The 226,553-nt window shown below is 38.7% G+C and overlaps 9 protein-coding genes across 20 annotated transcripts; 4 read left to right on the forward strand and 5 right to left on the reverse strand.

Moving 5' to 3' along the window:
- Positions 1–1,844: 1,844 nt before the first annotated feature.
- Positions 1,845–25,747, reverse strand: LOC127454436 (DNA repair and recombination protein RAD54B-like). Of its 3 annotated transcripts, none has more exons than XM_051721629.1 (15): positions 25,664–25,747; positions 24,988–25,168; positions 23,596–23,809; positions 10,436–10,567; positions 9,969–10,247; positions 9,722–9,884; positions 9,362–9,587; positions 9,078–9,285; positions 8,828–8,967; positions 7,257–7,559; positions 6,982–7,130; positions 4,756–5,017; positions 4,294–4,360; positions 3,752–3,952; positions 1,845–2,463 (listed from the first exon to the last, which is right to left on the reverse strand). In XM_051721629.1, exons 2-15 carry the CDS (start codon positions 25,147–25,149, stop codon positions 2,237–2,239), a joined length of 2,733 nt encoding a protein of 910 aa, XP_051577589.1. In that variant the 5' UTR covers positions 25,150–25,168; positions 25,664–25,747; the 3' UTR covers positions 1,845–2,236. The 3 variants fall into 3 exon arrangements, with proteins under 3 accessions (XP_051577589.1, XP_051577588.1, XP_051577590.1); XM_051721628.1 differs by having other exon boundaries at positions 24,988–25,173; XM_051721630.1 differs by having other exon boundaries at positions 24,988–25,212; positions 25,664–25,722.
- On the reverse strand, positions 10,487–17,627 carry LOC127454437 (fibrinogen silencer-binding protein-like). Its single transcript, XM_051721631.1, has 2 exons — positions 16,281–17,627; positions 10,487–12,612 (listed from the first exon to the last, which is right to left on the reverse strand). Exons 1-2 carry the CDS (start codon positions 16,676–16,678, stop codon positions 12,027–12,029), a joined length of 984 nt encoding a protein of 327 aa, XP_051577591.1. The 5' UTR covers positions 16,679–17,627; the 3' UTR covers positions 10,487–12,026.
- Positions 25,748–25,877: 130 nt separating the features above from the next.
- rnf41l (ring finger protein 41, like) lies at positions 25,878–34,015 on the forward strand. Of its 2 annotated transcripts, XM_051721091.1 has the most exons (8): positions 25,878–25,932; positions 28,535–28,627; positions 29,087–29,293; positions 29,788–29,927; positions 30,561–30,587; positions 30,765–30,927; positions 33,528–33,648; positions 33,740–34,015. In XM_051721091.1, exons 3-8 carry the CDS (start codon positions 29,088–29,090, stop codon positions 33,986–33,988), a joined length of 906 nt encoding a protein of 301 aa, XP_051577051.1. In that variant the 5' UTR covers positions 25,878–25,932; positions 28,535–28,627; position 29,087; the 3' UTR covers positions 33,989–34,015. The 2 variants fall into 2 exon arrangements, with proteins under 2 accessions (XP_051577051.1, XP_051577052.1); XM_051721092.1 differs by lacking the exon at positions 30,561–30,587.
- Positions 34,016–34,167: 152 nt separating this feature from the next.
- LOC127454117 (protein virilizer homolog) lies at positions 34,168–61,350 on the reverse strand. Of its 2 annotated transcripts, XM_051721089.1 has the most exons (23): positions 61,267–61,350; positions 59,196–59,308; positions 58,428–58,514; positions 58,206–58,254; positions 56,031–56,193; positions 55,814–55,933; positions 52,234–52,464; positions 50,473–51,676; positions 49,350–49,874; positions 48,895–49,049; positions 48,697–48,779; positions 48,289–48,382; positions 46,753–47,297; positions 46,291–46,526; positions 41,779–42,258; positions 40,502–40,634; positions 40,306–40,422; positions 40,025–40,185; positions 39,783–39,879; positions 38,918–39,084; positions 38,449–38,795; positions 38,210–38,353; positions 34,168–35,152 (listed from the first exon to the last, which is right to left on the reverse strand). In XM_051721089.1, the coding sequence occupies exons 1-23, from the start codon at positions 61,327–61,329 to the stop codon at positions 34,965–34,967; spliced, it is 5,502 nt and encodes a 1,833-aa protein (XP_051577049.1). In that variant the 5' UTR covers positions 61,330–61,350; the 3' UTR covers positions 34,168–34,964. The 2 variants fall into 2 exon arrangements, with proteins under 2 accessions (XP_051577049.1, XP_051577050.1); XM_051721090.1 differs by lacking the exons at positions 34,168–35,152; positions 38,210–38,353; positions 38,449–38,795; ... (4 more) ...; positions 40,502–40,634; positions 41,779–42,258 and adding an exon at positions 44,120–45,297.
- A 3,019-nt stretch (positions 61,351–64,369) lies between these two features.
- On the forward strand, positions 64,370–88,281 carry LOC127453718 (epithelial splicing regulatory protein 1-like). 2 transcript variants are annotated; one of them, XM_051720340.1, is made up of 15 exons: positions 64,370–64,747; positions 65,195–65,323; positions 65,749–65,862; positions 65,959–66,073; positions 67,445–67,543; positions 67,640–67,694; positions 68,102–68,212; positions 68,329–68,461; positions 69,140–69,182; positions 69,774–70,075; positions 73,193–73,426; positions 74,907–75,105; positions 78,741–78,948; positions 81,518–81,689; positions 86,643–88,281. In XM_051720340.1, the coding sequence occupies exons 1-15, from the start codon at positions 64,616–64,618 to the stop codon at positions 86,751–86,753; spliced, it is 2,157 nt and encodes a 718-aa protein (XP_051576300.1). In that variant the 5' UTR covers positions 64,370–64,615; the 3' UTR covers positions 86,754–88,281. The 2 variants fall into 2 exon arrangements, with proteins under 2 accessions (XP_051576300.1, XP_051576301.1); XM_051720341.1 differs by having other exon boundaries at positions 74,907–75,093.
- LOC127453717 (band 4.1-like protein 4B) lies at positions 88,207–132,315 on the reverse strand. 4 transcript variants are annotated; one of them, XM_051720336.1, is made up of 24 exons: positions 131,482–132,314; positions 123,306–123,410; positions 122,966–123,008; positions 121,467–121,545; positions 119,460–119,504; positions 118,941–118,993; positions 118,685–118,805; positions 116,421–116,508; positions 115,753–115,841; positions 115,571–115,640; positions 114,330–114,499; positions 109,262–109,371; positions 109,035–109,065; positions 108,897–108,930; positions 108,508–108,623; positions 103,555–103,694; positions 102,521–102,621; positions 102,328–102,411; positions 101,678–101,742; positions 101,458–101,553; positions 100,810–100,860; positions 98,838–98,961; positions 90,768–90,865; positions 88,207–90,478 (listed from the first exon to the last, which is right to left on the reverse strand). In XM_051720336.1, the coding sequence occupies exons 1-24, from the start codon at positions 131,728–131,730 to the stop codon at positions 90,415–90,417; spliced, it is 2,226 nt and encodes a 741-aa protein (XP_051576296.1). In that variant the 5' UTR covers positions 131,731–132,314; the 3' UTR covers positions 88,207–90,414. The 4 variants fall into 4 exon arrangements, 3 of the variants coding, with proteins under 3 accessions (XP_051576296.1, XP_051576298.1, XP_051576299.1); XM_051720338.1 differs by lacking the exon at positions 100,810–100,860 and having other exon boundaries at positions 131,482–132,313; XR_007899449.1 differs by lacking the exons at positions 88,207–90,478; positions 90,768–90,865 and having other exon boundaries at positions 98,843–98,961; positions 99,834–100,860; positions 131,482–132,315.
- Positions 132,316–132,503: 188 nt separating this feature from the next.
- LOC127453720 (tyrosine-protein phosphatase non-receptor type 3-like) lies at positions 132,504–166,182 on the reverse strand. The gene is made up of 26 exons (XM_051720344.1): positions 166,058–166,182; positions 162,592–162,763; positions 161,302–161,409; positions 161,121–161,163; positions 160,069–160,147; positions 159,926–159,970; positions 159,787–159,839; positions 156,100–156,217; positions 155,938–156,025; positions 155,698–155,786; positions 155,292–155,355; positions 154,943–155,073; positions 154,686–154,811; positions 154,421–154,534; positions 148,103–148,193; positions 145,476–145,553; positions 145,301–145,357; positions 145,063–145,219; positions 142,736–142,899; positions 142,529–142,619; positions 141,720–141,784; positions 140,951–141,091; positions 138,457–138,585; positions 134,023–134,168; positions 133,813–133,948; positions 132,504–132,944 (listed from the first exon to the last, which is right to left on the reverse strand). Exons 2-26 carry the CDS (start codon positions 162,733–162,735, stop codon positions 132,864–132,866), a joined length of 2,538 nt encoding a protein of 845 aa, XP_051576304.1. The 5' UTR covers positions 162,736–162,763; positions 166,058–166,182; the 3' UTR covers positions 132,504–132,863.
- Positions 166,183–184,033: 17,851 nt separating this feature from the next.
- LOC127453719 (serine/threonine-protein kinase Sgk1-like) lies at positions 184,034–195,027 on the forward strand. Of its 2 annotated transcripts, none has more exons than XM_051720343.1 (12): positions 184,034–184,052; positions 191,059–191,107; positions 191,488–191,542; positions 191,804–191,841; positions 192,599–192,656; positions 192,756–192,839; positions 192,942–193,073; positions 193,371–193,483; positions 193,577–193,796; positions 193,912–194,067; positions 194,172–194,261; positions 194,356–195,027. In XM_051720343.1, the coding sequence occupies exons 3-12, from the start codon at positions 191,489–191,491 to the stop codon at positions 194,512–194,514; spliced, it is 1,104 nt and encodes a 367-aa protein (XP_051576303.1). In that variant the 5' UTR covers positions 184,034–184,052; positions 191,059–191,107; position 191,488; the 3' UTR covers positions 194,515–195,027. The 2 variants fall into 2 exon arrangements, with proteins under 2 accessions (XP_051576303.1, XP_051576302.1); XM_051720342.1 differs by lacking the exon at positions 184,034–184,052 and adding an exon at positions 190,527–190,697.
- A 2,944-nt stretch (positions 195,028–197,971) lies between these two features.
- On the forward strand, positions 197,972–216,674 carry LOC127453716 (lethal(3)malignant brain tumor-like protein 4). Of its 3 annotated transcripts, XM_051720333.1 has the most exons (22): positions 197,989–198,060; positions 200,731–200,769; positions 200,888–200,998; positions 201,148–201,337; positions 201,426–201,636; positions 201,730–201,844; positions 201,976–202,027; positions 207,917–208,011; positions 208,319–208,423; positions 208,512–208,647; positions 208,878–208,969; positions 209,078–209,229; positions 209,950–210,026; positions 210,216–210,301; positions 210,645–210,755; positions 210,880–210,994; positions 211,381–211,480; positions 211,559–211,762; positions 211,884–211,945; positions 214,128–214,273; positions 214,414–214,476; positions 214,618–216,674. In XM_051720333.1, exons 3-22 carry the CDS (start codon positions 200,888–200,890, stop codon positions 214,744–214,746), a joined length of 2,352 nt encoding a protein of 783 aa, XP_051576293.1. In that variant the 5' UTR covers positions 197,989–198,060; positions 200,731–200,769; the 3' UTR covers positions 214,747–216,674. The 3 variants fall into 3 exon arrangements, with proteins under 3 accessions (XP_051576294.1, XP_051576293.1, XP_051576295.1); XM_051720334.1 differs by lacking the exon at positions 200,731–200,769 and having other exon boundaries at positions 197,972–198,060; XM_051720335.1 differs by lacking the exon at positions 197,989–198,060 and having other exon boundaries at positions 199,640–200,769.
- The last annotated feature ends 9,879 nt before the right edge of the window (positions 216,675–226,553 follow it).

Consider the following 226,553-nt stretch of genomic DNA (forward strand, 5'->3'; position numbering starts at 1 on the left):
GAGTTACTTTGGTCTTGTAGAGCAAACACCACAAAGAGACAGATTAGACAAAGAGAGAATGACTTAATCATGAACTTAAAACTTCTATCTACACTGTCAAGATTTAAAGGGATAGTTCACCCACAAATCAAAATTGCTTTTTTTTTTTTTTACTCACCCTCAAGTAATTTCAAACCTATAGGACTTTCATTCTGTTAGGCTGACATTCTGTCTAACATCTCCTTTTGTGTTACACGGCACATAGAAAGTCACACGGGTGTGGAATAACGTGAAGGTCAGTAAATTATGACAGAATAGTCATTTTTGAGTGAACTAACCCTTTTTACTATCATCAATGCATGTGCATTATTGTATTAGCATGACTTTATCAATTAAATGTATTTGACCTAGCTTAAAGAAATAGTCCACCCAAAAATAAAAATTCTCTAATTTACTCACCCCTCATGCCATCCTAGATGTGTATAACTTTCTTTCTACTGCAGAACACAAACAAAGATTTGTAGATTTGTAGGTCCACACAATGCAAGTGAATGGTGACCAAAATTTAAAGCTCCAAAAATCACATAATGGCTGCATAATTTTCTTCAAAAGATCTTTGTTTGTGTTCTGCAGGAGAGAAAAGTCATACACATCTAGGATGGCATGAGGGTGAATAAATGATGAGAGAATTTTCATTTTTGGGTGAACTATTCCTTTAAAAATATCACTTATGCAGTGCAAATTCTACTATTATGTCCTTACCAACCTAACTGACCAGCAATTTCTGAGCACATCAGTTATTTGTACACTACAATGATTTGTGTCTTACATTCTTCTACAGTTGGAATAGGCTGCAGTGACAACCAGTACAACTGACGATACTTACAGTAAGGTGTTGGCAGTCTTAGCTGAAGAACATAACATCTCTACAAACTGCATAAACATTGTATTTAGTTGCTGTGGTAACAGTTGGTGGGATGTCATTATCAATGCCTGGACAGTGTTAGTCTCCGGAGGCTGCTCATACACACAAGTGTCTTACTAACACACTGTCTCTAACACTCAAACTATCTACCAGAGATACAGACGCACACGGAAAGACAGCATCTCTGACTCTATCGTTATACCAAAGCAGTATGATTTATTATATCTCCAGTTAAACCCACAGTCAATAAACAACAATGGCAACAAACATGCACCCAGGTTTGTTGGGTTAATGAGTCACAAAGCTGACAAGTTAATTTCCTGCTGATGATTGTTGTGCCTCACTGCTTTCGTCATTTCAGATTCCTAGTCAGTGTTTCTGTGTTACTAATAGTGACAGTGGTTAGATTTGGCAGGTAACTGATTTAAATGAACCGTCTGTGCAACCAACATAATTCTCTCAACATCATGCTCATTGATTGGACTATGGAGATGGAATAATCAAGGTCTGTGGATACATTTAAATGAATAGTTCACCCCCAAAAATTAAAATCTGTCATTATTTACTCACCCACATGTCATTCAAAACCTATATGGCTTTCTCTGTTCCATGGAACACAAAAGTAAAAAAAAAAATAATAATAATAATCTTTACATGCCTTTTTGCCATTTAATGAAAATGAAGTGACTTTGGGCTGTTAAGCGGCATAAGGTACAAAAGCACCATTTAAAACAATGAGTCAACAAGACTCGTACTATTTTCCAAGATTTCTGAAGACACACACTTTGCGTGATGAACAGTTCGAAATTCAAGTCTATACAAGCTCAAATCAAAGATTAAATCCTATACCCTAACCAAAGAGGTTTGATGTTACTGACGACCAACAACCCCAGAGAATAAATCAAACAATTCAGTAAAAACTAACACATAAAACATTTTATTTCAGATAAATGAAATAGAGTGAATTGGAATAACGTTCATGCAGGATTATACAAGATCCAGGATTTAAATATCTTAAAAAAAAAAAAAAAAAGCCTAATGTGACAATGCATTGCCTATCAGACACCCTTTTTTTGTTTTCTATTCTGTTGATGTTTCTGATTACGTTATGAATCTATTTCTGTGAACTGCTCTGCTCTTCTACCAGATGGAGCAGATTTCCAAATATATGGGTTCCATAAATGGACAAAACACACTGCACTCAATGCACTCAACAATTATACATGAAAACTGTAAATAGATACAAAGAAATTTTTATTGACGGAACACATTTCACATGTTCAAACATACAATAGATATTTACACCAAGTGTGGTGGCAATAGGTTTGTACTTTAGATTGTGCTTTGGGATTGCAAAGTGGTGCTCTGAAAGGCATATGTGATGTGGTTATGGGCATGATCTAAGTAAATATCATTATATGATTGAATGGCTCCAGAAAAATGCCTCCAGTGCATGAGCTCAGACATGCTGACACGTTGCGGCAATGATGCTGCGCTGTCGGCATGGCGACCCAGCTGACATGCTCTTCCAGTCTCCTCGCTTACCTCCTTCACGACACCTGGTGCAAATACACACAAATGAATTAACAACAAATTAAAAGAACAAACAAATAAAACAAATATAAACAGTGGCCCAAGAAGTATTTGGACAATTAAGACATATACAAATGTATTAATTTCATTGGATTAGATAGCAAAACATCAAACCAAGTGGCATCTGCAAACAAATGATTGACCTTTTCTCAGAACTAACTTCACTTTTCATTTCTGCAATTACTTTTAACTAACTGGCCTAGAAAGTTCACACCGGTGGCCGAGCTGAGTAACCACAGGTGTAGTTTACCCAAAAATGAAAATTCTCTCATCATTTCCTCATGTCAGCCAAGTTTGTGTATGACTTTCTTTCTTCTGCAGAACACAAATTAAGATTTTTAGAAGAATATCTCGGCTCTGTAGGTCCATACAATGCAAGTGAATCTGTATCAAAATGTACAAGCTCCAGAAGCACATAAAGGCAGCATAAAAGTATTCCATAAGACTCCAGTGTCTAATTCCATGTCTTTAGAAACCATATGATAGGTGCGGGTATGACTTGTTTTCTTCTTCTTTTGTTTTTGGCAATTCGCATCTTTGTGCATATCGCCACCTACTGGGCAGGAAGGAGAATGTAAAGTAAAAATGGACTTAAATATTGATCTGTTTCTCACCCACACCTATCATATCACTTCTAAAGACATGGATTTAACCACTGGAGTCTTATGGATTAATTTTATGTTGCCTTTATATGCTTTTTGGAGCTTATTTATTTTTATTTATTTATTAACTTGCAACACCAGGTGTGGTAGTCTGCGTCTATACTTGCTGAGCTACCCAGGCCCCCATCCTGTTTTTTGGAGCTTAACAATTTTGGTACCCATTCACTTGCACTGCTTGGACCTACAGAGCTGAGATATTCTTCTAAAAATCTTTGTTTGTGTTCTTCAGAAGAAAGAAAGTCATTCACATGTGGGATAGCATGAGGGTGAGTAAGTGATGAGATCATTTTCATTTTTGGGTGAACTATCCTTCTAATGAGATGGACTACACCTGTGGGTGAGAATTTAAATTTTTGGGTGAACTATTCTTATATCTATGGACATATTCCTCCATATTCCAGAAATGTTTGCTTGAAAACTTGAGATCTTTGGTTTGATATTTTGTTATGTAATGCAATGACATTCATACATTTTAAGTGTGGCTTTAGTGTCCAAACCCTTTTTGTGGTCACTGTTAATATGCATAAGGAAGGGGAATCATCCAGTTCCTCAAAAGTGTCTCCAACACTATGTATGTTATGCATTTATTTACCTGGGGTGTCTCCATCTCCGGCACACTGGCAGCCTAGAAGGTTATGAGTGAGGCAGGTGGTATTAGGATCAAAACTGAAAAGGTCCCGTAGCTCCTCAGCAGAAAAGCTAATATGCTCTTTCTTCTTGGTCAGGTCCACCACTGTGCCAGAAAGCCCCTGTTTACTCACCTGCCTCTGATAAATCTTCTCTTCTATGGAGCCTACAAGAGAAACGTGCACACTTCTGGCACTCACGCTGATTTGCAAACTCTGTAAACAAATGCTTTTTTTCCATCCATGAATCATCAAACTGAAAGCCTTCCAAAATAAAAGAGTGTGTCTCATCATGTGCATGTGTCATAACACAGTTCAGTGGTAGAAAATAAAGAGAAACAGTTTGGGTGGGTTATGATTTATGAACGGCATTGAGACATTAGTTTTAGTTCAAGTACTGCTTGATATTGCACAGTCATAACATGCAGATAAATTTTGGTATTGGCAAAGGGGAAATTAGAGTGATTACACACTTTTTCTGTTTACATTTGCCAAAGATCCTGATTACCTGTTAGAAGAAATCTGTAGATGTGAACTGTTTTCTTTTGTCCATCTCGCCACACACGTGCCATGGCCTGACGGATGAATATTAATAATTACTAGACAGTCAGAAAACATTCATCATGGCAGTAAAACAAATGTGATCATAACATATGCATATGAATGATGAAGAGCATTGCAGAAATAAATACAACTTGAGCAACACTTACTGTCACAGCAAAATAAGCTTTTTTTTTGTATTCACTGCCATCTAGTGGTAAACATTAAAGGTGGTACATGGAAAAGCACACGGAAAGAAAACAATGGGGCTGTCTTAACACAATGTGTGATATCTGATCTCACAATCTTGAGTTTTATTTAGCATTATGTAGTGCTGTCTGGTGCTATGTTCTTGTGTACTTCGTGTAATAATGCATTGTTGCTTTGCAGTGTTGCATGGCTAATTGTTATGATGTGGAAGTCCACTGACCTGTATGTCATTGGCTGGATTCCAGTCTATATCATATAAAACAAGATGGGAGGCACCAATGAGGTTAAGCCCCACCCCTCCAGCCTTTGAGCTAAGTAGCAATAGGAAGTAGGAGGAGTCAGTGCTGTTGAAAGAGTCAACGATGCGTTGTCGCTGCGCAATAGGTGTCTGTCCATCAAGCCGACACCATTTATAGCCTATGTGATCACAGACATCCTGCAGTAAGTCAAGTGTTTGAGTGTAGTTGGACACCAAAACAACCCTAGAGAGACAGAGAGACCATAAATACACTGAAAACAAATCATATTATTGAGTGTATTTTTTCTTGTTTTCCAATTAAATCTTCGAAAAATCCTTAAAACAAGACCCGTTCCATGTACACTACCAGTCAAAATTTTGAAACACTTGACCGAAATGTTTCTCATGATCTTAAAAATCTTTTGATCTGAAGGCGTATGCTTAAATGTTTGAAATTAGTTTTGTAGACAAAAATATAATTGTGCCACCTTATTAATTTATTTCATTATAAAACTAAAATGTAATTAAAAAAGAAAAAAGTTTTTGAAATTGATGACTTGGACCAAATAATAAAGAAAAGCAGCCAATAAGTGCCCAACACAGATGGGAACTCCTTCAATGCTGTTTAAAAAGCATCCCAGGGTGATACCTCAAGAAGTTGGTTGAGAAAATGTCAAGAGTACATGTCTGCAAATTCTAGGCAAAGGGTGACTACTTTGAAGATGCTAAAACATAACACAGTTTTAATTTATTTTAGATTTTGTTTAGTCACAACATAATTCCTATAGTTCCATTTATGTTATTCCATAGTTTTAATGACTTTACTATTATTCTAAAATGTGAAAAAAAAAAAAAATGAATATGTATATATATATATATATATATATATATATATATATAAAAATAAAGAATGAGTGTGTTTCACAACCTTTGACCGGTAGTGTAGAATAAACTGCTTTTCTAGGCCTCTGATATGACTGCAGTCTTCATCTCATTTAAGTGTACATCATTTATTAATTTGTCAAAAGAACTATTAATTCATTTAGGTATAAACCTTTCTAATGTAGAAAAAATATTGGACCTTTAAAATTACATTTAAAATGAGATTCTGTAATCAGTTTAAAGCGTGTAATGTTTTCAATGTTAAAATATTTGCATAGACAACTATAAGAAAGCAATTTGGAGGTTGAATTACCCAAAAAGTGCAAAATCTGTAGCTGTGTGGCACTAACAAAACACTGCTCTATTTGTTTAAGCATCCCGACCCGCCCGACATAGCAACATTGACTCAACCAATGGCATGAGTTTGGGATGGGGATATCTGTTTGACAAACAGGGGAAGTATTCGGGAAAACTGGTTTAAAACAATCATTATTTTTGCAATTTCATTTTGACGCTAATAGTGTATTATGTCTATGGAAAAAATTACTAGGCATGTGATGATGTTCGGCAATACGGTACATCACAGGAATTAACATGCCTGATACTGTTATCATGACCACTTCAAAATACCGTAAATAATTCTAGATCACCTTTTAGCCAAATTGTTTAGTTTTTCAGATTGAACAGTCGTTTTCTTTTCCCATCAACAAATCAAGATTCACAACACTGTGTATGCGGTATAAATGTCACATGCGCACGCTGATGTAAACAAAACCAATGTGGACGAGAAGCATTTGCACTTTAATCTGTACTAAAAAGACTATGCCAGATTTATTTATTTTTTTAATTTTCAAATAATTAAACAGTGTTATTGTTCAAAAGGGACTTTAAATGTTTGCAGCTTTGCACTTTATGATGGTGACTGACTATTTGACTTACTATTTATTTTCAAATATTTGTTTACTTTGTACATTTGTACATTTTATTATTGAATATTATTTTTTTTTTTTTTGTGTAATCATTTAAATGTTCTATTAGTTTTTTTCAATGTTCAGGGTTCCTTTCAAAGTTCTTTGTTACCTCTTAATTTAAAAGGCCAGTTTGGTATTGAAAGAAGTAATTAAACTTATTAAGAGAACAACAATAAAGTTTTTTTTACCTTTAAGTTTTGTTTTTGTAATGTAATTCAATACCGTTATAATACCATATGCCGTGATAAAAGCTTCAGCAATTATCTTGATGTGAAATTTTGATAATGTCACATGCCTAGAAATTACACCCTTCACCTTTAGGTGTAAGTTTGACAGCAGTTGTGTATGTGTGTACCTGTCTGTGCGATTAACTTGTTGTATTGCTGAGAGCAGGTCTGTTAGAACTACAAGTTTCCCAGAGTCTGCGGTGCTAAAGGCTCCTGTAGAGTAACCCTCAGGAAAGAGTTCCATAATTCCATTCTCATACATCTCATCCTTCTTTTCCTGAAGCAAATACCACAAATAATCAAAAAGCAGCATTAATCAGATAAAGAACATGAAAGAGCAAGATAACAGCATCTATTTCAAACATCCACCCCAGGCATAATACATTTCAGTAGAGGTGTGTACCTGTAGAGTGTTATAGAGCAGACCGGGATGGTTGCAGAGCTTCTTGAGAGCATTGATGCATGCCAGGTGTGGGCTGTGTGTGTAAGTGTGTGTGCTGGTGCCAGAGAGGCAGGCTCTGATGGGTCGTGTGGCCAGCAGGACACCGTACAGACGTAGCTGCAGCTCAGTGGGTTTGCAGAATACAGTCCACTCTATCCGCTCTGATAAATACTGATTAATGATCTCCTGAGTACGCCGTAATGTAAACACACCTGTTAGACGAAAGAGCTCAGCGGCACGCTCCTCTCCGATACATCTTTCTTCCTGAAACACACAGGTACCGTCAATGCACAACACTTTGCATTTTGGACACACACATAGACACTCAGTGGTAAATTTTCTAAATACATCAGCTCAAGAACGTCGCTGATAAATTGTATACTGCAAGTCATATTCATTTTACTAAACCATGCAGACTTTTATTTCAAAATCAGATCTGCTTGAGCATGTTTCAGTGTGAATTTAACACAACCTCCCCTAAGCCTAACCTAAAAAACAGATTGCACAAACACGTTTTCAAGCAAAACATTTCACACACACACACAAAATGTTTGTTAGGTTTCAAATGATAAAACAACTAATAAACTGTTCAAAATTAAGACTGAAGTATATAGTACTTTTTGGTTGTCGAATGTTAATGGAACATGTCTATAGGTAATGTGATAAACTACACCTTTGGTTACTCTGCTAGAACACATTAACTTAAATGGGGAACCAACTTTATACATCCACAAAAAATTACCTTGGCACCTGTTCATTAAAAGTCATTGCAAAAAGGACTTTCATTTACTGATTTTGATTTGATAGAAACTAATTCACTGATATTCAGAAATTTTAAGCATGACTTAAAGGGAAAGTTCACCCAAAAATGATCCACCCCAGATGTGTATGATTTTCTTTCTTCTGCTGACCATAAACAAAGATTTTTAGAAGAATATCTCAGCTCTGTTGGTCCTTACAATGCAGCTAAATGGTAACCAGACCTTTAAAGCTCCAAAAATCACATAAAGGCCACATAAAAGTATTCCATAGGACTCCAGTGGTTAAATTCATATCTTCAGAAGTGATATAATAGGTGTGGATGAGAAACAGATCAATATTTAGGTCCTTTTTTAACTATAAATCTTCACTTTCACATTCTTTCACATTTTGAAAGCGAAAGTTGAGATTGATAGTAAAAAAGGTCCTAAATATTGATCTGTTTCTCACCCAGACCTATTATATCACTTCTGAAGATATGGAAAACACTGGATTCGTATGGAATACTTTTATGTGGCCTTTATGTGATTTTTGGAGCTTGAAAGGACTGGTCACCATTCACTTGCATTGTAAGGACCAACAGAGCTGAGATATTCTTTTAAAAAACATTGTTTGTGTTCTGCAGAAGAAAGAAAGTCATACACATCTGGGTTGCCATGTGGTCGAGTAAATAATGAGAGAATTTTTATTTTTGGGTGAACTATCACTTTAAGTGTCCAAATACTTTTTGGGCCACTGTAGGTGTACGCCGGTATGGAGTTTGTGCCCTGTACCTCAGTGCAAGTTGGCTGGCGAGATCTGAGGATGGGCTCTTCATAAACCTTCCTGTATGCTGCAGATGTTCCCAGAATTCCTGGATTTACAAACTCAATGATAGAATAAAACTCCTGCAGGTCATTCTGCACTGGAGTACCTGGCAAAATAATAATTACACAATTTAATAAAAATGGCATATATTATAATACTATGCTCATTTATAAAAGGTGTGTTCATGTATCTGTAACAGGAAAATGCAGAACAAACCTGTTAATATAAGACGCCGTTGACACGAGAGGCCAGTGAGTGCATTGGCTGTTTTGATGTTGCTGTTTTTGAGGCGATGACCCTCATCACAGATGAGCAAACCGAAGTCCAGGTCTTTCAATTTGTCCACGGAGCGCAGCAACATCTCGTAACTAATGACCATCACGGAACAAAAAAGAGAGGACACAAAATCCTCCACACGGTGATCCTACAGAGGCAACGCATACTTTTAATTCAGTCCTCAGTCTATTTTTGATTATTCAAAAACAGCCACACATACACACCTGGTCCACAGTGTACACACTGATCCTCTCTCTGCCCAGCCACTTGTTAAACTCAGCAGCCCAGTTCTTCACCAAACTACCTGGACACACTACAAGTGCCCTCTTCAGTATAGGCCGTCCACCGTAGGGGCCCTGTCTCAGTAGTGTCCATAGCACACAGACACACTGGAGGGTCTTCCCTAGTCCCATTTCATCTGCCAAAATAGCTCCACAGCGGCCATCCAGCCTGCAACACATGCATAGACATAAATATGAATGAACAAAGAAATGCACATGGTGAACTAACAGTACATCTAACTGAATAAATAGCTTTCTGAAAATGAATGGACACTATTGCAACATAATATTACAGATATTCACCTCATCCCCATTAAGCACTCATAAAGGAAGACCACGCCCTCTCTCTGATGTGGCCGAAGATGATTGGTCAAGTGAGGGTCGACAACCACATCCACCAGTGGAGAACCGAGTTTATTATACAGCCACTGGTGATCAGTAGTTGGTCGTGGCATCACCAGGGCTCCTTAGGACAAATACATAATAAGCAGTATTGAGGTTGTATGAAAGTACTGTATGTCTGCTATATTAGGTTACGCATGTGCTATACCTGGTGCATTCGGGTCATGTCTGGGTTTACAGACCGGTCCTTCAGGTTCAGAATCTCTAAGATCTCCTCCTTTGAGTGCTGGTCTGGTAAAGGATTTGGCCACTGGTCGATATACAGGAGCTTTTAAGACAGGAGTCTCAACAGCAGCGTCTTGGAAACATCGGCCCTTGGCATAGTCCTCATTGGATATGACCCCCATTACCTCGATTTGCTTCCCTCCCACCATAAGAGTTTGACCCTCACACAAGCTCTCCAGCTCAGATACCTTATAACCTGATCCTAACAGACAAACACAATTCAAACACACATTCGATAAAGGTTTCAAAACAATTTCAAGAGTGAGATAAAACCATAATAGTGCATTTAAATATAAACTATGAATTCAAATATAAAACTTCATTTCTGAACAATACTATACTTCACAACAGTAGCTATTTTATTTTAAGCATGTGTTGGCACAGGCTTACCTCGTCCAATGTCCCGCCCCTCCATGTCTTTAAGGACAACGTTTCGCCCCCTGGCCACCAGCACAGCGTCGCCTTCCCAGCGCTTATGCTTCCTTGATGATGCCTTGCACCATATTACACTATAGTAGCATGCTTGAAAGTAAATAAATATATGAATGAACAGAGATAGCACAACATAACAATAGCCCATACTGAATAATAAAGATGGCTGTACAAATGAAATCATTTAGTTTAAAAATACATATGTATATAAATGTCTTTGTATTTCAAATGTCTAGCACCAAAAACATTTACGGTGTAAGATGAACTACACAATTACTGGCCAGGTGTCAAACCGTGGCATGAAAATCCTCATTCATTTGCAAGAATTTCACATTAGCTTAAGTAAACACATTACACCTTACAAACACATAAATGAAGTCTCTTCAAACACAGCTAGAGTGAGAAGATTCTCATTTTATGCTCCTGACAAGAAATAATACAAAGATATGCTTAAGACACTGATGTTAAAGCAACTACAATTTTATTAGTGACTACTTACCAAAAAAAAAAAAAAAAAAAAAAAATAAATTAATAATAATAATAATATCTTTCTTGTCCAATCAGGCATTCACACATAAAAACTTTCATTCCTGATACAGATATGAAAAACTATCTAGTAATACTTTTAGGTTGTATTTGTTAACATCCGTAAATGCATTAAGTGTAATAAACTGATAATGAACAATATTTTTTCAAAGCATTTATCTTGGTTGATGATAATTAATACATTTACAATTGTTCATTGTTCATGTTAGTTCATATTGCATTAACTAATGCAAACATATACAACTTTTAATGTTAAAAATGTATATGTTGAATTTTACATTAACCAAGATCAGTGTAGGGTAACTCAAAATAAGTAATCCACTAAAAATTACTTCTCTAAAAATATAATAAATTACTTTACTGATTACTTCATCTAAAAAGTAATCACATTACTAATTGTTTTACTTTTAAGTTACTTTCTAAATCACCTCTCCGAGAAGTTTGGGGTTTTTCCAAGTTCAAAAATGTCTATATTTCCTCATTCATTGTCGCGCACCCTTCAGCTGTTACAGAAAAGCTAATAGAAGTACATATTAATTCATATTTTAAATGTATTATACAGTACATATTACTTTTACACAAGTAATGTACATAAAGTAATTTAATTGATAGTCAGTAACTGTAATCGGATTACAAGAATTTAAAATGTAATGCATTACACTACTTTTATCTAACTAAAAAGTCAATAGATTACAGTAACTAATTACTTTGTAAATGGATACACCCAACACTAACAAAGATTTATAAGTGCTAAAAAGTATTTAGTTCATGTTTACTAATGTAGTTAACTAATGTTAACAAATACAACCTTACTGTAAAGTGTAATCAACAGTCCTTGAACAAATATCAACTGAATAAAAGCTGTACAAACAAAAAAGAACCGTACAAACATTTCAACAACTTCAAACTGTACAAACAAACAATTTCATTGCAGTTGGATATTGCCAGTCACAAAACTGTGCCGAAGTTCCCTTTATGCTACATTTTACACACATTGTATGTGTCACATCAATGGCAACCCGTGGCGGAGTCTGGCCGCCCTTAGTTTCTCCACTTTGACCTTTGACCTGAGTAGCTCCTCCTCCAACTGTTGCTTTCTTTTAAGCCCCTCCCTCTTCTCCTCCAGATACAACCCAAGTTTTCTGTGATTGGCCAAAAGCAGCTCATGTTCCTCACGCATCATCTGCAATGTTTCTGCCTCAAAAATTGGATTTTTAAAAGCGGCGTTGCCCCTCTGATACAGACTCCTCCTTGGGGCTGGTGCTGATGGCGAGGGTGGGAGGTGTATGGAGGAGGGACATGGAGAGAGGGAGGCCGCGTACACGTGGGAGACTAATTCCTCTTCCTCATCGTCTTCCTCCTCTTCCACTACCTCATTGTCCCTGTCATTCTGTCCGTGGTGGGCTTGACTGCTTGGGGTGGTGATAGTAACAGGTGAACCATGTGATGTAATCAGGTGAATATCAGGTGGTGGTTTCACATCCTCTGATTCCACCCTCACAGCCGTGACAGGTGGATAGTCCGACATCATAGGAAGTGACAGACTGCTGCCAGGCTGCTCTACTGGAGAGTTCCTCTTGAACTGAAGCCTAGCACAGACACATATGAAGTCAACTTTTAAACAGTTCATAATAAAAAATGTTAGCAAAATGAACATACAATGGGAAATCTCAAGAGTATCAAAGCCCTTTAAGGCAAGACAGGGGACTAGGCAGCCATGTTCTTAAAGGAATAGTTCACCCAAAAATGAAAATTTGCTGATAATTTACTCACCCTCAGGCCATCCAAGATGTATCTGGGTTTCTTTCTTCATCAAAACAGAATTTAAAATTTTTAGGGTTTCATTTCAGGCCTCCTCCTCTAAACAATGAAAGTGAATTGCTTTGGACTGTTTTGGTTTGTGAACGGCACTTGGTCTGTGGTCTGTGCCAGTTTCTCTTGTAAACAATGAAGCGCTTCCTGCCTCCTCTTCCACGTGACGCGTGACCTTACCAACGAGCTTACGTCGTCCCTCTCATGAGCGCGCGTCACAGATGTACAGAAGCGAACATATGTAGTTAAAAAGTATATAAGTATTGTTTTGTTTCTAAAAATAATCAATCATTTGGGTTCAGAAGAAATTTATTTGTCAACTGGAGTCGTGTGGATTATTTTGATGCACCCTAAATATGCATTTTGGACAGTCAAAAAAATGGAGTACATTCACTTGCATTGTTTAAAGGAGGAGGCCTGAAATGAAATCCTAAAAATCTTAAATTCTGTTTTGATGAAGAAAGAAACTCAGATGCATCTTGGATGGCCTGAGGGTGAGTAAATTATCACCCTTTTGGGTGAACTATTCCTTTAATGCCTCCAGGCAACCTGCAGGACTCCTATCTACTTGAATGGAAAAAGGCTGAAATCTCCAAAAAAGTTGGTCAATAATCTTGAAATATATAAAATAACTGCAATAAAAACTGACCACAATGGTATCATTAACTGTGCTTCTTTAGCTCAGATCACGCTAAAAAACCTGCTATTTTTCAGCCTGGTACAGATAATATGCATGCACTTTCTCGATAATAACTGACAAGCAATGTCCCTATCAAAAAGGTGATAGATTCTTTTAACTAAGGTGGGACTTCCATTCCTAGAGCATTAATCAGCATTACAATTTCTCTCAGTCATAAGTATACCAGTGACCTGTCGTATTCTATACAGTCATGGTTGCATGTCTCTTTACGCCCTACAAATCCAAAATGCAGAAATTATGCCAACACTAAAATGGAGAAAAATGGCTTTAAAGGAATATTCTGGGTTCAATACAAGTTGAGGTCAATCGACAGTATTTGTGGCATAATATTGATTACCACAATAAATGACTTTGATTCACCCCTCCTTTTCTTAAAAAAAGAAAGATAAAAAGCTAAAATCGAAGTTACAGTGAGGCATTTACAATGTAAGTTAATGGAGCCAATTTTTTGAGGGTTTAAAAAGGCTTATAATTTTATTAAAGCACTTACATTAATTCTTCTGTTAAAACTTGTGTATTTTTTGAGCTGTAAAGTTGTTTAAATCACCATTTTTGCAGTAATTTTAGTGTTTGTTGACATTACATTGTCATGGCAATGAAGTTGTAAAATTGGATATAATGTTACACAGAAATTGTAAGCGATTTTATCACACTAAAATTGTGATAACATGCATATTATGTCTTGTGGCTATTATTTTAAAACAGTGAGTATTTTAACGTTTACAAATTGGCACCATTTACTTCTATTGTAAGTGTCTCACTGTAACCCAGATTTTATTCCTTTTTTAAAGAAAATGAGGAATAAGTCGAAAATAATTTTTGTGGTAATCAACATTATGCCACAAATGCTGTTGATTGAGCTTAACCTGTATTGACCCGGAATATTCCTTTAAATATTTTCGATTGTCAAGCCAAATATGGATTATAAAATAGTCTCACACTGAATCTGAGTGTAGTTGAGCTAAACTCATCTGTCACTGGATAGATCATAGTCTAATATGGCTTTTCCACAGCACGGTACAGCTCGACTCGACTCGACTCTGCTCACTTTTTGGGGGTTTTCCACTGTGGATATTACCTGGTACATTTTTTAGTACCACCTCGGTCAAGGTTCCAAGCAAGCCGAGCTGATACTAAATGAGACATCAAAACCCTGTAGATCACTGATTGGTCAGAGAGAATCGTCACTACCAGCGTCACTGGATTTGCAACATGGGACATCAACCCACTAGTTTTAAAGTTCGCAACAGCGATAGCAGTATCATTTGTTCACGCGACTTTCTAACACGAATTGTAAAAAGAAAAGAAAACCACGGCATGGTCAATAAACAAGGTGCAGACGTTCCTCTCTTTAGCGACGAACGAAACGAAGCAAAACGTAAAAGTCTTTCAGGAAGTTGGCTGCAGTGTAGGGAATAGTTAAAAAAAAAAACTTAAAGTGACTACAGAACCATCAAGGACCTCAACAGCCGGAGTGGTTCAAACAGAAGAAAGTGAAAGTGGTTCAACCAAATGGACGCTATCTATGGCAATAGACCAGCGAGCAATGGGAGGGAGAGTTCCCTGGACTCTGCCACGGCGTTGTTGGAGTCCACGATGGAGGATGGTATGTTTTGTTACATTAACTGTATATTCTGCTTGAAAGCTTCACTTTATTTATTTGACCAGCTACTGGAAAGCTTGCTTCTAAAACAACCAGGCCAATTTAACTGTTACACTTGTGTAAAATCACCATGCAACAACTGCTTAATGCAGCACAATGAGCTAGTAGCTAACAGCTAGCGGTCGTGTTATTGTTTATTGTCAGCAATGTTTGTGTCGCGTTTAAGATGATGGCAGTAGAGGCGGCGCATCTATGACGATCAGCCTATAATCCCACCCATGTTGAGGCGGCACTAAACTGCAGTGGAAAAGCAAGCTCAGAAAAGTAAAGCAAGCAGAGTCGAGTCGAGTCGAACCGTAACGTGCAGTGGAAAAGTGCCACAAGAGACCCAATTTAACTCAATAACTTAATTTTGAGTTACTGCGTTTTGCCTTTGCAGTGCATTCACTCATCTGACTCATTATTATATGATCTTCAGGTGCAACATCATCCAATCCCACAGCTCAGCTGCACTGAACTTGACATAAGTGACAAATAGTAAGACCAAGAACCAAGATTTTTGTCAACACTACAGAAAGGCCTAAGACTGGTCAGATATGGAGATGACACTGGAAAGTAACTACTCTGGCACTCGTTGGCAAAACTGGCTTTAGTACAGTGTTGGAAATACGGTTAATGACATCCAAATCTCCTCAGTGCTGCAGCTTACCTCTGGCACAGGACATAGAGTGAAAGGACTGAGTGTGTGCCTGCAATGAGTGTTTTGACCACAAATTGTAGAAACAGGGCAAATTAAAACTGGCAGTGGTCATGTTTATACGTCTGTCTAACAAATTGGCTAATGGTAACAATTAAAACTACAGTCACTTAAAGATCTCTGAACATTTCTGTGACGATATTAGCAGAAGCTGCTATTAATGATTAATGACCAATACCTTCTTCTAAGTGATGCCAATGAGTATCTGGAAAAGGCCTGCTGAGAGTAAGTTTACTTGGTTTGAATTTTCCATTGTTTGATATTTATGTTTTTGAGTTGTGGATACACTGCTGAAGACTCAGTTTTGTTTATGCGTGCCTGTGTCTGCATGTGCGTGCATGTGTGCCTGCATGTGGCATGTGAGAATCTGTATGCTCAATCTCACCTGTGGAGTGCACTCTGCTCTTTGTCTCCCACATGAAACAGTTGTGGAATCATTTCCATGATGCGTTTGGTTGGCTCTGATATGCTGCCCCTGTACTCTGGCTGGGCGTGGCTTCGCTGAAGAACTTCCTGTTTGGCACTTTCTTTAAGTCGTTTATAGAGGGTCCGAAGGCCCTGAGCCGTTCTGGGGGGCCTCTCACCTCCTAAACTATTATAGCGCTCGGCTATGCTGTCCCAGCACCGGTTCTTATCCACAATCACTGCATGCTTGTTGGTGTGCTCCTCCAAAATTCGTATGTGGGGCTGCACAAGCCGCAAAAGATCCAGTTTCTCGGACAGGGTGAAGTTTGAGGAGCGGGCCTTGCCAACCATGCTGTTTGTCATGAATAAGGAAGACATCTTGGTTTTAAGCTGGTCTCAATGCTCTCTAGACCCTCTCTTCTTCTCTCCTCCTTTCCCCTGTGCTGTGTGTCTGTCTTTCTCTGGAAGACACTCACTTGTGTGAGCAAGCTGCTGTACTGCTTACCTCAGTTAAACAACACACACATGCACAAACTGGCTCTCAAGCACACAGACGTAAGAAAAAGAATCAGGCTTAACTAGGCCAGCCTCGATTAGGCCCACGCCTACCCGGGGAGGGCTTTGCTGGAATTCCTTTTAGCTTAAGCTGACGCAGGTTCAGTAAAGCTGCTTAAGCCTGGCCTGACCTACATAACAAACCCGACTACATTAGACTGGAAACACAGCGGAGCTCTCTTATGCCGCTGATAACAGCGATATGTATTTCTTTTTTTAGCGGGTCAGACAATGTGCTTTTGAACATCTATTAAACAGGAAGCGTCAACTCCGTGTTTAGATAGTAAAGCGCGAGTCTGTGCAGACTTGCAAGATTTTAACAAAGGAAAACACTGATTTGGGGAGAAATGTGCAAGAGCCAGAACAGCGCTCGTGCTACTTGCATACAGAGAGCGAAAGAGAGAGGGTAGAGTTTAGAAAAAAAGACACCAGTTGCTGTAAAGCTGTTCCTAGCCTGACAAATGCAGCACAGCACACTTGCACGCTGGAGAGTTTGCCTCGAATCTGTTTGTGTGCGGCTCGGTTACTCATTTGCAACTAGGCACACAACGCCTGTCAATCAAGCGAACCTTGTGCATGGATTGGTTAGTTTCACTTAAAGCCGAAGTTAAAGGAGGGGAATAAAGTTCCAGTTTTTTTTTTTTTTTTAACCCGGCGTCTCGATAAACTTGTGCTGCTTTTCACCACTCTACTAGTTTTGCTTTAACGTTTAAAAATGGGACCATTTAAAATTAATTTCCTCTTTCAAAATAGCAAAGAGCATCCGACCAATTCGTACACGTTTTGCTACATTATATAAATGTGATTGGAATGCTTGCAACACTATAAGAAACTGTACCGTGTTACTTAAAATATAGAAATAAATAAAATACATTTATTTAAAAAAAGGTTTTAGCTATTTAGTATAGCCATACCCAATGGACTTAAAGGAATGGTTCACCCAAAAATGAAAATTCTCTCATCATTTACTCATGCCATCCCAGATGTGTATTACTTTCTTTCTTCTGCTTAACACAAATGAAGATTTTTAGAAGAATATCTCCGCTCTGCAGGTCCATAAAATGCAAGTGAATGTTGACCAAAATTTTGTAGCTAAAAAAAATAAAAAAGCACATAAAAGCAGCATAAAAGTAATCCATTAGACTCCAGTGGTTTAATCCATGTATTCAGAAGCGTGGGTGAGAAACAGATCAATATTTTAATCCTTTTTTACTATCAATCTTCACTTTCACATTCCTCTTCCTTAGTTTTTGATTATTCACATTTTTGTGCATATCGCCACCTGGGCAGGGAGGATATTAAATATCGATCTGTTTCTCACCCACACCTATCATATCACTTCTGAAGACATGGTTTTAACCACTGCAGTCTTATGGATTACTTTTATGCTGCCTTTATGTGCTTTTGGAGCTTGAAAGTTCTGGTCACCATTCATTTTCATTGTATGGACCTAGCTGAGATATTCTTCTAAAATTCTCAGTTTGTGTTCAGCAGAAGAAAGAGAGTCATACACATCTGGGATGGCATGAGGGTGAGTAAATTATTTTTTAGTGAACTATCCCTTTAAAGGTAATGCATTACAAGGTCTATTCTAAATATGTTACCATGTTGCAAAAGATACTCCTTTTGAACACAATACAAGATTTCAGCTGTTTAAATCTTCTCATTATATATTGGTCATGTTTTTCTTTCTTTTTTTAAAAACTGCAAGATCTGTATGTTTAATATTAATGGAACAAATTATAGTTTTGTGTTTTTAGTCTAGCATGTAAAATTATAATATACTCTGTAATCACTGATCAAAATTCTTTAGAATAATATACATTATTTGAAGCTATATATAGCCAATATAATAATAAACATTTTATTATATTGTATCAAGGTTTCTGCAGGTTTTATGAAGCTAAATTTACTTTTTAAGACCAAATAAAGAACATTTAAGGAATAAATTTAAGGGAACATAATGTCATTGCATTGCTCTCTAAATGTAAATGCCAAGAACAGTCATATATACTGTGTCATATATTATACATATATACTGTAACACTTTTTTAATTAATTTTACAAAAAGTAACATGATAAGGCTCGAATACCTCTGGTCCTAACTACTAGAATGTGGAAATAACTTTTACCTTTGGATCAGACCCATTGTATCAGCTGTATACTTCTACTACACTGCTGTTTCACAACACCCAAAAATATACTTCAAAGTTCTGGAATAATATATAAATTATCACCAGCAAACATGTAAAAACATTTGAATAAAAGATTTTATTCAAATCTTCTTCTTCTTTTTTTTTTTTTTTTTTAAGAATATATAATTCTGCATTATAAACCCCTTGTCCTAGATTAGCCAATAATATATACATTTACAGCAATTTACACATTGTGCCACTCAGCTGATATGATTCACGAACAGCAAAAAGATATGCCAAGGTTGGAGTCAGCACACAAGTGTGGATTATCTTTTTAACTATAGGTGGCGCTGTCTCCAAACTGCTCAGGTACAATCAGGACATGGTCAATGATGCATACCAAATTTCTTTTAAATCTGACAATGCATTCAAAAGATATTTAACTTATAAAAATCAATGTGCCAGACAGGTATGGCCAGTGTTGGGCAAGCTACTCAAAAAAATGTAGCAAGCTAAGCTACTAACTACTAAAAAAAAAAAAAAGCTACTAAGCTAAAAGCTACACTTAAGAGAAAGTAGCAAGTTGCACTATAAGCTACATGCCAAAAGTAGCTTGCTACATTTAAGCTACTTTTTTCAACCAGACGCACAGAGCATACTGTCACAGACAAAGCATCTAAAAAACTTCACATGATGCTCATCTAAGCCATGGTACAGTATAGCGCAATGCAGTATACATGTATACAGTATTGTGCAATGTGAAATGTATGTGCATGTAAAAAAAAAAAAAAAATTAAAATTCATATTTATACATGCTACCTATACAAATTCATGTGTTCAGAATTAAAAATCATGATTTTTATATTTTATTTTTCATATTTATACTACTACCACTACAAACCCATACCCATTTGAACAATTACCTTTCCTTTTTTCCTGTATAAAAACTCATACACAAACTATTCATCTTATCCTGTAATTCTGTATCTAACTATTGTATTTCTGTACTAGAAGCTTCTGATCAGAGGCCAAATTTCTTGTGTGTGACAGCACATCTGGGTAATAACAATGTGACATCTGATGGTATCAGATGTTAATACCATGGTACTTTGAGATATAATTACCATATTTATGTACCATAATGTATTTACATGGTGCTTCAATGTACTTCAAAGAATACCATGGTAATACCATTGTAATTTGATATAAGATTACCATATTCATATACAATTGAATTTACATGGTGCTTCAAGGTAATGCTACATGTCCAAAAAACATGGAAAATGCCATGGTACTTTTTTTTGTGTAGGCTGCTGAATGTTTTGATACACTTTTGGTGGTAAAATGTCTTTACCTGCAGTAGTCGCTAACAAGCTGCACACGTGTTGAACTTAATAAAGACCTTCTTCATCACTGGCAAAACGACAGGCTGCATTTGCAGGTTTTGTATCCTTTTATTGTAGATCCACTGCAACCAGCATGATCTTTATTTTCCGCATTTTAAAATATTCTGTGAGCATGTTGCCAAGTGAGAGCATGCACCAAATGATTCAGCAGCGCGTGCATGAGCTTTCTGAGTCATTCAGATTGAATCGTGAACCAATTCAGACTGCTTTGCTATCACGTTTGACCAATTAATTGTAAAGAACCGACTCAGATGAGCGATTCATTTGAGTCTTACATCTTTAGTTCTGATTCAAAATTTGTGTTAGTAAACACCAGGTGTACGCATGATATAGCGGTGTAGCTTTTGCCAAAGCTACGCCACTACCTAATCAAAAATGTAACTTTTCAGTAGCGAAGCTATTTGATTTAAAAACTAGCGAAGCTACTACCTTGCTACTCAGAAATGTAGTTAAGCTAATCGCTTCGCTATTTGTAGCTAAGCTACTCCCCATCACTGGGTATGGCTGATATGGGAAAAATTATATATGGCTGATATGGGTATCCTTGAAATCCCCATGACCCAAGGAATCCATAGACACCAAACTCATGATTTTAGGACATACGGTCAAAAGTTACAGGCAAAAATAGCAATTTTTCACATATCTTGACCCATAAGTGGCGCTGTCACCAAACTTTGTATGTACCCTCAGATCATGGTTCTGATGAAGCATACCAAGTTTCGTTTCAATATGACAAACCATTGGCAAGATATAGCCTCACTTTCTGTTTTATGTCGACTTCGTAAAATTGTTAACGTAACTTCAAAATCAAAATTTGGTATGATTCATTCTGTGCAGATCAGTGTGGAGATTATTTTGAGCTGCTGTTTAGGCAAATTGGTCAAAGTTTGCAGGAACAGAAGTGAATAAACTATAAACGTCATAATCCAAGATGGCAGCCACTGTAATGGGCGGAGCTTTAATTTAAGCGGTCCATTTGTATCATACAGAGGAGCATAATTACATGCAAACAGAATTACTAGGACAAATGGTTCAAAAGATATGTGCAAAAGAAAAGTGAATTTTTTAACTGGTGGTGGCACTATAGAGTTTGTCCTAGAGATCGCAAATTTGTTATGGGGCTATTTGTGCTCAGAAATTACTCTTCACTTAAACGCAAGGATCAGACCAATCCCTCATGCAACATTTAATACCAAGTCCTTATGAATTTAAGACTTGTTGCTCCGATTTAAGACCTTTTTAAGGCGTTAATTTGCGAAAGAGCAACTTAAGACTTTTTAAGACTTTTTTCAGACCTGCAGAAACCCTGTGTATATAGCTTTCTTATTTTGTATGTACAGTGTATCCGGAAAGTATTCACAGCGCTTCACTTTTTCCACATTTTGTTATGTTACAGCCTTATTCCAAAATGGATTAAATTCATTATTTTCCTCAAAATTCTACAAACAATACCCCATAATGGCAACGTGAAAGAAGTTTGTTTGAAATCTTTGCAAATGTATTAAAAATAAAAAAATCACATGTACATAAGTATTCACAGCCTTTGCTCAATACTTTGTTTGAAGCACCTTTGGCACCAATTACAGCCTCAAGTCTTTTTGAGTATGATGCTACAAGCTTGGCACACCAATTTTTGGGCAGTTTCTCTCATTCTTCTTTGCAGGACCTCTCAAGCTCCATCAGGTTGGATGGGGAGCATCGGTGCACAGCCATTTTCAGATCTCTCCAGAGATGTTCAATCGGGTTCAAGTCTGGGCTCTGGCTGGGCCACTCAAGGACATTCACAGAGTTGTCCCGGAGCCACTCCTTTGTTATCTTGGCTGTGTGCTTAGGTTCATCTGTCCAGCTGGACAGATGAACCTTCGCCCCAGTCTGAGGTCCAGAGCACTCTGGAGCAGGTTTTCATCAAGGATGTCTCTGTACATTGCTGCATTCATCTTTCCCTCGATCCTGACTAGTCTCCCAGTTCCTGCCGCTGAAAAACATCCCCACAGCATGATGCTGCCACCATCATGCTTCACTGTAGGGATGGTATTGGCCAGGTGATGAGCGGTGCCTGGTTTCCTCCAGACATGACGCTTGCCATTCAGGCCAAAGAGTTCAATCTTTGTTTCTCATGGTCTGAGAGTCCTTCAGGTGCCTTTTGGCGAACTCCAGGCGGGCCGTCATGTGCCTTTTACTGAGGAGTGGCTTCCGTCTGGCCACTCTACCATACAGGCCTGATTGGTGGAGTGCTGCAGAGATGGTTGTTCTTCTGGAAGGTTCTCCTCTCTCCACAGAGAAATGCTGGAGCTCTGTCAGAGTGACCATCGGGTTCTTGGTCACCTCCCTGACTAAGGCCCTTCTCCCCTGATCGCTCAGTTTGGCTAGGCGGCCAGCTCTAGGAAGAGTCCTGGTGGTTCCAAACTTCTTCCATTTATGGATGATGGAGGCCACTGTGCTCACTGGGACCTTCAATGCTGCAGACATTTTTCTGTACCCTTCCCCAGATCTGTGCCTCAATACAATCCTGTCTCGGAGGTCTACAGACAATTCCTTGGACTTCATGGCTTGGTTTGTGCTCTGATATGCACTGTTAACTGTGGGACCTTATATAGACAGGTGTGTGCCTTTCCAAATCATGACCAATCAACTGAATTTACCAAGTTGTAGAAACATCTCAAGGATGATCGGTGGAAACAGGATGCACCTGAGCTCAATTTTGAGTGTCATGGCAAAGGCTGTGAATACTTATGTACATGTAATTTTTTTCGTTTTTTATTTTTAATACATTTGCAAAGATTTCAAACAAACTTCTTTCACATTGTCATTATGGGGTATTGTTTGTAGAATTTTGAGGAAAATAATGATTTTAATCAATTTTGGAATAAGGCTGTAACATAAAATGTGGAAAAAGTGAAGCGCTGTGAATACTTTCTGGATGCATTGTATATGTCCCAGAAATTATATTTTTAATTAAATGTTAAGTTTTCTTTACAAAAAATAGCTTCGCAGGACAACAATGGCATACAATCTACATGAATGCAACACTTAATGTAGCACTGGCCTGATAGGGCAAGTGACAACTCTATACTGTCAACTGGCCAGAATCTCTCTCTCACTTGCCATCCTTATAGTTGAGCTATTATTTTAAATGGTTATTGCTACCATTTTAGTTACCATGAATGATGATATTATTTCTGTCACCGCTGTATCTTACCTGTTGATGAGGAGTTGGCTTGCGTATTTGGCTGTCTTGGGCAACTGTCTTTGTCTGTCAATTGCTCTGCTTCAGGACAGTCAGATGATGAGCTGAAGCTGTTTTCCTTACATTCTCCTTGAGGAACAGCACTCAAGACCCTGGCTAAAGCTTTACTGCCTACTGAAGCTTTAGAAAAAGCTGGACCGTCTCCACTAGTCAAACACCTCTGGACCTGCAGAGAGAAATAACTGTTAAACATGCTAGCAGTGGAAAATGAAGACTCATAATACTAAAGATGAAGGGCCATTGCCTAATGACTGTTTTATGGATCTTATACATGTCTCACAAATGCAGCCTCTCTGTCTCTATTCCTATACTTCTCTGTTCAATAAAATCTTGCTTACAGCTGCATTATTCTGAACACACTACTTGAATAACATACACATAGAAGCTTAATACACTATATGCATAGCAGCACTTTTAAATAAATCACATATAATTAACTACATAATCTCAAACATTGCATAAACAATTAACTAGGGATACACTAATATTACAATTTTTGGTCGATACCAACACCAATTAAAAAAATTAAAAAATAATGATACCGATATATTGCAACTTACCTTAATTTGTCATCAGTTTTACTTAGGAATGTTTAAAACATTTACAAAGAGTTACAAAAGCCTGTTTTTACTGTTCTAACAAAAAATTATTTCCATTGAACATGGCTTGAATCTGTTGAACACATGACACAATGAAAGATACATACAAGATAAAAAGACAAAAAAGATACTAAAAATGACTAAATATGAAAACATGTCGATTGGTATGAAAAAAAGATTTTTGCATTTGTTTTTGCTCTTTAAAATGCAGCCTCTTAAGGTTTAGTAATCGCATAAAGTCATATTGCAATTTCAATCTTAATTCAATCAGTCAATTAATGGATATCATACTGATATCTCAGAAGTCAAAGTCTGCTGGTTTCAAACCGTTTTGGATGGTTTCCCTTATCATGTAGCCTATAGGTAAGTGTCGGCATCATAACTATCACGTCCGTTTATTGCATTTTTTACGCATTAATGTGAGAATGAGAGAATACAAATTTCATTCAATTAAATATAAATAAAAATTTAAGTTCTTAGGAGTGCCAACCCTTCTACATATTATTATAATAATTATTATTTCCGGATTGTGAGTTTTTACAAAATGTCTTACCAATTAATTTTTAAATAAACCATCAGTTTTTCATATCAGCGCTTTCATGCTTATAATTAATATGCCGATAGTTTTAAATTGGTCAGTAATTGGCCGATTAATATCGGCAGCCAATACATCTGTGCATCCCTACAGTTAACATAGTCACCATTTTTATTTGTTCACGTGTTTTGGCTTATTCATCACGTTTACCTTGTTGAGCACATTCCCTAGTGTTAGTGTGGACGGTGGGGATGGTCCTGGTTGGGGGTTTGACACGGTAGGAACATCAATCTGCGCCGGTGCCGGAGGCATAAAGCGGGGTTTCTTTGCAGCATTGACGCTGAGCTGACTCGGAGCTCCAGACCTGCGCATTCTGCCAGTGAGGATGCCACTTAACTGAATAGAAACATGAAGGATCAAACTCAGACATAATGTCTGTGTCATTAACTTGTATCAGCATAAGAATAAAATACATGTTACATGAAATAAACGTGGCTTTTAAGGGATAGTTCAAGCAAAAATTAAAGTTAATTTACTCACCCCAAACATGTATAACCTACTTTCCTCAGTGGAACACAATAGTGACTGACAGGCTCAGTCACCATTGACTTTCATTGTCTCTTTTTTCCATACAATGAAAGTGAATAGTGACTGAAGCTGTCATTTTCCCTAAAATCCCCCGGACAAAGGAGTCATACGAGTTTGGAACAACATGAGAGTGAGTAAATGATGACAGAATTTTCATTTTAGCTGAACGGAACTTTTATGTAAGCAGAGTACGTCGAGTTCCTAAAGTAAAACTCTTTTATTTCTCCAAACAATTATGTTAAATGTACATATGTTTACTTTGTACTACTAGTAGACAGAAAGCACGTTAATCGCTCACCCTTTATCGTGATTCCTTCTCGTTTGTCAATGACTGTTTTTTAAAAATCCCTCGAAAATCACAAAGCTCAAAATACGCGCAAATGTAACGCGGAAGTGACGTATCTTCGTCGTGATTGGTCCAATCATAGTGTCGCATGAAGTGGGTGGAGTGGAGAAGCTTAAGAAGAGCAAAAATCAACACTGACAGAAGTCACTGTCAGGAATGTTGTCAACAAGAAAGCAGAGGTAGACGTTTCAAAGTTTTCATCCCTGTCAAGCTTCAAACAGGCAAGTACTTAGTGCAACACTTTCTGTAGCTACCCTTGCTTGTTGTATTTAATTCATGTACAACAAACATGAACATATGACTTTTGTAAACAATTATGGCTTTGACATTAAACTATTTACTGCTAAGAATGTCTTTTTATGAAGTTGACACAATCATAATGATCTTTTCAGTTTATTAATTTCTTTATATCTATGCCTTTGATTAATATAATAGTAGAGATTGATAAAATGTTAATAAACTCAAATATTCTACTAGAAAATAGTTCATTCAGATTTGTGTAATTTTTAATTCTAGTACTTCAGGATTGAAGTAATTTGTTGTATATGGATATTTCTCTATGGTATCAGAAGCTATTAACTCTTGCATGTGCACAGACACATGTTTGGATGTGTTGTGTCAATGTTTTATGTGGCTGCATTTCTGAAAGTGAATCTGCAATGTTGCGATGTAGAAAATAATCCAATCAGAGTGTGGGAAACTGTAATCCTGTCTAATCCCACCACATCCATGAAGAACAGAGCTCATTTAGACAGTGAGAGTGTCCAGACAGGGACACAAATGTCCTCTCCTCTAAAAAACTCAGACTTTTAAATATTTCTCCCGACTGTAAATATGTAATGAATGAGAATGCGGATGTACAGCAAAGCAATAACCTTGTGTTACATACTTAAGACACATGCTGACCCCCTAATGAGATGATCAGTTGCCCCTCACATTGCCAGGCAGGTGTTTAAAAACTCATACAGGCCACCTGTTACTTATAAGGGAAAGTTGTTGAGGAAACTCTCACAAGATGTATGTGGGGAAAAATGCTTGACCCTGCCATCCTTCACAAATATGCACTTTTTTTTTTTTTTTGGATCAGTTTTGTATGTTTGAACTGCCCATATTCAAGTTTTTTAGTCCACTGAAACTACCATCAGAAGACTCAACTGTTTAAATATATTTTTTAAAAATTTTTTGTCCACTGGGCCTTGTACCTCTGTTTTAAAGAAATAGTTCACTCCAAAAAGAAAATGCTCTCATCATTTACTCACTTTCATGCTATCCCAGACATGTATTGCTTTCTTATTTCTGCAGAACAGAAACGAAGATTTCTAGAAGAATATCTTAGCTCTGTAGGCCCTCACAATGCAAGTAAATGATGACCAAAACTTCAACTCTGAAAAAGCACATAAAGGCAGCATAAAAGTAATCCATACGACTCCAGTGGCTTAATCCATGCCTTTTGAAGAACATTGAATCGGTTTTGGGTGAGAACAGACCAACATATAACTACTTTTTCACTATAAATCTTGACATCAGCAGTCTCCTTGGCGATCATGATTTCAAGCTTGATTACATTTCCTAATGCCATCTAGTGCTCTGCACATGCATCAGGCACTAGGAAGCTTGAAATCATGATCGTGCCTAGAGACTGTAATGGCAAGATGTACAGTGAAAAAGGAGTTACATTTTGGTCTGTTATAACCAAAATTGATTAAATCGCTTCAAAAGACATTGATTAAACCACTGAAGCCTTATGGATTACTTTAATGCTGCCTTTATGTGCTATTTGGAGCTTTGAAGTTTTGGTCACCATTCACATGCATTGTGTGGATCTACAGAGACTTCTTCTAAAAATCTTAGTTTGTGTTCTGCAGAAGAAAGTCATAAACATCTAGGATGGCATGAGGGTGAGTAAATGATTAAAGAATTTACATTTTTGGGTGAACTATTCCTTTAAAGGAATATTCCAGGTTCAAAACAAGTTAAGCTCAATCGACAGCATTTGTGGCATAATGCTGATTACCACAAAAAAATAATTACAACTCGTCCCTCCTTTTCTTAAAGAAAAAAAGAAAAAAAAAGAAAAAAAATGAGCTTACAGTGAGACACTTACAATGGAAGTGAATGGGGCCAATTTTTGGAGGGTTTAAAGTAAAAAATTTGAATGTATAATTTTATGAAAGCACTTTCATTCTTCTGTTAAAACGCATGTATTATTTGAGCTGTAAATTTGTTTAAATCATATTTACAGTCATTTTAGGGTTTGTTGACATTACATTGTCATGGCAATGAAGTTGTGAAATTGGCTATAACTTTACTCAGAAAAGGTTAGTAAGTGATTTTATCGCACTAAAATCATGTTTACATGCATATTGTTTATGTCTTGTGGCTATACTTTTGAAAGAGTGAACATTAAAAAATTGGCCCCCATTCACTGTCACTTCAATTTTTGCATTTTTAAAGGAAAGGAGGGATGAGTCAAAATTAATGTTTGTGGTAATCAATATTATTGAACCCGGAATATTCCTTTAATGGTCTGTTTGTGTGCATTAGTGTGCAGAGTTGCCAGGCACTGCAGCTACTATTTATTCGATCACAGCAATGAAAACGTGTTTCCTAAAGGGTCTCGCTAAGGGGTTTCAGAAGGTGTGTGCTGTGTTCTTGCAAATTTGTTAGACATTACATTGTCTCTGGTATAGGTAAGTGTTGCACTTCACACAATGTCTTTTCTGAGCATAAATAAAGATGCCAAACTCACCTCAGCTCCCAGAACCCCCTCCCTAGTGAATTTCAACCCTCTTAACCCCACCCACTCATGTTTCTGTCCAACAGCTGCCATCTGGCTGTCTCTACGGCAACTGACTAGACCACCTTAAACACCTGCACCTGAGGGAAAGAGAGAAAGAAGACATCACTGACTCTCAGGTAAAGTATGTTAACTTAGTATATTATTGTTTTTTTTTATCATAATAAATGATGCTGTAAAGCTTATATTAGTAGTGTAAATTAATTCATATTTAATTTGAAAACAAATATGAATTAGTATAGTATTAGTTTCTATTTATATTCATGTATTTGATTCTTTATATTAACATACTGTATTCAAAATCATGCACATTATTTTTTATAATGTAAAATATAACTTAAAATTGTATTGTTAAAATTCTGCATTCAGAAGGATAACAAAAAATCTAGTAATGTGCGTAATGGGTTAATCTTTGTGTGTTAATTATTTTTTCCTAAGAAACTAGGTTGAGATGATTTTATGTCTATAACGTTAATGTGACATGTTATAACCACGTAATAACTATTTAGTTATTATTATTTCGCTACTTTGCATCAGTTTATTCAGTGTGGTTTCCTGCATGCGTGTGTTTCCTCTAGAATGGGCTATGATCTGGAACGCTTTGTGGGTTATGTGAATGAGGGTCTGCTGTGCTGTGTTTGTCGGGATGTGTTGGAGGATCCTTTGCAGGCTCCATGTGAACATGCCTTTTGCAGCTCCTGCATTCATGGATGGCTCATCCACCATAACAGTTGTCCAGAAGACCGCTTACCTTTAGACATCACACATCTACGCCCATTATTCAGGTAGCAAACATCATGCACCTGTAACTCTTATACCGTTAATATTGTAAACAGAATTACATGTAAGTAATGAGGTAACTGAACTTATGTCTTTGTGTAAGTGCAATCCTTTTCATGACTATTCATTTAATTACTTTTCATTATACCAACTGTACCTGTCAACTGTTGTTAAAGGGACAGTTCACACAAAAAAGTCATTTCTGTCATTATTTACTCACACTCATGTTGTTACAAACCTGAATGACTTCATTTTTTTCCATGGAACACAAAATGTGATGTTAGGTAGAAAGTCTCAGTCACCATTCACTTTCACTGCATCTTTTTTCCCTACAAGAACAGTGAATGGTGGCTGAGGCTGACATTCAACCTAAGTTTGTGTTACACAGAAGAAACGAGTTTGGAACAACATAAGGATGAGTAAATGATGACTGACTTTTCATTTTTGAGTGAACTATCACTTTAGTAATCTAATATGAAAATTTTAATGTGTGTTACAGATACATGAGGAATGATTTAGCAAGGCTGCAGGTGAGGTGCTTGTTTCGGCCACAAGGTTGTGAGGTCATATGTGCTCTGGAGTCTATTCATAGGCATGAGCAACAGTGCGACTATGCTCTACTGAATTGCAGTAATGCAGGTACTCACATACTTTACAAACATGCACGCACACTTACATTCACAGTATTAAAGCGTATAGTTATGTCTTAGTACCTGCACTTTTATGGCAGGGAACAGGTGGCATGTACACTGCATCCACAGCCTCATTCATATACACATACAATGTATTATGCAATTGTAACAGCAGATGAATGGGCGTTGTGTGACCACAAGGTAGAATGTCTCTAACTGAGTAATCACATCTTTAATTATTAATGAGGGACCCCCTCAGGCATCCAATGAGGAGGTAAAACAATTGAGCCTTTCAGTTCATGAGCTAACTCTATCTGAGAAATTTCTGGGATATTGCAACCAAAAATGAAAATTCTATCATTGTTTATTCACCCTCATGTTTTTCTAAACCTTGGAACACAAAATGAGATGTCAGTCTGAATGTTAGCCTCACTCCCCTTATTCACTTTCATTGTACAAACAAAAGAGCAAGCAATCATACAGGATTGGAACAACATGAGGTTGAGTAAATGATGACAGAATTGTACTTGTTGGCCTTTAACCCTTTAACTACACACATATACATTAAAAAGTATCAGTAAACTAAATGTAGATTTCCCTAACCCTGGAAATGTATGTATGTGTGTATGTAAATATGCAGGTGGCGAATACTTATGCTACCGCTGTGGTAGGTGCATTGTGTGTTTGTGTGCGTTGTGCAAACTCTGTGTGCCTTGCTAGATCTTTTAGTAAGAATTTCTCAGTATTGTTCTGCATGAACTTTTGCTATGTGCCAGTGTGTCATCTTGTTTTGTTGTCTATGATTATCTTCCATCATTTCTTTTCTGTTGGTGGCAACATTCAGGCTGCCCTGTTCAGGTGTCACTACGCTCTCTGGAAGCTCACCTGTGTGTCTGTGAGTACAGCAGTAGAGTTTGTGCAAGTGGCTGCGGATACACAATCCTAAACACAGAGGAAGCCCAACACAACTGTGTATCTGAGCTTCGAGCCGAGTTGGACATGCTCAGGTAGAAAAACACTTTACTGAAGTGATGAGGACTGTGGCCAATTTGTTGATGTTATGTTGGACTACAGAATGTAAAAAGTAGAGATGCACCAATATGAAACTTTTTGCCTGATACCGATTTAAATATATATATATATATATATATATATATTTATATATATATTGCCTGATACCTTATTTTGTCATCAGATTACTTTTTTGCTCAGAAATTATGTTTTAAATATGTACAAAGAAGTACAAAAGCTTTTGTTCTAACAATAAATAATTTCCATTGAACATGGATTGGATAAGTTGAACATATGACAGGCCGAAATTTTAAAGAGAGCCACAATAAAAATAAATAGAAGATAAAAAGATTAAAAAAAAAAAAAAAAATGATGTGAAAAACATTATTTTGTACTTCTAAAGCATTTTTGCAGTTTAAAACAATATAACTCACATTTTACGTTTGTACAGTACATATTAAGCATATGTCGGCAATTCCACGGAAATGTCAACCACATAATGGAAAAAGAAAAAGTTACATTTGTTTAAGTTCTATTGCGGTATATTGGATAATGAAAAATGAAATCCACACCGCCAGAGGGCGCTACTTGCTTACACAATGCTGACTGAATCGCAGAATCCAGTCGATTTTTTTAGCTTTCAAGGTTTAGTAATCGTACAACAACTAAAACGGAAAACTTTTATGTGTTTTGTCTGTTCGTTTACACGACAACGGCGTTTTGGGGCCTGAAAAAGCAAACTTTTGAAAACGGGTTTCAAAGCGCAAGTTTTTGAAAACGATGCCGTTATCGTCTCGTGTGAACATACAAAAACGCGAATTTGTGAAAACTATGACGTCATGCGCACGCGTATGGCGTGTTCATTCAATAGACATTCGCTTATATCGGTGGATCAGTTATTTAATTTAAATGGTTATCTTTTCACTTACAATGAGTTTTTGGCACAGTATAAAATTCCTGTAACACCAGGGGACTATGCAAAAGTTTTTGGTGCAATATCTCCTGAAATCTGTATGCTGTTTAGACATCAGAAAAGAAGTAACATTCAACAATGTTCCCCACGTACTATAGTAAGTTCTTATGTAGGAAATCTTTGTTTTTCCCCTTAACTCACAAAACAGATCCATAAGAGCGTTATTTCAAAGAAACAATGTGTCTCTGCCTTATATTTACTCATATTTGAATCGTTTGACAGATTATATTGTGTGGAAAAAGGTTTGGCTTATACCTAATCAATATTGAATTACAAAGTTAAGGAGGTATCATTCAAAATTATACATAGAATTTACCCAGTGAAACATCACTTTGTAAAATTTAAAGGTGATATTGATTTTAATTGCACTTTTTGTGACAGTTGCCCTGAAACTGTGGTTCATTTATTTTGTAAGACCGTTTTGGCTAAATCTTTGTGATTTTTATTTTTATTTTATTTATTTTTTTATCACAAAAAACATTGATGGCCAATTTGTGCTGTTTTAGAAACATTTATTATTTGGTCTTCTGGAGAAGTGTAGAGACAAGCACAGTCAGATTTATATAATACATTTTATTCTTTTAATGGCAAAATTCCATGTTCACAAATGTAAGTTTTCCTATAAAAAAAAAAAACCCTGTTTTACATCATTCAAGAAAGAAATGGAACTTTATATTGACCGATTTTCTATTAAGCAAAAAGCAGTTAAAACTTTGAAAGTTTGTAAATGTTTGAATATTTTATGTAAATCTATATTAAGCCCCCCTAGTGTGCATCTATTTGTTACATTTATATTGTATTTTATTGTATACTCTAATAATTGTAACATACTCTTTTTTTTTTTTCTTAATAAAAAATAAAAAAAAGTCTATAGACATGCGCGCGAGTACTTCAAAACAACGCGCAAGACATTCAAAACTACAATGGCGGACTACAGGACTGTGTTTGTGCTGCTCAAGATTTTGAGTTTATTGACGCTTCTTCAGCAAAGTAATTGTAGTAATAAAGCAACCTCATCGTCCGTCCAGACAAAATTGCTCGATGCTTTCGCCATCTTCATTGTTTGTATTCACCGCTCTGTGGAAGAATGCTCATGTGCGCAGGCGCGTAGTGTTTCTTTACAAAGTGACATCGCCAACTACTGGCCTGTCATGCATAATACAACGCTTTTAGTCCTTTTCGCGGATCCGTGTGAACGGGGATCGTTTAACTTTTCAAAAACGTAAACAAAAAACTTTTCCGTTTTTAGTACATAGTTGTTGTGCAAACGTACCTCTAATGAATACCATACATATACCTATTGATGTATAGGTAAGTGCAGCTTTCACAACTGTCACTTCTGTAATGAAGGGTTTTCCTCATTAATGTGAGAACAAAAATTATTAAAAATTAAATAGGACATGTTCTTAGGAGTGTCAACCCTTCTACATTCTGTGGCGATCATTAATTCTGGTTCATGCATTTGAATTCACAGAGTTTTTACACAGTGTGACGATAATTAATGAAATAAACCATCGCTTTTTCATATAAGCTGATGGTTTAAATTTGGTTAATAATTGGCCGTAAATATCAGCGATCGGTGCATCCCTAGTAAAAAGTGGGGGAAATGTGTGTTTGCAATAGGGCAGAGTTAGACTGCAAGGTTGAAGAGGTGAGGCATGAAATGGAATCTCGCTTGGATTCCCAAAGACGACACATGGTGCAGAAGGAGAGTTTGCTGAGGAGTGAGGTGGATGAACTTAAGGTAGAATATGCAGAATAAATAATAAAACATCCAAATGTTTTCTGATAAATGAGGGAGACCGGGTAACTGATAGTTGTGTGTTTGCGCTAAGGGCCAGCTCTCCCGTGTGATGTCAGATGTCCGTGTTCTACTGGGTGCAGAGAGAGGACGCAGACACGAGTTGGAGAGGGTGGAGCTTGAGAAAGCAGAGCTTCTTGGACTGTTAAAGAAGGAGGGGCTTAGACCAGCCACTCCCACTGCACCAGCAACACCACCTGCTGAGGGGCCAAAAAAGTCGAGCCCCCGCAGCCTGGCTTTGGATTGCATCAAGAGGAAGAATAGAGAGTTGACCGTTATTTGAGGACACTGCTTTTCTTGAGACTCGGGGAGAACAATAAGGAAGAATGAACATGATGTCAGATGATGCTAATAAACAACACTACCCTTAATATTCACATCTCGTCACTATTAAAGGTGCAAACAGAATTTTTTCCTCATTGAAAAAAGATTTACCCCTAAAGAAATGAAGGGTACTTTTACTTTTGACAAAAATATGTTTAATAATGTTAAGTTGACATGAGATGAGGACTCCAGTCATTGCAGTAGGCTTGTAAAAGCGGTTTTATTTTATGTGGGCTGTCCAGTTGAGAGACCGTTTTGAGCTGAATACTGCTCACTTGATCTCACTTTTTATACCCCTGATATTGGACAGTTTTGCTCATGGAATAAATTAATCATGGCTAACTGAGGATATTGCGTTTCTGCAATGGCATTGGTAACTCTTGCTTGATGCTGCATCCATGCTGCTAGGTGTCTGTCATATCAGCCAGCACAACATGAGCAAAAAATAGCTGAGAGCACCTTTAAAAAACCCTATTATTGTAGCTTCTCTGCGCGAAGTCCAATGAGGAGGGCTAGGTGCATTATGGATGAACCAAATTGTGTAGGAAAAGAGTTTGACGTATGTTACATTTGAACAATCCAAAGTGAGTATATTAATTGAATTTTGTTTTAGAGTTTGAGACATGTCAACATTTGCAAGAACAAAACAGAGGCATTTTGCAGTGTCCATTCTCTATTATGTTGATATTAAAATTGTTTTCTCAAAACACAAGTTACACTGTGGCTTTTTATATAAAAAATACACTCAAACATAAACTCAAGTATTTAATCATATTTTAAGTAAAAAATAAAAATAAAAAAAAATGAGAGAAAAACACAAAACTTGACAATGACATACACAATGTCAGCCAATGGTTGCAACAGATCAAGCAAATCCACATCCTGATTGGTCCTTTAGAGCCTAATGGCTGAGTTTGTTTTGCTCATAACAGCATCTAGCGAGTGAATGAGCGGACATGTCGGCCCCGCCCACCTCCACTCCCTCCACTGCTGAACTTCCCTTGACCACGTCCACCGCCACCAACTCCACCTCCTCCCACATTAACTCCACCACCACTCAGCCAGGACAGACCAGTACCTCTACCTCTGGTGGCTCTGTCTCGAGGAGCCAATCGGTATGCACCTAAAGAGTTAGGAGAGAGTGGTCAGTAATTAAACAGAGCTGCAGCTAAATAATTATTTGAAACATTTCACTAAATACAGAGGCCTTCTTTCCAAGGTCATGGAAAACCTGGAAATGTTATTTTAAAAATTCAGTTTTCTGGGCCTGAAAAAGTTTTGAAAATGTATAAAATCTTAAACTCTTGGAAAAGTCATGGAAATTTCTTAAGTCAATTCAGATTTTTGTAGTTATGCTGAGCTCTAAAATATTTCATCAGCTAGTTATTGTGTAGAGTAAAAGCTGCTCACAATTGTAAGCTATAGTGATGTAAGATCTGTAAGCGAATCATTCTCCTGAGTTAGGAGAACTAGTTTCTTTCATTGAAATGGTAAAACGGTTCACAGATACAAAACAATAGGTATAAATGTATTATTTACAGCATTTATTAATGTTTTTTAATGTTAGTAAAAATTATAATTCAGAGTCTGGGGGACGGAGCTTCAGCTTCTCTGAAGAGATTATGGGAGAAAGATTTAAACTTAGTATTTGAGGAGGGAGTGTGGGCTAGGATTCTAAAAAATGTCAAGTCTGTATCTAGAGATGCAAGGGTTCGCTTTATTCAGTTCAAGATTTTACATAGATTCTATTGGACCCCCTCTAGATTGTATAGGCTTGGTCTTAAAGACACACCTACCTGCTGGCGATGCCAATCGGAGGATGGAGATATAACCCATGTTTTTTGGGAGTGCGTTAAGATCCAAGGGTTTTGATTACGAATTCAGAATTTTGTATGTGATGTCTTGGGCACTCAGGTTTAGTTTTGCCCCAGACTCTGTATTTTGGGAGATGGGGCAGAAATCAATGTGGAGAATAAACATATAGAGGATTGGGTCCTAACCTGTGTTATGGTCGCCAGGCAGGTGATTTTGAGGGGTTGGAAGTTGGTTGGAGCACCCCTGTTTCAGGAGTGGTGCTCGGAGATGGGGAGAGTGGCAGCCTTAGAAGAGGGGTCTTATAGAAGACTAGGGAATCCGGATTTGTTTGTAAGAAAATGGGGTGGATATTTAGCATTCTTGGAGGGTTCTCGGGTGGAATAGTGGAGAGAGAGGGGTAATTGTCAGTGTGTGTGATTTTTATATTTGTATATATATATATATGTATTTTTTTAATTATTATTATTATTATTCTCTTTTTTCCTCTTTTAGTTGTTTGGTTTTGTTTTTGTATTCTTTTATATGTGTACATCTAAGACCACAGGGATGTTTGTTGAGGTTTGGGGTGGGGTTGGGGAGGAGGAGGGGTGGTAGTGGGTGTTAAAAATTGATTTTGTGTATTTATAATTATGTTTTGTTTTTCTGTGTTTTAATAAATACAAATGTTAATCATAAAAAAAATGTTAGTAAAAATTAAACTGTTCATTGTTAGTTCATAGTGCATTAACTAAGGCTAACAAACACAACTTTTGATTTTAAATATGTATTAGTACATGTTGAAATGAACATTAACAAAGATTAATAAATGTTGTAAAAGTATTGTTCATTGCTAGTTCATGTTAACAAATGGAACCGTACTGTAAAGTGTTACCGATTAATTAGCAAATCTGATCCAAATCAAATATATATATAATTTTTTTAATATATATTATCCAGGATGTATCATGGAAATTCAGTGAGCAAAAGACAGGCAAAACCATGAATTCAGATTTTTATTTAAAAACATGACTTCATCTAATTCTGACAAGTCAGTAGACTGCATTTTCTGACTGGTTCTAGGAAGAGACCTAGAGACCCAGAGAAGATACAGTAGAAGACAAAAGGAAGCAGGACAAGATGTAGAGAGCACTAAGAAAGAAGCAAAATACTAAGCGTGAGTCTCAGTCAGCTCCCTAGTTCAGTGGTATGGGCACTGACCAGGGAGTCAGCCATTTCTAGGACTGTCCCATTTGCAAAATCGTTCCAATGCACTAAAATGTTCACTACCTAAAAATTCCTATAATCACAATGCACCGTAAAAAAAGGGAGCATCATTGCTCACTATATTTACTTATGGAAATGTTGTCAGGTTTCTGAAGTCTCTCAAGTCATTAGAAGACAAGCGCAAGTGTAAAATAATAAAGTCAAAGCTATATTTTCTCTATAAAAGAGATTTTGTTTGTAATTATCTTTGCTCCATAATGTGCATAAAAGGGAATCAAACTTTAAAATTTTAGAGTTGTTAGCTAAAGATAAAAAATACACTCCATTGTATTGTGGTTAAAACCCAGTTGCGTTTAAAGGAATATTCTGGGTTCAATACAAGTTAAGCTCAATCGACAGCATGTGTGGCATAATGTTGATTACCACAAAAATAATTTTGACCTGTCCATCCATTTCTTTAAAAAAAAAAAAAAAAAAAAATCAAGGTTACAGTGAGACACTTACAATGGAAGTGAATGGAGCCATTTTTTGGAGGGTTTAAAGGCAGAAGTGTGAAGCTTATTATTTTATAAAAGCACTTGCATTAATTCCTCTGTTAAAACTTCTGCATTATTTGAGCTGTAAAGTTGTTTAAATCATCAATTTAACAGTCGTTTTAAGATTTGTTGACATTACATCATCTTAGCAGCGTAGTTGTAAAATTGGCTAAACTTTACACAGAAAAGGTTAGTAAGTGATTTTATCACACTAAAATCATGTTAACACTCATATTGTTTATGTCCTATTGAAATTGTGAGTATTTTAACAAATTGGCCCCATTTACTTCCATTGTAAGTGTCTAACTGTAACACATATTTATTATTTTTGTGGTAATCAATATTATGCCACAAATGTTGTCGACTGAGCTTAACTTGTATTGAACCCGGAATATTCCTTTAAATGTGCAACCTCGTAATCATGTTGCAGGTAACTGAGTCACAAGTGTCCCAATGTTCAGTGGCTGAACACCCTTGCCAGTGCCCAAATTCGTATTCACAATAATGATTCACAACACATGGAGCGAGATGAGACGCACCCTGAGAATACATTGGTGTATAAAGTATTTATCGGTTTATGCAGTTATTGTCTAGAATTTAATTTTAACAAGTGTGTGTGGACTTACCTGCGGGTGGTTGTCTGGAGGGTAACGGGCGTGCGAAGTTGCTTTGTCCTCCGCGAGGTTCACTGTAAGTCCCTCTGTGAGTGACGGCTGTTACTGGAGTGCTCCAGGCGGAGCCACGGCCACCCTCACGGCGAGGATAGTTACCTTAAACATGAATCATTTTTAATTACGTCACTGCTTTCATCAGCCATGTATAAAAGGAATAATATGTGCATGTCACAACAAATATGTGCCTGTACCAGCAAGGAGAACATTTTTGGGAGCTGGTGGCGTAAAGAAGCGGGTGTGGCTTTGGAAGCCCCTCCCTCTGGTTCCTCCAGTGAATAAGCCTCTAGTTGGTGGCTTGGCTCCTCCTCCTTTCGGTAGGCGTTTGGCCAGGGCCAGACCAGTGGGCGGACCCACGTCCGTAAACTCTGCAGCAAGAAAATCGTCCACATGCATGGAAGGAGGACGACTGGTGTTCTGCTTGCGCTGTCGGAAAATGTCATGTGGCCGACAGAGCTGGCCAAACCCACCACGACCCCGACCTCGAGGGGCTGCCATGATATGAGCTCGTTTTGCAGGCTCCACATAATCTGACTTCCCACTGCAAACAAAGACACTTGATTTGTAGCTATAAAGACAATTTATACAAGTCAAGATTGATGTGTCAGAGTAAAACTGCAGTGGATCAGTAGTTCCACATAGACAATACATATGCTTGTGTACCTGGATGTGATGAAGGTCTCATGTTTGTGCTTGCCCAATCTGAAGCCTTTGGTTGGTTTGCTGTGCCCTGGGGAATCAGGTTCACTGAGGAACGATCGTTCTAACTCTGCCTTCAGGTCCAAGTCTGGACAACACTGCTGGGCCAGTGCAACTAGGTCTACTTTCACCTGCAACACATAAGTTTGCAACGTTCACACATCAACCATTAAAAACGAACAGTGGCCTGGGTAGCTCAGTGAGTAAAGACGCTGACTACCATCCCTGGAGTTCACGAGTTCGAATCCCAGGGCGTGCTGAGTGACTCCAGCCAGGTTTCCTAAGCATCCAAATTGGCTCGGTTGCTAGGGATGGTAGTGTCACATGGGGTAACCTCCTCGTGGTTGCTATAATGTGGTTCGCTCTCGGTGGGGTGCGTGGTGAGTTGTGCGTGGATGCCGCGGTGGATGGCGTGAAGCCTCCACATGCGCTATGTCTCCGCGTTAACGCGCTCGACAAGCCACGTGATAAGATGTGCGGATTGACAGTCTCAGACACGGAGGCAACTGAGATTCGTTCTCTGCCACCCAGATTGAGGCGAGTCACTACACCACCACGAGGATTTAGAGTGCATTGGGAATTGGGCATTCCAAATTGGGGAGATTTTTTTTTCACAAAAAAAAAAAACAAAAAAAAACAGTAATCTATGAAATGTTTGAGTGTACAAATAAAAAAAATCAACTATAAAAATCTTGATTCTAAAATGTACAAAAAATGTTAACCTTAAAATCTTCCACAGGCCAGCAGCTGTGTTTAGCTTTTCAAATTTGTTCACAGATACAAATAGATAAATATATTGTTATTCCTGCAAACACATCAAGTAACTCACCATGTCTACTTCTGTCTCCAACTCCTCTGACTGAAATGGAGAAAACCACAGAGCCTTCAACTGCTCGTCCAAGACATCAGAGAGAACATAAACCGTTCTGAAGACAGAACCAGAAAGAGACATTATTCAAAATTTTTAATGCCAAGGACCCCTTTGTAAAATATAAAAGCAGCTATACATTTTCATGTACATGACCTCTAGTTCACTAAATGTAACACACAGTTACTCTCCTCCTGTGTTACCTGTGGTTGAACTGTGTCTGGAGTGGCTCTGGTGGAGGCAGAGTGGGCTCAGTTTCAGGCTCTGCATTAGTGGGTGCATCTCCAGAACTTTCTATAATCTGTCGCAGTCCAGCCACATTCTCGAGCAGAGTCTCCAAAGACTCGTCCTCTTTACAGAGCTCCTATACACATAGGACAACAATACATCATGAGAAAAGGTTAATATGAGTGTCTCCTTTCATGTAGCCAACAGGTCAGAGCTCAGTTGTGATATACAACTCAAGTATCTCTGCCATTTATACCATTATATGTTTCTCCAAATCAGGTAATGGATGTTCCCCTGATTCCTCCTTCCACTGCAGCAGCTGTTTCATGTCACTCACACTAAGAAACAATGAGCGACTGTCTATGTCTTCATCCTGTTATGGCATAAATAATATAAATAAGCACATACATACAAGCACAAATAAATGTAAACACATTCCTTTGTAGGCCTACCATAGTTTCAGTGTTAAGGATCTGTCTCAAAAAGTCAAACAGGGCTGAAAGAAGCTCTGCTGATTCTTTGTTAAAGGATGTGGTTTCCCTGTGGATCAGAGAGGAAATGGACGAGCTGTGTTTGTTCAGAGAGCTGCAACACAAATACAAAAACACTACACGTTAACGATCCCATGAAATGAAAACTGGAGTTTTGAGGCTTTTAGTTCTTGTCTATTAGCTTTGAAGCCTACTATATCCTAGTGTACACCTAAAAGTTGACGAGACTAACTTTTTGCAAATATACATATTTAAAATTTAGTCTTTCACAAAAAATATTGATGACTCATGCTGCACTCCACAGATTTTGCCCAGAATGAGAATGTCCCTCCCCCTGCAACCTTACATTAGCAAGTAGCAAATTATGTTGTTTTTTTTTGTTTTTTTTTAAAGGGACAAGCCCTTTGATATGCCCTGCCCAAACTTCTTGTCTGGAAAGTACATCAACACATGATATAAAACTATGCTCATCAAGCCATTTCATGTATACCACATATAAAACACATTTTCAAATTACTCAAAACATTGACCACACTTACATGCACAAAGCGGTTTATTCCAGAGTTTTTGCATTAAGCGGCGTTCTGAAACATCATGTAAACAAGAACATGGATTTCCTTATGCCGTTTAAGGGATTAAGGTTTCCTAAAGAGAATGCAGCTTAATGTGGCCATGTAAACACACAAGCGGCATTCTAAAAGGTTTTGGAGGAGTGTGCATGTGCGTGAACAAACGTCATAGGATGGAGTCCAAAAACAGAAAGAATTTAGCATTTCTGGGAGAAAAGTAGGAAAAGCACATCCACTATAATCTATGCCCATTTATATACACACCAATGTAAAATATTGACTTTCGTACGCATATATGCTCTGGTACATTGGGAGTTTTACGTAAGAGGCAAACCCCACTATTGCAGCGTAATTTCACTATAGGTCGTGATAGAATGTTAAGGAAACAAACACAGCAACAACTCTGGAATATCTGGAAATAAACTGAAGCACTGGGGAAAAAATAGCAAAGTCTTCTTAGGATACCATGCTTGTTATTTACACAAGCGTCATGGGAAAATAACATTCCTGTGGAGAAAGCTGCTAACTGACCGATCCGCATGTATACGGGAGTAAAGAATATGCTGCTTATACAGTGCATGTAAACAGGAACGCTGCTTTCTCGCAATACGCCACTTTCTCACAATAAGCCGCTTTCTGGTGTCCATGTAAACATAGTTATTGTCATACCTTTTCAGGTGATAGAGCCCATAGTTGTGCTCTGTGAGGAACATCATGGTTCGAAGACATGACAGCTGGAGTGTGTAGGTACTGTGTGTATTTCCCAACACTTCCAACATTCCATCACATATACACGTCAGCATGTCTCTGGTCGGCAATGCATTGGCCAGCTGCTCTAACTCAGATACAGACGCCTCTCCTGAGCCGCTCACGACCAGCGACACATCCTGATCACATAGTGACTGAATAATGGAAGCTGTCAATTCAGCATTCTGCTGTGCTGATAGGCCGGCATTTGCTGGTAGGACAATCATGGCCAACAGCAAAGGAAGAAGGTCTGAAAGTTTTTCCTCCACTTTCCCATCACTACGCACTTCACTGCGTGTCAATCCGCCCAACAGAGCCAGCATGGCCGTCTTGCAAGCGCGTTGAGATGCCAGCAGGTCAAGAAGGGCTAGTAGCCTTATCAAGCGTGAGCCAGCTGCCTCTCTAAACACACAAAACACAGTCTGTAATTTAAACTGTTTGATATATATATATATATATACACACACACATACACACATTTTTACTGTATTACAATTCCTAAATTTGTAAAATTACTTATTTTTGTGATCATTTCCATTTCTAAGAACTGAAACTCAATTATTTTGTGACATCAATTCATGTTTAAAAATATTCTTAAAAGAAAAAAATTTAATTGTGGCAGGAGCAGGGATTCATTTTAAAAAGAGGGAAGAATGAAAGGTGCAAACAAAAGGGAACCTGTTGCACTCCATTAAACAATTAAGGGTTAGGAGTAAGTTCATCTTTCAACTGGACAATGAACCACAAAAAAAGACCAAATCAAGATCAGAGCTCCTCAATAAAATAAAACAAAGACAAAGTGAATGTCCAACAATGGCCCATTATCAATCCAATTAAGAACTAGAGGTCGACCGATAGCGGATTTTTGCAATACCAATATTTAAGGTGGTGGAAAAGACTGATAAACGCTTAATCTGCCGATAGTTTTTAAAATCGATTTATTGAATTTTAAAATTGTTTTTGTCTTCCCTTAATTTGATTGGAACAGACATTGATGCTGCAGAAGTCCAAAATCAGTAAACTCCGAGATGCATGTTTATCTATCGTGCAACCAAAATGAAAAAATTAAAATTAAAAATAAGATTTGGTGCATAATGCGGGACGTTTTATTATAAACAAGCCTGAAATACACCTGGAACTCTGTGCTTCCAACTCACACAAACACACAAGGGAAACAAAACATGCACTCTTACAATCATCTACAATGTATTACAATAGAAAAACTATAAAGTGAACATTGTCATATGGGCTAATAAATACTGTATGAGCAGTAATTTATATACAGTACATTGTAGGTCAGCAATGTTTTTGACATGGAGTGTCATTTAAAAAATGTCTTGTTAATGGCTGTGCTGACACAATCTGGTACACATTCTAATATTTTCTTAATGTTTCAAGTTATAGAAGTGTAGGTTTTTACTGAGGTGAAGTTACCATAAATTTGCTTATTTGCATATGAAAAAATTTACAGGTAACTAAGATCTTAATAGCATAGAATCTTAAAAGAAGTTCATTTAATTGTTATTACTTCAGGGAAGAAGAAATTGTAACATTTCTTAATAAAAAAAAAAAGTTACACTTGTACTGTTTGCAGTCAAAAATGGCCACAAACAGCCATGGTGTCGAGAGGGTCCTCGCTGCAGACTGCAGCGCAATGACATAGTGGATCTAATCATCTGTGTAGTGGATTTTGGTGACGTAGTGGATGTTGTGGTTTTATGTGAGTAAAACTGAGTAGTATTACTTAGTATTTAAGGATTACACTGAGACATTTGTTCAGTACAGCTTAGCTTTTGAAATGGTCATAACCATGGATTTCGTAAGTTACTTACCTACAGTTTTTCCTTTTCACCCACTTAAAAAAAACTATATAAATTAAGCAATATGATACAACTTAATATGACATTACTCATATATATAAAATATATACTGCAAGGTTGCCGACCCCAGCAGTACCTCACCATTCATCAAATCATCAGCGATCTCGTCAATTGTCTTGTGTCTTTTTTAATAACATTTTGCATAAATAATCGTGAATTAGTACATAAACAGTGATGGTGACAGTCTTGGCACCGTTACAATGCACTATATTTAAATATTCACCAAATTAAGCTTTTTGTAGCCTATATATTCACCAGATGAAGGGTTTTGGTCACAGAGGAATACAGAGGAATACATACATATATATATACATATATATATATATACATATATATATATATATATATATATATATATATATATATATATACATACACACACACACACACACACACACACATACTGATCAGCCATAACATTAAAACCACTGACAGATTTATTATCTGGTTACAATGGCACCTGTCAAGGGGTGGGATATATTAGGCAGCCATGAACTGTCAGTTCTTGAATTTCATGTGTTGAAAGCAGGAACAATGGACAAGCGTAAGGATCTGAGCGACTTTGACAAGGGCCAAATTGTGATGGTTAGACGAGTCAGAGCATCTCCAAAATGGCAGGTCTTGTGGGGTGTTCCCGGTATGCAGTGGTTAGTACCTACCAAAAGTGGTCCAAGGAAGGACAACAGGTGAACCGGCGAAAGGGTCATGGGCGCCCAAGGCTCAATGATGCGCGTGGGGAGCGAAGGCTAGCTGTCTGGTCCGATCCCACAGAAGAACTACTGTAGCAAAAATTGCTGAAAAACTTAATGCTGGCCATGATAGAAAGGTGTCAGAACACAGAAAGCATTGTAGCTTGTTGCGTATTGGGCTGCGTAGCCGCAGACCGGTCAGAGTGCCCATGCTGACCCCTGTCCACCGCCGAAAGTGCCTACAATGGGCACGTGAGTGTCAGAACTGGACCATGGAGCAATGGAAGAAGGTGGCCTGGTCTGATGAATCATGTTTTCTTTTAGATCAAGTGGACGGCTGGGTGCGTTTGTGTCGTTTACCTGAGGAAGAGATGGCAGGCCAGAGATGGCAGGCCAGAGATGGCAGGCTGGCGGAGGCAGTGCGATGATCTGGGCAATGTTCTGCTGGGAAACCTTGAGTCCTGGCATTCACGTGGATGTTACTTTCACACGTACCACCTACCTAAAGATTGTTGCAGACCACTTACACCCCTTCATGGCAATGGTATTCCCCGATGGCAGTGGCCTCTTTCAGCAGGACAATGCACCCTGCCACACTGCAAAAATTGTTCAGGAATGGTTTAAGGAACATGACAAATAGTTCAAGGTGTTGACTTGGCCTCCAAATTCCAATTCCAATCTCAATCCGATTGAGCATCTATGGGATGTGCTGGACCAACAAGTTCAATCCATGGATGCCCCGCCTCGAAACTTACAGGACTTAAAGGATCTGCTGCTAACAAGTTGGTGCCAGATACCACAGGACACCTTCAGAGGTCTTGTTGAGTCCATGCCTCGACAGGTCAGAGCTGTTTTGGCAGCACGAGGGGGACCTACACAATATTAGGTAGGTGGTTTTAATGTTGTGGCTGATCTGTGTATATATATATATATATATACCAGTGGCATTATTTTAATAACAGTGCACAAGCATCATTTGGAGAACCTGTACATCCTGGAGCAAATCTGCATAGAAAATGGGCTAAAAATCAAACCTGAATAGTTTAGCTTGTACATGCTTACCCACAGTAGCAGTAAAAGGTGACAAAATATTACAATTTGTTTATACAAAATTTGTTAAAGATCTTTACTAACATTTAAATAATGTCATATTTATAATACAACACATTATTTATATACAATTCTAAATTTGAGGTTTATTACTGGGAACACAATTTCAAAGAAGATTTTTTAAATTCTCTAAAATGATAGAATTGGAAAAGGATCTTAACAATTACAAGCACAGTATATTTTTAACCCAGGTATGGCCAATACCCAGTTCTATATGGATTCAAAACACTCGTTGGGCACATTTACTACAAAATAAGGTCTAAATAAAATAAGTACATTCAAGGTTCTCACCCTTTTTGACCAATAAAAATTCCATGATTTTTTCAGTAGTTTGTGATTTCTGGCAGTTTGTGATTTCTGGCAACCGATTTTGAAAAATCATTCAGATTGCTTCGCTAATAAATAATTCAGACTTTTTGTGAACCAATTTGACAAATTAACTGAAAAGAACCTACTCAAAATAAGGATTTGCTCACAAATCAAAAATCACTATGGCTTGCAAGCAAGTTCTACTCTACATAAGCTCTAAACAAGAGTTATATTTAGGTGATGAAATATTTTAGAGCACAGGGTAACTAGAAAAATGTATATTCACAATAGAAATTTCCATGATTTATTCATGAGTTAATTTTACATTAAAATTGAATGAAAGCAATTCAATTAGATAACTGAAGATAACTTATTCATGCTAAATTATCTGTAATGTAGGAGCTTTGTACTCCGATTGTAATTGCGCGTGTGAGTGTGTATCTTACTGTTGCATCTCCTCCTGCAGCTGCTCCAGCAGTGTTCTCATCACCAGGGTTGCAGTGGGTGCAGCGAGATCACAGAGCTGCACACACACCCGGCGGAGCATGGACAGGAGCGGTGGACAGCTGCTCACACACGCACACCTCAGCACTTCCTGTAACACTCGGGCCTGAGCGTGTAAGTGCACGCTCCACAACTTTCTTGTGTTCATTGCAACCCCAATGTCTTGCACAGAAAGTGCCTGTGAGAGAGAGGGAGAGAATGAGAGATGTAGAGAGAAGATTGCACTACTTTATGGCTTTATAATTTAGGGGTTCAAGTATATTTAAGCAATAGTACAAGATGTCACAGAAAAGTATCAGATTCAAGGGTCAGATCATACTCTTAACAATAGGTTTTGTTGTGCACAATAAAGATCAGTGGGTGGAATCATTTGTTGCTTATGCATGTTTATGTGGGTTCAGTACCTGTGTGGTCTGCATGGGCAGAGGTAGAGGCAGCAGTTCAGAGAGCAGACTGAGGCTGCTGTAGATGTTCTCTGGAGCAGCCAGTATGGAGTTCAGCACTTCCTTCAGCATCAGAGACCAGCTGTTTCCTGCCACGGTCTCCTCTGAACCAGTCTCTTGCTTGCTAACCGCATGTGTCAATGTTAACAAAATCTCTGTCACGTCTCCCTGGATACGTAGCTCCTCCGCATCCAAGCGCCCGGTTGAAGGGGTGGAGCAGAGAATCTTGTGAAGGGTGACACAGACGGAGGGCACACGCACGTCACGGAACTCGCAGGTTCCCCCGCACAGCAGCTCTGTTAACATGGCTCGAATGAGTCTCAGTGAGCAGGAGGCCACTGACAGCATCATGAGTCGCTGTGCCGTGGGGCCCATCGGCCCATGTAGTCGCCATGGCAGCAGCAGCAGTGATGTAAGCTTCTGGAGGACTTTAATAAAAGTGTCCATTCCTTCAGCACTAAAGAGGGCAATTATTGCCTGGTTCCACTTCAAGTCTTTCTGCTGACCTGCACACACAATGAGTCGTGTCAGGACCCAAGGTAATATTTTTATTCTAGGATTTGCATGACTACTCATTTTAAATAATCAACTAGATGTTCAGAAAAGTTGTCAACTAGTCAGTGGGTCATGTAAATAACTCACCATATGCTGTGTGGCTTTAGTGGTCTCTGCTGTTTACAACACTGCATTGACAATTTCATGCTGTTTGCATTGTTGTGAACAGTGCTTATAGTTTCTGTCTGCCTCTGGGCAACACTTGATTAGTTTCTGATTGGTTCACAAGAATTTTGGCTTGTATTTGAACACTCCAAATTAGTCAGACTTAGTTTATTTGATCTAATATATCTTAGATATCGGAATCGATATTTAAATTGCTTTGGGTTCACTTTATTTATTTTATTTTTTACTTTTGCATAATTAAATATACTTGGCAATTACAGATTATTTTACAAAGTTATACAAATGTTAAATTAAATGTTATACAACAATTGAATCTGATTGGCGATCTAGGAGTGCTAATAAAGGATCAGCACTGGGATGCTTTACTGTTTGTATCACCCCGCTTGTGTTTTTGGCTTGTCCATGATTGCTCATATTACTGCTACACTAGAGCTGAGAAATAGAGTTAAACTAACAACTTCTGCATTACTGCCGATCACAGCTAAGAGTCGCTGATATACGGTGATGACTGCACTCTTGCTCATGTGATATTTCATTATTAATGACACACAGTTACACTGGGACAGTTTTCAGACAGGAATTTTCCTTCTGATGTCACTGTGTATAGAACAAGCCCAAATGAAGTAATATGATCCACGACATGCCCAGTGCGTCAACTAGTGGCAGAACTTACCTACTAGTCTTGCGACCCCTATTGTATTCTTTCATAAGGACCATTTGTTTTTTATAAAAAAAAAAAAAAAAAAAAAAAAAAAGAAAAAGTCACATTGTCTTTGGTGAGAAAGTTACAGGGCCACAGTGTGTTCGTGCATGTACCTGGCACAGTAGGTGGAGGACAGGCAATGTGGCACAACACTCTGAGAGAAGATACAAGACCCACCCCATCAGCTGTCATCAAGTTCTCCAGATTCTGATGGAAGAAACAACAAAAGTTAGACATTCTATACCATATATGACACACATAAGGGTTTTTGTCCTGGTATGACATAATCTTCTGAAAATCTTGTGTTTGTTTTTTCTAGATAACTGCAAGCGAGCATCAGGCTGAGGTCTTATGATGAAATCTGGAAAGACAATCAGTATTTCAATGTCTTGGTCAATGTCTAACATTCAGGGTTCACAAAGCAATACTCTACATACTGTAATACATACTACAATAACTCATTCCCCTCCCATTAACTGAAGAAAAGTGCTCTGGAGGTTCTGGGGTGGAGTTAAACTCACCTGTTTAATGTAGTCAATAAGTGTAGGGATGCCACTGATATCAAAATTAAATTTTTCAAGAGGCTCCAACCACTTAGACAGCTCTGAAATACATTTTTTGAAGATGTGATTGTGAACACAGTTACGTTTATAAATATGATAGAATGTTTTTTATGGTTTGCTAAGTAACAAATCACAGACTTTGAGAAGCAGACTCACCCTGAAGCTTAGCATTGTTTTCATCAGCATTGCAAATACTTAGAAGTGGAGTGGTATAATGCTCCATCATCCGCAGATCACCTGATGTTTGAACCACGAGCAGTATAAGCATGCAGGCATAGTTATATGTTACAGACTTCCTTGCTTTGCCCTCCCTTATAGTAAAAGAGGGAGGAATAATCAGAAAACAAGATATGTAAGAACAATAACACTTTAATAATAGTCTTTAATAAGCACTGTCTATGAAGTGCCTCAGAGCTTTGTATTTGGCCCCTTTATGTTTAAGAACAACATTACAATATGGTGTCAATTTTCATTTAGTGCAAATTTAAAACAACATACTTCCTTTTTATTTTTTGTAATTTTCTACATTTTATGTGTAATTAGAATGGCCAGTCTGTGCTCTGGTACATCTTGATGTTATATGTATGACAGGTGTATTGGTATGTTCTTACTCTTGGCCCTCTTTGGCGTGGAACTCCAGCAGGTTGACCAAACAGCTGAGGTTATTACCCAAGCTAAATGCATGTGTTACAGCATTTCGGCCTGTGCTGCTAAAGCTAATAACATATAGGCCATGAAGTGTTGCCAAAACATCTGGATTATCACCATCTTCAAGCTCTGCCCCATTGAGCTCAGCTACACCCTGTAGTGCATGTAAAGTTTGCATAAGCCACACCCAAAAGCCATCCTCCATCGACCCCTCTCCACCTGTCGGAGCATCTTCACCCTCGCCCTCTAAAAGGGGTGTGAGTGGAACCAGGTGAGAGGGCGGGGACAGGTGAGTTAAGGGAGTGAGAAGACGAAGCAGCAGGTTGGTAGGTTCATGCTTGCTGAGGAGGAAGAGGAGACCCTGCTGGGACTGTGACAAGAAGCACATCAGTTCTCTGACAGACTGCAGGACTCCAATATGGGCACATGTAGCCGGATACGACAGAACAACTGCCAAGGATTCCAGAAAGTGACATGCATGCATGTATCTGTAAAAAATAAATTAATAATCAACTGCAAATATTGTCCCAGATCCTATGTTTAGGGGAGCCCACAAGATGTGTCTTTTTCACTGCTGATTGTATGGGGACTGAGCCCCATGAATTCAAGTTATGTCCCCGCCCCTAAGTATAAATAGCTGCGTTTCCACTATCGGGCCAAATGAGGGCGTGCTAAAGCATGCCAGGGCCTGGCTCGCACTGGCCCGATTCTGTAAACGTGGCTAATGATATTCTGGTCCCTACATATGGCTCGGGTCCCTCCTTCAATGTTTAGAAAGATACAGATATTTTAACTAACACTGACTATGGAGTGCCTCAGAGCTCTATATTTGGCCCTTTTGCGTTCACTAAAAACATTAAGATATGATTTTCCTATGTATTTCTCTGGTCCCTACTTCAGTGTAATGGAATTTACCCTTTTGAGTCTGACTGCCTTAGAAATGATACCTCTAGAGTTAGGAGTTTAGAACAAAGTATGAGTATGCAAAGTAGTCCACAGCAAGCACCACTAATATTTGTCAAAAGAGCTTTTATGATAATCAAAGATAAACAAGATATATCAGTTTTACAGCCATGTGGTGCTGACCTGTACAGTGTTGGGTAGGGATCATCTCGTTCTGGAGGCCCTGTGATGCGTGCACTGGTGGGAAATGCTTTCCCCGGTGGCTGTACCATACAGTGAGGTGCTGTCTCCAGCAGATGGAGCAGTTCCTCTAAAAGACCCTGCAGTCTCTCCATGTCACCCTCTGACAAAGAGGCCGATTCCAACAGAGTATCGATGTCCATTGGGCTTTCCCGCTCTGCCTCCTGGGTTTCCCGCTCTCTCTCATCTCCTTCCCTCTCTGTGATTTTTCTGTCTCTCTCTCCCCCTTCTCTCTCGCTCTCACATCCTTCTCTTTCACCCACCTCTCCTACTGCAGGATGCAGTTCAGCCCAAACGCTTGCTGTCCTCTGCAGGTCAGTCAAAACCTCATAAAAATGTCCCTTTTGTAAAATGGCTGCGCCTGCCGTAGCAACACGTACGGTTTGGTCCAACAGAAACAGATCCAGCAGACGCTGGTATCCACTCGTTTCTTCATTGTCATGGTGACAGTCTCTAAGCAGGGTCTCGATGCCCTGAGGCTCACTGATGATGCTGTCAAGGGAACGCAGCACATTGAGTTTCAGAGTGGATGAAATGTGTTCTGCAAACAGCAAGCCCATCAGACTTGCAACAATCCCTTTCTCTAGCAGATCCTGCACAGGCTGGGCACCACAGTCGGCCAGGGCAGAGGCCAGTTTGCATCCTGCTTTGAGCTGGCGAAGGTTCAGAGCTATGGGCTGTGCCAGAGCAGAGTCTAAACTAAGTGCTTCACAACTCCACTCGACTAACCGTTTTAACTTTTCTCTCTGCCCATCAGGGTCTTTAATAGACATAAAGCTCATCCCTTTAACAAGCAAGGCAGGAATTTCCTCTAATGCCGTTATCCAACCTGCCCCTCGCTCCGCCCCCTGCCCCTCCTCCCAGGCCTCTAACAGTTCTGATAGTTTTGATGCAGACTCCGCCCATGGAGAGGTAGAGTCCTGGATGTCTACCGTTTTGAGGCGTTTTAGTTCTGCCTCATAGCGTGTGATGTGTGGCGGGGTGAAGTGCTGGAGGGGTCGGAGTTCACGTTCATATGGATCATACTGAACTGTTGGTAATGAGGCAAGGTCCTCAGCTGTGTAGTCCAGGTCAAAGGCAGGCAGCTTGAAAGCCCCACTTTCCAAATCCTCTTCATCACTGGAGATCTGCTCATAGCCATCATCACCTATAGACAGTAACAAGATCACACTAATTGCAGTTCCAGAGCACAAACAGAAAACAGAACATCTGTTACACTTTGTTTCCACTGAGTCACCAAACCTAGGAAGTTCAATCTTTATCTCAATAAAACTTTGTTGAAATTTTTCTCATTGAGCTAGACATCACAGTAAACCTGAGTATGAGCTGACTGTTTTGGTCTTTGTGAACGACACAGAAGTCTACAGAGACAGACACAATCCACACTTACAACTAATGAAAACTAATTTATCTGCTTGGCCCATTAACAGAAGCATTAACTCTCCCTTGTGTCAGTTACAAATTCTACCAACAGCCTGGTCAATGCATAGTACACAATTTCTCTTTTCAAATATTTTCAAGTAAATATTGTTTAAAAATAAAATACTTTCAGCATTTAAGTGTACATCTCAATTTCTATTATAAATTACATATTAGCATTATATTGGCAAATCAATACTTACAACAGGGTTAATATGATAGCAGCTTAAGACACACAAAACACACACCCATCGGATGATCCCCCCATGCATTCTGATACTTTACCTTCTCCATCTTCATCCTCCATCTCATCAGCCTCTTCTTCTTCCTCATCATCTTCCTCCCCCTGACTTCCCACTGACGGTGCATCGTCATCGTCTTCATCACCAGCAGGGCCCTCATCCTCCTCCTGCTCTGCGTCGGAGTAGGTCTCTTCAGCAGGAAGGGATACTCGCTCAGGTGAGACGGGCTCCAGGTAATCACAACGCTGTTCTGTGTGCTCCTCCTTTACTGGACCTACACCACAAAGAACACAGAGGTTAAGTGGTCACCAGTGCTTTTTACCAGTAAAAAGACCAGGGGCCTTAGAATAAATTATAAGATGTTTGTAAGAATGTTCCAAGTCCAATTCTTGAAAAATTCTTAAGAAGTTCTCAAACAATGTCTTAAGAATGTCTTTTTTTTTTTTTCTCTCTTAAGAACAAAATTACAGGCTTTGACACTGTCTGATTATACTAACCTGCTCATGAGGTTGCCTGTCTATCAACCAAGCACCTCAGGGGGCCTGGGTAGCTCAGCGAGTACCGACACTGACTACCACCCCTGGAGTCGCAAGTTCGAATCCAGGGCGTGCTGAGTGACACCAGCCAGGTCTCCTAAGCAACCAAATTGGACCGGTTGCTAGGGAGGGCAGAGTCACATGGGGTAACCTCCTCGTGGTTGCGATAAGTGGTCGTCGCTCTCAATGGGGCGCGTGGTAAGTTGTGCACAGATCGCGGAAAGCAGCATGAGCCTCCACATGCTGTGAGTCTCTGCGGTGTCATGCACAAAGAGCCACGTGATAAGATGTGTGGATTGACTGTCTCAGAAGCGGAGGCAACTGAGACTTGTCCTCCACCACCCGGATTGAGGTGAGTAACCGCGCCACCACAAGGACCTATTAAGTAGTGAGAATTGGGCATGCCAAATTGGGGAGAAAAAAAAAAGTAGCAAGCACCTCGGGATCATTTTATTTATTTATTTTTTTTAAATAAGGTGCCTGAGATGTGTTTAGTTTAACAACATTAACCATCATAGGAGAATTTTCTTGCTGGTAACCATTTTACAACTTTTAATTTTACATGCAGGAAAAGAAAAGAAACAAAAACTGTAGTAGACAAGAGCTGGAGGTTCTCATTGAGGAAATTACTACAAGGAAAAAAGTTCTCCTTGGGAAGTTTGATAATTATATGTCGGAAAGTAAGAGGCGGGCATGGGAAAGGGTGGCAGAGGACAGTCTCAGCTTTCTAATGATATAATTATTAAGTTTATTTGGACTCTAAAGATCACGGAGAGAGAGCACTATACAGCAAATCCATTTGAATTGGCTAGCATGATTGGTCACCACATTAAGAAGCTTCAAAACAACATTTATTGTTTGAATTTCGAGATAACATTTACATGGTTTGAAAGCTAAAAAAAAGTTTTGGTCTAAAATCACATTTCCAAATTAACAGCCCATTGCAACTTCCGACACTTTCATCATGATAGATGGCATCAAATTTGAAACAGCCCAGTTAAATTTATTAAACATCTTACCTTTTGGGATTTAAAGGAGACCTATTATTGCCCTTTTTACAAGATGTAATATAAGTCTCAGGTGTCCCCAGAAAGTTTCAGCTCAAAATACCCCACGGATCATTTATTATACCATGTTGTAAATGCCTCTTTTTGGGTGGAATCAAAACACGCTGTTTTCGTGTGTGTCTCTTTAAATGCAAATGAGCTGCTGCTCCCCGCCCCCTATTATTATACAGACAGTAAGCATAAAAATAACGACATAGCTCTGTTCTCCGTGAATACAATCAGAGACAATGGCAACTTTAGCTGCAATAGCCGTGGAATCAGCTAACAAGCACATTCGGAAAGGCGATTTGCAAACATTCACAAAATATAAAGTGCGATACTAAAGCTGGAACACGAACAGTTGGTACTGATCCATGCTTGAGAATAAATTTTTTGGAAAATCCTGCTTTATATTTGTGGCAGCGGGGGCGTAGTCGAGTGCCCGTCTGGAGAGAGAGAAAGCTGTAAGGGCGCTTACACCTGAGCTAAATTATGTCTAACACCTGTCTCTAATTCCAGTGAGCTGGGGAGAGCGGCATATAAACAGCCACGCCACCGTCAGAAGGAGAGAGAGAACGACACATCAGTCCAGTGTTGGCGTGTGTCCTGAATGTCAAAAAGCTGCATGTCTTTCAAGAAGTTTATGTTTATGGAGAGTTTTTGTTATTGGTGAAGCTATCTGAGTGAACCCAGGAAAACACTAGAGAGAGTGTACAGGCTGTGCAGAGGGCAGAAAATAAAAGCCTTACTTTGACGGTGTCTGAGCTTCCCGACTCGTCCTTTCCCGTGCAACCTTCACAATATTGATCCTCATTCACAAAGCAGTCCGGTGTAAAATGACTTAAACAAAGAAACGAATTTTGGTATGTTTTGGGGCACATTTTCTTCAAAAACAAAACTTGTCCACTGCGTCTTCAGTGGCTCTGATGCCGGGAGTACATAAAGACTCTTATGTTCACTTATACAGCCAACAACGGAACACTTATGACACTTACGGAGTTGAGACATTATTCTTCTCACTGTAGCTGCTCCAGCGTGGAAAAAAATGGCGGACTGTGTGTAGATCACTCAGGGGAGGATCTATGTTAATAGGGTGGAGTCCGTCACAAGTCGTGGGCGAGGCCTGCTCTAAAGTGACGTCACTTCAGAGCAGAAACAAAAACCGATCATTTTGGAGACACTGTTTTTGATTAATAGAAATATAAGAAAGAGGAGTGGATGGACTTTTAACATTGTACGGTGGTTGTGTACACACACTGCCGACTCACATTTATGTTCAAACACCATGTAAAAGTGAATTTTGCATAATAGGTCCCCTTTAAGAAAACCGTTATTTTTATCTTAACTTTAAAATGTTATTTACGACAATTTTTAAGAAAAACATTTTCAAGTTTAAAAAAAAAATAAAATTCAGGAATTGAAATTGTTACTTTTTTCTAAAGTTAGTAATTAAAAAGAAAATGCAAGTTAAACAAAATTATTCTTAAGAACATTTCGTGAATCTGGCCCTAGAATATTGTTACAAGATGCAAATTAATATACAGTGAGTTATAAAAGTCCACTTGTGAAAATACTTCTACTTAGCATTTTTTTAAATCTAGCTTTTTAAATTACAAATGATATTATCAGCAATCAGAGTGAAAAGTTGAATAAAAAAAATTACATGAATTTCTTAGTATTTAATATGCCCAACATTTGCTTTAATGACAGCATGTACTTGAGCTGGCATGGATGGCACACGTTTGTGCAGATCCTAATGATCCATATTATCCATGCTTGTGTGCTTCAATGGATGCCAAAAAATCAGACCTTTTGTCCAAAGGAGTGGAAAATGCCTACTGATTAGTGACCTAGAAATAATGCAGAATCTTAAATATTTTTTATTGATTTTACAACATATGATTTCTTTATTTTAAGTTTTTCAAAATCCTATAACTTTATGTTTAATTTCAATTTTAAATTTAATATTTTCAACATTGACTCTCTTAAACACTACTGTATATGTACATTAACTTTCTTGGCCACACAAACACACACTGACCAGGTGCAGGAAGAGCTTCCTCATCATCGTCGTCTGGAGGTGGAGGTCCTGGTGGTGTCCGTGGCCCTCTGGGCTGCGGTCTGGGTGGGCTGCCGTTGTATTGCTCTTCATTGTCCCACTCTAAGAATAAATTTACACACACTCACGTTTCATTTTACACATCATGAAGAATGGCAGAGAACAGTAAGTTTACTGTTTGTAAAATGTTTGTGCTGACCATGCTTGATGATCCTCTTGGACCCCGGCTGCTGCTGTTGGGGAGGAGGTGGAGGAGGGGGCGGAGAATCCAGCTCATGGCTGTGGGGACGATCAGCTGTGCCGTACACTGCCAATGTCAGGCATGTGTACCATCCACGAAGAACTAAACCATCTGTGTTTACCTTCAACAATAAACAGACTAAATTGACCCAAGTGTTGTTTTATAAAATACACAGCTTATTATATAATATAATAATAAACTATAATGAAAAGTATATATAATAAAATTAATCTAAAAATCAAAAGCTATTAGAAGAGTAACAAATGGGAAGTTGACATTACATTATGCAATGACAGCAATGTGACATGCTATACTTTATGCAAAACCATTTTAAATCTTGTCTATTTACTATACATGCAGTTTTTATGAACTAATATTAACCCTTTAAGCTCTGAGGGTGTTTTTAAAGATTTCCTGTTTCAGTGGCATACCCAAAATTAAAGGGTTATAACCTAACAAAAAACAAAACAAAAAAACAAGGAGGGTCAAGTGTTTGGTATCATTTTAAAGAAAAACTTTCAAATTTTTTTAATGAAACTTGAGCCAAAAATTAATCTTCTTTCTTATCTTTCTGATTTGACATAATATATCTCAGGGTGTAAATAAGGTAGCTCCGACAACCTTTTGTTTTGTTCCAAATCATGTCACCTGTAACTGAGAAACATTTTGTGTTGATAAGACAAAGCAATCTAAATTTATAGAATGACAAAAAATAATGTATCCTATCATCCAAAAACATCTCCAAGTGTCCAAAACCTCTTCAAACAAATAAAACATAATCATTTTACATAAAGAACTAATTACACATGCAAATACAACAATGACTAAAGGTATGCTCTCTCTCCAAACCATGAAGGCATGAGTAACCAGATCTTGTTCAGTTAAATTCTGTGTCATTTGAGGCATCATTGAGTATGTGTCATGTACTTGGCCCCTTTCCTGGTGGCCATATATAATTAGAGTGAACGATTCTCTCTGCCAGTATTTGGAAGACTTCCACCTCTGGTTGCAGAAATCATAATCATAATTGGTTTAGCATTGCATAATGCTGGACAACATACTGCATCATTTCCAATGAAGACATCTGATCCAGGAAAGCTGTGTGCACACTGTGCTTAGTGTGGATTATCTAATGATCTATGCATCTGTTTACGTTGTGCGTGGGCTCGTTTAGTAAGTAATGGTATGTGATATTTTATGTTTCCGCTTATTTTTTGTAAAGTTGCGGCATATAAGCAAGTTATTTCTCGCTATATTTTTGTCTGTGAGTAAAACAAGGCTGGTTGTATTCTACGCTTTGAGAGCTTTCCAACTACATATGACACATGGCTATTGATCAGTTTGATGTTTTTCCGATTACAATAAAATGTGCAGTGCAAAATTATTAATAAATTATCAAAACGGAACCCTTCTGATTCGTCTTCAAATTTCAAAGCACTTGTTCAGTTTTGGTCATAATGCCTACATGCATTGTAAAGTACAGCTTCTAAGCTTTAAAACAATACCTATTTTGTATTGGTCAAGACTGTAGTTATCATTATTTTGATCACTATTGTTTGGTGGCCCATCCAAGCTTCAAGGGTTAATTAAGAGGCTACATTACATATTTGTACTTTTCAAAATGCATTTGTCACACCACAGGACTATCAAAGTGAACTGCAAAAAAAGCTAAAAGTTGATTAAAAATGGAAATGAAATAGTGACCAGTTACAGCACCTAAAATATACACTTTCCCTCATACATTAATATAAATTCTAACCTAAAAGCTCGATGTTGAATAATTAAAAGACAAGTTTGTGTCAACTACCCAATTACTTGATCCAAGTAGCTCAGAGCCCTTCTGAAAATCTAGAGGGGAGGAGCAAGACGACTCGCTCAGTTTAAAATACAAATGAAGGCTAATTTGCCTACAAACCACATGGGGACAGGAACTGACAGATTTAGTCATTAGAGAGGCATGTAAAAATATATTGTGGATTAGTAAAAATGCTTCAAGTATGCACATAGCAGATAAAGCTGCTGTCAGCAGATTTTTGAGAAACCAAGATGATATACGTATGAGTGAGATTAATTTCTAACACGTTATATAACATGTGAATATGATGCTGGGCTGTAATGAAGTGAGTCTCTTACCTTCCCATTGGGTCTGAAGATGATTGATTTGTTCTCATCATACTCGAGGCTAGTGCGAAATTAACATGGACATCAGTGATTTCAACAATCAGAGTACAAGAATTTATCCAACTTATCAAGTATGCAATTACCAAAAAAGTGCACTGTATTTCTTGTAGAGTTTGCCAAACATAGGTGTGTGTATATAATGTGTGTGTATGTATATATAAGTATATGTAGTACCTGCCCAGCCTGTCAAACACTGGGGCGTTGGGTTTGGAGACATTATTGAAGAACAGGTCCAACTGGAATGCGTGAGGTGCCGTCTCCCTGCAGATATACAGGAAGGGGCATTGTAACTGTCAAACCCAAACCAGAAACCCCCATTTACCATCAACATCTCACATATCAGTGACATTATTTAACAAATCCCTCAATTTCAGCACTTTTCCCTTGATTTATTCTCACTTAAATCACATGCAACGTGATCATTTAAAAGAGATAATAAGCTCTAATAATCTAGGCTATAAAAACAAACATTTCCTTTTCTCTCATTGTTCTTTTAACAGGTCTGGAGACAACACAGATGAAGGATGAGATCATGGGAAAAGCTAAGAGTGGTCAGAGAATAGGGGGTGTGGTAGGTCTGTTTTTAAGAAAGAACAATAGGGGCCACAGAAACCTTTTCCAAATTCCTCAATGTCCTCCAGCCATTTCATCTCTGGATGCAACAGTATTACTCATGTACTTGCATCCTATTGTGTACTATAGAACCGCTAGGGCACGTTGCACACACTTTAAAACTGTAAACATGGTAGAAGCACTGTTATTTGTCACAATATGTCTAGTTAAAATACCTTTGTACACTTTTATGCAGAGTGGATGGCAAAGACAAACAGCCTAACTAGCACATATGTAGAGGATTATATCTCAACTGGATGATTTTTAAATCTCAACTGACTGCTTGGTGTACCTTAAGATAAGATGCTGTGTGTATGTGTGTGTTCTCACCCAAACGCTCTGCTGTCGGGAAGGTTGCTGTGTGCTTTGATGCCAGGGGGAATGACCCGCACTTCTGTGATCAAGACACCATATGGAAACCGCACAACATCCACATTGGTCAACTTGTAAGAGGACAGACCCAGAAGAATTTTAAGAGGCTTATTAAGATGAGGATAAATATTATCAAGTATAGACTGATGAACAGGACAGAAAACTCACACACACACACACACACACACACACCCTTAAGTAGCCTACCAGAAAAACACTCAGGCTTATTCAACCGTTAAAGGTCTTGGAATTAAGATTCCAAAGGTTCAAGGAATTCGGGAAAACAAAAGCATTCTCTGAACTTGTGTATCGAATCTAAAATTGGCAGTACAGTGAATGCAGGACACTCTTTCCCTAACAAACTGTGATAGGAGAACAGGCTTGTCTAACCTGTTCCTACAGAGCTGTTGGAATACACCTGTGTGGCGGCAAATGAGTGCAACAATACAAAGCACTAACCTACCACGTACACACACCCAACCAAAACAAGAGATCTTTTTCCAGTCTTTCTAAACAGGATACTGTGTAGAACACTGGAGTGAGAAGAGGTTGCATTTGTAGAGGTTCCCACATTCAGGTTTATGTTTATAAAAAAAAAAACACATGACCAAAATTTCACCTCAACCTAAGACCTTTAATACAACACAACAATGAATTTAAGACTTATATCTGTTAGGGTACTCTGTTCTAGTTTAAATAATTATCGGTTAATAATCTGACATTACAATTTAAAACAGAAGATGCAATATTCCTGATGTTTGATTTTTAATGTTAATTTGTTTTGTGTATGTGAGATTCAAAGTGTGTTTATATAAATTATAAACAGGTCAACAATGTTTTTACTCTGTGGTCATACTCTTTGGATCTGTAAAGATGCTAAAATTGTGGAGGGAGTATACTGTAACTGTAAGAATATTTGTATCCATGCCAAGTAATGAATTAGGAAATTAAAGCTAGCTTTATACAGTAACCCCATGAAACTGAGCTAAAAGCATATGAGGCTGTTATCTCATTAGTTGGGGTATGCAGAATTATACCAGTAAATGTAATGCATTTAGGTATAATGCACAACATTAAGTTATAATTAGAGGGTTTTCACTATTTGGACGATATGATGACAAATGATCGGTCAGGCTCAAAACAAATAAATCACAGGCGAGTGATCAGGAACAGCACAACATCAAACATCCAAATTGAGAAAGGAGATTTGTTGTAGTACATGATATAATCATATAATCTTAAATCTGCCTTCCATATTCTCAACAGTGCAACATTGTACTGGCAAACAATCATACGATACAGAAAACAATCGAAACATTCCCTGAATCAACCACAGTCCAAAAACAGGAAGAAAAAAAAGAAGAAGAAAAAAGCACCTGGTCAACAAAGAGATGGCACTAAATTTCAGCTAAACTATACAAACAAAACTAAAATATGAATGCCCAAACTTTAACCCCCGGCTATCATTGTAAACCCCTAAGGACTCTGTGTTTACATGCACATGCTTGTTTACATGACAGCCAGCTGCTTTCAGTCAGGATAAACATGCACATGAACTCATCTGAGCACTTGAAGTGTTCCAAAGTCTACTGATCAAGCACCAATATATGTGCATATTATTGTTTTCAAAACATATGCTCCAAAAGTCAAATCATTAGCATATAACGGTACATACTGCCTATTGATAACAGCTACACATATGCAGCTAAACCAATATAATCATGAGCTTTCTTTCTTACGTACATTTTGTATAATAATGTTAAACTTGCTCTGCCATAAACTATAGCCGGATCTATACCGGGATGCTGTAGTTATGATAAATGGAGAGTCTGAGGTATAAATATATGAAAACTACGATGAATGTGTATGAAATCATGATTAATTAGCAAGCTGTTTACTTCGCTCAGTGCGGTACAAAAGAATCTTTACGAACCGCGCGAAAACAGTTTTAAAATATGTCGGACATTATAGTTGCTGCAACGTGCAGTAATAATACATGAAAGAAGAATGGAAAACTCTGCAAGTTTACCTCTGCACTTTGATGCTTGAACGTATCTAAAAAAAGGAGCTCCATTGCTGTTTCCCCCGCCATCTTTCTTGATCACATAAGGTCTTCCGGTACATGAAATACTTCCGGAGATGAAGTGTGTCGATGTCAGTGATGTTGTAGTTATCACTAGATTTTAGTAAATACTAGACTGTAGTATTTATTAATTACTAGACTTCGATACTTTGTTTGTATATCAAACATACACGAGGTGCCCCATCTATAATATAGATTTAAATCGGCCATTTATTAGTCTCTGACTTTATGCAAGTTTAATTGTAGGCCTAAATAGACAAATTAATAGCTACATTTCAGAGTTAATATTTGGTCGCTAAACTAAAGCAAACTGTGGGACAATTGTTGCATTTCTGACATAACCTACCAATTTTATTCCATTAGTAATTATGTAAGAAATGTGTCATTACTCAAAGAACATTCTGTTCTACTCTACTTCTAACAAAGTTATAGAAGTCATGTGTTCTTATCACTTTTACAATCCATAAACTGTAATCACATTCCATACTTTTTCTTTTTCTCATTCATTTTTTCCTGGACTAATAGCTGATATTAAATCATTACAATAGAACAAGGGTTTTAAAAAATAATTCCTTGATTCATGTAGCAGAGATGACACAACATTCAGTGGCGCATACAGGGTTGGGAGGGTTACTTTTGAAATGTATTTTCACTACAGATTACAGATCGCATGCTGTAAAATGTAATTTGTAACATATTCCGTTAGATTACTCAAGGTCAGTAACGTATTCTAAATACTTTGGATTACTTCTTCAGCACTGGTAGATTTTTTTTCACTTGTTTTGACTATAAAAACTCTGCCAGCACAGTAAGACAAAATACACATGTTAAAAATACATTCTCTGATAAACCTAAATATCTTATACAGTGTTGTTTCTAAAACAAGATAAATCAAACTGATCTTGTTTTAAGGATTTTTAGATATTTTTACATGAAAACAATACAAAAATATGATTTTTGCCCTAATATCAAAGGTCTTACTAGACAAAAAAGAAATTATGATCCAATGTAAATTTTCTTGATAAAAAAAATTATCGTGCCTGGTAACATGCATGTAAAATGGCTAGAAATAGCATTTTAGCTTAGCATAAAGCTGACAATTTACACAAGGTTTATTTCTATTTCTTGTGCACCAAACTTACTTCAGACTTACCTCTCTGTCTGCTCGAAGAATGTAACACATCATAAGAAAGTGTTTCACCGCTGTTCAAATGCACTTTGGATCGCATCATTTATATGTATAAATGTTTTCCATCTGAAAGGACTAAATATAAAATGAAACAAATGACAATAAAATGCAAAGTAATCTCTTCAGTAATCAAAATACTTTTTGAATGTAACTGTATTCTAATTACCAATGATTTAAATTGTAACTGTAGTGGAATACAGTTACTTATATTTGTATTTTAAATAAGTAATCCCGTTACATGTATTCCGTTACTCCCCAACCCTGGGTGCATAATACCTATAACAGACACAGGTCTCACCAGTTCCAGTATTGGTGGAACCACCCTTTTGTGGGTATCAAGAAACTATAATCTGCTTACTTTTGAACTGCAAAAGATGTTTCAAGTACTAAAGAGGTGGTGTTGCAACAAGCATTGGGAACTGTTTTTAGCCTCTAAGAGAGAAGCTTGTTTTATTTATCTGTCCAATCAGGTGAGCAAATACATGGTTATCTCAAGGAAGTTTATAATTATGAGTAGAGATGCTGGCACACTGCTAAACGTTCCAGTTTATTGACAACATTTCAACCCAAATAGGGTCTTCGTCAGGTCAAAAGGAGGGAAAAGATGACTAGGGTGTTTGACCTGATGAAGAGAAGACCCAATTTGGGTTGACAATTGTTGTCAATAAACTGGAAGGTTTAGCAGTGTGCCAGCGTCTCTACTCTTTCTTATGAACTTTAACCATAGCTGTGCACCTGCATCCTTCTAGATGTGCATATACTACCTCTAAACTATCTCAAGGAAGTGGCATAACCAATACAGCTTTGTCACTTTTGCTTTCAATAACTTCTGAGCAGAAAATTATATATTGCCTAAACAGGCTATTTAATAGACTTAAAGCTGCTACAGATTCACTTTTAAACAAAGTCGTCTCCATTTCTTCTTGTATTTATCTCAATAAAGTTGGCAAAATAAAAGTGTTGATAAAGTTTACCCAACAGAGACTATGGAGAGGTCAATAAGGATCATGCCATCCCAGATGTGTATGACTTTCTTCAGCAGAACACAAACAAAGATTTTTAGAAGAGTATCTTAGCTCTGTAGATCCACACAATGCAAGTGAATGGTGACCAAAACTTTGAATCTCCAAAAAACAAATAAAGGCAGCATGAAAATAATCCATAAGACTCCAGAGGTTTAATCCATGTTTTTTGTAGTGATCTAATCAATTTTGGGTCAGAACAGACCAAAATGTAACTTCTTTTTCACTGTAAATCTTGCCATTACGGTATCTAGGCGCGATCATGATTTTAAGCTCGATTACACTTCCTAGTGCTTGACACATGAGCGCTAGATGGCTCTAGGAAGTGTAATCGAGCTTGAAATTATGAGTCTACCTAGAGACTGCAATGGAAAGATATACAGTGAAAAAGAAGTTACATTTTGATCTGATCTCTTCCAAAACCAGTTGGATTGCTTTAGAAGACATGGATTAAACCATTGGAGTATTATCGATTACTTTTATGCTGCTTCAAAGTTTTGGTCAGCATTCACTTGCATTGTGTGGACCTACAGAGCTGAGATATTCTTCAAAAAATCTTCTTTATATAGGCTAATTGTTTAGTTAGGCTACATGGTAGTAATAGCTACAATATTAAAATAATATAATTCTTGCATTTGAAGGCAGATGAGCAGGTGTGTTATTTTATTAGTTTGGCTGTCTACTGTCATTGTGTAATAAACTTATCCTGAATTCCCTCACATAATGTTGGATGATCTCTTTTTGGCATGCCATGCCACGTCCTTGTTTCTCAGGAGTAGGAGGAGGGCTTTCGCTTGGACAGGTATCTATTACCTGTATCACGTGGGTGTTGGCCAGGTAGGTCGCACACAAAACCAGCGCGATCTGAGCAGCCATTGCGGAGCAGAGACAGGCGTTCCGGACTGGATTGCATTGACACGCACGCGATTAAAAGGCCACGGAACACGTAAAGGAGAGTCCGAACCCGGCACTGATCTGTCCGTAGGTGTGGGGTCACTGGGGTCTCAGCTTCTCTATCACCTGGAGTTGAGCTGTAGGTTTTCTTTTGGCATCGGGGTGGTGACAATAGTTTTTCCTTCCTAACATGACGGTTAATCCCGATTATCTGCTGCTTTTATTCACCACCACATCTGGCGCAAGTGGGGACCAATTAGGATCAGATGAAAAGGAAATTGTACAGTTGGTTTGGCAAGTTGTGGATTTAGCGACTAAACAGGTATTTTCATATTTCGTCCTGATGGTGTGTTTTCGTGTTTGTGTGTATGTGTGGTGGGGGTGAGAGAGTGAGTTAGAAATAATCATTTACAGCAGTGTGCATCTTAAATTGATATAGGCCTGTAAGTCTTTTTTAAACAAATTATGACAGAATCTTAGGCCAAGTGTTTGTTTGTTTGTTTATTTATTTATTCATTTATTTTTGCATTTATTTATGCATTTGTCTACGTTGAAAAAAATGTTAATCTTAAAATGTGCTTCATGTGGTAACATCTAACTGGTTTGAAATAAGTCAAAAATATTATTTAACATGTCTGAATCAACCTGAATACATAAATTTACACAGACCAAAACTAATTTTAAGCGTTAGATCAGGTACAAATAGCTCCTTGAGCTAACAATTGCATGTCACCATTTTTACTGATCATTCCTGTCTTCCTACACTTAGGCTGGTCGAGTGAACATACTGCTTGTCAAACCGGAGCACATTGAGCTCTCTGAGGAGTGTCAGGAGGTGACTGGACTCACCGAGGAGGCCTTGACCACTGCTGCTCCACTTGAGGAAGCCATTGACCAGGTGATTATTCTCATATTTATCTGTCGAGAAAAAATAGGACTGCGTATATAACAAAACAGAATCAACAACAATCAAATACAGTAATGTGGAATGTTTTTTTTTTTTTCAGTTGTGTCAGTTCTGTTTAGAAGTCCTATTTCTTAGTTAATTAGCTGGTTCTGAATACATAATGATGTTTATATTTGTGAGTTCCTAGTTCATACTCAAGACATTCCTTAAACTAATGGATTTAATTGATCCTTTCAATGAACTCAGAGAATAATTGTTGCATATCTTTGCAACAACTTATTAAAAACACATTATTAGACAGCTTAGACAGCATTTAATGCTTGTGCGAGCAGTAATTTGTGGGTGTAGATTAAACACTGCCACATGAAAGTGGGTGACTTGACTTCATTTACTTAATAGTTTCTACATGTGTGCAGTTGAATCAGCAGTTTTGTGCGGAGGTGGACACAGATGCAGGGAACACCTTCTGCCTCTGTATGGATGGACAGCTGCACATGCGTCAAGTCCTGCATCCTGAGGCCTCCAGCAAGGTATGAAACTGTAAACACTGCAGCTGAGTGGGTGATATTTGTAGTATCAAGTGATTTGCAAGCTTGGTTAATAACCTTCTTTGTTTTGCTTTACAGAATATTTTTTTGCCTGAGTGTTTTTTCTCATTTTTTGATCTGCGGAAAGAGTTTAAGAAAATAATCTCATCAGAAGGGGAATTGAAAGACTTGAATCTTCAGGTCATGGCTGACTGTATCCTTAAAAACATGTCAAATATTCATTGCTGCCTTTCTCGAAAGCACATATTAGTTCTTAATTCTCTTTGCAGCTGACAGCCAGTGTAGAGTTGAGTTTGAGTGTGTGTGTGTGTGTGTGTGTGTGTGTGTGTCTGTGTGTGTGCAGAGAGAGAGAGAGAGAGAGAGAGAGAGAGAGAGGCAACAGGGTGTTGGCTGCAGGATCCCAAGGTTTTGAAATGCAAATAGACTCACAATAGTGTGGGCTCATTGAGGCAGCAAGAGAAAGACAAGAGTGTTTAGCCAACAAGCTTAACATGCCACACCTACGCTGTAACGTCTTAATGTCTACACACACACACACACACACACACACAGTCAAACACATAATGCAATAGCACAGCCCTGTCTGCACTCAAAGAAATAGCTCTTTGGCTGAACTTGATTCAGTCGTGGACAGTGGTTCTACGTGTTTAAAATGAGTTTTCTTAACTTAAAATTACTATGCAATCTCGACACATACACTTTTTGTAGAAAAACCTGTTTGAATTTGGTAAACCTAACAAAATTAGACGTGTCAGTGTAAATTAAATAAATGTCTTTTATTTCTTTATGTACTAACTAGTGAAAATGAATGTTAGCATGCTAAATAAATGCTGGTTGGTAGCACTACAGAGTATAGTTTAGTAACTATTCTATGGTTAGCAGCACAGCATTTGCTCAACGAAGCGAACAGTGTGTGACATCTACTTGTCCTCATCGTTGGCTCAAGCTCCACTCTTCACCATAACGATAACCCCCAAAACTCCAAAATAACAGACACTCTTCTAAATCTCTAGAAGAACACTAACAAGTATCCCTCTATATGGTCATCTTGCACAAAACCACATCAAATTACACTTAATTTTAACATTTACTCTCCCTATCGAGTCCCATGCAAAAGCATGCTGGGAAATGGAAATCGCCTGCCCAGTTTCATCAATGCTACATTAAAATCACAAGAAGGATTCATGTAGTCCCAGCTCAAATCGATTAAGTAAACTTCCATTTTTCAAATATAAATGGATAGAATACAGTGAAATCAAGTTGTGACATAATGTTCTAGAATTGTGTTACTTTAGTTTATTTTAATTAAGTAAATTGAACAAGCAGCAGAAATCCTTTTTCTTTTTTTTTTTTTGAGTGTACACAGTAAGAAAGGTTAATCCAAAGTCATACTGGTCCTTCATGTTTGCATTGTGCTTTCATTGAAGATTATTGTGTATCTCTTTTACATTTGTAAACCATACCTTTGATGTTCCTTGTGTCTTAACTGTGTTATTAACTAGTAATTAAGGTGTAGGTTGTAACACTAAACACAGACACTGTATTCCTTGACTGTTGTGGTCAGATCTGAATGTTGTTGTAGATTCATCTCTTCATGCTTTCACTGCTTACAAGGTTGAGCAGATGTCAAATATTGTTTTAGCACTCCTCTCTGAGCCTGTTTGTAAGTTCTTTAAACTTCTATATATTGCCATCTACATATATGAATTCAATATCCTCAAGTGTTTTTGGTATGAACCTGCTTTATTCTCTGTCATAGGCCATACATTTTCTTGTCCTGAAAAAGTGAATGACAAGTTTGAGACTGGCACCTGGTAAGAGCTAACAAACATTTGTCTGCAAATGTGTTTCATTGATTTGAGAAACAGTTTTACAGTGCTGCTTGTTTAAGTTACACAAAAGATAAAGGCAAAGTTCATCCAAAATGAAACTGTCATAATGTACTCTACCTCATGTTGTTCCAAACCCATTTTACTTTCTTCTGTGGAACACAAAAGAAGATGTTTGGCAGTATGTTTGTCTCAGTCACCATTCAGTTTAATTGCATCTTTTTTCATACAATGAAAGTGAATGGTGACTGACATCACACTTTGTGTTCCATGGAAGAAAGAAAGTCATATGGGTTTGGAACAGCGTGAGGGTGAAAAATGGACCGAATTTTCATTTTTGGGTGAACTGTTCCTTTAATCAACTTTTTCCTGTGTGTGCTCGGTGTGCGTAGCAGTAAAATGGAGAGGGTAGACGATAACACGGTGATAAGAGCTCGAGGTCTTCCTTGGCAGTCCTCAGACCAGGACATCGCTCGTTTCTTCAGGGGTCTCAACATCGCCAAGTATGCACGCAAAACCTACAAACAACCCACAGCCAACATTAATTATCATGCAAACTGTGTACAGTGGCAATCAAACGTTGACTACCTGTCTGATGAATGACTCTTTGTGTGTGTAGAGGAGGTGCTGCGTTGTGTCTGAACGCTCAGGGCAGGAGAAATGGAGAAGCACTGGTGCGATTTGAGAGTGAAGAGCACAGGGATCTGGCCCTGCAGAGACACAAGCATCACATGGGCACCAGATACATTGAGGTACACCAACATTTAAAAAGCTAGTAAAAAGATGAATTTGTCTCCAATATAAAGTTCCCAAACTTTTTGCTGTTATCCCAAAATATATGTTGTTATTTTTCTAATTGATGTTACATTTAAATTAACTATTTTTTAAAAAAATTTTTTTTACTTCATTTCTTTTAATTATTAAAATGTTTTATTTAATTTAATTCAGCATTGTCATTTTTATCACAATCTCATGAACCACATTTTCTAGTGAACACCTGTTTGGGAAACCCTGTGTTTACAATAACTCTGTTTCTGCAAAAAAAAAAAAGGAAAAAAAAATCCTCGATAGAGGGGTTCCCAAACTTCCTTTGCAGCTAAGCCCCTATGACCTAAATTGTTTTTATTGTTCTGTGCATGTTTATTCATGAAGTTTATCATTGAAGATAACGTTTTTTTTTTTTTTTTACTTTTTTTTTTTTTTCATTATTACACATTTTTTATTTAATTAAATTCAGCATTGCTATTTTTATCACAATCTCATGAACCGCTTTTTCTTGTTTGGGAAACCCTGTGCTAAGTTACATTTAGCATTCTGATGAACTGATGTCTAGTTAAATGCACCTTTTGAGATTTTTTCTTTTTTAATTGTAGTAATACTAATTTTAAAGCTTGTCACAGGTAATACAATAACACTATTTTGCATTGCAGGTTTACAAGGCAACAGGTGAAGACTTTCTAAAGATAGCAGGAGGTAAAAATAACACATTTTTGTCCCTGAATTTGTGTGTGTGTGATACGTGGATGCATAATTCAGCACCTTTAAAGGAGTTGTACTAGTTTGTGAATGAATGTTGCATAATTTGCAGTATGGTTAGTGCCATGAAAATCTTTAGCAAAATTAACATGTCCTCCATTGTGACATGCTATACTCCTGAAACTATTGTAAACAGAATTTTTATAATTATCTAATAATTATTATTCATGAAGCTTTCATGACCTTAATTGAGATATTACATTGAGTATTTGTACTTTGGTCACATCACAGGGCCTTTTAAAATGAACTAGTGAAGGCAAGAAGTTGTATTTTGGTATGATACGATATATGCTTTCCCTAATGCATTCATATAAATTTTAACCTCAACTCTTGATGTTGATTTTGTTGAATATTTCTATATCTTTGAATATGGCTAAATTAAATTGAATACATTAGGTTACAACAGCAAAACTAATTATAAGGGTTAAATCAGGTAAAAATAGCTATTTAAGGTAACAGTTGCAGGTTACAACCCTTTTCAGTGTGTGTTGAGTGGCTTATTCATATATGTGAATCTTTGACTGACAGGTACCTCTAATGAAGTAGCCAATTTTCTCTCGAGGGAGAATCAGGTTATTGTACGCATGCGTGGACTTCCGTTCACTGCCACTGCGGAGCAGGTGCTGCAGTTCTTCTCCCCGGCGTGCCCCGTGACTGATGGCAGCGAAGGCATTCTGTTTGTACGCTTTCCCGATGGCAGGCCCACTGGGGACGCTTTCGTCCTGTTTTCCTGCGAGGAGCATGCTCAGAACGCGCTGAAGAAACACAAGGACATCCTGGGCAAGAGATACATAGAGCTCTTCAAGAGCACTGCAGCTGAGGTGCAACAGGTGAGACCAGGATGTCACATTTGTTTTGATGCTCTGTAAAAAAATGTCTTTGTGTGGTACCCTAAAAATGTGCTTTATGTGGTATCATCTAAATTAACTTGTTTCATTCAAGACAGAAATATTATTTTATATGGCTAAATTACCTAATACATTAGGTTACACCAATGAAAGTCATTTTAAGGGTGAGATCAAGTAAAAATAGTACCTTAAAGGGATAGTCCACCCAAAAATTTAAATGCTGTTATCATTTACTCACCCTGGGCCCTATATTAAGAGTGCTAGGACTGGGGGCCTGGGTAGCTCAGTGGTAAAATACGCTGGCTACCACCCATGGAGTTCGCTAGTTCGAATCCCAGGGTGTGCTGAGTGACTCCAGCCAGGTCTCCTAAGCAACCAAATTGGCCCGGTTGCTAGGGAGGGTAGAGTCACATGGGGTAACCTCCTCGTGGTCGCTATAATGTGGTTTGTTCTCGGTGGGGCGCATGGTGAATTGAGCGTGGTTGCCGCGGTGGATGGCGTGAAGCCTCCACACGCGCTATGTCTCCGTGGCAACGCGCTCAACAAGCCATGTGATAAGATGCGCGGGTTGACTGTCTCAGACGCGGAGGCAACTGGGATTCGTCCTTTGGGAGAAAAAGGGGAAAAATCCCCCCCCCAAAAAAAAAAAACAGTGCTAGGACTAGGACTAAGCACAATGCCATTGGTCATAAGCACAAAGTCAGTGGGCATGGCCATGAAGTTTTGGTATTTTTGTGCAAACATGCGCTAAGTCTAGGCACAAGTGGATTTGGCAAAATTGTGCGTGCAAGGCGCTAATAGGCCTGATCAAGTGCAATGCAATTCGGAGGTTCTTCCCCGGTTATTGCAACGTCTGTGTCCTATTTTATAGTCCATTCACTCAAGCACCAGTGATATAAACAAAGACAGCACTTTCATAAGAAGTTGGTAGTGTAAATGGACTGTATGCAATGAATTATAAGAATAGAAATATGGACTTCCATTATTTTGTGCATTAACTGCATCTTTGTTAAATGTGACATGCTCCTTTTTATGCATGGAAAATGGATATGGATTTTGGCTGCATTAAATTGTAGAGAATGTAAGTATTATTAATCATTTTCATCTACTGACACACAAATCATGGCTAGTATTATTAGTGATTGTATTGAAACGCATTTCACTTTTACCGGTCGATTTTGAAAAATTAAATTAATTTATTGAAGCATGAAAAAATGTAACCAAAAATATTTCTATATTCAAATTACACTTCAAACAAAATGTAAATATAATCAAAATAACAAAGTGGTAAAAAAAATCATTCCAAATCCAAACATTTTACCCTCTCCAACTACTTCCACCGGCTGCTTTTGCAGTGACTTAAAAATCACTCTGAGAAAACAGGTGGAAAAAGACCAATACAAATTAGATCATAAGTGCAATTGTAAATATAAACATAATAAGAGTAATAATTGAAATATAACCATGACCTATAGATAGTTTAACACAAATCTCTTTTTGTTTCATAAAACGGCTAAAACACTGACTGTCAGGGACATTATATTTTCAGAGTTTGGACATGGACTTTATTACCACCTGCTGATGGAATCTCCAAACTGCAAATGCAGGAACTGAGTTTAGACTTTGCGCTGGAAACAGATGTGCTTTTGAAACGTCATAGCGCAATGATCTATTTCTCAGGAAAATTACGCTTGGCACCGCTTCATTACCATACAATACACCATACAAAACTCCCACTTGTGCTTTGCGCTGGCACGAAAATCGCGCTTAGAATTAGCGCTCTTTCTTTCTTCTGTGAACACAAAAGGAGATGTTAGGCAGAAAGTTAGCCTCAGTCACCATTCATTTTCATTGTATGGAATAAAGATGCAATGAAAGTTATTGGTGACTGAGGGCAACATTCTATCAGTCTAACACTTCCTTTTGCTCCACGGAGGAAAGAAAGTCATACGAGTTTGGAACAACATGACGGTGAGTAAATGATGATAGAATTGTCATTTTTTTTAACTATCCCTTTTAGGTAACAAGTGCATGTAAGCACTTTTAATGATCTGTCGTTTGGATTGTATTTGAGTTTGTTTGGATTGTTAGACAGACAGAGTTAAACGTGAGATCTTTGAGTGTGTGAGTCAGTGTGTGTATAAATTTCTACTATAGCTGAATGTCCGGCTCACTGAACAAACACTCAATTCGGCGACCTGTAAAAGATTAGCTTTTCAGTGCTGTCATAAAAATTATTCTCCCAAACCAGATTCTCTTAATCCTCCCATTCTTCAAATATAAAAACCTTAAAATTTCACTGTGTCAGTGAATTTGTAGAATTACTTGGAATTCCTTCATGTTAATATTTATTAAATCTTTAAATAAATTTAAAGTCTACTCAACCATAGAAGATGGTTGAGCTCACCTTAACTTGTCTTTGAGCAGAGCTCATGTGTATTTGACTGGGAAGGGCGCTGTCTCAGAACCCTAAAGTGACAGTGAGGACTCTTTGGCTTACTCTAATAGAAAGTGGAAGGTTAGACAGGCCTGATCTGGTAAAGTTCCAACAAATATAAAACCTGAACCTCCACATAAAACCTAGTAAGTGTGTTGTCTTCATATATTAGGGCATGTTTGAGGACACAGGCTAGAAAAAGACTGATTATGGGTTTGACCGACATTTTTTTAACCGGTATTCATGCTTTTCTACTTTCAGTTCCTTAATATTTGCTGTGCAGATAAATGGCAAAATCTTTTTACAAATTTCTGTTTGGAAACGTTCGACTTTGTCGTACAATTGACTGTTGGTAACAATATTATTGTTATTATTATAATAATAATAATTGCTATTATTAAAATATTAATAATGCACATCTTATTTTTTTGTTGTGATTATACATTTTTCTAATTATAATCAGGCTGGGAATTGCTCTTTGTGAGTTGAATCTCTTTAAAATTAAAATCATTATTCAGTAATTACGAGTGATCAAACTGTGTGGCAACCTTAATATTGGTGATTGGACACTTAAACATTACAATGATCTGCATTGGTCATAAAAAAAAAAAAAAATTCATTATCAGCCATTTAAGTCCAGCATGTGTGTTTGTATGTGTCAGGTACTGAACAGATACTCATCTACCCCATTAATACCTGTGGCCCCCTCCCCCATCTTATCTGTGGTACCACCGCCCACATTCCTGCCCCCAACGGCCACCATGACAGGTGTCCGGGACTGTGTGAGACTGAGGGGTCTGCCTTACGATGCCACCATCCAGGACATATTGGTTTTCCTGGGAGAATACACAGCTGACATAAAACCACATGGAGTGCACATGGTGCTTAACCAGCAGGTAACGCTCTCAGATCCACTTACATTCTTATGAACTGTTGTATACACAGAAATCAGAAGGTAGAGACTGACTTTGAATTCATATAGAGTTTAACTGAATAACACACCTATATACTTAAAGGGATAGTTCCCCCAAAAATGAAAATTCTCTCATCATTTACTCACCCTCATGCCATCACAGAAGTGTATGATTTTATTTCTTTTGCTGAATACAAAAAAAGATTTTTAGAAGAATATTTCAGCTCTGTAGGTCCTCACAATGCAAGCGAATGGTAACCAAAACTTTGAAGCTCCAAAAAACACATAAAGGTGGCATAAAAGCTACCCATAAGACTCCAGTAGTTAAATCCATGTCTTCAGAAGCTATATGATTGGTCTGGGTGAGAAATAGATCTATATTTAAGTCCTTTTTACAATAAATTCTCCTCCCTGCCCAGTAGGTGGCGATATGCATGAAGAACATTTCCTAAAAATGAAAGAAGAACTCTCAGGAGAGAAGAGTGCTTGGGAAAGTGAATGTGTAGATTTATAGTACAAATGGACATAAATATCTGTTTCTCACCCACACCTATCATATCTTTCTAAAGACATTGATTATACCACTGGAGTCATATGGATTACTTTTTTACTGTCTTACATGATTTTGAAGTTCTGGCCACCATTCACTTGCATTTTATGGACCTACAGAACATAGGTAATATTCTCAAATTCTTAATTTGTGTTCAGCAGAAGAAAAAAAGTCATACACATCTGGGATGGTATGAGAGTAAGTAAATGATGAGAGAATTTTCATTTTTGGGAGAACGATCCCTTTAAGAATGTGTTCTGTCAAGGCATTTTCTGCCTTTGGCACTGCCAGAACAACCATTCCATAAAAAGGATGATGAATCACTCAGTGCAGCAGCTTCTGTCAGGACTTGTGTTTCTTCATTCCTTTACAATGTGTTTCTGAATTGACAGTCATGCCTCAGTCCATGCAATATCTAAAGCAGTGGTTCTCCATTGGTGGGATGCGTCCCAAAATTAATAAATTACAATTTAATAATATTATGAATTTAATGATTTAGCTTTTAAGGACAGTTTTGTTTAATAAACCTTTGATCAATAAACAATTTTGGTTCTGTGTTGGGTCACCATTTGTTGTCTAATGTAAAATCTGGGTCCTGAAGCAAAACCAGTTGAGAACGACTGTCTAAAAACATGTTGAAGAAATCTAAACTTGAGCACAAGCTGTAAAGCCATTCAAATATTTCCACACAAACCCACAGAAACATAAAAAATAGACTTGCATATCTGCAGTCAAACACAAAGAAAACCTGCATGTTTTTTTATTAAACATCAAGGTCCAAGTTGATGACTTAGTTCTCTCGTTCTTGCCTTTTTTTATAACTATTTAACCCACTTTGCATTTATTTACAGGGTTTCATCCTTTTTAAAACCGTGTTTATTAATTCAACATTTGTGAATGTGTGTTTGGTCAGGGTCGTCCGTCGGGTGATGCTTTTATCCAGATGCGTTCGGCCGATCGGGCGTTCCTGGCAGCCCAGCGTTGCCACAAGCGCTGCATGAAGGAGCGTTATGTGGAGGTGTTTGCATGTTCTGCTCAGGAGATGAACATCGTGCTGATGGGGGGAACGCTCAACAGGAGCGGCCTCTCGCCGCCACCATGTAAGTTACGACGTAAGTGCCGCTGGGCTCTGGGGCTGCTTCTCTCAGCTGTGTGTGCGGGTAGGTGGCGCTTCACGCCTTCCGGTTTTTTCCCCTTCTTCTCACTCATTCATTCACTTATTCATTCATTCATTTGGTGGGTGTCCTGTCCAAATTTTTCCAGAAATGGGCAGGAATAGGCATCAGGAGCTGTAGGAATCTCATTTGGTCAGTTCAGATCTGATGACTGCAGTGAAATATGGCCAAGTTACTTTTCCACAGCAGGGGAACTGAGGGCTTTGATTGGGGGTGATTCTGAATCTTTCTAATTTTGCACAAGATTTCAATCCACATCATAGTATCATGTGATCAGTTGCACTGTGTGGTAAGGCACATGTGGAGTAACTTTCTTTTTGGTGTAGTAGATTTCTCTCTTCTTCAGTTCTAGTCCTGGATAGATTGTCAGGTCAGTAACTTTCCTACCATAATAACTAGTGCTGGATTATTTAAAAATATTGATTATTCACATATTTGCAATGATTTTGCTTGCAACATAAAATTAAGCAACACTGATAATATTGCTAAGATTTGAATGCACTTTTTTAAATGTCATAAAACTCGTTATTTGACTACTTTCACAATAACTAGGGCTGGGCAATGTATTGAATATTCATAATATATTTGCAATGATTTTGTGTCCGATATAAAATCAAGCAACTTCGATAATATCAGTTTTAATGCGCTTTTTTAAGTTTCCTAAAGACTCATTATTTAGAATACTTTTAAGTATAAGAGTAAGTTTGATTCATTTGTGTGAATCCGTTCAAAATAACTTTTTTCAGGTACTCGATCCATAACTCTTATTCAACAAATCTTAATTCAAAAATGTTCATGGCAGTGTTTGCATGGGATTTTTGATGTAGAAAATGATATAGTAAATATAATGTATACAGTATGTACATAAATATTGCTGTTTTTATATTATATTATTCTATTGGTTTATTGGTGCATAATGTATAAGTGAAAATTATTAAATCTAATTTAGTTCTTACATTAAACATTTCGATAGCAATGGCTGTTTGGTTGAAATGATAGTTCCTCAGGGGGCCTGGGTAGCTCAGCGAGTAAAGACGCTGACTACCACCCCTGGAGTCGCGAGTTCGAATCCAGGGCGTGCTGAGTGACTCCAGCCTGGTCTCCTAAGCACCTGGTTGCTAGGGAGGGTAGAGTCACATGGGGTAACCTCCTCGTGGTCTCTATAATGTGTGGTTCTCACTCTCGGTGGGGCATGTGGTGAGTTGTGCGTGGATGCTGCGGAGAACAGCGTAAAGCCTCCACACGCGCTATGTCTCCGCGGTAACGCGCATAACAAGCCACATGATTAGATAGATGTGTGGATTGACAGTCTCAGACGTGGAGGTGAGTCACTATGCCACCACGCGGACTTAGAATGCATTGGGAATTGGGCATTCCAAATTGGGGAGAAAAAAGAAAGAAAAAAAGAAATGATAGTTCCTCTGACTGAACAAATAAATCTTTAAAGCCATTTAAGTAAAAATACATAAAAATTCAGATATACTGAATATTATCAAAAGGCTGAAAAATATCTAGATTTTTTTGCTATATTGCCCAACTCTACATGAAAAAGCCCCAGCACTCCACTGACTAAGTTTGGTTAAAGGAGTCCGAACACTAGCTGTTTGTGCAGCCACAGCCTGTGCTTGTGCTGCTGAAGGGTGAAGGGAACATACCTGACTTGTAGCTGAATTATAGTGGCAGATATTGATGTTTTTGGGTTAAGGTCTGCTGCATGCTTTGTGTGTCACTATGACAAAAATAATGTGTGTGTGATGTAAAGATTGGGATCGAAATTTTAATATAAACTTGTTGGACAGAGGAATTTCTTTATTGAAGTTAACTGGTATTTTGCCAGCTCGGAGAGCAAAATATTTTGGGATATTTAAAGTGATGAGACACAAAACACATTATAGATGAGATTTGTAATCGTACCTGGAGTGCTAAGGGATAATTCACCCAAAATGAAAATTCTGTCATAGTTTACTCACCCTCATGTTGTTCAAAACATATGTGACTTTCTTTCCTCAGAGGAACACAAAAGAAAATGGTAGGCAGTAGGGGTGGGAAATTTTTTTTAATTTTCCAATGCATCGCAGTCTTCATTTGAATGATCTCGATATCGAACCTTAAATCCTAAGATCGATCTTTTACTCTATGCGCAACGCTCTACTACAATGAGTGGAAATCACTTGCATTTACAAATAAATTTGGCGCTATGTGACTAAAATGTATATATCTGGCAACTTTCTGGTAAATGTTTACATTTCAATCACCAGTAATTGTGTAGTATAGGGGTGGAGTATTTAGCAGTGTGATCCTTTTACTACGTTTTGAGGGTAAAAGTTGTTCTGCGTGTCCAAAGATGAGATCCACGTGACCAATTTGTCATTGAATAATGCCTCATTTAATACCCTTTCTGTTCTTTACAGACAGTTGTTGATCAAAAACAACAACAAATAAACATTTAATTATAATCATGCATGGCACAGATGAGATAAAGCCATTCAAGTCCTCTCTAGTTAATGTGCGCTCATTTACAGATGCTCTTTTAGAACGTGTTCAACAAATCAATGTAAATAGCTGTAAATAGTACAAATTATGCAATTAAACAATAAACATGTAACAACAAATTATATACAGTACTATGCAATATGTTTATTGTTTGAATACATAGATTTGTTCATTTTTAAAAAGCCAAAATGTGACAAAATTATGATGAAAATCGAATAAAACATAATTAGTAACATTTATATTTCCGTAATGTACCTTGTTAGAGGGTCTCCTTTATAATTAACAGCATTAGCTGGGAGAGAATTTCTTTCATATGTTACCAAACGGGACATTATAAGTGAAATATACTGATATGACTCGAGATCAAATCGAATCGAGAGGTTGTGAATCGGAATCGAATCGAATTGGGAAATCTGTATCAATACCCAACCCAAATAGGCAGAATGTAAGAGACTGACAGCCTCAGTCATCATTTATTTTCATACAATGAAAGTAAATGGTGACTGTGTAAATGATGACAAAATTTTAATTTTTGGGTGAACTAACCCTTTAACTATGTGGCATGCAAGACAATTGACTGCAAGACAACTCATTTAGACACAGAGAAACACTGCTCTAGAACGGCAGTTCATTTTATTGGCAGGTTCACAATGTGACAGGTGTTTGAGGTGGGCTTTTGAGGTGGCTACTGCTGGTGTTTTGGTTTTCCCATGCTCCAGCTTGTTGACAGAGTTGATTTGCCCTGCATTGTTCATTGTTTGTTTGATGGGATGACTGCATGAGCCTCTGATGACAAACAATGACCAGGACATGTAAACGGGCTGTGAATGTAGTTTAAGAAAACAGTTAAATGCATAAAGCCCTCATTGTAACTTGCTTAGGTTCATTCAGGACCACACCCACAATTGATTGGTGAAAATAACTTGACTAATCACAAGTCTTATGATTGAAAGAGTTTTTATACATGAAAGCTCTACGAGCATGATTTAATTCAGAATCAAATCTGGTTCAGAGTCAAGCAGGGTTTTTTTTTCACTCAGTAATTTTGTTATGTCCCACCTGCCCCTCCCCCGTTTCAGGTTTATCACCTCCATCGTATTCATTTCCTCACGGGACGGCTGTCCTTCCTGCTGGAGCTGTCCTTCCAGCAGGGGCGGTACTACCTGTGGAGCCAGCAGCTATCTACCCCTCCCAGTTCCTGCTGAGTCCCCGGGCCCTGGCCCCAACCACTGCGTTCTATCCTGGCAATAACCCACTGTACATGAACTACACCACCTATTATCCCAGGTGAGGGTTATCACATACCTATTGTTGTTTTCCATAGTCAGTTCAGAAAGTAATGCACAAATGTTAATTCCTGGGTAAGAAATATTGGAAGCTGCAATTTCATTTACCAAAGATGATTACATACCACTTATCCCTGTTTAAAGCTGAAGTGTGTAATTTCACTACATGGAATTGCAAAAATAATATATGTTTTCAAACAGGTTTCCCCATCTGCTATTGACAGTGTTGGGTAGATTACTTCTGAAGTGTAATCTGGTACTGAATACAAATTACACAACTAAAATTATAATCAGTATTGTAATATTTTAAATTAAACTTTCTAATCTGATTACATTCTGATTATTGTTGGATTACTTATTGCTTGTTTTGATGAAAATCGATTTTTTATTAGTCAAAACTGATATATAATGCAATCTGTATCATATAATCCATAAAGTAGGTGTAAAAAAGTAACTGTAATATGATTACACACTGTTAACATTTTAATATAATCGAATTACTTGTAATACAGATTACATTTTGTCCATTACTATCCAAAACTGGCTATTGATCTGACAAACAAATAGTCAAGCCCCATATTCATACCATTAGTTGAGCCAGTGTTTCTGTGTTGGGCTGGTCAGGATGCTCAAACAAACTGAGCAATGTTTTGATAGCATCACAGAGCAACTCTGCCCTAAAAAGCCTAAATGCAGTAACTATGCCAACACTGAAAATGGTTTCAAATTTTTTTGATTGTCCAGCCAAATTTGAATTATTACATTTTTCGATCTGAGCATTGTTGAGCCAAACCTGCCTGTCACAGGACAGAACCAAGCCCAAGAGACCCGATTTTGGTCATTACTCAATATTGACAAAATGTAAAATCCTGCATATTTCACAACAAAAATGTGTCTGCATATTAAGATTACATAGGAGAAAGTACTTCATCATTGAAAAAAATTACACACTTCAGTTACTTTTAAGTTAGACATCAAATACTCTAGTCAGTAAGTAAAAGTGCACAAGTCAAATTATGTCACCGTTATGTGACCTCAGGAAACTTGCCAGTAAGTATGTTATGTTTTGACAAATAAGAGAAGCATAGACAGAGAGGTTTTGTTAAGTGTGAATATTGAAATACATTGTGTAAGCGTGTAATGTGTGTGTTTGAGGGTAATGTGTTTTGTGTTTAAAGGTTGTCTTTGTGATAGTTGCCTGTGTATTTTATGTTAGTGTAAATGAGCTTTTGCCTCAGGCATTTTTGATGAGCTGCTTAAATAAAGCTCAGAACATAATGACTTTGTCTCTAAGAAGGGCTTGCACAACAAGGACTGGGTGTGTTTAAAAGCGTAACAGATTGCACAGGTCCTTTAAAGGAGCTATAATGCCTATTTTAGCACACTCCATAGTGGAAGAACTGGTTCACGTACTGAGTGTGCATACCTGTGTATGTGAGATATAAGGACAGAAAAATAAGCTTTAAATTATTTTAACTTTAAGAAGGCCACAGAAAAGTAAAGACAAGCCCCATAAATCAAACTATCACTGAGCGGTATCTACTGTAGGGGAAATCTTGGAAAGCCTTTATAGTGGTAATATGTGGTAATTACTATAATATTATTATTTTAATTTGCATGTCAGTACCATGAAAAACAGTCATTATGCTATACAACTTAAAGGTGATGTGTGGGGGGCCTGGGTAGCTCAATGAGTATTGACGCTGACTACCACCCCTGGAGTCGCGAGTTCGAATCCAGGGTGTGCTGAGTGATTACAGCCAGATCTCCTAAGCAACCAAATTGGCTCGGTTGCTAGGGAGGGTAGAGTCACATGGGGTAACCTCCTTGTGGTCGCGATTAAGTGGTTTTCGCTCTCAATGGGGCACGTGGTAAGTTGTTCGTGGATCGCGGAGAGTAGCAAGAGCCTCCACATGCTGTGAGTCTCCGCGGTGTCATGCACAGCAAGCCACGTGATAAGATGTGCGGATTGACGGTCTCAGAAGCTGAGGCAACTGAGACTCGTCCTCCGCCATCCGGATTGAGGTGAGTAACCGCACCACCACGAGGACCTAGTAAGTAGTGGGAATTGGGCATTCTAAAAATTGGGGAGAAAAGGGGAGAAAAATAAATAAATACAAAAAAAAGGTGATGTGTGTATATTTTTGTAAAATGTTTAAAGACTGTCTTACACCAGTTTCCTGTCCCAGTGTGCAGAGACTATGTTGCTATCTATAAGCAAGCTATTCCTGGTTGATTCCCCCTAAAAGTGTAAAGACTGTGGTGCTTTTAAAACATTGCTCTGTTTATTTGAACATCCAAACCAGCCAGTAAGATTAGCATTGGCTCAATCAATAGCTTGAGGAGTTTGAGGCAGAACTATTTGTATTTCGACCAATGGCAGATGGTAGTAACCTGTTTGAAAATTATTCCATAGGTTTGCAATTCCGTTTGGTGATGCTAATGGCACAGAAATTACACACTTTACCTTTAATGCTGTTACACCAAATTATAATTTCTGTTGTTAATGTTTTGACATTTTCACCTTTTTTCTAAATTTCATATACAGTATATCTTTTGTCTAACCACAGCCCACCTGGCTCCCCCCCTAACATCAGCTACTTCTCTGCTGGCCACACACCTTCAGTTGGCTCAGTCCTTTCAGCCCCACCCACAGCACTGATACGAATGCAAGGTCACGCCCCTTCCCATGCTTACAACAGTGGGGTTAAAGAGATCCTCAGCATTGTACATGGATATCAGGTGAGTTTAAAATACACATCCACCCACTAATGACTCTAATCCATAATAACAATGTGAATTCAGAAAAGGGATAGGAATTTGTGCCTGTAGGATCTAATTAATTATTTAAAAAAAAACAGTTAAAATGCCTTCCGAATATCAGGTAACTAAATATTATAAAATTCACTGGAGAACTTTACGGAATTTAAACAGTACTGACAGGCAGCTACTAATGGTCTTTCTCGGGGGCCTGGGTAGCTCAGTTGTAAAAGACGCTGGCTACCACCCCTGAAGTTCGCTAGTTCGAATCCCAGGGCGTGCTGAGTGACTCCAGCCAGGTCTCCTAAGCAACCAAATTGGCCTGGTTGCTAGGGAGGGTAGAGTCACATGGGGTAACCTCCTCGTGGTCGCTATAATGTGGTTCGTTCTCGGTGGGGCGCGTGGTGAGTTGAGCGTGGATGCCATGGTGGATGGCGTGAAGCCTCCACACGTGCTATGTCTCTGTGACAACGCGCTCAACAAGCCACGTGATAAGATGCATGGGTTGATGGTCTCAGATGCAGAGGCAACTGGGATTTATGCTTCGCCACCCAGATTGAGGCGAATCACTATGCAACCACGAGGACTTAAAAGCGCACTGGGAATTGGGCATTCCAAATTGGGTGAAAAAGGGAAAACAAAACGAATGGTTTTTCTCAATGTTAATGAGCACCACTGATCCAAATACAAGTCCTAGTTTGTTCCACACCATTAAGTGTGTTTGTTTGTGTGTGTGTGTGTTTTTTTTTTATAGGCAGGGCAGGGCTGGATTGTAGAGAACATTTAAGGTGTGTCCTGTACCCTGCGGAGTTCAGAATTGAAGATTTAGATGCTTTAGTGGGTTTGAGTAACAGGGCCATATAGTTGCATTGTCACATTCCCTCTGTGTGCAGAACAGGTTCTTCTGGTCTGAATTCCCTCACAGAAACACACAGACATTGAGTTAAGGTGCGGTGCATTGGCCTGCTCTAACTTGATTACTGTTTCTTATATGTTCCGTTGCTATGGGAGACAACTGTTAGGATTCTGCCGGTGTAGACCAAAATAAGGAAAAAAACTCATGATACATAAGCAGTCATACAAATGACTCATTTTCATATTATTTGAGTTCATTTTGGAGCCATGAAAATGTATTTGAGTTTAGTTTCAGTTTTTCCAATTATGTTAGTTTTCATTTTTATTTATTTAATGAAAACATTTTCATTCAGTTTTCAGTTTAGTTTTTGTGAATTATAACACTGCTCATACATTCATAGATTTCTTTTTGCACAAACCTATAACAGTCTTCCAGTAACTACAAATATACTGAATATATACACAGTACTGTGCAAATGGCCATTGTAAAACATGTTGTGTAGTGATGATGTTTTCAAAAAGAATGGCATGAATAATTTTCATTTATCAATTAACTTAATACAAAGTGGACTAAATCAATATTTGGTGTGACCACCCTACGCCTTTAAAGGAAAATTCTGGGTTAAATACAAGTTAACCTCAATCAACAGCATCTGTGGCATAATGTTAATTACCACAACAATTATTTTCGACTCATCCCTCCTTTTCTTTAAAAGAAGCAAAAATCAAGGTCAATGAAAGTGAATGGGGCCAATTTTTGTGGTAATCAATATTATGCTACAAAAGCTGTCAATTGAGGTTAACTTGTATTGAACCCAGAATATTCCTATAAAACTGCACAAGTTCTCCTAGGTACACTTGTGCACAGTATTTTCAAGGTTGTTGGCAGATAGGTTGTTCCAAGCATCTTGGATAACTTGCCACAGTTCTATGTCTCAATTGCTTGTGTCTCATTATGTAATCCCAGACTGGCTCAATGATGTTGAGATCCGGGCTCTGTGGGGGCCATACCATCTGTTGCAGGATTTTTGTTGTACTTGTATTCGATTCTGTTTGCCAAAGGAATTGTAACAAGGTTATAATGGGAAAGGAGGAGGCGGGAACCGGCTGAAAAGTCAAAGTAATATTTTAATAAGAACTTAAAAAGACACCAACACAAATACACACACGGTAGCTGCGTGTGGCTCTCTCTCTTTCGAACTGCTGCATCCGGTTCGGCCTTATACCTCTCCTCGGCTGATTAGCCCGAATGGGGGCCGGCCTTGCGGACTCGCGGCGTGGCCCCGCCCTCCTCCTTGTCACAGGAATGTTTGGAAATCTAAAATTGATATTTCCTATTGACACTAAAGATGAAGATATAAAATAATCTTAAGACAAATGTTTTTGTGTAATGTGCCTAAGACTTTTGCACAGTACAGTAGATATAATATACTATTTGAACAAGAGGAGGGGGGTCCCTCAGAGTGAAATGAGGCGCCAGTCTCATCTTAACATTTTGGATCAGGTTTAAGGGTGTGAAGAATTTCACAATGTGTAGTCTGAAATAGTAACATTTATGTTTGTTGCACGTTTGTTCGCTAAAGTCGCTTGGTGTGTTCTGGGTTCAATACAAGTTAAGCTCAATCGACAGCTTTTGTGGCATAATGTTGATTACCACAAAAAATAATTTCGATTTCTCCCTCCTTTTCTTAAAAAAAAAAGCAAAAATCGAGGTTAGAAAGAATATTGCTTTTATGATTTACTGTGAAGAGCATATATGTGTTTCAGAACGTGTTGATGACTCCAGTATCATACACAAGTATTTAGCAATAATATGTAATGGTTTTTATCATGCATTATTCAGAATATTACTCTATTTAAGGTGCTTTCAGTAAATGTTATTTTATATTACACTGGCCGATATGGCAGTCATCTTGAACTTACAGGTGCATCTCAATAAATTAGAATGTCGTGGAAAAGTTAATTTATTTCAGTAATTCAACTCAAATTGTGAAACTCGTGTATTAAATAAATTCAATGCACACAGACTGAAGTAGTTTAAGTCTTTGGTTCTTTTAATTGTGATGATTTTGGCTCACATTTAACAAAAACCCACCAATTCACTATCTCAAAAAATTAGAATACATCATAAGACCAATAAAAAAAACATTTTTAGTGAATTGCTGGCCTTCTGGAAAGTATGTTCATTTACTCTATATGTACTCAATACTTGGTAGGGGCTCCTTTTGCTTTATTACTGCCTCAATTCGGCGTGGCATGGAGGTGATCAGTTTGTGGCACTGCTGAGGTGGTATGGAAGCCCAGGTTTCTTTGTCAGTGGCCTTCAGCTCATCTGCATTTTTTGGTCTCTTGTTTCTCATTTTCCTCTTGACAATACCCCATAGATTCTCTATGGGGTTCAGGTCTGGTGAGTTTGCTGGCCAGTCAAGCACACCAACATCATGGTCATTTAACCAACTTTTGGTGCTTTTGGCAGTGTGGGCAGGTGCCAAATCCTGCTGGAAAATGAAATCAGCATCTTTAAAAAGCTGGTCAGCAGAAGGAAGCATGAAGTGCTCTAAAATTTCTTGGTAAACGGGTGCAGTGACTTCGGTTTTCAAAAAACACAATGGACCAACACCAGCAGATGACATTGCACCCCAAATCATCACAGACTGTGGAAACTTAACACTGGACTTCAAGCAACTTGGGCTATGAGCTTCTCCACCCTTCCTCCAGACTCTAGGACCTTGGTTTCCAAATGAAATACAAAACTTGCTCTCATCTGAAAAGAGGACTTTGGACCACTGGGCAACAGTCCAGTTCTTCTTCTCCTTAGCCCAGGTAAGACGCCTCTGACGTTGTCTGTGGTTCAGGAGTGGCTTAACAAGAGGAATACGACAACTGTAGCCAAATTCCTTGACACGTCTGTGTGTGGTGGCTCTTGATGCCTTGACCCCAGCCTCAGTCCATTCCTTGTGAAGTTCACCCAAATTCTTGAATCGATTCATAAGGCTGCGGTTCTCTCGGTTGGTTGTGCATCTTTTTCTTCCACACTTTTTCCTTCCACTCAACTTTCTGTTAACATGCTTGGATACAGCACTCTGTGAACAGCCAGCTTCTTTGGCAATGAATGTTTGTGGCTTACCCTCCTTGTGAAGGGTGTCAATGATTGTCTTCTGGACAACTGTCAGATCAGCAGTCTTCCCCATGATTGTGTAGCCTAGTGAACCAAACTGAGAGACCATTTTGAAGGCTCAGGAAACCTTTGCAGGTGTTTTGAGTTGATTAACTGATTGGCATGTCACCATATTCTAATTTTTTGAGATAGTGAATTGGTGGGTTTTTGTTAAATGTGAGCCAAAATCATCACAATTAAAAGAACCAAAGACTTAAACTACTTCAGTCTGTGTGCACTGAATTTATTTAATACACGAGTTTCACAATTTGAGTTGAATTACTGAAATAAATGAACTTTTCCACGACATTCTAATTTATTGAGATGCACCTGTATACTGACACCTAGCAGCGGAGATGCAGCATTACGCAAAAACAATAGTTTTGGTTACCAATGCCATTGCCATTGTGCTATTGGCAGTTAGCCACCATTAATTCATTCTTTGAGCGGAAATGTCGGATAATAAGGAAGTTATTGAGATAAAGAGAGTAGTAATCTGCTGAATCATGTGAGGGGCCTCTCTCAATATACTGTAGAATAAAACATCTTATATTTAAGCTATTGATTTTCATTTCATGCGAATGTACATGTTTTTAAACATTTTAAAAGTGCTATTCTTTGTGTAAATTTTTTTAATAAGGAAAAAATTACTGAGTGCACCTTTAAGAACTGGCCTTTAAATATTTGACACCACATGGGTTCTATGAAGTTATGGGCTAATGAACACATTATAAAAATAACTGCGGCTCCTGCCATGCACAGCCACATTGTGTTCCTCCCATGCAGGCTGTCCATTTGCCACAGGCAGTTCACTACTTAGTCAGTAGGAGTGTTATTACTCATTTTAGGTGGGACTTATTACCAATAATGAGGCATAAGCATGTATCCCTTGATTAAACCGAATTTCTTTCTTTCTTCTTTAGCCCGGCAACAGTGATGCCTTGGTAACTCTCCCCTCTGTGCTGTCGGCCAAGCAGCCTATTGGAGACCATACACTAGGAGGCGGGGCCTATCTTGACTTGCAGTTGCTTTAAGCCAATCCATTCACAAAGCCACACCCCTCTGGTGGAGCATGGATTCAACGAACCCCCTCAAAACAAAGCAGTTTATGCCATTCCTTAGATTAGCTATTTATATGAGAATTAAAATATATATATATATATATATATATATATGTATTTTGACATTAATGTATATTGCACATTGTTTTTTATGCATTAGAGCTAATATTCTTCTCATACGGTCTCGTTGCTGAAGTCAGATATGTGTTTGTGAGAGTTTGTATGTTTGTGTACATACATGCACATGCAGTGATGTTCACTCAGGAAATAGCTGCTCGACCCAGGGTCTAAAAGATTCTACCTGCTGAATCCAGATAGACTTTCACTGATACCATAAATTTAAGCCAAAGGACCAGAAAAAACGTTTGTGTGTTAGTGTGTATTTCCCTGTTGATGTGACTCTACTATGAGTATGTGTAAATATGTGGAGGCCTTTAATCTGAAGGTTTTAAATTGCATGATGAAGTTCAAAGAGCTAGCTGTTTTAACATGTTTACAAGGTTCGCCAAATCCGTACACTACACGTTCATATCTAATTGGCAGGTGATTCTCACAAAACCTGTCAAGAATATGGCCTGGTCCTATTTTAGTCTGAAATAAAAACAAGAAATTACATTTAGCATTTAGAAAATAAAGCCTATTTTAAGACCAATAAGACATTATTTTCATGACAGTTATGCACATTTTACCCCCAATTACCGCAATGTGTGTGTGTGTCTGTATATATATATATATATACTTTTTTTTTTTTTTTGACCAGGACATTTTCTTAACAGGTTTTGAAAGACTTACCCTTTCACCAACATTGCTCAGAAGCAAAATCAGGAACAATTCATTACTTTTGTGCTTTATAACTGTGTCATGAATCATAAATATGCATTGTCCTTACCCAATGTACAAAATCCTATAGATAAATGTACTAGTTGTATGTGTAGCAGATGAAACTCGATGGATGTATGACGTGTGTGTGCTTTCACATGCACACCATAACCAAAAGTCAATGCATGTGTGTTTATTCACTGCACTCAGAGAGTGTTTCGGGCATGCTGTAATGCACACAGGTGTATTTTCACCCATTGTCTGTGTGTTAAGGAGTGTTTGTGTGGAATGTGAACAGGTTTATTTGTTACCTGCAGCTGTATCCCATCTGTACCCTCCTATTTGTTTATGCCAATGTTTCTAGTTTATTTTACCATGTTTTTTTTTTCTCAATACTAGTGAGTAATTTGCATGCTTAGGTTGTTATGAGCTGTAGGTGTAAAGCGAATGACAGCAAAATAGTCAGTGTGATTTATTTGTATGTAGTACCCACACATGCCTACAGGCAGTAGCAAAAGGAAAAGCATTACTCGTTCATGTTACCGATCTGTTTCCATCCTATCTCTAGTTTATAAACATAAGTAGAGAAAGAAATCATGAATTTGGCTGTTTGGAGAAAGTATTATTTTATTTTGATATTTTATAATAACTTAAAATAAAGCAAATTTAAGAACTTTTCTGAGAGATTGAGTGACTTAATCACTGACTACTGTACATATGTACATTTTCACCTAAAAAAGTGAGAAGTGACTGAGCTACGTGGAATACATTTTTATTTAAATCAGTGTGATTATATCAAAATATTACCATTGGAGTTGCTCTCCTTTATGATAATCAAGTTGTATACAAGAAAATAAAAAAAGCTCAAATTTCACTTTGTTGCGCCTCCTAACTCGCTTCTCAAAGGCAAATCTAAAATGAATATTTAAAGTAATAGTTCACCCAAAAATGAAAATTTACTGATAATTTACTCACCCTCAGACCATCCAAGATGTATATGACCTTCTTTCTTCATCAGAACAGGATTTAAGATTTTTAGAAAAGTATCCCAGGCTTTTAGCCTCATCCAATGCAAGTGAATGGACACCAATTTCTGATGGTCCAAAAAGCACACTTAGTCAGCATCAAAGTAATGTGAAAAAGTCGTGTGGATTACTTTGATGCTGACTAAGTGTGCTTTTTGGACCATCAGAAATTGGTGTTAATTTTAATTTTTGGGTGAACTATTACTTTAATGCCCTCTATTGCGCAATGTGAGCTTCAAAACTGGATGTCTCTTCAACTTACTGAAAAGTTTTCCTCTACTGTATATTACAGATAAAGTAGGTTGTTTTATAAAACTGTAGTTTCATATGAAAATTTATATTAGAGATAGCAGTAAAATATTTAACAAAATATATATTAGGAACCTTGCATGACATGTGAGCACGGTCGGCATGTTCAGAATGGAATACTAGCATACTACTTACTACATACTGTGTAGGATACACTATGCGTCTACTGTTTTTCTAAAAATAGTTTGTGTAGTACACAATATGTAATGACAAATGTTTCAGACAATAGTATGCTAAAACATTATTACATTTGCAAGTTCAACGAATTGTATTATTTTAATATTGTTATTTCAAAAATGATTGGTTTGTAATTTTTAATCCAGTTTTGTGAAAAACTCTTGGCAGTTAGATCAAATAATGGGTCAAAAAGGAAATGTAAAATGCAGTTGATACTTCCATTTCATTTTCAGAAAATCTGAAAAAGGACGGTCAAGTCAAGCTAGAGTCGCCAAATTTTCAAGTAGGTATAGCTGCAACCTCCAAATAGGGGCGGCATCTCCAAAAGAGGGCGAGGTAAATCCAGAAGGGGGTGTGGTTACCCCAGAAGCGGGGTTGCGTCACTTCCACTCACGGTTAAGGTTAGGGAAACGGTTAAGGTAAGGGGCTCCCAATATCTTTAATGGTGGTTTGGAGCACCCACCCCTTTTGGGAGCAATACCTGCATCAACATCCTTCTCCAAATTTTCGCCACGTGAATCTTGGACGCTTGAGCATTTTGGACATTATAACTAAAATAAACCTGAAATTTATATCGGGATAGTGCAAATGAAGATTGCAATTAATTGGAAAATCAGTATTTTTACCCATCGCTAATTTTATCATTTTTATTTTCAGTCACACATGTGATTTTGTGAGGTTCAACATAGCAAAATCCAATTCTTTTCGCATACTCCCTAGAACCTGCTTACGTACCCCTGGTTGGGAATCACTGCTCTACTGTATACTGCATATTTTCGCAAATGTAGTAGGTCACCCGTGTATTCCATGCGTGCACAAAATGTGCATACTGCACACAATATATACATACTACTCTCTGCAGAAATAGTGGGAGCAGTACGATAGTATGCTATTCCGAACATAGCCAAATATACAGTAGGCCAATACACTGACAGCTTAATGCCAAACATGACCCATTTCAACAAACTCTGGCCTCTCAACCCCAACCCCAAGGACACAGATTATAAAACACTGAGATCAATAAGTATAAAGAATTATTAAAAATTAGCCACTCATTATGTCAGTTTGTACAGTTTACAGGGCGATACTGATGCCATGCTATTAACAGAATAAGCAAACAAGCAAATGCTTCTGGAAACCATGTTCTGTGACCGCTTTAAACATGCTAAAATAGCTCTTATGTGATGGAGGTTTGTTTCAGGTCCGTATACAGTGTAACAGTGAAAATAGTGCATTGAATTAACGGCTCTGTTGTCCAAGTAGGGTTTGTTGTCTGTAAGCAGTTGTGTTATGTGTATGTTGTCTCAGAGTTCTGTCATTAAAAGAGCCCTCAGCAGTTTTTCTCTATCCATCCTCAGGTCTTCAGAGCTGCACAAACACACATTAGCAAACACACATAAGCACAGATGGATGAAGAGAAATGCAAGGATGGGAACCATCAGAGAGAGAGAAAAAAAACACATCAAGACCCACGTCAACAGATGGAAAGAAAAATGGGCAAACATGCATACAGAGAGAAAAATATGAATAATTGGAGACAAAAAGGCAGATAGACAGAGTTAGTGGAGAAAACAAATAGTAAAAATAAAAAAAAGACTAAAAAAATAGAATCATACAGCATTTTGAAAATAACCTGATTGTTGTGAATATGTATTACCTTTCTGTGTGTGTAGAATAGGGTAGCAGGTGAGGTACTGGACTTGGATAGAAGTGTGGGGAGTTGTCACATCGCTCCAACCGTGGAGCATCCTTCTGCTATGGAGAGAAAGCAAAGGTCTATGTATTTCGCTACAGTCAAGCTACTCTTTTAGAAAAGTAGTTAGCTACACTACAAGCTACTAACAAAAAGTAACCAACTACATTAAAGTTATTTAAAAGAAGAAAATTATTTTATATAATAATCAGATGATATATATATTTCAGTTTAATTAGGGTGGTGTTCCCTTACACAAAATAACCATGGTTTTACTAAAGTAATAGTTTATGGTATTTGTATTAAAACCATAGTAACCACAATATTAACCATTGTTACTTATACACACATACATATATACATATATATATATATATATATATAGCTCTGGAAAAAATTAAGAGACCACTGCAAAATTATCTGTTTCTCTGGATTTACTATTTATAGGTATGTGTCTGAGTAAAATGAAAATGTATGTTTTATTCTATAAAGTACTGACAACATTTCTCCTGCCGCTTAAGGGGGGTGTAAACCACTCCCAAAAACAGTACAAAGCAGCTGCCGCAACTGTAAATACTTCTAGAACTGAGATCTGGGAATCCCAAAAAGTTTAACAAATTTTGAAAGGATCTCACAGAGTGTAGTAACCCCCCTCCCAATCCATTCTGACCAGCAAAAAGGGGACTTGTTGATGCATAATTTGGGGTTCAGCCATATGCTCAAGGCAACATTTAAATAAATGTCTGAATTAACACTCTGGACACTTTTGTCCATACCGAGTTCAAATGCGAGATAACGGGGTATAACTTAACTTCGATTAATTTGATAGAGCGACTCTGCAATGGTGAAATAGGGGCGAGAACTTCCTGTTCAAAACAAAACCAGGGAGGGGCTCTCTCAAGTGGAAGCGACCAATGAGCCAAATGTCTATGAGACTGAAAGCATAATAATAAAATAAAATCTTGGGTAGGCCTAGCCCACCTTTGTCAATCGGCCTATGTAACTTATTGAAATGTAATTTGGGACGCTTACCTTTCCAAATGAAGAACTTTGCTATGCTATCAAATTGCTTGAAATAGAGAGGATACATCTAGGGAGAGACTGCAGCAAGTAACTGAATTTTGGAATACAATTTATTTTAATAACATTAACTTTCCCGATCATATATAAATGCAATGAAGCCCACCTGTCCACATCGCTCGAAAACCATTTTATTAAGGGGTCAAAATTAACTAACCAAATCACACAATTTTGCTGGGAATAAAATGCCCAAATACTTAATGCCCTGCTTGGGCCACTGGAAAGTGCCTGGCTGGAAAGCCGTTACTGGGCAGTATGCTGTCAGCGCCAAAGCTTCGGATTTAGACCAACTGACTTTGTATCCTGAAAACTTAGAAAAGGAATTAATAATTCTGTGGAGGCAAGGCATAGATCTAGTAGTGTCAGTGACGAATAATAAAATGTCATCTGCGTAATGCACAAGCTAATGCGCCACACCTCCCGCTACCACCCCTGGAAAATCCTCCTCCTTTCTTATCGCAGCTGCTAATGGTTCCAGGGCAAGACAGAACAATAATGGGGAAAGAGGGCAACCCTGCTGAGTGCCCCTATTCAGAGTAAAATAATCTGAAATTAATCCATTTGATTGTACCGCTGCTACAGGGTGTCTATAAAGTAACTTAATCCAACCAATAAATGTACTCTTGAACCCATATATTTCCAAAATCTTAAAAAAATAATCCCATTCTACCATATCAAATGCCTTTTCGGCATCAAGTGAGATGGCAGCGACCGGAGTCTGATCATTCACCACTGACCACATAATATTGATGAAACGCCTAATGTTGTCAGAACAGCTGCGGCCCCTAATAAACCCCACCTGATCTATATGTATAAGAGATGTCATAACTTTACTTAATCGATTAGCCGATCAGGGAAATTGGACGGTAACTCTTACACTCGCTTGGATCTTTGTCCTTTTTAAGACTGATCCGGGCTTGTGTCATGGTTGGTGGAAGCTTTCCATTCTTTAATGATTCCATATAAACTTCTAACAAAAGTGGGGCGAGTTCTGCAGCAAAAGATCAGCGGCAAAACCATCTGGCCCCGGAGCTTTGCCTGAAGGCAAGGCCTTAATAACCTCATCAAGCTCCTTCAAGGTTATTTCAGAATCAAGATAATTTTTTTGCTCAGTTGTCAGTTTAGGTTGTTCTAATGGTTCCACAAATTTTCTAATATCTTCATCAGCAGACGAAGATGTGGAACTATAGTAATCAAGATAGAACTCTTTAAAAGCATTATTAATATCAATGGCTGAGGTAAAAAAATTTCATCACCAGAAGATTTCACTGAGGGAATGGTAGAAAAAAAACCCTCTCTGTTTTTTTATATCTTGCCAGAAGCTTCCCTGCTTTGTCCCCCGACTCAAAGTATGACTGTCTTGCCCTGAACAACCAAAATTCCACTTTCCACGACAAAATAGTATTATATCTGTATTTAAATCGGGTCAGTTCTCTGAGGCCATCAGACGACATTCAGCGCTTCAGCTCTGCCTCGGCACTTTTAATATTCTCTTCCAACTCCACGAGTTCTCGTGCCTTTGGATTTTTTGGTGAATGAGGCATTCTGTATGATCCGACCCCTAAGAACTGCCTTAAGTGCTTCCCAAGCCACGGCCACAGAGGATACTGAGGACCAGTTGGTCTCCATGTAAACATTGATTTCAGTCTTTAATATTTGTTGGAAAAGGGATACATTAAAGCGCCAACTATATGATTTCTTTTTCTCTGTATGTGGCAACATCTCTAAACTCAGCAGGGCGTGATCTGAGACTAATATGTTTCCAACTGAGCAGTCAACAACAGATGAAATGAGAGATTTAGAGATATTATATATATAAAATCTATTCTAGAATAAATCTTAAAAATGTATAGTCCCTACCAGATGGGTTCAAAAGTCTCCAAATATCTGCAAGACCAAGATTTTTACACATCCTGTGAAGTGTCACTGTTACTCTTGGGGGCTTACACACTTTTGCTTCACTATGGTTTTGAGGATTGAGTCCATCAATAAATTAAAGTCTCCTCCCAATATTATATCATGAGGGGTGACAGTGGTTTGCAACATCCCTTCAAGATCTACAAAAAAGCCCTGATCATCAGCGTTAGGTGCGTAAATATTAGCCAAAAATCAACCTTTGCCCCTGAATGTCTGCTAGAACAACAATGACTCTTCCTATTTTATCTTTAATCTGTTTGAGAAATTTGAATTGTAGATGTTTACTCCCCTACTCTTACTTGAGCCAGCACTAAAGAAAACATGCCCACCCCATATCTTCCCAAATTTTTCAGCTTCCTGTGGGGAAAGATGCGTTTCTTGAAGAAACACAATATCATATTTCTTACGCTTAAGAAAATAAATAACCTTCCTTCTTTTTATGGGGTGCCCCAACCCATTGACATTCCATGTGGAGAGAGATAATCCACTCATATTAACAATCAACATATTGATATAATAAAAAAAAAAATTGTGTGTCAAAAGCAAGATTATACAGACCACATTCCCCATTAATGCAACAATCAAACCCCAAAATTCCCCCTGAACAAAACAAACAGAAAAAGAAAAACGTGCGCATTAACCCCGCGCACGACAGCGCCAACCGGCGTCAATCCCTCTAAACACAAAGAGTCCATAAATGCATGCGAGAACCCCTGCGACAACTTTGCCATCGGATTGCTCAAAATACAAATTTTGTGAGGCAAAATTACATAACAGAAAATACTTTGTAAAACAGACCACAGCCAACTGGCAGAATAAACACAAAGAACACATAGATTCATTCACAGAACTGTCTTGAAGGTGTGTTCCTCCACAAAACAAATTCCAGCTGATATAAAGCCATTCAGTTTCCTCGGACAGACAGACAATTGTTCAGCGAGCAGGCTGTTTTGAGTGCAGCAGATTAAAATTACTCCACAAAACAAACTCCAGCCAACAGGAGGCATAAGCACAAAGAACCATCAGATTCATCCACAGCTGACCCAAAGGAGTGTCATTCCACAAAACAAACTCCAGCCACTAGGCGGAGCCAGCACATAAAGAAACAAAACGGGCATCCCGGTTCCTCGGAAGGTCCAGAGTCAAATTCACTCGGAGGCCGCATAAAAAAAAAAAAACATCATGACTTACTCAGTCCGTCAACTTTATAAAAGACGTCCTATATGGGAGCATGTAGATATTTTGCAGTCATCCATAGTGTCTATTCTCAATCTGGCTGGGAACTTCAGTGTAAAAGTGATCTTCCGTCAATGCAAAAGTTTCTTGGAGTGTCAAACTCCAGCAGCTAGGCAGAGCCAACGCAGAAAGAAACAAAAAAATGGCGCCCAGCTTCCTTAGACAGTCGAGATACTGAACAGGGAGTCAGTCCATTCACATAAGAAACGGCCAATGGTTTCCTCACCCATAGTTTGTATGAAGGCCAGTGCCTTTTTGGGGCATAAAAATACTTTACTTTGCTGTCATCCTTGGGGTCTAGTCTCAGTTTGGCCGGAAACAACAGTGCAAAAGCGATCTTCCGTTGATGTAAGAGTTTCTTACATTCCTTGAACTGATCGCGTTTTTCTCTTGTAGAATTTGCAAAATCCAGGAACAAGAAAATATTGTGATTCTTCCAAGAAATCTTTCCTTTGCTCCTCGCCTGGCGCAACACGAGATCTTTATCAGATGATCTCAGAAATTTGGCCAGAATTGATGTCTCCCTCAGCAGATCTGCGAGCTCGCTCGATTTCCAGCTTATGGCCTGTTATGTCGAGCAGACTCGGGAAGAGCTCGTCTAGGAATTTCACCATGTCTCTGCCCTCTTCATGTTCAGGAATTACAACAATTCGAATATTGTTCCTTCAATTCCTATTTTTGAGATCTTCCAGTTTTTCCAAAATAAATTCCAAGTCTGTTTTGGACACGGGCGGATTAGCGGATAATTCCCTTTCTGATGATTCCAGGTAATCAAGTTGTTTCTCAACATCTGTCACTCTTGTGACCAACTCAGGGAATTTTGTTTCCATCGCCGTAATCGATCGACGTATTACAGCGAGATCCTCCAAGTCAGCAACAACCTTCGTCAGCATCACCAAGATGTTGGACAGTTGACGCTGGATTTCATCTCCCGACGTGCTGTCCAAATCGAGTCCCTGGCTCGCAGTCCCATCAGAGGCCTCAGCTTGAGCACGTAAGTGTCTTTTAATGTCTCCAGAGTCTGAGTATTTTGACTTCTTTGCCATGTTTACCTCAAAGAGCAAATATGTAACTGGGTGTATCAAATCTCACTGGTTATAACATGAAAATAATAAAAAAAAAAAAAAGCAAAGTGCGCAGAGCTAGCCGCTCACACGTCTGCTTCTCGCATGGTGTCAGTGACCCCAACCCTGATTATCAATCACAGCTTTCATGCGTCTTGGCATGCGCTCTACCAATCTTTCACATTGCTGTTGGGTGACTTTATGCCACTCCTGGCACAAAAATTCAAGCAGCTCAGCTTTGTTTGATGGCTTGTGGCCATCCACCTTCCTCTTGATCACATTCCAGAGGTTTTCAGTGGGGTTCAGGACTGAAGATTGAAAATTGGGCTGGCCATGACAGGGTCTTGATCTGGTGGTCCTCCATCCACACCTTGATTGACCTGGCTGTGTGGCATGGAGCATTGTCCTGCTTGAAAAACCAATCCTCAGAGCTGGGGAACATTGTCAGTGCAGAATGAAGCAAGTTTTTTTTTCCAGGATAACCTTGTTCGTGGCTTGATTCATAAGTCCTTCACAAAGATGAATCTGCCCAATTCCAGCCTTGCTGAAGCACCCCAAGATCATCACCGCTTTTTTTTTTTTTCAACAAATTGTTTGTTTCCAGGAGTGTTGGTTATTCATGTTTTTGAGACATTACAGACATTACATTTTCTGTTAAGCTGGATAAATCATTTTAATTCAAAGTAATGGCCATCATCCAATCACTGCCAACCATGTTATAATAAAATTTTGCATAATAAATCTATGTACTGATAACCATTGACCCATGTCTGCCAAACATGTTGAGTGGTCCAAACATAGGGTTGCCACCCATCCCGTAAAATACAGGATATTCCCGTATTTAAAGATGAAATGATGCGAAGTATTTAAGCTGGTCAGATGGCGTCATGGTGAAATCGTTCCAGATTGCTAATTTAACATTGATACAAGTTGGACATTTTACCTACGGTGGGTAAGGGACTGTCTGTAAAGTCCACACTCTGTGCTAAAATGTGCTAATACTGTGGAGGATGTGGTAAGGGACTGTCTGAAAAGTCCACAAATTGTGCTAAAACTGTGGATTTTTTTCTATATAAAATGTTCAATAAGATGTGCAAAATTACACTGATCGAACAATGTATAAATACAATCACTGAGTCATAAAGAAAAGTACAGGTGAAGAAAAAATAAATAAAATAAGAATGATTAAAAAAATACTTATGAACCAACCAAAATGTATACTAAGATAAAGACAAATAATCGAAAAAATAAAATAATTATAATTTTTATATTTAAAAGATGTCTTGTATTCTTCTAAAAATCTTTGTTTGTGTTCTGCAAAAGAAAGAAAGTCATACACATCCAGGATGGCATAAGGGTGAGTAAAATTATGAGAGAATTTTCATTTTTGGTGAACTATTCTTTTAAATTACAGTTTAGAGTGTTTCGAACAGTATTCAGTTGGTTTAAATTAATTTAAATTCTGCGTTGCGTATAGCGAAGCCAAAATACAACCTACACACGTGTAACCGTGGTAGCATGGAAAAAAAAATAGAAAACACCCTATTTTATATTACTGAATACAAATATAGTAATAACTAGCAGGAATTAACTAAACTTTTCAAAAAAGAAGTCAAAGTCCCTTTGAGGCTGCGCAGGCCTCAAGTGAATCATTTATTTGAACTAGTTCATTTACATGAACTGCCCGAAATAAATGATTCACTAAAATGAATTCGAGTTCCAAATGACAGATATAGGGGAATTGTTTATTTAAATAATTTTAATAAAATTTACATAATAGTAAATATTACTGCCCGAAAGAACCGATTTGTTTTTTTCCAGCACTACATGATATGAGGACGGTTTAAGTGAGCGTGTTTGATTACTCCCTTGACTCCAATGTGACAAATGTGAGCAAAAATCTTTTTTCCAGTGACGCTCTTACAATGGAAGTGAATGGGGCCAATCCATAAACGTTAAATGCTCACTGTTTCAAAAGTATAGCCACAAGACATACACAGTATGCGTGTTAACATGATTTTAGTGTGAAAATCACTTACTAACCATCTCTTTGTAAAGTTATATCCAATTTTACAACTTTGTTGCCATGACAATGTAATAGCATTAACCCTAAACATCCATAAAAATGACAATATAAATGTTTTTACAGTTCAAATAATAGTTTTAAAAGGATAATTAATGTAAGCGCTTTTATAAAATAAGCTTCACATTTCTGCCTTTAAACCCTCCAAAAATTGGCCCACATTCACTTTCATTGTAAGTGCCTAACTGTACCCTCAATTTTCACTTTTTTTTTTTTTTTTTTTTTTTTATAAAAATGAGTCAAAATTATTTTTTGTGGTAATCAACATTATGCCACAAATGCTGTCAGTTGAGCTTTACATGTATTAAAACAGGAATATTCCTTTAATGATTTAAAAAAAAAAAAAATGTTTTTCTAAACCCATATGACTTTCTTTTTCCATGGAACACAAAACAAGATGCTTGGCAGAATGCTAGTCACCATTCACTTTGCATCTTTTTTTTCATACTGATGCAATGAAAAATGAATGGTGAATGAGGCTAATATTCTGCCAAGCATCTCCATCTGTGTTCCACAGAAGAAAGAAAATCATAGGGGTTTAGAATAACATGAGGGTGAGTAAATGATGACAGAATTTAAATGTTTCTGTGAACTCTCTCTTTAAGAATAGATTTACCATCATTATATTTAATGAGGGAGAATCATAAATGTTACCGGTGGGTAAATTGGTGGCTGGACTTGTTTGTCCAATGAGTTGCTTGACGTGGATTTTCCCAAACTGCACTGGGAGGATATGGCTGCAAGTGCCTCTGGAAGGTCATCTTCATCACTATGGTTACTATGGGACAAATGACATTATAATTCAAGAGAGGCCTCACAGTAAAAACTAAAAAAAACATACCCTTGTTACAACCATAATATCATAATAAGAGGTTCATAATATTTTTCTGATTGCTTAAGAAATCTGACATTCTGAATATTATGAATCATTTTTTATATGTTTAAGATTTCATATGTAAGAATCTTTAGAATTTATAAACTCATCAAGTTAACATTATTTACTTTGATATTTTGAATTTAAATCAAAGACTATTTGGGTCATATTTTTTAATTAAGTAAATTTTATATGCGATACTTATTACATGCATGATCATTAGTTTTTGAGAATTAGATGAGGAAGCGAGGAAAGGGTCCTAGATAAATTTTTGTTTTATTTTTCAAGCTTGCAGATGTATACATAGTTATATATACTGTGTGAGTGTGTGTGTGTGTGTGTATATATATATATATATATATATATATATATATATATATATATATATATATATAACACTTCAGTGTTGTAGTACTCGAGACCGGACTCGTCTTGTCATGGACTCATGAGCAATTTGACTCGGTCTTGACTCGAACTTAAGCAAGTGTGGACTCGGACTTAACCCAGAGTCCAGTTGAGTCTCTTTTCAAAAAATATACAGTGAAAAGCTTCGTCTTATCTGACAAACATTTTTGACTGACAATATCAGAGATCTTCACATCATGTCCTGCATTTCAATCTGCTGAGTAGAATCGGAATGAGTAATGCCCAGTTCACAAATTAATTCTTCTATTCAGTCGGTTCTTTTCAGCAAATTGGCCAAACAGGTTAGCAAAAAGATCTGAATCGATTGGCTATTCAGTCTGATTCATTCGTTGGATAAAGTGGATATTTACCTACAGTCAACAAAAGACTGCTTTTTTGAGAAGTAACTTTGAGAAACTTCCATTGGTACTGTGTCTCGTTGACAGGGGTTGTTCACACCAAACACCAGTTCTTTTGTCAAGTTAAAAAGAATATCAACCATTAAAAACATGTCGAGACACATGTGTTATACTCTTTTCCCTGACAGCACACGTACAAAACCCAGACGTCTATTTGATGTGTATGTTTACATCTGACGTTGTTTGCTCATCTGCAATATGTCTACAAGATGTTTGTCAATAAATATGTCTCGGATGCCAATAAGACATTCCACAAATAAAACTTTTATGATTTAGAATGATTGCAAATCAGATCTTATTAAGATGTTGTTGTTTTTTTGTTTTTTTTTCTCACCTTTTACTCCCCAATTTGGAATGCCCAATTCCCAATGTTCTAAGTCCTCGTGGTGGCGTAGTGACTTGCCTTAATCTGGGTGGCGGAGGATGAATCTCAGCTGCCTCCGCATCTGAGACCATCAATCCACGCATCTTATCACGTGGCTTGTTGAACGCGTTACCACGGAGACATAGCATGTGTGGAGTCTTCACGCTATTCTCCACGGCATCCACGCACAACTCACCATGCGTCACACAGAGAGAGAGAATCACATTATAGCGACCACGAGGAGGTTACCTCATGTGACTCTACCCTCCCTAGCAACTGGACCAATTTGGTTGCTTAGGAGACCTGGCTGGAGTCACTCAGCAAGCCCTGGATTCGAACTCGTGACTCCAGGGGTGGTAGTCAGCGTCTTTACTCGCTGAGCTACCCAAGCCCCTTTTTAAGATATTTAGCAGATGTTAGATGCTTTCCAGATGAAAAGATCTAAAACAGAAATCTCAGAGAGACGTACATGTGCTATCTGGGTTCATTGCACTACGTTGGTCTGAACGGCCTCTAGTCTTTTAGAAATACTTTAGCCATTAGTTACATGAATGCTACACATACTGAAGAAAATGTAAAAATACTTCTCTCAATGTCATCAGAATTGAATGGTTTCTGGAAGAGAGAGAAAAAAAAGGTTTCTGTACGTACCCCGAAATGAAATCTTGCAGGCAAAGGTAAGCAGAAATGCTTAGTTGTCTTATAATGAATGAGAAATAGTAGTGTAATTGAGGAAAGTTAACAAATTGAATGTAAATGTTTATATCACATTGTCATATTTAATACATTATTGTTTGGTTATTAGGCCCATTTTAGTTATTGTACATTTATACTGTATTTTGTAAAGCAGAAATGTTAAATGTTCAAATAATAAATTAGGTTTATTTGATATATGTGCCTATAGTTCTTTAAACTATTTAATACATTAATAAAAAAACTTTTGTCTTAGACTCTGCCTTTACTGGTCTCAGTCTTGACTCAGACTTGGCCCTCTCCGGTCTTGACTCGTACTCGACCCTTTTCTGGTCTCCATCTTGACTCGAACTCGACCTTCTCTTGTCTTGGACTGGACTTGGATTCGGAGGAGCTGGTCTCGACTACAACACTGTTACACTTAGTTTGTGGCTCCATGCATCTAATTCTAATGGCATCTGCTAAGTAAATTGTGGAGTTGTGTGTGGAATGGCTTAGACCCTCCCCCTAGTAACTCACAAGCTGAACTGCCGGACGAGGCGTTTGCGCCGGTCCACCCTTGGCTTCTCTGTATTCAGACTGCTTGAGCCTGAATCCTGTGAGGAGCTGGGATACCTGATTTAAAGTACAAAGTCAGTGAATAAAACACACAGACAGCGACACAGTATTTGTACAGTTTCAAAAATGCTTGAAAACCATGTGAGACATATGCCAACTTCCAGAGTCCTGCTATTCTCACCTGTCAGTTTGGTCTCCACTTGAAGAATTCCCCTTTGATGTTCCACTATCACTCTGGGTGGCACGCTACAAAAGGAGAGAACAGAGCACAGAATTATGCATCACTTCACTACTACACATATACTTATTCTGCAACCTTAAGGTATACATTTATAGATGGGTTTATACCATTATAATTTCCCAGTGTAAAGCTAGGCATTACTGGTACTGTATTTGTTCTCCTGCTGGAAAATCCAGCTAAAACAGCTTAAAGTTGCAACTGGTTTTACATGGTACCTAGTCATTAGCTGGTCTAAGCTGATTTGGGTGGTTGACATACTGGGCTACCAGCTGGTGGGACTGGGATCCAAGACTGTAACCGCATTCAAAAATGGGTGTACCAAATGTGCAAATATAGGAATCAACAATTAAAAACCCATCAGTCAACCACTAATCTGAATATTGTGGGAGCTCTCAGGCCCTGCTGAGGATGACCTGGTCTTCGTCAACTTAGAGATTTTAGACCACTTAGCTACTGGGGACCTAATCAAACTAGGTAACCATATTCCAAAACATCTAGTACTGGTTAAAAAGTTCTAGAAGTGAACTTTGCATCAGCTTTTGTGAACACATTGTGTCATATTCAAGCATTCTGTAAGTGAGAGGGCTTACTTTGGAGATGTTGCTCTTGAGCTGTTCCTGTTGAACCGCAGGGGAGCAAGGAAGACTTTTCTCAGACAATGGTTTTTCCTCTACCTGTATGTGGTTATGAGGGACAATTACATGCTTATTCATATGGCAGCCATAGATAACCTCATCAATTCTTTTGTTTGTTCTGGGAGATCGTAATCTCCCTTTAACTGACCATGTCTATGTTGATATGGAGGGCTGGCCAAGGTGCTGGTTCCGCTTCCAACTGGTTCTGACTGTGCAAATCTTTGCGTCCAGGAGACACGACCCAAGCTTCTGATGTAAACAAACTCATCAGCATACATATTCTGAACTGTATCACATTAAAATGTAAAGATTTCAAAGGAACAGTTCACCCAAAAATAAACATTCTCTCATCATATATTCACCTTCATTTAAACCTGTATTAATTTCTTTTTTTTGTAGAACACAAAAGGACAATTTTTGATGAATATCCTGGCCACTCTCTTCTATTTAATGAAAGTGAATGAGGACTGGAGCTGTCAAGCTCCAAAATGACAAGAAAACATAATAAAAGTATCATAAAGATGGCCCTTACAGCTCGTGCGCTATATAGTCCAAGTCTTCTGAAGCCATACTTTGTGTGAGGAACACACCAAAATTTAAGTTGTTATTCACTCATAATCTTCCCCTCCAGTGGATTGCCTGCTGCGACCAGATCATTGAGTCAGTGAGTTGAGCTCGAGAACCATATCAATACAATTAGGGAACAAATCATTCAGACCAGTTTTCTGAACTGGATCAACCAATTAGTTGAAAAGATTCAATTCAAAAGGATGATTAGTTCATGAATTGGACATCGTTACTTGTCTTACGAACGTGCCAAGGAGAGCTAACGTAGATATCAAGATTATTAGTGAATAACAACCTAAATTTGGCCTGTTCCTCACACTAAGCATAAGGATTCAGAAGACTTGGAATATAGCACGAGTTGTATGGACCACTTCTACTTCTTCGACTTGACAGCCCCAGTCCTTCTTCACTTTCATTATATGTACAAGAGTGGCCAGGAAACTCTTCAAAAATTCACCTTTTGTGTTCCACGGAAGAAAATAAGCAATACGGGTTTGGAAGTATGGGTGTGAGCAAATAACGAAATAATTTTCATTTTTGGGTAAACTTTTCCTTTAACTCACCATTCACTTAGATCCCTGTAAATGCCACTCAAGTGATTTTGTCGAGACTTACTAGGTTTAGCTGTTGTGAGGCACAGGGCTTCCTGTTTTTCGTACCCATGGTGATGGTAGCAGCGATGGATATTTCCAAAAGGAGGAGCTTCATTCTCTTCCACACTAAACCTCTGAGTGTCTGCACTGCTCAAAGGGAAACTACAAAACAGCGAAAAAATGAGACCAACAACAATAGTACATATGAACGCTCCACATTTGTGTTGTATTAGAGGTTGGCACACTCATAGAAAAATAAGAGAGAAAACATGCAAACCCGAGCATCATACGGCATGTTATGAATAACCATGGCAAAACGACATGCTGAAACATACATACACAGGTTTCTAATAGGATAAAAATGTCTGCTTATGAAACTAACTTCAATGGATGGACCAACAACAAATGTTTACACAAATTATGTTATTATATAGAAATGGAAAACCCTTTTTGAGTGCAAATGTTAATACAAAAATAAGAAACAAATGTCAAGGGTTAATGTAATCAATAAAAAAAGGGAATCGATTAGTGTAAACAACACATTTATTTAGGCAGGTCTCATTGCAGCAGTCTGGAATCATTAAAAGCCCCCTTCCCTTGCTATAACTTAACAGATTTTGATGACCAACCACAAGGCACTGATAAAGTGTCTGACTTAAAGGGATAGTTCACCTAAAAATTACAATTCTGTCATCATTTACTCACACTTATGTTACTCCTAACCTTGTTGACTTTATTTCTTGAATGGAACATTTTAGGTAGAATACTGTATTAGGGATAGACAGCCTCAGTCACCCTTCACTTTCATTGTATAGAAAAAAAGATGCAATGAAAGTGAATGGTGACTGAGGCTATCAATTTCTCTAATATATCCTATTGTGTTTCATGGATAAAAGAAAGTCATATGGGTTTAGAACAATATGAAAGTAAGAATTTTCATTTTTGCGTGAACTATTCCTTTGACACTTTGAAAAGTTCTTTCAAATGTTTCAAGGAGAATTAAGCATTTTTTTTTTTAAAGGCATTAGTATGCTTGAATGAACTGTTTGTAAACAGTGAGGTAATTGGCATGATATCATATAACTGATTCTCACTTAAGTAAACTTTGATAAGCAGGCGTACCAACATGAACAGATCTACCGTAAGTCAGACAATCCAATACACTAAAATGATAAAATAAATCATATTTCAAATAAGTCTCTACAGCAATGCTGCTCAATCTTGCTTCTAGAGATTGAATCACATTTGAATGCAATTTTTAAGAACTTAATTAGCTGGGTCAGATGTGTTTGAGTAGAGTTAAAGCTAAACCCCAGCAGCACAACTGAGCAACCCTGCTCTAGAATACAGCAGCAGTTACATATCCTGACATCATGATAATTATCATAGATAATTTGCTTGTTCTAGATTTCATCATAAGGCAAACATTTTAATCACTGAATGACGACAGAGAACTAAAAGCTATAAACAAACACAGGTCCATATATACAGAATTTGCTTTTTAGACATCTCAGGGTACATTTGTAAAATGATGGATGATCACAAACAATATGAATATGTATGAGAGTCCTGCAGTTGAGACGGGTTGGGTTTGTGATGTAGCAGGATGACAAACTGACTGTGATTGGATGAGGGTGCCATGGAATGTTCAGTGGTCTCTTTTAGTGAGGTGAGCAGCTCTCACACGCTCATAGTGCAGTCATAACTTTGTCTCTGTGCACCACAGACACACTCCTGCCACTGCGCTCTATCACATTTCTCTCAAACCCACCACTGCTCACAGGGGATCTGTCCACATTGGAGGGTCTAAATCAGACAAACGTTCACATGCAAGTGAAATAGATGAGAACACACATGCACACTGGCATCAGCCTACATTTTCAAATTTTAACAGGAACTGAAATACTGGCACAGGTTTCATCTTAGACCCAATTTAAACCTGGTATAAAAGGGATAGTTCAACCTATAATTAAAATTCACATTGTTCTAAACACGTATTACTTTCTTTCTTCAGTGGAACACAAAGGAGAATTTTTGCCTCAGTCACCATTCACTTCCGTTGCAAATTTTTTCCGTAAAATAAAAGTAAATGGTGACTGAGGAAAAAATTCTGCTTAACATCTTTTGTGTTACACAGAGTGAAAAGTCATGCAGCTTTGGAACAACATGACAAAATATAAATTTTTGGGTGTACTGTTCCTTTAAGATCTGTCTCGTGTGATCCAATCACAGGTGGACAACGCTAAATAAAGGTGCAAACTGGGTTCAAAACGTTTTGTGACCAGATCACAATAAACCTAACCGACAATGTTTTAAAAGCAAATTCGACATGAAAAGCACATTTACTGAAACAACCACATCATTTCATTTCGCTACTATGGCACTTTCGCTTCACTTTCACTCTGAGTGTCCTTGGCTGGTCTCGAGGCTCGGTCTCAGAGTCCAAAGTCCAACATCAGGTGAGCTAGAAAGCAAGCTAATCATGCTGGAATGTGTGTGTAAATGTAGGTGGGTCTGTAATACAAGCATTAAAATGTTTCATTTTTTTAAACGATGCGTTAGAGTATTTATAAAGTCATAAACAGCCATATTGCCCATGATTTTTGTGAAAGCGAATAAAAGGCAGTTGTTGTAGTGCCTCTAGTGTAAATTTCACCAGGAAACTGCAGCAAAATCTAGAAAGCGGCACGCAAAACTTAGTTTGCAAAACTTTTGTTATAGTAACGTTAATTCTGCGAGACAAGGTTGAAAATAACTGGGAATTCTACTTAAAACATCAAGTTTGTGCTTAGATTAAAATTCTAGTATATCTGATTGCCATTTTTTTGTAGTCGCAAGAGGTGCATTTGAGATGCTACTACTAGGTGTGAAAAGCAATGTGTTATTGGCTGACCAATGGCATAGATTTGGTTTGAACATTGAGGGGGACCAAATGTGGGTCTGGCAGACAAGATAAATAAGATACATAAAGTATATTCAATGTAGGGATGCTGTGGTGTGAGTTTTTGATGGTTAGATTACCATTAAACCGGTTTTACAATTATTAGCACATTTGCTTATTATACAACAGCACTGATGCAAAAATGCATATCACATAACAACTGTCTAAACGTCTAAGTGGACGTATTTCTGGGGGTTATGTGGATGCTAATAAGAGATGCTCCAATCTAGGGCATGACACTGCTTATGTGCATCCCGAGCTCAGTAACCAAAGTGCTTCAAAAGTGTAAATGTTAGATTAGTGTGAATGCACAACATGTAGTTCATGGCATTAAACTGTTACATAAAGAACCAGCAACAGACTCTAAATACAGTCCACAACACCTTACAAATAAACCTTTGGACTACGAATAATAACGGGAACATTGCTTACAGCAGGCAATTTAAAGTCCGATCATGACTAAAATTGACATTTATTGTTTTATGCTGTGAATTTGTACAGAAGCAATGCTTTAAATAATGAGGATAATTTAAGACGCAACTTTTCAAAGTTTACTCGCTGATAGCACGCAAATGCACTGCGCGCTGTCAGCACGCTTAAACATTACAAAAAGTGGTATCTTTAATTCATCACTTTAAAATCACCACAACTGCAAATATTAACCTTACTAGTTTATTGTTGGATGATTAGTGGATCATCCTGTCCCATTTGTAGAATGTGTGTCTTTCTATGACTTCTGTCTGCTTGTTTATATCTGTTATCTTCAGTCAGTCACTGCCAAACAGCCGATTTAAGTTGCTTTTTTGATGGATATGCGTCTGGTAGATCAAATTCCTCTGTTATATTTTGGAATTCGTGTGCTTAAGCTTCAGTTTCATGTGAATTGAAAGTTCATTTCGTGACACCTGGCCATTAAAGCACCACGCGGCCACTGTTCGTAACCATAGCAACAGCACCAGTACCCACACAGGCACAAGAGTTTTCCCATTTAGGCTTACAAAATCTTACAAAAAACTCTTATATTATATACATTATATATAATATTTTTGCCACGTGTAAATAAAGCATTTCACGGTTTTTAACCATGGATTTTAAATTCTTACAATTAAATTAACCGTATAATCGTGTCATCCCTAATTCAATGCATACTCTTAAATATTTATACACTGTATCATATCAAACATTCAGAAAAACCATTAGGGTTAAAGTTTCAGAAACAAAATTCAGAAAGTTACAATTCTTACCTGCTCATCTGAAATGCCTGTCTGCGTTCCTCACCATGAAATACAACTGATCATTTCTATGGACGCCTTTAACATCTTCACTGACTCCACATATAACAGCGATGTACAGTATATCAATACATGATATACAAGTAGATCAAATACATGTGATGTATTTCATGTTTTCTTAATTCATATGAAAATTTTGTGTGGGCCACAGACCTACAGACCAAAATTGCACATTGTCAGCCGCTGACTGTCTTGTGAGTTTTATTCCTGTAGGGGGTGCTTGACCCTTCAAAACCGAATCCTCCATGCATCCGCATTTAAATCTAAGAATGCTTTATATCCATTTGGAGACATTTTACAATGGATAGTTATTTTTAATAAAAACTGATAATTGCAAGTATTCATACCTGTGAATGAAAATCTGCCTCAGCATTATCTATAAAAGCATTTTTTTAAATCCTCATCCAGTAATAATAAACGACTGAGTTCATGCATCCTGGCCAGCGCTGAGAAAAGTAACAGGTACCACGTGACACCGCCGTCTGGTTGGGCGATACCAACTCGTTCACGGAGGGGGGACTTCAGTTTTTTTGTCTCAATATGGCAGACTCACAGCCACGCAATTGCAAGGTATCTCAAATGAAATTATTTTCAGCGTTGATAAAAATATATAAACAAGGAGGGACATGCGCCCCCTTCTCCCCCAATTTTACACAAGTGTGGCTAACCACTTGCGATTGGATAACCCCTGACAGATCCTAATAACAGGTGTAAACTGGGCCTTTGGAAATCCAATGCATACCTGTGTGGTGGCGGAGCGTGTCCCAATTCTATTGGCTGTACGTACAAGGGAGGGGTCAAACTAGACGGTTGTGATCTTTGCCAGGGTTCCTGTGCAATTGGAATGTTGCGCTTATACTAGAGGGAAACAGAAAAACGCTTTCATTCATACAGGTGAAATCTCTTGCCATTTACTCATTACTTGGGCATTAAGAACTCAGTGTGCCAAATATCAGTGTATTTAAAAAGCTTATCATGATGGATTATCTCCCCAAACAAATGTTTTTTTCTGCATGTCATTTTAGATTGTGCTTGAAGTGGAAATGGCCCACACATAGCTAATAAACCCTCACATCTATTTCTTTATAAATATAATCATATGTAAGGTATGAGGATATATAGAAAAAGTACCGGTTGTAAGCTTGGGTCAGGGCTGGTTTGAGCACTACCGGAGCAGAGAGAGAATAAGCTCTCATTACACAAGCATAACAAAGAAACTATTAAAGTAGCAACACAAAGTATTACTGTATATCCTGTGTGCAGCTTTACCTTAGATGTGGATGTTTTGCCGGAGTGATGGCTGTGGAAGACAAAAGCAGTCATATAAATTCCACACTCTATATGTGACATGGTATTTGCACTGAACAAGCATTTAAAAGCTGTAGGGTTTGATGCAGTGTTGAGATGGAGATTTTGCCCAAGAGGTACAGAGGGCAGCTGGAAAAACATAAGGCGGATTTTTGATAAAAGAAACAGCATATGGCACACAGACCTACCCTTGCCCATTGACTGGGCTCGTGATGGGTATCTTTTACTTGGTCTTCTCTCAAAAGTGCTCGCCCTCCTGACTTTACCACTATGTGTGGCCTGATATTCAGTCCTTCCACTATAAACAGAATACACACTTTTTTAAAATTGGAATCACTGTAAATACATTACCAGAATAATTGTGCATGCGTGAGATAGAGATTTGCAAAACTACATATTTTCAAAATCGACTTGTCGACCAATTGGTCTTAAAAAGGATAGTTCACCCAAAAATGAAAAATCTCTCATCATTTACTCACCCTCATGCCTTCCCAGATGTAGAATATCTCAGCTCTTTAGGTCCACACAATGCAAGTGAATGGTGACCAGACCTTTCAAGCTCCAAAAATCATGTAATGGCAGCATAAAAGTAATCCATATGACTCCAGTGGTTTAATCCATGTCTTTAAAAGCGATAAATATTAAACGGATAAATATTTAAGTACTTTTAACTACTTTTATGCTGCCTTTGTGATTTTTTGGTTTGAAAGGTCTGGTTACCATTCACTTGCATTGTATGGACCTATTGGGCTTAGATATTCTTCAAAAATCTTTGTATGTGCTCAGCAGTAGAAAGAAAGTCACACATATCTAGGATGGCATGAAAGTGAGTAAATGATGAGAATTTTCATTTTTGGGTGAACTATCCATTTAAAGGTATAGTTCACCCGAAAATGAAAATTCTCTCATTATTCACTTACCCTGATGCTATCCCAAATGTGTATGACTGTCTTTCTTCAGCAGAACGCAAATCAAGATTTTTAGAAAAAGACAGAGCTCTGTCGGGTCCTTATAATGCAAGTACATGGGTGCCAGCACTTTGATAGTCCAAAAGTCCTATTTAGGAAGCATACAAGTAACCCATGCGACTCCAGTTGATCAATGAATGTCTTCTGAAGCAAATTGATATGTTTGTGTAAAAAAATAAATTGATAATTAAAATATTAACTTTTAAAAAGCGCTTCCTGCCAGCAGCTGACTCATCATGTAGCTGTCGCGTGACGCAAGCAAGTTGTCGAGTTCACGCGAGAACTCGGAAACGCCGCTTATTTACAACAGAAGAACGAACGTCACTTGAGATTTTGGCCATTTCAAACAGCATCAGAGCCCTGGATGGAAGTGCTGATTTAAAATTAAAAACATTTTAATTATCGACTTTACGTAGTTTTTTATATAAGATATAAAATAGGTTTTTATATAAGACTTTACAAGGTTTTTTTACATAAACTATCGATTCGCTTCAGAAGACATTCACTGATCAACTGGAGTCGCATAGATTACTTTTATGCTGCCTAAATGTGACTTTCGGACCGTCAAATTGCTGGCACCCGTGTAAGGACCTGACAGAGCTCGATCTTCTAAAAAATCTTCATTTGTGTTCTGCTGAAGAAAGACAGTCATACACATCTGTGATGGCATCAGGGCAAGTGAATAATGAGAGAATTTTAATTTTTGAGTGAACAATTCCTTTAAGGGAGCACTGTATAATTAAGGTGGCTTTGATCTGATGTGTCTCTTAGAGGGTGTTTACATAAGCCTCGTTCTTGCATTCAGAAACAGATACATGGAATAGAATGCAAGGGTTTTAAAGCACTTTTTTTTTGGCATGCCCAATTCCCACTATTTACTAGGTCCTCGTGGTGGCGTGGTTACTCACCTCAATCCGGGTGGCAGAGGGCAAATCTCAGTTGCCTCTGCTCCTGAGACCATCAATCCGTGCATCTTATCAAGTGGCTTGCTGTGCATGACACTGCAGAGATTCACAGCATGTGGAGGCTCATGCTACTCTCCGCGATCCACGCACAACTTTACCACGCGCCCCATTGAGAGCGAGAACCACTTAATCGCGACCACGAGGAGGTTACCCCATGTGACTCTACCCTCCCTAGCAACTGGGCCGATTTGGTTGCTTAGGAGACCTGGCTGGAGTCACTCAGCACACCCTGGATTCGAACTCGCAACTCTAGGAGTGGTAGTCAGCGTCAATACTCGCTGAGCAACCCAGGCCCCTTAGAGCACGTTTTTAAAAGTTGGACTATCTAAAACATTGCAACATGCAATACATTGACCAAAGTTGTCGATCTGAATGTGTATGTCTGAAGTAGCCGTGCTTTAACAGAGATTTAATAGGAAATGTAACCCTGCGTGGATGCTGTGTTTTGTCTTCACTATACACACACACATAATTTAAATTCATATAAACCAACTGATCTCAATTCAGGAGACTCTGTGCTGTCAGTAAAGGGTTAAACTTTCAAAGCACTTCATGTGACAAAACAACATGGCGCTGACCACAGCGGAGTTAGTCTTTGGGGGAAAAGGCAATAAAACTACATCTGGTAAGAAACCCAATTAAGTTTTTACATTGAAACCTATTTGATTCAAAAGATTAGAGTCTCTAGTTTCATCCGATATGCCAATTTTAATATCTAAGCAATTTATCACAAAATGCCACACTGCTAAACAATGTACACTAATGTGTACTGTTGGGCCTCATGTATTCAGATAGAAGACAAAGGCAGGCCTAACAGTCATAAAACCTAACTCAGCCCCCACACATTCCATGTCGTAAATTATACTGATAAAAATCGCGCCAAAATCAAACAAAGGGAGTCCAAAACAGACTACAAATCCATGAAGCCTTGCTCACTAAAGGATCGAGCGCTCAACTCCTATTGGATGAGGCACACAACAGAACGTCCCTCAAACATGACATCATCAGGAGTTCAAATAATTCTGAAATGCTTAAAGATTTCACTTCCAGCGACTTTGTTCACCGAATAAAGATGTAGCTTTTGCTGCTCTCCGGTGCAACCTCGTGGTACAAGGGAGTAATGTCCGACTTGAAACTGTAGCCATACAATCTCCATCTTGCTGGATGAGTTGAGATTACTCTGTGTTCAACCAAACACTCTAACAGATCCGAAGGAGACCGCTGAGCAATTCGCATCTTCATCCGTTTGCCTACAGAAGTGAAGAGATTAAAGATTTCTCTTCCATCTTCAATCAAGTCGACATTTCTGAGTTCTCCGCCAGCCTGCCGAGAATCAACAGCCATACCGCCCGCCGACAGAGTGAGGAAACGGCCTCCCGTCATCACATGAGCCTCAAGGAATCGGGTCAAAGATAAAGGACGGAGGAAAACACATTCTACCTGTGTCCTCATGCGATTCAAGTAAGAGGTTACGTCTGGGCAGAGATAGAATATTATAGTGTGTTATTCTTGAGTTTCAAGGTTTTTGCTTGTACAGTTTACGGACCGCCATGTCCGCTCATTATTAATACTCAGGGTATTAATTATCACGAATTTGTTTTGCTGTATTTTGGTCCAACCAAATTGGATTGTTGTGCATTATCGCCATCGCGGGTGAGACAGAAACTGAGTTCATCCATTAGAGTCAAATAACGCAGGACTTTTACGAGCCCCGCTTGTAAAACCGCGTCTCTGAGTGATGAACACGGCTGCTTTCTCTCCAGCTATCGCGAAATCAGCTTTCGGGCTGTCACTTAATAATCCCTCTCTCTCTCTCTCACTAACCACACTGACACACACACACACACACACACACACACACACACACACACTGTCACACACACACCTTGTGTGTTATAGGATTATTTTTATTTCCATATCTAATCATGTCACTGTTTAGTTTGTTGTTGTAAGTCGGAAGTTTATTGCATTGTATTAATTATGAATTGATATTACTGCATAAATAAACTTTGTTTATATTACAAAGAGAAGTGTTTTGGTTTGTTTTGCATACGCCTGTGTCATGCTGACGGGATGTCAGTGCTCGGATTCAAACCTTCATTCATTGTTTTTTTTCCCGAAAATCGATATTCTTCGGATGCCGATTTTCCTAAGAAAACAATCTAATATTGAGACTGTTTTAATTTCGGTTATTAGTCCCTGATTCCAGGGTGGTGCCCCGTCAATGTTAATCCTTATTAATATTCTACTGATTTTTGATAATTGATCAAAACTTATTTGAATGATCAATAAGCTAGTGTTAATTTTAATTAATGTTTCATCGATGTTAAGAATTAACGATTATCTTTGATAACTGTTGATTTAAAGGATTTCAAAAAGCTAACATTGATTCTAATCAATGTTCTATTGATTTTAATAATTAATAACTGTCTTTGATCATTATTAATTATTGCTAATAACCAAACTTGCTCCTAAACGTAGCACACTACATTTACTGGAGTCCCATATGAGGTTTTAATGAGTTAGATCCAATTAATTAATTTAAATATTAATTAATAACTACAGAAATAATTATTCATTATTTCTGATAGTAACACTGATCTAAACAACCAGTAAAGCCCTACAGTACTTTAGCACATTTTTTATGTAGAAATCCTATATTTAGCATTATCACATTGAGAATCAATGGTTTCATCCAAAAGCAGACATTTTTTTGCTTTTTAGAGGCTTTATATAGAGTTGGTGATGAAAATTAGGTGCATTTTGAACTGTTCTGAGAACAGTGCAGACAGACCAGGCACTCTGGAGGTTAAGTCATTCACTAAATAGGGAGCAAGGGAGCACCCTATAGCTTTCTATGCAGCCAAGTACATAAAAAAAAAAAAAAAAAAAAAAACCATGAATAACTCCTGGAAACAAACAATTTGATAAATAAATTCTGACTTTTCTATAGCTTGGTATTATTTAAAATTTCACAACTTAGTCCCGCTGTCCACATTTGTTGCCATAAATATATAGGAAATCTATTTGCTCTAGAATTTTTTTTTTTTTTTTTGCATGTTTATTAGGGGCTACTTGTTACAAATCAAAAAAGGAAATGCAAAATGCACACAGCAGTCATGCTCAGGTCTAAGGAATTTAAAGATGCAGCTTTTACTATGCAAACTGTCTGTGTAAACGTTTAAACCACAGGATGCTGTCAGGATGCTAATTAAAGCGCTGCCATTTTCTAAATTTAGATAAACTAGTCAACCTCACTTATTGACTAGTTAGTTGCTGAAAGCTCAGTCGGCCATCATGACCCACTTCAAGTGTGCACTTACCTGAATCTAAAGCGTGAGCCAAGGCGTGTGAAGTCACTGCGATTGCTCTTGTTTTGGGCTGGCTGTCTGAGCCGGAAGAAGGCGTGGCTCTCGACTGCACACTTCCATAAGTGCTTACACTCCCGAGAACTCGACAGCTGAAACACAAATGTGTGCTCCTGCTCTCGGCCCTGTGGACACAAATATATATGTGCACACACAGACACAAAGAGAAAGAGGAAAAGTACTTTTCAGATCACTTAGCAGAACAGAGCTTTAATGTGTACATGGGAGGCTGATATAAAATACTTTTGGGAAGCTGACATGTGACATTCTTTACTTTATCTTAAACCATTTTAAACAGAGTTTTGCTAATTATTTTATAATTATTATGCATGCAAGTTTTCAGGAACCTCATATTAATTGAGAGACTACATGGAATATACACTACCGGTCAAAGGTTTTGAAACACTCATTCTTTATTATAATTTTTTTTTTTACATTTTAGAATAATAGTAAAGTCATTAAAACTATGGAATAACATAAATGGAACTATAGGAATTATGTTGTGACTAAACAAAATCCAAAATAAATCAAAACTGTGTTATATTTTAGCATCTTCAAAGTAGTCACCCTTTGCCTAGAATTTGAAGAAATGTACTCTTGACATTTTCTCAACCAACTTCTTGAGGTATCACCCTGGGATGCTTTTTAAACAGTATTGAAGGAGTTCCCATCTATATGCTGGGCACTTATTGGCTGCTTTTCTTTATTATTTGGTCCAAGTCAATTTCAAAAACTTTTTTTTTTTTAATTACATTTTAGATTTATAATGAAATAAATTAATATGGTGGCACAATTATATTTTTGTCTACAAAACTAATTTCAAACATTTAAGCATACACCTTCAGATCAAAAGATTTTTAAGATCATGAGAACATTTTGGTCAAGTGTTTCAAAACTTTTGACCGATAGTGTATATACTTTTAAAAATTAATTTGTCACACCACAGGACCATTTAAAATGAATGATCAAACTTTTAATCAACTTTAATAAAGGCAAAAAATGCATTAAAAATTAAACATGCAACGAGCAGTTACATGACCCAAGATGTACACTTTCCCTTATGCATTTTAACCTAAACTCTTGATGTTGATTAAAAAATGGACGTTATGCATCAACTACCCACATAATAATTTGGGAAACATGCAGCGTGAGCACAGTCAGATGAACAAGTAAAAGTCTGTGCATGTAAAGCTCACCTTTTCGTCATCCTCCACCACTACTAAAGTCAGTCTGTTCTTCTTGAAGTCAAGACGGGTTATTTTAGGCCTGATTAAACACATTTACACACAGCATGAGGAGAAGGAATAACAGAAAACACAAGAGAAGAGTTATGACCCAGCCGCTGGTAACAACAACAGGGTGAGAATATGAATCTTACCAAAAGAAGAGACCAATTTTGCTGGATCCCTCAAACACAAGGATTCCAGTTGGTGTGAGCCCCAGGGCATATTCTCCTCCATCCCGTCCCTGCACAGAAACAGTATACAGCACTGCTAGAAAGATGTCACCCCACAGCTACAATATAAATACCTCATCTCACAGATATTTAAGAAGTTGCCACTGTTGAAGAGTAGTGCTTATATAAATATATCTTTTATTGCATATAATCAATATTGATTAATTTAGAAAACATTGTTTTAAGACAATGACAAATGTCGTATAGCAGTTATAACAAATACAATAATAAATGGATGGATGGTTGAATGGATGGATGAGCTGTAGTACTTAAACTTTATAAAGATGTAATAAAGCTATTATAATGTTATATTACTGCTATTTTGCAGGTATAATGCAGCTTTTATGTAGGTTTACTGCTAATATGGAGAGATGTAATTGAGTTATTATGGTGGTATATTATCTTTGTAAAGATATAATAGAGCTACTATTATTGGAGATTTTAATCTGCTTGTATGAAAGTATAACAGGGTAAAGATACCAAAGTATGACAATGTGCATACACTCTTAGCACACTGGAATCACTGAAATCCAAAAAAGCATTTAGAAATTAACAACACAGTACACTGGAGTCAAGAAGGGAGTTCTCACCTTCACAAAGTGCATGTCCACTCCATACATCTCCAGCCACTTACACTTATTCAGAAAATTCAATTCAGCTTGAGATGGACTCATTTCCCTGTAGAGAGATGTATTTGTGAACATTATAACTCATGATCTCATGAAGCAAAACAAACAACAAAATGAATTAAGACCCTTTCTAATCCACTACTCTATTCAAATCTTTGTCCAGTCTCCAGTCATTTCATGGCTATACTACAGAAACTCCCTCATTGCCAGACTGCCCGGATCTGCCATATGTCCCACAAAGTGTATGCAAAATGCTGCTGCTCGACTTGTTTTTAACCTCTGGAAATCCTCTCACATTTGACCTCTGCTAGGTGCTCAAATCTCCACACTGGCATTGATTCTATATTTAACCACCAAGAATCATTGTCACACAAGTCCAGACATTTTAGCTGATCATTTAACTCTAGTCCTCAGCTGTAGTGTAATAGTAATCCACTCTGACTGTGGAGTGATGCTGCAGTACGTGCTTATTCTGTGATTATTTCACTCATGTTCAAGTGTTTTGTAGTCAGAGAGAAAAGGATGCCAGTTTCATTCTTGTATATTTCTTGGGGAACTCCTATTTTGACACCGACACAAAAATCTAATTGTCTTGTAGTCTGAGCTATAAGCACTCCTGGAATGCCTATCATCCAATCAGATTTGAGGACAGGAACTAACTGTTGCATAATTGGTAGTAATTTATTGTCGATGTATTCCATTTTAAGATAATGTGATTGCGGTTACTTCTGAACTGTTGTTGCTTCTATGTCTCATGTCCAGATTCTGTGTAGGGTGTTTTGACTATTGCTTGCGATCCCTGACTACAACTTTTGATAGACCCCTATTCGGAAAGGTTTGATTTCTGTACATTTCACTTGATACGTTTAATACACAGTTCAGATCTGGTAATTTGGGAGTCATGCAACATTTGTTTTTATTTTATGTTGGCAATTTTCTCTTGTTATTTTATAGGGCAGGGAGTGAGGGAAGTGTATTTTGTTTACAGATCATTTTTATTATTTTGCTGTTTTGGCTGATCTGCTTTTCCTAAGGTAATGTGTGTCTGTAAATAATTTCAGTTTGTAAATAGTATATTGAGAATAAACTGTAAAAATAAAGAAAAAAGTGATTGCTATAAATTTCCTTTCATATGTTAAGACTGGACCTAGACCTGGTTGTAACAAAACAAAGCCTCAAAACACACCTCATCAAGATGCAAAAAATTTAGGTAATTTATAATAATAATTTTTTTTTTTTTTTTTATAATAATTATAATAATTAATTTATAATAATTTTTTTTTATAATTATAATTATCTTTATTTATCACACATTATACATTTGCACATATACAGTGAAATTCTTCTTTTTCACATATCCCAGCTAGGCTGGGGTCAGAGTGCAGGGTCAGCCATGATACGGCGCCCCTGGAGCAGATAGGGTCAAGGGCCTTGCTCAAGGGCCCAACAGTGGCATCTTGGCGGTGCTGGGGCTTGAACCCCCGACCTTCTGATCAGTAACCCAGAGCCTTAACCGCTGAGCTACCACTGCCCCTAATTATCATACTGACCTTAAATGAACTACTCATAAAATAAAATAAATAAAATCCTTAACCACTTCCACACAAATTTTAGAAATGCCCTGAACTTAATGTACTGAGTCGTCTTCAGGGATTGATGTGCAGCAACTAATCAAACACTTGTACAGTAGCATACTGAATTTGAGGATTGCTCTTAAAACGGGGTCAATTAATGCACGGTTGAAGATTGAATTAAGTAGCTTGTGTGGCTTTGAGTCTCTTTGAGTGAGTATGTAAACATTTCAGTGATTATCACTAGTAAATGAAGGTGTCCATATCTAAAAAATAGTGAATCTGAATGTGCAGAAGCTTCAAACCATTCTAAGGACTTAATTCTATTCACAAACACACTATTACACTATGCTTTAACCAGGCCTGTGACAAAGTGATAAACCTCTTTCATGTTGACAGTTTCTGCCTCAACCAGCCACGACTGGGAAACTACTTTTTTTTCCCAGTAACTTAGTTTCTATTTTTATTACATCTAGCCCTGCCCACAGTGAATGTCATTGGTTCAAAATCCTGCTCCACATAGCTGTATATTATACATAAAATACGTTTTGATTGGCTGTATTTTTGTCACACTGCATTGCATTTTTGCTTTCAGTGTTTCAACTTGCCATTGTGTTAGCTACCAAGCAGTACGTATAGTTGGATGGTGCTTACCGGCACTCAGCCCATTTGTGGTAGATATCTGCCTCCATGATCTCTGTCTGTTTGGGTGAAAAACGAAACTCTGATACCAACACAACAGAGTGTTCTAAAGGGTCACAATCCCCAAGTTCACCTAATAAAAAATAAATAAAAATAAAATAAAATAAAAAAGTACATTGTAAATGAAAGAGTTCTGCTGCAAATATGCAAATACATAAATTCAAAAATATTTATTTTTTTCACATAGAGACTAATACACAGAACTCACTCTGCAGGCAATATGCCCCGAGCTCCACAGACACATCATACGGACATTTTAACCTGCTCGGGGAAAAAACAGCTTGTAAATGTGTTTACAGCATATTAAAGCGACTTTTTAAGCACGTTCAAACAAGAGTTTTTAAATAATGGACAAAATCCACTTTCTTGAAATGTGAAATAATGAGACCCTGTGTTTGCGTAAGAGCGTGTGTGCCGCCTGTGTGGGAAAGTGTGTCGGAGCATATCTTTGCTCTTAAATTAGAAGCTGTGTGTTGGTTCTCATCGGAGTTTCTTTTATTAAAAAGGAGCAGAGCAGCACCCAGGAGACCAGACCCAGATTATACGCTCTGAAACAGAGGTTTTATCGGACCCCAGTAGAAAACTCTGCTTTACTGTGTTCGATTCATAGAGGGAGGGTCAGAGGTGTGACAGGATATGAAAGGCCCTCTCTTTGTCACTGCGAGTGTGTGTCTGTGTGTACACATGTTTGTGTGTATTTAACTGCGGGGTAAGTGTAATTTCTTACTTGCCAGACAGTATGTCTTGTCTAAGCTGCAGTACAAAGAGATACCTGCAAAAAGCATTTATAGTCACAAACGAGTCATATATATCACAGTTTAAACATATCAAATGTTAGTTCACCCAAAAATGAAAATTCTGTCTTATTATTTACTCACCCAACCTGTATGACTTTCTTCCGGTTTACACAAAATGGGACATTTTAAAGAATATACTTGTCATATCCTCTCGATCTGTTCCCACAAGATCCCCTTCCCCTGAGTACTAACCTCAACCTGGACTACACTTCCCAGAATCCCCCTCTTCCCGCCATTGACTCTCACACCTGATCTTCATTCACTAATCAACTCCCTGTGTTTATAAACTCTGCTCTCACCACACTTCTCTGCAAAGTCTTGCATTTCTGAGTGTTATCGTTATCTACTGCCTGCCTGTTATCGATTACTGCCTGTCCCTTGGATTATCCCTTTGTTTACTGTCTTTGTTTTGTTACTTTGCCTGGATTGCTTACCTGGTTTTGACCTCTGCCTGCTCTCTTGAGGTCATTCCACAGCATCTCTATTGGGTTAAGGTCTGGGCTCTGATTGGCCACTCCAAGAGGTGGATTTTCTTTTTTTTTTAAAAACCATTCTGTAGTGGATTTATTCGATGTTTAGGGTCACTGTCCTGCTGCATCACCCAACTTCTACTGAGCTTCAGCTGGCGCACAGCCACCCTGATATTATCCTTTAGGATATCTTTATAAACTTGGGAAATAATTTTTCCCCTCAATCATGGCAAGCGGTCCAGGCTCCGAAGCAGCAAAGCAGCCCCAAATCATGATGCTCCCTCCAGCGTACTTCAACATTGGGATGATGTTTTCATGTTGATATGCGGTGCCCTTTTTATGCTACATGTAGTGCTGCGTGTTCTTCCCAAACAATTCAACCTTAGTTTCATCAGTCTACAAAACGTTTTCCCAGTTGCGTTGTGGAGCATCAAGGTGGACTTTGGCAAACTTCAGGTGCGCAGCAATGTTTTTAATGGAAAGTAGCGGCTTCCTTCGTGGTGGACACCATGCCTGTTAATTGTTTTCCCTATAGTACACTCATGAACAGAGATGTTAACCAGTTCAAATGATTCCTTCAAGTCTTAGCTGTCACTCTAGGGTTCTTTTTTACCTCATTGAGCATTCTGTGGTGTGCCCTTTGAGTCATCTTTGCTGGATGGCCACTTCAAGGGAGAGTACCCACAGTACTAAATCATCTCCATTTATAGATAATTTGTCTAGCTAGTTAACTGTGGACAGATGAATATCTAAGCTCTTTGAGATAACTTTGTAACCCTTTCCAGCTTAATGCAAAGCAACAATGCTTGATCAAAGGTCTTCTGAGATCTCTTTTTTGCGAGGCATGGTCCACGTCAGCAGATGCTTCTTATGAATAGCAAACTCAAAATGTTTGAGTGCTTTTTAGAAGTCAAAGTAACTCTAACCCACACCTCCACTCTCGTTTCATTAACTGGATGACAAATTTGCCAACTCCTGACTCAAATTAGCTTATGTAGATGTCATTAGCCTAGGGGTTCATGTACTTTTTCCAAACTACACTGTGAATTTTGAGTGATGTATTCAATATGTACAAGACAATGCAATCATTTATTTGCTATTAGTTAAACCAAATTGTGTTTGTTCATTATTGTAACTTAGATGATGATCAAATCCGATTTTAAGACAGTTTCTCCTTTTCTCCTCAATGGAAGTTAGAAAGTCATACAGATTTAGAACAATATGAGGGTGAGTAAATTACGACAAGTTTCATTTTTGGGTGAATTATCCCTCAAAAAATACATTAAAAATAAATTATAATGCTTTACAAGATCTGAGAACATTAACTATGGCAAAGCATAAACATGATTTAAAAAGCTTCATAAGAAACCCACCCAGACAGTTTCACCTTTAGACAATCATGAAGTTTGTAATGATTGTTGGTTAGAAAAAGTAAAAAGCATATATATGACTGCAATCCTCCTTTACCTGGTGAATTCCTCATGGAGGTTATTGGGCTCTGATGAATAGAACTTAACCCTGAAAAACAATCTGTATGGAGGTCCATCTAGGACAGAGAGAAAGACACCCAATGTCAATGACTCTGTCAATGAATTAACAGTGAAATTTGTACATAAACTTTAAAGGAAAAAAGACAAGACAAGCATTATCCATGATAGCTATAGAAGACTGTTGTCATAGAGACAGGCATAAGTCAGCTAAAGATGATTCAAAGTGACTCAGTGGCTTTTAAAAGTGTTGTTAAGCATATACCGTTCTGAAGGGCACTACAGTAATTACACTAGAACACAGGAAAGACATCAGAAAGGTTGCATCACTAGCATCTTTATTAACAACACAAACTCATTTTGAACAACCCACTAGTTGCTTAGAACAGATGGCCAAAAATTATTTAAATTAGAGCTGAAATCATATTATATTTACACTTGAAACTACACTGAAATGAAGTGCTTTTTCACTGCAGTTAATTTTAGCTATATTTCCCACTTTCTCCTTGCACCAACTTTCTCTCTGATAAGCTGCTTGGGGTGTGTCTTTTACAACATACACCAGGATTGGCTCTAGTCACACCCATAGAGTATACACTCATATAAACTCATTGCAACAGAAGATTATGAGACCAAGGTCATCAGCTATCTGTGTCCAGCCAACTAAACAACTCCACAATACCTAATTGTATGTGTGCATGTACGTAACTCAGCTTGTCCCCAAAAGTGAGCTAAATCTGACAAAACCTCCTTTTGGGGCCATTCAGGGATGTCCTCAATTGGAAACTTGATTCACTAATAATAACACAAATACTTTCTGCATTTTTTTAATTCTAAAAATGCAAAAAAAATTATTTTAGAGATAGTCTATGTTTCTGAGGAAGTTCTTGCACATGTAGATGGATGCGTTCCATTCAGAAGTTATCATCTCTATTCATTAATCTCTTAGAAAATTTAACCATCCACTGTGAGAACTTTGGAGGGCTAAAAGGTTTGGGGCTCAAAAATAATGGTCATTCGGAACTCACAAGTAATTTTATTGGAAATTCTGTTTGAAGCAATCTTCAAAGTGCCCATAGGAGCGCAATTTATCCTGTTTAGACTGCAGAACATGTATTCACATTTTTAAAATGTTTTAATTGGACATTTATATCCATTTAAAGCTGCACATTACTGGCAAAATTTAAACTCGTTTTAAATCGCATCTGTTGTTTGACAAGCGAGCAGGCAGTACTTTGCCGCTTTTCGAACACATTTAAATGGAAGAGCGTTTACACTTCGAGCCCAATGTGTTCACATTCGAATTTGACCACCTCTGAATGTGGTTGAAGTGGATAACTCTCAAAAAGTTTTGTACCCCCTTTACTCCTGTCTTTAGCTTTGTCTCATATCAAACAAATCTTAATTAATTAAAGGTATCAACTGATCTACTGTAAGTAAAGTGTGTATGAGAGTACTGCATGTCTCATTACTACTCACGTCTAATCTGCTTCTTTATGGGCTTGGCTGCATCCAACCAGTGCTGAAATCATAAGGAAATATGAAATACAAAAGATCAGAACACAGCAAGGAAGGAGTGTGGGAGAAAGTGGGAGGAAAAGAAAGAGGGTGAGAGAGACAAAGAACAAGAAAGAAGGGAGGGAGAGTTATCTTATTAGTCTGAGTACTTAGGAAATGAAACTCCTGTTGTTCTGATTGATGTCAAGTAGCTGTTTCACACTGACAGTCTCCATTTCTCATTTCTGCTCTAAGAGCAGCAGCTTATAGAAAAACAGTTCACCATCGTGCACACGACACACACTCATTAAGTGCCACTCACCGCAACCTGCTCTGGGTCCATGAACTGCAGGCTGAAGTAATCAGCCTCCACCAGATCCAAATGATACATAATCTGATCAAACAGATCCTGTCCTTTGGAGTGTTTCTGAAATGCACACATTTAGATCACAGATTAATCACTAAGTGCAGAAAGCTTGAGGCTTCACACTGATCTTGTGACAGTTTAAGGGGACACCTGTGGAGCATGTCATCAGCAGGAAGTAGCTCCAGAAAGCCTGCAGGGCTCAATGGCCCTCATTAGACATAGCGCCATGCATGCAACATTTATTTCCATATGCACTCACCCTATTCTTGCCTTGCAAAAATTAGGAAGTCTAATTACAAGCCATTTGATGGTATGTACCAAGCCCAGAGCTCTTTGAAAAGCCAAAGAGAGACTGAAAACTTGTTTCTATTTTGAGTTGTCACATCTAAAGGAGAGGGACCTCCCAACCTCACACACATGGAAAAAAGTACATCAACTATTCTGGAGATAATCTCTTATTTGGTTTGGTCCGTTTGCTTTCAAGGCCAGCATCCACTCAGATCAAAAACTCTTGAATGAATGCAGGGTATTTTGAATTTAGTATTGATTTGTTCCGTTTCACGGTGCCTGATTGATTTCTACTGTTGGTTTGAGGATATTGTTTGGAAAAGGAAGGAGCACATGATCTGAATGGGTCATGGCAGTGGCAGGAGCACCCTGTTATGATGATTATAAGTATTCCCTGAGTGGAATTCAGCCAGTCAGAGTGCTGGGAATCCTGAATAAACATCTCTGCATGATAATAGAAATGTGTAAATTATGACACTGCTGAGAAACGTAACATTCTTTTGGACATCCTTAAGATACCAGACAAATCACTAATATAAAGAGTCACTAAATACAGGCCCTATAGGATTTGGACACTTGGATAAATGCATTTTCTCTGCATCACATAAAAAAAATATATCTAACCATGTGACATCTACAAATAAATTACGTTAGCCCTTTTCTCAAAACTAACTTCATTTGTCTTAACCATTTTTGCAATGACTTTTAACCAACTGTCCCCAAGGTCATTTTATTGGATGTATGAATTCCACACCTGTGTCCTACAGTTGAAGTCAGAAGTTTACATACACTTAGGTTGACGTCATTAAAACAAATTTTTTAACCACTCCATAGATTTAATATTAGCAAACTATAGTTTTGGCAATTCATTTAGGACATCTACTTTGTGCATGACACAAGTAATTTTTCCAACAATTGTTAACAGACATTTTTGTTTCACATTTAATTGACTAGATCACAATTCCGATGGGTCAGAAGTTTACATACACCAAGTTAACTGTGCCTTCAAGCAGCTTGGAAAATTCCAGAAAATTATGTCAAGCCTTTAGGTAATTAGCCAATTAGCTTCTGATAGGAGGTGTACTGAATTGGAGGTGTACCTGTGGATGTATTTTAAGGCCTACCTTCAAACTCAGTGACTCTTGGCTTGACATCATGGGAAAATCAAAATAAATCAGCCAAGACCTCTAGAAAAAAAATAAATAAATGTGTGGACCTCCAAAAGTCTGGTTCATACTTGGGAGCAATTTCCAAATTCCTGAAGGTAACATGTTCAACTGTACAAACAATAGTACGTAAGTATAAATGCCGCGGTACCACGCAGCCATCATACCACTTAAGGAGGAGACACATTCTGTCTCCTAGATATGAACATAGTTTGGTGCAAAAAGTGCAAATTAATCCCAGAACAACAGCAAAGGACCTTGTGAAGATGCTGGAGGAAAAAGGTATACAAGTATCTATATCCACAGTAAAACAAGTCCTATATCAACATAACCTGAAAGGCTGCTCAGTAAGGAAGAAGCCACTGCTCCAAAACCGCCATAAAAAAGCCAGATTACAGTTTGCAAGTGCACATGGGTACAAAGATCTTACTTTTTGGAGAAATGTCCTCTGGTCTGATGAAACAAAAATTGAACTGTTTGGCCATAATGACCATCATTATGTTTGGAGGATAAAGGGTGAGGCTTGCAAGTCGAAGACCACCATCCCAACCGTGAAGCATGGGGGTGGCAGCATCATGTTGTGGGGGTACTTTGCTGCAGGAGGGACTGATGCACTTCACAAAATAGATGGCATCATGAGGAAGGAAAATTATGTGGATATATTGAAGCAACATCTCAAGACATCAGCCAGGAAGTTAAAGCTCAGTCGCAAATGGGTCTTCCAAATGGACAATGACCCCAAGCATACCTCCAAAGTTGTGGCAAAATGACTTAAAGACAACAAAGTCAAGGTACTGGAGTGGCCATCACAAAGCTCTGACCTTTAATTTGATAGAAAATTTGTGGGCAGGACTGAAAAGCATGTGCGAGCAAGAAGGCCTACAAACCTGACTTAGCTACACCAGTTCTGTCTGGAGGAATGGGCCAAAATTCCAGTAACTTATTGTGAGAAGCTTGTGAAAGGCTACCCAAAACGTTTAATGCACCCAGATTAAACAATTTAAAGGCAAGGCTTCCAAATACTAACAAAGTGTATGTAAACTTCTGACCCACTGGGAATGTGATGAAAGAAATAAAATCTGAAATAAATCACTCTCTCTACCATTATTCTGACATTTCACATTATTCAAATAAAGTAGTGATCCTAACTGACCTAAGACAGGGAATGTTTTCTACGATTAAATGTCAGGAATTGTGAAAAACTGAGTTTAAACGTATTTGGCTATGGTGTATGTAAACTTCTGACTTCAACTTAGCTAAGGATGTGCGGAATGACTAATTTCACTGACGTTTAAACAAAGATTTTGAAGTCGACTGGTCTAAAAAGAAGCCAATCTTCAGAAAACAGTATTAAAAAAAAAAGTGTTTATGCGACCCATTTAAAATACTTAATCTATTCCAAATCAGATGCTAAATTCCACTGAAAAGGGGAATTTATCTGTGACGTGCTTGCCTTGCATTATGATCATTGTACATTAAATATAGAACATGACAGGGGGCCTGGGTTGCTCAGCGAGTATTGACGCCGACTACCACCCCTGGAGTCGCGAGTTCGAATCCAGGGTGTGCTGAGTGATTCCAGCCAGGTCTCCCAAGCAACCAAATTGGCCCAGTTGCTAGGGTGAGTAGAGCCACATGGGGTAACCTCCTCATGGTCACGATTAGTGGTTCTCGCTCTCAATGGGGCGCGTGGTAAGTTGTGCGTGGATCACGGAGAATAACATGTGCCTCCACATGCTGGGAATCTCCGCGGTGTCATGCACAGTGAGCTATGTGATAAGATGCGTGGATTGACTATCTCTGAAGCGGAAGCAACTGAGACTTGTCCTCCACCACCCGGATTGAGGTTAGTTACCGCGCCACCACGAGGACCTAGTAAGTAGTGGGAATTGGGCATGCCAAATTGGGGAGAAAAGGGAATAAAAAAAAAACAAAAAATATATATATATATATAGAACATGACACGAATTCACTGAATCAAAGTTAGCGAATATTTAACAGGCATATTTATTGAAAACAAGTGAGTGAATAGTGCAGGACCAACAGAGCAACCCAGCCTGTTCTATATGGAATTTACCACGTAAAATTTACTTAACATTAAAACAATCAGGACATTGTTGAAAATAATTAACAGGTAGGCCAAGCCAAATCTACAAGAGAAAAATATGCGCTGAAACGTTGCGCGTATTTCACGACGTGCAGTCGTACATTAGCCATTGATCTAATATGACAGCTGTTCGGTAAAAGATGTTAACCAATAACAATGTAAAAAAAAGAAAAGAAAAAAGTAGCCATAGGATAGAAAAAATAGGCCTGTGATGTAGCCTACAATAAAACTAATGTATTCTAAACATGACGTGCACACAGAATAAAAGATAGTTTAACCCATTAAGCAGTCGGCACCTCGTTGAAAACAGACTTTCTTAATCAACAGATTAAAACAACAAAAGGCATAACTAACCTAAAACTGTCATTTTCTTGGCTACTTACTCAAAAGCATAAATTTTTTGATAAGCAAAATTAACACATCAACATGGTCACTTGAGGCGGCTATCCTGCACTTGAAAAAGCCTGCACAGCGGGAAATTAACATACAAGCACGCAGAGATGTAAAGAAGACTCAAATATAAAAACATCCATAGGGACTTTCAAACATTTGGAAATCCAGTTCCCGCACCACCACCAAAGTGATTTCATAACTACTTTGCTGAGTTTGCTTGTCTAGTGAGGACATTTTCCTGCGCATTGCCGTGAGTAAGAGAGGGAAGAAGCACACACAGCCTGAGGTGAAATGAAACTTTGTATCTGCTCCAGATATCCTCTTTTTTAAAGGTGCAGTATATAAGATTCAGAAACCCTTATTATTAATGACACCTGTGGCCGTTAAATGAACTGCAGCCAGCTACCTGTTGCTCGTGCACACATTCCATAGGGACGCGAGTGAACGTCGACCAAAACAATGGCGGAGCATACAAAGAGGCTGAACGTGATTCACCGACATCATGCTGACAGATGAGGTAGCATAATTAAAATTACACAGTTATGATTGTTTTACTAAAAACTTTGAGACTAAACTAAAACTATTTATCAGCTAACATAGCATACTGAAACACACATCCAGCTACATACTACCGAACTGTACCAGACAGTTTACTGTTGCACTGCAGTTATGTTGCACTATTGTATGTCATATGTTGTACTACGAATTAGAAACCAGCGTATTTGCTTACATTTATCTTGTATACCTGACTTTTACTATAAAGAGAAGATCATTGAAATGATTTGAATGTTACAAAGTAAGGTAGCTTGCAATTCTTCAGCGTTAGCAGGCAAGATAAAGTTAGCTAAAATTACACAGATCAATCCTTATGGCACTATATTTCACATGCTTTGCCGTTAAGTAAGCTTACCTGTCCAATAAGAAGAATGCCAATTCAGCATCGTTTTGATCCGCAAAACCGAACGAAGGTCCCTCCAGGAATCAAATGCCCTGCCGATGTTCACTCTAGTTTTCGCTCGACCACGAACACGTTTCCGCTTAGCCAGATGGGATTCAGTAGATACATTTTTTATTTTTTTTGGCTTACTCTGAGTTTATGTAGGAGTCGGTGTTGTGCTGGGAGCCGGACGTTAGCTGGATTCCATCTCTAAGATAATATTACCTAGTTTTGCAGTTTGTTGTCGCTGTTGAATAGCGGAAGCACTGAGGCAAGGCTCTCAGGAGCACGCATAAACGTCACATCCTTTGGATTTTCCCGGCAAAAGCGACCCGCTCCCTTTGCATGAAAATCAGTCAACAGGCTTTAATAGGCAACCTAGGAAGTCCGGGAAGGGCTCATTTTTTTAAGCTGCGTTACAAGCCGTTCACACATGGGCAAAAAAAGGTGAATATTACATGAAAATTGTTACATATTGCACCTTTAAATAATATTTGTATTATTAATTCTATTTAAAATATGTAACCTTAATATGATAGTAATTTAAGCGCAGCCTCTGTAAAAATATGAAGCCAAACGTAAATGTGTAAAAATGTTGATCAGTTTAATGGTGGGAAATATCAACCGACTAGTAATTCCAGTGTCGACTAGCAGCATCAGAACCGTTTAATCGACTAGTCTCGCACAACCATAGTCCTAGCAGAGTAACCACATGTGTAGTTCATCTCATTAACTGTGGACATGTTCCACTAAGACAATAAGAAAGTGTCCAAATACTTTGCATCTTTATGCATTGTAAAAATCTATTAACCAACTTTTTGTGAAATGTTTCCTTTCAAATAAATGCCACTTGGTTTGGTATTTTGTTGTGTAATGCAATGACATTCATACACCGTGTGAAACTTCTGCAAAAGAAAGAAAAACTAAGTCCATCTGCCTTGACTGAATTTACTGATTACCATGATACAACGACCCAAATGACTGAAAACACTGACTGACATACTCATTGTCTATCAGCTGAAAATAATGGGCTTTTGTGTTAGCAATAATTCTCAATAAAGTCTTAACACCTTGACATGTATAGGAACTGCACAAAGCACACATACTAAACCATAAGACAGATGAAAATACACACATAAGGTGCACATACAAACCAAAGAAGGAGTAAAAATAGCTGAAGTAACAGAGCACAGTGGCTGGAATTGGGACACACCCTTTTGGGAGGGGGGGGGTACTATTTTTTTAGTTGCTGTTCAAACTGACCTACACAACCCTTAACATACATAAGTCACACATTTTAGAGTTCTCCTCCATCAGCATACATCATGCAACACTTAACTATACGTACTCCAACTGAAACAAATGTTGCTACTTTGAAACTTAACATTTTAATAGGTTGGATGTTTGGAATTCAGATGAGAAAGAACGGAGAGTGTTAAAACGAGCGATGAAGCAAATTATGTATTGTTGCGTTAAGCATTAACATACTAAAGGTCCTATATGAATCCTTTTACATGTTCAGACTTGTATAGCACCAACATTGCCTGACTATGACGTGCGTGTTTATAAAGCAGTGATCAGCAAAACTGTCTTTCTATGAAATACAAAACAATAACATGATGTTTCCATGACCTTCAGGTGATCAACAGGCCTATTCAGAGAAGGAAATGTTTACTGTTAAATCAAATTAAAACACAAACTATTTTATTCCATACTCAAAATTACACTGAAAGTCAAGGAGTTAGTGTAAAATGATCAAAAGTTTTAAAAGCGAACTGAGTGTACACATAGTTCTTTTTTTTCCTCGGATCTTTTAAGTAATTTCAAATCGAATTCACACAAAACAATTACTTGAATACATCTCTACTGATGAACAAGTTTTCAATTTCTGAGTTGAAAGTAATTTTGATATTTTTTCTGGGGCTTAAAATGTCTAAGTGGTGTAACCGTTCAGAGACAGTTCAAAAAAATAAAATAAATGCTCATTAAAAGCTGTAAAAAAAATAAATAATATTAATAATAAAAACAAAATTAATAAGTTGGCATAAGTAGTAATTAAGCAGTGAAACTTTTTTGTAAAATAAATATTATTAGCCTTAGATGCGGTCACACATACCTTTGCACAGCTAAATATCCTCGGGCGAAATACAGTCATCTCAATGGGAATCCGCACAATCATCAATTTTGCGCAATGGACTTCCAGTGATAAAGAATTTCCCGGTCATGTCTAGAAGGGTGAGAAACAGATCAATATTTAAGTCCTTTTTTACCAAAATAAAAGAATGTGAAAGTGAAACTGGAGATTTATAGTAAAAAAAGGACTTAAATATTGATCTGCTTCTTATCCACACCTTTAATATCACTTCTGAAGATATGGATTTAGCCACTGGAGTCTTATGGATTACTTTTATGCTGTCTGTATGTGCTTTTGGGAGTTTCAAAGGTCTGGTCACCATTCACTTGCATTGTATGGACCAGCTGTGATAATTTTTGATTCATTTGTGTTCAGCAGAAAAAAAATCATACAAATCTGTGAACTATCACTTTAAGTTGTGTACAGGCACGATTATTGAAGGTGCAAGGAAAGTATTTGTATGCCTTTCACTTGATGGTTACACCACTTGACATGTTTAAAGCCATTTTGTGTTGAAACTGCAATCTTACATTTCTACGAACTTGACCCATGTGTTTTAAAATAGCTTTTAAATGGTTTCACATTTTTATCACCTCGGACAACCTTACTTGTCAATGACCCATAAATAGTTGAACTGTCAAAACGTGATTGACACATTTCAGGTCCAAGGGATCAAAGATGAAGCGCCTAACTAGTTCATCGACCTCAGTGAATAAACATTTTGAAAATCATTTCTGGAAAACACTTTTCCCGCGAGAGAACATCACCTGGGGAACTCCGTGTTTTTCCCATCATAATTGTTTCATTTTCTGTGAGAGCTCCCAGTCCAGGTGATCGGCTTAAGTGTGACAGGTTGAGTGCTCGCTTTAGGTGGGAAGTAAACAGTAGGACGAGAGCCCGAGCACCATCTGTCTGCCTCTTAACTACCGGGACAAGACCCAGCACCGGGGAAATCCACCCGGCCACACAGATCCAACTGATAGGATATCGAAAGTGAACTTTGCAGATGACATTCAAAATATAAGAATATTCCAGATGAACAGTTTCCCCTGATGACTTGACTCTCTGTCTAACAATTGAACTCCTCTGAACACAAAAGCACTCACCGGTAATTCCACACTGACATCTGATCCGTCCAGCAGCAGGACTCTGCATGTGATGGCGTCTTTGCTGTTGCCCGCAGCGGGAATGTGCACTACGGCTCCCCCGGTCACTACAGTCGGCGCGTGAATCACCTGCTGCTGGTGCGCCTGAAGAATTGTGTTTCCGCCTCTGCCGGTCCCGTCCAGCTCGTCTGACGTCCGAAAACGTCTCTTTGACCGACGGCTAAACGTCCTGCGGAGAAACCCCATCATTTTCCCCCACGGGGTCGCGAGACAACGCTTTAATCGACCAGGGAAAACGGCACCGATACCGGACTGCTAACAGCGACACTCAGGAGGAAGGCATCCAGCTGTTTCCCAGGCTTTCCGCGACGGCGGCGTCTACCGGAATGAGACGTGCAATGCAGTGTGGACAAGTAGGGATACACCAACCTGTCACGATCTCCGTTTCCTATCTCGGAGGACTCGTGGCGTACGGGCGAGAAAACACGAGCACACCTGCGGTGCCAAAAGCCACTTCCGTCCTTTCACTTGTTCAATCTGTATTTTAATAAACAGTCCTCGCGCTTTAATTGAACTTCTCGCGCTTACCGGAGTCCGGGTTCGGATGAAAGACGGCGCGTCACCCCTTCGCTGGTTCTTCGTTTCTGATATCGACCGAAACTGATGTACTTCTCAGGTAAGTCAGCCAGAGGAACTGGCCAGGCAACCTGTTCTGCGCAAGCGTTAAATCTCAGAGCAACACTCAAACTTTTTTTCTCTTTTCGGGTCAGCGTGCGCAAGGCAGCGCTACCTGCTGGCAAGCTAAACACTGATCTATGTGAGCGAGGTTACCCACGAACACTGAATTCCCCAGCAACGACTACAAAATCAAGGCAGCCTTCATGCTGTGCAGTGAAATTGCGTCAACTCTTACTACCATTAAGACACAATATGCGCCAATCGTCAGCATTTCATGCACGCACGTTTCCAAGTCAAACATTCCCCAAGCCATCATGAATAAGAGAAGAAGAGGCACAACATGATAAGAATTACAAATTTTTTTATTAGCAGAGATGAATTGAATTATTCTAGTAGTAGTGGCTTTGGTTTATGTATAGTGTACTGTGTGTGTTTTGTGGACAGACTTAGAAAGTGTGTGTGTGTGTGCACTGCAGAATTCTATCAGCTTTAAGTGCCAAAGTGCTTCATGTTCCTCCTTGATCCGCACAGCTATCAGGAGAGCCGCAATAAGAGAAGAGAATGTCTTTATCCAGTCACGCCCCATACTCCATGCCCCTTTTTCCTATTTTCATCAATCTTTATCGACAGTCTGATCACAGTAGCAGAGCTTCGGGCTTCTTGTCTGTTTTTTCAAACACTCCTGTCCTGTCTCTCTCTTCTCATCAACTCTTAGGTGTTGGGCTTTGTTTAAATCTCTCTCTATACACCCTCAGAATGGCCTCGCACACAAAGGTGAACTGGCACTGAAAAACAAAGAAGCATACACAAATAAGTAACAATGGCATATCCAATATATATATATATATATATATATATATATATATATATATATATATATATATATATATATATATATCAACCAAAGATTTAAAGGGATAGTTCACCCAAAAATGAAAATGTTTTCATCATTTACTCACCCTCATCCCAGATGTGTATTACTTTCTTTTTTTAAGCAGAACAGAAACAAAGATTTTTAGAAGAATATCTCAGCTCTGTTGGTCCACACAAAGCAAGTGAATGGTGGCCAGAACTTTGAAGGTCTAAAAAGCATATAAAGGCAGCAAAAAAGTAATCTATAAGACTCCAGTGGTTACATCAATATATTCAGAATGAATATGACAGGTGTGGGTGAGAACCAGACCAATATTTAAGTCTTTTTACTTTTTACTATAAATTCTCCTCCCAGCCCTGTAGGCGGCAATGCAAATCGCCAAAAACAAAAGAAGAATGTGAAAGTGAAATTTGTTTCTCACCCACACTTATCATATAGCTTCTGAAAATATGTATTTAACCACTGGAGTCTTATGAATTACTTTTATGCTGCCTTTATATGCTTTTTGGACCTTTAAAGTTTTGGTCACCATTCACTTGCATTGTATGGACCAACAGAGCTGAAATATTCTTCTAAAAAAAAAATCGTTTGTGTACATCTGGGATGGCATGAGAGTGAGTAAATGATGAGAGAATTTTCATTTTTGGGTGAACTGTTCCTTTAATGAGAGTGAATCCTTTGAGTTCATTAGTTATTGCATTTGATTTGAAGGTATGTTCCCACTGAATACGTATGTAAGAAAAATTGTTTGTACATGTCTGTGTGTGTGTGTGTTGTACCGATGTTTGAACCAGCATGGCCCTCTGTTCTCTCAGCATGGTAATGATCTCTAGGGGATACACTGGCTTTTCCTTCTCCATCAGTGTCATGGCCATCTCCATGGTGATCAGCACACCTGTCCTCCCAATCCCAGCACTGCAGAAAAACATCCTCTTATAGTGAGATGAGTGTCTGATAACATTTGTGTTTGCGCTTTTAAATTCGCTCACCTGCAGTGGACCATTAGAGGCACAGACTCCCCCCTCATACTTCTCATTGACTGGACAAAATCCAGGAAGTCTGAGGAATCTTCTGGTACCCCATGATCTGGCCAGGCAACATATTGCAAATGAGTGATCGAGCGCTGCTGTCCCAACTGTCAAATAGGGGGGTGGGGGTAACCGAGGGAGAGAAATAGGGTGAGACCGAGTGAGACAAAATGCTTGAATGAGTTTGCATAAAAGCATAGACAAGTCTAAGCATGCCTGTGTTTTGCCTTATACAAAAGCATATTTATATGAGATGTTCCAAGAATGAAAGCACTTTTATTTTCATTTTCAGGTGTAATGCTATTACTGCATACAAATCGCAGTTTTAAAAAAACACCTCAAATGATGTTTCTATAAGATCCAGTTTACTGTCATCCTTTAAGGCTGATGTGTAATTTTTTTTATGTTAAAAATTACTTTCCCAGTCATAGATTGATTTCACTTAAGTGTAAACATGCTTTCAAACATTGTTCTGTTTGTTTGAGCATCCCGACCAGTCGACCTTTTCCAGACTTTTTGTGTTTGATCAATGTTGGCGTAGGGTGTATTCGGGAAATCTGTTTGAAAACAATGTTTATCTTTGCAATTCCATTTGGTAATACTAGTGGCACAGAAATTATACATTTTTAGCTTTAAAAAGAACACAAAAAAGGAAAATTCTGTAATAATTTACCTTGCCTCATGTCATATCAAACCCATATGACTTTTTGTTTTATGTGAAATGCAAAAACAGAATTCTTAATGAATATCACCATCTGTCTTTTCAGTACAATGGCAATTTATAGTGACTCGCTTTAAAGCCTAAGATAAGATCAGATCCAAAAATATCATTAAAGTATTCCATGCGACTTGGGCATCATAGTCCAAAGCCCCAATCACGCATGCAGCGACTTCTAGTGACAAAGCAACATGATCTTGATGAGCTGGCGACTTGATGTGGGCGTGTCCAGCAACTTCAGAAAGTTGAGAAAAGTTTAACTGTATGCAAATGAGTAGCATCTTTCGGCACCGACAACCATAAGGAGTGAAGACTGTGTCAGTGGAGCTCACATCTTCCGTCTCCTGTGAGATAATGGAATTGAGTGCAGACAAGATGGAAAAATTATAGTTTCTGTGGTCTGTGACCACAGTACATGTATATAATAAAAATGTATGCATGGAAAAGAAATTGTAGGCAGTATGAGTGAGTTTGATTTGTATATTGATAGACTGTTCATCATGCAAATGATTTGATGCAATAAGCATGGCTGCAGTTCATATAAAAACACTCTCCCCTGCAGAATGTTAATTTTTACTGAACTGATTTCCTTTCAAATTAGAATGACGTTCTAAAAATAGTTTGCAGAGTGAATTTGATTCATACATTGATTTTGTGCGTTCATCTTGTTATTGCATTGGGCACTGCTGCAGTTTAGTTAAAAGATTTTCTCCTGTAGTGTCATTTTTTTTAGAGACAAGTAAACTGATTCCTTGTCAAATTAGAACGATATCTTAGTTTTAACGGCAATACGTCTCATCTGTGAACAGATTTTCTGAAGATATGGCCAGACCAGTGGGCCAGATAAGCAGTCCACCAATAACATTAGAGCAACAGCAGTAGCAACGCCCAAAAGCGACTTCACAGCGCCGAGACTAGAGACTTAAAGTGATAAAGTCACTGCATGTGTTAACAGGGCTCAAGTCTTATGAAGGCATTTGATTCAAATTTGCACGTTTTCACGTCAGAACTTGCGTTTTTATTTTTCCTACTGAAACAAGAAGTGGGGGGGCGGGACATGTCAAATGACTCATCATTTTTTAAATTAACCAAGAGGCTTTAGTTTACAGCCACACACACATACCCCTTTCCACCGTGATCTCAATACCGGCCAGCTTTTCCAAAGACATGAGAACCGAACGATGATCGAACCGACAACATTAATCCATAAACAGCCCACAAACACACACAGCACATCACAGTCTTTGCTTACGACGAGGCTGGAGCCGTTGAGCAAGTCCAATGCAGATGAATGAGAAACAAGTGAGTAAAAGATAATATATCCATGTTTTGAAACACAATACACTAAACAAAGAACACTTACTCGAGCTGTACATCCAAAGAAACCTCCGGCTGCACAAAAAATGTAAATAAACTCCAGCAACTTTCCTTGCGTCTAGCTCCCGTATTGATGCATCCCATTTAAAAGTGATCATCACTATGACCTATTCCCTTCGAAGACAATTACCCTCCACTGTGAGAGCTTCAGATAGCTGGAAGGTGATAACGGTCAGACAGAACTCACTTTTTAAGTGATTTTTATTTGGAAGGACCCTACAGCATAGATTAAGCTCCCTTTGAAGTGCCCTGCGGAGGTATGATCAGCATCAGTTAGAACACAGCCAGACGCACTGAAGAGTTGTAGGGGGAGAATGCGTTCTCGTTTTAGAAATCATTTGATTAGACAATGTTTCTCAATCTCTATGTGACGTCATGGATGTTCCTGAGTCTTTATGGCCAGAATAGAGAGACTGTAGATTTTAAATGCTTATATCTTGTGAAAATGAATTGTCAACATTTAGAAGTACACTAGCATATAAATGACCATAAAGCTAATAAATATGGACTAAAAGCAGCAAACAATATGAGAGTAAATCATACATTTTTGGATGAACAATTCCTTTAAAACAGTATTTCACCTCCGAAATGACTAAATACACTGCCATTTTTGTTACATTCCCCTCAGTTTTGTCATGATTTTATAAGTGGAGGCAAAAAGAACAAGTGATCTTTACGTTCTTCATCTTGAATAAATGAGTCACAGTCTGAGGGCTGAAGTGGGAAAAAAAAATGCACTTATTGTGACAAATTGGGTTTTCACAAGCAGTTGGTTCAAACACTCACACACTGCCATTTTTCCTGTACCCCCAATCAGGGCCAGTATTCACAAAGATTTTTATATTACCACTAGTAGTTATCCAAAGAGTTCTTAGCTAATAGTTTCTGCTTAAAACCTATTCACAAAACTGCTAAAAGCAAGTTTTACTAAGGAAACCTTAAGGTAAGAAGGCATCCAATGATCTTAAATCGCCCAAAGTGATTGGTAGACAAGGAACCGCTATTTGTCGGCAAATTCATTATAGACAGACAGTGGTAAGTGTACATTATCACATTTATTTATTTATAACCCGGCTTTTAAAAAGACTACAAGCTAAAAAATAGCTATGGATAATACAGAACCCACACCAAAGAAAAGATAAAGAAAGGTTGTTGCGTCTTGCTCCACTAGGAAACACAATTAAAAGGAACATTTGGAAGTGGCATCACCATTAAAGTGAAAAAGGAAGCATGGGAACAAATATTTTACCAATTAAGATAATGCTTATTCAAAATAACCACTTCAGAAAAGGGTTAACCATTTCCTATCACAAAACATCTCAAGTATTTTATAAACAAATTAATCTCCATTGTGATTAGATCAGTCACTGTGAGCCCATTTTGAACATTTTTAATAACAAAGCCATGCATCGGATGTTTTGTGGTTTACACTTAAGGAGTCCTCAGGACGACTTCTAAGTTGTTATAGGTTAAGGATTTACTTCTAGTGTTAAAATGCTCCATGAATACTCTTAGATTAAACATGTACAAGTTTCAAGAGTTGCTCCTAAATTTCCGAGTTAGGAGTAACTTTTAGCCTTAGGAGTTTTTGTGAATACAAGCCCCAGGTCTTTCCTCTCAACTCTTTTCTTTCCACTTCTTTATTTCTCGATTTGAGACACACACACACACACACCCTATATGGACGATGAATGTGTGATGTAACCTCCGTCTGCTGTCCGTGCTGAGATTAACTCCCACCAACAGAGACAACAGATGGGTTTCCATTCTCCAGCAATGATAGTTTTTGTGTGTCAGTGAGTGAGGGTGTGAGCATGTATGTGCATATACATTTGTGTATATGGTTCCATGCTCATGGCCACAGCAGTATGTGACCTATTTGCCATGTTCACCACACAAATGCCACATGTTTACACTCTCTAACACAAATGGCTTTTCCATAAAAAATGCCTAAAGCCACAATACTCAGTTTTATACATAACGTTAAACTCCAGTGTAATGAGACTGACAGAAGCATGAGTTATGGCAAACATTTGCATAGAGAACACAAAATCTGCCAAGAATAAGACTAGGCTAAAAATCGAGGGAACAATATATGTTAATGAAATGGTTCTAGAGCATCCGTACCAAAGATACGGCTGTTGATCATTTGATAAAAATGTGTGAGGTTTTAATAGTGGATATTCAGTGAGGGAGGTACTATATGACTGATTGTGTTGGCTATTATTTGTTTTAATAATTTTTTCTCATTGTTTTCTACAGGGGTGCTGTCTGTTACACTTTTTACTGAATAAAGTTACCTGAGTATTTGAGAGTGTAAGTTCTCTGGTAACGTATGCCAGGTTACACTCTTCTGAGTGACAGCACACCTGAAGATACCCATAATCCTTCTCTTCAGGAGGGTGCGGCCAGTATTGGTGGCACTTAGTCTGTGGAAATGGAAAAGAGATTACTGAGCACAGCAAAAAACAATTGCACTCCTTCTCTCCCTCCCTCACACACACAGTTTATTAAATCATCCCTTTGGAAAAGAATGCAGAGCGCTTGGTTACCAAGCAACAGTCAAGCCGAGCCGAAGAACACGATAGTCACAATAAGCCATCCTTGGGGAGCTGGAGGTGTGTGATGGGTGTTTAATGGGTTTCGTCTGATTAGGTAGTGTGTGTGTGTGTGTGTGTATGTATGTGTGTGTGTGTGTGTATGTGTGTGTCAACTTTGGGAGCCCCTGTTTGTATGTGCTTGTTTGTTTTAAAAGTGAGTTCAGGTCATGAGTATATCTGTGTGTGTGTGTGTGTGTGTGTGTGTGTGTGTGTGTGTGTGTGTGTGTAAAGTGCAAGTTTATTAAAGGGTGATATGATAATTCTGTCTTCATTTACTCACATTCATGTCATTCCTTTCTTCTGTATAACTTTCTTTTGTATGTGTAAAACAAAAGGAGATATTTAGCAGAATGTCCAAGCTGTTCTGTCCCTTGACATCAAGCACTTTCATTGTCATTCTTATTTATACAATAAAAGTAAATGGTGAAAGAGCAACTTTACATCCTGCTAGATATTCTCCTTTTGTGTTCCATGCAAGTAAGAAAGGCACCAGGGTTTGGAACAACATTAGAGTGAGTAAACAAAGACTTTTCATTTTTGGGTGAACTATACCTTTAATGGGCCCACGAGAGAAAAACAAAATATTATCAAAATGTTAATAACTACAGTCTTGACCAAAACAAAATAGATATTGTTTTAAAGAGAAATCAGAAGTGTTCCTTTTTGATAATTTATTAAAAATTTGCACTGTACAAATTTTTTTAATTTGTAAAAACATCAAACTGATCAGATAGCCATGTGTCATATGTTGTTGGAAAGCTCTCAAATAGTAGAATACAACCAACCTATTTGTTTTACTCACAAACAAAAATATAGTGAGTAATTTGACATATATGTTTCATGTGAACAGTTGTTGCTTATATGCCGTGTTTTCGCTTGTAACTTTACGACAAAAAAAAACAAATACCGAGCATAAAATATACAATTACTTAGAGGAGGCAATTATCTTTAAAATGAGCCCACTCATTTTAGAATGAAACTCATTCTGTGAAATCTCGTTACTAAAATAATTTCTGCATGCTTTGCAAACCTTTAGTCATTGTGGTATTTGCATGTGTAATTAGTTCTTTTGTACAATTATTATGGTTTATTTGTTTGGAGAGATGTTTTTGGACACTATGATAAATTATATTTGTAATGCTGTAACTTTTGATTGCTTTGTTGTATCAACAAAAAAAAAATTCTGTTACAGATGACATGATTGGGAACAAAACAAAAGCAATTTTTCTGAGCTACCTTATTTACACACTATATATACTAATATATATATACACTACCGTTCAAAAGATTGGGGTCACTTGCCTGAAATGTTTCTCATGATCTTAAAAATCTTTTGATCTGAAGGCGTATGCTTAAATGTTTGAAATTAGTTTTGTGGACAAAAGTATAATTGTGCCAACATATTAATATATTTAATTACAAAACTAAAATTTTATTAAAAAAAAAGTTTTTGAAATGGATGACTTGGACCGAATAATAAAGAAAAGCAGCCAATAAGTGCCCAACATATAGATGGGAACTCCTTCAAAACTGTTTAAAAAGCATCCCAGGCTGATACCTCAAGAAGTTGGTTGAGAAAATGTCAAGAGTACATGTCTGCAAATTCTAGGCAAAGGGTGACTACTTTGAAGATGCTAAAATATAACATAGTTTTGATTTATTTTGGATTTTGTTTAGTCACAACATAATTCCCATAGTTCCATTTCTATTATTCCATAGTTGTGATGACTTTACTCTTATTCTAAAATGTGAAAATAATAATAATAAATAAATAAATAAAAATAAAGAATGAGTAAGTGACCCTAAACTTTTGAAAGGTAGTGTGTGTGTATATATATATATATATATATATATATATATATTGTCAAATAAACAAGAAAAAAAAAGTTAATGTTTGGCTCAAGTTTCTTAGGCTGAGAGTCTCAGAATTTAACAATCTACAGTATCTCATTTTTTTTTTTTTTTTATGTTTTCTTTAAAATGATACCAAACACTACCTCTTTTTTTTATTTTATTTGTTTTTTTGTTTTTTTTTAATTATAAGCCTTTCATTTTGGGTCTGCCACTGAAACAAGAAATCTTTAAAAAACACCCTCAGAGCATAAAGGGTTAATATTCCAGCACACTGTAAAAACCTTGTGTGTATAAGCTGTAGTTCCTGTGTAGTTGTGTGTGTGCAGATTTGTTGCAGTACCCGTCCTCTTTCAGTCAATGTGGTCAGCATGATGATGATTCTGACGTCCTGCTCCCACACACTCCTCCAGAAGTGTGTACAGGTGTGTGGCAGTGGACCCTGAGCTGCTATGTACTGCAACATGCAACCTGCTGGTTCAGTCTGACACATAAACATTTTAAAGTCTTTAATTTGTCATTCAAAGTAACCAAAATGACATAATAAATACAAAAACCCCATCTAGAAACAATGATTACTCTGTACACATACAACAGAAGTGTAAAGCAACACTCTGAGATGCACTTTAAAAGTTGCAGAAGCCAGTAGGTACATTTTTTTATGTTTCATTGGTCAGTACAACAGTGGTCTAACTGAAGCCTATCGGTTGGTTGCAGCTTCACAACAAAGCAAAAGTTATAGGTTGCTGATGCCACTGTGGAAGTATCCTATTTGCGTATGAAGTGAAAGTGTCCAATAACAGGGGAGTTACCAAGATAAGGTAACCATTGTTCAGTGGTCATGTGATCTTAACATGGCAGCTTAACATGAGGGGTAACCACCCTTATGCAGAATAAAACAGTTTTTCCTTAGGCTGCTGATATGACTATCTCTTGAGTGTGTACATCATTTTTAACATATTTCTCAATGGTAATATTCCTTTTCTCATGTTTAAAACATTGTGAAAAAAAATGGTAAAGTGCATCTCTGGAACACTGTATCAGAGGACAGTTTAACATCAATGAAAATGAAAATACTGATGAGTGTAAAGCAGACAGATCGAGATCAAAACCTTAACATGACTGGCATTGATGTAATCATCCCCCTTCTCTTGTAGCACCACCCTGGTGATGTCATCTGTAGGGAACAGTGTGAAAGAGCAAAGAATGAGGAAGTGAGGATTTAAGGATTATTTGAAAATGCCTCCTCAAACTAGTTTTAAAGAGCATTACGCCTCACTTCACAATCAAAAGCTTGTGCAGAAAATAATAAATGATATGCTCGACTTTAGACCTAATCTACTCATGTGGTAGCTTTGTTAAACAATCCTATCATGGTCATCTAGTAACCAGTCTCTAGTAAAATAGAATCTTTGCATCTGGGTCAAAAATTGAACCAGGGCTTGGGGCAAAATGCAATTGAAAGTAACAAAAATGTCCCAGATATTTCAAATATAAGAACAAAAAAATGCCCCAGTCAATTTCTCTGTTTTTATGTAACATTTGATATATTTCATAACAGACCATGATAGGTCTGTCTAGTTATGGGTTTAGACACTGTGATCATTTAAATAAATTGATTCAATTTAAGTATTTGGACAATGCGCTATGTGATACAGTATATTAAAAAGATTTGCACTCATAAATGTAAAAGAATAATACCCTGAAAATCATTTTAGGAGGTATATATTTCCTCTTTATTTATATATTTTGTTTTATTATATTATACTATATTAGTTAAGTTTGATCAAATATGTAAACACACTATCAAAAGCAGCTGAACAACAAAAATATAAACAATTTCTGATTCTGATATGTTTGCCAGAATTATTTTACTATGTGATACAGGTTCTTGTTTGGGTGTAAAAGCAATGCAACTTACACGGTAATACATCTTTGTATCGATTCTTGTCCATATTCTCAGACAGCTTTGCGCAAGACATTAACATTCCATCTTTCTTCCTATACAACTTCTGTGAGTAATAAAACACATTCAAACACACGCATGCATGGAAAACAATTATCTGCAGTGCATTCACATGCCAGCTGAGACATGCTGCAAAACACTCCACCTCTCACATGCCCAAACCTCAAATTGCAGAAGCAGTGTGCCGGTGACCAAACCCCTCTCTAGACGGGTCATGGACTCTTCCAGTGTCTCTCCAGACGGGTGAATGGACAGTGGGGATAGTTCACCTGGAAGGGTGAGACCACCACCTAACTGTAGTGTGGGCTCAGTTCGCAAAGAGACACCTGTTAACAAACAGCACACGACAACAATACGAGGTGAGCTGTTCAAAAACAACAACAACAATCGTTTCTGGCAGCACTATAAAAAAAAAGCATAACGCTATTCACAGTAGCCCCAAGAAGTATTTGGACACTTAAGCCACACTTAATGTATTAGTATCGTTGCATTATATAAGAAAATATCAAACCAAGAGCATTTATTATAAAGAAATATAGCACAAACAAGTAAAATACTCAGTTTCAAGTAAACATTTCACAAAAAGAAATTAGATTTGAATATACATATTGTTCAAAATCAATATATATATATATATATATATTTTTTCAAACTTTGTGGATAATGCACATAGTTAATGAAAGGCTCTAAACCAGTGGTTACTCTGCCAAGACACCTATTTAAACTTGAAGGGACCTACTCCCTACTTTCACTAAATATGACCTTGGGATCAGTTGGTTATAAGTAATTAAAAAATTAGAAATAACTTCCTAAGACAAGTGAAGTTAGTTCTGAGAAAAGATCTAGCATTGCCTATTTGTAAATGCCACTAGGTTTTGATATTTTGTCTCTTATACATTCAGACATTTTTAGTGTCTATGGCAAGTGTCCCGATCACAAACAAGCGTCGCCCTTAGAAACGACTTCATTGGATTATTGGAGGAGAACACAGCAGGCTGATCAGGCACACTGAAACTAATCATCAAGACAGATATAAAGCCGAAGGAGCGGGTGAGAGGGGAGTCTCCTTGCTGGATAATGTTTGTTCTCTGTGTTTTCTCCAGGAACCAGCGATTAATGTGGAGCCAGACCGCCTGCTATAAAACTGTACGGACACGAGCACCATTCACGACTTCACCGCCAGTCTGTGCTCCAGTTTGGAACACATGGCCAGCCACAGCGATGACAACGAGCACCTCACTACTCCGCAACCGTTATTCGTTCATTGTGTAAATAAAGGCCCCTCTGGTGTGACGTTTACATGCAATCTGTGCCTGTGCCTCATTGTAAACCGCCACATGTCACTTAAAGGAATATTCCGGGTTCAATACAAGTTAAAGGTGCTATAAGCCATTTCAGCCATTGTACCTTCCACGAGACTAAGATGATTAAGCCACACCCCCTCTTTCCAAAACACCGCACCAATACCATTGAAACTGACACAAAGCATGTTCTCATGGCTGTCAAACACAACAGTAGCGAAATAGCACCCTCAACTGAAAACTCTAAATCAGAATATGGCATTCAGCCTCAATAATTCACTGCAATGACAACACTATGAGAATGCGCAAAATGATTGATTGGCAAAAAGCATCAGAGACCGCGAACAAGCTGTAACAGAGACTGGTGGTGAGATATCTCATGACACTTATTTCAGTGATGTCGTTCGGGGAGTAGGAAAAATGTTTGCATACCTTTCCATGCAAAAAAAATCGCTTGCAGCACCTTTAAGCTCAATCAACAGCATTTGTGGCATAATGTTGATTACCACAAAAATGAATTTTGACTTGTTCTTCCCTTTTTTTTTAAAAAAAGAGCAAAAATCGAGGTCACAGGGAGGCACTTACAATGGAAGTGAACGGGGCCAATTTTTGGAGGGTTTAAAGGCAGAAATGTGAAGCTTATAATTTCATAAAAGCACTTGCATTAATTCTTCTGTTAAAACTCCTGTATTATTTGAGCTGTAAAGTTGTTTAAATTGTCATTTTTTCTGTCATTTTAGGGTTTGTTGACATTACTCCGTCATGGCAATGAAGTTGTAAACTTGGCTTTAACTTTACACAGAAAAGGTTAGTAAGCAATTTTATCACACAAATATCATGTTAACACACATTGTTTATGTCTTGTTGCTATACTTTTTTATAAATAGTGAGTATTTTAACATTTACAGATTGGCCCCATTCATTTCCATTGTTAGTGCCTCAATGTAACCAAGATTTTTCCCTTTTTTTAAAGAAAAGGAGGGGCAGGTCAAAATAATTTTTTGCAGTAATATTATGCTACAAATGCTGTCGATAGAGCTTAACTTGTATTGAACCTGGACTATTCCTTTAAGTGTCCAAATGCTTTTTGGGGCCACTGTATACATTTGTTCAAGGTGCCATAATTCCAATCAAAATTAACTCTCTTAATATAAACATGCGTGTGTATTTACTCAAACTATATCTTACCCTTGCGGCGCACAAGCAAGGCTAGTTCCTTGCTGTGTGACTCTCGGCTAGCTTTGATGAACATGACCACCTGCTGATGTGTGTGCTCTGAAATGTCCCGCCCATTTATCAACAACACCTGATCTCCCTCCATCAATGGAGGCGCACAGCGACCAGCCTGTAATACACACGCAATGTCTGTACAAACATAAAAACAAGTGCCCATTCATATACAAACCAGTCTGGCCTTTCAGCTTACCGGAGATGCAGGGTTAACATGAGAGATGGCCAGGGGCATCTTCTGATCCACACCTCCCTAAAGATTAACCAACCATGACCCTGTTATTCTACATTCTACATTCTCACATGCAATGTGAACATTGATTACAAATAAACAAGTTATGTTTTATTATTAATATATTATATAAACTCACTTTAACATTGAAGCCAAACTTCCCATCTTGGTCTGGGCTGATTCTCACAAGCAGAAGATCTCCATCAACTGTCACACTCTGAGGTGAGCACACATACACACATTTGTTTCACTATTAGTGAGGACATCTCATTGACATTTTTGTTAATGGTATTTGCAATGCCCTACCCTTAACCCAATCCATAAACCAAAGCCTCAGTAAAACATTACTTGGCTGATTTATGAGCTTTTTATAAATGTCCTCACTTGTCATTTTTTTAAAATCACATTTCACTATATTAGTGAAGTCATTTAAAAAAAATTGGCCCTAAAAGTTATAGCCAAACCTGTACACACACACAGTACACACACAAACACAAATCCATTGAGGTAAGCAGGACAGGAAATTGACCAGGGCCTCGTTTCCCAAAAGCATCGTAAGCCTAAGTAGATCGTAGAATCCATCTTACAATTCATCTTAGTTTTGCGGACATTTCCCAAGCATTTTAACTTAAGTAGAACTTGAAAATGCTTGTAGATTAACGAGTGCTCTGGAGTAATCATACAGCGCTAAGAAAATCGTTTATGACACCAATTTATGCAGACACCTGCAGGACAAACGCGAAATTACACCTGATACAATTTAAACACCTATAGCTATACTTTATGCTCATTTAATATCAGTATATATGTATTTTATTTATTTTTTAACCGAAAAGGCTTATAATAATGATGATAATAATAATAATAATAATAATAATAATAATAATAATAATAATAAATGCATAAAACTGTTAGTCAATATTGGATGAACAGATTAATTAATAAGTAAACAAATAAAAGTTATTTCTGGACTAGTTGGTAACAACAAAGTGGTGGCATGATTGTTGCAGAGAACTGTAAAAAATTACAATCAGAGAGAGAAGGAAAAAAAGTCAACTTGCTGCTGTGCATGAAAATAGTCCGTACAGTATACTGGCTCCTCATCCTCATCTCCTCTTCCTCTCTGACACCTAAGGGCACTCTCACCCGTACTGCACATTGTGTAGTACCGCACATGTTGTGTAGCATTGCTGTTACCGTTATCACTTTTGGGAGTAAAGAGCAGTCCTCCCTTTGATTGGTGAATGTTCCTAAAGCGCAGCTTCAACACATCTCCTTATTTTGCACTCCGCAATAACACTGTGAATTAATGCTTGTTGTCATTAGCAGGACCATACACAGCGTCTCTGCTGTCTTCACTGATCCTGGAAGCTTTAATATCGAACCACAGAGCAATTTTTAAAAACGAAATATTAAAATGCACATCTGATGAACGAAGCAGTGACTGTGTAAAATAATCATTCTGCACAACACGATTGCAAAACGAAATGCAATTATGTGGTGAACTAAGTTGTACATTTAAGAAAATATTTTTAAATTTTTAAATTACAAACTTTTTTAAAGTTACGCAACAAATATAATGAAGCTGCAATGACGAGCAGCACTACACGGTCACATTTCAGCACTTCACGTTTATGGACAGCATCTCTCTTACGTAGCACTTAAATCGCATCCTCGCATGTTCATGTTAAGAGCAGTTTTGGGAAAAGCACGAAAAATTAACTAATGTTCGTAAAATCGCTCGTAGAAAATGCTCTTAACCGCTAAGATCAGTCATTATTGGGAAACGAGGCCCAATGTTCAGACATTCAGACATTTGTTTTACAGCATGACAGATAAGAACAAATAATAAAACCAGCAGAGGTCACAAACGTGATCTCTACAGAATATTGCTCCTCTATGTCAGATCTAGTTGCGCTTGGCTCAATCCAGCCTCATTCTCAGCTGTCCGGCACACTGATCGCCTGACACAGTTTTACAATATTTTACCTCCCAGGTCTCGTGATTTGGGAGATACATTTTCAGTGACTCATCATTCATTAATACATGTCTGTAGTATCATTAATACTAGGTGGATGTGTCAGAATGACAAACATTGGATATTATTTCTGACAGTCCTGATGGTGGAGTTGTTTTAGGTCCATTGCTGTTTTGCATTCAGCATGCATAATTCAACAGCTTTTTAACTGATTTTCTGAAATCCAATCATGTGACCACATCACAGATCATTCAAGACTTAAATCTGCTCAGGGGTGAATTTTGCAAAGCCTGTCAAGAACACATTTCACCCTGAAATATATATATATATTTTTTAATATAATTTCATAATGAAAATAAAGCCTATGTTTTAGGATCATTAAAATGTTTTGCATTGTGGCATTATTTTTCATAACGATAAAGCACATTCCCCCAAGTCTCATTACTGTAATTTTTCCAGATATTTCACTTTGAAGTTTGTTTGTTACTGAAATTGATAATTCACATTAGATCCTCTTTAATGTGTTACAGGAAATTTCCCTTTTCCTGACACAAAGATCTTTTTAAAAGTATAAATTAACAGCAGTATAAGAAATATTTGCATGATGTATAAATATTAGAATTTAATTAATATAACATTATTAATATTTTTAATTTTTTGTCACATTACAGTATTGTAGAATTAGAAAGGAAGTGTGCTTTTTGTCATTTTAAGTCTTAATTCAGCTTTTCAACACTTTGAGGTTAGACTGAGGTGTGAACCATTTTGTACCATCATTTTACACTCACCTTATCCCAGAGGTGCAAGTCGTCCTCTTCTGCAATGACATCATCACTATGGGACCAACTACTGCTCGTCTTCCCATCCTCCTGAGGTTTCCTTCAATGTAATCAGTATTAAAAAGTTACAAGTTACAAGTTAGTATTATTACCAGGGTTGTGCACCATTCAGTATGAATGAAGAATGCCAATTCAATTCCAATTCAATTTCTGAATTTGGAATACATTTGAATTAAGGTAGCAAAAAGTATGTAGAATTGCAATTCTAAATTGATTCTAAGGAAGTAGAATTAAGTAGGGGCCTGGGTAGCTCAGCAAGTAAAAACACTGACTACCACAACTGGAGTCACAAGTTCGAATCCAGGGTGTGCTGAGTGACTCCAGTCAGGCTTCCTAAGCAACCAATTGGCCCGGTTGCTAGGGTGGGTACAGTCATGTTGGGTTAACCTCCTCGTGGTCGCTATAATGTGGTTCTCGCTCTTGGTAGGGTGCGTGGTGAGTTGTGCGTGGATGCCGCGGAGAATAGCGTGAAACTTCCACACACACTAGGTCTCCGCGGTAACACGCTCAACATGCCATGTGATAAGATGCAGGGATTGATGGTCTCAGATGCAGAGGCAACTGAGATTCTTTCTCCCCCACCCAGATTGAGGAGAGTCACTACGCCACCATGAGGACTTAGAGTGCATTGGGAATTGGGCATTCCAAATTGGGAAGAAAACGGGAGAAAAGGGGAGAAAAAAAGTAAAAGGAAGTAGAATTAAAATGAAATTAAATACAAATAAATTCATATGACTGTTTTTAAGTTTATTCTTTGATAATACGGTCCATTTTATTTTTCAGTATAAACATACGGGGTAGCTATATCCAGAAACATTACACTGTAAAAAAAAAAAAATTATTAGACAAAGTAAACAATGCTGAAAAAACACTGCAAGATTTATTTTATTATTGTAGTTTTTCTGGCTAATACAAAGTAATGCATCTCATTGCAGCTTTTCTATTACAACACGCTTAGTTTATTTTTAAGTCGAACCAACATTCAGAACAGGGAGTTCGATTAATGCATTTATTTGACTTCTAATTGGCCAACACAAAATGTTTATGTGGTTTAGTTCAGTTTACCCTCTCCCCAGCATGCACTGGGACATGAAAAATATTGTTGCATTATTTGGCCATTTGCATGGTTTTATTTAAATTGTCGTTGTTGTTAATTGTGTTGTCACTGTAGGTAACTTGTTGTTTTCATGTGATGAGTAAAAATGTGATATTATTGGTTTAAGACAGCAAGCACATCGTTCTCCAAGAAATAATTGTTTACAGAAATGTACATGAGATGCTCAAAATATTGAACCGTTAAAAACTATATAAATAAAGGAAGCAATTGTCACAGGACTAAGATAAGAGATTTATTTTTTATTATTAACAATTTTTATTGATTCCATTCAACAAATTAAATAAACAACAGAAAATGAGGAATCAAATTATATAAAATTAAACCCTTCCCCCTGAACATCCACCAAAAAACATGGGTTGTGTCCACATCTTCTGATTGGCATCGCCAACAGGTGGGCGTTTCTTTAAGACCAAGCCTATACAATCTAGAGGGGGTCCAATAGAATCGATGTAAAATCTTAAATTGCACAAGGCGCCCCTTTGCATCTCTAGATGTAAACTTGACCTTTTTTAGAATCCTAGCCCACATTCCCTCCTCAAATACCAAGTTTAAATCTTTCTCCCATAATTTCTTGAGAGAAGCCGAAGTTCCATCCTCTAGACTCTGAATTAGCAGGGAATAATACACTGATGTCTTATGACCTTTTCCAAAAGCAGTAATCACCACTCCCAGAGTATCTGCCGCTTTAGGGGGGGTGTATGCTACTCCCAAAAATAGAACAGAGCAGGTGGCGCAACTGTAAATATTTAAAGAACTGAGACCTGAGAATCCCAAAATGTTAAACCATATTTTCAAAGGATCTCAACACTCCACTCTCATATAGGTCACCGAGCGTATTAACCTCCCTCACAATCCACTCTGTCCAGCAGAAAGGGGACTTATCAATACATAATTTTGGGTTCAACCATATGCTCGAGGCTACATTTAAATAAATGTCCGAATTAAACACTCTGGACACTTTTGTCCACACCGAATGTAAATGCGAGATAACGGGGTGTAACTTAACTTCTCCGGTTAGTTTGATAGAAAGGCTTTGTAATGGTGAAATAGGGGCAAGAACTTCCTGTTCAATACAAAACCAGGGAGGGGCTCTCTCAGGTGGAAGTGACCAATGAGCCAAATGTCTGAGACCGAATGCATAATAATAAAATAAATCTTGGGTAGGCCTAGCCCACCTTTGTCAATTGGCTTATGTAACTTACTGAAATGTAATCTGGGACATTTACCATTCCAAATGAACAACTTCGCTATGCTATCAAATTACTCAAAATAAGAGAGGGGGACATCTATAGGGAGAGATTGTAGCAGGTAGTTGAATTTTGGAATAAAATTCATTTTAATAACATTAACCTTCCCTATCATAGATAAATGTAATGAAGCCCACCTGCCCACATCGCTCGAAAAACTTTTTATTAAAGGGTCAAAATTAACTAACTAAATCACACAAATTTGCTTGTAATAAAATACCCAAATACGTAATGCCCTGTTTGGGCCACTAGAAGGCGCCTGGCTGAAAAGCCGTTACTGGGCAGTACACTGTCAGAGCCAAAGCTTCGGATTTAGACCAATTCACTATGTATCCTGAGAACATAGAAAAGGAATTAATAATTCTGTGGAGGCAAGGCATGGATCTAGTAGGGTCGGAGACAAATAATAAAATATCATCTGCATAAAGCAAAAGCTTATGCGCCACACCTCCTGCCACCACTCCTGGAAAATCATCCTCCTTTCTTATCGCAGCTGCTAATGGTTCCAAGGCAAGACAGAACAATAATGGGGAAAGAGGGCAACCCTGCCGAGTGCCCCTATCCAGAGTAAAATAATCTTAAATTAATCCATTCGTTTGAACCGCCACTACCGGGTGTCTATAAAGTAACTTAATCCACCCAATAAAAGTATTCCCGAACCCGTACATTTCCAAAATCTTAAAAAGATAATCCCATTCTATCATATCAAACGTCTTTTCGGCGTCAAGTGAGATGACCGCGACCGGAGTCTGATCGTTCGCCAACATGACATTAATGAAACGCTTAATGTTATCAGAAGAGTTACAGCCCCAAATAAACCCCACCTGATCTATATATATAAGAGATGTCATAACTTAATCGGTTAGCCAAAATTTTTGACAATATTTTAATGTCTAGCTGGATCTGGGAATTGGACGGTAACTCTTACACTCGATTGGATCTTTGTCCTTTTTAAGAATTAAACTGATCCGGGCTTGCATCATGGTTTGCGGAAGCTTTCCATTCTTTAATGATTCCGTATAAACTTCTAACAAAAGTGGAGCCAGTTCTGTAGCATAAGATCTAATAATTTCAGCGGCAAAGCCGTCTGGACCCGGAGCCTTGCCTGTAGGCAAGGCTTTAATTACCTCGCCAAGCTCCTCCAATGTTATCGCAGAATCAAGATAATTTTTTTACTCAGTCGTCAGTTTAGGGAGTTCTAATGGTTCCACAAAGTTTCTAATATCCTCATCAGTAGACGAAGACATGGAACTATAGAGATCAAGATAGAATTATTTAAAAGCATTATTAATATCAATGGCTGAGGTAAATATTTCACCACCAGCAAATTTTACTGAGGGAATGGTAGAAAAAGACTCTCTGTTTTATATATCTAGCCAGAAGTTTACTTGCCTTGTCCCCTGACTCAAAGTATGACTGTCTTGCCCTGAATAGCCAAAACTCCACCTTCCGTGACAAAATAGTATTATATCTGTATTTCAATCAGGTCAATTCTGAGGCTATTAGATGACATTCGGTGCTTCAGCTCTGCCTCGGCACTTTTAATATTCCCTTCCAATTCCATGAGTTCTTGTGCTTTGGATTTTTTGGTGAATGTGGCATACTGTATGATCCGGCCCCTAAGAACCGCCTTCAGTGCCTCCCAAGCCATGCCCACAGAGGATACTGAAGACCAGTTGGTCTCCATATAGACATTGATTTCAGTCTTTAACATTTGTTGGAATTCAGGATTTTGCAAAAGGGATACATTAAAGCACCAACTATATGATTTCCAGCACAAGGAGAGCACACAGATTTCAGTGAGCTCGGCTGCAACATGAGTGCACACAATTGACTTAATCACTCCAATGTCTTGCAAGAAATACTCCACAAAACAAACTCCAGCCAATAGGAGGAATAAGTACAAAGAGCATGAAGATTCATCCATAAAACTGTCCTGAAGGTGTGTTACTCTACAAAATAAACTCCAGCTGCTAGACGGAACCAGCACAAAAAAAGCACTGTTTCCTCGAACAGTCACTTGAATGTTCAGTGAGCTGGTCCACTTGGCTGCAATGTGAGTACTACAAGAAGACTTACTCACTCCATTGACTTTATGAAGGACATCGCTTGCTGTGGACATGTGACTCTTTCTTTAGCATCTATTCTCAGTTTGGCAGGGAATATCAGTGCAAAAGCGACCTTTCGTAAAAGTTTCTTGCATTCCTTGAATCCATCACGCTTCTCTCTTGTTGAATTCACAAAGTCTGGGAACAAGAAAATGCTGTGGTTTTTCCAAGAAAGCCTTCCTTTACTCCTCGCCTTGCGTAACACAAGATCTTTATCGGATGATCTCAGAAATTTGGCCAGAATTGATCGGAGCATGTCTCCTGTCACCGAGATGGAACCCAGTGAGCTCGCTTGATTTCCAGTTTATGGCCTGCTATATTGAGCAGATTCGGAAGAAGCCCATCCAGGAATTTCACCATATCCTGACCCTCTTCGGCCTCAGGAAGACGATGTGAATGTTATTCCGCCGGCTACGGTTCTCCACGTCCTCCAACTTCTCCCAGACATGCTCCAAATCCACCTTGGTCACTAGGGGGTTAGCAGATAATTCCCTCTCCGATGACTCCAGATAATCGATCCATTTCTCGACATCCCCCACTCTTGTAACCACCTCAGTGAACTTCGCCTCCATGGCAGTGATCGATTGATGTATCACAGCAAGATCCTCCAAGTTAGCAATGACCTTCGTCAGCATTGCCAACATGTTCAGCATCTCTCGCCGCATTTCCCGCATCTCTCTGACTAAATCAACTCCCAGGCTCATGGCCTGCTCGGGGGCGTCAGCTTGAGTACGTAAGTGTCTTTTAATGTCTCCAGAGCCCAAGGATTTTGAATTCTTTGACATATTGTCCTCCTAGAAAAGTTATGGGACAGAATGTATCGAATCTCACTGGTTTATGTCATTAAAAGTGTTAAACTAGCAAAGTGCGCAGAGCTCGCCGTTCACACGTCCGATCCTCGCATGACGTCATGTGACTCTCCAGTTAAGAGAGTTATTTAAATTCGTTATTGCTAAATATGTAAAACTAATATGTAATATGTACAGCTTATATGTAAAAGTCATGGCAGGTTGACATTTTAAGTTCAGTTAATTTACTTAAAATTAAGTAGATTGATTTAACTTAATTTCTTTAAGTTCTACAAACACAACTTCTCATAGTATTAATAATCAATAATAAATATAATAAAATGCAATAATGTTTAAAATGCCACCTATAGTAATTAGTATTTCATTTATTTCACTATACTTAATACATTTTCATTTTATGGACTATCTGGAAGAACACTTTATTTCCAGCAATGCTCTGATTTGCTCAGTATATAAAACAATATATTAAACTAATTCAAATTATTATTTGTTTATAATAACTTATCTGAAAATCAACATTGTGGACCATTGCTGCTGCAGTACAGCAAAAACAAGATCTTTTGAAGGCTATGCTAATTTTAGATTTTTTTTTTGTTTTTTTTGGCATTATTTGTATTTATTTATGTTTTTTTTTTTTTAGAGAGAGAGAGAGAGAGAGAGAGAGAGAGAGCAAAGTTATGTCTAAGAAATATATATATTTCTAACAATTAGGGAATAAATAGGCATACTTGGACTAATGAAATTGTGTAGTGTGACTGTGTGGAATTTCTTTGAATTGCAATTCAGTAAATTCCACTTACTATCATTCCAATTTAAATTCCAATTCAACTTCATGTATAGCAAGACCAATTCAATATAAATTCCAACTCATGAACTGAAAGGGAGTTAATTCTGAATTTTGCACAACCTTGGTTATTACTATTTAATACCTATAATATGCATAATTAAGTGTGTGCGTTTATGTGCAGTATGTAGAGTGAATTTGCCTGTAAGTGTAGAACACGTCTTCACTCTCTGTCACATAGCTCATTTCATTGGTCAGGTTGTCCACAGAAGAAGGGCGTGGCTTACGAATGTCATGTCGTAATCGAGGACTTCGCCTGAAGTGGAAGAAGTAAAAATGTTCAACACTTGTCAGGCTCATCTAGTAGCAGAACCATGTTTAAGAATTTGCTTGTTTGTTAAATTAAAGATCTCTCATTAACATACAGATTAAATACTCAACATTAGAGTGTATTTGAGCACGGTTACCAGTTAGGTGTGTTTGGTGGTGACCGGGAGGGTAGGCTCTTGGTTTCCAGGTCTTCCACTGAGTTGAACTTGACTGCAGGGTTCAACATCTTCTCACCAATCAGCTTTCGGTACAGGGGGATAGATCTTTAACAAAAACATATGCAAATAAACACACACAACAGAGGCAGCATTGGACATTAATTATAGCAATAAAACAGGACACACTGTAATTTGTTATTATGACTTCATTGTGACTTCGCTTAAAATGTGTGTACCTGAGTTTTGAATCTGATTTAGAGGGCTTCCTATTGTAGAATGTATGATGGTCAACACAGGACTTCCAAAGGTTCTTACAGGCACGTGAGCTTGGCATGGAGAGAGAAACCACATGGTGGCCCAGCTCACCCTGGATGTAAAAACATACACACACATAAATGAGGAAAAACAACTTCAAATAGAAATAGAGACTGCATTGATATTAGCAGAAAAAACAGACAAGGATGTTGCTTTTGCAGTTTTAAACATGCAGAATGTCTGGTTGTAATATGGCAATGCCTGTGATTTTGTCTCTATAGTGAAGGATGAGCATGATGACAACCATGTGGTTATGCTTGCATGTCATACATGTTTCCGGCGTAGGTGGACGAAGAACCTTTTCCATTTGAATGATATTTTGATGATGTTAATCCTAAAATAAAAACATTCATTTAGAAACAGGCTCCTCTTCACAAATTATGTATGCCAGAGTCAAATCAATGGTTACAGTTTGCAGGGCTGTTAATTATAATAATTACTGTTATTACACTTTCCTGCAGTGTTTGTACCACATCAATGGCAGTGTGTGTTTGTTTCCATTGTAGTGACAATAATAGCTCAGATTCATTCCGACAAACAGAGCCAAAGCACTGTAATGTGTGTCATTATGATAAACATCAAATTTACAATTATTAAAAATGTGCATTTCACAGCACACAAATCAAGCACAAATCAAACACATTGCCTAGAAAGGAGATGATTATTCAAAACTTACCAAGGGAAGAAACTGGAACAAATTAAATTGCAAAACAAGGCCACACCCCCTGATGTAATCCCCACCCAGAGGGCGGGTTTGCTCACATCCTATAGATAGGGTTGATGAAAATTCATTAAATTACGAATTAAATATTAAATAAACTTAACCCTCAATTAAACAACATTACAAATAATTTGTTTGGTTAGGAGTAAGATAAACGGCAGGCATTTTCAATCCATGTGTGTGACAGAGTGTTACCTGAGCATTATGTAGCTCCACTCCATATAGGTCTAATGTTCTTGCTGTATTCAAGTAACACAACTCAGCTTCACTCTGGGAAAGACCTCTGAAACATATTCAGACATGCAGATTTAATAACCGTGCGTATGTATGAGTGTATGAGTGTCTGTGCATGCTTACTTGTGTTGTGGATGCAGTGACTCCACTTTAAGAAGGAACTCCTCGTCTTGATCAGGGAGAAAATAGGCATGACTAAGGTATCCAGGGGCAGTTTCAAGGACAAAGTCTCCAAAATCAGCTGTCAAAAAATGCTGTGTTTGAGAAACAGTGGCTATGTTTGGAATAGCATGTTAGCTATCTACATACTAAATACATTTTTTTTTAAATAGTAAGTGAAACAGTAGGCATTATGGCATTATACTGTACATGTTTCAAACAGTAGTATACTACTTTGTTGCCATATGAACTCTTTATGTTTGTCACATAACCTCATTACATTGCCTATTTAATTGAGGGAGTGCATCCAGTTATAAACTTGGAAATAAAAATGGTTCTTTTGCATTATTAATCCAAGTTTGTGTCAAAATGTCTTAAAATTTGGCAGTCTCATCAAATAATGAGTCAATAAAGAGATGTTAAAAATCATGACTGATATTACTTCCAATTCATTCACCATATGAGAAATGGAAGGTCAAGTAAAGCTCACTAGAATAGTTGTGGTATACAGTATTAATACAATATTCTCAGCTGTATTCTGTTCATTTTGTCAAGTCATCCATTTGTCCTATGCATACAGAAAATATGCATACTGTTCACAGAATATATATACTACTGTATATACAGCAACAATATTAATAGTATGGTAGTATGCTATTCTGAACATATTAGCCAAGTGGCAAGAAGAAGTATGTGAAAAAAAGTATGTTTTTTTTAATGTAAAATTATTTTAGCATCTGTTCTATCCAATACGCGCAACGTCCATGCCTACATAATGCGGCCGTACACATGGAAATGTCAGGGAATGCAGACAAGACCCAAACGCAGAGGTAAAAAACTGGGAATTTATTCAGACTTAAACAAACACAAACTACCCCGTAGGGCAAAAATGTAATCCAGGCTGGGGTAGACATAATAGGGGAACCAGGACCGACTGGACCAAACAGGAACAGGGCTGATAAACAGGGCCGAAATGAACGAGACCAACAAACAAGACCGACTGGAACACACAAGACTGGAAACAAGACGAACTGGCCCTGGACAACAAACACGAGGAGACTAAAATAGGAAGAGAAATCAAACGGGTTAACAAGACAGGGCAGGTGTGACTAATAAACTAATACTGGGCAAACAAAGAGGCGGGGTATGACGTAAGACAGAGAGACACGCAGCGAAGCCACATGCTCTCACAAGACAACAAAAAACCCGAATGGCATGAGCGCACATCGCCAAGACAATAAGGCAATATACGCCCATGCCAACCGACAAACAAGACGAGAGAATGCGTAGCAACGCCAAACAAAGTGTTGCCACGCATTCTCACACTAAACCAAACCTGAACATACATCGCGAGGCAAATGCCACGCGATGCACGCAACAGGCGGCAAAAACAAGACAGGACATCTGTGCGAGAGTTCGGCCACACACAAACCCGAAATCTCAGACCGAAGTGACCGAACCTCAGCACAACGTGAAGACAGCTCACGACCCGGGCGCGCAGACAGACATAAACTATTGATGCATGATGCCAAGATGACATAAGCGTGATGCACCCACGTCAGTAACAGACACGAGTTGATTGTCCGGATCCCGACACAGACCGAAACCGAACCAGACAGGAAGTCAGGACTCAGACACCATACTCCAGACACGAAACAAGACAAACCGAAGAGCGCACAGCAGGGAATACAACCGAAACTGAATTTAGCACTTTTAAGAACAGTACTTTTATCTACATTTTTAAGGAAACAAACTGTTTTGCATATGACTATAAAGTAGGCTAATAACAATTTAAAAAAAACTTTTGATCTTAACTTTTCTTGATTCAGGCTTAGTTTAAAGAATCGTGAAACATACCTAACAGAACTGTGAGTTCAGTATCGTGAACCGAACCGAATCATTAGATGAGTGAGCTGTTACACCCCTAATATGAACCCTTTGGAATTAGCTGGTTTTCTGCATTAATTGGTCATAAAATGTGATCTCATCTTCATCAAAGTCACAACTATAGACAAACACAGTGTGCTAAAGCTAACAACACAAAAACAATTATAATATTTCCCATAAAATATTCACAGTGCTGTGGACAAAGTAAGTGGATTTAATAACTGGTCGATCCTCCTTTGGCAGTAATAACCTCAACCAAGCGTTTCCGGTACTGTCGATTATACCTGCACAACGTTCAGAAGGAATTTTGGACCATTCTTACAGAACTGTTTCAGATCAGCCATATTCTTAGGTCGTCTGGTGTGAACGGCTCTCTTGAGGTCATCTCTATTAGGTTATGGTCTGGGCTCTGACTTCGCCACTCCAAGAGGTGGATTTTATTTTTTTGGAGCCATTCTGTAGTGGATTTACTTTGGTATTTAAGGTCACTGTCCTGCTGCATCACCCAACTTCTACTAAGCTTCTGCTGGCGCACAGCCAGCCTGACATTATCCTGTAGGATATCTTGATAAACGTGGGAATTAATTTTTCCCTGGATGATAGCATGCGGTCCAAGTCCCAAAGCAAATTGATTATGCTCCCTCCGCCGTACTTAACCGCTGGGATGAAGTTTTCATGTTGGTATGCGGTGCCCTTTTTATGCCATACGTACTGTAGTGCTGCATGTTTTTCCCAAACAATAAATCTTTGTTTCATCAGTCCACAAAACATTTTCCCAGTAGCACTGTGGAGTGTCAAGGCGGTCTTTGGCAAACTTCAGGCACGCAGCAATGTTTTTGTTGGAAAGCAGCGGCTTCCTTCGTAGTTTCTTGCCATGGACACCATGCCTGTTTAATGTTTTCTGTATAGTAGACTCATGAACAGAGATGTTATCCAGTTCCAATGATTCCTTCAAGTCTTCAGCTGTCACTATATGGTTCTTTTTTACCTCACTGAGCATTCTGTGGTGTGCCCTTTGAGTCATTTTAGCTGGACGTTCTCTTCTATAGAGAGTAACCACTGTACTAAGTCGTCTGCATTTAAAGACAATTTGTCTTTCTGTGGACAGATGAATATCTAAGCTCTTCGACTTAACTTTACAACCCTTTCCAGCTTTATGCAAAGCAACAATTTTTGATCGTGCTGACAAATTTGTTTGATGAACTCTTTTTTGCATGGTATGGTCCATGTCAGCAGATGCTTCTGTGAATAGCAAACTCAAAATGTTTGAGTGCTCTTTATAAGTAGCTCTAACCCACATTTCAAATCTTGTTGAATTAATTGGATGCCAGGTTTGCCAACTCCTGACTCAATTAGCTTTTGTTGACATCATTAGCCAAGGGGTTCACATACTTTTTCCAACCTAGACTGTAAATGTTTGAATGATGTATTCAATATGTACAAGAACAATACAATAATGTGTGTGTTATTAGTTAAAACAGATTGTGTTTGTTCATTATTGTAACTAAGATGTAGATCAAACCAGAATTTAAGACAAATTTATACATAAATGCAGGTAATTCCAAAGGGTTCACATTCTTTTTCTTGCAAAGAAAATATGTGCATATCTGAATCTCCATTTTCGACAGTGCCATCAACTGTAGCTATTACCAGTTGAAGACACATACCTCCTCCTAGCACACAATTACATTCTCAGCTGTATCAAGGGTGTTTCTATGGCAGGGCTACCAATCACAAAGTCAAAGTGTAATTTCCCCAACTTACACTGAACAGCATATGAAGCCAGTACCACTGCAGAGCTCAGAGGACACTTTAATCTGCAATTAAAAACAACAAGATTACACTCTCCATCAGTCATACAGTAAATAACAAAATAATGGACCCACAGTGAGTGAATATTTACCTCCCCTCAAGAATATCCTTCTTAATTTGCAAGAAATAAAAATGCCTGCAAAACCAGATAAGATTTCAAAATACCTCTCACTCTTTAAATACGGTATATAAATATATATCTATTTTCAGTTGCACATATACAGGGAAATGTACCTGGTCTGTTCATGCTGGAGGGAGTTTGGGTCAGAGATGAAGAACCGCACTCTAAATATTAAAAAGAACGGAGCAGAACCTGAGGGAATAACATAGATAGAGGGAGAGAGCAGAGGAAGGAGTCAGAGGAAGAAGGATAATCTACCAAAACATAATGTAGCCAACAGAGATTCACTGAGCAGATAAAGAGTTTATAGGAAGGAAAATGTGGTTTTGGCAATCCTCCAAAAATGTAAACAAATTTATTAATAATCCGTAAAGTGTAAAAAAAAGCAGGTGGGCAATGAAGCTTGAGCTGCAATCACCATCTCTGCCTTACTGAATGCTCATGACGTCTGATGACTCAAGCAAGTTGATTAATTAAATCAGCCAGCTCCGATTCTCATGAGGAAAACAAACATTTATCTTCTGATGTGCTTTTAAGGGAAACAACGTTCTCTGCTCTCTTATGATAAACTCATATTAAACATTCATCAGACATGTGTGCACAAGAGAATACTCGGCTAATCGTTATGTCTGCAGTTGATGAGGACACCCACACAACACCCACAGAATTCCTCAAGAAAGCCTCAGGCTTACACAGAATTCAAAAGGCTATCATCCACAAAATTCTACACACCCCATAAACCTTTGCATGTTTATTTGTTTTTCCTTCTTTGTTTTCCTAGAAAGACTTCTAAATAAACTTTGTTTAAATAAACGTTAAAATATAAAGATTTTGGACTAATTTAAAAACCTTTTCAGTTGGCAATAAAAGTGTAGTCTCATCTCCATCTCAACACATTTTTTGTTCATTGCTTATTGATAAAGACAGTATATGAAAAGACACAGGATATCATAGGGAAATGACACAAGCGGGAACTGAATTGGGGCGCCCACACCAGTGACAGCAGGCCAGCATGCAGACTAACTGCTAGGTTACATCTGTGACCCATTTAAAACATTTAACCACTTTTAAATCTATTTCCCCCAACAATTGGCCCAGAAAACATAAAACAAATCAACTTATTCTGGGTGGCCATACTGATGTGAGTGTCTACTTCTTCTCTCACCTTTCAGCTGTTTCTTAAACGGTTTGTTGGGGTCCAGCCACCTCTGAAATGACAGGTATTCACCATTAACGAATCAGCTATATCACTGTGAAATCATTTAGTTTCTAATGACAGTGTATTAAGTTTCTCTATTTCTGGGTCACAGCAATAAACTTACAAACAAACATACACATTGGCTTACCGGAGAGCTGGTGGTGTCCTCATTGATCTGCAGGCTGAAGTACTGTTTCTCCACTATGTTTAAGTGTTCACAAGCCAAGTCAAACAACAGATGACCAGCATCATGTTTCTGCAAATCAATAGCACACGCTGTCCCATGAGGAATTGTGTGTGTGTGTTTTTTATTTTATTATTATCACACTGCCAAAAAATTTTTACTTCATTTTCTTACACAGTATTTATGAACTGTTTTCCAGTAAACTCAGTATGTTGAGAAGAAAATTACGTAAGTCTTGTTTTCAGGTGAAATCTAACAAAATTTGCCAATGAGGTAAGAAAAATGAACTTAAAGGGATAGTTCACCCAAAAATGAAAATTCTTTAATCATTTACTCACCCTCATGCCATCCCAGATATGTATGACTTTTTTTCTTCTGCAGAACACAAACTAAGATTTTTCAGCTCTGTAGGTCCATACAATGCAAGTGAATGATGGCCAGAAATTTGAAGGTCCAAAAAGCACATAAAGGCAGCATGTAAGTACTCCATAAAACTCTAGTGGTTTAATCAATGTCTTCTGAAGCAATCCAATCAGTTTTTTGGAGTTTCAAAGTTTTGGTCGCCATTCACTTACATTGTATGGACCTACAAAGCAGAGATATTCTTCTAAAAATGGTCATTTGTGTTTTGCAGAAGAAAGTCATACACATCTGGGATGGTATGGCAAAGAGTAAATTATGAGAGAATTTTATATTTTTAGGTGAACTCTCCATTTTATCCAGCTTGTCCTTCTTATCCCATTGGCAAATAGTATTTTCTTTTTTCATTTTACTGATTATGATCATGATTTTTGCAGTAAATGTACTATGTGAGGTTTAAAATACAATAACAAATCAAATTATCACACACCAATTAATACAAACTGATTTTAAATACAATTTTACTTTGACGAAAAGAGGCCTCAGTGCCACTGCCCTCATTTCTATTTAAGATATACTGTAGATTTAAAATTATACTGTTTTCTGTTGACTACGTCATGACTCTACTGTTTCTGACTAATGTGTGCCTGTGTGGGTGGGTGGGTGGGTGGGTGTCCTTCAGACTATCAAGCCAAGGTTGCAGCAGCGCAGTATGGAACATGAGAAGAGGAGCACCAGTATAACATCCATCTCCACCCTCTAACTGCCAATAAAGGCAAGCAAGTGCACACACACACACACTCACACTCACAAATTCCCCTCTCTTTCCAAGGCCTCCTTTTTTGACAGCCACATTTCTCTCTAATCCTACAATATTAATACACTCATACTCACACTGACAGTAAAATTGTGGGTTGTGTCATCAGGGAAGAGCACCAAACACAGTAGGCTAGAGCGTGGCATGTGTGTGTTTTTGGACAGACCGGCCCGTCCAAGAGAAGTGATCCTGTTTCCAAGCACACACCATGGGGATGTCATCTCCAAAAACTCTCACACAAATGCACACCTGTCAAAACAAGGAATCAAACAGGTTAAACACAAGCACTTATTCAAAACGTGCACACAAACACAGACGATGACGAATATGATGACTCCCTGTAATAATATATTGTGACACACATGAATACTACTGAACATACCGTTACAACGTTATGAAACAAATATATAAGGTACATTCTAATCTAATGTGGAATGGGCATATCAAAAACATGTTGTGAACTGCACATGATGACAAGACAACAGCTAATTCCTTTGGAATCATAATCGTAATTATACATCTCGTGCAAACAGTGTTCCAGCCCGACAGATGGATGGACAGGTCAACACAGATACTCAGCCTATGACACATTCATTGCAATGTATAAAGTAGTAATTACACACACACACCCACAAATTTCAATAAATCATATTTCCCACTTTTTGCACTGGGGTGTAAATAGCATCTACACTGAATTTATTTATTTATTTTGTGAAGTAAATACAGCAGAAAAGATTAAGTACATTGAATACGTTAATTTAGGTGTTGAAAATATTAAGTAAATTCTATATTTGTACTCAATTCAAACATGTAAAAGTGAATGCTGTAGCTTATAAGTAAATTATTATTCATGAATGTTTATCTTTACAATGTGTCATCATGTATGAATCCTAAAGTAGAAAACTTTGTCATATTTATTTGCTAATTTGTGTAAATTTCACAAGAAAATATGTACATTTTACTTAACTTTTTGAAGCTGGTGTTCCCAGCAGGCTTGAATAATTAATGAGCTTGCTGTTTCCCTGTTTACAAGTAGATTTACACCAATTGTATTATTGATTTTGTTGTTACGTTTGGGTAACTTCTGGTTTTGTGAAGACTGAAGTTCATTTTCTACTCAAAATTACCTGTTCATGGTAAAAAAAAAAAATAATTATCTGTTGATTGTTACCATCATCCTGTTTTATGCACCAAGTGTTCAGGTCTGCATGCGCAGCTCATGATCTTGTTTCTATCATCATGAAAGCAAGGTGATGTTGTTCAATAGACTACAAAGCCTGCATTAAGCTTCCCTGTGGTAAGCTTCCGTGTGTCATGTGGTTCATGGTTAAGGACGTTAAAAAAAGTATTGAAATGCCAGTACACTTTTAAAAGCATGGCTTAAGCTTTGCTGGAGTAAAATGTACAAACAAAAAGTACTTGAAACATACACTATATTGCCAAAAGTATTCGCTCATCTGCCTTTAGACGCATATGAACTTAAGTGACATCCCATTCTTAATCCATAGGATTTAATATGACGTCAGCCCACCCTTTGCAGCTATAACAGCTTCAACTCTTCTGGGAAGGCTTTCCACAAGGTTTAGGAGTGTGTTTATGGGAATTTGTGACCATTCTTCCAGAAGCGCATTTGTGAGGTCAGACACTGATGTTGGACGAGAAGGCCTGGCTCGCAGTCTTCGCTCTAATTCATCCCAAAGGTGCTCTATCGGGTTGAGGTCCTCTGTGCAGGCCAGTCAAGTTCTTCCACACCAAACTCGCTCATCCATGTCTTTATGGACCTTGCTTTGTGCACTGGTGCGCAGTCATGTTGGAACAGGAAGGGGCCATCCCCAAACTGTTCCCACAAAGTTGGGAGCATGGAATTGTCCAAAATCTCTTGGTATGCTGAAGCATTCAGAGTTCCTTTCACTGGAACTAAGGGGCCAAGCCCAGCTCCTGAAAAACAACCCCACACCATAATCCCCCCTCCACCAAACTTCACAGTTGGCACAATGCAGTCAGACAAGTACCATTCTCCTGACAACCGCCAAACCCAGACTCGTCCATCAGATTGCCAGATGGAGAAGCGTGATTCGTCACTCCAGAGAACGCGTCTCCACTGCTCTAGAGTCCAGTGGTGGCGTGCTTTACACCACTGCATCCGACGCGTTGCATTGCACTTGGTGATGTATGGCTTGGATGCAGCTGCTCGGCCATGGAAACCCATTCCATGAAGCTCTCTACGCACTGTTCTTGAGCTAATCTGAAGGCCACATGAACTTTGGAGGTCTGTAGCGATTGACTCTGCAGAAAGTTGGCGACCTCTGCGCACTATGCGCCTCAGCATCCGCTGACCCCGCTCTGTCATTTTACGTGGCCTACCACTTCGTGGCTGAGTTGCTGTCATTCCCAATTGCTTCCACTTTGTTATAATACCACTGACAGTTGACTGTGGAATATTTAGTAGCGAGGAAATTTCACGACTGGACTTGTTGCACAGGTGGCATCCTATCACAGTACCACGCTGGAATTCACTGAGCTCCTGAGAGCAGCCCATTCTTTCACAAATGTTTGTAGAAGCAGTCTGCATGCTTAGGTGCTTCATTTTATACACCTGTGGCCATGGAAGTGATTGGAACACCTGAATTCAATTATTTGGATGGGTGAGTGAATATTTTTGGCAATATAGTGTAGAAGTTAACTCTACTTGATAAGTTCTATTCTATCTAGTAATTTAAGCCACCAAGAATTGTGTGTAGCCTTTACTTGAAAATATGGTCTGTTAGGGCGTTTTCACACCTGGCTCGTTTGGAGCGTTTGTTTCAGATCCTGGCGCGTTTTCTCCGTTTTCTCCCGGCAGAACACGGGTAGGATGGCGTTAGCAACTTTTTGACAAATACAGTTTTTTTTTACATGGCTTTACTCTGCTGTTTGTGTGTGTGTGCATGTGTGTATGTGCAAGAAAGAGAGAGAGAGATCTGTGAGAACAGGCACGTTTCAACTAATTACAGATAAAAATAACCATGACGGAAACTTTAAAACTCATATCCATCCGAGTGACGGATAATTTGTATTTGGAGCACATCCCCTAACTGGCGACACTCGCAAATTCTCTAAAATTTGTAATGGTTGATACATTTTTTTATAGGCATATAATTTTAACCGGTATATCAATGGATGAGCTTTAGTGACCAATAAGGGGACAGCTTGCTCACATTTGACTTTTATTAACACAATTTTGGTCCATTTTGAAATGTTGCCTTGTGAAAGCGAACCGAACCAAATAGAAAATGCAACATTTTAACAATTTAGTCCCCGTTTTGGAACAAAGCAAACGGTCTACAGGTCTGAAAACGCCCTTAAACTTACTAGCAATTTCTGCGTGGAAATTGTTTCCTAGGTTTTATTAAGTAAACCTCACTCCCAGTGTTGGGTAAGTTACTCTAAAAAAGTAATTGTAACAGGGTAAAAGGGAAAGGAAGAGGCGAGAACTGGCTTGACAATATAAATAATAATTTAATGATTAATTTAAAGCAAAAGACAGACAACACAAACGCATACAGGGCAGCTGCCTGTAGCTCTCTCTCTCCTGAGCTGCCACCTCCGGCCGCCTTTATCCCTCTCCCGGGCTTGATTAGCCTGATTAGGGGCCAGGCATGCGTCATCACGGCCTGGCCCCGCCCTCCTCTTGTCACACTCCTCCCTCCTTTGCTTCAGGCCGGGGAGCCACCGGCATGATGTACATCCCCCCCCCTCCTTCCGGCAGGTCCTCCCTGCCTTCTTGGACCTGGGAGGGAGACAAGGGGAGGGAAAAACAACAAAAAAAGAGAGGGAAAGTCCAACACGGAGCAACAGCGGGAGAGAGAGAGGAGAGAGAGAGAAAAAAAAACGTACTCGCTGGTTCTCTGATACACCGTAGCCTGGTCCTCGGTCACTCCTCCACCCTCTAGTGGATGACAGCCGCTCCTCCCCAGTGGATCGGAGGCAGTCCTCCGGACCCTGGCGGACAGAACGCCCCGCCGCATTTTGGTGGATGGTAGGGGTCTCCGCCACCCCAGGCAGTGGTTCTCCCACTCCAGGCGGTCGGCAGTGAGCCCCTCCCCACTCACGGAAGGCAGTCTTCTCTTTGACCCCGCTGCATTTTAGCGGCCGGTAGGGCTCTCCTCTGCCCCTGGCAGCGGCCCGACCGCTGCAGGCGGTTGGTAAGGAGCCCCTCCTCCCATCACGTTCGGCGGTTGTTCCTCCACTTTCAGGCAGCTGGGCTCCTCAGTCCCCTGGCGGATGGCCACGGCTAATCCTTTGGGGTGGATGGTAGTGGCGAGGACTCTACTACGGCACATCCCTCCTCCTTCCCGTATTTCGGCACCAATGAAACGAGGTAAAAGGGAAAGGAGGAGGCAGGAACCAGACGAAGCATCAAAGTAATGTTTAATGAGAAATTAAAACATAAAGACAAAAGACATACAACACAACCACATACAGGGCAGCTGCCTGTAGCTCTCTCTCTCTCTCCCAACTGCTGCCTCTGGCCACCTTTATCCCTTTCGCGGGCTTGATTAGCCTGATTAGGGGCCAGGCGTGCATCATCACGGCCCGGCCCCACCCTCCTCCTTGCCACAGTAATGAATTACTAACTACTAATTACATATTCTACAGTGTAATTAGATTACTGTACTAATTACTCTGTCTGAAAAGTAACTGCATTACTTTCTAAAACCCTTATCAACCTCGACCAGATGAAAAATACAAGGTTAGACATGAAATGGGGGCCTGGGTAGCTCAGCAAGTAAAGACGCTGACTACCACACCTGGAGTCGCAAGTTCGAATCCAGGACGTTCTGAGTGACTCCAGTCAGGCTTCCTAAGTAACCAATTGGCCCGGTTGCTAGGGTGGGTAGAGTCACATTGGGTTAACCTCCTCGTGGTCACTATAATGTGGTTCTCGCTCTCGGTGGGGCACGTGGTGAGTTGTGCGTGGATGCAGCGGAGAGTAGCGTGAGCCTCCACACGCGCTATGTCTCCACGGTAAAGCGCTCAACAAGCCACATGATAAGATGCACGGATTGACTGTCTCAGACGCAGAGGCAACTGAGATTCGTCCTCTGCCACCAGGCAGGTGTGTAGAGGAGAGTCACTACACCACCACGAGGACCTAGAGCGCATTGGGAATTGGGCATGCCAAATTAGGGGGAAAAAAAGGATAGACATGAAATTGTTCTTTTAATTCTTTCAAATAAATCATATAAAATCAAATAAATTATTAATGAACTGGCCAAGGAATTTAAGGGGGCTGCATTAAATTAGAAAACATACATTTTAACATTAGACATTAAGTTTCGATTTTAAATTCACGTTTGTTTTATATAGAGTTGTTCTATAGTCTATACAGTATTTAACACAATTACATCAGAAGTAACTGTAATTAAATTACTGACAAATTAATTGTAGCGTAATCCCTTTACTTTTTTCAATGAAAAAGTAATTTGATTACAGTAATTAATTACTTAGTAATGCATTACACCCAACACTGCTCACTCTGGAAAAAAATTCTGTGTACCTTTTAATTTTAAGAGTTTCAAGAATTTCAGTGAGCTCCTTCAAGCATTCTGAGGCACATTAGTATTTGGTGACATTGGAACAGAGCTACATGCAAAACAAAAATAAGAATTCATTTATAAGCATTTGGGTTTCAATTGCTCATCCTCATCTCCCTTTCCTTCCTTTTCTCACACACTTGAGATAGGAGAAAGCATCCTCTTTCTTAGTTTAAACATGTTCTTGCATTGTTTTTCCACTCTCTTCTTTACTCCACCCAGCACTGTCCAGGAATGTGAAATATTCTACTATCCAGAGACAAATTGCAAAAATACATAAGCTTGGACACACTTATGTACTTACAATGAGGCACAACCAAACTGTCTTAAAGAAAAATAAACACACTTTTAACACATACTGTTCACACACGTTGGTATTACTATCATTATGAGGACTTTCTATTGACTTTACATTTATATTGAGCTAACTAAATGTTATACCCTAAGCCTACTCCTAAACCAAACCACACAGAAACCTTTTAGCATTTTTAGATTTTAAGTTAATCATTATTTGGTGCCTTAGAAACTAATACTACAAAAAAAAAAAAAAGAAAAAAAAAAAAAAGGCTTAGAGGAAGTTTACTGGTTTGCCCTCCTCTCTCGCTCCCTCTCTCTCTCTCTCTCTCTCCAAAAGTATAACATACCAGAACATATCTACTTGAAACACATTTTGGGCAACAATGTTTTTCTGCAAAGTGCTCAAGTCAAAAGTATATTTTTACTTTCACTCATGTTTGGAAACAGTCTGTGGTGATCATTAAAAGTTAATGTTTACCTCAGTAGCTCAGTAACAAGCACTACACGCTCGAGCTGACTTCTGAGAGATCCGTTATGAAAGAGGTACGATGTTTTTAAGTAGACCACACTTAATAAAACAAAAGCCTTTTCGACACAAAATACGGTGATGTAAAGTAACTGAAACACGAAAACAAATAGCTCACGAGAAAACAGCTCTTTTTGCAGGAGACATGGGCTTTTCTGAGTGTGACGTCTTAATTTCTGAATCAAGTTCATGCAGATCTGCTCGGGAGCTCCCGTACAACTGAACCGAACTGCTCCGAAACTTACCGACTGCCTCTGTCTGGATCGGACCGAGATGAATATAACCACGATTTCTTGTCTTTTTTTTAGTGCAATAAACATTTCGGCTGGAACAAAAGACCAAATATTGCTCCGCTGTTAAAAGGACAAGAATCGCTAGTTGACAGATCTCTTGTTTTTAAAGGCAAAACGTAATATGGCATCTATCGTTCTTCAGGGAAGCCCACACATCTGGAGTCCATACGGGACATTGCTAATGTACAGAAAAGCGTCTGATAGACGCAGAAATTTACCTGCTTAAGATGTTCGCAATGTCTTTTCGATGCTAGTGGTTCTTATATTCCCCGTGATGAGGGAAACAATTCAGTGTTAAGGCGATCATGGTCGCAGGTGTCGGTAAACTTCCGGAATATGTTTTTATTTTTTTCCCTTCATCTCCGGGTTCCTTCGGAAGGGAATCACAGCGTCACTGCGCTGCCCACGAGATCTAAAGCTGAACTTGTAGCAAATATATTGTTATTGTGTTTCCCTTTCTCACTAGTAGTGTGGATTGAATTACAACACGCATATCACAAATTCCGTGCCTTGCATGTCATTTTCACCCGTATTAGGAATACTTAAGAGTTTACATGAGTCTTGATTGTTAGGCGTGATTCATATTGAACTTTGAGGAATTTCGACTGGTGCGCTCAATCTCAGGTGTGTGTGCCCGCTAGTTTAGGGCGCTGTCTCTCCTGGCCCTGAATCTGAATCACCAACACACGTGTTCTGAAGCACAATTTATGCTTCACAATGGTTATTTATCCTGGTGGGCCCTTGAACCCTTTATGTGCACTTTATTTCTCTTTTACTCAAGAGTTGAAGGCGCCACAAAGAAGTGTGTGTTTGCATAATTTGCTACTGGTCAAATAAATATTGCTTTACTGAGCTCAAATCTTAAAGGAGTAATTCGGGTTCAATACAAATTAAGCTCAATCGACAGCATTTGTGGCATTATATTACTTACCACAAAAATTACTTTTCTGAAAAAATAAATAAATAAATAAATAAAAGGCAAAGATCTGGGTTACATTGAGGCACTTAGTGGAAGTGAATGGGGCCAATCCGTAAACGTTAAAATACTCACTGTTTCAAAAAATATAGCCACAAGGCGTAAACAATATGTGCGTTAACATGTTTTTTGTTGACGTCATTAGCCTAGGGGTTCACATAGTTTTTCCAACCTACACTGTGAATGTTTGAATGATGTATTTAATATGTACAAGAACAATACAATAATTTGTGTGTTATTAGTTAAAACAGATTGTGTTTTTTCATTATTATAACTTAGATGACAAATTTATACATAAATGCAGGCAATTCCAAAGGGTTCACATACTTTTTCTTGCCACTGTAGAAATCTAATTTGACCAAAATCCCGCTACAAATGACTGTATGTTAAACATCAGTTCTTATTGACTTGTTAACGTTGCGCAGCATTTTACTGTCTTGTGATACAATTTTGTGCATCCTCGTTTCTTTGCGCCTCCGTCCTTAACCACGTGACCCAGAAACCGATCAAAGTCCGCCATCATGAAGAGGACGAAGGAAGCTTCCAGAGGATGCATGAGCGAGGAAGCACAGAAGCATCCTACGTGGAATACTTTTTTGTCGAAACACTTGACTCACGCATAAATTCTCCTCCCCCTTCACATCTGGCACAACAGTTTTTATATATGTTTCACCTTCGCCATTTTAATATACCATAATTTTCACATTCTTTAACAGTGCATCTTGAATTATTAGGATTTATTTTGAATATATTTTTAAAATAAAGTTTCAACAGCAAGCACACGAGGTAATGCGGCTGTGCAGAGACGGCACTCTGAAGTGATGCTTGAGTGAGCAGGACATTACGTAGGACAAATCTGTCTTGCTTCGATTCCTCTGTTCTCGTTTCCTTTCCATTGATCATTGTTTCCTTAGATGGAGGAGTTAGGAAGCGGGGAAATGAAGCAAGGAAAGGAAACCAGGATGCACAATTTCAGAAATGAGAAGCACCCACAGTGTCAAACTTCCTTCTTTCTCAATGTTGTGATCAATGTTCTTTCTTCACATCCACACTCTTTCATTCCCTTGTTTTTTGCAGAAGGCTGTGATCTTGCTATCCCCGAGACCTCAGACAATAGCAAGGAGCTGATGGTGAGAACGCACAGCAAGAAGTTCCTCTTCAGAGTGCCAGAGGAGGAGCGGCTGCAACAGAGGAGGTTAGGTGCCTTCAGCCTTCGATTCCTCTTACTGACTCACTGCTGCACTGCCTCTAATGCCTGTTATTTCACTTTGTCTTCTAGAGATGCTGAGGGATCCTGAAATGAGATCCAAGCTGATCTCAAACCCAACCAACTTCAACCACATCGCTCACGTGGGCCCAAGCGATGGCATGCAGGTCCTCATGGATCTGCCTCTTGTAATGCCTTCATTATGGCTTTGTCGACATCAGGAGATCGGTCGTATTAGATAAGAGATCCAAAATCTGCAGTGTTGTGGATCTCCTAGAAGCACAATTGACAAACACTTTTCTTATAGATGCTCAGTAAGTTACTAGAATTTAAAAAGTGCCTCCTAATTGAAGAAATAACCAAGTAAACTCTTTGAGTATGTTTGGATTTGTACAAAATCCTAAAAAAATATTTTTAATCTGTGAAATCTGAGAATTTAGGTCTCTGATATAAGAAATGAGTTCATTTTGAGACTCCAAACAATGTCCTACAGTGTTATTTAGGGGTGGTGGATAAACGTATCAAAGGATGCATTATGATTCATACTCATGTTTCTGGATCAATCCATAAAAAAAAAAAAATCATTATCAGAATTTGTTAATAATATTGGTTATTGAAAAGCATATGCAGGATAAAACATTACAAAAACAGATAAGCGGCATATAAACCATGCAAAGCAAACAAATATATGCATATGCAAATATTTGCTTTTTTGTGTAAAGTTATATACAATTTTAGAACTTGCCATGATGACGTACTGCTGTAAACCCTAAAACAGCTATAAAAATGATGATTTAAACAACTTTACAGCTCAAATAACACATTAGATTTAACAGAAGAATTAATGTAAGTGCTTTTATAAAATGATAAGCTTTACATGTTTGCCTTTTAACCTTCCAGAAACTGGCCCCATTCACTTCCATTGTAAGTGCCTCACTGTAACTCAGATTTTTGTTTATTTTTTATGTATTTTATTTTTTTTTTAAGAAAAAGACAGACGGAGTCGCGTGGCACCATGCAAGGGTTTGAACACATTGCTAGTTTTATTACTATTTGTGTCACAAACCGGTGAGATTCGATATAGCCTGATTCTTTTTTTTCCTTTTTTTTTTTAGATTAACATTTTTTTTATTGATTCATATATTAACAAATAAAAGCAAAAACACTTACAAACAGAATCAATACTTAACATCCCCCACCACCCCCCCCACCCCCCCCCCCCAAAAATCTTGAATCTTAACACAACCCCAAAAGACATGAGTTTTGTCTCCAACTTGTGATTGGCATCGCCAGCAGGTGGGTGTGTCTTTAAGACCAAGCATATATAATCTAGAGGGGGTCCAATAAAATCTATGTAAAATCTTAAACTACATAAGGCGAACCCTTGCATCTCTAGATGCAGACTTGACATTTTTTAGAATCCTAGTCCACACTCATTTTTCCAATACCAAATTTAAATGTTTCTCCCATAATCTCTTGATAGAAGTTAAAGCTCCATCCCCCAGACTCTGAATTAGCAGGGAGTAATACACTGATGCCTCATGACCTTTTCCAAAAGCAGCAATCACCTCTCCCAATGCATCCCATTCTACCATATCAAACGCCTTTTCGTGTCAAGTGAGATGGCAGCGACTGGAGACTGATCATTTGCTACTGACCACATGATATTGATGAAACGCTTAATGTTATCAGAAGCGCTACGGCCCCAAATAAACCCCACCTGATCTATATGTATAGGAGATGTCATAACTTTACTTAATCGGTTAGCCAAAATTTTTGACAAAATTTTGACATCTAGCTGGATCAGGGAAATTGGATGGTAACTTTTACACTCACTTGGATCTTTGTTCTTTTTAAAAATCAGACTGATCCGGGTTTGTGTCATGGTTGGCGGAAGCTTTCCATTCTTTAATGATTCCGTATAAACTTCTAACAAAGTGGAGCCAATTCTGTAGCATAAGATCTAAAAAATTCAGCGGCAAAACCATCTGGCCCCGGAGCTTTGCCGGTAGGTAAGGCCTTAATTACCTCATCAAGCTCTTCCAAGTTTATATCAGAATCAAAATAATTTTTTTGCTCAGTCGTCAATTTAGGGAGTTCTAATGGTTCCACAAATTTTCTAATATCTTCATCAGTAGATGAAGATGTCAAACAATAAAGATCAAGATAGAACTCTTTAAAGGCATTATTAATATCAATGGCCAAGGTAAAAATTTCACCACCAGCAGATTTCACTGAGGGAATGGTAGAAAAAGACTCATTTCCAAAACTCCACTTTCCGCGACAAAATAGTAATATATCTGTATTTCAATCAGGTCAATTCTCTGAGGCCATCAGACGACATTCGGCGCTACAGATATAATACTATTTTGTCACGGAAGGTGGAGTTTTGGCTATTCAGGGCAAATCATACTTTGAGTCAGGGGACAAAGCAGGGAAGCTTTTGGCTAGATATATAAAGCAGAGAGAGTCTTTTTCTACCATTCCCTCAGTGAAATCTGCTGGTGGTAAAATATTTACCTCAGCCATTGATATTAATAATGCTTTTAAAAATTCTATCTTGATCTCTATAGTTCCACGTCTTCGTCTACTGATGAAGATATTTGAAACTTTGTGGAACCATTAGAACTCCCTAAACTGACGACTGAGCAACAAAATTCTCTTGATTCTGAGATAAACTTGGAGGAGTTTGATGAGGTAACCAAGATGGCTTTGCCGCTTAATTTTTTAGATCTTATGCTACAGATCTGGCTCCACTTTTGTTAGAAGTTTATATGGAATCATTAAAGAATGGAAAGTTTCCACCAACCATGACACAAGCCCGAATCAGTCTGATTCTTAAAAAGGACAAAGATCCAAGCGAGTGTAAGAGTTACCGTCCAATTTCCCTGATCCAGCTAGACGTAAAAATATTGTCAAAAATTTTGGGTAACCGATTAAGTAAAGTAATGACATCTCTTATAAATATAGATCAGGTGGGGTTTATTCAGGGCCATAGCTCTTCTGATAACATTAGGCGTTTCATCAATATTATGTGGTCAGTGGCTAATGATCAGACTCTGGTCGCTGCCATCTCACTTGACGCCGAAAAGGCGTTTGATATGGTAGAATGGGATTATCTTTTTAATATTTTGGAAATATATGGGTTCATTTTATTGGATGGATTAAGTTACTTTATAGACACCCTGTAGTGGTGGTATAAACAAATGGATTAATTTCAGATTATTTTACTCTGGACAGGGGCACCTGGCAGGGTTGCCCTCTTTCCCCATTATTGTTCTGTCTGCCACGATAAGAAAGGAAGATGATTTTCCAGGGGTGGTGGTGGGAGGTATGGCGCATAAGCTTTTGCTTTACGCAGATTATATTTTATTATTCGTCTCTGACCCCATTAGATCTATGCCTTGCCTCCACAGAATTATTAATTCCTTTTCTAAGTTCTCAAGATACAGAGTGAATTGGTCTAAATCCGAAGTTTTGGCTCTGACAGCGTACTGCTTTTCAGCCAGGCGCCTTCCAGTGGCCTAAACAGGGCATTAAGTATTTGGGCATTTTATTCCCAGCAAAATTGTGTGATTTAGTTAGAGTTAATTTTGACCCCTTAATAAAAAGGTTTTCAAGCGATGTGGTCAGGTGGGCTTCATTACATTTATCTATGATTGGGTAGGTTAATGTTATTAAAATGAATTGTATTCCAAAATCCAACTACTTGCAACAATCTCTCCTTGTAGATGTCCCCCTCTCTTATTTCAAGCAGTTTGTTAGCATAGTGAAGTCCTTCATTTGGAAGGGTAAGCGTCCCAGATTACATTTCAATAAATTACATAGGCCGGCTGACAAAGGTGGGCTAGGCCTACCCAAGATTTTTTATTATTATTATGCATTCAGTCTCAGACATTTGGCTTATCGGTCGCTTCCACCTGAGAGAGCCCCTCCCTGGTTTTGTTTTGAACAGGAAGTTCTTGCCCCTATTTCGCCACTGCAAAGCCTTTCTTTCAAACTAATCGGAGAAGTTAAGTTACACCCCAATATCTCGCATTTGCACTCGGTATGGACAAAAGTGTCCAGAGTGTGTAATTCTGACATTTATTTAAATGTTGCCTCGAGCATATGGCAGAATCCAAAATTATTTATTAATAAGTCCCCTTTCTGCTGGTCAGAGTGGATTGTGATGGGGGTTATTACACTCGGTGACCTATATGAGAGTGGAGTGTTGAGATCTTTTGAAAATATTGTTCAACATTTTAGGATTCCCAGATCTCAGTTCTTTAGGTATTTACAGCTGCGCCACCTGCTCTGTTCTGTTTTTGGGGGTAGTATACACCCCCCTAAATTGGCAGATACTCTGGAAGTGGTGATTACTGTGTTTGGAAAAGGCCATGAGGCATCAGTGTATTACTCCCTGCTAATTCAGAGTCTGGGGGACAGAGCTTCAACTTCACTCAAGAGATTATGGGAGAAAGATCTATACTTGGTATTGTAGGAGGGAGTGTGGGCTAGGATTCTAAAAAACGTCAAGTCTACATCTAGAGATGCAAGGGTGCACCTTATGCAATTTAAGATTTACAAAGGTTCTACTGGACCCCCTCTAGATTGTATAGGCTTGGTCTTAGAGACACACCTACCTGCTGGTGATGCCAATCAGAAGGTGGGGACACAACCCATGTTTTTGGTGGTGTCTTAAGATACAAGAATTCTGGTTGAGGGTCCAGAGTTTTATGGGTGACGTATTAAGTACTCATATCTCATTTTGCCCCAGATTTTCCCAAGTATTTTAGGTGATGGGGCGGTCATTGATGTAGGGGATAAGTCGGATGAGTCATTTTTTTCTTTTTTTTTTGTGGGGTAATCAACATTATGCCACAAATGCTGCCGATTGAGCTTCACTTGTATTGAACCCAAAATATTCCCTTAAGAAATTTATCATTTGCTTATGATGTTTAAACCCAGTAGTGTAGTCTAGGGCATACGTGGGCCATATGCCCACCTAACTTTCTTAGGATTTTACGTATGCCCACCCAAAATAAGTGATGATACGTATGACCGCCAGAACAATGAGTAGGCTTTTGACCCAGAACTTTTTCAATCTACTAACGCGATGCCGCAGCACCATTGAATGAATTGTGTAGGCCTATATATAAGTGTACAGAGATTCACTCTAAATGCGCTCGGAGCTGCGGGAGTGCAACTTTTGTCACTGGCAAGACAGACAGTCAGACTAAACTGATCCACCAATCAGACAACACGTTCTCACTCCCAAGGCATCAAAGACTGATGCTTGTGCAAGAGCCCAGCGCGTCAATCTACAGATGCCAAAAGCGTTTCAGAACGTTCATTTCAGACGTGATTGGATATTTGCTAACCAATAATATTTTCCTTTCAATAAGGGGCGGAACATTTTCAGTGTCTAAGGCCTTGTTCAGACTGCCACTAAAAATCTGATTTTTTTGCATATCCAGATTGTATCCAGATGAGTTTTTGATAGCCTGGACAGCAAAAAACCTGATTTTTCAGAATCTGATTCAAACCACATCGGGAGGTGGTTTCAAATGCTATTGAAATCTGATTTTTTCAGATGCATCTCAGTCCAGACGCTCTGGCTGCTCAAATCGGATTTCAAATGGTCTTTTGTGTCACTCTTAACATGACACACAACGATGATGTCAAAAATCGGTGACTGCAGTATGGAACATCACAATATTTACCAGTCTCCTCCGTCACTGAGTTTTGCTTGTGCAACAGAGGAGTTCTGCACCACGACTGGACAGGGCGCTTATTTGGAGAGCGAGATGATGGACCTGTTGCACCGCGTCTGTTTTGAAAGCATCGTCACGTGGGTACGCCTATGTCGTTACCAAAGCAGCCCATGCAGATAGGTTGGTTATGTTTGAATGTGCAAATCTGATTTGATCACTTGCAATTAATATTGCGGACAGTATGCCTGAAAAGATCTGATTTGAGAAAAAAATCAGATTTGCCTGCAGTCTGAACATAGCCTAATGCTGATGCACAAGCATCCCTGGAGTAATCATAATTTGCGCTGTGAATTTATTTCCCTGCTAAACGTAAATATATACATTAAAATTTAACATATGCAATCAGATTTTTTGAAAATACTGCATGTTTTTTTTTTTTTTTTTTTTTGCCTATTACTGCTGTCTGTGGTGCCTTTTTCTCGTGATATCAAATCATTTTAATTTATATTTCTAAGTAGGAAAACGATTTCACTATACACAAAAAAGCACATAATAATACACAAATAAAACAAATAACCATACATTTTTATGTAGGCTATATGGTAATACAAGATAACGTGTTAACGTGAACATTACTACACTCATATTAGCAACAATGCTTCACAGTTTATTGCGTGTTATGTATTAGTTTATTAATTAGAGTAATTATAAAGTATTAACAATTTTCATAATAGCCTAATAAAAGGAGCATTAATGACACCTATTAATTTAAATACATATTTAACATCAAGTTACCATGCCATGGTTTTTAGTAGTGTACTGTATACCATGCCAGCTAGAAACTTACCCTGATATACTGTACATTTTCATGTTCATGTGGAACTATAATTACAACAGCCAATATTCTTTTTTTTTTAAACCAAAAAATATTTCTTACACATTTTACATATGTACTGTATATTAATGTATTTAGAGACTGGGTGCATATTTTATTTTAATTTTATATATATATATATATATATATATATATATATATATGTTTTGGGGGGGGGGGGGGGGGCTTCATAAATTCACAGTATTCCCACCTCTTCAGACACTACTACACCACTGTATAAACCCTACGATTAAAAAAGAAGATGATGTGAGCTGGTCCTCTGTGCAAATGTATTAGAGCAATTTACATTGTATTTGACATTCAGCAATCACTTTTAATCAGTGTACACATTTAAAACATCCTAAAGGGATATTCCTGTTTGAATACAAGTTAAGCTCAATAGAAAACATTTGTGGCATACTTTTGATTACCACAAAACTAATTTCAACTCGTCCCTCTTTTAAAAAAAAAAAAAAAAAAAAAAATCTGGATTACTGTGAGGCACTTACAATGGAAGTGAATGTGGCCAATCCCTAAATGTTAATACTCACTGTTTTAAAAGGACAGCCACAAGACATAAACAATATGGGCTTTAACATGATTTTAGTGTGATAAAATCGTTTACTAACCTTTTTGTCGAACCTGATTTGTGTATCTTGGTGTCATCTTTCTGATTCAGAAACTAATCAGAGCTGACTGTCCTTTAACCTTTAGCTAGCCAAATATAGATTTCTCTATAACCGCCTCCCCTCCACCTCACACTGACAGAGAGATCAGTGGATCAGTGGTGGACATTTCTTGGAAGGATGCCTTCAATAAATCATTTGTTGTACGTCATAAGTCAAAGTAAATAAGGAAATTTAATAAAACAGAAGCAAAGTGTGTCAACAAACAGAAAGCCCCTGTTGATTATAAAAGAAATTTGAATATTTTGTTGGTTTTACAGCTTGATTATAGTCAGGTATGTAATTTATATACTGGAGAACAAAATGAGGATGAAATGCAAAAATAATTGTTGTTCCCAACTAATTAAAATTAAATTAATTAAAAATTAAATTAACTTCAAAGGTCAAACATTATTTTAAGTTGTGCAAACATAAACCCTGACCCTAACCCTAAATGAATACTGTAAACAGCATAACAAAACAGTCTTTTCCTCTCACTCATCTCTTCATACCTCTCTGCAAACTAATTTTCCCTTCCCTTCTTACGTAAACCATTCACCTGTGTAAGAGTAGGAATGTGAGTGTGTTTTTGTGTGCCAGCCTGTACATGTTTTTCATCCATCGATTTTTGCTTCCTCCCTGTTATTAAGTGACACTATACATGTTAAGAGTGTTCCCTAGACTATTTTAACATCCTGCATCAATGTCTACATGCATGTGCTTTTAGCTTTTTGTATGCGTGTTTGCTAATGTGTATTTGTCTATGGTGTCAGGTAAGCATCTCCGTTATATAACCTGTATAGTTAGCTGAATGAGAGGGTTAACATGCCAACATGGCAATAAGAGAACCCTAAATTTATTAGTACCTTTGACAGGTTGATGAGGGTTTCCCCTTATGTATCAGAAGGAATATGTGTATGGCAGGCCTATCCAAGAACATTTCTGAAACCCTCAATCCACATTATGAAGGTCTCTGTGTTATATGTGCAAGTTCATATAGGAACTCTTAGTTTACGGAAAAGGAAGTCCCAAGAGGCATTAACAGTGAAAGAAATAATATGCACCTAAGCCAAATGGCCTAATCCAGTGATTCTCAACTGGTGGGTGCGACCCAGAAATGGGTCTCAGGACAGTTTTGTTCTGTAAAAACAATGCTAAATTCAAATAATGAAATGCTACTAATTGAATAATTGTGCATAATCAACAAAATAGGCTGATCAACTTTAAAAGGGGAGGAGGAAATGATTCCCATATTTGTGTGGTTGACATCAAAAGCTGTGTGGTAAATCAAACTTTAAGATATTTTGGTGTAAATTCATGTAACTTGATAGAAGCAAAATTGGGCAGCTGCCAGCATTGACATGTTGTGATTCATGTCCTCATACTTATTGTTAGGCCTATGCAGTTCATGGTAATGTAAATTTCAGTGTTGGATTTTAAGGTCATTTTTGTTTACTTTTGTAGGATAAACTATTTTAGTACTTTGTTGTGTCGCCATTTGATGCTCAATGTAAAAAAAAATGAAGCAAGACCAGTTGGGAACCACTGGCTTTACCACATACTGTAGATTAAAGACATGCTATTAAAACAAATGCATTTAGGACTTCCTCTACCATTTTGTGTACTGCTTTGAGCTTGCAAGTTAAAGAGAGAGTGAATGAGAGAGAGAGAGATCTAAGTTGCTTAGTGCAAGAGTGTCATGTCTTTTTTTTTAATGCACATTATGCGTACATAAACAAAAAACAATGAGCAATGCATTAAAGAAATACAGGAAGAGGGAAAAAAGTCAAAGTATCAGAAAAAATATTTAAATATAATTTGTGGTATATATGTCTTAAGGGGATAGTTCATCCAAAAATGAAAATTCTCTCATAATTTACTCACACTTATGCCATCCCAGATGTGTATGACTTTCTTTCTTCTCCTGAACGCAAATGAAGATCTTTAGAAGAACATTTCAGGTCTGTAGGTCCACACAATGCAAGTGAATGGTGACCAGACCTTTCAAGCTACAAAAGGCAGCATTAAAGTAATCCATATTACTCCAGTGGTTAAATTCAGGAATTATATAAAAGCTGTGGGTGAGAAACAGATCAATATTATAATATATATAAAGTAATTTTTTACTATAAATCTGAAAGTGGAGATTTATAGTAAAAAAAAAAAAAAAAAAGATTTCAGTATTAATCTGTTTCTCACCAAAAGTGATTGCATCGCTTCAGAAGACATATATTAAACCACTGGAGTCGTATGTATTACTTTTATGCTGTCTTTATGTGATTTTTGGAGCTTCAAAGGTCTGGTCACCATTCACTTGCACTGAAATGACCTGCAGAGCTGAGATATTCTTCTAAAAATCTTTGTTTGTGTTCAGCAGAAGAAAGAAAGTCATACACATCTGGGATGGCATGAAAGTGAGTAAATTATGAGAGAATTTTCATTTTAGGTGATTTTGGTTATCCCTTTAAACCGAGATCCTGACTCTCTATGGTCATTAAAAATCCCAGGGCACCTCTCATAAAAGAGTAGGGGTGTAACCCCGGTGTCCTGGCCAAATTCCCCCCATTGGCCCTTATCAGTCATGGCCTCCTAATAATCCCCAACCAGCTGGTGTGTGGTGAGCGTACTGGTGCACTATGGCTACCATCACATCATCCAGGTGGATGCTGCACACTGGTGGTGGTTGAGGAGAACCTCGTTCACTATGTAAAGCGCTTTGACTGTAGTGTCAGAAAAGCGCTAAATAAGTGTAATGTTCATATTAAATATAATAGCAAAAATCTGTCAATCATTAAAAGAACCGATCAGAAAGAAAATCAAGGTTATAATACCTTAGAAATGTGTTAATCTTGCCATTATTTATGAGTTTAAGTGATTATATATATATATATATATATATATATATATATATATATATATATATATATATATATATATATAAGATGTTTCTAAAGACTAAAAAGACTTTGAATCTGGATAAAGAATTAAGAAATTTGATCTTATGAACAAAATATTTACACTGTCTATTCAACAGCATTGTTGTAACTTGAAAAATAACAATAATAAAAATCCTGGAATGATAATAACTCAGTTTATAAGGCAGTCTGTCATGTTTGTTAATTTTCTTTTTTATTGATGATAATTTACTCATATACAAAGTGCATACAAACGTATACAACTCACAACAACTTAACAAAAATTTAATAAAATAAAAACGGAAGCTACAGTAAATTAAAGTGAATATGTGCCTCATAAGTCATTTTTTGCTTTTTTATTTTTATTTCTCATACTGTCCAAAGAAGTGCCATATTGCTTAACTTCATTCATAAAGTGATCAAAATGTGGCTTAGTTTTGTCAGAGAGTGAGAGCGAGACAAAGATACCCAAGAGTAGAGGAACAGTTCAAAGGATTTATTAGAAATAAATATTCACGGGGCCTTGGTAGCTCAGTGGTAAAAGACGCTGGTTACCACCCCTGGAGTTCACTAGTTCGAATCCCAGGGTGTGCTGAGTGACTCCAACCAGGTTTCCTAAGCAGCCAAATTGGCCCGGTTGCTAGGGTGGGTAGAGTCACATGGGGTAACCTCCTCGTGGTCGCTATAATGTGGTCCGTGGCAACGCGCTCAACAAGCCACGTGATAAGATGCACGGGTTGATGGTCTCAGTCGTGGAGGCAACTGGGATTCATCCTCCGCTACCCGGATTGAGGCGAATCACTACACGACCACGAGGACATAACAAAAGAGCACTGGGAATTGGGCATTCCAAATTGGGTGAAAATGTAAAAAGCTGGCGAAGGCTGAGGATCCTGGCACCAGCTGCAGTAGCGGGGAGAGGTTTGTTGATGCGTGCACACCATGGCCGTGTAATGGGCAAATCCGTGAATAGTGGGTTCGTAGGTGAGTGTGTGCGTTGTTTATGTCAGTAGCAGATTCGTAGGAATCCTCCGTTGAAGCATAGTGAGGTACAAAAACACAGGACTCACCCCGTCCCTTGCATCAAAGACACCACGCACCATTAAGTTCCTCTTTTATCTATTGTCACAATAAAAACACCCCCTTTGTGGGACTGTGCACCTGAGAATAATTGTCTGTGCCTCGTTCATCCTGCCACAGTGGTGGAGAATGCTGGTTGAAATGAAGAAAATGAGGTCAGACAATGAAACTTACCCCAATTCTCCGTCTGGTTTTTCCACAGGTCCAGCTCTCTCTCTGGAAACAATGGAAGAGCTCATGCGTCAGCTCGTGAACATCTCCCTCTGCCAGCAACAAATCATGGAATCACTTTCAGCACGTCAAGAACGGGCAGAACAGGAGCTCATGCAGCTGCGATTGGAAGTCGCTGCTCAGGTACCGATCCCCAAACCCCGTGCCCGAGCTAGTCAGCTGATCACCAAGCTAACGGAGCATGATGATGTGGAGGTATATCTGCATACGTTCGAGGTGATAGCTGAAAGGGAGGGGTGGGATAGGAGCGAGTTGGCAAGAATGCTTCCCTTCCTAATGGGGGAAGCACAGCGTGCCTACTACTCACTCAGCCCAGCCTCCGTTGATGACTATAAAGAGCTAAAGAATGAGATATAGGCACGGGTGGGGCTTTCACCGGTATGTGCGGTGCAGCGCTTCCATGAATGGGTGTATGATGCTCAGGTTCCCGCCCGCGTACAGGCTTCGCAGCTATCCCGTCTAGCCCGTCTATGGCTGTTTTCCGGGCAACCGACACCAGTACAGGTAGCGGAAGGAGCGGTGGTGGACAAGTTCCTTCGGTTCCTCCCATGCATGCAACAGCGGGCTGTAGGAATGCGGAACCCCAAGACCCTCGCCGCCCCGGTGGAGGCTGTTGTTCCTTGCCGAACTCACCCCAAGCCCTTGGTGACAGAGAGAGAGCTGGTACCTATTCCCAGAAAACGCACCAGGAAAGGCGACCACTGGAGGGCACCAGTAAGCAGACCAGTGACACCGTCCGTTTGGGAAGAACCCATGCCCACAGACCCAAACCCCCTGGAGGCCCGAGCCTGGCTGGCAGGTTGCATCGTTCACCGAGCAGTGCCCCGGGAAGCCCCGGAAAGGGAGGTGAAGATCGAGGGCCACTGTGTGAAAGCCCTCCTGGATTCCGGGAGCACAGTAAGCCTGGCCCAGCCCCAGATAGTTTCCCCCAACCACACAGCAAAGCCTCAATCCCCATCACCTGTGTGCATGGCGACACATGCTATGTTCAAACACGGTCAGTTACAATCAAGGCTGAACCAGGAAGCTGGCCGGTGGAGGTCAGGATTGTCAAAGATCTGCCAGTGCCCCTACTCTTAGGATGAGACTGGCAGGGGCCCAAGCTGTCCAACTTGCCAGCTGCCGGGGGCAATGCCGCAGGGGACCCCGTCCAACACCACAGAGACGCCCGGTGTTGCTGGCCACTGACGGCGAGTGAGATGGTGAGTTGAGAGTGATTGCTCCTAATGTATATTCTGACCTCTTCCAACAGATAATGGAGAGGGGTGCTTTCGTCAAGGAACAACAGGAGGACGACCGGCTAAGAAACTTCTGGTCCCAGGTCAGAGTAGTCAACGGCAAGGTACGACTTCCCGCCCCCACCCCTTTCCTCACTTCATTGTGGAAAATGGTCTGCTTTACTGTGTCGCTCACAGGCGGGGGGAGGAGAAACGCCTCTTGGTGGTGCCATGCACGAAGACGGAGACCGTGCTTGAGTTGGCCCACTCGCATCCCATGACCAGGCACTTAGGGATTGAGAACACCACCCGACGAATTAGGTACCAGTTCCATTGGCCCGGACAGGATGTGGAAGTGAGGCGCTATTGCCAGAGCTGCGCAGTCTGCCAAAGAACGGCTCCACGATGACCTCCCCCCAGCCCCCTCATACCCCTGCCCATCATCGAGGTGCCCTTCGAGCACATCGGGATGGACCTGGTGGGACCACTGCCGAAGTCTGCCCGGGGACATGAGCACATCCTGGTCATAGTGGATTATGTGACTCGGTACCCCGAAGCAGTGCCACTGAGGAAAGCCACCTCCAAGAACATTGCTCGAGAGCTGTTCCTGCTGTTCCTGCTGTTCAGCAGAGTCGGCATCCCAAAAGAGATCCTTACCGACCAGGGCACTCCGTTTATGTCCCAGCTCATGGCAGACGTGTGCAAGCTGCTGCAGGTGAAACAACTCCGCACCTCGGTTTACCACCCCCAAACAGATGGATTAGTGGAGTGTTTCAACCAGACCCTAAAACGGATGCTGAAGCGGGTGGTAACCGAGGATGGGTGCAATTGGGACCTCATGATACCCTACGTGCTGTTCGGCATCAGGGAAGTGCCTCAGGCATCCACTTGATTCACACCCTTCGAGTTACTGTTTGGTCGCCAGCCCCGGGGCCTTCTAGACGTCGCCCAGGAGGCTTGGGAGCAACAGCCCTCGCCGCACCAAACAGTAATTGAGCATGTACGTGAGATGAGAGAGAGGATCAAGAAAGTGATGCCCCTGGTGCACGAACATCTGGCGGAGGCCCAACGGGCCCAGCAGCGCACGTACGACTGCCCTGCCCAAGCTCGTGAATTTCACCCCAGAGACCAGGTCCTGGTGCTGATCCCCTGTGCCATGTCTAAGTTCCTGGCCACCTGGCAGGGTCCCTACAGGCAGGGTGGTGGAATGGACAGTGCTGGTAATGTATCGCATTCGGCAGCCGGGATGAAGACAAGCGGAGCAGATCTACCATATTAACCTCCTCAAACGCTGGACCGATCCCGAGAGATGGGTCTATCGGGTATGCCCAAACGGAGGCCCCAGTGGTAGATCTGGGAAACCAACTCTCCGCGAATCAAAGGAAGGAATTGGAAGCCCTGGTTGGACAGTTCAGTGACGTGTTATCAAGTTGCCCCGGGCGGACCAACATGATCCATCATGAAATTCGCACCTCCTGGAACCATTGTGTGGCAGCATCCCTACCGGGTCCTGGAGGCTCGCCGACAGGCTATAGAGGAGGAAGTGCTATGGATGCTACAACTCGGGGTCATCGAATGGCACCCTCCACTTCTGCAATGACTTCCAGAAGTTGAATGAATTCTCCACCTTTGACGGATACCCCATGCCCCGAGTGGACAAGCTCATCGAGCGGCTGGGCCGAGCATGATATATATCCATCCTGGATCTGACCAAAGCATACTGGCAGGTACCCCTAGCCCCATCGTCCAGGGAAAAGACCCTTCGGTCTACATGGGGCACCTGCCACCTTCCAACGGATGATGGACATCCTCCTGAGACCCCATCAGGCATACACGGTGGCTTACCTGGACGATGTTGTAATCCATTCAGAGCGGTGGGAGGACCACCTAGACCGTCTGCAGAGGGTGCTGACCGAACTGAGGAAAGCTGGACTCACCGCCAATCCAAAAAAGTGCCACCTAGGAGCATTGGAGGCATGCTACCTGGGCTATCAGATCGGAAGGGGTCTGATCATGCCCCAGGAACAGAAAGTGGAAGCAGTACACTCCTTCGGCCGACCAACCACCAAAACCCAAATACGTGCATTCCTTGGGTTGGTGGGATATTATCGATGCTTCATACCTCATTTCTCCACTATAGTCTGTCTCCTAACACCCTGACCAAGAAGGGGCAGCCTGAGAAGGTGCAATGGAGCCGCCCTGCAGAGGAAGCCTTCCAGAAGTTGAAGCTGCCCCTTCCTCCTACAAACAGACGCCTCGGATACGGGGTTTGAGGCCATCTTGTCCCAAGTCCAACAGGGAGAAGAACACCCCATAGTGTACATCAGCTGGAAGCTGACCCCAACCATAACCGGTACGTGGCAGTGGAGAAGGAAGCTTTGGCCACAAAGTGGGCCGTCCTGGAGCTACGATACTATCTACTGGGCCGGAGCTTCACTCTGCTGACTGACCATGCCCCATTGCAATGGATGGCACGAGCGAAGGACGCTAATGCCAGGGTAACCCGCTGGTTCCTCGCCCTCCAGGACTTCCATTTCAAGGTGCAACATCGAGCGGGGGCAGCCAACGGCAATGCGGACAGCCTGTCCAGGATGTTCAAAGGATGGTCAGATCTGTGTAAAAGTTCACTCCCTCCCTCCCATCCCCTCTGTGTGCTTCCAGGTCCAGGACGTCGCTTGGGGGAGGAATGTGGCAAGTATCCTGTGCGTTTCAGCATCGCCCTGGAATTGGAGCTCGTTTGCCAATCAACCGTGGAATGCAGACACTGATCGGCATCACCTGCAAACAATCAGATGGAGGAGATTTAAGCACCGGAGGAAGAGGAAGACGGTGAGCTTCAACTCCAAGGCATGTCACTAATCCTCTTCTCTCTCTCTTTCAATTCCATACTCCAGCAACAATTGAGCGCCGATCACCTCACACATTCCACGGAAGCTTCACTAAACACAGGACTCACGAACACAGACACCCCGGCACTCTCACCCTGCCCCTTGCACCGAAGACACCACACACCATTAAGTTCCTCTTTTATCTACTGTCACAATAAAAACACCCCCTTTGTGGGACTGTGCTCCTGAAAATAATTGTCTGTGCCTCATTCATCCTGCCACAGAGACCCAAGAGCAGAGAAACAGTTCCAAGTATTTATTAACAATAGATATTCATTTCAACTGTGCTGGCAAAGACTGAGGATCCCGGCACCGGCTGCAGTAGCAGGGAGAAGTCTGTGGATCCGTGCGCGCCATGGCCGCGCAATGGGCAAATCCTTGAATAGTGTGTTCGTAGGCGAGTGTGTGCATTGTGGAAGCTAGGAGCAGATTCGTAGGAATCCTCTGTTGAAGCGTAGTGAGGTGCAAAGAACAGTGCCTAGCAGACTGGAAGGCAATAACTCTTCCGACACGCGGCCAGAGACAAAGAATCCTCCGCTGAAGACTCGTGAGTGCAGAGAACAAGTGTACAGCAAACTGAAAGGCAACCAGACTTCCGACACGTGGGCAGAAACGGGCAACCAAACAGAAACGTGAGACAGGACCAACTAGGCAGAGAGAGTGAAATAAGTACTTCACATCAAACAACAATCTAGCAAATATACTGAGAACACGAAGGCCTTAAGTAGGGAGTGAATCAGTGGAGAACCAGGTGCTGCTAGCAAGCTAATTAGTGGCATGATCAGCGTTCCCCTTGGAACAATCAACGTTCCTATGGAAACACTGATCATGCATGCCGGCAGCGCCTGCGAGACACGAGGGAAAGAAAATAACAAAACACACAGAGCAAAATGATAAACTCACCGGAGCCGTGACAGCTAATAAACCATTTTTTTCACATGAATGTGATATTTTCCACATAAGATAAAAAGTTGCATGAGAGAAAAAAACTTTTACAATCAATGGTGTCTTGTACAAAAACAACATGACATCATACAGTTTAATTTGTATCAAAGTTCCAAAGCTCCTAGTGTCAGAGTTGTGTGTGTTTGTTTGTTTTTCATGTCTTTTATTTTGAAAGTTTAGTTCCTGTTCCTGTTTCATGTCATGTGGTTTCCTTGTCATGTGATCTTGTCATGTGTTTCCCATGTTCTTGTGTCTTGCCCTCATTGGTTCATTGTTTCATTAGCTTGTTAGCAGTCTTGTTATCTTGTTTTGAGTTGTAAGTGTTCATTGGTTTTCACTCTCATGTGTTCTCCCTTGTCCAAGTATTTAACCCTCATGTTTGCCATTGTCCATTGTTGAGTATTGTTTGCATGTATCGTTGTTGTTGTACAGCGTTCTATGTCAAGTTTCATAGTCAAGCCAAGCCAAGTCATGTCATGTCATGTCAAGTTAAGTTTAGACAATTTATGTTTATGTTTGTTCACGTTTGTAGTTAGGGTTTTGGGATTTCACATTTGGAAATAAAACTGCACTTGGGTTCATCACACATAATCGTCTCTTCGTCTACCTGTTGCCAGCCAATGTTACAGAATACTCAACCGACCAAGATGAACCCAACAGTTCAACTTCTTCATCTAAGCCAGGAAAATTTTTCCATTGAAGAATATGTTGAGAACTTTTTGCTCTGGCCAGCAGGGTCGATTTTAATGAGATTGCCCTCAAGGACTGTTTTCGCTTTGGACTTAATGAGCCAATCACTTCCATGATGCCAGGCGGTCAGAGTACCCACAGCCTGGCTCAGTATATCGACCTTGCCCTACTAATTTGTGGTTCATCGTTCACTGAGGGGGAGGTGGACGCCAAGCCAGAGTCCCACGTCATGGCCGCCAAGCCAGAGTCCCACGTCATGGTTGCCAAGCCAGAATCCCACATCATGGCCGCCAAGCCAGAGTTCCTTGTCATGGTTGCTGAGCTAGCGCCATCTTTTGCCCTGGATTCAGAGTCTGCTCCATGCCATGTCACAGTAACTCCTCAGCCTGCTCCATGCCATGTCACAGCCATGATTAAGTCTACTCCATGCCAAGTCACAGCCACGCCTGAGACTGCTCCATGCCATGTCATAGCCAAGCTTCGGTCTGCTCCATGCAATGTCTCAGGCTCACCTCTGTTCAACGAGCGAACGCCCAAGCCTGCCACGGTCAACCAGCCAATGCCCACGTCTGCCTCGTCCATTCCAGAGCCAGCATTGCAAACCTTATCCGTTCCAGAGCCATCTCTCCCTGGGCTATTTGAGTTGGAATTGGTTCCCGCTCTTGTGCCCGCCCTGAGTTCTCCTGATTAGCCGGTTTCCCCCAAGCCACCGGCTCGATCATCACCCTCTGAGATATACCAGACACGGAGAACTTTTGAACCTCTGACTCCGCCTAAACCCTCTGAGCCCTGGACTCTGCCTTGGCCTGTCGATCCCTCAACATCACCTCGGCTCTACGTTCCCTCGGCTCCACCGCGGTCCTTCAGCCTGTCGGTTTTACCGGGGTCCCTCGTCCCTCCAGCTCCTCCTTGGTCTGTTGCTGCCTCTAGAGGGGGGGATATGTCAGGGTTGTGTGTGTTTGTGTATGTTTTTCATGTCTTTTATTTTGAAAGTTTAGTTCCTGTTCTTGTTGCATGTCATGTGGTTTCCTTGTCATGTGATCTTGTCATGTGTTTCCCATGTTCTTGTGTCTTGCCCTTATTGGTTCATTGTTTCATTAGGTTGTTAGCAGTCTTGTTATCTTGTTTTGAGTTCTAAGTGTTCATTGGTTTTCATTGTCTTGTTTTCCCCCTTGTCCAAGTATTTAACCCTCATGTTTTCCATTGTCGAGTATTGTTTGCATGTATCATTGTTGGTGTACAGCGTTCCATGTCAAGTTTCATAGTCAAGCCAAGTCATGTCATGTCAAGTTAAGTTTAATCAAGTTTATGTTTATGTTTGTTCACGTTTATAGTTAGGGTTTTTGGATTTCACATTTGGAAATAAAACTGCACTTGGGTTCATCACACATCATAGTCTCTTTGTCTACCTGTTGCCAGCCAACGTTACACTCTATCAAAAATATCCTCTAGTGTACACTGAAAGAAGAGATGTATTAGCATACAGATTCCTTACAAACACCACAGAATTCACACAAATTTTCAGTATATCCAAATTAAAACGTTGTAGTAAAAATATACTGTATAAATATGTAGTATTTTAAAGGGATACTTCTCAAACTTTTTTATTATTTATAAAAAATAAAAGTTTGTAAAAAGTCCAGACTTAATGCTTTCAGAAATAAATGACCAAAATACTGTTGAACATGGCACATAATTCCTCTTAAATTTATTTTAAATACTTATATATTCTATTACTGCATGTGTCTTGTACAACGTTGATATCACCAGCAAAGATTGTATCACTACGTGTATTGAGTTGTTGGTCTACACCAAAAGTAGAATATCCAGAATTCCGTCTGTCATGTCATCTGCCGAATAACGGGCGTCGTGACGTCACAGATTTTCGGCGGCATCACGTGTCCTGCAAAAAATAGCCGGTCGGTCACAGTTCTCTTCATGAGACATCGCTCAACCAGAACTGACCGGTAAAGACACCAGCCCACAGACGGACTCGCAACTCATTACTGGTTACCGGTGCTTTTCTTTCCTGCTGAAAATATGGTTAAAAAGACTAAAAGCCCCGTTACTTACGCAAAAATTAAGGGAATAGTTTCATATTTTACTGGTAAGTTTACAAATTTATTCCACATTCTCAAACTTTAATAAGTAGAGTCATATCTTGATATTTCTGGTCAAATGTACCAAATAACTTATTTGCTTCCATACATTTTATATTTAAAGGTTAAAGTTAAAGCTAAATGTACAAACGTTTGCTATATACTGTACATACATATTTATATATCTTTATACATCTCTTTCTCTCTCTCTCTCTCTCTCTCTTTATATGTTTGAACAGTCTTGTTAAGGTTGTTCGCTGTACAGTATGCAGCAGTTACTATTTAAAAATAATGATTTATTTATTTATTTATTTATTTTTTTACCTTAAAAAAATTGCTTGCTTTTAAAATGCTATTTTATTTTCTCAGCTTTAATAAAGGACAAGAAGCTTGGATCCAACTATCCCATATACCAACAGTGAGTTTCATCATAGTCATCATTTTCTGTTGCCGTAAGCTACAAATAAGGCAGAACTTGTTATGTGTTACAGTGCAGGGTTCAGAAGAAAGACTGATTTCATTATGTCCACACACTGTAATAATAATGCAGATCCGAATTTCCGAGTGACTGGAGCCTTGCATTGCACTCACTCTGTCGTTTTAGACTGAATGCCAGTACAATAAGACCATGACCTACTTATAGGCATTCCAATGTAAAACCCAGGAGTCAAGAGCCGTTACATAAAGCAGTTACACCCAACCCTTTATATTTCTTTAAAATGTATTTTAAATTGATAATAGTGCTTCTCATATCCCCAGAAATGATTTCTGCCAAACACTCTTTTTTTTTCATTCCAGGATGGACTTCTTCCAACATGAAAGTAGTCTCTCTGGTGATGATGGAGCAGCAGCTGTAAGTGAGCTCAAAGTAGTTCAAGTTCATTTCCACTTGTGCTGGGCCTACATACTGTAGTGGAGATATATCTTAATAAAGTATTAATAGAGGTCTCCAGTCTATTAAAAAAGAATAGGTCAGGTCAGCTGCCCGACTTAAGTTGCTGAACCAGTTGACCTAGTGTAAGCTAACAGGAAGTGAACAGAACTGTGATGTGGTTTCATATGTCACTGGAGTAAGTTGCTGACTCTCTCTCTCTCCCTGGTCTGTCTCTCTCAGGTCTCTTTTAGTAATCCAATAGAGGAGCTGCAATCTCGGTAAGTAGGGTGCTCATAACTTAAAGACAGAGTTCACCCAAAAAGTTTACTCACCCTCATGCCATCCCAGATGTGTATGACTTTCTTCTGCTGAAAACAAATGAAGTTTTTTAGAAGAATATCTCAGCTCTGTTGGTCCATACAATGCAAGTAAATGGTGGCCAGAACTTTGAAGGTCCAAAAAGCATATAAAGGCGGCATAAAAGTAATCCATGTGACTCCAGTTGTTAAATCCATATCTTCAGAAGCGATATGATTGGTGTGATTGTGAAACAGATCAATATTTAATTATTTTTAATTATTTTTTAATTCGCCTCCCTGCCCAGTAGGTGTTGATATGCATGTAGAATGTGAATCGCCAAAAACAAAAGAAGAAGAATGTGAAAGTGGAGATTTATAGTAAAAGAGTTAATATTGATCTGTTTCTCATCCACACCTATCGTATCGCTTCTAAAGACATGGATAAAACCACTTGAGTCTTATGGATTACTTTTATGCTCCCTTTATGACTTTTGGACCTTCAAAGTGTTGGTCACCATTCACTGCATTGTATGAAACAACAGAGCTGAGATATTTTTCTAAAAATCTTTGCTTGTGTTCAGCAGAAGAAAGAAAGTCATAAACATCTTGGATGGCATGAGGATGAGTAAATGGTGAGAGAATTTTTATTTTGGGATGAACTATCACTTTAAGATATCAGCCCATATGGACTCAGACACAGAATTACTCATCAATATTTATTTATTTGTGATTGTAGAGTATCTGCTGCTGATTTTGACTATTTGAAGGTGATTGGGACAGGGAGCTTTGGCAAGGTATCATATTTAATTAAAGCTCCTACTGCCTTGTATTTGCTGTTATGTGTTTATTGAACTTATTTTAACATTTTGCTCCATTTGATTGTCTTTATTCAGGTATTCTTGGCCACACACAGGGAGAATGGCAGATACTATGCAGTCAAAGTCCTACAGAAGCACGGTATCTTAGCAAGGAAGGAGGTAGGTTTCCTTATTTGTTGCTAAATTTATTCAATTTATAGAAAAATGTGTCTGTGTGTATTCATTGTGTTGGGGTTTTTGTGTGTGTGTGTGTGTGTGTAGGAAAGACATGTCATGTGTGAGCACAGTGTGTTGTTAAAGACACTTAATCATCCATTCCTGGTGAAGCTTCACTTCAGCTTTCAGACTAAGGACCGACTTTACCTGGTGCTGGACTATGCATGTGGAGGAGAGGTGTGCTTACACACAGACACAAGCATGAACACACAGCTTTGAATCTGAGCTTGTTTATGGAGATGAATCCATCATAAGTCAGATGCTAATAACAGGGTTATCCAATCAGAACTAAGCCTGACAGAATAATTTATCAACTAGAGCTGAAAAAGGTGCTCAGCAGGAGGAATACAATTCACAAACTAAATTTGTAAAACAAAAGAAAGTTTGGTTGTTTTTGACATACCCAGGTTATGATGACTTTCTGCATATACTGTTTAATAACAATATTTTCTTTTTTGCCTATTTATTCTGCAGCTTTTTTACCATTTGCATAGAGAGTGGGTGTTTGGAGAACCCCGAGCCAGATTTTATGCTGCTGAGATAGCCAGTGCTTTGGGATATTTACACTCCCTGAATATTGTCTACAGGTACAGACACTCTGAAATATCTGTGCAATTCTTATGTACTTAATGGGGAAAAAAGAAGACTTAAAGTAATCCATCTCTCACAAATGCTTACAGGGACCTGAAACCAGAAAATGTTCTGCTGGATTCTGGAGGTCATGTGGTTCTGACCGATTTTGGCTTGTGCAAGGAGGGTGTGACTGGACGTGGTACCATTAGAACCTTTTGTGGAACGCCAGAATACTTGGCACCTGAGGTCCTCCAGCAGCGGAAGTATGACAGGACTGTCGACTGGTGGGGTCTTGGAGCTGTTCTCCATGAAATGCTCTATGGCCTGGTGAGAAACCCACCAATGGAAATGAGTACACTATTGTAGGTGAATCAAATAATAAGTAGACAAAACTGAACAATTTACCATTTGTTAGACAGTTTCTCTCTCTTTCTTTTTCTAGCCACCTTTCTACAGTACAGATCGTCTTGAGATGCTTAGAAATATTATTTCTCAGCCTTTGGAACTAAAACCTGGAGTATCTAGTGCAGCCAGAGATTTGCTGAAGAGACTTCTAAACAAGGACAGGGCCAAGAGACTAGGGGCCAAGCGTGACCTGGTAACCCAACACGCACGCCCACACATTCCCTAACAGTCGCACTATCTCAAATGAATTTATGCTCTGCATGGCTAAATGTCATTTTGCTCTTTTTGGGGTTTTAGACAGAGCTGCAATCTCACGCATTCTTCTCCTCTATTCAATGGGATGAACTTTTTGCAAAGAAAATTCCACCCCCTTTCGTTCCCTCACTGGTAAGTGTTTAATTGACATATTTGTCTAAAAGCACTTGTGGAAGATGGTTTAATGTGTAAATCATTTATATCCATTTATATCTCTGTCTTTCAGTCTGGCCCTGGTGACCTCACAAACATTGACCCACGGTTCACAGAACTTCCTGTTCCGCAGTCACTAGGTGTATGTGAGGAGTACGGAGCAACTTTTCCTGGCTTTACTTATATCAATGACAATATTCTCTCACTGTCAGCGCAGACTAGTGGGCACTAAAACAGAATTCTGTCAGACCAGTAGACATTTTGCCAGCATGTGAACACGTTTCTACAATACAGTTAGCAGTTGAAAAAAAGAATGGAACCAATGATGTTTTACTTAGGAAAACACTGAAGCACAGTAAGTTTTTTTTTTAATGTTAGCTGGACCAATGCATTTGCACATGATTGCAAAGTTTATATCAAAAGTGACTGTGTTTTTCCAACATTCATATAATGTATTTAAATAATTTTTTAGCCCTGTTGTGAACGAGAACAAATATGTTTGTACTGAAATACATAACAAGGTACTGAACCATCATCCAGATTCAGGTGGAATACCATGTTGTAAAGACTACATGTTGCATCAGATGTTTGCAGAATTTGTAAGACTTAATTTAAAGATTTTATGGAAAGAATGTTAAATATGAAGGTTAACGTATGGTTGCGTATAATATAAAAATGGAATTGGCAAGTGTTTGTGATTTTTTTGTGTGATCACTAAAGACACGATAAACTATGGAAATATAAACGACTCCAGTAGTCTTCAATAGTCATTGTTTTGAGAGAAAAAATTGATCGGGGGAAAATTAACCATGGTTTTACTATAGTAATATTGTAGTAACCATGTTTTTTGGCAGAAGCCATCATTTTAATGCAAGTAGCCATGGTGTTACTACAATAATATGGTGTTAATATAGTAACCATGTTCAATTTTGTGGTTACTATGGTTTTACAACAAAATACAATGGTGATACTATGGTTTCTATAGTAAAACCATAGTTCATTTTTGTTTTGGAAAGTTAGGTTTAGGGATTGGGGTTGGTGAAGGGTGTTTGTGGGACTCTAAATAAACACTCTGCAGTGTACCCCTATACTGAATGTTAGTATTTAATTAGGGGTGGAAATAGCATCAGGGTTCCCATGCGTCCTGGAAAACATGGAATTTTGCAATGCAGTTTTCCAGTCATGGAAAATTAGAAAATACCTAAATGTCCTGGAAAATAATTAGTTGTCCTGGAAAATATTTTAGTATAACAAAACAGTTTGACTGTGTCACTAATAAGGTATTTGTTACATGTACAAAAACATGTTAACGATCGGGACACTGGATAGGTATTTAATACACATTTGCATTGTTTTGGCACTGCTGCCAGCTGTGCATTGTGAAACAACATCAACAGTTGACTGGCGTGAACAAAGCCCTATCACGTACATTTCCTGCTCATTTGCTGTCATCTCTGCTTTGCTCCAACGAAATGGTTTAAGTATTGATATAGTGCAAAATAGGATTTCACAAAAACATTTGAGTTTTAAATTTTAGACAATGACGACGCAGTCAGACCGCTGATGATTTTGAAATAAATTCACACCCTGATGTGGTAGCATGGTAATGCGGCCTTTACATTTTGGGATGTGAATTAATTTTCAATAATTCAGCGATCGGAGTCTACTTATACCGCAGCTACCACATTTATGGCACCATGTTTTCTGTGATATGGATGGAATCATTGAATCCAGTCATAAAAAATTAACAGCTATAAAACACGGAATTTGATAAATGTTTGAATGTACAATTAATCAAATTAAAATTGTGATATATCCTAGTGTGATTATTAAACCGCAAAAGGCTGCAATTTAATTAAATGTATATATAATCTGCATGTGCTACGCGCTTCAAAATTAATTTGTGAAGCCGGCTGCTCATTCACTGGCAACACAGTCAAGAGCATCGTGTGCTGTGTGTGTGTGTGTAGTAGATGACAGAAAGCAGATCGCTCTGAAGCATGCAGCACATACAGACTATTAATTTATTTAAACAGATTTCAGTTTTTTGGGGTTTAATAATCGAACTGGGCCACATAAAATAAACAAAACAAATGGCAAAAAAAAAGCTACACTTAGCCTCTGCTATTTTTCTAAGCTAATGTATGATAATATCGTTCTACATGGCATGTTATGTTTAAAGGTGCACTAAGTAACTTTTGTGTTTGTGTCATCTTGGACTTACACTGACACCTAGCGGCTTGGATGCAGCATCATTTAAAATCAATAGTTTTCAGTTTCAGATGCAATTTTAGAAATTTAGTATTCACAGTGAGCCATGGTTACTTTAATCAGTGACTAAAAATTTCAAATAACAGGGCAGTTACTGAGATTAATCAAGCAGTATTCAGTAGTATTACACAGATGTGTAAACTGTGTTATGTGTAAATCAGATGTTTATTGTAATTGTCATACTGCTATGTTGCTTGGAACCACGCCCAAGGCTTTCACCCACTGTTGCACTTGTGTATATGGTTGGACTGACAATAAAGGGATTTTATTTGATTGATTGATTCAGCTGGTCATGTGATTCTAAAATGGCAGCCCCCATGTGGAGACCCTCTCCATGTAGAATAAAACAGCTTTTATAAGGTTACTGATATGACTGGAGCTTTCATTTTAATGTGAGTGGTCATGATTTCCTACATATATAGCAAAATTACAATTCATGTCTTTAGGAGTTCAACTTTTTAAATGAGGAAAAAATTACTGCGCGAACCTTTAATTGTGTGTAGATGATGTATTACAAATGTGTCATGTTAGTCAACATTTTTAAATAATATATCAAGCAGATATTACATACTCAATTTACGGTTCTGCACGCGCGCTATACTGTATAGCCGGCCTGCTGCTGTAATCAAGACAGATGGCATATGGGTCGCGAAGTAGCACTCAGTTTACATTCATAGACAACTGGAATGTATGAAACTACGGGATATAGCTTTTAATTGTCGTTTCTATAGTTGTAATAATGATTTGTTGTCTGACTTTGACAAGCACCTACTCTGCAAAATCATAACACCACCGAATTGTATGCAAGTAACCTTTATGAAATCAAATAGCACACTTCTAAGCACACAGCGGCATCTGGTGGTGTTTATTTTTTATGGCGTCGCAGTCTCCACTCTTCTTCGCTCTTACCACAACGCGGTTGTCAAACGCGCCAAAACAATGCATTTGAACGTTCTCTTTTAGAATTCTGTTTAAAGCTCGAGACGTTGTTGTTGTATGAAGACGCTCTGTCAGTTTTTTAATGTATTGCATATCACCAAAGTATTCAATTTAAAAGAGATTTGCGGAGTACAACCTGCACACGTGATTGTTACAGGAAATCAAATCAGAGGAACACCACTACCGTTTCTGAACTGAAGAGATGCAGGACGTTTAAATGAGCAAGCACTTGCAATACTGTTGTAAACGGAATCATCTGCGCCCCAGTTTAAACATAAGCATAAAGCCATTTTTGTTTAAAATTTCGTATAAAGTGTAAAGAGAATGAAAACCGTTTTCCTTCTCTGCAATATTAAGGCCTTCAAATGCTTTTGTGCAACAAGCATCACACTGATATTGCTCAAGGAGAACCAAAGGGCTAAATAACCCCGATTCGAGCACCGCTCCATCGACAGTATGTTGCGATGAAGTTGATCAGGGCTATAGAAGTTGGCCAGAGACGTATTACCCCGCGCATGCGCAATAACAGCTCCATCCAGTTCTAAATAAGAGTTAAGAGAGAAACGAGGTGAGTTGCACGTTTATCAATAAATATTACGTTAGTGTCGTCACTCACGCAGTAAACAATGATACTAACACAGAGCGCATTCCTTGTTTAACAATTTTCAACCAATACGGTTATTTTCAATGACGTTCAAAAACCATAAAGATAAATAGAAGTGACAAGTTTGTGCAGAAGAAATTAAAAAATGCAATTTGTTATTTCTCCGAGTATCTGCGTTGTTATGTTTACATGAATGACAACCCCTTCCAAGTGCCTCGGGGAATGTTTTTCTTTGTAATAAGCACATGAAACTGTTGATTTGGTTTATTGTAGGCTGCCCTGCTAATGTTACAGCTAGCCAGGCTATCAGTCGGGCTAACGACATTCCGTGACAAGGGGAAAGTAAGGAGTTTGTTGACGGAGGGGAAAACATTACGTTTTAATAGAACAAGTTGTTCACTCGTCCTTCCCGTGATGCCTGAAGGCCCTAGCGACGTAAACCAGACCAGAGAAGTGTAATAATTTACAAACTTTAAACGTGTCGGCGGCCCTTCGCTATCCTCCGCCATTTTGTGTGTCTGACGAATGCTAATAATGGGCGCTCGCGTATTGCACTTTATTTATGCGCAGAATAAATAACGCCATTAGTTGAACATCCAAACAATACGTCTGACGATCATTTTGAGGGATGCGCGTGGGGTGCCGTCACTGTACAGTATGAGATTTTGAGAAAATCTTTATTTATGATAAACGACAGGTCAAGAACGTTATTACAGTATCACTCCCAGTATACGCATGGCAACGTGCGTAAAAGATCACTTTCCTCTTTGAAAACAAATTCGTATTGATTATGTGTCTTTTAACGTATTACCCCGACTATCTGTGCGCTTGTAAAACTCAGATTTAACAAGATTCTTTAAAAACAAGAAAAATCCGAACTTGTTCGTATAACTTTAATTTTCCTCGCTTTTCCTCATCAATAACCTCCAAAGTAGTTCAACTGTGTAAACGAGAGTCCATATACATGTCTAGTCCGCATTAATTAATATCGTAAACAAGTATAAATACATCTTTTAGTCCTCGTTTAAGTACTGGATGCAATCCGTACTACAAGTAGCCGTCGCCCTCTAGCGGAATTGTCTGTGTAACTACAAGTGACGCGCAGGTATTTCGTAAATCCGAGTTGCGGTCGTATTTTTTTTTTTTTAAGCCGCAGTCAAACATGGCTTTCGAGGCGACCTTTGTTCATATAGAACCAAAGATCGTCGTTTTTTTAATATAAAAAATGACAGTTTTCTTTTTATTAGTGAAAGCAATGCATGTCGAGCATTGTATGTTGTATATCTGTTGACATATGGAAATGATCACGTCATTTGATTTTCAGCTGAAATTCTGCCTGTTTATAATGATCAATTCGAGGTTTTGCAACTGAAGTTACTTATATCACAGGCATATCGTGCGACTCACCATTATAAATTGTTAAAGGAATATTCCGGGTTCAATACAAGTTCAGCTCAGTCCACAGCATTTTTGATTACCACAAAAAAAAAAAAAAAAAAAAATCGCTAACTAACCTTTTCAGTGTAAAGTTATAGCCAGTTTAACAACTTGTTGCCATGGTGATGAACAACACCTAAAACGACTGTTAAAAAGATGATTTAAACAAATTTACAGCTCCAATACAAGTTTTAACAGAAGAACTAATGTTAGAAATGTAGGAAAAGTAATGTTTTAGGAAATTAAAAGCTTCACATTTCTGCTTTTAAACCCTCCAAAATTGGCCCCCATTCACTTCCATTTTAAGTGTCTTACTGTAACACAGATTTGTGCTTAATTTTTTTGAAGAAAAGGAGAGACAAGTCAAATTATTTTTTTGTGGTAATCAATATTATGCCACAAATGCTGTCGATTGCACTTAACTTGTATTGAACCCAGAATATTCCTTTAAAGTTTTAAATGATTTATTTATTTTTTTTAATTTATTTTTTTTAATCAATCTAGTCATGAATGTTGAATCATGAAAGCAATTTAAATGGCTATTAATTCTGCCTTCACGTGCTATCTGAATTATCGTAAATATGAGTTTCCCACTTGGAAGTTGCACATGAATGACCCCTAAAGTCATTCAGTGACTATTAATCTTGATACCCGAGTTTCCGAGATGGGAGGAGTCCTAAACTTTCAACATGGTGGAGGAGAGTACAGTTTCTGTAGTGAATGACAGGTTTTGTTCATAAATACAGCTAATTGTTAGTGCTTGCTGTTTTGGGCAAATTCGCTTATGTATATCAGCAACCATTCTACGCATGTTTATACTGTGATAATAGCTTGTATTTGACCAAAATTCCATTATCGTGAGAAAGCTTACTGAATGATATGTATTATGGTGTCAAAATAAAAGTTCCTCAAGAAATATGTATGAATGAACCTGGCATCGTCCATGTTTCCTTTTCTTTCCGACAACAAAGCACGTGAACACGACATACTCGTAATTACCACTTCAGAAGTGGGAAGCACATGAAGGCAGCATTATTCCTATCTTTTATCTTCTGCTGCTTTCTTAGTATATCCAATCCAACTCTTTATTGCCTTTATTTATTGTCTGAAACAGCATGTGTATCTCTGTTTCTTAAGACTTTAACTTTTACTGTCTTTTTAATATGTGTTGTTACTTGTAAATTCTCCCAAACATAGGCCTACATACACACAGAGAGAGGATGAGAACACAAAAATGTTGGTTGACAGTCTTCGTTTTTAAAATATCCTTGTCACTTTAAGTTGCTTACTTAAGATATCTTTCCATGTTGCAATAGTATATTTATCTCTTTTGTCTTCCCCCTCTCATGGAAAGATGGCAGACACATCTACCAGTGATGGCCCTGCCACAGGAACAGATTTTGACATGATTAGTGCTCTTGACTGGAAGGACGGCATAGCCACACTGCCTGGGAGTGATATTCGGGTACAAATGCTTAATATATCTGAGCTCCCAGCAGAAGTTATTTGCATAGACAATGCTGACATTATAATTGTAATATAATAAATATGAATATAATAAAAAGTTAATATAATAAATAGTGTCTAAATATGGAGTTTGTTTGATTTTTACAGTTTCGGATGACCGAATTTGGCACGCTGGAGATTGTCACAGAGGCAGAACCTAAAGATAATGGGGCGGAGTCTACAAACCTACAACCTCAAACTGCAGTCACCAACAACAGTCATTCCCCTGAACAAAACAAACCTTCAAATCAGACTGCAATGCCCCAATCAACTACAGATCATCAGACAAATACTGTGGGTTAGTACCTATAATATGCACATATTCCTGCCAAATAGGTCAGCCTTGTTTACCGTTTTTGTTTTTGAATTTCTCTTGCTTTTGCCAGTTTCCACTGACCCCCACAGGCAGGCAGAGGCAAACAACACTAGGAGCCCAAGCCCGGAGGAAAGCCCAAGCATGAGCATAGTGTCTAATGCAGCAATTGCTCCCAGCACTGAGGTGGCAAACTGCAGGTCTTGTGGTCGCACTGGTTCACAGGAATCTTTTCTACAGGGTAAATTTTGCAGCGCTCCTTGTGTGCAACCTACCAGTGGCAGGTACTTGTATTTATTGATGCTCACAGAAATTAGCCAGTTGCAGGCATTGCATGTTTAAGGTGTATTTCTAAGATTTTGAGTGGGTACGTGCAGGTCAACCCCAGCTGAGGCAGTTGAAGTAGAGCGTTTAGGGAAACGTGTGAGAAAGAAGAAGAAGATGTTTATGGATTCTGGAGATGAAGAGGAGGACAACATAGAAGAGGATGAGGTAACATACATACACATTCACACTCTTTGATACAAAGGAACATGCATCCATTCTGAACAGGTTGTACTAAAGTGGGATGTACTGAATTGCGCTGACATTTAAAAAAATAAAAATGTTTCTGGGACTTCCAGGAGAAGATGAAATCTTCAAAGGGCAGAAGAGCAGCTAAAATTGCTAGACTAGGTAGGTAATATCCATGTAGCACACAAACATAGGTTTGTTTCACTATATTAGTGAGGACATTTCATGAGGCCAGTTAACACTGCCTCAACAAATGCCAACAAACACCAACATCCAACAGTTTCCTGGCATTCGTTGGCATCTGTTTTCAATGATTAAACGTTCAATCGGTATTTGTCGGGTCTTGGAATGTTTGAGCTGTCTGGTATGATTTTCCTACAAACTCTGATGTAATCTGACTTCATCGCAAACCGTTGCCATGGCAGTGAGGTTAGGGTCCCTGTCAGCTCATAGAAAAGTTCATTGGTAAAGCAGAAGAAATGCAGTCAATCACGAATAATCAAATTTTTGTAGCAAACTTGTTAAAGCATTCCGTTCCTTTAAAAATAAAGGAAACAAAATGATATATTATTGTTGGTTAGCTTGTTTCAGTAGTTTGTGTGGATGAGACTTGTGAGGAAATATACATACAAATAGGCTATATTCAAGACGCGGACGGAGACAGATTTGCTGCTGAAGCGCTCTTCTCACTTGCACGAAAAGCAGATTCTCTATTTCTCAAACATTGTCAGTTTACACAAGCAATGCAAACACTGAACTCAGTGTAGATCTGCAAAAATAAAAAATATCAACTTTTCCCACATTTTATGGACATAATCTCATGTGTAATGTATTTTTAGCACTAGATTGCTGTACATCGACAGAACTTATAGAAGTTGTAGACTTATGTCACACTGAGTACATGCTTAATATATTTATTTAATCAATCAAGCTTAAAGTGTACATTTATACACCAATGAGCCAAAATATTATGACCACTCACAGGTGAAGCGAATACATTGATTATCTCCTAACAAATCAAATCAAATCACTTTTATTGTCACACAACCATATACACAAGTGCAATAGTGTGTGAAATTCTTGGGTGCAGTTCCGAGCAACATAGTAGTTGTGACAGTGATGAGACATATACCAATTTACAATAAACATCAGATTAACACAACACAATTTAAAATCTAATATACACATAATTACACATAACACAATATACAAATAATAATATACAATGTACAGTATACAATACACACAATATAGAATACACATTATACAATAAAAAAGTATATATAGTATATATAAAATGTATAGTAGGTTGTATTGTACTGTATTAACATTCAGGCTGTCGGTTGATAGTAAGTTGCCAGTGTGTTGTTAAAAGAGAATATAATATAATATAATTTATGACAGTCCGGTGTGAGATAGAAGAGTAGTAAAGTGCAGTGCTGATGTATTTTGATCGTGGGAGATGAAGAGTTCAAAAGTCTGATTGCTTGGGGGAAGAAGCTGTCATGAAGTCGGCTGGTGCCGGTCCTGATGCTGCGATACCGCCTGCCTGATGGTAGCAGTGAGAACAGCCCATGGCCCGGGTGGCTGGAGTCTCTGATGATCCTCCGAGCTTTATTCACACACCGCCTGGTATATATATGTCCTGGAGGGAGAGAAGCTCACCTCCGAAGATGTGTCTGGCAGTTCGCACCACCCTTTGCAGGGCTTTGTGGTTGTGGGCGGTGCTATTGCCGTACCAGGCGGAGATGCAGCCAGTCAGGATGCTCTCTACAGTGCAGGTGTAGAACCGTGTGGGGATGTGGCGGTTCATTCCAAACTTCCTCAGCCGTCTCAGGAAGAAGAGGCGCTGATGAGCCTTCTTCACAACGGCTTCAGTGTGAATGGACCATGTGAGTTCCTCAGTGATGTGGACACCCAGGAACTTGAAGCTGCTGACTCTCTCCACTGGTGCTCCATTGATGGTGATGGGACTGTGTTCTCTATCTCTTCTCCTGAAGTCCACCACAAGCTCCTTTGTCTTACTGACGCTGAGGGAGAGGTTGTGCTCCTGACACCAGTGTGTCAGATTGTGCACCTCCTCTCTGTAGGCTGTTTCATCATTGTCAGTGATCAGACCTACCACCGTCATATCATCAGCAAACTTGATGGCATTGGAGCTGTGTGTTGCCACACAGTCATGTGTGTACAGGGAATACAGGAGTGGGCTGAGAACACAGCCCTGCGGGGCTCCAGTGTTGAGGGTCAGTGATGAGGAGATGTTGCTGCCCATTCTAACCACCTGACGTCTGCTTGACAGGAAGTCCAGGATCCAGCTGCACAGCGAGCTGTTTAAACCCAGAGCCCGGAGTTTCTGATCAAGTTTGGAGGGCACTATGGTGTTGAATGCTGAGCTGTAGTCTACAAACAACATTCTCACATAAGTGTTCTTTTTTCCAGGTGGGAGAGAGCAGTGTGTATTGTAGATGCAATGGCATCATCAGTGGAGCAGTTGTTGCGGTAAGCAAACTGCAATGGGTTTAGTGATGGAGGCAGCACATAGCAGATGTAATCTCTGATTAGTCTCTCAAAGCATTTGCTGATGATGGAGGTCAGAGCAACAGGATGCCAGTCATTTAAGCAAGTGATTTTGGATTGCTTTGGAACAGGCACAATGGTGGACGTTTTAAAGCATGTGGGGACTACAGACAAAGAGAGGGAAAGGTTAAAAATGTCTGTAAAAACACCAGCCAGTTGGTTTGCGCACACTCTGATGATGCGGCCTGGAATGCCGTCTGGACCCGCGGCTTTGCGGATATTCACCCGTCGGAAGTATCGGGTTACATCTGCTACAGAGACGGAGACTGAACTAACCGCTGTAGCTTCGGCCGCAAGAGCTCTCTCCATGAGGGCGGTGTTATTTCCATCAAAACGAGCATAAAAAGTATTTAGCTCATCTGGGAGAGAGGCAGCGGTGTTCACAGCGGAGTTTTTATTCCCTTTAAAGTCTGTGATGATATTAATTCCCTGCCACATGCTTCTAGAGTTGGTGGTGTTGAACTGTCCTTCAATCTTGTTCCTGTACTGACGTTTTGCTGTTTTCAGAGGGCATAACTGGCTTGTTTATGCTCCTCCGCGTTCCCGGAATTAAAAGCGGAGGTCTGCGCATCAAGTGCCACGTGAACATCGCTATTAATCCAAGGTTTCTGGTTCGGGTAGAGCCATATTGTTTTGGTCAGAACAACGTCCTCTATGCACTTTCTGATGAAACACGTTACGCTATTAGCGTAAAGCTCGACGTCGTCATCAGAGGCGGACCGGAACATCTCCCAGTCCGTGTGATCAAAACAGTCTTGTAGCGTAGAGTCTGATTGGTCCGACCAGCACTGGGTCATTCTGAGGGTGGGTGCTTCCTGTTTCAGTTTCTGCCTGTAAGCGGGCAGAAGCAGAATGGAAGAGTGGTCCGATTTGCCAAATGGTGGGCGGGGGAGGGATTTGTAGCCGTCCCGGAAGGGAGAGTATGGTCCAAAATGGTCCAAAACCTGGTCCCCTCGTGTGTTAAAACTAATGTGTTGGTAGTATTTTGGTGTGACTGATTTGAAACTGGCTTTATTAAAGTCCCCGGTCACAATGAACGCGGCCTCAGGGTGCGCGATTTCCTGCTTGCTTATAATCCGATACAGTTCCTTGAGTGCCCGGTCTGTGTCAGCTTGTGGCGGGATGTACACAGCAGTGATAATGACTGCTGTGAATTCCCTCGGTAGCCAGAATGGTCGACATAGAAGCATGAGAAATTCCAGATCAGGAGAGCAGAAAGACTTGATAGAATGTACGTTCCTCTGATCACACCAGGATTTGTTGATCATAAAACATACACCACCACCTCTGCTTTTACCTAAGAGGTCTTTCGCTCTGTCCGCTCGGTGCACGGAGAACCCCGCGGGTTCAATGGCTGAGTCTGGAATCTCAGCAGACATCCAAGTTTCCGTAAGGCAGATAATGCAGCAGTCCCTCATCTCTCGTTGGAAAGAGATTCGCGCTCTCAGCTCACAGAGCTTGTTGTCCAGAGACTGAACATTTGCCAGTAGAATACTGGGTAGCGGGGGTCGATTTGCACGATGCCTTACTCTGATGAGAACGCCGGCTCTGTTTCCCCTTTTTCTTTTGCTTTTCTGTGGCCGGGCAGCCCAGACAAAGGGCTCTGCTGGTGTGTTTGTAAACAGCGGGTTGTCATTGAGGAATTTGAAGTCCGGTTTATGGTGTGTAATTGCAGAACCAATGTCCAAAAGTGTTTGTCTGTCGTAGACAATAAGGCAGACAACATCCAAGACAAAAAACATAAGAATTGTAAACAAAACAAACAAAACACTACAATGTTGTGTCGGAGCTCACAACGCAGCAGCCATACTCTGCGCCATCTTGAGTCCAAGACCAAGGCCACATGTTAAGGTCTGGGTAGATTAGATGTTAAGCGAACAATCAGTTCTCGTAGTCAACGTGTTGAATGCAGGAGAAATGGGCAGGATTAAAGTCCTGAGCGACTTTGACAAGTTGTTATGGCCAGATGACAGGGACAGAGCATCTCTGAAACGGCTTGGCTTGTGGGGTGTTCCCAGTCAGTAGTGGTGAGTACCTAACAACAGTGATTATAGGACAGTGGACAAACCACAAACCGGCGACAGGGTGTTGGGTGCCCAAGGCTCATTGATGCATGAGGGCAACGAAGGCTATCCCATCAGGTCCGAATCAGCAGAAGGTCTACTGTGGCTCAAGTCACAGTATATTTTAATGATGGTTACGGGAGTGGTCACAACACACAGTGCATTGCTCCCTGCTCTGTATGGGGCTGCATAGACGCAGACCGGTCAGAGTGCCAATGATGACCACTGTCCACCTTCGAAAGCACCTACAATGGGCACGTGAGCATCGGAACTGGACCTTGGAGCAGTGGAAGAAGGTTGCCTGGTCCGATGAGTCCCATTTTATTTTACATCACGTAGATGACTGTGTACGTGTGCACCATTCACCTGGGGAAATGATGGCACCAGGATGCACTGTGGGAAGATGACAAGCCGGTGGAGGGGATGTGATGCTCTGGGCAATGTTCTGCTGGGAAATCTTGGGTCCGGCCATTCATGTGGACGTCAATTTTACACGTGTCACCTACCTAAACATTGTTGCAGACCAGGTACACCCCTTCATGGCAATGGTATTCCCTGATGGCAGTGGCCTCTTTCAGCAGGATAATGCACCCTGCCATACTGCACACATTGTTCGAGAATAGTTTGAGGAAGATAACGAAGAGTTCAAGGTGTTGCCCTGGCCTACAAATTCCCCAGATCTCAATCAGATTGAGCATCTGTGGGATGTGCTGGACCAACAAGCCCGATCCACGAAGGCTCCACCTCGCAACAACAGTACTTGAAGGATCTGCTGCTAATGTCTTGATGCCAGATACCACAGGATGCCTTCAGGACTCTTGTAGAGTTCATGCCTCGGCGTGTCGCTGCTGTTTTGGCTGCACGCGGAGGACCAACAGCATATTAGGCAGGTGGTCATAATGTTTTGGCTCATGGTATATATTAAATTGTGCATGTTTGGCATCATTCACAACCTCTTCCTTGTTAGGCATCTTCTTCAAAGTCACAAAAGATGCAAATACTATGTAAGTTTGTTGGTGTTTGATGTATCCATGTGAACACAACGGTTATGTTTATGAACATTCTAGACGTTTGTCGGAGCAGTGTCAACTGGCCTGTAGACTTGCATTAATTTCATATCAGGCTAATTATATTTTCTATTTTCTAACCCTACACCTAAACCCCATTATGGCCCTTACAAGTATAGCAAAACCTGTTCACACACATGCACATAGGTAACACAAATTGTGGCTGGACAGTATTGCATGCTTTGTGTTGTTTTTGATAAAATCAATATGCCCAGTTTTCGACTGCAATTAATCCCATCCCATGTGTTATTAGTTATGTTTTTTTTTTTTTTTTTTTTGTCATGTAATGAATGCCTTTTTTAAGAAGCCATATAAAGTGCCTTTTTGTGATGCTGTTTCCATAGTGACAGCACCTCCTGCTAAGAAGAAAACATGGAGTTGGTCAGCTTATCTGGAGGATGAGAGAGCAATTTCTGCTCCCTTAAAACTTTTCAAAGAGGTGAGATAGTGTATATTTCTTGTGTTTCTGTATCAAATCGATATGAATTAACATGGAATCGTCCTCATGTTAAGGATGGTTTGTTTGCCACTCATCCTTAGCTCTCAGGTCATTGATCTAATTTATGATGCCTGAAATGCTGTTTTGCGAATCAAGCAGCAGAATGTCACTTAGATTTAAGGTTACCTCCCATGCTAGTTGATATTGAGCAAGTGATACAGAAACAGTTATTTCAAAGAAAATTAAAAATGTTAACCATGAAATCTATGAAATCCAGTAACTCCATGTTTGTGTGCGTGTACTACAGCACCAGTCGTTTCCTCAGAGCAGAAATGGATTTAAAGTTGGCATGAAGCTGGAGGGATTGGACCCTTGTCACCCTTCTCTCTTCTGTGTTTTGACTGTTGCAGAGGTAACCTAGAGTTGATCAATTTAAACAAGTCTTTTTATGTGTGCGTATTGTAGTATTGAAATGGATAGATATTTGACTTGTATTCTAGGTGCAAGGTTATAGGATTCGGCTTCACTTTGATGGTTACCCTGAGTGCTATGACTTCTGGGTAAATGCTGATTCATGGGATGTGAAGCCGCCGGGCTGGTGTGAGAAAACTGGCCTTAAGCTATTGCTGCCAAAAGGTACTTAATGTACTTAAAAGGAGCAACAGAGAAAATTAGACCTGTGTCTAGAATGCAATATTAGATGCAAAACACCCCTTGTACAGAGCTCTACTTTTGTGCTCTGTAACCTAATAGATGTGTACTATAAATAGATGTTGTTGTATGTATTAAAAATTCTTCATTATTCAGTTTGAAAAATAGTGTGTCAGAGGTGGCCTTCTAATTGTCATTTATGTGTTTGACAATAGGCTGCAGAGATGGCGAGTTTAACTGGAACACGTATGTAAAGAACTGTAGGGGTCAACTGGCCCCCAAACATCTCTTCAAAAGTCTTAATACAGTAAGCCATCTTAAATGCACACTGCTGGTGTGAAAGAGAATAAGAGAACGTTTTGTTTTCTTGAGATCATGTTGTCATCCTTGACCATTTGTTAAATGTCATATTTAGTCAGTCACGCCATCAGGATTCCGTGCTGGGATGAAACTAGAAGCAGTAGACAGGAAGAACCCATCACTTATATGTGTTGCAACCATTGCTGCTGCTGTCGACAACCGGCTTCTCATCCACTTTGACAACTGGGATGATACGTATGATTACTGGTAAGATAGTAAGGAGAAGAGTGTGTCTTTGTGTTTATTTAATGGGATAGTCCACCCAAAAAGGAAAATTCTCTCATCATTTACTCACCCCAAGCCATCCCAGATGTCTGTGACTCTCTTTGTTCTGCTGAACACAAACGAAGGGCCGTACAGTGCAAGTGAATGGTGACTAGAACTTTGAAGCTCCAAAAAGCAAATAAAGGCAGCATAAAATTAATCAGCATGACTCCAGTGGTTAAATCCATGTCTTCTGAAGCGATATGATAGGTGTGGGTGAGAAAAAGATAAATATTTAAGTCCTTTTTGACAATACATTTTCCTCACTGCCCAGTAGGTAGCAATATGCACAAAGAATGTGATTTGTCAAAAACAAATGAAGAAGAATGTGAAAGTAAATATGAAAGTGAAGATTTATAGTACATTCAGCTGGGAAGGGAGGGGAATTTATAGGAAAAAAGGACTTAAATTTTGGTCTTATTGATAACTTTTATGCTGCCTTTATATGCTTTTTGGATCTTCAAAGTTCTGTTCACCATTCACTTGCATTGTATGGACCTACAGAGCTGAGATATTCTTCTAAAAATCTTCGTTTGTGTTCTGCAGAAGAAAGAAAGTCATACACATCTGGGATACACATCTGGGAATACACATTTTTGGGTGAACTATCCCTTTAAATTTCCCCATCATTGTGTGTGGGTGTAAATCTGTAATTGTTCTCAGGTGTGACGCCAGCAGTCCATACATTCACCCTGTAGGGTACTGTGAGGAGGTAGGGTTAACGCTGACCACACCTGCAGGTGAGACTTTCTTTTAATGTAATGTTCACACCTGTGATGAGAGTATCATTTAGATTATGTTTAGATTTAGCTTTATTAAGTGATTTAGAGTTTTCTATTTTTTATTTTTCTTACACTTTTTCCAACTCCAGTGAACATGACAAGTTATATTAAGGTTATTTAAAATTTGGTCATGTCTCTTTCTCTTAGAGTATAAGCACCCAAAGACTTTCTCTTGGGTAAAGTACCTTGAAGAAACAGGAACCCAGGCTGCACCAGCCAGAGCCTTCAAACAGGTGAGGATGGATTGCCCCACTGAACCTCAAGAAGTGTATTTAAGATAATGGATATCCTTTATAGTTGGTAACGTACTTTAAATGTCCTAGAAGTTTGAATCATGCAAAAGTGTTGTCACAACCTTGAAATACAGTGATACAATCTGCATTACACAGCATAGAATAGAATATTCATTGATCTAGTCTGAAGTTTTGGGCAATTTAAAGGTAAACAAAAATTCACCAACACCAGCATAAACTATAACATGGTTTTTTTTTTTTCAACATCAGGTTTTTATTATTGTCCTGTATTTAATTTTCCTATATTTATTCTTAACATCCGCTGATCTCTTGCCTTCTCCAGAGACCACCGCATGGTTTCCAAACCGGCATGAAGTTGGAGGCGGTGGACAGACGGAATTTCATGCTCATCCGTGTAGCCACGATCTCTGACACAGAAGACCACAGAATCAAGGTTTACACAAACAAATCTCTAAAATATAATCAATATGTCAGCTGTTTAACTTTTCATCTAATATGATGAACAACCATGAAAACCATGAACCATGTTCGCTAACTTTGTGTGTGTTTTTATATAGATCCATTTTGATGGATGGAGTGATGAGTATGATTATTGGCTAGATGCTGATAGTCCAGAGCTGCACCCAGTGGGCTGGTGTCAGAAGACAGGTCATCCTTTACAGCACCCCAATGGTAACACACCCTCCTACACACATAGATACATATATATAGTATTACTGCACGGTGACAGTGATTTTGCCAAGTACAACATATTCCTGGATCAGCAACCTTGTTTGGAACCACATTCCTATCAACCAGTCAGATTTTAGGGTTAGGTAGGGTTAATGTTAGGGTAAGGGGCTTGGTTAAGGTTAGAGGTAGGAATAGGGCTAGGACTATGTTTCTTTTACAGCAATGTTCCAGGACCATCAAAAAATGTTGATCCAAGAAAATGTCTTACATGGAAAAATCACTGACCGTTTTGGCACATAGCACCCCACTGGTCTTACAGATTCATATTCTGCTCAGTTCTCTTTAATACGGACCACTAAAGTTGCTTTATTATAATACCTTATCAGGACCCAGAGATTCTCCAGTCCCACCAGGGCAAGGGTGCCCTACCCCAGGATGCAACGGTGTTGGACACATTAGAGGACCTCGCTATGGGACACATTACACGTTAGTTATGCACGTGCTTTAACAAATAAGACTCATTCTGCATGCCAAGTGCAAGCCAGTCTCTTTCTCTCTTGTCAGGGCGGTGAGTTGTCCATACTCAGATCTGAATTTGAATAAGGATGGGCTAGTGCCAGACAGACTCAGCGGGGAGAGACCGGTCACACTTAGTGGACCACCACGTCACCGCCGTGCTGAAACACTAACTCAGACAAACCCTACCACACCCAGCACCAGCACCCCAGAACCCCCTGACACCACCACAGACACCTCTCCACAAGCTCGGTCAGTGCATTAGCAGAGTGTGTAAGCATCAGCAGTTATACAAATGATCACTTCTCTCTCAAAAACACAACACGCATATACTCGCTCCTCATTCTTTTTCTCATTACTCCCCATACTTTAGATCTGGCACTGCACCCAGATGTTCTAAACCATCTCAGGTGAAGCAGGAAGGTGACGGGAAAGGTAGAGATCTCTTTCAGTTTCGATTTTTCTAATTCAGTTTCATAGATCTGTGATATTTTGACTTTTGTTTATATGTTTAATGTGCCCTCTGAGAATATTGTACATATGAGAATGTCTTCAAAGCATCACTTGATTAATGTATAGTGATAGACCAAAATATCTGCCAGGCCAATTAACCAGACGAATATTTGATCATTTTGAGATTATTATCTGTCAATCAACAGAAGTGGTATATCACCCATGTAAAAGCTAAGGTATGCTTTGTTTGTCTGCCTGTTGAGTGATCTAGCCTTTTAAAGTATACTCTTTTGACCGTGAGCGCATACTGATGTGTTCGATGCATGCTCTTTACTACAGTGAACTCCATGCATATGCACAGATAAGAGAGACAGACACAGACATTTTTCGAATATCTATGAAAAACTGGGCTGCGCAGACTGTGCTGATGATGACATTTACGTCATGCACACTGTGTGCAAGACGTAGCAATTTTGAGTAAATATATTGATAAAAAACAAATAATGAGTAAATATTGTGTTCATTTAATTTCAGCAATTTTGTGTCTTCTCTTTTGCCATCATTTAATTGCTCTATTTATAAGTGACTATTTGCACTAGGTGTAAACAGCACCTGCCACAAAGTGCGGCTATTTGCACTCCAATAGTCTGGTGGAAACAAAGAAATTTAAAGGAGACCTTTTATTGCCCTTTTTACAAGATGTAGTATAAGTCTCGGGTATCCCCAGAATGTGTCTGTGAAGTTTCAGCTCAAAATACCCCACGGATCATTTATTATACCATGTTGTAAATGCTTCTTGTTGGGTGGAATCAAAAACACGCTGCTTTCGTGTGTGTCTCTTTAAATGCAAATGAGCTGCTGCTCCCGCCCTCTTTCCGGAAGAGGGCTGTGTATTTACAGCTCATACTTCGGATACTACAGCAACAACAAATCAGAACCACTTTTAGTACAACTCTCTTATGTTCACAAAAAACGTACATAGTTTTCAAAAAGACAATCATTGTGCATAATAAAGGTGCGGTTATGAATTATACAGACAGTAAGCGTAAAAATAACGACATAGCTCTGGTCTCCGTGAATACAATCAGAGACAATGGTAACTGACAGTAAATGTTTTCGGGTTAAAAATGAAAAATAACGACATAGCTCTGTTCTCCGTGAATACATGCATGAGAATCAAATTTTTGAAAATCCTGCTTTATATTGACCCTCATTCACAAAGCAGTCCGGTGTAAAATGATTTGCACAAACATACACAAATTTTGGTATGTTTTGGGGCACATTTGCTTCAAAAACAAAACTTGTCCACTGCGTCTTCAGTGGCTCTGATGCCGGGAGTACATAAAGACTCTTATGTTCACGTTTACAGCCAACAACAGAACACTTATGACACTTACGAAGCTGAGACATTATTCTTCTCACCGTAGCTGCTCCAGCATGGAAAAAAATGGCAGATTGTGTGTAGATCATTCAGGAGACGATCTATGATAATAGGGTGGAGTCCGTCACGTTAGAGCAGAAACGAAAACCAATCACTTTGAGACACTGTTTTAGATTAAAAGAAATATAAGAAAGAGGAGTGGGTGGACTTTTAACATTGTAGGGTGGTTGTGTACACACACTGCCAACTCACATTTATGTTCAAACACCATGTAAAAGTGAATTTTGCATAATAGGTCCCCTTTAAAACAAACTGCGCCCCCTAATGTCGCTGCAATGGTATAGTGGGTCGTGGTGGTGTGGTTGCACTTTTTTCGTGCGGACGACCCGGGTTCTAATCCGTCTTTTGTCCCAGTCTCCACTCTTAATATTTCCTTTAATACTACTTATAATAATACATAAAAATGAGTATAAAGGTTGATTTTCTCGCAGAGATTTGGTCACGGTGTAGATCGGGAATTTAGAGAGAGGTTTGATTTGGTTAGGTTTAGGGTTTGGTGTAAGGTGTCTGTGACTAAACAATATAAACACACTGCAGTGATTCCACTATACTGGATGTTAGTATTTATTTAGGGGTGCAAATAGCATCTAACACTATTTGCACTCAGTGAAAAGAAGATATTTTTTGTTGCTATTTACACTTAGTGTAAATAGCAGTTATCGCTATTTACATTTGCCTCTGCCTTTATTTATAGATCTGCATTATAATGGTCTTTTGTTGTAGATTCTCTGCAGCAGTTGCTACATGAATCTGTGTTCTGTGGATGGGAACCACCAAAGTTTCAACTGTGCTGGGAAAAGCATGGCAAACTGCTACCTGAAGCCTTAGGCCTCACTGCCAAGAGAGTGGCCAAGTGGAGCACAGAGGAGGTAACACACACACACACACACAAACACACACACACACACACACACACACACACACATACACCAATGTACAGTATGTTCCATAATCCTGAACTGGAAAAGTTCACTGATCGTGTCTCTCCTCTTTTGTGCTGTTGTATCAGGTTGCAAGTTTTGTGAGAGGGTTGCCTGGCTGTAGGGAGCACGCTGCCACCTTCAGGAAGGAGGTAAATTAAACGTTCACATTTTTCTTGATAACTAGGTGATAATCTGTGTAGAGCACTGGAGAGACCACTTTGCACAATATATGAGTAAGTGATTATTTGTAATATATAAAGAAAAAAAAAATCGTTCCTTTTTTCCTGCAGCAAATTGATGGCGAGGCCTTCCTGCTTCTTACCCAAACAGACATTGTGAAGATACTGAGCATCAAGCTTGGCCCCGCTCTCAAAATCTACAATTGTATCCTCATGCTTAAGAGTGCAGATGAAGAATAGACTCGCTTCCTATCAAACTGGACACAGGCAAAGACCTCATAGCAACCGCTGCTCATTCAATTGGCGTATTCGAAAATTCTTCATGCCCCCACCAATGAATCCAGCCCTCATCTTACTAAAAGAACACATTAACAAGACTCCAATCATTGGTTGAATGATAATTTGATTGATGGAAAAATCAGACAGTTGTGCAGACTCTAAGTGATCATAAAAATCACAGATCTTTAAGGCTGATTCAGAGTTTTTTATCTTATGCTAACTGTAGTAAATCCTAAAGGACTTTCAAAACATTTCCACTGCAATGCTCATCTCTGCTCTTGCTCTTAAATAGGTGTGCTAATTTTCTTTGTAAATAGATAATCTGATTCATATTAGACTCTGGGAGGGGAGAGTACACCATACTGAGGCACCTTAAAATTCTTAAACTGGATTCTTTCATTGTTAATATTTATGGTTACTGAAATGGGTAATTGTGTTTGGTGTTGGAAGCACGAACAAAAGCCACAATAGTTGAGCTTTTACTTGAAATGTAAAAAGTGATAAGAAAAAATGCAAAACGACCATTGTTTGTAATTGAACACATACTGACCCTTATCCAGAATAATCAAAATTAGCCTGTTTGAGACCACTAGAGGGCAGTGGGATTATGTGTGTGCGCATGTGTGTGTGCGTGTGTGATTGAGAATTTTGCAAGCAGAGTGTGTGAGAAATATTGTATAAATGTGTGCTTGAATCTAATGTCAGGGAATTTTTGCTCTGGGCAAATCTGGAATTGATTGTATCAGTTTATTTACTTCATGAAATGCATGTTCTTTAAAAATGCATTTGAAAAGTTGTACATTGATGTAAGTGTATAGTGAATTGAAATGGATTTGGGAATAAATGTGTAAGTGTGTGTGTATTTAAGCTTCAGAGATCCTGACATTTTACCTTGTTACAATCATACCTGAAATAAGCACTAGCATTATATTGTTCTGAGTTTTCAGCCTTGTCAGTCACCAAACAAATGCTTTTTGTTCATTAGCATTTGCTATGGGCATTATACTTGATGTTGCTAATGACGCTGAAATGTACTGTTCCTGATTTTAAAGCAGCATCTTACTCGGTCTCCGCAAACCATTCCTTTTTCATGTACTGGTTTGGATTTGCAGTGCTTTTCAATGCTGTTAAAATACATAACATGCGTATGCAGGTTGATCCATATAAATATGCTCTGATGGGGTCACTGGATACTGGAGAAAAATGCATGGAAGCTGGTGATACTTAAAGATGGTCATACAAACTGCCTGCAATTTTAAATAAATATAGAGTATGGTCTGCAGACAAGGACCAAGGCATTTTTGCAGGCTACAGTTGACTTAATATGCTTGCAAAATTAAGATAAATTTTGGGTCCTCATCACAACGGTGTGATTAAAGGAATATTCCGGGTTCAATACAAGTAAAGCTCAATTGACAGCATTTGTAGCATAATGTTGATTACCACAAAAACTAATTTCGACTTGTCCATCCTTTTCTTTAAAAAAAAAGCAACAGTCGAGGTTATAGTGAGGCACTTACAATGGAAGTGAATGGGGCTGATTTTTGGAGGGTTTAAAAGCAGAAATTTAAAGCTTATAATTTTATAAAAGCACTTGCATTAATTCTTCTGTTAAACCTCATGCATTATTTGAGCTGTAAAGTTGTTATATCGTCGTTTTTACAGTCATTTTAGGGTTTGTTGACATTACAACGTCATGTTAACAAAGTTGTAAAATTGGCTATAACTTCACACAGAAAAGATTAGTTAGTGATTTTATCACATAAAAATCATGTTAACATGCATATTGTTTAGCTATACTTTTGAAATAGTGAGTATTTTAATGTTTATGGATTGGTCCCATTCACTTCCATTTTAAGTGCCTTTTTGGAGGTTTTTTTTTTTTTTTTTAAGAAAAGGAGGGACAAGTCCAATTAATTTTTTTGTGGTAATCAACATTATGCCACAAATGCTGTTGATTGAGCTTAACTTGTATTGAACCCGGAATATTCCTTTAAGAAAATTGTGAGGGATAAGGCAAGATTATATCAAGTTTTGATTTTTTTTTTTTTTTTTTGGTTGTGTGTGTGTGTTTGTAGATTAGATCGTGGTCTCTCTAAGCAGACTCATTATGTGTTAGATTGTTTCCCTTTTTTTTTATTATTTTTTTTTTTAATCTAGTCCCAAATGAATGAATGTTTGATTGTGGGAGGAGAATAAATAAGGATTTCCAACAGAATTGCTTTCATTATTCTTTATTACACATGTGCATACTAATGGAAGTTAATCTTTCTCTGAATAACCACCAGAATCTGCCATGATACTATTTCATAACTGTTTTTCAGCACTCAATAAGGTAAAGTTGATTGCCTTTTGTGTTTTTGTCAGCACCAAAAAGGATTATATTTTGTTGACATCTTAAGTTTAAAGAGTTTACCCAGAAAGTGTCAATTCTGTCATCATTTACTCACCATCATGTGTTCCAAACCTTTATCAGTCTACTTCAGAATTTTGCATCAGTCACCATTCACTTTCATTGCATCTTTCTTCTAAACTAAACGAATAAAACATGATTCACAATCTCTGTGTGTGGGGGTGGGGGGGACTTGAAATGGACCTGAATCCCACGAGACTCTAAGAATAGGTTATTCTGCCCAACGTGGAACCCAATGGGTCTGCACAAATGTTCCCATGACCCTCTAACCACAGTAGCTCACTTACAACCACGTCACTGGCCGGTTTAAGAAAAATGCGCCTCCTCCCGCGTGCATGATACACGCGTGCGATTGAAGAATGACATATTAAAGCGCGTGAATCAGTTTCTTCATCTCAGTGTGAAGACATGATGTAAAATGCGCGCTCTCATGTTATTAACGGCGTTATAAGGGACCGTTACAAATCATGTGGCTCTGGTGGAGGAGAAGCAACTGAGGTGAGTTTACAAGCTGACTGGGTGCTGATGTATAGAATATTAATGTCTAAAAGAATTGACCTGCAACTCAAGATGCTCACGCTATGTGCGCTTGCGTAATGCGCTTGATTTCGTCATTTTAAAAGTCACGCCCATATAGTTAGGTATTAAAACGAGTACAACAATGGTTATAGTTTTATGGTTTAGGCTGGGGTTGTTGGGATGTCCTGCCTGACAATATGCTCTACGTTTAGACCTCAGATATTAAAGTGGCTCCTGATGATTTCTATAACACATTTGCTACAGAAATTGTACATTCTGAATGCTTTTCTGTCTGAATGCATTTATGTCAGTGGTTGTACATCCAGATAATGTTTTCCTGTTTACAACATGTGTTTGCCATGTTTACATTTATTTACAGTGTGGTAGCTCAGCATATTAAACTAGCCTTATTTTCTGAACAATGGCTAAAAAGGTGGAATTTTTTTAATTATTATTGTATGCTGTAGTAACATAGTATTAGTTGGAGTAAGTGTTGCCAATTATTATTATTATTATTTATTATTACTATTATTATTATTAAAAAAAAATTTCTGAGTAAAGGTAAAGTATAGATGGTATTGCCTTATTGAGCCGTGATGAAATATCAGTCTATATTTGCCGTAAACCTGTGTGATATTAGAACAAAGTACTTATAAAATAAGGATTATCCAAGGATTAGTTGTCTTCCCCACAAATAAGGGCTTCTGAGAAACTGCCTGGATTACTATAACACATGTATTGTATGCAACAACTCAACACATGTAACTTCTCTCGGAATTGTCCTTTAAAATGACAATTCTTCTTTTCATGGATCAGCCAAGTTCAATCTTTAGCCTATATTCATAAATAAGTTAGGAAATGTCAGATTTGAAAATGTGGTAACTGTACAATAAGGTTCCATTCATTAACATTATTTAATGCATCAGGTATCATGAACTAGCAATTAATAAACAGCATTAATTAATCTTTGCTAATGCTAGTTAATAAAGTTACAATTGTTCATTGTTAGTTCATATTAGTTCATAGTGCATTAAATAATGTTAACGTATACAACTTCTGATGGTCTCACTTTATATTAGGTGTCTTTAACTACTATGTACTAACATTAAAATACATACAATACAATGTATTTAAAATTCTCACAAAATTCACATTTGCTGCTACTGAGGTTGAGGTAAGAGTAAGTTTAGGGGTAGCGTTAGGGTTTAGATTAGAGTTAGGGTTTAGGGTAAGGGTTGGGGTAGGGTTAGGTTTAGGGTTAGGGGTAAGGTTAACAGTGTAACTACAGATTAAATTAAATGCAGGTACTTTAAATGTAAGAACAATTCAACAACACATATGTACATAATAAGTGCATTGTTTCAAATGCTTAAGTACATAGTTGTTAAAGACACCTAATATAAAGTGGGTCTCTACTATATGTTGAAATTAACATTAACCACGATTAATAAACGCAGTTAAAGTATTGCTCATTGTTAATTCATTTTAAAGGTATAGTTTACCCCAAAATGAAAATTCTCTCATCATTTACTCACCCTCATACTATCTCAAATGTCTATGACTTTGTTTCTTCTACTGAACATAAGTGAAGATTTTTAGAAAAATAACCACTGGAGTTGTATGGGTTACTTTTATGCTGCCTTTATATGCTTTTTACAGCTTCAAAGTTCTGGCCACCATTCACATGCATTGTGTGGAAGTACAAAGCTGAGATATTCTTCTAAAAATCTTCATTTGTATTCAGCCAATGAAAGAAAGTCATACACATCTGGGATGGCATGAAGGTGAGTAAATGATGAGAGAATTTTCATTTTTGGGTGAACTATCCCTTTAACTAATGTTGGTAACTAATGTTAACAAATGGAACCTTATTGTAAAGTGTTAATGAAAATATAAAACAAATGCCATGGCGTAATACAAAAGACACACATTACACACAATAATACACATTTCCCTCAAGTTATTTTAAATAATATAAACCTGAAAGTCTTGAAACATGAAGTTTACAGAAATTATAAAACAATTAATTTACATATTCTCTGTCAGATTAGAATGTTTAAATATTAACTGTAACTTTTGTGTCTAGAGGATATGAGAATTACCAAGTATATCTATAATTTATTATCTAGTCCTTATCTTAGTTACTTCCTCTTTCTCTCACATAACCCGTTCCCCCTCTTCCATACTTTTACAGTTCTACAATTTGTAATATTTATATCTTCTTCAAGTATTTTGGACCTTTTCGGGGTGATTGTTTTTTGGACTTAAAGTAGTATTCTTGTTCAAATTACGCATGAACATGTATGTGAGTTTTGGCCTTGAGGTAGAACAGTAGGCCTATACAAATGACTATTTTTGACCTTCTTTGCTTCATTTTACTAGGATAATGTCTGAGGTGGCTGCTCCCACAGAAAAAGTCTCTGTAACAGTCCCAGAGTCAGAGACTCCCCACCCTAGGAAGGATGCAGGCCCTGTGATTGGTAGACTGCGTCTACAATCTGCACCAGGGGCTTGTTTGCTATTTGCTGGTGTTTTGCTATTAGTAGGAATCGGCGTTGCTGTGGGAGGCTATTGGAACAGTCAGCCGCGCCGACAAACACCACATCATGCATCAACAGGGCGAACCGCTTCAGAGAAACTGAAACTGATTGGTCCTGTCATCATGGGGGTGGGGCTTTTCATCTTTATTTGTGCCAATACAATTCTGTATGAGAATCGTGGCCGAGAACAATGTCAAGAGCAGGAAGAAGAGCGAGAAGGAGGTCAAGATCAAGTCAACCAGGAGATCCTGCCACTGATACAAACTCAGAGACATGGGAATAATAACTCAAAACAGTTCTCACAGATAGAAACAAATACAAACACACATACATTGAACTTGTCTGAACTTAACATTCACTGCTTGGAAGAAGGAGTGGAAATTCCCACCCTACAGTGTTCTTCCCCATCCTCTAAATCCTGTCACTCCAGTCAGGTAAACTTGGAGGCAGGATCTCACCTCCCAGATCACAGGAACATGGAAACATTGACCTTGCCTGTCATTAAACTCAATGACTGCCTCATTGATTCTTCAGACCCAGAGCCTCCACCCCTCCCAGAATGCACATACAAGATGGGAGTGGACAATTTAACAAGGGCAGAGCTATCACAAGTGAATCCAACAGACTCATCTCTAATGACCATGATAAGCAATGGAGAGCAAAAGGATAGGTAACTTTTGCTGTCCTTACTAAATGTCCACAGGGTAAAGTGTTAACTGGGATCACTGCAGTTGCAATCTAATCACAGATTGATTGTCATGAATAAGCAATTAAAGAGTTTTTAATTGGGAGTCGCGTGTCGCCATGCAAGTTTCAGACGCATGAACGGTGGCTCTGAACACTTTGCTAGTTTTGATACTTTTTGTGTCATAATCCAGTGAGAGTCCATACACCCTGTTCCATAACAGTTCTATGAAGACAATATGTCAAAGAATTAAAAATCCTCGGGCTCTGGTGACATTAAAAGACACTTATGTGCTCAAGCTGAAGACCCTGAGCAGCAGGCCGCAAGCCTGGGACTCAATTTGGCCAGTGAGGTGAAAGAGATTCAGCGTCAACTGTCGAACATGCCGGCAATGCTGACGAAGGTCGTTGCTGACTTGGAGGATCTTGCTGTAATATGTCGATCGATCACTGCCATGGAGATGAAATTCAGTGAGTTGGTTACAAGAGTTGCGGATATTGAGAAACGGATCGATTATCTGGAGCCATCAGAGAGGCAATTAGCTGCTAACCCGCTAGCGACCAAGACGGACTTGGAGCGCGTTTGGGAAAAGTTGGAAAACCTTGAGAATCGTGACCAGCGAAACAACGTCCGAATTGTTGGAATTCCTGAGGACGAAGAAGGCAGAGATATGGTGAAATTCCTAGATGAGCTCTTCCTGAATCTGCTCGACATAACAGGCCATAAGCTGGAAATCGAGTGAGCTCACGGTGTTCTAGCTCAGAGATCAATGGAGGGAGACAGGCCCCGATCAATTCTGGCCAAATTTCTGAGATCATCTGATAAAGATCTTGTGTTGCGCGAGGCGAGGAGTAAAGGATGGCTTTCTTGGAAGAACCACAGCATTTTCTTGTTCCCAGACTTTGCGAATTCGACGAGAGAAACGTGATAGATTCAAGGAATGCAAGAAACTCTTACATCAACGGAAGGTCGCTTTTGCACTGATGTTCCTGGCCAAATTGAGAATAGATACTAAGGATGGCCGCAAAATATTTACATGCCCACAGCAAGCGATGTCCTTTATAAAGTCAATGGATAATAATGAATGAATATGAATAAGTGAATAATGAATAAGTCATTGTGTGATGCTCTTGATGCAGCCTAGTGGGCCTGACTCACTGAACGTTCACTTGACTGTCCGAGGAAACTGAGAGCCTTTTGTGTTTCTTTTTGTGTTGGTTCCGGCTAGCGGCTGGAGTTTGTTTTGTGGAATAACACTCCTTTGGGACAGTTTGTGGATGAATCTGCATGTTCTTTGTGCTTATGGTTCCTATTGGATGGAGTTTGTTTTTTGGAATATTGCTTGCAAATCATCAGTGATTAGGGCATCTGTTACACTCATGTAACAGCCGAATGGGCCGGCTCACTGAACATTCAGTCGACTGCCCGAGGAAACTGTACATTTTTTGTGTTTTTTTGTGCTGGTTCCAATAGCGGCTGGAGCTTGTTTTCTGGAGGAACACACCTTCGGGACAGTTATGTGGATGAATCTACACATTCTTTGTGCTTATTCTGCCTATTGGCTGGAGTTTGTTTTATAGATTATTTTCTGCTGTGTAATTCTGTCTCATTAAAATTTGTATAGAAGCACCGGACTTGAGCAATCCGACAGCAAAGTTGTCAGGGGGACTTTTGTAGGCGTACATGGACTGTTTGAGTTTAGGAGGATGGCGATGTTGTGCGCGGGCTTAATGCGCACGTTTTTCTTTTTCTTTTTTTTTTTTTGTTCTGGGGGATGTTCGGGGGTTGATTGTTGCACCAATGTTGGAAAATGGTCTTTATAATTTTATTTTTGACACACAATCTATTTTTTCTCATATTTCAAAATGTCAAATGTTAATATGAACAGATTGTCTCTCTCCACGTGAAACGTGAATGGTTTGGGGCAACCCATAAAAAGAAGGAAGGTTATTTCTTTTCGTAAACGTAAGAAATTTGATTCTGAGAAATTTGTTTCTTCAAGAAACACATCTTTCCCCGCAGGAAGCTGAACAATTTGGGAATATATGGGGTGGACTTGTTTTCTTTGGTGCTGGCTCAAGTAAGAGCAGGGAAGTCATTACATTGATAAGTAAGCATCTACAATTCAAATATCTCAAACAGATTAAAGATAAATTAGGAAGAGTCATTATTGTTTTAGCAGAAATTCAGGGGCAAAGGCTGATTTTGGCTAATATTTACACACTTAACTCTGATGATCAGGGCTTTTTTATAGATTTTGAAGGGATGTTGCAAGCCGCTGGCAGCCCTCATGATATAATATTGGGAGGAGACTTTAATCTTTTGATGGACTCAGTCTTTGATCATAGTGAAGCAAAAGTGTGTAAGCCCCCTAGAGCAACAGTGACACTTCACAGGATGTGTAAAACTCTTGGTCTTACAGATATTTGGAGACTTTTGAACCCATCTGGTAGGGACTATACATTTTTTTCATCAGTCCATAAGATTTATTCTAGAATAGATTTTTATATATATATATCTAAGTCCCTCATCTCATCTGTTGTTGATTGTTCAATTGGAAACATTTTAGTCTCAGATCACACCCTGGGGAGTTTAGAGGTGTTGCCACATACAGAGAAAAATAAATAATATAGTTGCCGCTTTAATGTATCCCTTTTGCAAAATCCTGAATTCCAACAAATGCTAAAGGTTGAAATCAGTGTCTATATGGAGACCAACTGGTCCTCAGTATCCTCTGTGGGTGTGGTTTGGGAGGCCCTTAAGGCAGTTCTTAGGGGTCGGATCATAAAGTATGCCTCATTCATCAAAAAATCCAACTCGAAAACTCGACAACTCGTGGAGTTGGAAGGGAATATTAAAAGTGCCGAGGCAGAGCTGAAGCACCGAATGTTGTCTGATGGCCTCAGAGAATTGACCCGATTGAAATACAAATATAATGCTATTTTGTCGTGGAAGGTGGAGTTTTGGTTATTCAGGGCAAGACAGTCATATTTTGAGTCAGGGGACAAAGCAAGGAAGCTTTTGGCTAGATATATAAAACAGAGAGTGTTTTTCTACCATTCCCTCAGTGAAATCTGCTGGTGGTGAAATATTTACCTCAGCCATTGATATTAATAATGCTTTTAAAGAATTCTATCTTGATTTCTATAGTTACACATCTTCGTCTACTGATGAAGACATTAGAAATTTTGTGGAACCATTAGAACTCCCTAAACTGACGACTGAGCAAAAAAATTCTCTTGATTCTGAGATAACCTTGGAGGAGATTAACGAGGTAATTAAGACCTTGCCTACAGGCAAGGTTCTGGGGCCAAACGGCTTTGCCGCTGAATTTTTTAGAACTTATGCTACAGAACTGGCTCCACTTTTGTTAGAAATGTATACGGAATCATTAAAGAATGGAAAACTTCCACCAACCATGACATAAGCACGGATCAGTCTGATTCTTAAAAAGGACAAAGATCCAAGCGAGTGTAAGAGTTATCGTCCAATTTCCCTGATCCAGCTAGACATAAAAATATTGTCAAAAATTCTGGCTAACCGATTAAGTAAAGTTTTGACATCTCTTATACATATAGATCAGGTGGGGTTTATTTGGGGCCACAGCTCTTCTGATAACATTAGGTGTTTCATCAATATCATGTGGTCAGTGGCGAATGATCAGACTCCGGTCACAGCCATCTCCCTTGATGCTGAAAATGCATTTGATATGGTAGAATGGGATTATCTTTTTAAGATTTTGGAAATATAAGGGTTCGGGAATACTTTTATTGGATGGATTAAGTTACTTTATAGACACTCTGTAGCGGTGGTACAAACAAATTTATTAATTTCAGATTATTTTACTCTGGATAGGGGCACCTGGCAGGGTTGCCCTCTTTCCCCATTATTGTTCTGTCTTGCCCTGGAACCATTAGCATCCTCGATAAGAAGGGAAGATGATTTTCCAGGGGTGGTGGTGGGAGATGTGGCGCATAAGCTTTTGCTTTACGCAGATTATATTTTATTATTTGTCTCCGACCCCATTAGATCTATGCCTTGCCTCCATAGAATTATTAATACCTTTTCTAAGTTTACAGGATACAGAGTCAATTAGTCTAAATCCAAAGCTTTGGCTCAGACAGCGTACTGCCCAGTAACGGCTTTCCAGCCGGGCGCCTTTCAGTGGCCCAAACAGGGCATTAAGTATTTGGGCATTTTATTCCCAGCAAATTTGTCTGATTTAGTTAGAGTTTATTTTGACCCCTTAATAAAAAGGTTTTCCAGTGATGTGGGCAGGTGGGCTTCATTACATTTATCTATGATTAGGAAGGTTAATGTTATTAAAATGAATTGTATTCCAAAATTTAAGTACCTGTTACAGTCTTTCCCTGTAGATGTACCCCTCTCTTATTTCAAGCAATTTGATAGCATAGGGAAGTCCTTCATTTGGAATGGTAAGTGTCCTAGATTACATTTTAATAAGTTACATAGGCCGATTGACAAAGGTGGGCTAGGCCTACCCAAGATTTTGTTTTATTATTATGCATTTGGTCTCAGACATTTGGCTCATTGGTCGCTTCCACCTGAGAGAGCCCCTCCCTGGTTTTGTATAGAACAGGAAGTTCTTGCTCATATTTCACCATTGCAAAGCCTTTCTATCAAACTAATCGGAGAAGTTACACCCCGTTATCTCGCATTTGCACTCGGTATGGACAAAAGTGTCCAGACTGTTTAATTCGGACATTTATTTAAATGTTGCCTCAAACATATGGCTGAACCCTAAATTATGTTTTAATAGGTCCCCTTTCTGCTTTTCAGAGTGGATTGTGAGGGGGGGTTACTATACTCGGTGACATACATGAGAGTGGAGTGTTGAGATATTTTGAAAATTTGGTTCAACATTTTGGGATTCCCAGATGCAGAGGTGGGGTCTTGATCTTGTGGTCTTGGTCTCAAGACGTCTCGAGACCATATAAATGTGGTCTTGGTCTGTGTCTCGTTACTCAGTGTCTTGGTCTGGGACTTGACCTCAACATTTAAAGTCTCGGTCTGGATCTCGGTCTCGGCCTACGGTCTTGATGGTCAAGACCGCTGTGTATTTACCAGTGCAATAAATGCGATTATTATTTCAGCCACTAGTTGGTGCTGCATCTTTACCATTACTGAGAATTTGTAAGCACATTACCTCTGCCTCGGTCATACCGCATGTGTCGGCAAGCACCATCTATTATCACATGAAGTGTAAGAACTTTAGTTTAACAACACAAAGGAAAGATGAATGATTTATGATTACATCTGCCATGCAGAAGCCGTGACTCACTTGGGGTAATCGCGCGACCCAATAAAAGCTGCCTTCACACTGCCAGCGACTTGGCGCCAGACAGCAACACGATCTTATTCATTTTCAATGAGAGCACAGCGAATTCCGGCGACACGAGCACCCGCGGCCGTTGGCGACAGAGATCGCCATGGAGAGCGACAAGACAAGTTGAGAAAATTTAAACTTTATACAAATGACGAGCGACATTCACCAGCGACTGCCAATGAGAGCGAAGACAGCAGAGCTCAGGTCATCTGTCTCCAGGCAGACTGGGAACGTGTGCATGCAAGACAGAGAAGTTTCAGCGTC

The sequence above is a fragment of the Myxocyprinus asiaticus genome, chromosome 16 (genome assembly GCF_019703515.2).
Source record: "Myxocyprinus asiaticus isolate MX2 ecotype Aquarium Trade chromosome 16, UBuf_Myxa_2, whole genome shotgun sequence".
Classification (NCBI taxonomy): domain Eukaryota; kingdom Metazoa; phylum Chordata; class Actinopteri; order Cypriniformes; family Catostomidae; genus Myxocyprinus; species Myxocyprinus asiaticus.

Bases quoted from the DNA above. Each gene is read 5' to 3' on its own strand.
- LOC127454437 (XM_051721631.1), bottom strand. From the start codon at position 16,678: ATGTCTTCCTTATTCATGACAAACAGCATGGTTGGCAAGGCCCGCTCC. The intron at 12,613-16,280 runs GTGAGATTGAGC...TGTCTGTGCTAG, and splicing joins GAGCAGAGTGCACTCCACAG to GCTTCAGTTCAAGAGGAACT.
- LOC127454436 (XM_051721629.1), bottom strand. From the start codon at position 25,149: ATGCGCAGGTCTGGAGCTCCGAGTCAGCTCAGCGTCAATGCTGCAAAG. The intron at 9,885-9,968 runs GTATAGCACATG...ATTTGTCCTAAG, and splicing joins ACATGACCCGAATGCACCAG to GAGCCCTGGTGATGCCACGA. The intron at 9,286-9,361 runs GTGTGTATGTGT...TTGCCTCTGTAG, and splicing joins GTGTGTACACTGTGGACCAG to GATCACCGTGTGGAGGATTT.
- rnf41l (XM_051721091.1), top strand. From the start codon at position 29,088: ATGGGCTATGATCTGGAACGCTTTGTGGGTTATGTGAATGAGGGTCTG. The intron at 30,928-33,527 runs GTAGAAAAACAC...TGTTTGCAATAG, and splicing joins GCCGAGTTGGACATGCTCAG to GGCAGAGTTAGACTGCAAGG. The intron at 33,649-33,739 runs GTAGAATATGCA...GTTTGCGCTAAG, and splicing joins GTGAGGTGGATGAACTTAAG to GGCCAGCTCTCCCGTGTGAT.
- LOC127454117 (XM_051721089.1), bottom strand. From the start codon at position 61,329: ATGGCGGGGGAAACAGCAATGGAGCTCCTTTTTTTAGATACGTTCAAG. The intron at 40,186-40,305 runs GTATAAATGGCA...CTATGTGTATAG, and splicing joins ATTTGGAGAAACATATAATG to GAGCTCTGTAAAGAGGACGA. The intron at 39,880-40,024 runs GTAACACAGGAG...TTCTGTCTTCAG, and splicing joins CAGACACAGTTCAACCACAG to AACGGTTTATGTTCTCTCTG.
- LOC127453718 (XM_051720340.1), top strand. From the start codon at position 64,616: ATGACGGTTAATCCCGATTATCTGCTGCTTTTATTCACCACCACATCT. The intron at 69,183-69,773 runs GTAAAAATAACA...TTTGACTGACAG, and splicing joins CTTTCTAAAGATAGCAGGAG to GTACCTCTAATGAAGTAGCC. The intron at 73,427-74,906 runs GTAACGCTCTCA...GTGTTTGGTCAG, and splicing joins ACATGGTGCTTAACCAGCAG to GGTCGTCCGTCGGGTGATGC.
- LOC127453717 (XM_051720336.1), bottom strand. From the start codon at position 131,730: ATGATGGGGTTTCTCCGCAGGACGTTTAGCCGTCGGTCAAAGAGACGT. The intron at 118,806-118,940 runs GTGAGTTCTGTG...ATTTTTTATTAG, and splicing joins CGGGGCATATTGCCTGCAGA to GTGAACTTGGGGATTGTGAC. The intron at 103,695-108,507 runs GTATGCATTGGA...GCTGTTTTGTAG, and splicing joins CACGCTCCGCCACCACACAG to TTTCCCTTTGAGCAGTGCAG.
- LOC127453720 (XM_051720344.1), bottom strand. From the start codon at position 162,735: ATGACATCCCCATGGTGTGTGCTTGGAAACAGGATCACTTCTCTTGGA. The intron at 155,356-155,697 runs GTAAGTTTTGAA...TTTTTATTTTAG, and splicing joins TGTTCCAGTTTCTTCCCTTG to GATTAACATCATCAAAATAT. The intron at 138,586-140,950 runs GTACTGCAACAA...CCATTTCCACAG, and splicing joins CATTGACTGAAAGAGGACGG to ACTAAGTGCCACCAATACTG.
- LOC127453719 (XM_051720342.1), top strand. From the start codon at position 190,631: ATGGTTAAAAAGACTAAAAGCCCCGTTACTTACGCAAAAATTAAGGGA. The intron at 193,484-193,576 runs GTACAGACACTC...AAATGCTTACAG, and splicing joins TCCCTGAATATTGTCTACAG to GGACCTGAAACCAGAAAATG. The intron at 193,797-193,911 runs GTGAGAAACCCA...TTCTTTTTCTAG, and splicing joins ATGAAATGCTCTATGGCCTG to CCACCTTTCTACAGTACAGA.
- LOC127453716 (XM_051720334.1), top strand. From the start codon at position 200,888: ATGGCAGACACATCTACCAGTGATGGCCCTGCCACAGGAACAGATTTT. The intron at 201,845-201,975 runs GTAACATACATA...TGGGACTTCCAG, and splicing joins ACAACATAGAAGAGGATGAG to GAGAAGATGAAATCTTCAAA. The intron at 211,946-214,127 runs GTAGAGATCTCT...CTTTTGTTGTAG, and splicing joins GCAGGAAGGTGACGGGAAAG to ATTCTCTGCAGCAGTTGCTA.